Source organism: Anser cygnoides, chromosome 2 (assembly GCF_040182565.1).
Source record: "Anser cygnoides isolate HZ-2024a breed goose chromosome 2, Taihu_goose_T2T_genome, whole genome shotgun sequence".
NCBI lineage: Eukaryota > Metazoa > Chordata > Aves > Anseriformes > Anatidae > Anser > Anser cygnoides.
Genome location: NC_089874.1, coordinates 126351437 through 126621576, shown reverse-complemented (window position 1 = coordinate 126621576; position 270140 = coordinate 126351437). Strand labels below are relative to the sequence as shown.

Below are 270140 nucleotides of genomic sequence, written 5' to 3'. Positions count from 1 at the left end.
TAAATTCTTTATTTTCTCAGTACCCAATAAAGAAAACAGGAGCATTGCCTACTAAAATATAACAACTTTGATGAAAGATTCCTTAGCTCCCGTTCCCTTACTATAGCTTCTGTGCAGAAATTGTACTGCAGGTACCACATTGCATAAATAAGCTGACCTGTCAGGTTTTTGGCAATTTATGGGGCTGGTCAGCCTGTACATTTGTGCAGTTTTTTGTTGCAATGAGATGTAATGGCTTTTCAGCGCACCATAAGCACAGTTGTGACCACAGGCTCACTAGTGTCATTTTGTGTGCAGTAATGAAGCCTGACGAGTGGTCTCCTGCTTGCAGATAGCCGGCTGTTGTCCTAAAAATGCAAACCATTGCCTCAGGCCATGGAATCAGGAACAGGCAAAGGACAGTGGCACAGGCATGGCTCCCCACTGCTCACCCTCCCTTCAGCACACTGTACTTGGATGCAGCAGAATAGTCTTTACCCTTGTACATAAGGACACAATGAGAGAGAGTGATAAAAGCAATTGTGTGAAGGCCATGTTGGAAATCAGGCTTCGTGATGTTGCTGAGCTGACATTTGGAAAAAAAAAATCCATTGCCAGTACATTCCCCCCCATGCACAGGGAGTACTTCTAGCAAAGATGCTGCTTCATCATACTCTCCCTTCCTGTTCTTTGTATCTGTATCAATACTTGTGCAGAAATGTGTGTGCATTGTTATTTATGTTTGTTTATATTTTGAGAATGTGTACTTACACCCACACCAGCATACACATGCACACGTGTATACATATATACAGGGAGGCAGAGCTAGCAGGCTCAGTGGCTCATAGGAACTAGCCTGGCTGCTATTTTTTTTTTTTTTTTCACAGTTCATCTATATTCCATGGCCCAGGAGTGGCACGGGGGCTCACACTTCCCCCAGCCCATCCGGCCCTGCAGCAAGCCCCCCTCTTTATTTAAACACTTGAGGATCACCAGAGAGTTCCTTTGAGCTGGTCAGCACAGCACTAAGAGGTGTCCTCTTTTCTGGAGAAAAGTGAAAAATTAGTCTGTTCTGAGTCAGGTAGTCCTGGAATTGGGTGATTTGTGATTTAATTAAGCTTTGTAGTGCAGAGCTCTTTCCTGCCCCCTTTCTCTATACCAGGCACCTGGTGCTCCTGGTAGAGGATCCTCTAAATCCTGACACCTGAAGGTGGTTTGCTCTTTTAAATGGCAGGGACCACTCCTGGGGTTTCCATGTGCATACTCACTGTTTTATAAACAACTACAGGCAAAGAATATTGGAGCAAAAGTGACAAACCTATTCCAGCTATAACCTCCTTGTCATATTCCTTCTCATTGTTTCATAGCTCTCTGGAAAGTCATCCTTCCTCCTGGAACATTTCACTTGGTGGGAAGCATCTTCATAAAATGCCACGTTAGAGAAAAGAGGGGAGCCAAAGGCTCTCATGTTCATCTTGGCTCTGACCTTCCCAATCTTCATCTTCAAAATACCGGTGTGCTCATTTCACAGACTGCAGAAAGCTGCAGTTTATTTGGTGTTCCTCATGCAGGGGTAGAGCTGGGTTGAGCATGAGGAAGAAAACAAGGAAGGCCTGAGGGAGGCACAGGTATTTCCGTACAGGTATTGCTCAGCAGCTGCAACTTTGTCTTAGAAGTGAGATCGTGGTCATCAGACATAAAGCCTAGATTGCCTGGTTTTGCATTACTTCACTTCTGAAGTAGCAGCAAATATTTGGTGAAGTATCAGGACTGCTGCAAACAAGCACGCTTGTCACAATGAGCGGTTCACCTCCTTATGTGACACAAAAGTGGCAAAAGCAAAAGTAGCAGATCCACTGTAGCCACCAGTCCCTAACGTGCCTTATAAGTAATGCATTACCTTTGTCCTTATTTCTTAAAAGTGTAGCTTAATAATGATATTTCTGAAATGTTAAATATAAACCAAAAACATACAGAATGTACAATGTTGCCTTGGGAACCTTTAATTATTATTATTATTTTTTTAATTCGTGAAATTTTATGATAGAAATTCTGCAAAGTTAAGGTAGCATTAACCCAGTCTCTGGGTATATATAATACAAAATGCTTGAACTTCTGGGACAGCAGCTATTTCTATGGATACAGTATGTTGAACAGACATGGAACAAAGAAAACCAAAACAGTTGGTTCTCTGCTGTCAAGGAAACAAGCTGCTCTTTCTGCTTAAATATCTCTTACCAAAACTAGGAGGAAAAAAATCCTCCAAAACTCGAGTTTGCACTTAAAAAGATCTTACAGGCACTGGAATGAATGCATTTTCAGATGTTTCAGGAAGGAATATTGTGGTGTCTGATATGGCTACATCAGCATACCTCCTTGAAAGACCTTAAGGTTAAGGTTATTCTTAAAGGTAAATATTAAATCATTTTTTTGGGAACAGTAGGAGTCCAGAAGGAAAGTGAGAAAACATTTTGCAGTGTTCTGTTTTTTGTGCTGCATGCAGATGACTTATTTAGATTGAGTCTGGTTATTTGTGCTCCTGTAATTTAAGCTCCTTTTTTTATTTTTATTTTTTTTTTCACCTATTTAAGCTACTCTGAGCTTTGTGGTTTAAAATAATGACAACCTTATGTTTGTTGGAGAACAGAAAAAATTAATATTTCTTTCAAAAGTATTTAAAAGGTATACTAAATAGAATTACTTGCTCTCATATAAAGCTTAACTGAGGATGCACATGCATGTCCTATATGACACCTCCTGTGTACAAATGACATGGGAGACTCAGAAACATGGCTAAGGTTACATGAAAGAAAGGAGCAATAGAAAAAAATGAAATGACCTACAAAATTTTTAAAATCTCAGAGATTGACATGAGTTCTGGTTAGAAAAAATCTTCAGTTGGAGTTTCTGCACTTTGGTGGAGGATATTGCAAGACTCTCTGGGAGCACCACAGTAGAAAATAGGTCTCTGCTAAGACAGGCAAATATCCTGGGAAAAAGGCTGTGACCTGACACATGCCACATAAGCCCATATCATTTCTAGATATATGAGTAGACCTAAAATGCCCAGCTAGCTTTGGCACAAGTTCACAGACATGGGTCCTTGCTTATTCACTGCACCATTTCCTATTAGAAGCAGAGTACAAATGAGGTTGAAGGCAAATAATCTGTTGATTTAAAATTGATTTTGTTTCTGGACCAGGGCATTCTCTGTCAGGTTTTGTAACACCACTGGTGGGCTTACGTGTATGATGGCTGGGTACTGATTGCCCTCCCAGGAATGGGTACTCTCCACATGCTCATTCCTAGCCCCAGGTAACAGAAAAGGCACAGGCATTCAGTACCGCACCCTTTTGCGAACAGGAATCAAAATAAAACTTATCACCATATTCTTCCTGTGGGCTAGGAGCATGCAGAGGAACCTGGGCGTGTAAAACAGTCTTGTTTCCAGAGCTAGCATCTGCCTTGGTAGGAACTTATGAAGAAATTCAGTGTATTTGGCCCTTCATATACAAGTGATTAAGGTTGATTATGAAGAGAATTGCTATGAATTGCCCCACTCCGTAATTCTCTGCTCCTATTTCTAGTAAGACTTTTGCTTAGGTACTCTCTCTTGCTATGTTAGCTTTGTTTGTCTTGTAGGCTAGAATTATTTTGGAGTGTTTTTCTTGAGAAAAGGTTGTGAAATAATTTTAAAACATTGCCCTTAAGGCGGAAGAAATTGATAGATTCAAAAGACATATTCTGAAATGTCATTAAAGGCGTTACACACAACCCCACTTAAATAAGAATTCCTATTGGAGACCTAGTACTCATCCACAATTAACTTTAAAGTGTCTTCTTCACAAGTTCATGGATTATAAAATCAGCTAAAGTAACCTTATCTTTGAATTTCCTGGCTTTTCTTACTTTGTTTAGACACTACTGTAGCAGAAAAGAGGAGTGGGTTTGGGGGGAAGGGCTAGTTTGTACACTTCTGAATATTTGAGTTGTGCTTAATCATCCTCATGTGTGAAATCTTTTATTAAAAAAAATCAGTTTATCTGATACTTACTGCTCTTTAGTACAGCACAGCTTGGTAGCACTAGGTACGTCTTGTTGAAAGTATGTCCATAAATATGTCCCTTGCAGCACAGAACAGCTTGTTAACTTGGCAATCCTCAGCAATTTGCTTTGAAAAGTTTGCCTCAGTTTTGATAGTCCAAATGTAGGGCAAAAACTCAGAGTAACTTTTTAGCTAATTTTACCAATTGACACTTTCCTCCCTGTTTTAACTGCCTGCTTACTAGAACAATGACTGCAGTGTTTACTCTTTATTCAGTAAGATTTTTTTTTGCAAGGTTCTTCATTTTTAATGGGCTGGAATGACTGATTTTCTGTTTTTCTAATACATAGTGTAAAAAAGCGTCCATTATCTTGATGATATCCTATTATCTTGCATATACATAAATAGCAAGAACAACAACACAGTGCCACTAAGCAGTATTATATATAGGACGGTTATACTATGAATTAGAATTGTTTTCAATCAAAAGAGAATTACAAAAGTGGGCAAATGCTTTCTGTCCCTATGTCACAGATGGGGAAAATGTGACACAGAGAGGAAACTGCCCAATGCCCAAAGGCTACAGAGGATCGGTAACCTTAAAGAAAGCACAGATTTTTGCATGGATGGTATTAAAAATTTCTACACTCCTTTTTCTTTGTTTTAGTAATAGTTTTGGCAAGCTTTGCTGGAGATCTTTTAAAATGTGAGAATAGAGGTAGGATGGCTCCATTATTTTTATACCAAAGATATTAGGCTGACTTATGGGAGAAACTCTGAAGTGAAAACTCTTGAGTCTATCTTCTAATTTAACCACATGAGGATGGTGATTGTAACCTTCAAAGTGGGTTACAATGGTTAAGTAAGTGAAAGATAGTATCTCTTTGCCATTATTGTCTAGTAGGTCTCATTGCTCCTCTGGGAATGCTCCTTAGAATAAATTAAAAGGATCCACTGAGAACCATTTTGCTTTGAGGTCTTTTTTTTTTTTTTTTTTTTTTTAATGATTGCCAAAAGCTATTTGCTAGAATAGTACAGAATGTTTACAGATGCCTTAGGAAAAAAACAGCAGAATGTGGAACTAATTGTGTTTATTCAAGATAATTATGAAACACAAATGACCATTACTTACAAGTCCCCTGACAGCTAGAGTTTGACTTATGGGGCCAGGATCAAACCCAGTAAAGAAAGGCCTTAATATTAAGTTATACTGTCCATATGGATACCGTATATCAACACAAACAATACTGCTCACCGCTCTTTGCTCCTGTACCAAACTTCTTCGATACAGAGCAACAGCTGCTAACTTTGAAGAGGAAAGGTTGGTAGAAATTATGAGTGACTCAGAAGGGATCAAAGAGCCTGTTGGTGTGAGAAGTTCTGAAAAATGCAACCAAAGTATTTTCTGACAATTAAGTGGAAGTTCAACCATAGGAAAACAAACCAGCTTTTCTGCACCAGTGATGGATGTTTAATTTCATTAGAGAAAGACAAGCATAAAGCAATCTGAAGACATGATTATTTACTGTAAAGAACAATGCAATGCATATTGCATCTGTGTTCATCCCCAAACAGTTTGTAAGGCCATCTCTATGTATTCATGTAAAACTGGTATGAAAATTTCATTCTCAAATCAGAGGATAAAACTGGTGCAGTGCAGTGTTGGAATTACACAGAGGTAAATGGAGAAGAAAAATAGTGAAAAATTACATAATGAAAATTTTCAAACAAATCAGTATCTAGATTAAAGGATCTAGACATAATCTGATTTTCTAGTTTTGTAGGGGGCATAAAAGTGTTTTTTTAATTGATCTAGGAGATTATCTACCTAGTTTGTTTTAATTGATCTACCTCATTTGGATAATGACACTCAAATGGGTCAATATTGTCATTATGGTTTCATTTTGATTACTTCATTTTGTGGTTGCTTTAGTTGAATCGTTTCTGCTTTGGACAAAATAAATAAATAAATAAATAAATAGAAATAAAAAGATATTTAGGCTACCAAAAATTTCATTAGTGTGTGGTACTCATACAGAGAAGTCATTCATATATTTAGCAGTGTGAAAAAAATGATGCAGGCTCTACTGTTTTTGTTGATTTCATTTTCTGGTGACACTCATGAAATCCAAATTAAGCAATGTCCAAATGAAAAAAGCAGCAAGTTCTTTATTGACTTTGAGTCTTGCTTGCCCACATGGATGAGGGCACACTTTGGTGAAGTCCTGGTCCTTAAATCACTGCAAGTTTTGCTTCAATGGTCACTTAACATACCATGCATGTAACCTATGTTGAATGTTATAAAACAGCATTCAGTGTATATTTCACCATTCCAGGGGAAAGGATGTATGTGAGAAGAGGCACACTAATACAGAATTGCTGATCAGGGTTGAAACCCATCAGCAAACACACAGTGACTGAGGAATACTAGAGGTTCAAGGGGACCAGAAGTGGTCTCAGTACACAGGTCAGTTCCGAGCAGTAAGGGTCCCTGTTAACTACGTTCCCACATTTCAGTGTTGGTACATTTTCCTGGGGAAGAAAATCTCCACTTAGCTCTGCATTTAATATGTCCGGAAGAAATTGGACTAAGATCTCAAATTAATTCTCAGAAAATTTTACAGATGGTTTATCACACCCCCTGTGGTTGCTCAATTTTGGAGGTAAGTAATAGTTGCAGGATTTGCATTTCATTCATATCCACTAGTGAGCCCCTGGTTGTCATAGTTTTTCCTTGTGTTTTTCCTTATTCTCTTCTCAAAGGTGATTGCAGGTTCTCAGGCAGATGCAGGTATCTGCAGGTCTGTGCTGATGCCAGGTAGGACTGACCCACCGTGGGCAGGAGTCACTTAGGTGGGAGAGAGGGAGACTTTTGAAGGAAAACAAAAGGGAATGAACTGAGACCTTGCTCAACCTGGGGGACAGCCACAGGCACTATTCAGTTGTTTTTGGACATGGTTGTGAGACAGTGGCAGGAGAGCCAGCTCCAGCAGCAAGGTCCACATGCTGCTGGTGTCTGGGGAAATGACCCCGGCAGGGTCTTCTCCACTTTCCGCTTGGCTCATGGCAGCACCAGGCACTTCATGGAGGAGGAATGAGCAAAATGGGCTGTTTCAGATGGACTGGAATCATTCGTGGAGCTGGGTGGAGTTTGGTGGTTCCTGGTTGTTTGGAACAGACAGGGCTTTGAAAGAACACAGAAATACAGAAATTTTTACTGTAACATTTCTGTTTTGATATATATATATATTTTCATGTAATGTGTGATCTAGACATAAGAAGGGGAAAATTATTTTAAAAAGATTGAAGAACCTCAGAATGAAATTAAACAAAAACTGTCAAGGAAAAAGCTTCAGTAGGGTTAAAAAATCAATTTTCTCATTGAATTTTCAGTCAGAACAGACCAGGGGATCTGGATCAGTCCCTCCTGGTGGCAGCCCTTTTCCCTGCCTGTTACAATTACCAGGCTGTGCTGAATTCACCAGTTTCCCAAATCGTATTTTTAGCTAGAAGGAAGCCTTACCTCTGCTTTCTGGGGCCATTGTTTTCTTCTACCAATACATTCAATGTTACAGGCTGAAGGCATGTGTGAGGGAAGAAAGGGGAGGAAGCACAACGCAAATAACATTCATACTCTCACCCCTTGGGCAAACAGTTTATACTAATGAGAGCTCCTTGAATCTCTTGCCCAGTGCATCTGGGCAAGGAAAAGTGTGGGAATTAATTGAACGGGAGATGATAAATAAATCCCAGCAATGAAAAAAAGGTAGCAAACCACATTTGAGAGGACTGCCTTCCTCTGCCGCAAGCAGTTTCTGGTGACACCACTCAACTGGGTAGAACCAGAGCAAAGGACCTCTGCTTGTCTCCCTCCCTTGACGGTCATACTCCATAAGGGTTAATGACCTGTCCGTCAGCTGCCAGGCCCTGCGTAACCACCTTGCTCTTCTCAGCCACCGGCTGATCCCCTCGCTATGCTGCCGAGGTGAGAGTTCACAGGCAGAGGTTAAAGATAATAAGAGCCTGGACATCCATGGGGAGTTCAGCTCATGCACAAAGTCATAATTACATGAGCCATTACCATTGTCCGGGTGAAAAGACATCACTGCAAGCAGGGGTAGAAAACATTTGCAAAGACGGGCTTAAGAAGCAGGGATGGAAAATAGCCAACTTTCTCCAGTGGATGCACTGTGGTTTTAGATAGGCTATAAAATGTGGATTGTTTGGTTATTCAAGTAGAAACCTGTTAAATGCATAACCTTGTTGCAACAAACTTTAATTCTTTTAGCAGGTCTGTTCTTTCAACAGGTATTGATTTGAGCAGCCTCGGCTATTTTTATCAAATGCATTTTAGATGCACAGAAAATGCCACTGAGGATTTTAAACCCCCAGTAAGCTGCACACAGGCAGTGTTTGTAATACACTGCTTGCTGCTTTCACAAGCTGGACAAACCTCATACATTATGGGCCAAATTATGCCCTTGGATGAGTACGCCTGATTCCCACTGCTGTCAATGTGGCTGTCATTGAAATCCGTGGGAGACCAGCTTGTGCATCCAAGGAGGAATCTGGCCTAAAATCTATTGTGCTCATGTTCCTTGTTACTTGGATATTTCTTGTGTCTGCCTGACTCCCTCTTTTCTTTGTCAAGATATAATAAACACATTTAAAGATGTTGTGAAAAAAAAAAATCCACTAGTGCTACAATGTTTTGTTTGTGCATGTGACAGTAATTAATGAATGTTCTTTATCCTAGGTTTCCTGGAAAAGACACTATATAGATGGGTTTACAGAAATCTACAGACTTTTTGCTATCTTATGAGTTTTGGGCAAGCCTCACTGATACCCCTCTAAAAACGGGCGAACATGGTTATTTCACCTCAAATTTTATTCTCTGCCAATTTGCCAATTTTCAGCTTCTCCTCGGTGCTGCCTTCCCCAAAGCGAGTGACTGAACAGAGCCTTTCTGGAAAACATTCATCTGCCTCCATGATGCACGAGCATTCCCCTAATTGCTTGGGTGGCTTCTCTGGAAGTGAAGCATGGTCTACACAAAATCATTTGCAAACATAAAAAGGCTTTTGGGTCAGCTAGATACCACAAAACTCAAGATGGATGTACCTTGTGCATCCCCCATGGGTACTTCTGGAGGGGAACACGGAGCAGAAGCTGTATGGATGACTGTAGGAAGGGCAACACTAGGGGCCAGCTCCTCTGGAGTGTTCCCCTGGCCCCTCTGAATGTCTCCTTGTGTCCTGGCCACTTCTGTGAGCTGGATGGCACGCTCAAGATTTACTCTTCTCTGCATGGTTGCTTTGAATTTATTTTATTCCTAAGCAGCTAGTTGAAGTGGTAAATTTATACATGCATTCAGCATTGTCATAATCATATCTTGCCTGAGGGCATATTGATCCTTGTTACCATATTGACTCGATGCTTTTACATCTGCCAGCAGTAGGTCTACACATTTTTTTTTCTACAAAGATTGCACATTTTCCTTTCCCTGCCCCAAATTCTCCTTCCACACACAGTCTCTTTTATTACAGTAAAACAATTTTTAGAATTTTATTTTATTTTATTTCAGTGTAGCTTTTTAAATGTGCCTGTGTTTGCTCAGGTGAGGGTTGCAATGATTTCTGACTCTAATGAAAAGCAAGAGTAAAGCAAACAGCTGAAAATTAATTGGCAACAAAACTTTCTTTCTAAATTATAAGTACATAGGAAGCATGTTTTGTATTTGCTTTCCAGAGTGAAAGAAACACTGAAAGCAAAGGGGAAGTTACCTGTTCATTTGTAATCAGATCACTTAAGACGAGGGGAGCAGTATCAAGTTGGTGCTTGCAGCAGAATTGCCACCACAAGCAATTTTTAATTTTCACTCATGCTGTCCATACAGTTTTAACTATAAAGGTCACCAATCAAAAGCAGGTGTTAAAACAGGTCCAAAATAGTTTTTGCTTAACTTTTAGCATTTACTTAACTGATTACTAGTTACAAACCTGACACACTGCAGACATAACAGTGCTCTCGAGGAGATTAAAGGATTAGCCACTCACTAGCTTAATCAGATTAATCAGAGATTTTGAACACAATATACAATTCTATCCACAGAGGGGATACATGATAGCCACATGCTAGCCTAATTTGGGAAGGGATACCAGGATGGACAGACCAAGACAAAAGAGGGCAGATAAAATTGCTAGATGTCACAAGGGCTTTTCCTTGTACTGCACTTGTAAGTACCACTTAGAGACCTTATATTTTCTAGGAAAATTACCAATTCACAAAATAGAACACCAACATCAGCAAGTAGCCTATGCAAAACTGTAAGGTGACTAATATGATGTCCTATTATATGCTTGTGATATTAGTACACGGTGACCATATGTGTATGTTTTTCCTAATTTAATTTCACATTTGAAAACTAATTTGTAATATGTGGTTATAAGCTCTTTTGTGACAAAATTGAAAGATGTTTTTGATACTGTAAATTATTCTAGAGTAGGGAAAAAAAAAAAAAAAGATTCACTGTCACCTGTGAGAGCTGCCAAAGCTGGAATTTAAGCCTGTTTTCACCTGTGAAGAAATCTAATATTTTTGAAGAAAACCTGTTTCTCTCTTCCACACAATTTGATTAAATGGAAAAGTGGGGCAGAATCCCAGCACAGTGAAAGTGAGGTTTTCCTGTAGTCAAAGTTGCTCACAAACTGCAGTATTTCAACCAGCAGTGAATAAAGAGAAATCATAGGCAACATTGGTTTGAGACCTGTTTTCACATGTAAAGGACAGGAGCAAGGAAAAATCAATATAAGTTATGCTATCTAAAACTATCATCCGTTTCTTGACAAAACCCCAGAATGTTCTCTTCTTTCTTAATTTTTTTTTTCCCCTCATCTTTTTTCCATTTCTGGGATAGTGACCTTAACAAGTTTCCTTAGCATTTCTGAATGTGTGGGTCTCTTGTCTGAATCATATCTCCCTGACATTGAGTCTTCAGGAAAGAAGCACTTTAAAGAAAGAAACAAACAAATTAATCTCAATGTGCTTCAGGAAAGACACTGGAGTTGGAAGGAGGCCAGCTTTTCACTCTGAAGGATGCTCTGTGCTTGGCAAAGCCCAGAAATGTGCGTCTGTAATGGCTCTTCTGCAAAGATTTTAAGATTTAACAATTAACGTTCTTTAAAAGAGGAAATGCAGCTTAGAGGGAACATAGCGACTAACAAGTAAGATCCGTGCTGCCAGCAATAAGGCATTTGCTATGCAGAAACTGCAATAAGAAACCGAACTCTTGGGGAGAAACGCTCAAGCCCTGCAATCTGGCAGCTCGCACCCGGGGCTGTGCACAGGGTGCGCGTATTCAATGAGCCGAGGTGCGCGCATGCTGCGCGCGGGCTGCGGGTGCTCCCTTCTCTCTCGGCAAAGAGCAGCTTTAGGATGACTCTCTGCATCTATGGGATGACAAAGCTATTGCAGCGGTCCAGCACTGATGCATTTCTGGCAGTGTCCCCGCTACCTCTCCCCACCCGGTCCCGGCTGCGTCCGAATTTCTCTTCCCCAAGTGGTGGCAGCTGCGGTTCGGCCCCGCAACCCGTGGCAACCAGCATCCCAACCTAGATCCCCAACAGGAGCGGCACAGGCACAAGCACAAAGCTGTCTTTTGGAAAATAGCAATTGCGCGCTCGGGCTTTGCTTTCACGAAGGGATGGGCTGAATTCACAATGTGCCAAGAGCGACCGGGATGGCATTGCTTTATTTTCACAAAGAAGTCTCTCCTAATTGCACGCGGGCTGTCTTTTTGCAAAGAAACTTGTTTCCACCTAAAGCTGACAGTCACGGGAGTCCGTGTGTGTGTGTGTGTGTGTGCCTGTGTCTGTGTGTCTGTGCAGGGGGGGCTGCTTTGTGGCAGTGCCTGTACGTCTCGTGCCTGCGCTGATGGAATTATTGTTTATTTTTTTAATTTTCAGAGGTAGGTTGATGACAGCTGAAGAAGACTGTATTTGCCGAAGAGCAGCATGATGGTAGAGAGGAGCAGAGCTCCTGAGGGAGATCTAATGGTGCCTCTCCTTCCTGCACAGAGATAAAGACTTATAATAAGCGTGTATGTTCACCATCTGGCTCTGTGCATGTGGTCCTTATGGAGGCGAAAGCAGCACAATCTGTAAATGATCAGGAGCCATCGCACTCTCTCCAGAGAATCCACGATGCAATCAAGGTGACAGATGGCATGGCCGCTGCTGTGGCCTCATGGAGAAGATCAAAATCACCTTCAATAAACTCTGACTGAAATGGGCATGAGCACCTCAAAAAAGTCAGTTTGTCAGTCAAACTGCGACAGCAAGCTGCATTGGGGAAACATAGCGGCCAGCTCTCTGTTTTCAATCGTTTCCGTCTGACTGAGCCTGAACTATGATCTTTCTCAAATTGTCCTTTCTGTTTAGCTGAAGCAGGCCAGCAAATTGCCAGATTCATAGCTTTATTGAAGGAAATTGAAAACATGATGTCCTCAATTCAAGGGACAAACAGCTGGCAGGTGCTTGGACACCCAAGCACATAAAATGGACCCCTAGTCTTTTGGACAAGTTTGTCCAACTTTTGTCGGAATAAATACAGATATATAATAAAATATATATAATAAAAATCCAATTTAGGCAGGGTTTATCAGGCATTAGCTGACGACGATTATATGACTGCAAATGAACTTCGTGCTACATATTAAATGCTGGCTTTTCCCATTTATGCTAAAAATACTACATCTACTGCTAATTATAGCGATTTTTGTTTCCCCGTTTTGAGTGAATACTTTAGTAGAGTCTTTTTTGCCATGACTGCTTACCAAGTAGAGTCATGAAGGGCCCAGTCCTGCCAGGTGTCCAACACCCCTGATGGGATGCCTCGGTAGCTCAGCATCTGAAAGGCTCAGGGGGCAGACCCAGTGCTCAGAAAACTGACCCCTCTTGCTTCCAGTTACACCAACAGGAGCCCCAAAAGCCACAAGCCCAATTTCCATCCTCATGCAGGTGGATTTCTTGTAACCTTGACTTGATAAGTTCCACTATTTTCAGGAAAGTTTAAGTAATGTTATTTGCCACAGTATTCAAGCATATCCATGAGGGCTTCCAGGCTGAAACCCCATGGACAGGCTGAAGCAAGAAGGACATGTCGGGAGGTGACGGAGAAAGAGAAGGATGGCCTTCCTCCCATCCCAGCGTCCTGCCCGAGGGTCTTCCCAGCACCCACTGCAGGGCTGCTTCGGTATGAGGAGCGGATGGAGGGCTGCATCCCCGCTCTCTGTGGCAGATGGTCACTGTCTTTCTCAGTTTACTTGCTTGCATGTTGGGTTTTCTACCACCACATTTTAAAACACCCGCATTGCCCTTAGCCTTTTCAGCTACTTGTTTTTTGGTTTGTTGCCCCTGAAATATTCTAGAGAGTCCTTTGGCCTGGTTCGGGCTCTGTTATGGGAGTGTACTTTTTCATCAACTTCTGTGGCTTTTAAGGAGTCCTTAGCACTTATATATCTCTGTTCAACAAAGCATTATCAATGACTTTTTATTTTTTTTTTTTGTCAGATACTTGATGGTCAACATAGCGGACCATAAGTTGCTGGGTTGCATGTTTTATGCCTGAAAATAACAACAACAACAAAATTCAACCGCACTCAATAAATTGGTTTTGTAGTAGCTACCCCCATTGCTCTCTACTAATGTCACTTTTTGCATGCACAGGAGAAGAGCTATGCCTTTTCTCACCAGTACACAGAGACCAAGAGTCTAGGACGTTATTTCTACCAGCCAGAATGGTATTTTGCTACTCCAGCACTCTGGGAGCTGGCTAAAAACAAAGTGGCAAAACTGATCTGACTGACAAAGAGTTGCTGCTAGGAGAATGAGAAGGGAGTTTTCAAGCTAAGCTCCTGAGGGTGTCTGACCTCTCTGTTTGATTTGGGATTACAGGGTCTTGTACTGGTTTTTGCTGTAATGTGGTTCTAGAGAACACAGCAGAAGAGGTATATGAGCAGTTTCTCCCAGACCTGAACCTTTTCACAGTTGTCTGTCTGGCGGTGTCCTGTCCATCCTCAGGGAAACATCTGAGTATTGCATGGACATTTCCTCTAGTACTGGTTCCAAGACAGTGTTAGTATAATAGTGTAAAATATTCATGTGTACACAACAGTATGATAAGCTTGAGGTTCTTGTGTGAACCAGATAGCTGTCAAAACATCCAGATAGCTGTCATGATTATGGCAACCAACTTGCATAGACAGTAACTCATTTGTACCTTAAGGTTTTGAAACTAAGGTGTTTTGAAAAAAACACTGCACTTGCCACAGGCAACAGCTTAGGTCTTCCTAGCTGAACCATAGTAGTTTTCATTCTTTGGACTGTCTCCTTACTCCTAATTTATTTGCTGTCAGTTTCTCACACTGACCTGTAACTCACAATGGGAATAGCAGGGAAGTCTGCTCTGCTCCTCTCATGACAAAAGGTAAGTCCAGGTCAGGTAATTTGGTTGACAAGTCTCAGTCTAGAGCTATGCTGTAGAGAGACCTCGTTCTGCAGCTTATTTTCTCCTGCCTTGATCTTCAGAAGGCCATTGCAAGGGCTCTGTCTTCTGTTAGAGGAAAGGCCCAGCTGGGTTCATGTATCAGAAGATGAATGCAATCACCTTCAGAAACTATTTTGAATATCATGAATGGTTTTACTTTTTGTTTAGTGTGTGACATAATACATGTCATATAAAGCACAGTGGATTTCCATAAATATGTGAATTACATCAACTGAGAAAAAGACAGGTCCAATGGAAATTTGCCGCTACGTGGCTCAGAAATCTGGAGGTCTTCCTGCGATGGAAGAAATTTCACTTAATGCATAGAAATTTGGTGTCATATATTATGAGAACAGAAAAAGGATATGTTCCTAGATAATTGAATGAAGTTAAGGGAAATTTAGGGCCAGAAATGCATTTGTCCTTGAATGTTCTTTTATCCTATTCCAAATAGGGACTCTGTGTCATGGACCTGTGAATACAAAGACTGCTTTTAAATCTCTACTTCTTGCATGACTGACGCTTACAATTCAGTAACATCTTTCAAGATATCCTTTGTGCACATTTATTTCAAAATAATGTATTGAACCTGTAAAACCTTATTAGAATATTTTTACTACAATTACACTCCCAGATTCTATGATCAACATTTAAGCTGATCGTCCCTTGTTTTAATATGACCTTACATGATGACAGCATAAATACAATGACAGACACTGCCTGAAATTAAACAGCTTTTTTACTATGTACTGGGGGTATTTTGTTACATATTGATGGAGGGGATAGTTGATTGAAAAAGGAAAATGTTTTGTTTTCTGGAAGAAAACTACGGAATTTGGAACCTAGCAACGTTGCCTGGGGAACGCTTAATAATATTGCCATGCTTGCCACATACCAGGGAAATGAACTTCCCAGCTATGCCTAGAAACCCAGGATCACTCCTTATCCTCCTTTTGTTTGTTTGCTTGCTTCATCTCTTTGACCCTCATTCTAGTTAGGCCATTCAATAAGAAGAAAAACATATTGCTTGGGTCTTTTTTAGAAATCATTTAAAATTTAAGGAAATCGGGAGGAGGGTATATCAACCTAGAGCAATCCACTCTCAGGAGTGGAGTCTCTTCTATTGGCAGTTCAAGGCAATTTCCATTCCAGTTCCCTGGACAGCTTTATGGGAAAATGGGATGTTCTACTTCCATGGTTATCACTGCAGCAAAGGCAATGAAATATCCCCTTAAGAGGAGGTCAATAGAGTCCACTGTCAAGAGCAGGAGGTTTCGATGGAGAATAGAGAGGATGAGAAAATTGAAATAAAAGATGGATTTCAAACAACAATGCCAGTGCTTCATACATAAGAATGTCTTTTAGCTACCGAAAGTACCTCATAGAGAGGAAAAACAAAATACATCAACATAACGGATACCTTGTGCATGCAAACTAACATGAATTTCTCGTGTTACTCTGATCAGTTATTATCAGGAAATAGGAATGATGATCATAGCATTCTACTGTGAACTTCTCTTTTAAAATTTTAGGGACGTTTTGCATTGTCTTAACAGTGAGTATGCTGGGATCAGCAGTAAAATCTAAGATATAGAAGAAAACTAATATGGAGCAGCCATTTGAAAGTATTTGGGTGTCTGGATTAAGACTGCAAAAGTTGATACAATCAGAAAGGGGACGTTTTGCATGCACTTTTTTATTTTGTGCATGGGGACACAGAATTAACATCACAAAAGACAGAGATTTGTGGATGGTATTAAATAGCCACAAAATGCTCACATTTTATGCCATAACCATTGTAACCATACCCCCATTTGGAAAGGTCCATTTTCACAGTGGCTTCAGCCTGTTTTCTAATTGTTTGTGTACTATTATTTGAACATAAAATCCTGTAATTGCTCCTATGGTGGGAGACAATCAGTGAACTCAGAATGGTCTATCTAAAATCAGAAACTAGGAGCTGAATATATTCATGACGATGGTGATATATTTCATGTTATAAATGTACCAGAGCCCTCAGACCATTAGGTACTTGCTTTACTATTTTGACCGCCGCTGCCACATCTGGGTGGTAGGTAGAGTCTGCTCCTACCTACTTGCAGCTCCACCAGAGGCAAAAGAATGGAGGTCTGATAAGAGGAGATGCGTTGCTTTGTATGATAAAAGGTACTTTCTTTGTCTGGCAAACCACTCCTTTTGTATGCACATCAACCAGATGGCCATTTCAGTTTGTCTCCGGCTGTGAATCAGACGATATGGCAGAATTAAGGGAAAAGCAAAACCTTCCCCTCCACCCCTCCTCTCTGTACATAAAATTAGAAATCAACAACCTTTGGGTAGATTTAATTTTAATACTTCGTTTCTTTGGTGATTCAGGGAATTTTGACTTAGGCAGGTACCGTGCATCATTCTCTTTAAGGTGGGACTAGCTAAATGTTTAAAAATTGTGAGATAGGAAAAAAAAAAAAAGGGTGGGGTCGGGTGGTAAAGGGATTATGTAACAAAAGAGGTATGAAGGACAGTATTTATGTTTTTTTAAAGGAAAAAAAAAGAGATAATTCCAATGCTTTCATTTGATATAAGCTATATTTTTCATTATGAGATTCCTGGTGATCCCAGTCAGGGACTGTGGCTCTCTTTCACGTCCTTCTCTGATGGTCTATACTCCTTTCTCCTACACTGTAGATTCTCCTGTGAATTTTGGGCATCCATATCATCCCCCCTGCAGAATTTGAAGATAAGTTGGGAGACCAGTTTGTTTCAGGACCAGGAGGTGAAAGACACCTATCACACAGGTGGCAAATGTTACACACTCTTGATTCCCAGATCTGATGGGTTCAGCTGGAGAGGATGAAACAAGGGGAGGAAAAGAGAGGCCACAGAAATCTCAGTAAACTAGTCTGCAACAGGAGCTGTAAGGACCTTGTCTGTTTTCCTCTCAGGGCAAAAAGCCCTTGTAGGTTTTACAGAGACCCATTGAACAGAGCATGTCGTTATTAACATCACTTTGAGTATCCTGACAGTGTCCATTTGACTGATTTGGCACAACTGGGTGGGATAACACTATAGTCTGTAGTCACTAGAATTTGAAAATAGCTAGAAAGAGAACCAAAGCCACAATGCCAGAAGAGAAACTGTGGTCCCCAGTAGGAGATGGCAGGTCTACATCAAATCCTGTATTTGTCTGGGGTTAATTAAAATACCTCAGTGCAAATTTAAAACATGTATCTCTATTTTAACAACTGCAGGCACAAACTAAAACCATGAGTTAAATCTTCAGTTTGCCTGCTGTTTCCACCTACTAGTATTCAAGGTACTTCAGGCATTTCTCAAATGTGTGAATAGAAATATTGCACAGTCTGTATTCACTGTGAGTACAAGTAGACTCTTGGAGAAACTCTGTTAAAAAGAAGACAGGCTGCTCCTCTGGCAAATTGTAGAGAGCCCAGTTTCAAGGACAGGACAGTAGATAGTGCTGGTCTATAGATGTAAGCTTGTAACATGCTTTTGGCACATAAAAGATCTCCAAGAATGACAGTGAAAGTTTATATAAAATTAAAGGATACCAGAGGTCCTAAGAGATAATAAAATCAGGTGCTCTCAGGATCCTCCTTACAGTTGGTAAGAATTCCTGTTGACTTTTATTAAATCAGAGTTTCAAAATCCTGCTCTAAACATTTAGTCAGCAAACACTGTAACTGCATCCAAGTGGCATTTAATAGTGAGTGGGCAGAGGAGAAAAGCAGTGAAGATAGCTTTCCTATGCAACCCTTTTGGCCATTCAGAATTTATGCAGACAGTGACAACAAACAATTGTATTTCATGATTTTCTTCATGTTATATGTACCTGGTTAAAGCATAACTTTAATAAAAACCACACAGTATTCCATTTATAAGTACAAACTTTGCCATAAACCATGGGAAGAAAACAGCAGTAAAAATATTTGGGAAAGTATGAATTATTATTGAATACCACCTTACAGAAGAATAAGAGAATAAGATGTAACTAACTCAATTTCAAGAGAATTTGGGAAGTTATATATCTTCAGTTGTTTATCCTAAGGTTCTGGAAATCAGATTTCCTGTGGCTGGCTGCTGTTGTAGTGAAAGTAAACATAGCAGGCAAAAAAATAGAGTTTTGAAATGATTAGTTGCAATTCTCATGTATTAACTTACGTTAAGAAAATGCTGTCAGGGCCAGTGGACGTTTTACTGATGTACAAGGATGAACTTGCTAATGGAAAGAATGGATGAGATAAAAGAATAACATTAATTATCATGATTTTACATGTCTGAAGGTTTGGTTTGGTTACATGAAAAACCTCTACTGGAACTGGGAATAAACTCTGGAATGCAAGGTACATACTACCAAAAAATCAGGCTTAATTTCAACAATTTGATATCTGTATATAAAATCTCAGGAGTATAAAACTGTGACTAAAATATTCCACATTTTCTGTTACTGAGACAAAAATTCTGGAAAAAAGTTGCACAAGTGTTCATCAAGTACTTTTTAAATGGGTTTTCTAGGCAGGGAAATACAAAAGTAGAAGCGAACATTCAAGTAATTTATGAATTTTCTCTCCTCGTCTCAAAACTTGTATTCTAAGATTAATGCACTTAAACTAAAGTGGTTTGATTTTCAAAAGTATTTGAAACCCATTTTCATCTTTACATGAAATGTCTTTCACTTTACAAGCTTGTTTAAGCTTTGTCTATTCTTTACTATGCGTAAGTCAAGAAAGACATCCAGTACAGTCTGAACTCTGTGAGATCCTTGAAAAAGCTGTGAAATTAAAATACCTCAGTGCAAATCAGATCTATGGGGAATAACCACTTCTGTCTGGCAAGGAGTTTCTTTGCACATCAACATTCCTTTCTGTAGAGGAGAGACGGAAAGATGTAACTCCTTTGCAAAATACATTGAGATCTGAAATCTTTTAACATAGTATGTAGTAACTAAGTTATGTTATCGGTTTGTACATTGTTGGTACTAGATGTATTAAAGAAAGATAGAAGTGACCATATGATGGATGAAATGGAATAAACACCTCAAAGGAAATTCCTTTTATAGTGATGACATTTTACCTAAATGTGGAGGGAAAAAAAAAAAAAGAAAAAAAAAGATAGTATTCTGGAAAGAATCTATGATAAAATTGTCATCTTGTTTTTATTTTTGTGTCTGTGTTTTGTTTGTTTGTTTGTTAATCCAAGTAGTGGAAGAACTAACGTTGTCTGGTGTGTGGTAACTGACTGGGAGAAAGAATATATTTGCCAGTGTAATATCTGCATTTTGATACCATAGAAATCTGACATACTAGATCTCAAATACAAGCCCAGAAATCTACATAACCATCTTTATCATAATGATTACAATAAAAAGGAGGAATAATTTTGGTTTGCTTGACAATTATAAAAAACGCTTAACTTAACTGGCAGGAAAATTTTAGCAAGGTAGCAGTAAATCTTGGCACAGTTCTCTTATCAGATGATGTGAAATCTGACTATATAGTCACTTCAAAACTAATGGAAGAAAATCCCAAAGGCCAATAACAACAATAACAACAACAACAAAAAAAACATTTTTATTCTTCTAACTGGCATGCAATTTTTACATTTAATAATAGTTATGAACCTACATAAACAGATCGGTCAAAATTAATGTCTTCCTACCTTTATCCAGTTATCTTCTCATGACTTTAAATAATCAGAATTCATAACTTATGACATATGAAGACTTGAATATTTCATATGTTGCTATCATTCCTGAGCATGTCTTCCACAGATGTATGTATAGCCTGCAGTGTGTATATATTTATATAGGTTCTCCTGCTAATAACTAGTGAGCCTCTGGAGACAAAGCCACCTTTTGTGCAGTTCTTGAGTACATGAGTAACCTTAAGCACATGACTCATCCTGTTGACTTGGATATCTCATGCATTTAAAGTTACATATGTGCTAAAGTGCTTTTATGGATCAGGGCCAAAACAAGTAAGGACTATAGCACTGTGGTGCTAACGATGCTCTTATTGGAAGACTCATTATCCCTGTTTTTACATGAGTTTTAACAAAGCAAATGTTTTGTGATTAGTAGGAATTCTTTAAGGTTTATTTTAATTTGTTTGATTTCATTTCATTTCATTGTGCATGGCCCATTTTTATGTCTGTGTTTCCTAGGAAACAGTTGTAAAATGGAATTTGATATGATGTGTTATCAGGTTCCTTGTCAGCAAGTTTCAAGTGATAGTTATGAACTTGACAAATTAAGTTTAAAAAAATTATGATAGGAGCATTAAGATAGAACTACATGTATAATGTCTGTTGTCATGTGAATTATCTTCTAATGCTTCTAATGTTTGGGGACAGATAAATAGTTTTGATTGCTGCAAAGCTGTCATAGTATTGATAGCACATATACAATATACAGTGCATGCAACAGTGAAATCAGTGTTTGAATATGCTGTTGTTCTGATCCCAGTAATACAATCTCATGAGGAAGTGCATTGAGTTAAATCAGACTTACTCCATCTATCTTTACTGGAAGGCTAATGATAAAAGGAAAATGAAACTGCATCAGGGCTTGTGTCTTATATTCTAACATCCAAGTAGAAGCTGTGGATACAACGAGTCTGAGTGGACAGGATACTTTGGATGGTATTTACAAATTGTTGTTTCCTGTGCAAGTAAAACCACAAAAGTTTATTCCAAAATATTTGTATAAATGTATGCGCATTAGAGAGCAACTTACAAACTGAAGTCCTGCTCCTCAGCTTCTTTATTATTCTTATTGCAGTAATGAGGATCACTTGAGTAAATATGAGTTAGAAAAAAAAGACGTTGCTACAAAGAAAAAAGATGGTTTCATAAAAAAAAAAAAAGCCTGAGTTTGTGACATTTTTCAGATATTGAACTCAAGAACAAGATGAGCAGGAAACTCCAAGTATACTGAGGACTCCATTTCACGTAATGGTTTTTTTCAATGACACATTGCAAGAGAAAATATTTCAGTTCAGTAGTTCAATTTTCTATTGAGGGCAGCTTTTTGTAAATCTGTATTGCCCCAGTTACCTTGACTGCTGTCTGAGGAGCTCAGCAAGACCTGAAAAGCAGAAAGACCTTTGAAGGTGTTATGAAATCCCTGGATTTGAGGGAAGGAAAATAGGGATTTCTCATAGAATATCCTGAGTTAGAAGGGTCAAGAATCATTGGGTCCAGCTCCTGGCTCCACACAGGACCACCCAAAAACCAGACCATTTGTCTGAGAGCACTGTCCAAATGCTTCTTGAACTCCGGCAGGCTCGGTGCTGTGACCACTGCCCTGGGGAGCCTGTCCCAGTGCCCGACCACCCTCTGGGTGCAGAATCTTTCCCTAACCCCCAGCCTGACCCTCCCCTGTCCCAGCCCCATGCCGTTCCCTCGGGTCCTGTCGCTGTCCCCAGAGAGCAGAGCTCAGCGCCTGCCCCTCCGCTCCCCTCGTGAGGGAGCTGCAGGCCGCCATGAGGCCTCCCCTCAGCCTGCTCTGCTCTGGGCTGAACAAACCTGATGACTTCAGCCGCTCCCCATATGTTTTGCCCTCTAGACCCTTCACTGTCTTTGTAGTTGTCCTTTGGGCACTCTCTATTTGTTTTATGTCCTTCTTACACTGTGCGTGCAGGATTCAGTTGTCCTTTTTGACTGCCAGCGCACACTTTTGACTCATTGACTGTTGATCATTGGAGTGTGTTCCACCAAAGCTCCCTTTCCAAGTCAATAAATTATTTGGTTTAGTTTTAATTCAATCGGTATTTGTTTCAGATATTTAATAAAGGTCTTGTTAAGACTCTTAGTGTCATGGCTTCTTTGTCTTTCGTCTGAGCATCTCTGTGAGGTATGCCCCAAGGACCCAGTGTCTCTGTTGACAAGATGTTGAACCACATCAAAGCCCCCCTCTCTTTTCTCTGGCATCTGCACTCACTTTTCCATGAAACTTAGGGTGTTTTAGAGGACAGTGTGGGCATTTCCCCAGCATCAGGATGCATGTCAGCACACAAGATTAGAAGCAGTTCTGGTTCCCCATATTTAGAGCTCAAACGTAAAGCACTAATGAGTTTGAGGAAGTGGACAGTATCATAATTAGAGCCTAAGGAAGTGGAACCACGCACAAAAGTTTTGGCAGAGCAAGGAACCAAGCCTGTTTTTTCTCACCTATAGACTGTTGCCTTAATGCCCGTGCTGACTTTCTTGACGTTTTGGGACCTGTTTAAAAATATAGAGAATTCTCTCTGCTTTTTTGTGTTGCTAATCTTGTAGATTTAGGGGCTAAAACCCCCCAAACTTGGCTTTTTTATGCACAAGAGAGTTGATGCCTCTTCCTCATTTGCAGAGGAACTTATGGTAAGCGTGATGCCAGGGAGGTGAATCCTAAGACTAGAAAAGAAGAAATAATTTCCCTATAGACTAAAAAGTGTTTGTGACTGCCCAGAAATTTGGCATTGCTAAGATTAGCATCACCTTTTGAAGAGATAAGTTTCTCGTCAAAGGCGGGTAAGCTGTCATAACTGAATTCATTGAAATGAACAGGGCTCTGCATGGAGAATTCACCACCATTTGTATAGTTGTATGTGTGTACACATGCAGACAATACATACATTATGTAGTTTTGCTTTTCCATACATTAAGCCTAATTGCAATTTATGTTTTTGTATTAATGATTTGAAGTAAGGTCACTTAAAATCATAATAGCTTGACTTGGTGAGGCAAGGGTGAAATGTACTCTGCATTTGCAGAAGAAAGTAATTTAATTAAAAATGTTGCATGATTATAGTTATATTTTTCTTAGTCTTTTCCCTTTAGTAACACTTAAAAAGAAGAAAAAGGAAAACAGTACATCTTGAAGACAATTGAACCTGACACAAAAGACTGTAAAAGCTCAAAAGATGGTCTAATGTGGAGATACATATTTCAACAATTTGTAAATTGTGCATTATACACTCAATGAATAATTGTGGTCTGTTTACCAAATACGTATATAGACAGTTGCTAATGTAGTATCATGTCAGTCCATGCGACAGAGACTTTTGTATTCTTGTGACAAAAATACACATTGAAGAAACAGCACCAAAGAAATAAATATTTGCCACTGTTCAAGCATTAATAAAAGAGCTGCTTTAATGTCACTAGAGGTTTGGAAGAAGTCTCATTTGGAGGCAACTGAGACTTTTAAGACTCTCTTCCCTAAATATATATTATAAAGTGTAGAATGCATCCACATATGATGTGTTGTTATCTTGTCTGTCTCTTTTTCTAATTCTGTCTTGTGATGTCATTTAAAAATGTCTAGGGGAGTGTTTTGAAGTCTTGTAAGAAAAAAAAAAACAAAAAACAGAAAAACAAAAAAAAAACCTGCCTGCTCTCATTTCCAAGGCAAGCCTTGCTATGAAGTCTCAGGAATCAGTTTGGGTGAGGTATTACAAACCCTTTAAGAAAATGGGAGTACACAGGCTGTAACAGCTCTATTTAAAATAGAAAATCTACTTTCTCTGTCTATGTGAGTGTGTGTGTGCATGCAGGCAAACATGGCATTCAGGAGAGTGAAATGAAATGAGCCAGAAACTTCTCACATTTTCCTGGCATCTGTGGCGTGTCGCCATATGAGAACCATATGACTGCTGGCAGATTGGCATGTCAGCTCAAGCATGTACAACTTGACCTCACTGAGCTCTGTGTTTATCAGTTTATAACAGGAATATTGATACAATTTTAGCTGCAGTCTTTCTGTGCAAGGACACTTCATCCTTTCACAGTCCTAATTCTCCTTTGCTAAAATGACAGCACCTTGTTTTTGAAGTTGCTTTTCCACTTGGGGGAAAAAAAAAAAGAAAAGGTGGCAGAAGACAGCAGAAAGCTGTTCTGCATGCCAGAATGATGTTTCATTCATTGTTTTGTTAACTGTGAAGTCCTTAGTGGAGTTTGTCATGGGATTGCCTGGCTGACTTGCTCTATCTTTGTGGTTGAAAACCACAGCAGTGTTGAAGACAGAGATGGAGTCATTTTGGGTGGAAACAAAAATCGAGATTGATGTTAAAGGTGAAAGTCAGCACTGAAGTAACACGGCACAGAGCAGGTTGATATTATTCCTGTTTCCACTCAGAAGAAAGAAAATAGAGAAAAATGTGGATGGACATGTTCTCATCTCCAAAAGAGTGGAATTTATCTAAGCATATATGTAGTTGCCACAGCTCATATATATGCAGTTAAATATCAAAATTATGTACATGATATAAAATCTGAGACAAATAGCTCTCCAAGAATGAGAAACTGGATAGAAGTGTAATCATAAATCTGAGTTTGCTTCAAAAAAATCAGATGGCATAGAAGCTTGTCTGGCTGTTTATGGCTGTGTGAGAGTCGATAACAGTGAAATGATGTGGGTATGGCCTGACCACGATCTGGATTGCAGGGAGAAATAAAAAGTGTAGAGAGTACTTCTGACCGTAGTATTTCAGTTAAACTGCCTTCATCACCATTATTTCCTTCAAGAATAAGAGTATCTCTCTGATTCTGAAGCACTTAATCGCACACTTACACCATGACTTGTTCCACTTAACAGTCTGGAAAGATGTTCTAATGAACATGCATTGCTTCATATTAGCGTTTGCAACTGCACTCACACAGTCTTTCAGAAATAACATTATTCATATCCATTCAAGCTTCCTTGAAGGTTAAGCTTTAAACTGCTGTGATTTTCTAATTTTCTATTTATTGGCAACTTAATTAGGATGTCATTAGGTCAGATTCTAGGACTGAAGATCAAACTTTCTCATAAACCCACTGTCCTGACCAGAAACATGATGGAGATGGTACCATTATGACTAGGTACTTTGTAAAGACCAGCATGAAGGGTACATGGAAGACCGGTGACAAACACCTGCAGGAAATGAATTAAAAATTATCCAGAAAAAAAAATACTTGTTCATTTTTATTTTTATTTTTTTTTTATTTTAAAATAGGAACTGAAGGAAAGTGAGATCTGATGTATTTATTTATTTATTTATTTTTCTGCTAGAGGCAAAGGATGGGAAAGAGCAATACAAAGAAACATCCTGCCATATGCAACTATATTACTCTCTAACTCAGGGAGTCTGTAGTGATCAAAATTGCAATCTACAACGTCCCTGAAGAAATTTATTGAAAAGCCCCAAATATTTGGATATATTTTCCAGAATTTCACTTAACAGTTCTTTCACAGTGATGGATTGGAAGAAAGAAAATAATAGAAATAAAAAGGGAAGGAAAATGGCTCTGTTATGATGAAAATTGAGTACAATTTATTTCTAGTTTGCTTTGGCAGGTGGTATTTGGCTAGCAAATCTAATTTTGCTCAGAGGCCAAACTGCTTTGAATTTACCCACCTGTAACCTTCAAGCAAGGTATGGAATTAAAAAAATAAAATAAAATTTAAAGTTTCAGTCTTTCATGTATGACAAACTCTGATTTAGTTTGCATTATCATCTGTAGTCTGAATCTCTGCTGATAGATTGAGAAAACTTTCTATATCAAATTACAGCAAAAAGATGTCCAGTCTCTGGAAATGAACAACAAATAACATCTATTTGATAATTGTCTTTTCTGTTGGCCAAGAGATACTCTAACACGACATCTAAGGGGCAAAGCGCATACTCAGAAAGATTATTCAAAATCAAATATGAGCACAAATTCTCATGAAGAGAATTCAGTTCAGGAATTTGCACACACATTTAAACTCTTACACACTAACATTCAACTTGGAGAACTCACCAACATTTACAAGTGGGCTAGACTCTCTCCAAAACATACACGTAAGCCTGTGATCCCTTTCCTTTATTAGGAAAAAACATAAATTTGCCACTACAGCCACATTTTCTTACTGTGTTTATCATATATACATATATACCTTGAGCAGTAGTAAGAACTGAAAATATGCCTGTGGTTCATGACGGTGATATGCCTTTTAAAGGAAAGGTAACACCACTTCTGAGCATTGAGCTGTATTTATACAATGGGCACCAAATAATCAAACTGTTGTCATCTGGAGGGAATGACATAAATCTGCACAAAACAGTATAAAAGCTATTATAATAGTTACAATATAAACTTGATTAAATGGTATATTTATACATCAACAAGCAAATCCCCTCATTAAATGGTATTTAATGTAAACAGACAAGCCAAGCTGTTTGTGACTTTGTGTTCCCATAGAAGTGTAGTGTGCAGGGGGATACTTCAGTGTGTGATTCAGAAGGCAGGGAAAATCATTTACTGCAGCATGTGGACAGGTTTGAGTGAGAGCAGATTTCCATGCAGGAATGAAATATGAGCAGGGGAAAACACCCCTTTTTCAACACACTCACAAGCCCTGATTACATAGCCCACAGCTGGACTTAATCCAGATTCCTGTTTAATTGAATAGTAGCAGTCATTCTGCTACATTACATCAAAATACACAAAGGTGACATGGAGGTGAAATACAAAATGTGATATCCACCCCTCTTCAGTGCTACTGAGAAAAGAAATGATTTATTTGAAATCTTTCGATGAAAATCTATTAACTGTCCAGGATAAATTCTAACTGCATAAAGAAATCTGTGGGATAATGTGAGAAATGTGTGGCCTTATAACATATCACATTTTGTTATTGAATAAACTCTGTACCAAATAACTTCTGCTATAATTTGCTATGAGAAAATCTATATTATCTTGGGTCTGTATGATCTTGTTTCTGAAAAAGAATCATTCAAAGTTGTTGATTTTTGTTTGTTTGTTTGTTTTTTCCTTCATAGGAACTTCAGCTGAAGGATCTGTAAATGAAACAACCAAGACAGGCTGTCCCACTATAAATCTGAGCACTTATTTATCCTACGTGCAGGACCCGTCCTTCAGCATCTACCTATTTATACACGTCTCTTTCATATGTGAGAGTTGGAAATATTCCCCAGTCCTTGGGGGCTAGTACCACACCTGATTGAGTTATGCTGATTGAGTGACATGTGAAATGCACCATCCAAGCCTAAAGGGTGTAATGGTGTGATGGAAGTAGCTGGGTGAAAACTTTCTTCCAAACTTAAAATTAGTGTCTATATTCTACTTCTCCCTAGAAGGAAGATTTTTTTCTTAGTTGAGCTGTTTATCTGTGCAAAGATATCCTGGTTTCATGACATGCCAGAGACTTCCCCATTTAGAAGACAAAAATACTGAGGGAAATACAGACCACAGATACTATCTTTCATTGAAAAATCTTTTTTTTTTTTTTTTTCCCCCATGATATCATCTCATGGAAATGGTAGGGGTAAGTGTAATGTAATTATGCAGTTTTATAGCAGTGTATGACAAATGTAGCCAGCTTCTTTGAATAAGAACGGTTAAAAAAAACAAACAACAAAAAAAAACAATGACCTTGGTTCCCTCTTGTTATGGAATATTAGGCTTGAGTTCTCTTTATTTGGCTGAAGCCAACAGCAAAGAAAATAGTTAATCACAGACAGCAGAGAGGGTCTGGTTCCTTGAAGAGAAAAGGCTACTATTAGGTGGGTAAGCAAAAGTGGAGGTAAGACAAAAAGATTAGGGCAGCAACATTTTCCCCACACATTTCCCTACACTTTAAGATTTCTTTCTACACTCCTTAAAAGAATAAGCTGAGAGCAATAAACAAATCCGACTGGTGGACAGGTTAACACTGATTGAAGTTAAATATTGTCTTTATGTAGCTCCTTATTAACTGGTGTAACTCATTTCACAGATATTAATGAGCCAAAAATCAGCAGGATACAGCAAAGTATAAAACCTTTCTGTGGATATTGATATTGAGAGCATTCGTTCACATTACATTAAAGGAAATTACTTCCTAACATTATGAGTTAAGGTTACATCTTAAGGAATTAAATGTTCTGACTGCCTGCTCATCCTGGCTAGGGCATTATATCCAGCGCAGGCAGATGACTTCATATGGTTTTTTAAACCTTTCTCTGACACATCAGAGGCAAATTAGATGGACTATTGATCTGACCTGGAATGTTTTTCTTCTATTGCTTCTGATGCTGTATATCTTTGTGTCTGTCTTAGCATCATCATTCTTATCACTTAGGCATATCTTTGTGTAAGAATATGTTAATTTCCTTGGCTACCCATATCCCATTGCCCTCGTCTCCATCTCTGGCAGTCTGGATATGCTGTCTCTTCCCAGAGTTCCCCTAAGAGTTTCTACTCAGCCCCTGACACCTTTCAACTCAGTGGGAACAAGACAAAACTCCCCTTAAAGACTAAATTTCTGCTTCCCAATGACCAAGGTCTCATCTCCTTTCCCATCTTTGGCAGCACTCCGCCCTCTTACATGCAGCAGAACATTCCTCGATAGAAAATTTCCCTGCTCTTGATTTTCAGAAAGTAAGTGCTTTCCCCCTTTCCCTTTTCTCCATTAGCATATTTTGGGGCATTCTCTCCACATCTGTTGGTATTTACCCACAGGTATCTTTCCACCATCCTCTTCCCACTCCCTCGCTATTCTTCAATAGCCTTCACTAGTAAGTCCACTACTTCTTTCCACAGGCTTGCTGCTGTAGCAGGCTTGGCAGGGATGGGAAGGATGATCGTAAACACATTTAACATGTCCTGACTTCTGGGAAAAAAGAGCAGCATTTCAGAGAAAGATGCGTGTTCCTCCGAATTCTGCTTAATGCATCTGCAAAATCTTTCCAAGGTACTTGATTTTCAAACGCAGCCTCAATTTGCCTCTTTTTCTTCTCTGTTTTTGAGAGCCCTGGGTTGCCTCCTCCCCACACACCTGGAAGAGGGGCCTCAGGAGAGGTGCTTTGCTGTAGATCTCCTCTCTCAGGCAGCCCACCGGGTGCAGCTGGCCCTGGCTCATGCTACCCTGCCAGTCCTGGCTCCTGTCTCACCCTCCCTCATGTTCCTGGCAATGGGGCTGTGCTGGAAACATGCTTCTGGGCACCGTGCTCCAGGCAGTGCCTGCTAGGATACAAACCACAGGTAAATCATGTCCTCTACAAAATGAAGTGTTTTGATCCAAGATTAGAGGGATGTCATCTCCATTTTCTTGCCAACCATGTCGCAGCCCGTGCAGTACATTTAGTTTATGACACCTAAACAAGGCAAGGATGTGGCATCACAGCTGCTTCATCTATATGAGTTTTGCATGTGCTCCTTACACATACAGTGTGTCTGTGGCCAGTATGGGACTCTCAAGAAGCTCTTACAGGGTTCCTGTGTTGGCAGCAGCTCCCCTGAGTAACAGTGGGCTTTCCTGGCATGACGGATGCAGTTCCCACTCCTGCTGCAGGAGGCTAGGTGCAGGCAGGGTATGGCCGTTGTCCTGCAGCTCAGTCGAGGATCCTGGTGCTGCTGGGGGAAATCTGGAGCACCCTATGTAGTACATTTTCTCATTTAATTGTCAGTGTATGTTCTCTCTCTCTTTTTTTTTTCCTCCTTCTCTGCTTCCTTTTTTTTTTTTCCCCATATATTAATCTTCTTTCTTTGATTTTTCTGTAATGTCTTTATTGTTGCAGTTTGTTCCTTTTTGCATTTTTACAGCTACTTTTTCTGGCCAAAACAGAGAACCTAATTTCTTAAGAGAAACAAGCCATGTTTTGAAAACCAACTTATCAGCTTGGCAGAACAGTTTCGTCTCCTCCTGGTAATTTCCTTCCGTTTCCCCAAATTCAATTTTAAAAAACAGGAAATGTAGGCCAGACTGGATTAAAAAGAAACCTAGTGTTAATAAAATGTCATTCAGGTTTTGAATGACAGAGCGAGGCTCTATATTTGATATACTATAAAAAGCCTCAAACACCAGTATATTATGTGAAAAAGTATCCGCTATTCATTGTGAAGGTGCCATTTATCAGCATCTGAAGAGGTTATTCAAGTGAATAGATTAACAAACATGAACTAAAGTGTAATGTTTATCAGCTGTCCTGTTTAACTCTAAATAATATAGCAGAAGATGGCTCTTAAAGATGAAATGGCCATCAATCAATATGTGTTGCCATTTTACACAAGACGTTATATATAGCCCTATGGAAACAATGCACATTTGAGGTGTGCCGCCGGGGGTCACTCCACCAGGCAGAGGAGAGAGGCTGAATAACGCACCTTGGGCAGGCTCAGCCAAGCACTCTGTCATTTTAATAACACTCTCATTCCAGAAAGTTTCACCAGTTATGGCCATGATGCTTAATTGCTCTCATTTATCTCCCTAGTAAATGAAGTCATTGACTTAGAGCTGTTGTACAAATACAACCGGCAAGTCAGTAAGTAAACCTGCTCTCCACACCTATTGATGAGAGTGGGGGAATAAATGTGCATAAGAAATACAGCAAAGCCCTTAACAGTGTAGACAGATGAAATTTAGGACAGCAAAACAGATATTTTACTACATATTTTTCTCTTTGTCTGAGATAATCTAAATTTATTGAGCAATGATAAACTAAAAATACATACTGAAAAAACACAAATACCCTGAGTGCAGAAGCAAGCCTAATTTTGTAATGTTGGCTTGAGAGTTTGAGGGATGACAGTTGTCCTTTGGTCCTGCTGCATCTTCGCATGCGTGGAGATAAAAACACGGTGGATCCCTGGCTCTCTGCATAGAAAAAAGGCTTTCAGCTCCATATTCACCTTTGCAGCACAGATTTATTCATTCATGAGGTAGAATAATGAAAGTAATACAGTAAAAAAATCAAACAAGCAAACCTAAAAACCAAAAGTCCCACAAAGAGTTTTACTCAAGCCGATGAAACAAACAAACAAAAAATAATACATCCTTAGCAGTGACTTCGCTATGTCTCCATAGGGTACAAATCACTGCCATTTCCAAGTCTTTATCTCCTTGCAGGGGTTACCACTTGCTGAATTTCCAGCAGGTCTGGATGGCTTTGCCGTGGCCTGGCCAGGGGATGTCAGAACTACTGTGCCCAGGGAGGATGATGTGCGAGCATGCAGCAAGAGTGTCCAAGGTGGCTGGGTTTTGTTTGTCTACCTGTTTGTTCTCCTGCATTTCTAGGGGAGGGAACTATATGTGAAAGGAATCTATTGTGACAGGGCTCAGCTTTTGGAACCAGTCTGGACTTCTTGTCTCAGTTCTGCCCCTTAATGGGGGGAAAATGTAAGAGGGCTGCTAATGTCCTGCTTCCTAGAAATCCTCCTTTCCCTGTCTCAGGGATTAAATGGCTAGAGTTTGGCAAGTAAGAAAAGTTGCCTAATCTCAGTTAACCTTTGTGCCTACAAGGGCAGGAAGCAGCAGGACTTTACAAGTCTGAGTGTGCTAAAAGTGGCCATGCGAGATGATGAGAGTCTGGGGGCGTCCTGTGCTGTTTCATGCAGGAAATTAGGTGATTATTGGAAATAAACTTCTTGGGAATTGCTAGATTCCTCAGCACAGGATAGAAGAGATGAAAGTTCCTTTCAGGAAAGCAGAAAGGGAGTGAGGGAGACAGAGCGTGAGCAGAGAAAAGCCAAGGGGCTTCTGCAGGGCCAGAAGGAGGTAATCACCTATGCGAGCAAATGAGAGGTGCGCCAGGGGAGGATCGATGACCCTGCAACAAAGGCAAGCTTCTCAGAGCAGTTTGCTTCTCTTTCTGTTACCCCATTTATTTCCAAGGTGGGAAAAAAAAGATTTATTTTTAAAAATGATTTATTATTTTTAAGTGCCCCCTGTTTATGGCATGGCTTTAGATTTTTTTTCAAGGTCTTGCACCTTTATCTAGAGCACTCAAACCGCCAGTGGGCAGATAGCTTGCTGCTGCGGCGCCGAGAGACTTCCTCAGCAGAGTTCACAACTGCGGCTAACAGTTTTGGTGCTTCTACTAAAAATACATTGCACCTGGAGATACTTGATGACTCTTTTCCCGGAGCTGATAAAAATTACTGTTAGTTTTTTGAAGGGAATTTTCAGGAAGTGTTAAAAAATATCTATAATAAGAGAACTTGGCTTTAAATGTAATATTCGCCACAGCTTTGAACTGTTGGTAAATCCAGTTTGCTTCCTACAATTTCTCCACATTTCTTTATGGAAATAACTTCACACAGTTGGAATCTGTGAGAAAGAAGTGATGCAGGTCAGGAGATGATACCAGATTTTAATTTCTACTGTACGAAATTCAGTGTGCAGGATCTCAAACAGAAGCTAACAAGTTAGATCGTATTCTTAATATAGACCCTCAAACCTGCGGCTCATTTTTATGATCAGGCATTGACTTTTCCTACATGAAAGCATAGAAGGTTGATGCTGTGTGGGAAGTTCATTGCAGATTACAGGGTGTAAAAACATGGAGGAAAAGGATTTTTTTTTCCATTTTTGTATCCTTTTAAAAAGTTGGAAAAAGATTTCAGGCCTTTTCTAAGCCAGTGCTTTTGAAGCATTGGTAACATGAAAAGCTATAAAAAGTCAATGGAATGAAACCTTGCTTTTTTAAATGGCTTTCACTGGTGTTAAAGAAAACTGTAAACCAAGATGTACTAATTATTCTAAACCCACAAATTCAAATTTGCTCTTAAAAATGATGAGGCAAAAACCTCAATATCTTTAAAGCCTTTAAAATTTCCTAAGTGAATACTTAGGTAAAAAATAATGCAGCTTTACAGAAAGTTTCAGTTTTTCTGACACTAACTCATAAACATTTCACCCGTGTATCTGTGGTAGGAATAAGGAAGAAAAATTCTGGGACAGGTCCTTGGTCTGTGAAGGACCAGCAGTTTACTAGGACAAGATTGAAGTGAAAAAAGGAATAAATACAGTGAGCCCCCAGGAAAGTCAAGAAGCTACTGCACAGATCAGAAACATCAAAAATAAAAAAAAATGATAACATGACTCAACAACTGATATGGAGAAATTATTGAGAATATGAACTATAGATGGAAAGCCGCTGAATTGCCTTGACATAGTGAGAGAAGCATTAAAAGGCTTTACGAGAAAGATATCAAAAAACAAAAGCAGAAGAAAAGACCATAATGGGGCACTGGTGAGAGGAGATCAGAAAAAGGATCCAAAAGAGTGGAAGACATAAGAAATAGTGAAAGAAGAGAAATATGATATAGAGGTAGCGGAGAAGATATGAAATGGCAGCTGGAAATGTCTGCACAAGCCAACTGCCCATACAAGTTCCACAATAACACATATTCATTTATTCTCAGGGTGAAATCCTGGCTCAGTCACAAACCATGGGAGTTTTGCCATTGACTTCACTAGGGCCAGGATTTGCTGCTTTTGGTTTGGTTCCACAAACAGTGTTTGTCTCATTTTAAGTGCAGAAAGACATTTAAAAATTAAGAAGAAAATGAAGTCTGCAAATCAACAAGGCTACTACTTGAAAAATTGGACTAGGGGTATAGAAACCTCTTGCTCAGAAACCAGTTGGGTGAACAACTTCTGCATTAATGAATTCTCTTGTCTGTGACTGACTAGAAAGGGTAATAAATGTTGTAATGTTTGTACCAGCTACCAGCCATTTTTGTTGTCTTTATGTATATCTATATAATAGACATAAGGTATGTTCCTCTCTTCTCCTATTTTTGCATTCTGGAAGACAATCCCCACTAAGAGTAAATTTCAAGAAAAGTTGCAAAGAATTACTTTGCCTTTTCTTCTACTCAATGGGTAGAGAATATAAAGAGTAATAAAGGAGCAAATTTTTAATAACCTGTAAACTAAGTATAGTTTTATGATGAATGAAAGATAAAGGTATATTTTAAAGTAAAAGAGTTAAATCTTGATCTTTTGGAAAACAACAGGGTTTCTTAGCTGGGTTTCAGTAAATTTGGTCTTGATGTCTAAGTAAATATCACTTGGGAACATTTGCATAAGAGAGGAGGATATTATTTGATTTAATATATGGATATATAATATACCTAATGATATGCAAATAGAGCTTCTTAGGGTGTTAACAGCATAATGACATTATATAATGTTATTTCAGACTGATAACCTTAACTTTCACACCCTTTGCAAGATATCTAAAATGCCATATTAAGAGAATTAATTAAATAAATAAAAAATCTTCCAGTTCCTGAAGTGCTTTTTATCAGAACAAAAATTCATTATAAAAATAAAAATAAACTTTTGCAATTTTTCTGCAAAATTAAACACTGCTGTCTGAACCATTGACAAAAATACATTTACATAATTCAGGCTAAAGATCTTTTGTAAATGTTTAGTTACCACATTCAAACCTTTCAACACTTCTCTTGAAATCACATTATCCTTATGGAGACACAACAAGAAGTCAAAGAAGAAAACGTAAAAAAAAAATCCACTTCAATAATACAGAGGTTGTGAAATGAGCTGACAGCATCCCGGAAGCTAGAAGTTATGGCTGACAGACTGTCCTTAATGCATGCTGTGTGAAAAAAGCAAATGGCACTAATGCATGTCAGCTGAGCTTGAAATCTGAACCCCTCGGCCCATCCCTCCTTCTCTGTTAGAGTTATGGTAGCTGTTCCTTTGAGGTCTGATCTTCAAACTCGGCCTCAGTGTTGCTGTTAGAAAATGTGTGTGTCAGCTGCACACAAAATAAATCATTGCTCCAACAGCTCCATTTTGTTCAGGCACGCGCTGGTACAGCAACCTGAACATGAGAGGTTAGTTAAAAATATTTAGTTCTTTCCTTGGGCTTCTGAGGTTTAGTCAAATGGGCAACAGTTCAATGTACACATATTCAGAACACATTTGTTTTTACCTGCTTTCTACCTTTGACCCCCACTACAGTTTCTTGCCCTTTTATGTATTTCTAATTTGCAATGCTCAATAAAGATAGAACTTAAAAAGTGAAGTATATGTTTAAAACCTGTGGGGAACTCACAGATGACCTGTGCTGAAGTCTGTTCCCTGTTAGGAACTGGCTCATGCCTATAACTGCATGAGGACAGACAATACTTCCTAGGATTGCTCTGTTCCCCAAACTGGTTCTGTTAGTGCTTGCAGAAAATAACTATATTTCAAGACGTTATGAAGCTAGCTTAAAGGAAGCAGGACAGAATTCCACTCATGCCTTTGAAAGTTTGAGAGTACAAATAAGCATGAAAAAAGCGTTTACTAGTTACAGCCTAAGAAATCTCTCCTGCATTTCCTAAGACGCCACCAACATTAATTCAGATAAAAAGAAACGTTCTCAAACTGTTCAAACCCCTTCTACACCTTCTAAAAATAGAGTTTAGCTTGGCAATATGGATAAAAGTCTATCTTCTACTTATCTGATTTCCAAAACAGTTATCAAATATTCAGTACTTGTAACTTATGAATCCAAAATTTTCCCTGTATTTCAGTTTAAGCAAAGTGCCTGCTGGATTTGGTGTTCACTTTCTTTGAATGCTCCTTTTCTTTAGCCTTGCTTTCCAAGGTACTGTGTACTTGTATCACTGATTAACCTGAATAGCTTCGATAAGAGCAAGTCTTGACAACGTTCACTGGTTCTTGTGGGATAACACTTCCATGACCCCTATTTGTGAAACCTGTCTGCCCGTTCCTGACAATAATAAACCTGAGCTCAAGCTAGTGGAAGGTGCTGGTGGCAGAATAATAATAATATTGAAGATAAAAATAAAAAATAAAAACAACAACAAAAAACACATGCACACAAAAATCCACACAGTACAGGAGGTATTTAAAAAAATTAGAACATCTGAGATAAAAAGGTGTAGAGAACATGACAGTCTGTCAGTAGAAGTCTGAGCTGATAAAGCCAGCAGTTTGTTGAAATGTAACGGTGTTCTGCTAAAATGCTAGGAGAGTAACAAGGCACCCATGCAAAAAGAAAAAAAAAAAAGAAGACTGGATGAACATTTTAATTAACTCATGTGCAATTTTAATTAAAAACATAATGTGTCAGGAAAATGAATAATGCCTTGGGGCAATAAAATAGCTAGATTTTCTGTTCAGTCTTCTGCTTCGTATCTTTTATGGAAGTAGGATATTATTGTTAAAAGAAAAAAAAAAACATCCTCTCCAGCCTTCTAACGCTCTCCACACACATCCCAACAAGAACATGTAATAAAAAGCAAAGGTGTGTTAAAAAAAAAAAAAAAAGGAGGTGGGAAAAAAGAACAGGCTTAAATCAGGATCTCGAAGGTATTCTGTGTTGCCATTATGCTGGTTGTGCCATGATTTTTCTGGATTTTGACACAAAAACTGACATTCAGCTATGAATCATTGCCTTTGTCTTAAAGTATGCATAGAAGATGTGGATGTCCCCATATTTTTTGAGTGAAAACATGAAGTGTCAGAGTATTACCAGGCCTTGATGAAGAGGTGGTAATTTCCACCCTTTGCAGAAGAAGCTGTTTAAAGTCACTGTGATTCTCTCACCTGAGATCCCAGATATCCCTACACTTTTTAAAGGAGAAAAAGAAAGCTTTCAAATCTTAGAAAGGAAAAAGATTAAAATAAATGGGAAAAAGTTAACTTTCCCCAACTTTTGTTCCTTTTCAAATGGAAAATGTGGAATGTCCAAACCTATTTATTTCTTCTTTTTTTGCCCAGATACCACTGGGCCTTCACTGAAGGAGATTTGAAATTCTAGCAGCTATAGCATTGCCTGGGGCAAAGGCAGGGTCACGAGCACCATCATGTAACACATTTTAAAGGCTGTCAGAGATACTTCTTCAGTCCCTGTGTCCTCAGCAGTCCCAATCACTGGCTTGCTGCAGGGACCTGCTACCTGGTCATACCTTTTCTGCAGCTCACATCATCTTGAGCGTAAATCATATCTAAATTGTGAGAAGGCTGTTTTCCTTAATGCCCTCTGAAAGGATATGAAGCTTTGTGTTCAAACAGTCCTGGGCCACATCCAGTCTGCAGCAGATCTTCCAGAGCTCTGGCCACACACTGGCTTTGATGGGAAGAGCTGACACCCAGGATCTCCTCTAAACGCTCCTGTATGTATCCAAGACCCTAAATTTAGGTTTCTGACTTTGAAATCCTGTTGCCAGTTATAAATCACATTTCTGGCCTGATTTAGCTTTTGCCTTTCTGAAAGCAAGCAGAAAAAGTGGGTGCAGGGCTGTGATGAGCTAGAGCCCATGAGTGCCCAGGAGAGAAGAGGTGCCTGCAGGCAGAGCAGCGCACCCAGCACCACTCACGGTCCACCAGCTGCCTGCTGTGCCACTATGGGCATTCTACTGAGTCTAAAAGTGGAGGTAATGATACTGAGCTTGGACAAACACTTTGAGAGCAAACAGTGTTCCTAGCATGAGGTATTACCACTAGAAATGAAGTGACAATCCCTGCAAGACCTACATGTAACAAGCAGATCTTGACACTTGCAGTGAGCAGCCCGTTCCCCAGTCTTTTTATCAGTATGTGCCTGTGTGTTAGCAAGCACAAAGTAAAACCTAACTCAAAACCCACAATTTTTATTAACAAGTGACCACCCCCTTCATACCGTGGTCCTGCCAAAAGCAACTTTTACATTGACATTAATAACCAGTGTCTGAAACGAAGTGAACAATGGCTGTGCAGGCTCTCTACGGACCAACACTGACAACTAGCCCAGATAGACCATTATAACATGGATGTGCTGCAGTAACTGGGCCCTGCCAAAAGAGATAGTGGTGAGTAGTTGAAGCACTAGCCTGTTTGAACATTTTTTGCTGAAGCAAATAATGGGGATTAGGTGGGATTTTGGTAGGCAAATTTTAGGCAGTTGGAATTGGAATTTTTGACTCTAGGATGGGACTCCAGGGCTGGAGAGCATGTCTGATGAAAAACTGAAGGAGTCAGCAGTTTTCACCCTGGAGAAGGCCTCATCACAGCACTTGAAGGGCAGCTACAAAGAAGACAGAGACTCTCTCTTCACAAGGAATCACGAGGCAAAGACAAGGGGCAATGGGTACAAGCTGCTCTGGGACAGTTTTCACCTTGATACAAGAAAGAAATTTTTCACAGTGAGAACTATCAGTCACTATTTCCACCGTCACTGGAGGTTTTCAAGATATGATTGGACAAGGTGCTAAATAGTCTCATTCAGGCTCCCTTTTCCACAAATTAGTCTGATATGTCCATTTATTTTTGCCTGACACTAGATTCACGGATGTTGAGATACAGTTCAGGCACTTCTGCCCAGGTGGGTCCCACAGTTCAGATCCCATGTGATTAATGGATTTATTTCAGACTTGAGGAGAAATTTCTGCTTGCTGCAGACTCTCTGAAACTCTGGTTAAGTAGTATTTTTTCCCTTTGTACCTTCCAACCTGTAAGGCAGTGAGCCTAATGCTTCCCTGTCTCACAAGACTGCTGTGAGAACAGATAGGCTTCAGGTTTCTTAGGCTCCAGCATGGCAGAGTTACACAGACACACAAGAGAGACAGAAGTGCTGTGGGGCCATATCTGTGAGAGTCCCAAGATGACTTGTAAAATCTTCCTGATCCATTTAATCTTCTCTTTCTGGTCTACTTGATTTTCTGCGATTGTTTTATCTCTCCACCTTTCCCCTGTTGATTTTTTTTTGTCATGCTTGTTGAAGGGTGATGGATACCACACTGAAGCAACAGCACAGGAGTTCCCCTCAGAGTAGATGCTCAAGAATGAACAGCTGCAATATTTCATGGCAAACTTTCTCCATCCTCAGGGCAATGGGTGGGGTGAGGGCTCACTGCACAGCCTGAAGACCACCCCACAGAAGCACCTCTGCCGCTGGAGCTGCAGCAGTGTCAGCACCCTCAAGCACTGTCACCTTTATCAGGACAAACTCAAAGAACCAAGCAAATCTATGGTTTTGAGCAATGCAGAAAGTAGTAGAGAGCTTGCCACATGCAGCGTTCAGAAACTGAACAAACAAAAAGTTAGCTTTCTAACATGAGTCTCTGCCTCCCAGGACACTGCATTTGGAGCTTTTATATGTTTGTGTTCACTTAAAACAACTAAATTCCTGTATGCAAAGTTGTAATGTCTGTTTTCCAGAGCCTAAAGGGAAAACCTGAATTGATTTTCACTGTACAGAAAATTCCTTAGCAAAAAAGTCTCCTGTTATTTGTTTTGTTTTTCCTTTTTGTTTCCCATCAAATTATAGGCTATAGCACATCTAATAAGTAAAAAGTATAATTCCAGGTTGCACACACTATTGCTGAACAAATATGTTTTAACAAATGTGTTTAACAAGGTGCCTGCCATTTACTTCTCAAAATGAGCTTGCTTTTTGTCATGGCAGGACTGCCCACAATAAGAGTTAATTTTATGCAAACTCTGGGGAATATTCCAATTTAATTATTTTTTTCTTTTTTTCTCTCCCCCCCACCCCCAGTCATTCACTTGATTTTAAGACTGAAGGAATAGTAAAACACCATTTGGTTTAGGAGAGCAATCACAGTTCGTGTTTCAGATCCTGAATATTCACAATAAACTGAAACAAATTATTACAGAATTATTCATCAAATTGCTTTGAATAACAAATGCGTGCTGTGGAACTACGGTCTGAAAAGCAGACGGTTCACAAAGGGGCAAATACGGTAAAATGAATTAAGTAAATTCTTCAGTTCTAATTAGGGTTTAGACTACTATACTCTTGGATCCTCTGAACAGCAAATTACTTTGTAGCTGCCCCATTGATTTCTGTGGGATGATCTGATACTGGGATTATTTACAATATAAAGATTTTGCCATGGAAACATCCAAGTAATAGAAAAGAAAAACAACTTGATAGCTTGACCCAGTATCTTTGTTTCTGGCCATAAGCTAGAAGGATCTGAAGAATGTACTTATTTTCTTGAGCCAGAAAGCAAATTTCTTGGCTTGTCTCTCAGAACCTGTTTACAAGCTTGCACCAAATATTAAGGAGATGAAGTTCATTCACTGAGTATTGCAGGCCTGTCTCATTATTCCTCTCTAGGTTTGGCCAACAGCAGGATTGTGCCCTCTGGGTACTCTGATTTGCACAGCCTGAACTGAGTAGTCAGTGACTAAGGAGAGAACCCGGAAGGGTATTTCCGGATACTGGCCAACAGTTATTTCCTTTCAATTCCTTCTTTAATCAATTTGGTTAAAACTATTTCTATAATTTGGTTAAAACTATTTCTATTTTGCCTGGTAAGTATTGGCGTGCATCAGAAAATTCATCTGGTCACATTTGTTTTGGTAGAAGTCCACACATGGACAGCGCTGCAATAAATGTACCTGCCTTTGAGACAGATGGGGATTATAGTTAAATAATAACACCACTAGTTGCAAAATCAGAATTTTTCATGGAGTTATTTAAGAGGTACAGGAGTGGTTTATGGTCAGTGTCCATATAAACAAGCTCTGTATTGTTATTTTGTAGACTAAAAATAAGATCTCATTTCCAAAAATGTTGCATGAGAAGTGTTTCTCGGCCCTTTAGAGTACCAAACAATGTACTTACCTGCCTAAATATCTGCTGTATCACCTATGCTACTAAGGCCTGACTGGCAATTAAACGGTGGTTAGCAGAGTCTTTCCTCCTGTGTAAAAGAGCTCTCCCTGGTAAAGCCTCTTTCTGTATCTGCCAGCCACTTGCTTGTAGGTCAAGGGTAGAAACATAACACAAGCCTCTGACCAAAGACGCTCTTCTCCTTGTCTGACAGATGGACCCCACCAGCCCCCAGCAGACCAGGATTCTCAAAGCAAGTCCCATGGTCTAAGTAGCTGTACCCCTGGCTGTGGCACCAGCCCTGTAAACATTTGTTGACTCGCCAGATTCGACTGCCCCTTTCAAATCCCTTCCCTTTGACTGGGAGGATTGATAAAAAAACTACCTGCACTCCAGAAACCCTTAGTGCTGCTCCCAGGGCTCAGTAATCCCCCTTGATACTCCTCAGGCTGCTCCTGGCTGCATCACTGGGCCCACATGAAACAACAGCAGCAGATAATAGATTCTTATAGACTCTTCTTCTATAGATAACTACAAAATGTTTTGTATGATGGTTTACATTTGTGAACCTTAAATTTTACCTAAAATGGAAGGGGAATAGATCATGTAAGGACAAGTATTTGTATACATTATCTGATCTTCCTGTACAGCACTATCAGTGCCGTAGGTCCATAAATATTTATGTCTAAGTACATAACAATGGTATGTATCTACCATTATTTTGACTAGTATATATATAAGCTAACCCTCTTGCTTCGAGGTATCAGTTCATCCCTATAGGCTTTCTCCCTTCTGCTCTGTACTTAGCATTTCCAGACTGTCCACATAAGTTGCATGGCTTGACAATATGGTCTCTCAAAGATCCTTGAGACAAGATGTCACACTTACAATTAGTCTGCAGCAAAATGAAAAATAATGGTCTTACAGGTTTTAGCAGTAGGCTTTGCCCATTCCTCTTAAACCTCCCTTTATGGGCAATATATATTGTCAATAAAAAAAAAAAGAGCTTTGCAAAAATTCAGAGGAATGATGTTCACATCCACAGTTAATGTCGTGTGTTGCAGATGCAAAGATAATTAATGTAATCTAACACATCTTGAGGTAAACTAATGTGCATACAGATATAAACAACAATTCCAATCTTTTAAAGAGCGCAAATCTGGTGCTTATTATAACAGTTCATAATCACTCCCGTTTCAAGTTCTGCATGAGAATATGCTATAATGAGGAATTTAAAATCTTCTAATTAGACATGATTTTATAAAACAGACAGATAATTAAAATGGTGAGGGTTGCACAGAGAAGGATGAGAAAACTCGGTAAAACAGACTGAAATGAAGAAAAAGGATATATATATATATATATATATATAAAAAAGAAACAGAAAACATTGCTGATGTTTTAGGTTTATCCTACAAAAATTGAAGTATATTGCAGTTTTAGGTTTCAAAGTGCCAAAATCTACTATCAAACATTTTTGATAAGGTAACAGTAGCTATGCTAACACTATGCTAATAGGTAGATTCATACCAACAATTTTATTTAATTAAAGGATGCCTACTAAGCCTCAGGGTTTGTTTTCCTAAGTTGTATTGCAGTAGTAGTATTGCAGAAAGGGAAATTGTGGTTTGCAGACCACAGTTGTTAAAATGGATCAAAACATGTGGACAGCCTTTCTTAGCTGGAGAGCCATTGCAGAGTTGTTTTTCCTGCTTTATATTCAGTGAGAGATTGATACAAAGCAAAAATATTTTCTGTATATTTTAAAGAACGAGGGTGAAGTCCTTCTGCTAAAAGACAGGAAGGGGTAAGAAGTTGATTGTACACCACAGAGTGTGGATGCCAGGTGGGATGCTGAAGGCTCATTTGAAGGGGAACATAACAGCGGCTGATTAACCCTTCTTAGCAGTATACATCAGATCCCAAAGGAAGGATGGTCTTAATTCCTTCTTTTAAATTGATTTTGGAAGATGAGTTCATCTTGACTTTGTGGTTTTAACAGAAACATTTTTAAAGACTTGGGGATTAAATTTTAGCTGGGAGACTCATTTTGTTTTATGTTGTCACTGAACCAGCTGATTTTCCCCAACGGTTTAAGCTATTTCCAGATTGTAACAAGGGATGCCACACGCTAGCTAGATACCAAGCAAGTGCCTATCCAAAGAGTCTCTGTATTTCCAAATGCTCCATACCAGTGGGAGAAATTCAAGGAAGTACATATGTTGCTTCTAGTTTCCACAATATTTTGGGTGTGACTGACTAGACTCATATGTTCCCGTATTTCACCAGCAGATATGTATTGGACTCGGAAACAATTCCACACGATCAATATGAAAGTGATATGCGAAGCCAAGAACGCTATTACTTAAGAACGTGCCAACTACATTAGATCAATACATAAAGGTCAACTCACTCAAACATATCTATTTCTGATCAATCAGTTCTAAATGCGTAGCTGGTAAATTTTTGATCAGTTAGGAGCTAATCTGCGTATATCAAAAGAGCAATGTTTCTCTGTACTGATAAATATCTATCAATATTGCAAGTGCTGTTTATTTGGTGAGGAATTATTCATTCTTGACTAAGTATAAGAATGATAGCAAAGAAAGCAGCTCGAAACTCATCCAAAAGTGAATTTACCTTGCTGAGTAAAAAGATTTTAGTATGATGTTTTGCTGCACTTGTTCAGCAAGAAGTGACTAACATGTCATAGGAGATAAAATCTGCCTTTATTTTTCCTCTCACAAATAAAGCTAAAAATGGCTAAAATTGAAATAGATAAGACAGAAACTTTTGAAAGAAACTGAAATGGTATTGGGGAAAGGCTCATATCCTTTTTCATATTTTAGCAGATAAAATGTAGACTTATTCCTCTTCAATGTTTTTATAAATGATTTGGATGTAGGACTAGAAGGTGTTTTGAGCAAATTTGCTGACGACACCAAACTTGGAGGAGTTGTGGACTCGGATGAGGGTGGAAAGGCCTTGCAGAGAGATCTGAACAGATTGGAGAGCTGGGCGATCACCAACCACATGAAGTTTAACAAAAGCAAGTGCTGGGTCCTGCACCTGGGATGGGGCAACCCTAGCTATACGTACAGACTGGGCGACGAGACGCTGGAGAGCAGCCCCGCAGAGAGGGATCTGGGGGCTGTGGTTGACAGCAAGTTGAATATGAGCCAGCAGTGTGCCCTGGCAGCCAGGAAGGCCAACTGTATCCTGGGGTGCATCAAGCACGGCATTGCTAGTCGGTCGAGGGAACGGATTGTCCTGCTCTACTCTGCGCTGGTGTGTCCTCACCTCAAGTACTGTGTGCAGTTCTGGGCACCACAGTAGAAGAAGGACATTAAACTGTTGGAGAGTGTCTGGAGGAGGGCGACGAAGATGGTGAAGGGCCAAGAGGGGAAGACATATGAGGAGCGGCTGAGGTCTCTGGGCCTGTTCAGCCTGGAGAAGAGGAGGCTGAGGGGGGACCTCATCGCAGTCTACAACTTCCTCGTGAGGGGGAGTGGAGAGGCAGGTGACCTATTCTCCGTTATCACCAGTGACAGGACCCGCGGGAACGGTGTGAAGCTGAGGCAGGGGAAGTTTAGGCTGGACATCAGGAAGAGGTTCTTCACCGAGAGGGTAGCTGCACACGGGAACAGGCTCCCCAGTGAAGTAGTAACTGCACCAAGCCTGTCTGAATTTAAGAAGTGATTGGACTGTGCACTTAGTCACATGGTCTAAAATTTTGGGTAGACCTGTGCGGTGCCAAGAGTTGGACTAGATGATCCTCATGGGTCCCTTCCAACTCGGGATATTCTATGATTCTATGATTCTATATCAAGAAGTCATTCATGGCTTGCACTAAAAGGTATAAGTAACATCATGAGCTTTTTATGTTTTTATTTTAATAAGCAAAAAGATGAGAGAATTTTTCTTTCTTCTCAACCAAAAGCCAAAAATTCACAAATTAAGCTTTGTTCAAGGTGTATAATAATTTGAAGAGGATTTTTCTCCTCAGTGAACATCTGATCAGTTCCTGTCAAAATGAATTTTTAAACTGTGTCTTCCTGCTTTTTCCCAGTAGGTTGGAGCATGCTCTAAAAGATTTTCACACTGCAGGTGGCTATTGGGAGCTTTAGAAGAAAAACCAGATTATTGAATGTCCATGGAGAATGTGCCATCTCCACACAGAGAAGAAGATGAAAATAAAAAGCAGAAATGCTCTGATGGAAAAAAAAAATACTAAAGTAGAGACTCTGGCAAGAATTACCTAAGGAAGAAAGAAGGAAAGAAAGAAAAATGTTGTCTTGGATATTGAAAGTCATCATGTCGCACTGTAACCACAAAGGACTCTTTTTAACAGAACTGAGAAGCTAGCTTTCACCACTGCCTACTGCCATTACAGAGGTGTGAAATGTTTACTTAGGAAGTGAAATTCTTCACAAATGACAACGTAAAAACATTCATACCTATCATAAACCCCCAAATTCATTTCCATAAATGCATATGGAAACAGACACACATACACACGTTTGTATATAATTCCTGGATCATATCCACTGAGTCTGATGCAGGAAGCAGTGTTTCCTGGACTGACCTCTTCTTCTGTGTTTCACTGGAGACTTCACCCTTGTGGGGTTTAATCTGGTGTTTGCCATTGCTTCTGTCCCTGCTGGGGCAGGAGCCACTTAGCCTGTGTACCATCACACCATGGTGTGGTCTTTCTCTTTTACGAGTGCTGTTTACCTTGGGGCCATGCTGACTTTCTCCAGCACTACTTCAAAGGTGTTTACACTACAGGCAAAGACATTATAAAAGGCAAAGACTGGTTCAAGCTTCAGTAAGACCATTGTTTTACCAATCTGTTCGCATGAGACCTTTGAAAGCAATGACAACACAACTGGCCTTGGATTATCCATTTACAGCCACATTTTGTCTCACAATTGAGTTAAACAACTGGTTATTCCTATAGCCAGAAAGCATGAACAGAATGATAAGGGAAGACTGATTTATGATCACTTGGTATCTGAAAGGTGTAGCATTCTATTTAACAAATAGTATTCCTTTAGATTGGAAAACATCGTAAACACATTGGAAAACCTTCAACCGAGATCCATAAACCACATGTATTTTTTTAAGATTTTAATTTAGCTATCTGTTTTGGATTACATAAATAAAAAAAATGAATTCAATGTTTTCTTTTTAAAATAAATCAATTCTGCTACATTGGAATTACCGATTAGATTGAGCATTAGGGAATGTATAAAACTGCATCTTTAACAGACACGACAACATTTCTCAATGAGAATCAAGCAGTTTGCAGTGACCTTCATGTTGATCAGTGGGGGGTCAGTACTGGCATTAAATCATTTTGATTCACAGATGAGATCAACATATTCATATTTGTTTGCCAAATGTGTATTTTAATTTAAGTTTCCTCTGATTGATGCATGTAATTTATGCTGCTTAGAACTAAGGCGTCATATTTTTTCTTTTTTCCTAACTAACCGGGGGAGACTTTCTTGGAAACAGATAAAGGAAAGAGTCCAGTAATTTGTAGCAATGTGACTACAGCCACACATGTTCTAGAATTAATGTTCTTCATTAGGGTGAGGAGTATCAGCTGTATATATACATCAGGATTTTAATTAACTTGGTCCCCACAACAGGACACATGATTCAAACTGTTTTTGCTTTATTCCTTATAAGATAAAAAAAAAATACCAAACCAACATGATGTAGAGTTAAAACAGAAAAAAAAGAAAGAAAGAAAGAAAGAAATCAACACCAACTCATGTACATGCAACAATAAAATACAAAATCTAAGTGTTGCAGTAAAGGTCAAGAATTATTCTATAAATCAGAATTAATTACCAGGAGTAACTTGGCACTGACAGCTCTCAGAGCTGCACTCTGGCTGAGAGTTTAGCACTTCTACCATGCTTAGCCCAGTCTAACTCAAGGGTAGCTAATCATTCATGGGTTAGTTTATTTTTTTTAATATAATAAATATATATATATATTTAATAAAATAAAAATAGGATGAACAATTTTATTTAAAAGCAAATTGTAATTGGCTACAAAAACTGCTGAAAAGGTGGAAGGATGTGGACTCTGAAATAGGGGCATATTCTGAGAAAAATGACTACTTTTCTATAAAAATTGTTTCGAAGCTTGTGAAACTTACTCATGAGCCCCTTACTCCACCTCTCGAAAATTTCCACAGATACCTTACTATGTAAAACAAAATTGCTGCCAAGAAAAGGAAGCCCTTTTTTTAAAGCAATACAGACAAGAGCAGGATGGTGCATTGCATGCAGTCTTAGGTATGGCTCACATCAGATTGCAGCTGAGTTTGCACGTTCAGTCAGTCAGGTGGAACTGGGTGTTGGATTAAGAAACCCGGTACTGACTCAACATAATTCAATGGCTCAGGGTACAGAAAGGGACTGACATGAATGGATCCACCACTGCATTGCACTGTGACAGATGGGATGTCCTCTAAGCTAGTGCTGAACAGGCTGTCAAGGGAAAAATGCATCTTACTCTGCGAGAGACTGGTTCACGTTTCACCTGACCTCTGTGTAACCAAACCGATGACTGGATTTGCAACCATCTTGGCTGAGCATTTTGTATTTCACTGAGCATGAATTATAAATATGAAGAATACTGGTGGGTGAACCTCCATTGATTTAACTTTTCCTTGAGTTTGCGTGTATAACAAGAGTCTGGATGCTTTTTTGAACTGTAGTCGAACAAATACACAGGGACTTATGCAAACATGGAACTTCAGTACATAATTTTAAAGGTAGCTTAAACATCTGTAGAAAAGGAAGATGAGAAATAAACCATCTGACTGGAGACATGATGCAAAACTGCCATTGCTTTTCAAATCCACACTCTCCCAATTTTCTGTCGGTTCTTTATATAGATCATCCTCTAGCTATGTAACTGAGGTTATGATTTTGAAGGGTTCACATTTTGTTATGATTTTTTATACCCATCTCCACTTTCAGAGGAGTAGGAATTTTAGATTTAAAAAATATATATATTTTGTAAAATATTTGAAGTTTGGCTACTCATTTGCATTGATTGCAATGGTGTTGCTGCCATTTGGTAAGGAATGAAAAAAATCCCTTTCTGAATTTAAACAGTTGCGGAAGCTTTCTTCCATCAGACTACTTTTCAAGACCAGAAATTTCAATGGGAAGGCGGAGCAGGGGGATTGTCTCTCTGTAGAATAAGGCATATAGGCTATGCCTGAAATTGTTGGTTTTTTTTAAGGCAAGAATGGTAACATATGTTTACTACCTCTGCGCCTTCACACAGTATCTTGTTTATTTCTAAGCATATTTGCATGTATGTGTGTATTCAAGAGAGAAATGGATAAATTCACATACAATGCCAAAAAGACCTCCACAAAGTACACGTCTTGCGGGTCAGAGGAAGCAAAGTCAGCAAGAAGTGCCTTGCTCTCTGGACACAAGGAGCTGGTTTTGGTGCTCCTTAAATCTCTGGAGAGCTTATTGCTGATCTTGAATCAGCTCCAGAGAAAGGCCTCTCTTCCCCACAAAGACAACCTTTATCCTTTCTATAGAATTTGTGATTGTGCTAGAAGACTATAGGTGCCAGCCACTGCCATGTAATTAATCTAAATTATATATTTTGTGGAATATTGTTGGTTAGGAGTCAAGATACAGTGAGCTAAACTGTTATTATTTGTACAAGTGTCCATATCTGAACACATATATCTGCACTGCTGTGGCTGCAATCCTCGTCTTGAACAATGACTGCATTGCAAAAGTGAGATACAGTTTATTTAACTAAAGAAATACAGAAGATGCAGACAATGTCTGCATGAAGCTAAAACTTCAGGAGTTGGCCTCAACATAATTTTTGCCTTCTGACACAAATTCAGGCTGGAGTATGACTTTTGATTACACACTTCCTAACCCACCCATTTTAGGCATCCAAGATGTAATTCAGAGCAACTAATATCCTAAATTTCTTACACAATTAATAGACGAGGTCTATAGCTAGAAATAGGTGGATTTGGTACTAAAGTTAGAACAGATTCCAATAGCTGTAACTCTGAAATAGTGGAAAATAGAAATGCTGCAAAGCAATGTGAAGGATTCCAACATGCTGATGAAACATTTTAGAGATCTTGGCACAGACCATTATACTGCATACTCCAGGTAAAACAACACTAATCTCTGTTATTTTCCAGTAAATCTTTTATTATTATCATTATTATTATTCGTTTCTAGTATCTTAAACTGCCCTGTTAGTCAGAGTAATGGAAAAGTTGCTTTCTATCATTCTGGAGCCACTGGAGCCAGACAATACTTTAACTCATAAAATTTCTGATAAAATAAATTATATATTTAAAGGAAAAAATGCATAAAAATTGTTTCATTGTGTCTTAATGTTTTAGGAAACCACTTTGGATTATTAACTGATTTTTTTTTAAGACATAGTCATTTTGCCATTATAGTACATTTATTGTTAGTTGGTAATAAGCAAGTAAAATCAAATTATTGTGGGCTTAACACAAAGAAGTTTGATGCTGATGTGACAACAGGACACTGTTGTCATTTTGTTCTAGGGAAATAATGTTATTGTTCTGTGGATAAGATATGTAACTGGGTGGTTATGTCTGTTATGTAATAAATCCAGATGTTGCAGTAAACCTACTGTAAATCCAGAGATGTATGCCTGGAAGCAGATCTGGCAGTCAAAAACCAGGTTGCACACCCCCTTTGTTTATGAAAATCACAGGCTCCATTTCCAGCCATCAAAAAATTGCTTATTATCAGTCATTTATCTGCTAGTTATTTCCATACCATTATTTCTTACACTGTTCCATACACCAGTAATAAGGAAATATTGTCAAATATATCTTAAAAAAAAATAAAAGCTCACTCTCTTTCTGCAGGTTGATTCGATGAGCTCTTGTACATGGCAAAGCTGACTACTTTCCAACAACTTGATTTCACAAATGGAAAAACAGCATCTGTTTTCCTGCAGCTCCACATATGGCTCTTGTCGCTGCTGTGCAGAGTGAAGCAGGTAGCCCCCGTCCACCCTCCGGAGCTCTGCAGCCCCCCGGGACAGGACAACATCGGTCGGTTGCAAGGGATGCCCGCTCCCCAGGCGGTTGGAAGCCGGTACTCCGTCAGCATATGCAAAGAATCCCTCAGAGCAGCAACCTGTGGGGAGAATACTCAGACGTGGATTTAGGGCTCCTGCGCTTGTCTTTTTGGTGTGGCAATTTAAGTATATCTATGCCAAGGCATGATTGCTCAAGGACTTCAGAAAATATCTAGCTGTCGTCAGTGGAACATGTGAGGAAGTCAATTTGCAATTTCATATTGTGTACATATGAAGAAAGAAAACAGGGTATCTGTGCCAAAATTAAGATAAAATGTATTTAATTTTTTTCTCCAAGGCATGTAATTATTTGTGGCTCTGCAAAGTGTGCTACCTAACACCTCTTCTAGGTCCATTTGGAGGAATCTGAAGCTGAAATGGGATAAAAATATCCATTTTTTTTTCTTCTTTTGTTATGTTTTGGTAAGCATGTGTGCTTGTGAAGGTCAAGGGATTGGCAGTGTCAGAAATTGAATTTCTGAATACATCCACAGCCCAGGTATATTTCAGACAGATGCTCTCATTCTCAGACTGCCCTGCCAATGACCTTAACCCTAATTTGGAAGGACAACTCAATCTACTATAAAGAGGAAAGGTGATTTAGCCTCCAGCCATGCTGGCAGAGTCTTGGACCTCTCTGAATGCAGTTTGTCATTTGTGCAAAAACATCAAATCATTTGGTAATGTGAGCTATCTCTTACTAGTGATTAAACTGAGACTAATCTCTAGTCTTTCCCTCTAAAATCTGGCTCCAAATGATCCCATTGATTAAATACTCTGTTGTAGTTTTTTTTCCTCTTTCCAGAAACAAATATCATATATAACTATCTATTTAGCCATCTATGCCACTGTTTCTGACTTCCCGAAAGCCGGACTTGAGAAAAGAAAAGAGTATTTTGTTTGAGCTTCTTTCAGTGTAAAAGTCAGTTTTCTGATAACCTGAGAATGAGGAAAAGAAAGATTGGCACAAAAGAACAGAAAGTCATTGCTGGAGATTGCCTTATACCAGATTATAACTTAACAAAAATCTGACTTTCTCAAAGCTGTCATTCCTTTCTTCAGAGCATTTATCCACATCTTCAAAACAAAAAGTCTGGATCATAACATTACTCTAACATCCCTAAACAACAGTACACCCTCTGGGGAGGCAGCATCTAAGCTCATGGCATCAGAAGGCACTATGATCCAGGACATGCATTGACATGTGGCTGCAGCAAGGCTTCTTTAAAAGCGAATACTGCAACCCTGAAAACTGAATGTAGTTGCTCTTTGGGGGAGGAGGAGGTAAATAGCTAAGATAAACCAGTTCTTGCCGTGGTTATTATAGAGAAAAGCCAACCAGATCACTTTGCTTGGCCTCTATGGCTTCAATCTTGCTCTAACTTGGTGAATTGCCTGTTATGAAGCAAATGCTCTCTTTGTGCTCTGTAGAAGGTAAGTCCACTGAAGTCTGAGTCCACAAGGAGAGACAAGTTTGGGTTTTAGGGGGTTTGACCCTCTTGTGTCTAGGAGATAGCAGAGTTTGCCTGTATTACGTGGTTATCTCATTTGGAAAAATGCTGGGACCTACAGTGAAACTGAAAGGCCAGGAGGGAAGCAGAGTAGCTGCCGTGCTATAGACAGACACCATGGCAAGGAAGCCTCAGATGTCTACTTTGCACGGCTGCTGAATGTCTTCTCATGTACTGAATGACAAACACATGGAAAACGATGCTAGAGTCATTTAAGAGTTATCTTCACCATTCTGAGGGTCAATGTGCTAAAAGCTAATAACAGGAATTTACCTTTCCAGCAAATTTGCAGAATAGCACAAATGATCATTTTATAGCTGCCCTCTGAACACCAGTTTCTGATTTTTTGATAACCTTGCTTGTGAACGTATTAATAAAGATATGTTTTTATTTGCCCTTTGGTAGAAGTGGCAAAGGGACAATTCACATTGCCTGTGAGCCAAGCTAGTTTATCTGCAGATAAAGTAGATATCCAGATAAAGAAAATATCCAAGTTTTGTCAAATGTGACAACTACTTATAGGAAAAACACTAAAACATAAACAATGTAAAAAACTGAGGCATTGTGACATAATAGAAAAATCTGATCTCTCTTTTAACATTGAAATCTGTATTTTTTTTCTTTGAATCAAGCATACATTTAGCATTTTGTTTCTCTCAGTGAAATGTCACAGATGTATTTGAAATGAAGAGCAAAATTCCTCCCTTACAGAGCAGTAAATTTTCCAAGTGTTTGCAGTTTGTTCTTTTCAGATGGATGAAAAAGGAGGGAATCCACCTCAGAAATTATTAGAATACTGTCATAGTATCATTCATCTTGGCAAAAGTTGACTGAGCAGATGATGAAGATCCACTTAACTTGGACTCAATCAAAGGTTTTGCTATTTTCATTTCACAGGCCAGATGTAGCTCATCACCAGTTGGAGCTGATTTCAGAAGAGGTGTTAGAGTTTGCTGGTCCAAGAGAGGATGTGATCCAGGCATCAAAGGGAGACATGAGAGAAGCGTGTGTTCTCACCCCTGCCCTCAATTGTCTGCAGTGCCTGCTGCTCACTTCTGATGCCACCACACCACTGGCCTGGAGCAAGGGCTCCTGCGCTCCCCTGCTCAGCCCTCACCTTCCAGGCTCTCCATCCAAGAATATTGTCCTGCCGGTGACCGACTACACGGCACGGACTTGGTGCCTCCACAAAAGTGAGGAGGAATTGCTAATAAACGCAGGCATGTGCTCTGTGAAAATTAGGAGCCAGCTTCCTGCCGTGTGCTTGTTTGACTCATCCACGCCCATACACTAAGCAGTGAGGTAGCTATCTCCTTGCCACTTTTCCTTCATGACTCTTAAACTTTTTCAGTGTTTTGTAGGGAACACGTTCCAAATTATCTGTGCAGCATCTGCTGCCTGGACTTTCTGACCTATGCAAGAAGCTCTGCTAGTCTAAAATAACTGAAATTTATTGTTGCTGATGCCCACAGCACTCAATGTGCAAAAGGTTAAGCAATACTTCAGCAGTGTGCAAAAAGTTTGTGAAAATACTTCTTACCCTGTCTTATGTCCTTAAAAAAAGGGCTGTGCCTGAAACATTGATGCCTACTCTTCCCTATTTCTGTCACTCATTCTTATGAGAACATTTCTTGAATATTGAAGCCCTTGCAAGCACTGATAAACACATAATGGCAATTATTATGGTGTTCATCCTGTAGTGTTCTTTTGTTAGGCTATGATTCAGCCTCATATGGAGTATCAGTCTGAGACAGATATTGTGAGCTTTGGACTCTACCTGGAATTTCCACGGGTTTGAAATTTTTTTTTCTGGTCACTTCACGCAGGGTGACGTTTCCTTATCTCAGAGTTTATAAGTGACTGGGTCAATATTAGCAACTTAAAAGTTATCTGGCAAGGTTCCTTCTTTCAGTGTTCCTTCCTTAAATGTTATCTGGCAGTGTTCCTTCTATTTGCAGTCTCTGACTGGATAACCTGAAGTGACTAACTAGCACAGTATGAATATTTCTTAAGGATGTTTCTGTCAAACAAACCAGTGAAACCAGTTGTTTGGATTTTCCAGTATATAACAGACTTGTGCTGGAGACAAAAGCTGTAGTCCATTCACAGCTCTTACAAGGTCAAATCTCTGCCTGGTCATGAAAACAGACTAAATTTTGGGTCCTTGCACAGTTCTGTACTAGCAAAGACTCTTCAAATTCACCTTCTCCAAAGGTATGAAAGGATGAACCAATTGAAATTCCCCTTGTAGCAATATATTACAGAATATTAAAATAGTAAATATATTTATCAATGTTAGAAAAGATCTGTTGCAAGTTTTCTGCTTCTCTTTTCATATTTCTTCTTTTTCTTCTTTGTCACCATGCCAGTGACAGCAACCAATAAAACATGTAAAAACTGAAAAGAAAAAAAAAAAAGCAACAACAACAACAAAAACAAGCACCATTGCCCCAACAATCACCATTTGGAACATTTTCATAAATGTTCTTTTTGAGATGTGCCCTACTCAATGAAATAGATGCCTGAAATCATGCATATTTCAATGTATTTCCCTTTCACAATCCTTCTGGACATGTATTTATATGCCAACTCGTCTTCATAAATTTCATACTGGCCTTATAATAGCACAAATTAATGATGCCACTAGAAAAGAACTCAGCTGCTTTCAAAGGAGCAATAATCATGTCAGAGGTGCAGTTGGCATGAAGATGATTGAGTTGCACCTCTTCTCTGAGATATTTTCAGGGATGAATCATCCCTCACATAACATATAGCAATGGACAAATTTTCCATGTTACTCTGATCCCTCATGCCATCACATTTAATTGTGTAACAGTCAATCACTATCGCATAAATTTTCTTCCTCAATGATTTGTTGTAAGACGGAGGTAGATGTGTTTTCGGTAAGCTGATTCAAGATTTCCAGAGACACATATCTGACAGTACGCTGAATCGCAAGAACTACAGGATACTGATACACCTTTCTGGAGACAAACTCTCCTGACTTTTTGATGTGAGCTAATTGGAACTCCTCTCTTGAACATTAACTCCTCCATTGTGAGCAATTAAAGGGGAAAATTATAGACAATAAAAAGTCACTTTACTGTAAATAAAAGAACCTTATTATACACTTTGCCTAACAGACTTTTTCATATCCTCGTATATCAAAGATTTGCTTTACTGCTTGTGACATTTTTCAGGCTATGCCTTGCACCTCTCTTTAAGAGAAGTTTAGATTAATTATTCATCTAATATTGCAAGCTAAATATGCTCATTGAAAGTTCCATGCTTTTCCCATATCACAATACAGATACAGCATTGCTGGTGATGCAGACTATTACCAGACATTCAGATCAGTCTTCTAGAGCATTCTTTACTAAATTTAGATTACCAAATATTTGAAGAAGACAGAGCTCATTTTAACACAAGGAATACCTTACTGAAGGTCTTCATTGTGGACTCTGCTGAAGAACAAAATTAAACAGAAGTAATTTAAAAACAATGTTTTAATAATCAGGTTGTTATTGTCTGAGCGCATTTCAAGGCTCAAATAAGGCTTGAGTGTTGGCCTTCCTCAGAAAAATGTTTCAATCTGCACTTTGGCTGTAGATCTGGCATGGTGCAACTGGCTGCTCTTTCACAAAAGTTTCACTGAGCAAGGAATATCTCTAAACCACCTAATCTGCATGGCTGATAACATTTCACATCAGCTTCATGCATGACTCCCCAGTATGCTAGAATGGTGAATTGGGTTTATATCTACATCGGCTTTTACCTAACTGAGAGACATTCATTCCATTTAACTTGAAATATGTAACTGAAGTGACTACATTAGCAATCTAGGTGCCCTACAGCTTATGTTGTTTTATGCTTATACATTAAGATTCAACCCCCTCAGCTGTCTCTCTCTTTCCACTGAGCCTAGTTAGCCTCAGTGAGGTGTCAAAAGCATCATGGGTTAAATTAAAGTAAAACTGAATTATAAGACCCACAACTTTTAAAGGAAGAATCTCTGTTAACAAAATATCAGAATATATTCTATATAGCTATATATAAGAATATATTCTATATAGCTAAAATATCAGATCTTAGCTCCTCTGTTGAGGACAGTTGACTAGATTTAACTAGTGTTGCTATTTCAAACCTTCAACAGATACCATGTTCTTTTTAACAGAGGAGAGGGGTACATGTACACATTTCCTAACATATTCTACCCTGCTGACACCTCAATGAAAATTCAAGGATGTGATCTAGTTGTTGGATATATTTGTACTGTGATTGCGATTTTAATGTAAATCTTTACTGAATGGGTTCTGCATAAAGTTTGTTCAAGAGAGGGTTTGTCTAAGCCAAGAAAATGCTGAAGAAAGGAAAATCAACCTATATAACATAGCATCCAATTAAGGAAGAGATGAAGATTATGGAAACAACTTCAGGTCATAGAAGGGGACGCATATAAGGGTTTCTTCCTCCTCTTATAGAAAAACTAATTTAAAGACAGAAAAGGCAAAATTTACCCAAAAAACAATATTGTGAATTGTATTCAGGATATGGATTCCGATGGAGTTTATTTCCCTTTCCACTGCAAAGTTTCCAACTGTGCAATATGTTTCCCTTCTGTCCAGTTATACTTTGTATGCACTTAGCATGCAGTTTAGCTGCAGCCTATGTGAACTAAACCTCCACACAGAAGGCCATGCTGTTCTTAACTGGAACTGTATGAAAGGCTACCATATATTGAACTTTTCCCTTGATACATTCCCTTTTGCTGCCAGAAATTTTGTCCAGATAGAGTTTAAGGATCTTGAAAATCTGCCTAGAAATTCCAGATGTTTGGCAGCCAGGCTGGGGCAACAGCTCCACCTGGGACATTGGACATTCAGAAATCCACAGTGTGTCTGCTGTGGACGTGCACAGCAACCCTGAAAGATATGTAGGGCATGGAGGAGGTTCTGGGAGCACACCCATCAATGGTACACTTGTGCTTAGGAGGCAAGGTGGTCAAGCCGCATCCCATTTCTGTCTCTGGGGCTTCCTCTTGTACTCCACACGTAAAATAACCAGTGCAATAAACCTTGTCTTACCAGACTTTGCTGCAACTTGGTTGTTATAGCACCATCAAGGTGATGTAGCTTTACTCCCGTAAGTTTGGGAAATTCAAGTTGCCCATTGCACAGAATTCATTCAAAGCTACTGGATTTTTTTTGTTTGTTTGACCATTTTGTCATGCCTGATTGGGTTGGCATGTCTGAATCATTCTGAACACAGCTTCTGGACCTGGACCTACCAGAGCTTTTGCTCAGCACTGCCTAAACGGGCTTCAGCGGGCAACAGCTGGTGAGGCAGTCCTGGGCACCCTCAGAAGCTGAAAATGTATGAAATGAGGATATTCCTCAGCAAAGAGGAAAGCATCTAGCTAACATGTCTCTCCAGTTTAGAGCCTTTGCACAGCAGGTTTTAATCTCCACTTTATATCTGCACATCTCAGACCTTTTTAGACCTAGACCTTCCAGCAAGGACTTCCAGAGTCTGACAGAGCCAGGACAAAACTAACCTGGAATGACACTATTAGTGAGAAAAAGTATTTCGTGTTCTTATTTTCTGCAGGATTCTTTCTGAAGCAATAAATAGTACCTGTAAAACACTTTACTCCTACATTCTGAATTCACCCCTTATCTGATGTTGTGGCAAACCCACAGAAGTCAAAGTACTTTGCCTACTGGAATTCAAGAAGTATTTGAACAACACTCTTAGCGATGTGGTCTGATCTTTGGGTGGTCCTGTGTGAAGCCAGGAGATGGGCTCAATGATCCTTGTAGGTACCTTCCAACTAAGACTATTCTGTGATTCTATGGTTCTATTTGCTCATGTGTAAGCCAGAATGAAATCCAGGATATGGATGTCCATTTTGAGGAACTGTATATAATTTATGTCTGATTCAGTCAGTAAGTTTTTAGACTGGAAAAAACATTTATTCTACCATCATAAAGATCCAAATATACGCCATTACCTGCTTTTTCCAGTGTCACTTCACAGAGCACAACATCAAGCTTTATCTTACATTTTCACAAAAAATCTTTGCAAACATAAGTAGACCAATGCACATGAGACTGTATGTCAAATATTATCTCTGGGTAAGCAGAAGGAAGGTGAAAGCAAAACACATCTGACAAGAATCTGTTTAAACAATCCAGTATTTATTTCCTTATTTTTCCTCCTCCTGAATATTGTCCCATGGCATTCCCTTCTCTACTGATGGAAAGCTAATGTATTTTAGTACTTCTGTGAATAAACTGAATAATGAAAAATATATCTCTTTTTGATAGTATGTAAATTGAGAAGAGGATTCTTCATTTTTACTATAGTATTGCTGGCTCTGTAGTGATGTAGTGAAATTCAGTTACTTTCTAAATTTATGTGTCAGTGGATATTCTTGCATGCAACAAACTTTCTAACTACCAAATATTATCCACTTGATGCCTATACGTGCACTTCTTGACAAGACAATCAATTTTTCGTCCAGTTTTCTTTTAGGTAAGATACAGTGTCATTTTAAAGAAAAAAAAAATATCTAAAAAAGCTGATTTAAGTTCTGGATTCAAGCACAATTTTCTTTGATGTAAGGATGTGGAAGTACATAAAGTCAGAGTGACATCTATGTCATCAGCACTGGGGAGTGTAATATTTTTGCTAGACCCTCCCAACCCAACTCTTAAAAGTCTCCCTATTAGTGTAGAAATAGTGTACAAATTGAATGTTTGTATGCAAAGCTGTTTTTTTTGTTTGTTTTTTTTTTTTCATGTATCTTCTCTTTGTGGACCCTCCTTATTTCTTTCTGTGTTGATTTTGTTCTTGTTGTTTATTTTTTAATTTCCTTCTGCTCATTACAGTCTTTTAGTTTAACCAATACTTTAAAGGAGATTTGTAATAGTCTCTTTGCCCAAATTTATCAAGAATTCAAGTATTTTTTTCTTTATTAGAAACTACCTCATTGCATGAGACAAGTGACAAGTTGGTGGGAATTGTGTCTGTCTCATGGAGCTGGTTCTGTTGTTACCTTGCTGGGAACCTGGACATTTTCAATAAAAAAACTGTCTTAAAAACAAACAAACAAATAACAACAACAACACCAAAAATACTTAGAAGACCATTTCTGTGACACATGCTTCTGTCCCATACCAACTCTAGGGTCGTATACCAGAAAGGATTAAATTGGTGGTCTATCAGCCATACTTACAGTCCATATATATGTATACAGAGTATATACAGGATATATATGAAGCTGTTATGCCAGAACTGGAAAGAATTGCTTTCTTTTCTGAGTAACTTTTGCATTAAATATCTAGTGTGAATGTTATTCAAAAGAGCTAATTTTACTTCCTTGAAGAAATAAAATTCCTATGAATTTTTCTCACAAAGCAGCTATTTTCCCCCCAAAATTCCAGAACAAAACTGCTATTAATACAGGCTTGCTGAAGTAAAAATGTATTCAGATTTTGTTGTTGTTGTTGGGTTGGGGGTGGGTGGGTTGTTTTTTAATGAAAGCTAGAACTCAGACAATAGGGTGAGGAGTTTTTTGAATTAGCTTTTTGTCAGAGACATGACTCTGACAGCTAGGGGCTGTGTAGTTAACTGCTTTTAATCATACTAGTCTCATGACTTTTGTCAGCATTGCCTAGAGCCACAGAAAGCTGCTCCGTATTGTGGAAATTAATATTCGAATAAACAGAAGTAAGTTTAAAATCTGAACATACTACACAAATGTGGATTTAGACACGAGGAGATGGGCTAGGATAAACTCTCTTACCCTATGCCCCCTAATCTGCAAATCAAGAGGGGGAAACACACATAACATGGGCATCACAAATGGGCAGAAGTGCGAGTGATTTACAGAAACGGGGGTGAATGGAGGATGAGGGGACACAGTAGCAGGGAGGACTAGGAAGCCAGAACCCAGCTGCCGTGTTACCATGGGCAACTACGCGGACTCACAGGGAATTTCAAAGGTGCCAGCACAACTGTCTTTGGGGTCTGCCAAGGAGCCAGATGCTGGTGCTGAGTGAATATTTTAGACTGTTTGCCACACTGTTTTCAGAATTCTACCTGATCATCTTCCCATCCTCCTTGGAAAACCCAGTGGTGCGTTAATTACCAACTTTATAAAAAAAAGTAGAAAGTCCACAGTAAGCTTAATGAGTTTACAGAACTTTTACTAAGGTGCAAGACAAAACATACCAGTCAGAAAAAAAAAAAATTAAAAAAAGAGTACATTGTTACATTCAGTATGTTAAAATTCATAGACGACATATAACATTCATGGTCTCTTTGATTAAAAATGAACTTCCTTCTTTCTGTAACACCCAGGGATTTTCATTAAGCAAAATGAAGATTTTAACTACAGCTCCTAAAAACAGCAGCTGGTGTTTCTATTGGTAGAGCTATAAGGCCTGTAACTAGTTCTTTCCCTACTTCTCATTTCTAGTGAGGCGACACATCTACTCCGTCTTCACGTCTTTTGAAAACCCTCTGACCACTTGAGAAATACGAGGGTTCTGTAATAATTTGTGGTTGAGCCATTCTGGTGAGAAGGGTAAACTGCAGGTATAGGTTTGCAATCTGTAGATGCCTGTCTGTTGATTAGATATAACTGTGTTTTTATTTCTGCCTCTTCCAGATTAGAGGATATAAAAGCAGTCACCTGTCAACCCAATCCAGCAATGAAATTCAGCAGCCTATTGTCCCAATCACTGCTTTCAATCACTCTAAACGGTCTCCAGAGACAATCATTATTATAGGACATGTTCCTAAGAGTAGATAAATGGAGCTCAACCTGCCAGCCTGCATAGGGAAAGATGGACAGTCTTGGCCAAAAATATGAAAGGGCCTGGAGCTTTATTGACATTTACATCAAAAATAGTTAGCAATGAAAGCAGCTGTTGTGGAGAGCTTTCACCACAACGTGTTTGGAATATGCTGTGAATTGAAATACAGACCTCCTGACAAGCAATTTACCTTCTGTCATTCTCCATGTGCTTGCAGCATTACTGGGTACTTGCTGTGATAGCCCACTTAAAGCTGCACATGTGTACAGTTTGGATGAAAGATTAACTGCAATTTGAGGCAGGAAGTAACGAATTGTGGAGTGTCATTCATAATGGCCGACATTGTCATCTGCAGGGTGACACCACAGCAAGAAGGTGCCTCTGTTGTGACTAGCTTATAGATTCAGATGTCATTCATCCTAATGAAGATCTGCCTACAGTTCTAATAAGCAGTGTGTGAGACAGCTCAGGATTATAAGCATTAATCTGCCTTGTTTGTTGACATTAACATGATGACTAAAATGCCATTATGCAAGAAATTCTTTCGAAAGCTATTAAAAAGGGGCAATCTTAATATGAGTATTACAGCCCAGAACAAAAGTTAATTTCCATGTTTACCGTTGTCATTTTCTGCACTGTATTGATTTTTTTTCTCCTCTAAATAACTGATACTGCACAAAAGTTTTTGATATTTCACAAATATACTAACACTTACTGTGACCAAAATACAACCCACGTGCTGATTCCCCCTAGTGCAAAAGGTAAATCTATTAACCCTCAGTGCTGAAAGCGTTTTATGTTAAATATAAATATCGATATGATAAATATTTAGCTGATATCTTGTGAGAGTAACAAACTGAAATCACGCCAAGCACACTTAAAAGGAAGACTTACTTATGATAATATTTAGTTTAAATAATTGACCTAATATGTAAATAGATTGGATTTTCTTTTCAGCCGCACAAATAAGCCATTTTCAAGCTGATGTGGTGCTCTTGACTATGGGGGTCAATGGAGAACTGCCAAGGCTGATTTTTCCAAAGACATCAAGACTCTTATAAGTCATTATCAACTGGAATTGAAATAAATCTGTGTGCAAATCTCTGTTTAAAGAGGGCTAGAAGGCGGATATTAAGGATTTTGATCTTTATCCCTGCAGAAGTGTATGACATATATAAAAATGGATTTGTGTGTCTGTCTTTGCAACTGAGCTTAAATATCATTTGCTATCTGAAAACTGTATTCACTAACAAAATTCAGACAATGATGGAATGTATTCAAATATGGAATAAGCTATTTTCTTTCTAGAGACCCCTGGGAGACTTGGGGACAGGTTTTAAAAGACCATGATGCAGATGGTAAATCTCTTTGCACTTGTAGATGTTTGAGTATTTTATTTATATTTTTTTTAATGTCTAGTTCTTAAAATCAACCTGAAAATTCTCAATTCTTAGTTCATGTTAGACACTTTTCACCAAAACACAGACATTTTTGCTGTCTGGATGAGGACTAAATTAGACTCAGCAATATGAGATTTAGGTTGGGGGTAGGTTAGTAGATCTTCTGAAAAGATTAAACCAGATCTAGTGGAAGCTGTTATTTTTCTAATGTCTCAGTGGAGAATTAGGTGAAGGATTTATCTTGACACTTGTTTGCCTGTATATCAATGGATGCAGGTGAGGCAATTTAAAACAAGGACCAGAGAGACATGGAGGATATGCACTGCCTCTTCTTAGTCTTTTATATCTCTTCAAAATGGACAACCTTAAATAGTCTTGTCTACCAGAGTCCATCAAGAAAGGAGTGGGAAGTTAATCAATACTAAGTGTGGGACCACTGCAGGCTGCTTCTAATGAATCTCCTGAATCTGCAGGATGTGGGAACCTTATTGCAATTTGGTGAGTTAGTGACTGAAAACTACAAGCTACAGCAAATCTAGACAGGATTTTCTTTTCTTTTTTTTTTCTTTATACTACTAAACCATAACACCTCTTACTACACTAACATAAGTACATCTAAAAAGGAAATTAAGATTGCCAAACTACGTACTCGTTCCATGGGAGATCCAGCTGGACAGGCTGCCAATTTATGTCAGGTTTATATTTTTGGCCTGCAGGCCAAGCCCAATATCGCAGCTAAAATTATTGTGGCTAAAACTTAGTGGCAGGCCTTCAGACTGGGAAGTCACAGGACTCCAAATATGCTAAGTGGAGTGAGTTAGTGACCTGAGTGGGGTTTTAAAAGGACATTGCATGAAGTTGCTGAAAGTCAGCAGGACCATTGTGCAATATTTTAAAAGCAGAGAAATAATTGAATGTCATTGTTGGGAATAACAAATATCAGGTTACAGAAAATTCGCATGAAAGCAGGGATTTGGTCTCCCTTCAAGCAGCTGAGCAGAGCACAGGTTTGTTAAATGACAACACCTGGAGAAGATGGCATGTGGGACTCAGGTTCACCACACTTCTTCTGTTTGGCAGGTCCCTAAATCCAAAACTTTTTGGCATGGACTCCAACTCTCTCTGTGGATGCATGGTCTCTTTCTTAGCAGGTGAGAGCGGCATTTCAAAGGAGAGGGTTGTGCTGAGTGGTCTGAGCTGCCAAGCACGAAGCTCCCTTGTGCCTCGAAACAGCAGCAGCGCAGTGAGAAAAGCCAGGGTGAAAAGGGGTTCAACCACCACCTACATGGGCTGAGCTCTGAGATCTGAAGCACACAGCTGCATTGCACAGAGACATCCCACACTGCTCACTGTCTTCTCTTTCCCCCCACAGCTGTGGTGGTTTTATTTGATTCCCTAGCGGCACTGCCCACCCAGACTGCTTCAGCTGGGTGGAACGTGTGGTGCAGCTAGTGCTAACTCCATGACATATTCCTGGCTGGTGATATGCTCAGTCCCGAGGGGAATGTACCTCAGAGAGCAGCTGTTGGTTGCTCATCCTACCCCCTGCATGAGCTGCACATCTCTGGAGCACCAGATGCACACAGGAGCTTTTGTTTTCTTACCCTACTTGAACAAGGATACTATTCATTTTTTTATGCCTACAATCAGGTAGATGAGGACAGCACAGAAGTAAAATTTCAAGTCCTTCTGGGTCTTGGGGGAAACTTCTTCTTGCAAAACCTTGTGCTCCTTTATGGCAGTACTTGGCTGCCACTTAGGGAGTGTCTTGGAGGTAAAATGCTAGTTGTAAGGGTGCTTACAGACCTTCTTGAGGCTGTCTCAACTACGTGGCCATGAGCGTTGTTCTGCTTAGGCTGCATCTAAACTGAAATGTGGATGCATGCCCACAGCAGGGTCCAGGTCTCTGATCAGGGGAGGGACTTGGAAACACACCAGGGGGCGGGTAAGTTCTGAGATGGGGAGGTAAAAACCCCCAATCTCACCTATGGAAGGTCAGTGCACTCCTGGAAACTGCCCAAGTACCACAGTGTAAGCAGAGCCTGGCTGGCTGCAGACCAGGTCAGGGGTTCTGCCTACATTGCCCAATCCAAACCCTACAAATAGAGCCAGTCCAAACCCAACAAATCAGTGGGATTTTGATTCAGTGGGAATGGTTAGCAGTAGATTCAAAAGCTACCCCAGTGAACATTTGGGGAACAAAATGTTAGAATATTTGTCTGGACTTTATTTATTTCAAGTTTGTAATCAAAAAGTCTTCTGAAGTAGGTATGTACTTATATTTGTTTTTGTTGTTGTTCCCAAGAGACAAAATGAAGATTTCCAGCAATACAAAACAAGCTGAGATTTGAGACAAAATAGTTCTTTGCTGGGAAGAGCACTTACACGTGACATATTTTTTTTTTCTAATAGAATCTATCTGTTGAGAAACGTCCAAAAGCTCTAAACTCAGAAGGACTGAGCCTGCAAGAACAGGGTTCTCAGCAGACTTTTAATTCTGGGTTCTGAGAGTGAAAACACAGCTGAGTTCTGACAGATTTCTAGAAATGCAAGCAAATTCAGAGCTAACTATGGATTTTGGTGGCATGAATGTCTCATATCAGAGTGACTGAGGAGATGTGAATGGGTGAATAGTGTAGCACCTATTGATTTGTTTTCATAGCTAGAATAAGAGGAACATTTCTAAAAGGAGGAGGAAAATAATAGCTAAAAGCATGAGAAGATTTGAAGGAGAAATAAAAAATCTTAGAGAGGAGTTTTTTATGATAAAAGTAGATCAAACACAAAGGATATGTTATTGATCAGACATTATTTTTAATTAAGAATTTCTACTGTTTTGAATTAATTCACTGAATGAAAGCATTGCCTTTTCTAAACAAATTCTGATGCACAGTTTTCACAGAGCTTGGCAAAATTTCTAACAGATCACTTGTGTCTTTAATTAGACCTTGTGCTGGGAAGAAGTTGACAGTGACTTCAGGGGTCAAGATGGAGCATCTTGTTTATTTTACTGTTCTTGATATGCATTATGAGTGCATCTTCTTTTCTAATACAAAAATAGAGTAGTACTGTGCCATTGAACTGCTGAGTAAATGTTTAGAAAGCAGGAGTATTTGACCACCTATGAAATTTCCATTTCAATCTAGGAGTAGATCAGAGAAACAAACAAACAAACAAACAAAACACTATAGGCCTGAATAGAAAATCATCAAAATCATCAAAAATTGATGCGTGGTTAAGGGAGAGAACAGAGATAAGATTTTCTGTTGATCAGACAGATCTGACAGAAATTCAAGGTTTTTCAGTCTGTACTTTGATTGTTTTAGAAAACTACTGGCCTTAATAATGGAAGGGAAGAAAAACAAAACCAAAGGTTTGAAAATTGTTTATTTTCCCACAAGTATTAGGAGGAACAGCCAAATGAATGCACTAGGGGATACACTGGATTGACTTTCAGCTAGAGTTATGCTGGCTTATTTCTAGCTCAGAAGCTGGACCTACTTTTGCCTCCTCTAACACTGCCATTAAATAGTAACACTATCTGGCAGTAACAAACAGCACAAAATAAGTATAAGATTATCCAACAGCACACACAGCTGAGAACATTCAAAACCAGCTGGCAAATGTTTGGACCTCCTCCAGATTCTCATAGATGACTTCCTTATGGCAGACAAAGGTAACAAATTCAGTAAGAGGGGCCAAAGATCCCTATTTTTTTCTTTTTTACCATCTTTTGCTTTAGCCATCAGACTAATTTTTGCTAAGGACACACAGCCATTTTCTTCCCTTAAATCCCACCAAATCTGTTGAATTTGAGGAAGTGATATAATGAAGTTTAAAAAAAAAATCATCCATGAGCACAGCATGTGATGGAAGAGAAATGCTCTTCCTACATGTCTAATCAAAACCTTGCAAACTGATTGTGCTGTGTATGACTCTCTTCTTTTTGCTGGAAGGACAATGCAAAGTCACTGCTCCAAAACCTGAAGTCTTGGCTTATTGCCATCAGAAAAATCCAGACTCAGAAAACAAGTCCCTAAGCAAAGGACTTGTCTCTTTCATACAACTACTGCAGGAGGAAAGATTTCAGACAGGCATCGCCTGGCATTAAAACCTGCTTGTCTGCCTAGTGGAAAATTTGTGTTTGATACACAGACACTGATGCCCCTGTGCTTGCCATTCATTTAAGATTACTCATAGCTTGTAGCTGAAACTCGAACCAGCAAATGGAAGGAAAGCTTGGTTGCTCCAAACAAGCTACACGGGGCTCCAGTCCCCTCCTGCAGTACACCGGTAAGCTGCCCCACGTGACACTGGTGATAGAAAAATGGTGACTGTGTTACCATCATGTATTTGTGGTGTTTGCCCTCAAAGTGGAGGCATGCTTTGAGCTCAAGCACAGCTGCTTCTCTGAGATGCATGGTGTTAGCACAGTGGTGAACAGCATCCCCATCTGTACCCAGTTCCCAGCACAGACTTGGGCCTGCAGGGATCGTGACTGAGCTTCTGGGGTACTGTGAGCTCCTGCTAGTGAATGTAGGTGAAGTCTTGCAGCTCTTGATCTCAGTGCTTTAGGGAGCAGAATGTTCCCTGGCCATGGAGGTCTTGCTGCTCTGGGAAGAGGTGTCCTATCTGACATGGCTGAAAGACCCTTGTTGGAGATCATCTGTGCCCCTTTCTGGAAAGAAGATGCCAGTTTCTTGGGGGGGAGAAGGGAGTGATACCCCACAACACCTGTGGATAGGGGAAAGGAAATACTTCTTATTTTGACATGTGCCTTTTTTTTGCACAGTCAGGACCCTTGTCTTAGCATTTCCACAAGCAAAAACTCTGAGAGGAGATGTGCATTGCAGGATGGAGGAGAAGCTATACTCTTGCTTAATATTCATAGTATGGCAGGACCCAGGAGCCTCAGTCAGACTCGGGACTTCCTCAGGTGCTAACTTTCATTCAAATGTTTTTTGCCCTTTATCCTATTTACCTGTTAATAGAGCTCCTCTCTGCTTTTTAGCTTCTTGAAACTTTGTTTGCCTTTTCCCCTTTTTTTTCTCAGTGTCGTTTCTAAAAATCAGCAGAGAGAGCAGAAAAAGTATTTAATTTAGTGGGCTATCAAGGTTTTAGCTGGTGACTAAGTTACAAAGAAAACCCCCTGCTAGGCAAAATTTCCTTTGGCATCTTCCTTTCTTGTAATAGGAACAGTTTGAGCAGGCAGCACTTTTTGTTCCTTTTAAAGGCATTTTCTGAATAAATAATTTTAGTTTGATTTTTTTTGCTTGTTTCCCAGATAACTTTGAAAGTACTGATTGCAAAAGTTACTGTTTAACCTAATTAATAACTCATTGCTCTGTTTCGCAAACAAATCTTCATTCTGACCTTGCAGCTCAGCTGTCTCCATAGATCACCCTCAGGATCTAGGACTGCTCCATATATCACCCTCAGTCTAAGTGAGGAACTTAGGGAGACAGAAATGGGCAAGAGAATAGGAGGGGGACAGATATAAATTTGGCTGAGACATCCAAGCAGTTCATTTCTGGGCTTTCCCTCCGTGTTAGAGATGCACAGACTGAGGAAAACCAGGGTGTAAAGGAATCGATCAGTTCCACTGCTCTGTAATGCAATGATAGCTATATGTTGACAGGCCTTTAGGAATGAAATTTTTAAGGTAAGTACTACTGAAGAAATACCTGACAATCAGTAGTGTCTATTAGAAAGTGCTGCAGACGCCGCACTGAGGGGGTGAACCTGCTGCAAGTGCCCCTCCTGCCCTAGGAGCTAGCTGCCATTTTAGGAGTTAAACAAATAGGGCGAGCAGCAGCCATGGATGGTAAAGGTCCAGTGGGGACCCAGACTCTGCAACAAGTGGTGTCTGGGATCCAGTGAGTGACAGAGGGCTGGGTAAACCCTTGAGATGCTGAGGCTTCACCACGCTGGGTGTCCAGCTGCATTATCCTCTTCTCCCTGATCTCCCCCTGCACATACCCCTCTACCTGGGTCCCCTCTGATCCAGTCCAGCAGTGTTTTAGGACATCCTGGATTGTCACACAGAGCCTGTTTCCAGTCATAAATGACTAACGATAGGGAAGGGAGTGTTGGGCAGGATCTGGATTTCAAAATCTAAAGCAAAGCTCTGAGATAAGGGGAAGTTGTGGTCATTTGAGCAAACAGACCTCGGGTTAGAAAGGAAAGTTCTGGGGAGAACAAATGAACGAATAAATAAACAGATAAAGTGCCTGTGTGGAGTTTTAAATAAAGAGTCAGCTGCACCATAAAAACAGGAAGTCTTTAAAATATGAGGAGAAAGAGGCGTTTGTTTTCTGTGTTTGGAAAACCAGAGGATTGCTGAGATGCAGAGTGATGTGTGCTTAGGCCAAGTACTTTCATTTCCACTCACAGCGCAGGGCAGCCTAGGAGAAGGTTTCTGCTTTGACAGGACCTGGGGAGAGAGGGTTCGAGCTCCTGTGCTCAGTAAGCCCCGATGGATGAAGGCTGCAGCTGTACCTGGGCTAAAATGCAGCCAGGATCAAGCCGTAGTGCTGCTGAGATCATTTTAATTCCCCTTCTTGCCTCTTGCTCCTTACTTTTTCTTAGTGAGCTTTTTTGAACTAAAATACTTGCTAGTAGTGGGTTATAAACTCTGAGTGATCAGTCTGAAGGAATATAAAAAAGGAGAGGGATCTGCATTTATTTGCTTTTGTGTTGCACTGGTCTATTTCTAGTTCAGGTTCAAAATCATTTCCAAGTTTCTCACCTATACAGTGTCCTCACACTAATTCTACTTAGTTAACTCTTCTGCAGTGTTTGAAGTTTGAGATCTTTACAAGCTTTGGATTCTAGCTTTTCTGCAAGAGAAATTACATATTTCTGTGTTCATTTATTCACAGGGATAGCAAATAAAACTTCAACTCTAAAGTGTGTTGTGTTAAGAGATCCAGATCCCTGCCAATCTCTTTAGCAATATTTGTAAGTGTTTCTTCTCAAGAAAAGTTTATGAAATATGTTTAAATATTTATGGAATGCTAAAAAAGAGGCATTAATTGGCAAACAACTTAATTAAAATGCTTTTTCGAGTAATTAGGAGCAAATACTTTCCTATCTGTTTTGCATGCCATTTGTCTTGTTCTCTGTTTGATAAAGCCTGCCTGTCAGTCAGACTTTGCTGCAGGTAATTTTTTAGCTCTGTGGGGAAAATCTTCAAAAATTACATCTGAATTTAAAATATTTTGATTATCATTTTTGTCTAACAAATTCTTCTTTTTGCTTCATCTTCTATATGTCCCAGTAAAGCAGCATCCTGGGAATTTAGGGCCTGAAGATGAAATTCTGCATCAAGGCATTACTGAGTTTCCAAAAACACTCTCCAGAGAACAAACTGAATCAATCTAGAATCAACAAACAGTGCAGTTAATTAATGAGTACACCATAAGGGAGCTTTTTTAAACAATGTTGACTGCTGCTGCCTCAGGACCAATAGCACCAGAAGTTATTGCTGGTTTCAAAGACGTGATTCTTACGGTTCCCCCAAGGCACCTTTTGCTTACATTAGCTATTGACTACAACTTTTCGTCTTATTTGCACCCTAGGGAAAGTATACTTATTTGCTAAATTACTTTTTAAGTGATGCTTCTTCATGCCAGTAGCCTGAGGTATATCAGGGAAGATGTTACAGTGTAAATAATCTCAGAAATGGAGCTGCTTTACAGCAAAGTGTGAGGAAAACCTTTGAGCTGGACACCGCCCAAGCAGCACTTACAAGAGGGCAACCTGAATCACTGGGCTCCCCAGAGAGAGCAGCTCTGCATATCACTTTGGAGAGTCTGGACAGGAAAACTGGGAAAAAAACATGAGCCACTATGAACCAGAAACACTGAATCAATCCTAGGAGAGTGATGAGAGATCTGGATATTCCCATTAGGGTCTTCCAATTAAAAAAAAAAAAAAAAAATGCAGGGATTATTTTTCTTGTGTAACTTCGGGAATTTGCCTTCCAGGATACTCTGTAGGAGGAGGAAAAAAATCCTGAAGTAGTCAGCTGTGTTTACCAGATACTTTTCAGGAGATAAGCAGGGCAGATCCTCATGTTCTTGCAAAATGATCTTTTCTTGTTACAGCTGTGAGATAAGAGTTTAAAATTATTACCAAGTAGGGTCAAACTTTGACTGGCCTGGAGCAAAATCGCATTTTTTTTTTCCTTTGTAACAGAATTCAGATGTTGGATAAATTCCTGAAATTCCTTTTTAAAGACCATGGCTAGCATTTGCCCTTACCTCAGACATGCTTTGAGCTCTTTCTAACTTTAACCACATCTGTCATTCAACCAATTTAAGGTGTCCCGTAAAATGGAAGTGCAAAAATATTAATCTAAATTAGAATGGCAGCATTATATATCAATAAATCCAAGAATCTGTACAAGGAATGGGGTTAGCAATAATCAGTTGGTTATTGATTGGATCCTGCTGGAAGGCATTTCCAATCTTCGCATGCTTTTAATAACATTTATTTGCAAATTACCACTGCCATAAATATTTCAGTGGGGACTCACTGATCTAATGTAATCCCTAAAAGTTAGGAATGGTTAATGCTCAGTATCATGGAATGAAGAGTAAAAATATATTTTCTTGTTCCTGCTATAGCATTTTAGCCAGATTTTTGCGTGACAAATGAAAGTGTGATGAGCTGCAGGATGGGGGCAAAGCTAGAGAAAGCTGTGTGTTTCTGGAGCATTGTCTCTGCAAAGGGCTCAAGCAGAAAGGATGAGAAAATGTCCTGCAAAATGCAGCCTCTGCTCCCAGAGCAGACAGTGAAATCTGCCACCAGTAAGGCTAATGCTGCCTATAACCATGAAGTTAAACTCAGTCATTTAATTCTCTTATGTTTATGTCTGGTCTACTAAATTTGCTGTAAATTTGAAGGGACTTTTTGCAGCACAGGCACCGTGACAGGGTGCGACCCGGTCAGCAGCCATCTGCTAGGAGGGAAAGCCCTCTTGTCACCGAATCTCAAGCACACAGCTCTGGAGCACTGTACAACCAGCAGCTGAGTGTGAGGATGCTGTTTCTTTCCACCTCCTCCTGGCATTACCATTTTTATTTTTTCAATCCATCTTCCCCAAGCAAGCACTGCTGTGTGCTATGCAACAGAGAAGCTTTTGCCCAGGGATTGTGACCAGAGGTGGGGTGTTGGTGGCATCAAGCTCAGATTCAGTTGTGCGTGAGCTCTCTGGCAGATTTGGCTGCAGTGAAAGGTTCACAAAAGTTGCTATTTCCTTAAGATGTTTTGGGGCTGATTTTGCTAACTTCAGATGCACATCATTCTTGGCATCAGGAAGCAGCTTATAATATTTTTTGTTTTGTTTTGTGTATGCTAATATATTTTACCTGATTAAAAGCATGAAGCAAAATCTATCTATTGCTTAAAGTCAGAAGGAGAAAAAAGAAATAAAAGTGTGTAGTGAGTTGAGAAACTAAAGTAGTTCCATTGAAAACAAATAGAAAACCCCATCAGATTTGTACTGCTACTAACGATGGTTTTGATGTCAGCCAGCTCTCAGAGCTCCCTTCTGAAGTAGTTTGTATATGCTGTTTTAAATTTCCAAGTAATAAACATTGCTGTACCCTCAAATCTCAAATACATTTTTTATTATATCTAAAGGGCATGACTTCAGATTAGGAGTGTTTATGCCAAGACCTTTTATAAACTACATTTTTGTATCAAATAGAAACAAAACCAACATAGTTAGCATTAATACACTGAGTACTGTCTCAGGAGGAAAGGATCATTTCTATACAGGCCGAATCTGATTCAATTTTTTCCTTGATATATGATGAAAATCTGGCTTAGAGATGTGTATCAGATTGTTGCGTGCAAAAGTTGGAGGATATATTTTCTTATGTAATAGTCTAGTAATTTGAGACTGAAATCCTGGGACAGAATTTCTGCTTAGGAGAAAAAAAAAAAAGTCAACAGAATCTGCTTTTGTTTGTGTCATTAAGGTAGTAGGTAAACTATAGTATTGGCTGAATATTCTGATGACCAAAAACTAGGACTGATATAGTTATATCTGATGCTGGACCTAATACTAGATCTTATATGGATTACTAATACTTCACAAATTTTGGAGTGACTAAGGACTTGGCTCTCGACTGAACCCAATTTTTGGGTTCCCCACCACTTCCTGGAACTCTACGACAATTTTTCTCTGAAGTCTGTGGCCGAGGTTTGACTTGAGTTCAGTCTCAGAGCTCCCATCGGCAAACTGCATCATGTGGCAGGGTCATTTTTCAAGTGCTGACCCAGCATGAGCTCATTCAACCCATTCAAATTCTTTAAAAAAAAATTTAAAGAGTTGTCTTTTTGCGGTGGATTTTGTGACAGATCAGGTACTGTCTATGCATGCAGCTGTAATGGCTTGCTAACTCGGGCATCACCCCTCCTCCCACTACTGGCACAGAGCTATATAAATATATACGGATAGAATGAATATGCATTCTAACTAATTTGACAGAAAATTGAGAAACCACACCTGATCTGCATCAAACGCATTAGTGGTTGATTCTCTGATTAAGAGAGCTGGTATGACGGATTGTGCAACACAGTCTCTGTTTTTTTTGCGTGTCAAGTTTAGAAAAGAAACATTTTGCCTTTTTCCAATGCCAGTTCTGCTGAATTAGTGAAAGATGACAGAGAAAAACTTTTTGCGGAGTAAAATGTAGTGGGTTTACGTGGCAAGGTATTGGTTAGCGGGGGGGGGCTGCAGGAGTGGCTTCAGTGAACAGAGCCCAGCAGCTGCCCCATGTTAGATAAGGGCCAGTTCCAGCCAGCTCCAAAGGGTCTTGCCACTGCCTGTAGCCGAGCCAATAAGTGATGCTGTTTGAACCTCTGTGAGAGCAGATATAAGAAAGCGAAAAACAAAAACAAAACAAACAAACAAAAAAACTGCTGTGCAACAGAAGCTGGGAGAGTGAGTAGTGAGAACCAGCCCTGCAGACCCCAAAGAGGTTGTGGATTCCCCATCCCTGGAGGTGTTCAAGGCCAGGCTGGACGAGGCACTGGCCAACCTGATCTAGTGGGTGAGATCCCTGCCCATGGCAGTGGGGTTTGAACCGGGTGATCTTTAAGGTCCCTTCCAACCGGAGCCATTCTGTGGTTCTATGATTCTATGATGACCTGTGGTTTCAGCTGTTATCTGAACAAACAGCTTTTAATTGCAAATAACTGAATATCATTATTGACAGATAGGTAGACTGTCTTTATCTAGGCCTTAGGAAATTCCTGAGAAACCTGAGCTGTCAAGTATCATGACATTTCTGAAACATGTATCATCATTGTCTGGATTCTGGAAAGGGGATTTACAAAGCTTCTTCAGCTGGAGAGCCTGGGACTGCTAACTTCCCTGTAGTCCTTCACTGTAACCACTCAGCAAAAAAAAAAAAAAAAAAAAAAGTTTAGGGTGGTGTTCTTGCTAGTTAACCATTTCTTTCTTTCTTTCTCTCTCTCTCTTTTTTTTTTTCTCCTTTTTCTTTTTCCCTTGTGCAGCATCAGAATGCTTAAGCATTATAGCTGCAAGAGTTTGAAATCCTGTTTGCAAGTCAAACTGTTTCAAAGTAGCCCTGAGGGGAAGGAAAACAAATATTCCCTTAACCTTCATTCTAATTATATCAGTCATTAAAATACAAGGAACAAAGAACAGTGTTTATTAAAATTCCCTTCTGTTAATAGCTCCTCTTTATAGTGTGGTTCATACCGGCAGCTGTTTAGTGGAAAAGCCTTTGTGGAAGGGAGGAAGAGAATGCTTATGAATTGAGATAAATTAACCAAATATTTTTAAATATTCAGATACTCCCTACGATCTTCCATACTCTTTGTAGGCAGAGGAGTTATTTAAGAATAAATTTCCATTACAGTTATCTCTGCAATCGTCCAGCTTTGTACAATCCACTTAAATTTACAGTCCTGATGAAATCACAGTGTGTTTGATAGTTGCTGTCTAAGATAAAGCTGGCTCTGTATGCTCTTCAGACAAGCGAACAGGAAGAACAGAAATGGTCGCTTCCGACTGAAGACTTAGTTCCCCTTTGCTGTGAGAACTCTTGATTCAGTAATTATTTATTAACTTGGTTAATTTTATGATTATTAGTTCAACTGACACATACTTCAAAGAACAAAGCCATTTATTTTTATACGGGGCTGGAGAGGGACAAACTTCTGCCCTAGGTCTGTCTACCTTCCTCATAGGTCTCTTTCCCGTGCTTTAAGTTTCAGAGCAGGCTTCAGAGCAGATGCAACTATGCTGAGTTTGTGACTTAGGTGACTTGCACTGAGTTCAAAATGTCCACACTGTGTTTTGGAAAGAATGATTTCAGGCTAGCTGATGATCTATAGATGCTAACAGAAGAACAGCAACAATGCTTTTTAGCCAAAATTTGTGCTAGCATGGAGACTTCTCTGTAAATTAAGTGGCTCTCCATGGTGGTGCCTAGAACAAGCTATTAATCTCTATTTCTACAGCACTTTACTACAGAAGTTAGATCTGGAATGCTATATTAAAAGATTCACTTTTTGCTTACCAAATGATAAGCTTTGTTATAATCAAGAGTTTAAAAATACTAAGAACTTCAGCACTTACTCTAGAAGAGATTTCTGTTTGTTTACTCTTCTGCTTTCACAATCCACTGAAATGAAAATCAACTATCAAAAATATTTGGAAAACTATTTAGATATTTTAAAGCAATATGTACATCTGGAAAAAAGTGAAAGTTTGGTCCGGTTACATTACTAGTCTGGTATAGACAATAGTGATTCCTTTTCCTTCCTTGGTGTTTGAGCTACAAGGCCTCCAACTGACTTACAGACTGTATCTGTTAAAAGCAAAAAGAAGTCAGAGTCATTGGCATGGGACTAAGGGCCTCTGGCCCTCAGGGAGGTGCTAGCACATCTCTGCTGCACAACACCTGTCTACCTTTGTATGGAAATACATGTTGCTCTTGATGAACAAGATGATGATAGCATATGCTATTGATGTGATCCTCCTAAGATGGGGAATTTAGCAAGTAAACCATGTTACTGAAGCTTGTATGAAATTCAGGTCACACCTGACACAAGGAAAGACAAAGGAGATGACTTCTGGGAAGCTGCATATCCCAGCAGTAAAAGAGAGAGTGAGAACAAGCTCCTTGAGTCGAGTTCTCGAGGCTCCGTGGTGTACAAATGTCAGCTGGTATCCTGAACTCTGTCATGTTTTGTGGCTGCAAGCATGAAGACCATTCAGACTGAAAAGAACATGACAAGAGCACCAAGTATAGGGCTGATGGTATGAAAACAAATTGTTCAGGGAGCAGGTGGGAAGCAACAGGGGCCAAGCACGTTAACCCCACTTGCTGGAGCACGCCTACTGCTCCAGCAGCAGAAAACATCTGTAATCCGGCTGAATCCTGAGGCAGCTCAGAGCTACTGCCGTGACGTGTAGATCCCTGCCACTGGGGTAGAGGCAGGAGCTGCCAGAGCATTTCTGTTACGTTTTAAAATTCTTCTTCCTTCATAGATTAATAGATTAAATTATTTCTTCTCTTTTGCCTATAGTATCAAACTGGGTAAGGAGTGGGCTGCTGTAAAACAGAAATTCTGGTGCATGCTATAGAGGTATATTGAGACCGAAAGGTCCAAAAGCTGTTTTCTGTGTCTAACTTTCCAGGGTTATTTGGTAAAGGTATCTTATCTCATTTAACAGAATACTGTTGATTCAACTTTTTTCTTCATCTCTAACTATTTTTCTTAATGAATAAATAAATAAATAAATAAATAAACACCCATATCTGTATCTACATTTCTATTTTAAAAATAAAACTAGAAGGTCAGATAATACTAGTATTATTGGTTTCTGTTGTGTATGTCCAGTAGGCTTGCTTTTGAAGACTCTCTCATTGCTTAGCAGGAGGTAAAGCTTAAACAATGCCGCCTGGAAAATATGCTGATTTGCAGAAGCCTATTCCATGTTCTGCTGCTCATGTCTTTTGCCTCTAAAATCAGTCCTTTGCCTTTTGTTGTAAAAGAAATAGCAGAGAAAATAATTTGGTTCTGACCGGTTTTTATTTTAGTGAAGAGAACAATTATTATTATACAATATAATATAAGACACCACATACATATCTTCCAATCATAATTCATAAAAACAAAGCTCCAGGTTTCACAAAGTCTAAGTCTGACAGGATGGAATAAGAGAGAAGCCTTACAGAAGAACCCAAAACTGGGAGAAAGTATCATGTAGACAAAATGTTATCAAAGCATACAATTTGCCATCAGACACTAAGTTCCCACAGCTCACTGAATCATAAATAAAGACTTAAAATAAAACAAACAAACAAACAAACAAATAAAGCAGTTCATTCATAGATTCTCTTGGTGTTGACATGGATACTAATACACTCGGCTCTGGCTGCACAAGAATAAACAGCTTTGCTCTGCGTATATAGACCATTGAGTGACCTCACCTTTTCAGATTAAAGGCCTAATTCCTTGAAGATGGATTTCCACAGAGCTCTGGAAAAAAAGTACTTTCTTACTGATGTAAGTCTGATGGCATCCTAAAAGAAAAAAAAAAAAAAAAAAGGAAAAAAAAAAGATATGGATATTTAGAAGCCCTACTGAAATTGTAACTAAAGTTTTTTTTCCCTGAAACTGTCTGGCAAATAAGGTTTTCAGTGGGGTACTATTTTATGTGAAACTAAATGTATACAGATTGCAAATCAATGTTTCAGATTCTCTTCTATGATAATGGAAATGCATTTAAATTAAGGATAATAATTCCTATTTACATTGACACCAGAAAAAACAACTGAGGGGTTTGCTCATTGTTAGATCTTATGGGAGCAATATGCAGTAAGTCATGTATACTCCGTTTTTGTTTCTGAAATATCAAAGGTACCGTCTGCTTGATTCTACTTGGATCCTGATGTTAAAAAAAAAAAAAAAAGTTGACTTTTAAAAATCAACAGCAAAACCTGAATAATCCAGTACTACATGTATTTTGGAAAATAAAAATGACCTAATTAAAAATGTGAATATAGAGGTACAAGCACCAGTTGCATCTAGTAATTGCCAGCAGTCAATGTTATTGCATGCAGAAAATTGACTAGCACACCCAATATAAATTATTGATGTACTCATATTGACTTATTCTGACTTTGATGGATAGAAAATGTAACGTTATTGTAATATGCATATTGTATTAATAACATAACTAATCAAAGATAATTTTTAACAAACTATGGCATAAGGCCTTAAATTATTGATGGAGAACAGTTTAGAGATGGTTAGTGCATTAGTTGAATGTGTTCATTTCACTGACCATTTGGTCTGGTCCCATCTGCCACAAGTTAGCTTCCTCGTCTCTCTAGTACCCATTCAGGTGCTTTTGGAGCAGCTGGGATATTAGTTCTCTATGGAGAAATAAGATATCACCATGACTCGCCAATGCTCCCTGCAGTTCCATGCTCCCCAGCAGCCTCTTCAACAATAGGACAAGGCCCTTCTCAGTTCCAGGTCTAATAATTTAATCTCATAAAACAATGTAACTTAGTCCCTTAGAGAGCCTTGCCTTATTAATAAAAAATGCAGGCATACAATTTAGATTGTTACAGTGACATTCTTCATATTGCATTTTTTCATTCTGTCAAAAGCTTCTGGAAAAAAAAAACTTAATAAAGAGAGACTTAGTCAAGGAAATAATGTCATTTGAGCTAGTTGGCTGAGGATTATAGCATGAAAATGAGGAAAAGTTGGGGACAGGAATGGGAAAGACATGAAAAATGGAGGGTTAGTGCATTAAAGTAACTCTTTTTCTTTAATTCTTTATTTCCACAATGCTAGAAACAGAGTATGGATTGCAAAATGAGAAAATTTCATTTTTCAACCATCTTTGCAGTTAAACATTCTAATAGCAAATAGTCCATATTTGCTTGATAATAATAATAGCATAATTTAGGTGGACAGTGAACGAAAACAATGTATAACATGGATCTGCCCCTAAAACAAGTGGCTTCCCATAATTTTTACTTAAGCTGTGTGGTGCAAACTAGCTATCTGTAGCATGCAGCATTTGCAGGCGGTGCTCATTTCCAGGCATGTTTTAGGTTAGATGTTCTTTATTGTTAACCCTTACATAGTAACTCAAGAGGAATGTCAAGATGAAACAACTGTTTAGAAGCTCAAAGAAAACATGACCTGATAGCAGGCATCTTTTGAAAGAAAATACTCCTTGTTGCCAAACTTTACTTGGGGTGGCGTGAGATGATGCTCACCAGTTGGTGACCTATACCTTAGTTCATGCATAGCTTGTTAAATGGGCTTCAGCAATTACCAGCAACAATCAAAGCATGAGTCAGAGGGTGAAGTCAGCCACTGAGTGAACAAAAAGAGATGTCAAAGTCCTCTTATTATTGCTGTCAAAAAAAAATGTACTTATTTTTGTGTTCCCATTTTGTGTTCCCATAGTCAGAGAGTGTATGATTTCACTTGTTTTTCCCTTACGTAGGCTGGGATTACTGTCTTCACCAAAACAGAATGAGGCGGGTCTGAAAAAGTAGAGGAATTTCAGGACGTATTCATATGGCAAGCCCTTGTTTACAGTAATATCACAGACCCAGGAACCACTGATGAAAAAGTATCTGGATTTTCCATGCAGCTCTAGAGAATAAGGCAGTGATTCTGTTTTGGTCCCCAGCACTCTTGTTTACTGTCTCTGAAAATAATCCAAAAAGGACTTCTCCAGACTAGGTTTTCTGTCCTAATCACAAGTGAGAGCTTGTCAAGGGCAACTGAGAAATAGTACATCCCCACCGCTGTGTGATTTGTCTTATGTGACTAATGTATAACAGAAGAAGCTGGGATGGAGTTTCTAGCTTTCCAGCTCCAGTGGCACACACTGAGGATGTCTGTGGCTCTCCAGCTCAGTCATCTGCTGGGGGAATGCTTGGGAACTTCCCAGGGCCTGCGCTAGTCTATTTCCCCTTTTATTGATGAAAACACTGCCTTTGGCTTCCCTGTCCTTGTCAGACGTGACTAACTCTCAGGACTCATACAAGAACTTCCAAAGAACTGTTTACTCCTAACTATATCAGATGTACAAAAAGATTTTAGCTTTTGTTTTTTTTCTCCTTTTTATTTTTTTTCTTTTTTCTTTTTAAATGAAGCAAGGAGTCTCTGTCCCAAGAGACAGCAAAACCATCAAGTTTTGGGTCTATGTACTATTCAAACCTCTGACGTTGAACATGTCTTTGATATCAGTATGTGATTTTAGGAAACATGATACAAAATACAGAAGGGACAAAAAAACTGTTTTTCTACTGCTGCTGGCAAAAGGAGTACTTATTTCAGTATTCTAACTGTTAGCGAGCATATGATATCCAACTGTTTCTTCCAGAAGAATTAAAAATTGTTGAGTGGCATTCTGCCTTCTTCCCAGATTTCATGGAAACAGCTGGTTAAAATGCTGTACTCCCTCACCCTTCTGCTGGAGCCTGGTGTTTAGTCACAGACTCACATTTTTGCCCTTCTATTTAAACACTGTTTATGCGTTATTAGTCTAGGTGGAGTAAAACATTCTGCAAGATTTTGAAACTAAGGGCAAAAATTGCATAGTAGAGTTGTCAAAACACACTTGAACGAAGATTGAGCTGTGACACTCCTGGTTTGAGTCAAAGGGTTTATCCATATTGACAGAAGTTATTAAATCCTTGTACAATTTTGCAAATACACAACAAGAACAGCCTAATTCATGAAAAGAAGCTGTAAAAGAAGCTGTATTTTTTTGAACTATATAGTTTATGTTTAAATTGCTTGTTCCCATGTCAGAGAAATCTGTTTCTCTTGACTGTCTATCTGCATGCTTGAATTAGCTTAAAGCAGATTCCTCATTGTAATACAGATTAGTCCGTGGATGGGGCTAGATTTCTGTTCCTGATATTTGTTCATGATGCCTTCCCCAAACTATCAAAAGGTGAAACCAGCTTGTTCCTTTGTTGGTTCCTGGCTACAGGATTCATTGGATAGCTTTCTAATCAAAGCTAAAAAGCTGTACAGATAAGTACCTGCAAAACCAAGTTGCATTTAGTTTTAAAGAGGACTCTCATATATTGAGATTTCTCTGTGCAAGAAAACATGATTTTAGTTCTTCAGGATTAGTGAATTGAACAACGTTGCACATATTTGGGCTGTCTCTCACTATATAGATAGAATCATAGAATCACAGATATATGTAACTGATTTTCTGTATATAGTATGGCTTTGGAAATAGGAATGAGAACGTGATTCCTGTTTTATATTCTAGGTGTAGGGTATGGTGCTCTCTCTTTGGAGGTAGCTTTGAAATTTCAGCGTAGAAGACATAAGGCAGGGGTATAGGTTGTACCATGTAATACCCCAGAAGCTGCTGTATCAAGGGTCATACAGCAATGTGAAAAAAATGGTATAGCTTAGGAAATGTCTAACTCATGTGCAGCATACAATCTAGAGTAAGAGATATCCCAGGGTGGGATTTATTTACCCATACAGGCTGTCCAGACTGAAGCACCAGAGCCTATTTACAAGCATTGGCCAAAGTCCTCTGCCTTGCTGGGAAGAATGTTATGGGCTGTCCACACTTCACTGGAGGTCCTAACTGTCCTTCCCACTCACACAGAAGAGACAGCACTGTTCTCTCACACACCAGCCTCCTGTTGCTTAAGGATGCTCCATTAGAAAAGTACAACTGAAAATCTGTGGTGGTTTTATATGCAAATTCCTGAGTCTCTCAAACATGTTTTCTGGAGGGACTTGGGTTTCGTTGGCTATAGCTATGCTATAATGAGTCTGTGTTTAAGCCCAGAGCATATGGACACAAGCCCAGGCTACAGCATGGACATTCAGTGAGTTCCAGAGTTTGAGGAGAGGAAGTCTGATTTCACCTTCCCCCCTAGAGCAAAGCCATGCCTCTCCTGCATGCAGTGTGAAGTGGCTGTGCATAGCTGTCCCAGCCACCAGCACACAATGCCTTAGAGCCATTGCACCCTGCTGAATTCATGCAGCAAAGTCATGCCAGGGGCATCGTGAGAGCCAACACCTCATGCAGTAAGGGCTGAAGGGGTACAAATTGATATGGGTACAGGGAGGTGGGTAGGGTGCTGTGCCCTGGTCTGCACTCTGCTGAGCAATATGGGCCCATCCTTTGCCTCCATCAGGGATGCAACACCTTCCACCAGCTGGATATGTAAACACAAGGTAGATCTTTTTTATAACATGGAAAAAATCTGTTTCCTATTTTTGAATTGATAAATATAGTCCTTTTCCCTGCTAAACTGCATACAATTATTTCATCTACTACTTCAAAAGCATTTGAAAACATGAAAGAGCTACCTGGTTTATTTGGTCAACAGAGGTGCAAAATTAAAAGGAAGGAAAGACCATTTTTTGAGTATTTTACTCAGTTTATTCATGTAGCAAGGTGCTGCTTAGCTTTGAGTGTCTGTCTGAGGAATGGCTTCTTTTGCACTGAATACCATGAAATACATGGGAGCAAGATTATATCTAGAGTTACTGCAATCTCAAATTACTAATTTGTTTTAATGAAATTCAACTCCTCCCAAGATTGCCGCAGAACTATATAATGATTTGAAGTGCTAATGTTCGCACTGGGATCTTTACATTAGCAAATAAATCTGGGAAAATAAACATATCCATTTGTCTGCCTTGCAGGAATATTCCTGAGGAGGCAGCTGCACGCTGTTTTGTTTCATTGTTTTGTTTTGGTTTTAACCAGCTTGGCTTTCTTTTCAACCATGCTGGAGGACAGGAAGGCTCTATTTCAGTGGTAAAAATTTTTATTTTTAGCCAGAAAATGAACATGTCGGCTCCACTATGGAAGTCATAAGGATATATACTGTCGCTCTATTTACAGTAGGATGAACTATAAAAGCAAAGCACTGAGCGTCAGTCATCACCACCACTTCACTTTTGAGTTCCACCAGTGAAAGCATCTTGTAAGACCATGGTGGTTTTTATTGTGTTATGCTTTCTGAAAGTGCTCAAGCTCCATTTACAAAGTCTAAGTTTCCCAGAAACAATAAACATAAGTGACCCGTGTGCATGACTTGAAAATCAAATCTTCAGAGACAACTGTAATAAACAGCTCAACTAAATGTTACACTAAAATATAACTCAGGAAATCAACACTCAAAATAAACAAATAAAAACATTGGGAAGTTTTAAGCAGATGTTGAGATTCAATCAACAGATAAATTATGTATCCCATATAAAGACTAAGCTTCAGGCTTTCATTGGGAAACCAGTGGAAAAATATTAGAAATATCTTAAATGAAGTAGAAAGGTGAATTAATTTTTAGGCAGAGATGATTTATCTGAAGTTCAGCAAATTTGGGGGTTAGCCTCAAGAATCTGACCTTTATGAAAGGTTCCACTGACCAATTAAATGAGACAAAGAAAGAAATCAAAGAGCCATAAGAATGAGAATGTTGTATCTGGTTTTCTTTAGATAAAATTGACTGAAATCACAAAAAGGAGATTAACCATAAAAATATTTTCAAATAATTGTTTGACTCCAGATGAGGGCAGACCTGGGGAAAGGCATTGCCCAGCTGTAAACGTGTGTAACTTCTACACACGTCCTCTTTTGACTTTGCCAAATAATGGATCGGTCTTGTGTCAGTCTTCAGAAATGGGAATAAAGCAAAGACTTTTAATTTTTATTTGCAAATCAGAAACAGCCACCATTCTTACTTCCATTGCTTCACATGAAGATGCAGACACATAAAAGTGGTTTGATTTTCTTTCAAGGAACCTAGGCCAGCAAGTATCTCATCTAATTTTGATTTCAACTTTCAGCTATTTTGATGGGACAGAGACACACTGAGCCCTTCCTAAAATCACTGTCTCTGCTCCACTGATGGTGAAAAGAAAGAGGCATTTCTAAATAACCAGTTTAGATTCAGGCATGTAACTTTTGGTGACTTACATTAAATGAGATGAATCCCATCCTTGGTGATGCTGAGATAGTACTTGGATCTAAAATGCTCTAAAATCTCATTTGTGAATCTAAAGCAGTGTTTGAAAGACTCAGGCTTCTCTTCTGATTTTTTTCTGCTCACCAAAATAACTGCTGGATCTGTTATTCTGCAAATACCTTTGGATATATTTATATCGTATATATACGATTCCCACTTTGTGTCTAACTGCCATTACTGCTAGCAGGAGATGTATGTGGATACTGAGAGCAGAATACACCCCAATTTCAAGTACCTGAATTATTTTTCCTTTGCATGGAATATGATTAGTTGTAATGAGAATTCAGGATTCAATGAAGGTGAAGTAGCTTAATGGTGAGAATTTAGTGCACTTTTACAATCTGATTATCTTAAAATGTCTCAACTTATAGCTTTTTCAAGCAGACATAATGGACCTTATTCAATAAGTTTGCTTAATCAGGTGTTACTTGTGGAGAAATATTACCATTCTAAAAATAAAAGACTTTGTTTCTATGTGTTACTACTGGGCTTCTCATTTTTCTTCTTATAAAAGGCATTTCTGATATAGCTCTGCAATTCTTTTATTAATTTCTTTATTTCACTGAAATCAAAGTAGCTTGTAGAACTTGCTCCCTTGGGTTTAGTTTTTTACATATTTCTGATGATCATAGTGACTTGGAGATATTTTAGCTTCCATAAAAAATATTTGGCAAAAAATAACATATTACCTGTATAGGAACCAGGAAAGTCATGGTCTTCCGAGGAGACATGGTCCTGATGAATGAAAACAGGACTGAGAAACTTCTAAACATGACCTTGACACTAGCTTGTTGTATTATTTTAAGTAGCTTTTCACACTGCTGCCTCGGGGTCTGCAAAATGGATGCACCTTTTTGTACCTCATGCTTGAGAGTAGCTAGTGTTTTTCTGCTGCTTGAAAAAAACTATGAAAAAACTCAGTTAACATCAGTGTTACAGTGCATTGTCCGTGTCTTTCCTAACACAAAGGTTACATCCTCTTCATCTGAAATTTGTGAAAATGGCCTCAACAAGTGTGCTTAAGCCACAGACAGTTTCTTCTTTCCTATGGGAGTGCAGCACCTAGCATGAGAAGACTGATTTGGGAAGACTCCATCTTATAGTTGCAATGATTCAATGTTTCTCCAATGCACAGCTTTGTGCTCAAGATGGGTGTAAGCAATCTGTAGTGAAAATGTAGTTTTAGGAAGACAGCAAGGTCAACAACTTGGGGTGTTTTTGTTTTGTTTTGTTTTACACATATTGTGCATGGATACTGATATATATATATATACACATACCAATATGAAACACCTAAAAAAGAAAACATTCTTTCCATATTTGAAAGTAAAGACTAGAGAGTACTCAATACCTGTTATGTTATTACTGAGGGTATGAGGACCCAGAAATGTGTCATTCACTTGTCTTGTTGTGTTATGCTGTGTAGAGCTACACAAATCTATCTACGCATAGATAGAGACTTATCTGTCTGTGCTAACTTAAACTGCCTAAACCTTAGTTTTTTGGTTTAAGCAAGCTGAACTTGAACATAGCACTTCTTCAGGTCTGAAAATAAATATTTAAAGAAGATGTAGTATATCATCCTTTGGAAGCACTTAGATTTCCACTGACTATATAGAGGACCAGATGATCATCTTAGTCTAAAATTAAGGAGTAAATTAGAGTAACATCAAGTAAAATGAAACTGACTTTCAGGTTGCATGAAAATGTTGAAAAAATAAAAAGGATGTAAGAACTGTAAACATGCAAAATGGTTTCAAATATATTCAAAACTTTCAGCACATAAAAATGAGGTAATTAATGTTATGAAATATCTAAGGATAATTTTGAATACCTGTTTCTTAGTAGAAGATACAGACAGGACTGATGAGGGCATGAACCATATAGAAGTCTGGCTGGTGGTATATCATGTGAGAAACACATTGTTATTGCACAGTCTAGTATCCTGTGCAGAAATACTAGGCCAAACAAATGACTAACATGCTGGGAATGACAAAAATCTGTCATCTCGCTTTATCAGCCTCTATCACCATGGTTTTTCAAAGCTGCTAATTAGTATCAAAGAGAAAGCCTATGGAATGTAGAAGAGTAAAATGGATGAGAACTTTTAACTTTTTGAAAGAACAAAATGGTTCAGAAAATATCAGGACAGGACAAAGTTACAATGAAATTTCCCCTTGTTTTTCGTGTTGTGATAGAGCTACTAAAAAGAAAGAACAAAAAATAATACAGAACTGAAAAGATATGAGAACACTGTAAGTCTTATTCTTCCATGAATTAACTGTACAATCAGTTGAAGCGTGTAGTACATACTCAAACATTCAAATTGATCAAAGTTTTATCTGGGTTGGTAGGAAAGATCATGTGTTGACGTTACCTGTTGAGGGACAATTTTTGCTTATTGATATGGGATATTTGCTCTGACATTTCAGCTTGTTGATTCCTTGACATTTTTCAGAAAGGGAAGCTAGTCTGTGAGCAGGTACTGAAATGATAAAACCATTGAAATCCAAAACAAATTCAAGAGGTTTGGAAAAGGTAAAAGGCAAGAATTGTGGTAAGTGCCTTAATTGCAGCGAGAAATTGCCAAATGGCAATGTCGCAAAAGTAGTTCAAGAACATCCTATGACTCCTCTTATTTGAGCAAGTTTAGGACTATTCTGAATAGTGATTCAAAAGTCATTCCTTATCTGGAGAAGTCAGTGGAGCAATGCTGCTTTACTGATGATGTCATTAGGAGGAGAACATCACCCACAACTTTTAGCTTCCTTTACATTATGATCCGAGTTTTCCTTTGTCTCATGTACATATGCAATGAACTCACTTTTATTGCTGGAAATGGTTGTCATCAAAAATGCCAACTTGTGGAGCAGGTATTTCAGATGATATTCATTGTATTCATTGCACTGATGTGACATGGTTGTCTATTTTGAAGCCTGTCATAGCCTGTGAATGATCGGAGGAAGTCACTTTCCTATCATCCGTGTGCCATAAATACATATGAGCATATAGACGTGTATGATTTTGAAAACTAAAGCTTTTAGTGATTGGCTAGGCTAACAACATCCTTAACAAGCTTGTTTTAGTCTATTACTTCAAATTAATTTTTTAAGACTAGAGCATTAGAGAGTATGTCTGCTGGGGCTGCAGTTGGAAAGACAAGTCTGCAGGCTAGACTATGGAATAAAAACAGCACATAAGGGAAGGAAACTGCCTAAAGGAAACATACTGCTGTTTGAATAGCAGGCGAGAGGTGGGAGGCAACCAGCTGAAATAATCCTTGTTTAAAAAAAAAAAAAAAAAAAAAAAAAAGAAATCAAAACGAGGAAATAGGTCTGTATCTTCTGTAATATCCCAAACTCAAACTGAGGCATTGCAAGTCTTAGCCTTTCCTACACATTTTTCTTAGCGCAGAGGTTGATTTTTGAGAATTACTGGTTAAAAAAAAAAACAACTGCAAATGGTTTGGAGAGTGACCAATGATGCAGATATACATCAAGGGGGGAAAAGGATGCTGTAGTTGCCTCTTTGTAGTTGTCTCCCCTGTATGGTACATCTGCCATGGCACATGGCAGAGAAATGTCATTTTGTGTACAGGTCTGTGCACCCATGAAACTTTGATGTCATGTTCTGAGTTCCCAGAAAATTCCCAAATTATTTTCTGAAATTAAAAAAAAAAGTTTAATTTGTAGGACAGAAAAGTGTAACAAAATATGTGGCAATCAGGAGATTGTCATAAATACTCTGAGATTGTATATGATGGTTTCTTTTCCTTGTCCTTCTGATTTCTGGACTTTGAATGCTCAATTTTAATTAATTTCTCCAAAGAAAATATTATTCCTTAAAGAAAATTGAGATTCTTCTCTGTCTCCAAGAGCTGGAGCTTAAAAGAAACATCACCTAATAACATGAGGCTCATACTTCAACTGAGAAATACCAAAACTGAGTCTAAAAGTCTGTCCAGAATCGGTACCTCTGACTATACTCAAATTCCAAGTTCCTTTGAGGAGCTCCCTAGTATTAGTCAGGCACAGGCAGAGCAGATAGCATGGGGTATTTCAGAATAAGGTCCTTTCAACAGAAATATCAGTCTCAGCCAATTGCCTGAGCCTCAAACAATATTTGATGCCCATTCCAGTTCCTCATGTTTGTTTTGTGGAAGTTTCCATAGTCTCACCTGGCTCCTGAGGCACCCAAGAAGCCATAGTCTGAATCCTAACGTAATACCAGGGACAAATAGGAAAGGAAGAGCTTTGAAGACACTGAGACATTGAAGAGATCTGTGTGTACATATCCCCAAAACTGGGTCCAACAGGCTATCATGAGCTCTGATTTTTGAACTTACATGCAGCTAAAAGGCCTTAAAGGATCTGCCTTGAATCACCGCCCCCCTCCACACACACACCCCCCCCCCCTTTTATTTTTTAATTTCTGTCTCTTCTGGGAACATTGCCTTCAGTTCTCCAGGTTTTGCTTAGATCTGAGATCTTCCACTTTCAAGTTTATACTTTCATCCCAATGCTGATTTTGTTTTCTAACTATAACAATTATACCATTAATTTTGCTAATATACATCATGAGTTTAATTCTCACCACATCAAAACCAGAGAATAATTATGACTGAGCAATAGTTACTATGTCCCTCCTAACTCTTCCAGAGTAAAGAGAAGCATTTTGAACTCATACAGTCAAAAATTAAATGCAAAATAAAACATCATCAAAATGGCCAGAAACTGGTAAGATTCTTATTTTAACCTGACCAAAAAAGTCATCCTAGAAAAACAGAATCTGTGAAGCTGCAGCCATCCTGCATCATACAATCTTTTGTGGAAGAATCAAAGGAACTCCATATCAATGCAGAGTAGATATATGTGCATACATACACGTGTGTGGAGTTACTTTAACAGCTTTAATTGTACTCTACTCTCTCTCTCCCAAAGGTAAAATGGGAATCTATTGAATAGTTTGCTATCAATTGAGTGGTCTTCATGCTTAACTCCTCTACAGAGTGACTACATATAAATATATATATATATATATATGCAGACTGACATATATATTTTTCCTGAAGTGGTTTAAGAAAAAATAGTTGAAAATTGCCACTATTTCCATTTTTTTAAATTATGTTTAACAGCGTAATTGGTGCTAAACCTCCTTTTTTCCCCAACCATAAAATAAAAAAATAAAAAAAATCAGGATATAAAGTGTCATTGAACCTCAGAGAAAAAAAAATATTGAACTGCTCTGCTACTAGCACAGCATTGCTATAGCAAAACACATACTAGTGAGTTGGAATCATATCATTCTGAGCATCTGCACTACTCCTCCTTGGAGAGCGCATACTAATCATCTCTCTTCATGGTCAGTAACCACATAAGGACAACACCAGACGATGCCAGTGGTTTTGGTCCTGTAGCATTTATATGCTTTCCTGCAAAGATAGTCATGCCAGATAATATTCGTCAACCTTGTCTTTGGTCTTCTCTCTTGATTGAGGCAGATGTTTATTTTCCATCTGCACTATATGTCAGTGCAACTGCAGCCTTCATCTGGCAAAGGGTGCCTGTAATATTATGAGGCCATCGCATAAGCTGCTGGAAAGATTACTCTTGTGAATAAAATCAGTTTATGGCTAAAAACATTTATTCTTCATTTTGATAAGCCCTTAACAAATGAAAATTTGCTTCCTTACACTTTTGCCAAGCATAGGACCATGTTTATTTCTAGCTATATGGGTCACGGAGGATTCCCAGCTGTTAGATAGAGTCAGTTGTGCATTGCTGCACTCAACAACATCTGTTTCACAAAAACAGTATCCAGCTTTTAGCGCTCAAATGGAGGTTATACCATATGCCAGCAGACCACTTAGTTTTTACCTTGGGAACCAACTTTACACTAGTCAAGGTAACAGAGGAAGTACTGAGTATTTAAATGCTACCAGGCTTCAGTCACATCTTCATGTGCTCTTGTCATTTCCAACTATATATAGTAAAATTAGTTCCAAGCATATACCACAAGCTGTTCCTCTGTTTAATTATTAACTGGAAGAAAGTTTGTTTGCAAAACAGTTAAAATGTTTTTTGTGATAGACTCTGATGTTGAAAGTGGTGCCATAAGATGCTTCTGCAAATACAGAACCTTGTTAAAATGTCAAATAATATCAGCTATCAACAAAGCCAGATCAGGTTGAATACCCTTTAACTACTGAGCAGTATGCTAAAAAGCCATACTATCATGGTACTCTTCAGAGTCTCACAAAACATTCAAAATGTCTGGCGGTGTTATATTACCAGGATGTTTTCGATTATGATTTATGTTGTTCTACCAACTGTCTTCTATCCTCTCATTTGATTTTAATCAGTTAATGGGTCTCTAGAAATACAGTTTTAAAAATATGTATCTTTGACAGCAACAGATAAATTAGATCAAAGGAAATGCCTGTGATGGGTGAATCCCTCTCTAAGAAGAATAACAAAGAATTTTCTGCCCTTACAAATAGTGGGAGGGCATTTGTTGCTGGTAACATTGCACAGTAGTATATTTCATTTAGCAATGCAGTAAAGCAGTTTTGCAGGGGTTTTTTTGTGTGTATTTGTTGTTGTTGGTTTTTTTTCAGTTATTCATTTTTATCATAAATGTTTTGTTGCAAAAGTCATTCCTTAATGCCAAGTAAGATATTTTCAGTAGCAAATTGATTAATTTTGGTATATACCACCGAATAGCTATACTTGATTATACTTGATCCTACCAAATTGTAGCTCTGAAAATGTGGATTATACCAATGAAGTGAATGAGCGAGTTAGAATCTGTTAACAAAGACAAATTTTACTTATATATACTTTAACTGGCTGGTTCCAGGTATTCTTCATTGAAGTAATGAAAAGAGCCAGTAATTATACTACAGACCAGTTTGCCCTAAACCCCATCTTTAATTTGTAAAACTGAAGAACTAAATGAATCAAGTTAAACTACATAATAGTTTACATCTATTTCCTAGCCAGGGCATAACCAAGCAACATGTACATATCACTGCATAGACTCAGTCCTGCAAAATTCCAGGGGAGCAGTAATAAATTCACTTGGTCCTTTGTAATTCTTCTGTGAGCATCACATATGCATACTACAATTTGTGTCTGACTTTGGCTTTAGCTTTACTTACCTTTCGAGTTGTACTATGGCCATGCTTCAGGCTCCTCTTGCTCACCTCTACTGCCTGAAGGACTGGCCTCTGGTGAAGGATCGCCACAACTGCTGTGTGGCTGCTCATGGTTTTCTTTCGGTTGAAAAAGAAGTGGAGTTCACATCCTTACATAGAGGAAGGTATGGCTGGAAAAGCACCCACTTCCAATAGTAGATGTGTTTACTTCCATAATATCACCAGGCCCATAAAAAGGCGTGCTTTTGAGAAATGTGTCTATACATCTAACAAAAGGCAAAACAGTATTCTGAGTATGTCAACTCATAAATGGTAGTAAGAATTTAGGAGTTTTGTTCCCAAAAGGAACATGAACAAGAACAAGGATTCTGGGGCAGATCAGACCACCAGAGGTGTCAAATTTCCGAAAAAGGATGATGTAACCTTATGATTTAATTTATGTAGCCTTTTGCAGAAGCTTTAGATAAATAGGAATGGAAAAGAAATAAGATTGCCTAGTTTTTAAATTCAGGTTAGGTACTTGATGGATAGAAAATCTTCCCAGGTAGCTAGGTCTAAACTCAATCAGTAAAGTCAGAAGAGTTACATTCATTTATACTATCGCAGAATTTGGCCTATAACTATGGCTTTGATTTTGCTCACTCTACTCATGTATGCAGCTTAGCTATACTTGCAACATTTACTCAAACCATGGATGGAGATCTGAGTGAAGAGAGGAAATGGAGAAAAAAACATTTTTTTCCATTTTTCACAGTTTATCCACCAATCACATAAAGCATTAGATGGCCTTTTAGGATTGGGATTTGGTAAACCTCTGACCACCTCAAAATAAATAAATAAATAAATAAATAAATAAAAATTCTGTTTTACTCAAATCACTTGAAGATTTTCTTCTGTTTTCAGACTTTTAAGAAACTGTCAGGCCAGGAATGATCTGCCTAAAGGGTAGATCTCAAAGTATGGCACACTTTATGCATTGCAAAACAAAATAAATCCTTGAAATTATCAGTTCTATCTAATAATAGTGGTGGAAAAAAAAAAAGAAAGAAAAAAAAAACTCTCCTGATATTTTGAATGTTTGTTTATCTTCCTCAACATAAAGTTCTTAGAACATCAATGGCTTTCTGCATGTGTTTGTTGTGCCCTATGTTTGGCTAATTCTGTACAACAAATAATATCAGTGTTGTTTATTCTTCCTGAAAGGGCTAAAGTTACTGAAGGTTTGGGGTTCCTATTTTTGTCACCAACAACTGTCTGCATAGTCACACCCTCCACAAACTGAAATAAGCTTTATTTAAGAAAAAAGTACCTCATTGCAAAAATGAAAATACACCATCACCTTATAGCTTTCATCTTGAATACACCTTATTTTCCAAAGGAGGTTGTAATATGAGTGTTTCTATTTTTCAGTCTTCAGAAAAAAATGATAAGTTGATGGAAAATCTTACCTTCTGTTCATTGTTGTTTGGCATCCAGCTCAGTTCTGAAGTGTTAGCCCTTGCTTCACTTGGGAAACACGAGGATTTGAGGGAACGAAAATAACATTGAGGTGGCAAGGGAACTGGGAATTCTTGTTGTTCCAAATCAAACAATGGCAAAAATGTTCCCTCCTCAACCCACTGCCTTATAACAGAATGTTTTACAATATTTCTTACCAAGCATGCTAAACTTGCGAGAGTACTTCTGTACACATATTTCTGCTCCCTATCTGATTAGATAGGGAAGTTAGCAAGTATACTGGACTGATTCTGGACTTTGAAGCTTTGCTTTTTCTCCTTTGAGAATTGCTGCCTGGAAAAAAGGACCTCTTGGTATCCCTTTTCAGCCCCTTCACTTCTACCATGCACCTCGATACACTTGAGTACAATTGCAAAGGTACTTAGAGATCCTGTGTTTAGCGTGCAGAGTCTATGCTGCTGCTGCAAAGCCTCTGTGTTTCTTAGCTATCAGCTAAAAAGAGACACTCATCATTTCTCAGACAAAATGCCAGTGCTGAACCTGTGAATTGCACTGAACACCTAGCCTCCGACTGCCATTTTTTCAGAGTCAAGCGTACTTCTGCATGGTGTCCCACAGCCTCAGCAGGTCAGCAGGAGGGTAGCAGATGGGTGCCCTTTTCAGGATGGGGGGTCAGATGAAGCCTGTTCAACCTTTTGGTGGTTTCACTGTAATACATTCCACTCTTTATGCATTTCATCCACCAAATCAATGACTGACACTTCTGACACCCCTTTAACTGTTTGACGGCTCATTTATTTAGTCTTTCTGTTATGATGTCGTGTGTCTGCTTCAGGCCCTTTCCCCCTCTCCCCGATTTAAAACTCTCCACTGGCTTTATTTAAGCACTCCCTAAGCCTACAAGTTTGGTGAGTTTTCTGAACAAAATAAATAAAAAAACAAGCTGGTTTTCCAGGTGGGTTTTCCCAAGCTCTCACAGCTCTCATTAGAGTAAAGTTTTACAGTTACATCTGTGCAAACAGTGAAAACAAATACAGTGTAATGGCACAGAGCTGAAGGAAGTTAAGTGCACCTCTCCACCTGCCAAGGCCCAGATGTGAGATATAACATGGCACAAAGACCCCAAATATTGGGACACAACAAAATTATGGCTACAGAAGGCTTCAGTACTATGTTAGTTTAATTTCTTGAAGCTTAATGTTTTCTGCAACCACTGTTTCACCACTCCTGTTGCAAGCAGTTTTACAGCACTAGACATGAAGTAAGATTTATAATGTTGCTACAATCAGAAACGAGCAAAATATTTGTCTGCAATGAAGAATGGCCATCGTTAAGAGAGACCATAAAGAGAGATGTTAGAGTCTCTTGCCAGAGATAGGTAAGATATGCAACTTACAGCAGGGATACATTCTATCTCACAGAATTTGGATATGTATTAAGAAAGCAAAGAAAAGACTATTTTCTGAAATTTCTGGGATTTTCCAAAAATGAGCGAGAAACACACATATTGAGTCTCTTTCTCTTCTTTAGGCCTCTTATTCTTACAAAGTGACATTATTTGGTGCATAAAGGCAGTGAACAATAAGTTGTTGCTTAAACAGAGAAATCCCTTATTAGAGCTAAGCACTTATATCAGAGAGACATAAAGGGATATTATCTGATGAAAGCCTGAAATGCTTCTGAGATGTAGTTTGCCATGCTCATACTGGATCAGGTCCCATTGAATACAGTATTTGAGCTACAGTAATAAACGCTACAGTACTAGAGCATGCACAAGCACAACACTGCCTCAAATACACCCTCCCATTTTGTGTAGTCTTATGGAATGTATGCGCTGGAGACATGCCAACCACATCTTCTCCATTTAAATATCCTTTTTTTTTTTTTTCCAACCGTATATACATTCTATGATATTCTTTGGATACGAGCTCTACAATCTAATTACCATGTGAATGAAATAATGCCTTTTGCTTTGCTGCGTGACAACGTGCTTGGGTTCCTCTTAATTTTTGCATCAGAGAAACACTTACTAGTTGTTCCCAGTTTGACATCTTCATGACATCTATGACTTTACAGACTTGTCCTCAATCATTCCTTTTCTAAATGAAAGGAATTTTACTCTAATCCCTGTTCATAAAGGAAGCCTTTATCTGTTCTTCCAATTGCTCTTTTCACACTCTTCTGCTGCTGCAGCCTTTGTATATGGAGGGGACCAGAAACACATGTAGTTCTCATGGGACTCCCCAGGGATTCACAACGGCATAATGATATTTCTGTTTTGCTTTCAATTTCTTTCCCAATAATTTGTACTTTTTTTTTTTTTTTAATTGCCTCAGAGTTTTGAGCTGAGATTTTCATACATGAGTCAAGATGTCTTTTCTGGGTCATAATATCTAATTTAGAGCTCATCACTGTGTATGTATAGTTTATGATACACATTTTCCCTTATGTGCATTATTTACACCTATAGATATTGAATTTGCTATATAGGTCTTAATCATTCAGTACTGTGAGATCCTTTTGTAAGTCTTTGTAGACTTTTTACTACTAACTAAGGTTTTGAATCATCTGGAAGTTTGCCACCCTTCTTTTCAGATTATTTGTAGTTTGGACAGCACAGGTTGTCCTCTAGAGCAACTATCAGCACAAAGAATTCATCTGCTATGGCTTTGTGATCCTCATCTGCTCTTTTCACACTCAAGTAATTTCTTATACCTTAAAAGTTTATTCACAGGCTTTCTTCTTGCTGCATAGAAAGTTTTTGTTATTGCTGTTATTCTTTTAATAAGTTATCTTTAGTTATCTTCATTTTTTTTTCCTTATTAGTGTTTACATTTACAGTGCTAGAATTCATGTTTTCCTTTATTTTCATTGTTTGGATGCTTGACCAGAAGATTTTTTTCCTGCAACCTGACGAACATCTTTCATTCCTAATTGTCTTTCCTGTTCTGTTGAATCTTCACCTCTGGTTCTTTTCCAGTCCTTCAAGACAATCTAGGTCTCAGACCACTTATATTTGATCCTAAATGAACAGTCATAATTACACATGCAGTAATAATAAAATTCAGGAAATCTGCAGAGCAATAGGAAAATAGTTGCCTTTTTATTTTTTTATATAAAATTACAAAATTATAGCTGTAAATAATACAAGAAAGAATAAGAAGTTATTGCAACAGGCAACTTGCCTTTAAATGTTACCAACATCTGGAGTAATTAGTATGAATTGAAAAGGGCAAATGAAATTATAAAAATGTCCTGTATTTACTTTCTGACAACACAGACAGTCCACATCTGCCATATCAGGAACAGTAACGAGGCCAGGAAACCTTGGAGTTCTGCAGGGAAAACTTTGTTTGTTCATTTGTTTCTTCAAATATTTACTGTACTTCGTATATTATCATGGGGGAATAATTTGTTGGTCTAGAAAGTGTGAAATACCATGCTTAATAGAAATTATTTCAAATCCCAAATACATCCTTCTTTTGTTAGCTCATGACAGTTTAAAGAATTGGACTAGAAGAGTGTAAGGATTTGCTTTCCGTCATGCTACATCTGTCTTGGGATCTTTTTAAGAGAAGGTATTTATCAAGATATTTTTCAAAATGGAAATATAGGTTTCATTCATCTCTGTCAGTGGAGGATAGTGGAAATTGATGAAATATGAACAGAAATGTGGGAAAAATACAGAGAAGACCTTCATATACACACTGATGTGTCCAAGTTACTTGGCTCTTCAATTTGGTCCAACAGCTGACTTACTACGGTATTTTTTGTTTACTCCTATTCTCACCTGTGAAGCTTTTGTTCTTTTCATCTGACTCAAGTTTCATTTATGAATAAATAGTGTTATTATTTATCAGCAAGAGACTAATAGGCACACACACTTGACTAATAGGACCATATTCTACAAATAATCAACTGACATGAGATAGGTTATTTACAGAGGAGGGTACCATTAAATGTACATTAAAATGTGGCCATTTATTAGTGGGTAATGTGCAGCCAGGCAAGTGTTCTCCATTTGTATTTAGCTTTAATGTTGGTTGTCTCTGTTTGAAAAATAAAAATCAACAAAACAAACAAAAAAACAGATTTTTCATAGCTGAGAAAGGATTTGTACGCCTAAAACTTGTAGCTTTCTCAATGATTTCAGCTGTTCTAGTGACTGATATTATCTCTGTCTGCAAACCATGACTTGTGCATGTCCTTAAACAAATGTGGGTAGGCACTAGCTGTAATTCTCTCACTGCCTTTGATGACAGCTTCAGAGGCTGTTGATCCTCCCACTGCAGAAAAACTCAAGACTGATGATCATTTGTTTGTATACATCTTCTCTGGAAACTTTGAGACTGAGTCTTCCCTTCAGTCTTGATACTTCACACAGGAGTAAACGGCATCAGTTAAATGGACTTGTACAGACACCATTTAGTTGGTGAAAACTTTCCATTTGGGTTTTCTTGCTTAGTGTTTCCCTGAATCCAGTTTCCCTGAACAAGGATTCATAAAAAACTGGGCCCTTATTCTGAGTTTCTCAGTGCATGTATAAGGGTTATGTGATCTCACAAATTTTGGATGTCTGCAGTGACTGATGTCTACCTCTGAGATTGCCTTCCTAGGTTTCTGTGGTGGTCAGCAGAGAGAAGGAGAATGTATCTGACCCACTTTAGATATCTGCTTTATGATGGAATAAATCAGAACTGGAAGTGTATATCTCTACTGTTAACATAGTGGTCAAGGCAAATAACTCATATGTGCAGTCTTATAGATATCTTTATTTGGTCAGATGAAACCCACACAGAGTGCTGACACTTCTTCTTAGCTGTAAAATTTTATTAACGAAAATAGTTGAAGGAGAACATACTGTACTGGAAAATCTGTTCTTTTACCTCTAGTTCACTGATTTGAATGCAGCCTAGGAGTGCTCATGGTCTGACAGCTGTTTAGTGACCTATGTGGCATGCTTTGAGTCTTCAGATTTTATTTTTGTGAAGTCCTAAAAATAAACCTCTTTTTGCCATCCACCTGCTCTATTGCCACTGCCTGAGCACTTGGGGTGTTTGTTCAGGCATGTTAAACATGTTTGGTTTTGCCTCCTTGAAAACAAAGTCGTTTGGTAATTATTATGCCAAACACAAGAATAAGGGGAGGAATACAGGTTTATATGATCTTGACAGCAAACTATTGTCTAGAGGTAGTACCAACCAGCAAAGCACCAACCACATTCTGGGAGACAGGGACTTCCTACATACAGATCTGCAGTCGAGTCCTTTACTGCCTTGATACCATTTTTCAATGCCAGCTAAGACCTTTGTCCTAATTTTCAAAATAATTCATGGTTTAACCCCCAGTTGCCTCAAATTTGCATCTATGAATCCTGCTGACAGCTATGTTCTTTGGAGACTACACTGACCACAAAGCTGAGAGCAAAGCTGGGGACACAGCACTCTCTGTTCAGGGCATCTGGCTAAGGAACAACAGTCAGGAGGAAAACAGCTTTAGGAAATTTTGCAAAAGCCATGAGAAAGCCTTTCAGCCCCAGAAAAAAAACAATACACAGTTTGAACACCTTTTTCTCCCTCCACCTCAAATTCTTATCTGAGAAAGCCATACCCCAACAGAGTTTTGGCCTTAAATGCACTGGAGATTCCCTGAATAGCCCTCTGCACTTTGCTATTGCAAATGCCTTAGTATAGTGCCAGAACTCCTGGCAGCAGCATAAAAGCCAGAGATGTACAGAAGAATTATAGTTGTGCTTCTCATGTCTAGAGTGTGCAAGTGGAGTAGCCTACACTTTAGGGGTGAGCAAAGACAGAGGCAAGATCTAGGCAAGTTGGTCAGCTATTTTCCTTCCTTATGCCAAGGAACATGCCCGCCCCTGGTGCTTTAGGTTATTTGGGGAAGACGGTAGTCCCACTGCCAGTTGAAGAGGTTTATATTATCCTCTGTTCAATTTCCAGGGGATGTTACTGTGTGCCTGGCAGGACTAGAAGCCAGTAAAATGATTAAAAATGCAGCTTTCTTTAAAACATTCATGCAAAATCTGTATCTACCTAGTTGAATGCCTAAATTACTTTGACTTTCTGAAGATTATATAACTATACATTTCCCATATACAACACTCTTCTAAGGAGATTACCTGAAAAGGCTGGCTAACCACAAAGAGGCATTAATACATTAATAGCATTCTTCGTATAACTGGGAAACAAAGCTATAGTGAGTTATTCAATCCAGTGATACTTGAAAAGTTAGAAGCTGCTTGCAGCGTCATTTTGAAATGCTTTGATTATAAAAATGTTTATAATGTAATGACAGCGCTGTTAAACCTGAGGTACATGGTCATAAAACTCAGACATCTTGGGAACACTGTGAGAGTTCAAGAGCTGTTTGCTCTACACCGTGAGACTTCACGGGTAGTCACAATTAGAGCATTGTTATTGTCTTAAGAGTTCAACTGATTATTAAGGAGAAGAAAAAAGTCTCTAAAACACATTGCTGGTGTTGTCCCCTGCACCAAAGGTTCCCAGCCCTTTAGTTAGAGCAGAGATGCACCCACAGTTATGTGGCGCTTGGAACAGCTGAGGGGGCAGATCCCACAGGGCACAGGTAGGGAGGAGGAGGTGGCTGCTGAAAGAAACTCCAGAAATCTATGTAATAAAAATGTTTCCAACCATAACGTTAAAATAATAACTATGCTGTTCATCAGTCATTCTAGCCAATAGCTCATGCTCTGTCCCATTGTATCATACACTTGCATCCCACTGGTAATGACTTGTTCTTTGAATTGCAATTAACCTATTTAAGACCAATTAAGAAACAGATCTTGAATAGGCCTGCAGTATTACAGCTCAGTACTCACAGAAGATGACAATGATGTTTTAATTAAATATGGGAGCAAAAGGTCTCAAACTGAAGCTTACAGCTAACTAAGCAGCAGTCATTTGGTTACTGAACAGGCAAGGAGCTTTATGGTCTCCTTCCACATGGTTCAGCCTCCATAGCTCTCAAGTTTGCTTAAGGCTAAATACTTTTCCTAATCTATTATTGCAGAGATGTCCCTCCCACCCCTGTTTTCCAGATAGCAGTTTGGTATGTTTTAACAAACTGTGATTATCCCTCCCCCTCCTTATTTTTTTGGTGGTGGTGGTGGTGTATTTTGTTTTTTTTTTTCAAGGCAAGTGTATTGCTGATAAAGTGATTTCATTTAGGCAAATTAACTCTGTTAGTTACATGAAAGATTGAACACTGTTATCTTATGCCGGTATGCAGAGAGTCTCATAAGTGCAAAATACACATCAAGGGCCAATTTCACATGAAAAACTCCTGATAGTATAGGAGCTGGTTAATATTTCTGAATTATTAAGTCTGACAGCATAATCATGCTTTTTTGTTGTTTAGTCTGTTGATACCAGATGTTTAATGCACAGTAAAATGTGATAGTGTAATAGGAAGCATTTTAAGGAAGTGCAATTTTGGAAAATGAAGAAACTACTCAGGGTAATTTAAAACATAAAAACAGATGCTGGAACCTGAAGCTGGTTTCATTAAAAAAAAAAAAAAAAAAGAGAGAGAAAAAAAGAAATAATTAAAAAAAAAAAAAAACAAGGAAGCTTTCCCTTAGAAACCTGTAGATATTCCTCTCTCTCTCTCTCTCTCTTTTTTTTTTTCCCCCTGAATGTAGACTTGTCCGGCATTGCTGTAGCCAGCTTTGACCAGGAAATCCTTTCACAGTGCCAAGTCTTGCTGTAATGTGGTGTTCAATACTATGCTGTGGCTATAGGCACTGCAGGTGGGAAGTAAGGATCATTCCCACGGTGCTAGGGCTGCTTGTACTGCCTCTGCTGCTTATTTAGCACATGATAACCACAGGGATGAACTGGAAGCTTGACTGCAAATCTCTTCCTGGTGTTGTAGTGGATTCTAAGATTTACATGTATTTCAGGGACACCAGATTTGAATTTGGTTGCAAAACCAAGTTGATTATAAGAGTTGGCTGAATTTAGATTACATGATGCTTTTGTTAACTGCTATAAATTTATATTATTAAAAACACTGTAAAATAGGAAAAACAGTATCTATGACTGTACGTTTATTATAAAAGTATATCTGACAAGCTGTATATAGGTATAGCCAGTAACTTGCACATAAAAGACTAGTTTCATATGGAAGCAACAGACAATAATGAATGCTGATCAGTATTTTGGGACTGCTGAGTCTAATGACATAATCATGCTTCCCTTCTCCTTGATGCTTCTTTTGGCACCAGATGTTTAAAGCACAGCAAAATGGAACCTTAATGTTCTCTGTAATTAATGGGTGAAAGCACAGAAGTATATACAGGCAGGCTGTGTTTCTATTAAGATGTTGTCGTATAATTTATGAGTGAAAACAGATGTGCTTTTAAACAATCTTCACTTGGTGTGCCTGGAATTCCCCCTGAGAAATAAGAAGCTGTGGGAATTTTCTAAGACAAAAAAATGAGTGAATCTCATACTTAAAAAATAATTGTTAGCATACAGAAATTCTACACCACAGGAGACAGGAAACTTGGTAACAGCAAGAGCCATTCCTGTTTGATTTTACATACCCTTGCATGTGGCAAGAAAACCAGATCTTAGGCAACTACCTCACAGAACTCTTCTGGCAGGCAGAGAGATGCTTGCCTACAGAAGATTAGGTATCTACCAATCTTTGTTTAACATATCGATTTCTCTATCTTTATTTTGGGGGGGGGGGGGCGTGTCTCTGCTTCTCATTGCCTCGAGTAAGCTCTGGCAGATCTGCTTTGACACCCATCTGAACATATCTGGTATTTCAACTGCCTTACATGGGTCTGATTTTCGGATAACAGCTGCTGGGAGCTTTCTCATGACCATATTTTTTTTAAGCTATTGTAACTTAACCAGCAAAAAGAAAGTGCCAGGTTAGGTCTGGGTCATTAGCTTATGCCACAGTGAATTACCTGTTCCCAGCACCTTGCAAATATTTTTTAGCTCAAACATCCTTCACAAGTGAAGAAATTATTTCCCACTCATGAAAAACTCTGACAGAACTGGGAGAACACACTGAGAAGCTACACAGGTATAAGCCAGACACAAGTTAGAACTTGGAGCGCAAACATTCAGTCAAACTCTTACAGCTTTGCTACTTATCTCACATCAGCTGAAGGTCGATAACCATCCTGACTCCATGGAAAAGGTGGCTTAGTTCACGCAGAGTAACATTCCTCTTGTGCCTGGCCTTCAGATCCTCTCAAACACAATTTGAAAAGTTCATAAATAGAATTATAAAATTTATGCTAATATATCTTTTCATGGTCTAGTGTTTTCTAAACAGGAAGAAAACATCCTTTGACTCATCTTCTGACAACTGTTTTCCCAGGTTTCAAATAGATGTGACCAAAAGCTGCTGCTGTGTGGTCCAGATTGATAGGCAGGACAACAGGAAGATACCAAATGTTACTTGCTCATCTTTGCTTTCTGTGGTAAAACAAAAATTCAGGATCAGTTCCTGTGTTTAAGATTGTCCCATTATCTCATTTCAAATTAAAATAAGCTTCCCTAATCTTTCAGTGCACAATCTGCTAATATTTTTTGTAAACAGATGTGTAGTAGACAGCTGTTTTGTTTCACAACCAACTGAGAAAACCAGACTCCTGCACATAGTAAATAAACAGATGAAATATTAGGTTTAGAATTGCTTCTTCCAAAAACACTAGCCTGAGAACACTGGCTGGAACACAACTATCCATGTCTCTTCTCCTTAGCAATGCACATTCCTCTCCTGGAAAACACGGAAACTCTCTTGTTGCCAGCATGTGCTTGAAAAGCATAAGCTATCTCCAGCCTGTACACCATTAGTTTAGCCTATACAAGTTCAATTTAATAAATACATAAATAGATAGTCAAATCTGGGAAGCTTTGGTGGAAAATTGCTGCTTGCAAACATGGATTATGGTAGGAAGTACAAGTAATAGTATCCTCATTTGAACCAAGAATGCTCACCTCTCAAAATCCTACTGACTCATCACAGGATTGCAAGATTTTCTTGCCTCCAGTCACTGAGAACAGTCATGTCAGGGCTTCTGGGAACTGCAGCTGATATATTCAAGAAATGCATTTTTTGTTTGTTTTTGGTTTTGACCCTCTCTGATGGAAAAAATATTAAAGGAAAAATCGATTGCTGTATTGCTGTGCGGTTTTGACATATTCTGCCCTCAACTTTAGTAACCATGGATTGGTAAAATGTCTGGAACATCATTCCACTATGCCTCCATATGGCCAAGATTAAAAATGAATACAACTACAGCACATCTGTCAAAAATATCTTACTATTTAATGAGGAATCAGAACTCCAAGAAAAAAAAATATATATATATATGTATATGTGTCCTCTTTTGCAATAATGGCTTATTTCTTCTGGCAGAATGGTCAACTGGGTATCATTCTCATTGAGTATTATGACTCCCAAAGTGTCAAATTACTTGAGATTCTCAAAAAAGAGGAAATAAAGATTTTCTGAGATTTGAGTGCATACATATGTGTATATTTATTTATATAACATAGTAACTACTTAATACGATAGATTCCAACTACAAAGTTCAGAATTGATGGAAATAACTCACAGAGTGTTTCTATATTAGTGAAAGTCTTGAAAAGCGTGGATTATTTTCAAGACTCTTTCTTTTTTTAAGAAAAACAATAATAATAAAAATATCTGTTTCATAATAAGCTTCATGCAAATCAATGGGTGAATAACGAGAATTCACCCATTATTTACCCAATAAGAAACCCCCTCAGAAGGAAGAAACACTAAAAATATTTACTCAGAAACTGAAGTCATGACAATTCCTTTGCTTGGAGAAGCGTGTCAATGTAACAGAAGTATTCCCTGTACATTCCCTAAACCCAGCTGTATTTTTCAAGGATATAGATGACTCTGACGATAAACCAGGCTGGCTCTACAGAGCACTTTGTTCATTCCCTCAAAGATCTGCTGCTGGAGGACTTGGTGTCAAGATAACTTACCTTGCTTTGCTTGCTATGCCCTGGGAGGCTGAAAGAACTCCCTCTCCCAAGAGATTTCATAAGAGATGTGTTTTCTAAAAGTCTGTTTAAAGTCAGGTGTTTCCGTCTGTTTCCCTGAGAGAGGACTGTTCGTGACAGTATTTATTTATTTCCAGAAGGTTTAGGTCAATATGCCTACTGTATTGATTATACGGACAGTTCCTGATGTCAGCTGTGCTGGAGTAAAGTAAATTAAATCATTCCAAATTTAAACCAGTGTTAAAAAGGTCAGAATACAGCCCAGTAGCTTGTTGCATGCAAGCTAGTCTTCTCATACTTGCTCAGAGAGATATATTTTTGAGAACTTGAGGGCTCTTCAATGTCATTGTCTTAATTTGTGCATTACACGTGTTCTACTCTTTGGTTGTGTTATTGTTGCTCTGCTGTTTATATGGACACGGTCACAAAACAACATGGAGAAGAACTTTCAGAGAGATCATGAGATGTATTAAGCTTCCATAGTTTCCATTGATTTTAAAGGCTTTCAAAAATTAGCATGCCCGAGGATGTTAACAAGATATTAACAGGTATGTTAACGAGACTGTAGGCAGTATTTAGAAATGGATAGCTAAATTGTACTCCCTCAGGACAAATTCCCTTTTCTTTAACAAAACCACATTTGATGATGAATCTCCCTCCCCCAGAAAACAAAACAAAACAAAACATGTTTGTATGTTAAATATGGAACAGAGGTGAGATGATTTATATCAAATGCTGTCAGAAGGAGAAAGCAATGCTATTAATGCTGTCCATTTGAGGGTAATGGTCTCCATTTTCTGTAATGGAGTGCCTACCTCATTTGTAGATGCCTAAACTTCATATCTGCACATTAAAACACAACTGTCCTGCTCTGGAACATAATATGCTACGTTGAAATGACAGTTAATGATGTGATAGAAGGCAAGCTGAGAGTTTAGTTCATGGCAGTTGGAGCCAGGCAAACATGATAACTTGTTAACTAGAGGAAGGTGGTGGATGGAAAAGAAGGCTGTTATCTTGAAACCGGCTGAAAGCATGTAGGAAATGTGCCTCCCTTTCACATCTGCCCCTAAAGTGGGAATGCAATGAACAGACTGGGGGGGGGGGGGAATCAGATGAGGTATCCCAAGCTAAGGAAAATGAAAGTGGTATCAAATGCTAATCTATTAGCATATCTATTGTTGTTTCAGTTTACAGATACAGATACATTCCAGTTCTTATATAAATATGGGTAAGTTAACCCTTACAAGTATTTGTACTGCTAGATATCAGGAGGAAAAAAAAAAAACACCCAAATATAATGTTATTAATGTGGAACAAAAATACAAATATGATGTGACTTTCAAATTTACTTCTATTCCTACTTGCTATTTCTCATTTGCAGTAGTGCCTGTGAGAATAAGGGAATGGTACACATTCAAAGGTTGACGATAAACAGGGAGGATAGTCCTTGAGGTTCTTCATTAGTAAAGAATACATCACATTTCCAGATAGCACTTTTGCTGAACATGCTAGGCCATCTGCTCATGAGGCTTTTGGTTTCATTTCAGATACAACTGGCTTCAGCCCATCTCTAGCAGTCAATAAAAAGAAAGTTTCTGAAAAATGAATTACTGTCCCAAAACACAAATCACTTTTTGCAAACACTGTGGTAAAGTTTCAGAGCAATGCAAAGTGGGCTACCATATGTGCAAATCTCTGTGGAGTGGTGGGACGGGAGATGTTCTCATTGTAGCTCTCTGAGGCCATGTATATTTTCATTTTAATATACTAATATTAAAATCTATATTCATTCTTTCTTTTTTTTTCCTACTCATTTTTAAAAAAGCTTTTGTTTCTGTTAGCTTAAATATCCAGGTTTAACAATTGCTTTTCTTTTTCAAAGCAGAACGGTAATGTCAGTAATCCTAAGAGCGCAGCAAAAAGGGCAAATATTTCATGTCGGTTGGAAGGAATTTATAGAAATTTTCTAGAGTAGCCTCTCACTTGAAAAAGGACTATCATCAATGCATGTTAAGTCAGGTGTTACTTTTTCCAGCCACCTTCTGAAAATCTCCAACGGTGGACTAAACCCTGACTTCTCTGGGTAACTTCTTGCTGTGCCTCATTGCTCTCCTGATGAAGAATCATTTCCCAATGACCAGCCTGATCCTCCCAAGCCACAGCTTGTGTTTACCATTTGCTTTTAATAAAACAGTATAATGCCAAGGGGTAGCAAAATCTGTAAGAACCATTCAAATATCACATAAACTTGATCAGCAGAAATCAGGTAGGACCAAGGAGACACAGATTCTGGGTGTACATTGGCACTAAAGACTAAGCCCTCTGAATGTAGCACTTTATTAATAATTTTGTGTCTACCAGCATTTCCATCTTATAAACAATATCAGAAGCAATCATCAGTGGCAACCAACTATCTACTGGTGTTAGTTATTACTTTTCACAATGCCATACTTGAAAAAGAGAGACTGATGGAGACAAAAAAAGATGTTTGGGAACAATATCCTACTCGTCACAGGAACGATGGCAAGGAACTGCTGAGTCTATTACTGCTGAATAGTATCAGCACTGTGTTTTAATAGGCAGGGTTCCTGCATGCTTTGGCAGACTAAGCACTCACTGTTTTATTAAGCTTACACCAAAAATTTGACAGAGATGATTTAAAGTTCCCATATAGTAATCTGTACCTAATTAAAAATGGCATTTGTGGTTCATCAATGGCCTCCTGACAATGGAAGAGCAGGTGTTTTGTTGCCATTTTAAGATCAGGATGGTCTTTGAATTTGAGATTCTCGGTGAAATAACCTACTGGCTGCCAAGTTCCAACACTAAGAGCCTTTCAGCAAGGGAGAAGTGCAGTGGGGGCTGCATTTTGGAAAGAAACTTGACTCCATTTGACTGTTTAGGCAATCTGGAATATGCTGCAGTTTGCTGAACCTGCATTTGCTTTTAGTCAAAACATGTGCTTTCTGGGCTAGGCAGCTCCAAGGCAGTATAATGTCAAATAAATTAGTGGACTGTTCAGTCTAAGCCAAAGAACTGAGGCTCTTGACTCTTTGGATCATGCAGTAGGAAAACAAGTAAAATGAGTGTCCTTCCTGTTGTCATGTCAGTTACATGTTAAGTAGGTGAATGCTATCTTAGTCAAAAAGAAACAAGGCAAAAGTTGTTGATCATGACTAGGGTGAAGTTTGGAGTGGTTGCTGGCTGAAGGGATGAGTTAGCAAGAAGGTGTACGTAGGCAGCACATTGAGACTGCCTTCACAGCTGCTCAGCACTGTTACCTGTTATTATTGAACTTAGGGCCAAAGATACTATAAATCTACCACAATAAAAATGAATGCAAAAATATTTTAAAAACCCACATCAGTTGTACCACTGTGTCTGAGACAAATGGTGGACTTTTTATTCAGCATACAATGAGAAGTTTGAGAGATTGATTTTGTGCTATAAAAAGGAACATTCCTCTGGATTTGTTTTTCCATTTTTAAAGCATATCATCATTTAATCTTTTCAAAGAATCGTAGAATCATTAAGGCTGGAAAAGACCTCCAAGATCATCTGGTCCAAGCGTCTCCCAACAACCAATGTCACCCACTAAATCATGTCCCTGAGTACCATGTCCAACCTTTCCTTAAAAATCCCCAGGAACGGTGACTCCACCACCTCCCTAGGCAACCTGTTCCAATGACTAACTATTCTTTCTGAGAATAAATTTCTCCTAATTTCCAGCCTGAAAATGTTTCATGTTAGCCCTAAACCAAGGCCTATGCATTAACAGTGTGATTTTACACAATAAATTTTTAGTTTTAGTGAGAAGCAAGTGACAAAAAATACGTAGCCTACCATTTGATTTTCCTTAAAATAAGGAATTATGTATAGGGAAGTTAAAATCTAAGAGCAATATCCAAAAACCAAAGAGATTACTGAGATTTTTAATGCGAACATAGGCATCCAAATGTCACTAAGAAAGGCTAAACCTGCATTCCTGAAAAACTCTTTGTTTTACAGACAGCATGAATTTTGCCTTAGGAGCCTAAACTTAGCTCAGGTGTATGTCTCCATCTGAGCAACTACTGGCTTGCACTGATACCCAGAGACACAGCAGAGAGGCATTTCACTCAAGGCCGTAAATCCAACAATTCCATGCAAATATTCTGCATTAAACAGCGTAACCATCCTCAGAACAAGGACCTGGACAATCATCCCTCAAAGCTGAGTGCCCAGTCCACTAAGGAACAAGAACATATGATTTCCTATACGCCTTTGCGATTCATTCCTACTTTGTTATCAGACTTGCATGTGAAGAACAATCCCATGCAGATTGTCCTACAGTTCGATGGGTAGAGCACTTTCTTGGAAATTGAGATAGCTTTTTAGGCAAAGAAGGACCTACAATGCACTTTTGTCCTTCTCAGAGAGCCTCAAGATTAGTAAAGTGACAGACATTGTCACTTTGTTCTTAAATAAAAGTACTCCCAGTCACTGAATTTTGTGCTGGACTTGATGCAGTTTGAGCATAAGTGTGCTTAGAACATGTCAAATGGATCAGGCTCACTCAAAGATTCAAGGTGGAGTTTAGCCCACAGGCTGGAGCAGCCCCGTGCCACTTTGGATCCACAGGCTCAAAGCTAAATATGAGTACAAATCCCCTCAAGATCAAGGCTAAGGGTCAAGTATTTAGCAAGATCAGACATTTCTAAATGTAATCATCAGATATTACACGAGGAAGATACATACTTGAGTATGGGGGATATTAGTATAATAATAACTGTCCACGGTTACTATGTTAAATATTACAGTAAAATCAAGAAAGCACCATCTGTACCTTTTAATTGTTCCAAGCAGAAGCACAACCTCCCACAGAATTAGAAGGAGACTTATCCTTTACACAAATTATTCTCTAACAAATTTCTTCAAGGACCTTGTAACTTGTGCTACCTCTACTGATGCCAGCTACTGCCAAGATAAAAAGAGTAGGCTACTCAGGATAGCCATCAAGATGATACCTGCTTTTCAGAGTTCTAGGTCATATCCCCAGTCAATACAACCTGCCACTGCTGTACGGACAACAAGAGAGACACACTCATTTCAACCAGTTCATGATGACCTGATTGTTGCCTCACTCCACTTGCACAATTAAAGCAGGAATATTAACCAGGAAAGGGAAAAGTTACTTTCCAAACACTGTAAGTACAATTCTTTATTTTCATATTTGCAATAGCTAACACTAATACTGTGATTGTTAAACAGTACACAAATGAATGGCACCTAGGATGGTTGCTTGGGTGAGAAAGGGCCTTAAAGATCATCACATGAGTTATTCACATTTTCTGTGTGTACTTCAAGAGTCTTCTTGCTCCAGATCATTAAAGAAGACAGACAGCTACCTCAAAACCCCACATTGCATTGGCAATAAATCACAGAGCAAAATGCTCTCTGTTTTACTATCAGACAAATTACTTTTAAAACAACAGTGAATTGAGACACTTGAATTTATTTAGTAATTTGTAACTAGTGTCATTCCCTGAATTTTTGCTTATAAAAATACTCTGGGAATATGGATACCAATATAGTAGGGAAAATATTCCCCTAATATTTGACTTTCTGTAATCTTTTAAGGACAAAATTTTAAGATTCGGAAAAAAAAAATACTTAACAATTCCTGCACATATTTTACTGCTTTCAAAGTTGTTGAGATAGAAATTTGTAAAGGTATCAATTTTATTGTAATAGGTGAGAGAATAATATGCTATCTTCCAGCAGATGAATAATTGCACTATTACACTTTTCTGCCTCATGAAGATTTCCCCTGACTTTTGCAGGAGTTCTAAATGTGAAATACTTACAGGATCAAGTCCTTGGTGTTGTTTTCCAAGCTGAAATAGTATCTGGTGTAAGGGCAAAATTTTCAGTGTATGCTCCTCTCTATGCCATTAAACTTCTTAAGTAGTCTTTGTTTGAGTTCAATGAGATCATTCAGGTTTTTACAGCTAGTATATTTGATGAAGACTTTTTTTTCTGAGATATATATAATGAAAAATATAACAAAGTTTTATAGAATGAAATGATTGGTAGGGATATTTAAGCACAAAACAAAGCAATTCAATATAAACAGCTTCTTTAAGCAAACTAAGTTTTACTCTCCTTTAAAGTCCAAATACGGTGTCATTAAGGCTAGAAATCTAAATGCAAACAGAAGTAAACTTTAATTTTGAGAGAAGGTCAAAAAGCACAAAATGTATCAAGAATCTGGTAACACTAACTAGGTATTTATTTTACTTTTAAAAATGTTAATTGTAATTTACCTAGAAAAAAAAAAGCGTGGACTTCCATAAAATAACTCTAGAGTATCACAGAACTTAAATTAACAGAAATGAATACAGAATTCAAAAAATGATGATGTTATGTTTTCAACCAGCTTACTCCATGTAATATAAAATTGTGAGAGATAGAGAATTCTGTAAGATATCACAAAAAGCAATAGAAAAGACTTGTTTTTCAATTAAATGGAACTTCTTCCAAAATAAGTTAGGGAAATATGATAATATAAATTCTGAGTATATACAAGTTTGAAATTTAGAAGGGCCTGTTAAATACATATATCACCATTTAGTGCTTGTGAATATAATACAGAAGAATAATGGATGTTGGGATTAAACTTCTTTGAAGCTTATGCAACTGGTTATCAGCCTTCACAGGTTCTTCTACAAAGGTAGGAGCAGTTATGCTTCTGTCTGGAGTAAGGTGAAAGACATGAAATCACAGCCCAAAACACAGCACCAAGAAACTGAAGCTGGGTGGCAGGGTACAATTAGATAGAAATATCTCTGCATTTCTGGAAGCAGAAGCCACTCGTGATCTGCCAAAGGGAAACAGTCAGAAACGTCAAACGGAGAGCAAAAGCAGGGAGCAGTGGACCTGACAGAAGAAAAAAGTAATGAGTAGAAGGATTGGAAATGTAACCAAAGGAAAGACCCCATTAATTCCAACCTGCAAACCAGCCTTTGCACTCTGTAGATAAAGGACATGCCTGATTCCACCAACCACTGATTTTTTCTGCTGAAAGAAAAAAAAAAAAAAAGGAAAGATGATGAATATCTTTCCACCAGGCAAACAATTATTTTCCTTTTAAGAAAGATGATGAATATCTTTCCAGGCAAACAATTATTTTCCTTTTTTAAATACTTCCTTTCTGGTTTAGGGGTTTCTTGATGTGTACTCACATGCTTACATTTGCAGTAGCCATATTTTTGATTGGTGTTTTTGAACTGTCTTGGCCCACTTTTTGTGTGATATACTCGGGAGACTGTTGCTTTGGTGGAATCTCTAACACCTCTATCTGTTAATATATTATTTTAGTTTCTTCAGCACTTGCAGAGTAGAACTCAAACTATGAAGCAAGCACTTTAATTTGAGTTAAAATGTGGACAAGTCCACAAATTTAAATACATTCCCCATGGTCCCAACACTACATTTTTCAGTTTTTATCCAGGCCTTGGGCGTTAGTCCAGAAGGTACTTTTAGAGAATATCTTTAAAACCAAAATACCTTTAAATGCTAAGCTTTCTAAGTGTAGCCACTTTTAAGTGATTTTAGAAAGTCTGTGCTATCGGAGAAAAAGATGCATAGTGATAAACAGTGAACTGCACACAGCCCCAGCTCACAGCCCTAATAACAACTGAATGGATTCGAGTAATTCCCTTCCTTCATTTTTCACACTCTTTTTCCCTAGTAATCAAGCATTCCCATGGCTGTGCTATAGCCACAAAGCAGAATAACTTCCAAGTGTTCCTTCCATCACTTCAGCACTATAATCAGCTCAAGATCCACTGCTTAATTTCCATTATGGCATGGATGCCCATACACAAATGAACAACTGTAGGGTGTTTCTGACTGGCTCTAAATACCCATGAGGGTGTAAATGCCTCCACCTGCTAGTGCCTCCTTCATCAGCTACTTTCCGATGATCCATTGACTGTATTACACGCTGATGTGAGGTTTGTTTTATTTTTAAGAGCTTAAGTAGCCAGCCTGTAGGTGAACAAAATGCCATACTGCTTTAACCACCTCACTTACTACTACAAGTGTGCATATACTAAGGAACAAATCCCAGCTGTTTTAACTTTCAGAGTATTTCTGCTTCTGAAGTCCATGTTCTCTCCTATTTTGAAGGCTCTGTGCTTGGATTTTTAGGGCTGAGTCTAAACTATGGGCTTGGAAGAGCTCTGTAGTCCCAACATTTTAGCAGCATCAGCTCTGCCCATTGCGATGGCACCCAGTAAAGCATCACTTCCCTTCTCAGACACTTTGGCCTTTGGAGGCCAGTGTGAGTACGTGTTTAGAAGTGAGCTTCAGTGCAGCCTAATATCATAATAAAGTGCATATGGCATCAGTTTCAGTTTAGGCTGTGACAAGCCTCGAAGGAAAGGACGGCCATAAGCTGGCTGTGAGCATCTTTCTCAGCTTCCTTTTTAAAGCATCCATGTTTGCTCCACTCCCTACTTTAGGGAGAAATTAAATTAAATCAACTTCTGAGGTCTGATGTCAGACCTGACTGACCTTAGGCTTTATCAGGAGATTTAATGGGAAAAAAGTATCCATTTAGGATGGAGTCCAAAGTAAAGACTCAACCTCCACGCTCTGTCCAATTCCTTTAATCAAAACCTCCCATAGGTGTGCCCCATGTACAGGCAGGCCCACATTTAGCAAACACAGCAGCTTTACAGGGCAGCTTTGGACTTTGGCAGATTTGCAGCACAAGATTAAAAGCAGCTGACTGAAATAATGAAGGGCTGTGGGTGTCTGCCCCAGCCTTACCACGGTGTCACTGGGGCAAGAACGGACGTGCATTCACAGACACATCACTTACAATTGTCAGCTCAATAAATGGCAAACCACTAAATATGATTTGTTTCACCTTAATATAGGATATTGGAAACTGGTGGAACAGAAGCTGATTCATAGGCAAATCAAATATCTTTGCTTTAAGAGTGGGAGCAGCATTTCCAGTGGTTCACAGGTAAGTGGTACAGAGCAGCTTCAGATTTTAATCTGCTGGTACACTGCCGTCGAAACCCTGTATGTTTAGGTTCAAAACGCTTCTGCATCGGCTTCAAATTGAAAGACTCCCAAAGAGAAGAATCAGCAAGGGTAATAAACCCAGAAGCTAATGGAAAAAAAAAAAGCAGCAGCATGCAAAGCATCTGGAGGTACAAATAATTTATCTTTTTAAAGAGTCAATCATATAAAGTGCTGACCGATCTCGAGTACCTTTGACGTAACTGATTGCACATTAACTCTGAATGACTGGCTGCTAAGCCGATACTTGGACTCTCCATCACACTGTTATAATTTAATGTGCTAAGATGTTTGCTTGTTGGTTTTCACAGTTAGGCTTAATACAAATGATTAAGAACAATAAAATGTAAACCCAAATCCTTTAAATAATATTCTAGTAATGACATGACAGACCAGCAAGGCCACTAATATCAGTAATATCAGATGAACAAATGACGCAGTAACTTAATAAAAGCCGAAGAACACAAATTTATTACATTTAAAGGCATGGTTTAAAAAATCTGTAGCATAATCCATAATGATAAGCTGTGAGAACTGGTTCAGAAGTGGCTAATAAGATACAAAAAAAACTGATTGTGCAAGAGTATAGTTAGCACCTTGGGAATCACTGCCAGGCCTAGTCTAAGACATCAGGACTTAGAAATCCTGTGACTGAGTCATGTTAAGTCCCATTGGCAGGTCTGTATGAGCATTCTCTCCTTGAAACCTCATTTGTTAACTGTATAACAGTTAACTAGTTGATAATTACCCAGTGCTTTATTGCTAATTAACTTTCACATATGCAGTAACTCTTAGCATTGCTCTGTAAAAGCGTTCTGCTCTTAGATCTGTTCATCACTGCTTCACCCCTTCACCCTGTCTTCTCTTGCCAAGACATCTCTCTAGTTGTTGAGTGTATTACTGATTTCATCTTAGTTTAGATCTAGTCTCTTTTTAAAACTTTTTTTACTTTTTTTTCTTTAAAATGTATCTGCCATTGTGTATTTGTCCTGTTTTGCAACAGTTAGCTTTCCTGACATGCAACTAATCTTTTTAGGAAGATAGCCCATCCAATCATTTCCTTCTGCTCGTATATTTCCTTCATTCCCACACACAGCGCTTCAGAAATGTCTGTGGGTGGATTCCTAAATGTATTGACGCCAGCAGGAATATCGTATCCTCCCAATATCATATCCTCCTCTCCTCTCCTCTCCTCTCCTCTCCTCTCCTCTCCTCTCCTCTCCTCTCCTCTCCTCTCCTCTCCTCTCCTCTCCTCTCCTCTCCTCTCCTCTCCTCTCCTCTCCTCTCCTCTCCTCTCCTCTCCTCTCCTCTCCTCTCCTCTCCTCTCCTCTCCTCTCCTCTCCTCTCCTCTCCTCTCCTCTCCTCTCCTCTCCTCTCCTCTCCTCTCCTCTCCTCTCCTCTCCTCTCCTCTCCTCTCCTCTCCTCTCCTCTCCTCTCCTCTCCTCTCCTCTCCTCTCCTCTCCTCTCCTCTCCTCTCCTCTCCTCTCCTCTCCTCTCCTCTCCTCTCCTCTCCTCTCCTCTCCTCTCCTCTCCTCTCCTCTCCTCTCCTCTCCTCTCCTCTCCTCTCCTCTCCTCTCCTCTCCTCTCCTCTCCTCTCCTCTCTCCTCTCCTCTCCTCTCCTCTCCTCTCCTCTCCTCTCCTCTCCTCTCCTCTCCTCTCCTCTCCTCTCCTCTCTCTCTCTCTCCTCTCCTCTCCTCTCCTCTCCTCTCCTCCTCTTTTTCTTCAATTTGTGCTATAGCTATGCTCAGTACTCCAGAGAAATGAAACAGTCCAGATGTTGTTTATATACATACACCTGCCAGTTAATGAGTTAATACATGATATTTGTTTTTATCGTAGTACAAACACTGTTTAGTTGCCCCAAATATTTGTTGCTAGCAAAGACTGCACTATTCCCAAGGCAAATAAACTGAATCGTAGAAATGAAAAGTAAAAAGTACATTTTGAAGGTTATGAAGTCAGCTATAGGAAAGTTAGGAGATTCCAGAACTGTAGGCTTTTCAGGAAGGTAAATATGATGTAGCTATGCATTTTTCCACAGAACTCTGCCAGATTCTGTTCACATAAACCCCCACAGGGAATGAGGCTTTCTTCAAAAGTTTGTGATATAACTCTGCATACCTTACTATATTGCAAATATAAATTTTGCTTAGGGTACACCAGCATTAATATTTTCATGGACATTCATTGGTAGGGATGCTAAATGCTGGCTCTTTTTTGTATCCAAAATGCTCTATGTGTTCAAATGGCAAGTCCTGAATACATGACTGTTTCTTGTGTTTGTTTTTTTATATTTATCTATCTATAGCAAATCAGAGCCAAGTACGCAAGTTGGGCCTGCAGAAAATGCAGATCACGTAGTTAGCCTATGAGCAGCATGATGGTATTTGACTTACCACAGAAAGGGATGGACTATAACTCTCAAGAACAAACTTCAGTTAACTTGGTCAGGACAGCCACCACTCTTGAAGTCCCCTTCTTGCCTCGCTAAGTTTCCAGATACCACAGAAAAAAAAAAAAAAAGAAAAAAAAAAGTAGAACTCTGTAGCCTCCTTGTCTACATTATCTAGATTTATCTGTAATGCTCGTTCCAAAATTAATGCTGTTCAGGTAAGAATTTATATCAAAATTTCCTCATTAAGAAGTCAGGGCAAAAATGTAAAAATATGCCCAAGTAGCATCATACTAGCATTTCTCTGAGGTTGAAGACCCTTGCACTGTAGCACAGCTCCCTTTTGTTTAAATCTCATAGCAGGATGTCTCTTTTTCCCATAGTCCACGTCTTAGACTGCTACCCCATTTCCTTACATGAGCTAATGACAGTATGGCTTCAGGATGAGCTGAATCAATGGCTTGCTGGGTACATCCAATTCCTTTCTCTCGCTGAGTTTTCTGTCAGATTGGGAAGCAACCGGTCCTTACTGTGACCACATAGTTGTCAGCTATAAGGACTGCATGACTTGTGGCATGGGTGGCAGGAGGCACATGACAGTCTCTTTTGAGGCTCTGTGCAGTTGTACCATCTCAGGTACCACGGAACTGCAGCCAGGAAGCCCACCCTGTCACTCCCACTCATGTCCAGTTTTACCTCTCTTCTTTGATTTGACCTTTGGGTCATATCACAATTCCACATCTTAATTTCTACATGGAGGAAGCGTCAGTTCTCTCACAGTCCTCCTCCAAATCTTTCCTATTCTTACCCTCTTCTTCTCCACTTTGATTCCCAGATTCCATCTTCTTGCTCATTCATCCTCATCTGTTCCTTATTCTTTCTTCTATTTCCCTCCCTGACTCCCATTCATAATCTCTTTGCCTAGTCAGCTTCCTGTCTGTACCAGCCTACCCGACCTGTGTGCAGTTCAGGGCTCCACAGTATAAAAAGGATGTTGAGGTACTTGTAGGTGTCCAGAGTAGGGCAGCAAATCTGGTGAAAGGGCTGGAAGGCATGTCCTGTGAGGAGAGGCTGAGGACACTTGGGTTGTCAGGTCTGGAGAAAAGGAGGAAGAGGCAACCTCTCTGCTCCCTGCTCCTTCCTGAGGAGGGGAGGTGGGCAGCGAGGGCTGGCCTCTGCTCCCTGGTAGGCGATGACAGGACACATGGGAACGGCACAAAGCTGCGCCAGGGCAGGTTCAGACCGGACATTAGGGACAATTTCTTAACTGTGAGGGTGGTCAGACACCAGAACAGGCTTTCTAGAGAGGCGCTTGATGCCCCAGGCATGTCAGTGTTCAAGAGGCTTTTTTGGATATTGTGCTTAATAATCAGCTTTAAATTTTGTGTAGCTCTGAATGTTCAGGCAGTTGGACTTGGTGATCTTTGTAGATAATAACATGTAACCATGTTATTCTATACTTCCCCTGAGATGGTAAGAGAGTCCACATGTGTCTGGCATATCAGTCTGCATGACTGAGGGAAGTGGGACTACAACATACGAAGTGCACATGGGGGAAGATGAGTGAGACTCCTCGCCCCTCTCGGTGTGGGGTCACAGATCAGGCCAAGCGGCCGTGATTGACACAGGAGATCAGGGGAGAGAGGCTGCGGTGCTGCACTACAAAAGCTTTAAATGCAGATTGATCCGTTCACTAAGGAGAGAATACAAGGCAATAAGGAGAGAACACGAGGCAAAAATCAAAGGTACGAGTCTTAAATTTAGTGCGTGAGATTTGACAGGTCTGTAGCCTTTTCATCCCACGTTTAAATCACTGCACTTCCCTTTGCCTGCCTTCCAGTAGGAAGGGACACGGGGAGCAGCGAACAAAAAGGCTTTGAGTTCTGCTGCCCTGAATTCAGCCTGATCTCTATTAGCTCTGAGCTTCACTTTCAGAGAAAACAGCTGCTGGGCTGAGAGCTGGAAGCAGACCCAGTTCCAGCGGCATCTTCACGGAATTATGCACCAAAAGTCCAGCAAGCCGTAAAGAGTACACAAAACCTCTCTTCTTGTGTGGTGTACAACCTAAATAAATTTGGATAGCTTATCTTTGACACAGAGGTTAATTTGTTGACCCTGTTTCAAAGTCTGATGCCACTGCAGTTTCTCAAAATCACTAACAATGTTAATGTGGGCATTTTTCCTTAGCATTTTCCAAAGACACACATAGATTGTTTTGGCTGAAACACCTCATATGCATTTATACTGAAGACAAGAATGGACTTGCAATATTGCAACTGCCGCTCTTACAGCAGAGCAAAGCTGTAAGGTGTTGAAAATAGCCTCAGAATGAGTAGCACTGAGCAACCAGAAAAATAAGCCTTGTTCCTGCCATTGCTTATAACACATATCTCAGTGGTGTTTCAATGATGCAAAATCTGCTCTTGTCTGAGCCTGGTAGTTTAAATCCCTGTGCACACAAAAGCTACCCAGTAGAACAGGCATTTGTCCATGTGCTGCATATAGCAAAATCACACTGTGATGTGTAACATACAGTACAGATTGCAGTATATACTGTTCTAAGTTTATTTTGAGTCTTCTGCATTTTCATAAGACAAAAAAATATGATCTATATCATCTTACAACATTGGCAGTATGAAACATACACACAGTATGCATTTTGAACTGTAGCATATGTACAGAATGTTCACAATTTAAACAGGAGAAATGTAACTGAGCATCTATCCATGATCCATCTAGGCTTACTAACAGTATTAAGAACCTACTGAAATCTGAGGTGTCTTTGAACTGAAAAGGCCTCAAAGATTATTTTATGAATTCTCCACCTCTCCCGCCCCCCTTCCCCCCGCCCCAGTATATATTTACAGATGCCTTCCCCTCTCTCTAGACTGCAGTTGCTTCTAGCAGCTTTATAAGCCTGGGGACTGCTCTTGAAGAAATTTTGCTGCTTGCCAAGGAGCCAATATCGCTGTCACGGAACAGCAATTACACTCCAGGAATAAGGATAACAACTGGACACAGCTGTATCCAGATGGACAGTAGCATTGCTCTTCTCCAAATACAACAGCATTTACGTTCTTTCTCCCTGTTTATGACCATGCTGCAGTTAGAGCTCCATGAGGATCTCACGATAGCCTGAAACTGAAAATCCTTCTGGTTCTTAAGAGTAATTTTTCAATACAAGGCTGTATCACGGTCAGACTGAGCTTGTACCCCTTGAACATAAAATACATTTCCTCTTTTCTGCTACAGCTACATTAAAGGGGACTGTTCAACCTAACCCTCCTTATGCAGTTAGCTGAGATGCCAGTATGTACAGACACATCTATTATAATTTTAATTGTGCATTTTGTATGCAAATGTCATCCAGCTGGATCTGCGTTGAGATAGTCCATTACTGTAAGACGCCAAACTTCTGACAGTTTTGGGCTTCTAATACTTTGAGATTCCTGTACTAGTAGAAGAGAAATTAATCTGTCCTCTTAGGGTTTTCAAGAGGTTGATATAGAAGAGTACACAGCACTTAAGGGTACTTTAGGCCTTCCAGGTTGTATTCGCTGTATTTTAAAATAAAATAATCTTGCTCATGGTGCTTTGCTGGTGGCGTGTTTTTTCTTGTTTGTTTTTCATCTGCAATTGATCTGAGACAGTAACTTTTGGCAAATACAAACAGTGCAAATTGAAAAAAAAATGCTGTTGCAAACCTCTTCATGCCCTCTGCCAGAACTCCAGCAATCTTTTTGTTGTTTTGAATCTGGATAAGGGATTATTCTAGCTGCCCTAGCTATTTACTTGTAAGTGAACACTTATTTCTCACTATACTGAAGTAAAACACTGAATTTTCACAGCAGAAGTCATTTGTAAAATGAGTAATAGTTCACCCTGCATAACCTGACTCTGTAATTTCTCACTGTGCAAGGCCTTTCAGTTCTGAATTACCAGTTTCACAAGAATTAACAGGATAAGTAGCTACGAAACCCATTGGGATTCCCAAACTGGGGATTTCAGAGTTCCTGCAAAAAGCCCTAAGCTAGCAGTAAAACGTTATTTTCTCTTATGGTTTCTCTGACTGCATTGTATTGCACAACAGGGGTGTCTGTTCTTTGATCTCAGGAAGAACAGTTGATTAATTTAAGCAGCAGTGTCCAGACTCTACGACACTTCAATGCAAGGCACATTAATCATAGTTGCTCTGAATACAGAATGACTATTTTTGACTATTTCACTGCAATCAACAGGAATGTTTGAGGAATAAGACACAAATTTTGCCCAGTTCAAGATGACATATATGAAACAGGCCTCCAAAACTGATGAGATATGCTAAAGTCAAGGAAGCTTTCTTTGGCCAAATCACTTTATCTGCTGAGATACGTTTGGGTCTCTGCAATTTACAGAAAACTTGCAACAGAGCAATTCGGAAAGCTGAGAGTTGTATATGATGCTTCCAAGAAGCAAGGAATAAGTAAACGACCAAATATTGTGAAACACATTGTAATTTGTAATACTCTGTGCAACTGAGAATGAGTAAGGTACGCTAACTCTTGTCTTGTCAGCATTCACAGGATCAGAGGATGGTTGAGGCTGGAAGGGACCTCCAGAGATCATCCAGTCCAGCCCCCTTGCTCGAGCAGGGTCACCTAGAGTGGGATCACATCAGGGCGGGTTTTGAGTATCTCCAAAGGAGACCAAACTGCAAATACTACCTCGCATCCTATCTGTGCTTCTGATCGTACCTTCTGACAGACGGCAGGACGGCTGCCAGGCGCTGCTCTGACCCTGCCATTTTGCTCGTCTCCCCACCTGCCCTGTAGCACCCAGTGCTCTGGCCTTCTGCCCCACTCCACCTCACCCCATCATGCTTCCTCAAGCTGGGGATCTCTCAGTTGCCTCAAATTTTGGGCCTGTCTTCTGCTCTCTTTCCACAAGGCGCTGGCAGCATGGGACTGGAAGGACCGGGAGAACTGGCTGCGCTATGCTGGGGATCAGCCCCGGCTGCTCGCACAGCACGTCAGGGGCGGTCTTCGCTATTTGCACCTCGGTTTTTCTACCTCGGGTTAGGTTTCACGAACCTGCGAGGCGGGTTGTTTTGTTCTTTTACAGACACAAATCCGTTGTTTCTACCCCAAAACAAGCAGAAATTAAACACCTACCAGCCCCACTCCCCGCACCAGCCCAGCACTGCGAGCCCAGGGGGCCCGGCGGGCGCTGAGCCCCGGCCACAGACACCCGAGGCCGGGCCTCGGGAGGCCCCGGGCTCCCTCCGGGCTCCCACCGGCGCCGTCCCGCTCCGGCTGCCCGGTGCCGGCGGCAGGCCCGAGGCCGGGCCGTCCCCTCCGGCCGGGGGCGGGCGGGCGCGACCCTCCCCGCCGCGGGGCGCTCCCCGGGGAGGAGCCGGCCGGCTCGCCGCGGGCCCCGCTCGCCAAGTTCAGCTCGGAGCGGCCAAACCCGGCCCCCCGGGCTCGCTGGTGGGCGGGGAGGGCCGGCCGGCCGCGCTCCGCTCCGGCAGGGAGCGGGAGGACGGGCGAAACTTTCCTCCGCGGCCCCAGCGGAGGCAATGGGCCCCGACGCGCTGCCGCTCGGCGCCTGCGGCGGGGCGGCCGCCGCCGCCGCCCTGCTCCTCTGGGCCGTCTGCGTGCTCTGCAGGAGGAAAAGGTACCGGGGAGGGCGGAGGGACCGGCGGCCGCCGCCTTCCCCCCCGCGGGGAGCGGAGCCGCGGGGCGGGCGGAGGGGCTGTGCGTGGCCGCCGGGGGCCCTGCGCGGCGCTCCCCGACCTCCGCACCCGGGTCCAAGGTGCGCCGTGCTGGCGGCTCCCGGCTCGGAGGGCGGTGGGTGGAGAGCTGGTACCGGCGGGCTTCGGCTTTAAGTTTTAAGTTTAAGCAGGCTGAAGATGCTTTGGGGGGGGGAAACAAACCACTGCGTGAGACGGGCCTGCCTGTTTCTGAACAATGCCCCTCTCCTTACAGTGCCCCTTTCCTTCCACGCTGAGCTCTCCCCAGGTATTCGCCTGAGTTGCTAACGCTTGACGCTCCTCAGCGTCCGTTCTCTCCAGCAGCTGGGGGAGAAACGGGTGGAAAGGCTTGGTGGAGGAGGAGTGAAGAAGGGGAGGGACCACTAAGCTTGGCTTTCTTAATCCCATAATAAAATGCATCGCAAATAAGAAATTTAATTCTTCAATAATATACATCTGCTTTATCTGGTCACTAAAAGTTTTGGAAGGCATGGGTGTAGTAGTCGTGGATGTACCAAAAAGAAATTGCTTTATTAATCTCTTAAAAGTGGTCAGATAGTCAGTCTGACAGCTTTTAGACCAACAAGTGCAGGTTTGGGACCGTGTGTAGTAATGAGCGAAATTTCTCGCTTTGGGCTCAGAAGGGCAGTGAATGTAACAGATACAGGTTATGTTCATGATGTCTGTTCTGGAGCCCTTATTAATATGATTTGAGGTAGAGGGACCGATCCATCTCATAAGTGTGCAGGGAAGACATTTATCCAAGTGGTTGAGTGGGGTCATCTTGTAAGACAGACTACTTGGTAGGTTTGCTTAGGATGCAGCTCCGTGTCTCACAGAACCACAGAATTGAAGGGGTTGGAAGGGACCTCGAAAGATCATCGGGTCCAACCCCCCTGCCAAAGCAGGTTCCCTAGAGCAGGCTGCCCAGGTAGGCGTCCAGATGGGCCTTGAGTATCTCCAGAGAGGGAGACTCCACAACCTCCCTGGGCAGCCTGTTCCAGTGCTCCGTCACCCTCACCGTGAAGAAACCGTCTCAGCCCAGCCGACCACACAGGCGGCTGCTGCTGGCCTTGTCGCTCCTCCCTGCTGCTCCTCTGAGCCCCTGAGAGCTTGTTCCACAAGTTGGACCAACAGAAACTATTTAATCTTTCTCTTTTTTTTATAAGTTTGAGTTTTCTGCAAGTTTCGGGCCTTAAACGAGGTCAGCAGAGGAGAAGTGAGACATGGTCAGGGCAATCTGCAAGGGGTGTAATTTTGCGGTTAGAAGCTGGTATACTGACTCAGACACATTATAAAATTGTGCCTGTTATTAGTAGAAATTCTAGTCGAGCTGTAATAGGTTGCATTTTTGGAAATGGAAGCAGGCAGAGCCTTTACTGTGAAGTTTTTGGTCAGATGTGGATGGTGGGTAAAAAGGGTTGAGGAGCCTATTTTCATATTTTCCTAACCCTTGTGGCTATAGAGTTTTTGAAGTCTTCCCTGTGGAGCCTATAGAAAAATTGTTAGGACATTTGTTCCACACCAGAATGAAATTATACAGGAGGCCTCAGCAAGAAGGCATGCTGTTTTGCCCAGAAAACCAAACTGTCGTTTGATTAATAAAGTATTTGTTTAAAACCCAAGCTGTTTGTCTAACAAGTATAAGCACCAGTGTGCAAGCAACTGGAAATAAAAAATGGAAAAACACATCATCCTCTGTGTAGTACAGGCTTCAGCATAAGCTGCTGATGTAAAAGTGCCATCCTGCTCCAGGAAGGTGTTTTTTTTGTTTGTTTGGTTGGTTTGGTTTAGTTTGTTTTTTTAAGCATGTGGGAAGAAAAGAAATTGTGCATGGTCTTAAGAGATGCTTGGCAGCAGCCTGGCTGCTTCTGATCTGCAGTAAGAGCAGCCATGCTAAAGCGTGCAGTGTATTAAAAAATGGGAATAAGGTTTAGTTCATGCTTCTCAGATTAGTGCAAGTTTGTGCTCTCCTGTTGCTTGTCTGGCCCACACCTGCTTCTCTATCCTCACGTTTCGTCCATGTGTCAGATTTCTTTCCCTTTCTCCTGTTTGAATCTAATAAATTCAGCAGCAGGCTGGGCTACTGCCCTCCCACTCAGGAATCAAAAAAAACCAATTGGGAACCTGTTGACATATGGAAAGGAGACTTGGCAAATTACTGCATGAATAAGGGCCAAAGTCATAGATTGTAGTCCTGATTGAACATGGATCATACCCATTTGAACAGAGAAGGTGAACAATTCTGGCTTTGCAGGGCTTGCCTACACTAGAAAAAAAATGGTGCTACTTCACCTGTTTTTATAAAGATGAATATCTTGTCCTAATGTTGGTGTGCTTGCACCAGCATACAAACTGTATAATGGATTGTGTCTTGTGTTTAATGTGCCAAGATAAACTTCAGCAGAATAATCAAATTTAACATCTTTACTACAGCTATTGCATGGGTTTCAGCTAGGATAGCTACAGTAGTCGAATGTGTGTATAGATGTATACATAAATGAAGAGGTTAAGGAAGTAAATATACACAGCTAAGTGTCACCTTGCCCTTAAGTGTTGGGTTAAGTTTGTTTTGCTGGACGATGTCTCTGTCTGTCACAATTCAAGAGAAATAGAACCACTTGTGTGACTCTTAAAGCTGTCCTTCCAGGAGCAGAACAAGGGTTTGTACGTCCCAATGAAGAAAACTCCCCAAATCACTCCCTGATGTTCCTTAAACAGATGTTGCAGGATTTCTCCTTTCTTGGCGAGGGATGCTTCTGCTTCATTTACTCAGGCTGTGAGTGCTCGTTGCTGTACAGAAGATGTTGTCAGAAGTATTGTATTGACTTAACCCGCTATTGCGTTTTTCTGTAGTGCAGTTGGTATAATCTGGCATTACCAGATTTCAGGGTGAGTTCAGTACAGGTTTTCTTATTAAGGTATTTACATCCACCATTTAGAGACAGCAAAGAAAGGCAGAGGAAATTCCTTTTGCATAAATGTTTATCATTTGAGTGCTAGTGGCAGTAATAACACAAAGGAAACTAATTGGAGTCTTTGCCAGGTTTCATATCACAGATGGTGAAGAAACAGAAGTAGAACAAAAGTTTCCTTAATCACAGAAAATTTTATTTTGAGTTAAACTTCAATGTCAGATGAGGCTCAGTGCCTTCTGCACGCTACAAAAAGATCTCCCTCTTACTGGTTAATGGAAAGAAGCGTATTTAGGCTGTTTGCTGGGGAATGTGCTTTCTCCAGAGAGAGACTGCTTTCTGTGTACCCCCCACCAAAGTATTTCTGCTATGGCAAAACCTGATGACTTCCTAGCCTACAGATTATTCTCTTTTGTCTTCATAAAATGACTAAGTCAGCTCCAGCTTTATGTTGTTTTTTTGTTGTTTCCAAACTGTTTTTCCACTAGCTGTGCACAGTCTCACGGAGTGGGAGGTGAAACAGCAGGTGAAGCCAACTCCTGCTTGTCTTACAGCAGTAATGCTGCTGAAGTCAGGGAAGCGTGCGTGAGATCAACAGGGGTTGGCTCCTACTGACATATATAGGGATTCCACTTTTTATTGTTCAAGTTGATGCTTATTTTTGGCTGCTAGTGTTTATTGCATGACCGCAACTGAAAACCAACAGTTTGGGGACAAGGCTGTGATGCTCTGTGACTCCCTCCTTGCATTACAGAGGCTTCAAATCACTAGGAGGAAGAAGCAGCTCAGGCTTACCACAAAAACCACACTAGGTTTGGGGAAAGGGACAGTGCAGAAAAGGGGAACAAAGACTGTTGCACCCCCATTTATCCTTTGAAATTGGTTCCTGTAGTTGTGAGGTTTGCATCCCAAGGTTTTCCAGATAAAAAAGATACAGACCCAACCTGGAAATAGTAATGTGAGGCTTATGCTTGCAAGTTAACACATCTTGTGTGAGCTACTCCGAGGAAACGTTTTGTAAAAATTATTCCCTCTGCAACTCTTTAGGTTAGTAAGGTTGGTGTTTTAATTATTATGAACAGTCTTCAGACACAGCAATATAGGAATCAGACACAGCAATACAGGAATCACCATGTTGTATTAGACGGCATGTACCTTCCGATTATATTATTTCTGACCAGTTTTTAATGCATCAGAGTATGGTGTACAAACACCTTTAAAAGTATAGCAGATTAGAGTTAATGTAAGAAGAATTACTTTTGTTATTAGCTATTACTATTGTTATTACATTTTGTTATGGTCTTAGTCATGGATTTAAAGCCTTGTTAGAACTAAGTGCCTTTCATTTCTTTTATTCTACCTTCTAAATTACCTCAAATCCATACAGTAACATTCATGTAAAATATTTTCCAAAAAATTGCTCTCTTGAACCCAGATAGATATTGTTGAAAAGAATATAGATTTTATCTTTGCCTTCAAGAACATCTTATCCTTTTCTGTGACAAGCTGTGAGCTTGCTAACAGCTCTCTTACCAAGCGAATTGTAGTTCACAAGATGTCATCAGCCTGTCTTTTTTACCACTTCTGCTAATTTAGGCAATATGTTAAGGTAGTTTTCTGTTGGAGGGAACATCAGGAAGGACAGATAGAAGGATACCAGAAAAATGTAGCCTCTCCTTTCTTGCCTTGGCCTTCTACATTGGCCTTTTTCCCCATCCTCTTTGTTGGCGTCATGCAGACTGCATGCACTTTTATGACCTCCATTTGTTAAATTTTATTGACCGCTTTTTACCTGTTTCCATTTTGAAAGGATTAGAACTGACGAGTGAAACTGTTTAAGGCAGAAAAGTAAGAGTTCTGTTTCTTAAATAACCTTGAAAAACCTTTATTTCTCACCAGCACACTTAGGTTTTCTGTCTACTCTTCACTGCTGTGCCAAGTTGCGGTGCAAGTTTATTTCTCTGCTTTTGTCTTCAGTTAAGAGTTTAGCAAAGGTTGAATAAAATGACGTAAGAAAACCATAGTCTTCTCAAGATGTACAAGGCTCAGTTCACTGGCTTTTGAGCTCTCTTGTGGCAGTAATAGACCTGGAGAGCCATTATAATGTAGGCAGTGCATAATAGCATGTCTCAAGACAGGTTTTCTTATTTTTGTTCAGTGCTACTTCTCAGCCTTCTGAAAAATTGTCTGTATATCAAGTACATTTTGGGTTCTGTTCCCAACCAAGGCTTTGAAGATGACACTGAAGATGACACCTCCTTTAGCAGATCATGAACTTTTCAATAATCTATGATTTACAGTGTTCTTTGCTTAAGGTACACTGCCACCTAGCAACAGTTTCCCTTCCCTCCCAGTTTTCTTGACCTACTTTGTCAGGGGGTTCTTTGCTTTAGTTTGTACCTGGTCTGGTCTTGATTAGCATCCAGAACTCATCAGTAGATGCCATTCTGTAAGGGACTGGGGTGGAAATATTTTCAGTGGTTATAAGAACTGCTAGCTTCAGGTTTCTCCTTAAAATACAATGTTTTTTACATTTACACTGGTTTTTCCTACTCTCTTTATTTCTCTGCCTAAATATATTTTTATTTATTTATTTATTTATTTTGAGTGCTTGATTTTGCTTTCTTCTGTTCATTATTGTTTGGAGAAAATAATATTAATGTGCGAGAATTAAAAGAAATTGCTTTTAGTTCTTTTATTACTCCAGTGCCACATGAAGCACGGAGCATCCATCTAGAGCACTGTACACAAATGCACATACCTTACAGACAGTACTGAATAAATAACCTTTGGGCTTCTCCTTCAAGTTGATAGTCCTAAAGGTATGCAAGGAACACCCAAGCAAATACAGAATGGATTGCTTCAAAAATTAGATTCAGGCTCGCTACTATATTTAGAGGAGGAAAGCACACTAGTTCGCAAATCTTAGCTGAAAGGAAGATACAAAGGAGCAAATCTTAATCCTCATATCACTGAGTCACAGAATGGTTGAGGTTGGCAGGGACCTCTGGAGGTCGTCTGGTCCAAGCCCCCTACTCAACCAGGGCCACCCAAAGCAGGTTGCTGAGGGCCTCTTACAGGAGATACTAACTACTTCTCCCTCAAGCATGATAGTGTAAGTTTCCACCTTACGTGTTTTAATCCCTGGTAATATCACCTAGAAAGCTCCATTCTCAGACTACTGCAGGACAGGCTGGAGCCCAGACCCACAGAGCCACCTGGGCCTCTACCTGCCCCAGTGAGAAGTGCCTTCAGTGGGCTGCAGGGACTTGGATGCTTCCAGAGCTTGAAGTCTTGCCTGCTGGAGCTGCCTTACTTCCCCAGCTGTAAGCTGGAGGTCAATGTGCTTTCCTCTTGATTTACAGATAACGTAGCCAAATGCTTGACACGGGACTCTGATGGTTGCCAGAGAAGAATCTCTTGATGAAAAACATTCTTCATTCTTCCAGGGTATAAGCACTCAGCATGTATCGAAGAGCTGTTGCCTGCCCGTTCCTGTTCTTCTATATGCTGAAATACAACTTCCAGTTACTGCTTCAAGCCAGAAATGCCACATTCTGTCACAATATTCAGCTAAGCTGTTGGATCATTTCAGCTGCTTTAGTGTTTTGCTCAGTTATGAGAATTACTGTCCCATATTAATTTTTCTTTTTTTCTTTTTTTTCTCCAGTCAGTACTTTGATTAAGAAACTGGGTAGGGCTTGTTTTGGTCAAGTAATTTAGCTGTTCTCAGTGCTCTATCTAGTCACTTACTTAACTTGGTGTGTAGTAATGCCAGGGAGTGGGGGAAATATAGAAGCTAAAAGAAACAGCATAAGTGCAATGTTAATATACTATACGAAGTTAAGGAAAATCTCACATTTAAGTTGGCAGCCTTTTTCTCTTTTATCCAAGTTTTATAGAGCTACTTGGTAGTGAAGCCAGGGTTGGAACTCATTTTCCCGACTTACAGTTTCATGCTTTAACTTGCTGTGTTTCCCTTCCAACAAACTTACCATATATGACATTATAGCTGTCTGGTAAACTAACTTTTTAAACCATGAGGCAGATTTTGAATTCTGATCTAAAACTTTAGTAGTGTTCCTTTTCTTTCCCCACCATTTACTGATTCTTCTACAAGATGCGTGTAGGATTTTAGGCTAATATCCATTTGCATGCCGTCTGGGAGAATTTTGGCTGACTGAGAGTCCCATAAAACAAAAGTTTCCTCTTTACAAACCACATGGAGCTTGGCTGTAGATATTCAGTTCCTTTCTCCACAAACTGTTTTTAATGGTGCCAGATTCTTCTGTTTCTTCTCCTTGTTTGGCACATGTCAGGAAAAAAAAATCTTGGCTCTCGTATAGAACATATCTTGTTTCCTCTTAACTGCTCGTACTTTCTATTCGTAATTCAAATCAGCAAAAAAACCCTATGGTTGTGCTTCTAGTGATTTAATCTTGTAGTTTCCTAAGCAATATTCTAATGTGCTGAAAGAATATTCTCTCTCATACTACAGTCCTGGCAGTTGGAGGTTCTCGCTGAATGCAATGGATGTGTCTCTGTTGATCTGAGGGAATATTGCGTGGGGTCCTGGCAGGGTGGCCTGCTCTAGCCCTTCACAGACAGGTGAAGGAAGAACAGATGAGCACAATAAAGTTAAAATGGGCTGTTAGAAGAGTGTCCTGTCAGTAACACAAATGTCCCTTCCTGGCCCTGTGGTGAAAACCTGGATTGCAGCACTGTACTCTGCAGGGTCATGGCCATAGCAGGAGGTTGAAAAAGCACCTCCTTCCTGGTCCATGGCATCCCAGGGGCCTGCCAGAGAGCGTATGGATGTTTTTCACAGCTATTCGTATTCCTTGGTGACAGCTTCCCTCTGGACCCGTGTAGTTCTAAGAAGAACAGATCAATCTGCTACTGATGGCTAAGACAGAGGGGAGCACTGCTGAGTGTGGTTGCCTATCTAGTTTCCTGTGGCTCCCCAGAAAACCAGCAAACTCATTAACGGCCTGCTCTTTCCTCATCCCAGCTCTTCGCTTCTCAGAACGCCTGTCCCCAGATACTTCCTGAGAGGTCATTACAAATTCTTGCATCACTTACCTAGCAAGACTGAACAAACTGTGGAAATTTTTGAATGATACATAGGAAAAAAGATCATAGAAAATTGCCACATTTTGATCACTTTTTAAAGTAATGAAGTGCTTAGAAAATAAAATAAAAAATGCTCTCATTTCAATTCTGTGTGAGAATCCAGAAATTTTGCAATTATTAACTCTGAAATTAATTAACTTTTTTTTAAAAAAAAAGCCTGCATATTCCTTAACATGAGAAACTACTGCTGTTGAAGCGAAGTTGACAGAAATTACAGGGAACTTGTGATTAAAATGAAGTTCCTGAAAAGTCAGTATTTCAGTCTTTTTGTACTCTTTCTTTCCCTTTGTATAAGTGCCAGAAGAGGGCTGTTTTTGCCTCTTTGTCATGGTATAACACTGTACTCTCTGAAGACTTCAATTAGATGGTGTTTAACTTTGTAATACTGCCCCAAGGAAAACGCTAGTATTTTCAGATACTCTCATATCTATTTATTCTGGTTAACCAAAGAAAGGTGCTTACCAAAGGAAAGACAACCTCCTCTATCTCATCCAAGGGATTTCGTGCCACTTCCATTGCTGGTCTGCTCAGCTGATGCTACAGTAGCATGTGGTCATTGCTTCGGTAGCTGGAAAGTACTGCTCCTGTTTTTTTCTACAGTGTTGGCATGGTTTCTTAGGTTACAATAGCTCATCTTCACTGTACAGTCGATCGTAGCCATGCTAATTCTCTCCAGCTGGTTTTTCAGAATTAGAAGCTTTGGGATTTGCATTTGGGAAGCTTCTCTGAAGCTATCTCAAACAGTGGAGTTGATGACAAGGTATAATTTTTTCCTTCAGTTGTTTGGGAATTAATCTGTGATACTTACTTATCTCAGACTTATACTTTTATTAAGACAGGCAAAGTGTCTGGAAGGTTTGCTTTTGTTTCATTAGGTACCAGTATCTGTAAAATGTTTCCAGTGGACTATGTGTTTCTTACTTATCCCTTTTGAAAACTTTGTGTGTGTGGTTTTTTGTTTTGTTTTTGATGGGATTTTTAACTTTTTAAAAAATATTTCCAAATATCTAGGTTAGTTTTCAGCACGATAAGCATTTGCTTAAATAGCAAATTTCCAAGCCGTACAGCTGAGGAGGGTGAGGCACGTTGCCAGGCCCTGCACTCCAATCCTAGTATGCGTTTCCCTTTTAAAAAGGAGCAGCTGTGTTAGCTGTACAAGAAGTGAAAATGTCTCTCAGTTCAGGAGTCATCCAAGAACCAACTATAAAATATGATGAACCTGCAGAACTGATATTTGGGTAAAACAGGGAGGAAAAATGAATGCATGGGGAGAGGTTGGGGCTTTTCAGTAACAGTTGCCAATGGAGTGTGTGTGACTGATGGGGATCCATTTACAGGCCCTGAGGTGCAGCAAGGAGGGTTCAGAATGGGGACTCCTTCTGAGGACTGGGTGAGGGAGATTTGGATTTTGTTTCCTAGCAGCTTGCATGAAATATTCTTTAAAGCCAGGTTAAATTATCTGTCACTACTAAGGAGCGACACAGAGTTGTTCACAGCAGGACTGGAGAGTTTCCCTGTGTCAGTGTTCAGTGGCTTGGGAAACAGCTGCTTCCACAATGTCTGGGTTGTGGTTGAACAGACAGCTGAATTTCTGGCATTGCTGCTTCAAGACAGAAAAAATGGTAATTAAGCTTCAAGAAAAGAAATCTTGCATATGTGAATGAGTCAATTTTTTTCCTGTAAGCTGTTTAGTTTCTTGTATCCAGTGTAGTGAAAATGCTGCTAGATCCTACTTGATGTTACCACAGTATGAGAGAGAGGATTATTTCTTAACCTGTGAACTTCCTTGGATAGAACCACATCAGACATAATACGTTTAGAGCCTTAAAAGCCTGTTGTTACAAAGACTTCAAACTAAAGCTGTGCATGTCTCTCCAGTGCTGAGAAGCTAAAACAGGCAATGTTGAGAATCTGTTCAGCTCAAACAAAAGTTTGGGCCTCCTAGGTTTGTGATCTCATTTGGAGAAGTAGGAGATACCTCTGTGTTTTGCCCTCAGAAAGAGACTTCAAATAAAACGCAGTTATTGGGATCCATCCAGCCTCATTTCCTACATACCCTAGGCCACTACCGTGTCTCCTGCATCAGCTACATTGAACTGTGCTTGAACATAATTGTGTGGAAAGATGTCCTGCATATCAGGAGGAGATACCCTCCTGAAAGACCTCTGAGTGATCAACAGGCCAGTGCTCGACCTGGAGGTTGCTCTGCTGGTTAATCTGTCTTTGCTTGAAGAAAGGGGGATGAACTCAGTCTCATGAGTGGATGGTGTGTCCTTTTAAACACTGAAAGGATTTAATTTAAAGTGATGAAAGATAGCCTAAGGTGGCACCCAAAACTAGTAAGGCCATCTCCTGTTCTAAGTACTGTATACTGCTTTTGCAAATAGTTATTCAGTGTTTTACTGTGATTCTTGTTTAAAGGTGCTGGCAAGCTACTCTGACATATTATCAAGTTATATTTCTGGCTATCCTTTCTCCCTGCCCCACAAAACATTTGTATGAACCAATGCACCCGCACTGCCTGCTGCTGCTCTATGGTTTCTGCACTGAGTGCTTGCTTGTTTGTTTTGGGGAAAAGGAGAAGAACAGTCAGTTTTCTTAACTGAGGCTATAAAAAACAGACAGTTCAGATGGGACCTGATGAACTAATGCTTCATTTTTTTTTGCTTAAGCATTAAAAAATCTTGTTTGTCTTGTACACTGTTTCAGTGTATTTTGTTATTAATGATGCCTCGGAGACTATCATTCAGGAGCCAAGAATATGTGGGATATCATACCTTCAAATTGTGTTTTAACATTTCCAGAGACTGAAATGCACTATATACAATAGAAATGTGAGGGACAAAGCAACTTAAACTGTACCAGTAAGGTTCATTTTATCAAAGTAAAAGCCCAGGAAGATTTTTCATATTTTGTTTTCAGCATAAATATAATGTGCTGATTTGAAATGTCAGATTGTTTCTCTTATCAGACCATGTGAAAAAAAAATCAGTATGCTTATAGCTGTAAATTTTCAGAGAACTGGCAGTATTAAGAAAGTCCTGTAGAGGTACAGGTCTGGTCCTTCAGTAGTAATTGAATTAAAGACTTCACAACTGGCTCTGTTTTAAGAACAGGACTGCAGTGTTAGATATGGCAGGAAGATGGAAGTCCCCACAAGCACTGTGATGGTGACTTCGAAGTGAAGGCTGCCCTGGGATTCCCACCTGTGCAGGACAAGGCCATCTCTGGTAGCTTTTCTCAGGGGACAGGAACAAATGTTCTGGATGACAAAATCCCTGCTCTTGCCACTGTTAACTGTGTCTACCTCTGGTATCCTATTCAGGCCCAGCCACTCCAACCAGATACAGCTACAGATTCAGCCCAGCTGAACATTTCTTTTTACTCTCTGTGGCAAATACAGATTTTTTTTCCTTAAAGGCAACAAGGAAAGTCTGTCCTGTTCCTGGCAGTCAGTTCACTTCTCAGGACTGTAGAAGGGACAGACCGGTTGCTTGTCTGTTGAAGTATGCGTTGTACTGCAAGCCAGTGCAGAAAATGGCCATCTATTCCATTTCCTAAGGTTGGACTGGTCCGGGCAGCCACAATAAACATGACTTTGCATGCTAAATTTCTCAAAACAGCTCTGTGTATAGAAAGCAACCAGTACAGTTGGATTCTGTAATATAAATGAGGTCCTTGGGCCTACTGCAACTCCGCTGATAATCACTGTAACCTGACGGCAGAGGCTGACTGGTGGGTAATGTTGGATTTATGTCAGTAAAGGATGATGTCTGTGTTTATCACTTCGTGCTTCTTCAGCAAGCTTTGTATTTTGTATCATCCCTTTTGCCACTAGCTACTAGGGTGATTTTTTTTTCCCTGATTTCTCAGTTTTTCCTTTTTACTGTTTGCAAAATGCACTTCAGTGAATACGAACTGTCCTCATCAATTCCCATTGCTCAGCTCAGGGGGTAAGCTAGGCTAATGAGACCCTTCTTTGTTTCATTTGAGTGGGTTTTGCTAATTGCATTTATCACACTGGAACCTGTAAGGGGATTTTCCGTAGACAAAATGACAATAAAAAAAATTAAGCGCTTTTGTTGGTAAGTCACCTGGCAATTCCACCTGGATCCTCAACATAGCTGTCAGCAGATGTGAGTGATTCCTTAATGTCCACTGCCTCTAATTGCCCTTTATTTGCCCTCTGATCTTCTTGTCTAGGATTTATTCCTCAGCTGACAGGATGAAACCCACAAGCAGAGCCATGACGCATCTCCAGTCAGAACTAGAGAGAAGGAAAGAGAAAATTGGGACTGAAAATTAGGTCTACGTACAACAGGAAGTGGAGTTTCAGCTTGCTTCCTGCCCTGTCGTATGACTGTGGCCACTCTCTCCATCACTTCATCCTTGTGTCATCACTTCCCTGTAGGTCAGCTCATACTGGGAGCCTGCAGCCTCTGCAGATCTAAGGGGAAGGGACTTCAACATTTTGTCCTTCCCAAAGGCTCTTGCTAGCTCCCCAGTTATCCATTGGTATCTGTCTTCTTCCCCAAGCCTTGCTCAACATACTTAGCATCAACCTGAGCATTCACCTTTTCCTGGGATCATATCGTTATTTTCAGCAAGAGGATGGTATTAGGTCTTAAGAATGTTCTAAGAAAATACGATTCAATGAATTTCGATCCCCAAGCATGAGATGGCAGCTGTTACTTGAGCATACCTGGGAGTGGACAGCCTCACTAAGTCCCAGATAGACCTGTGCTCTGTCTTTTGAAGAAAATTGACTTTCCATCGTGATGGAGTTTATTGAGCCACTGAATTTCTAATTATAGATATTTATGAATTTCTCAAGGTTTATAGTAAATCAAGATACATTTTTTTTGTTTTGTTTTTTGTTTTGTTTTTTGTCTAGCTTGAAACCTTGCCTTGGAGCTATGCTGTAGTCCAAACTTCGTGCCTTTTCTATGCCTTTTCTAGAAGGCCTGTCTTCTGTAGGACTCCTTCTTTTGTCCAGGGAAGGGATTAGATCAGTCACTGTTCTCTTCATTTATATAATTCTGTCATTGCCATGACACCAGCTTAATCTTCTTGACTGGCTGATCAAACCGATTTTAAACAGTTTCAGACAGAGTAAAAATTAGTGCATTTAAGTCTTCCTTGATTTTTATGGCAGCTTTTCTGTCATTCAATCTAGCATTTTCTTTGTTTATTTCAATTTCTTTTTTTTTGTTTGTTCTTTTGTTTTGTTTTGTTTTTGCTGTGATTATCGTCCACCCTATGAAGTATCTACTACACATGACATTTTCTAACCTTTAGGTCTGTAATTCTGCTAATTTCATTTTATGACACGTTAAAGCAGTTAAGAAGTGAAAACAGAACATTATAAGACTTTATGTTATTGTAGACAGTGTTCAACGTGACTTTTTGTCTGTACTTGAGACATTCGAGTTTTTCTGTTAATTTCAGCAAATCCAGGATTTTACCTCAGATTTGGGTTTACATCATACAGTTTCTACAATGACTGCAGCTTTATCATGTAGCCAAATGAAGTAATCTCTTCTGTAGGTTATGCTTGTAAATCTACCATTTTTATGCTTCACAGCACATCAGTATCAACTGAAGTAATTTTGCAAAAATCCGACTGTTCAAAATCACAGCAGATCCTAATGCTTTTGGCTGTTGAAAAGGGAACAGAGGTCTCATCTGCGGTCCCATTTCCATCAAGAAATGGCTTTGGATTTTGTAACACAGGGAGGTTTTATTTTTATTTTGCAAGAAGAAAATAGACGTGGATCTTTTTGGAAGAGCCGGTCACTAAATTTCTCAGTTACATTTTAAGCACCAAGTTTTGCCAGCCTGGTTGTATTAGGAAGGAGTGTGATTCATCCCTCATCTCCCATTTCTTACCAACCCAGCCGTGCTTGCAGAAGTCCTGGGGCAGTTGCAGTATTACCTGGAGGCAGGGGGATTGCCGTGGTAGCTGATGCTATTTGAGGAACCACTTCAGTGGGTCTGCTCTAGACATGTTTGCTCACATGGCATTTACTGATGAGTAGGGCAGGCCACACTATAGGGGAAGGATTGTAAAGCTTGATGCTAACGACTTGCAGCCTGACCGTGCACAAGCTCTTTGCTTCTGCTGGAGCTCATCTTCACCACCTCTTAAGACGTTAGGGATAATACTTGCAAGTTTAGTTGGGTTTCTTAAGAATTCCCTTAAGATGTGATTCAGTAAATTGCTGAAGCAAGGGCTTGATTTTAAGCCTTTGAATAGCTTCTGATTTTAGTGGGATTTGTGCTGCTAAGTTGAGCAGAAGCTCAAGGTTTGAGGTTGTTGTTGTTGTTTTTTGGCAGATTAGCACATTCTTACTGAGACAAATGTGAATTTCTGGTTTGATGGTGCAATATAGAATATACGATAGTATTTCCTCACCTTAGTGTTACTAATTCACAGGGAAAAAATGCTCTAAATAGAATTCCAAAGCTCAATTTTGATACTGTAAAAAAGCCTTTATTCATCAATTCTTGAAGGGTTTAAATTTCAGAATCTGAATGCAATTTTAGTTTCCTAAAAGTCTGTGGATGATAAGACCACTTCTTGGTTGGTAACTGAGGTTATTTAAAAATAGAACTTTCACTTCCATGTGAATATCCGTGATGGCTGGCTGTTCAAAAGGCTGGGGCTGATTCTAGTTTTTCTTTCATATAAAACACTACATGTATTTGAATTGTGTGGATGCCATGAATCCAGACTGGCCACGTGGCCCTGATTATGAGGCAAACTTTTCATCACATTCCTAACACTTGAGCTATTTGTCTCTCGTAAATCTTTCTGGATCTGTAATGCCAGCAGTTGTGTGTGGCTAGCTGGAGTTAACATGCTCATCTTTTGCTCTTGCAACTGCAAAACACATCCATTTATTTTTCTTTCCATAAACTGGCAAGCTTCTGCTTAACCACATCTGCTGAGAAGTCCAATCCAGTGTTATCCAGTGGGATACTAATGTTTTAAAAGCAATCTGAATCGTAATCTCCTTTCGTAATTCTATTGATCTATACAAAGCGAAAGTATTCTGTTTCAGTGCTCAAGAGCTAAAGCCTTCAGAGCCTTTTTTCATTTGTTAGCAGTAAGATCCAGCACACAGTCAAGGATGTCTGTCTTCTGACTGTGGAGCACATAGTATGTGAATTTTTTGCAACTGGGATGACAAAACTCATCATATAGTCACTAACATTGATGAAGTAGATTTTGAGCCTCAGAGATTTTGTGACATTATTAGTATTTTTGTTTGTTTATGTTGGGTGTCTGGAAACTGAGATACTTTAACAAAATCCATCCCAAGTTTCTGAGAAAGTTGTTACTTGAAAAGCTTTCTTGGTAGCCTTCAGCTGCAGAGACCTGGCTGCAGTTTGTTATCAGTGAATTTTCAAGATTTTCTTCCTGCTGCTTCTGTACAAGATAGTTCCTTCTAGTATGAAAAAAAAAATTAAAAAAAATGTGTTGTGCTTAGTAAAAATAATGGGCTTTTTCTGTGGTGAAACGTGCGTGCGTTCCTTCCCACTGAAACCAGATGTGAGGGGAGAAGGAAGGGAGGCTAGGGGAAATCCCAGCATACACTGAGTATGACAGGACCAAGCACCTAGGAAGTGATCCTTGTCCCACCCCACAGACGTAGCCATACCGAGTTTATTTATTTAATTAATTAATTTAGGGCATTTGCCTCATCAGCTATCATATTTATTCAGTTATGATCATGACTAAGTCTTTCTTCTCTACTTTTTTTCTGTAGCACCCAGAATATAATCTTTTCCCGATCCTGAGGTCAGTTCTGAATTGGTAGCTTCTACTTCAACTTTAAAATCATTCATTTTTTGGCTAGGCAGTTTTTCTAAATTAATGAGGACTGTAACCAAATTGGAAGATAATTGCCTGTATATGATGAAAAAGTGAAAATGTAATGAAGGTAGTTTAAATTTGGGTATAATAAGTGGTTAAACTTTCAAAACTGAAGATGCCTCTTTACTCTTCATAAGAAGAGAAAGGTAGAGTAAAAGCCTCAAGAATCTTTTGATTACTACCAGATTCAAATCTTACCATAGTAATACTAAATACCATACTACAATCTTACTGTACTAATTAACCACAAGTGATATATTTTGGGGGACAGAGCAGGTGTCCTCCAAAGGCCCTTTCCAACCTCAATCGTTCAGTGGTTATGGATGCTTGTAGCTAAGTAATTTTCCTTTAATTCTACTGAAGATACTATTTTAGGCATTTTCAAGCTAGCTTTATATTCACTTAGCTGTGTGTACTGTTTGATGTCAAAATTTAAACTTGGCTAATTTGATGAAAGTTTCTTGATATGTATCTTTTAAATAATATCTTAGATCTTGTCAGCAACCTACAGCCTCCCTAGCTTTTAAAAGAAAAGGATCTCTGGTTTTCTTCAGACTGATTTATATTGGTTGCTGTTTCCTTTAGTGTCAATTATCATTTGTCATCAATTCAAGTACCTGGAGATCTTTGGCTGAACCTGGAAGCTGAAGCTGGAAGCAAAACCCAACTCCTTAAAGTCTGTTTATTTCATACTGATGTGTTGAAAGTAAGCATCCTACTGAGTTCGTGTCCGATCTTCTTCTGAGGTTGCTTCGTTTCCTTTTCCTATTTTTTCTCTTAATGAAAAAAAAATAAAATAGTGGAACCAAAGTGCTATCAGTCTTTGGCTTTCTTTAAATTTGTGATTTGAAGCCCCGGTGAGACTGGGCTGCTGTAGCTATGGCAGTGCTGGATGCCTGTTGTACGTATGCTGTATTGGTATCTGTAAACCCTGTAATCTGTGGCTGAGCACGCTGGGGCTCTGTACCAGTAGGTTGTTTTCTCTGTGCGCTTGCAGTGATGTGGCCACATTGGGGCTCAAATCACCGTTATTTAGACAAGGTCTCACTGAAATATAAATGCTGAGTGTTCACAGCTAAAGTTCATGGAAAACTTCAGCTTCAGCCAGAGCCATACAGCATTACCAGAAACCTTAACCTCTCATTGCAAGTCAGGAGTTCAGCGAGGAGTTAGTCTGGACTTGGGATTCCTGTGCAGGGGCATCTGCCTTGCTACCCTGCTTTCTGTGTGAGATCAGCTGGCATGCACCACTCCCTTGGAAGTATAGCTGGTCCTCCACCCTTGTGCTAGTGCCAGGAGTGTTGTGAGGGTACTGCCTGCTTTTCATGTCCTTTGCACCAGTTCTGGGCTGATGAACTTCACTGACTTCATTCAAGTCACTCATTTACAGCAGGGATTTGAGTGATGACCGGTGTGTCTGTTTCCTGTAGAGGAAGAAACACCTCCCATGCTCTTAGTAAATAAGGAAACTCTCTGTGATTTTTTTTTTTTTTTCTGAGTAATTATAAAGCTGTCTGGGTAGACCTCATTAGGTAAGATCACTTGGACTGTCTCATATATGAAAAGTAAAGGCTCTCCATCAGCAGGAGTAACTGAAGGTAGTTGATGTAGTATAAAGAATACAGTCGTTTCATCTTGGCTTGTTTAAAGTGGTGACTGCCATAATTAATACATTTTTAAAGTAAGAAAGAATATGAAACAAAGGCATTCAAGAAACTTTTTATAATTCCCCTAAATGTACCCGGCCATGTGAAAAATACTGCAAAATGTTGGTAAGTCTTTTTTCTTCCACAAAATCAAAATGAAATTGCTTTCCCTTTTTTCAACCTGGTGCTTCTGCCAGATTTGTTATGTTGGGAACATGATGTGGTGTAAAAGGCATCTGTAACCTCAGGCTCTCAAGAAAAGGCACATGTTTTATACATCATTCTCTTCTCTTCGATGGATACCTTCTAGGAAACGTCTTTGTTAGTTGTTCTTTTTTCCAGTACAGAAATACTGCTTCAACATGTTCTGTGCTGAAATGTCAGCGTTGTGCTGTTGTGTAGGTGGTAGTATGTATTATACACAGTTTTCAAAACCTGAATAATCAGTGATGTGCATGACTTTGCCAGGGAAAACAAATGGCTGTGTCATTTTGATTTCGGTATATCAAGAAAATGTAACCTATAAAAGTTAATTAGCATTCTTCCAGAAGGGGGTTGTTTAACTAACATCTTTGTTTCCATGTTTTCAGTTTTGTCAGAAGTTGGAGGGGAGTGTTTATTCTCTTGCTAATATATACCCATAGATTTGCAGATTATTCTGTGGAGTTTTAGCTACCATGCATCTGTCCTTCACTTCAGTGAATGTCTGGGTTTTCCACTCACTAGAACAAGTGCTTAGATCCAGTGAAAAATTGTATTATAGATTTCAGGATTTATTTATTTTTAAATAGTGTTTATAAATAAAGTTCCTTGAGCCTGATGGATTTCCCATTATATGTTAAAATGAAGTATTGCCAGGGGCTTTGACAGAAGGAATCCAGACGTTGTTATTGCAATCCTGACTGTCTGTAGTCTCTGGTTGCTGCTGGAAGCTGCTGGGACTCCACCTCTCAAGGGACTTGGTGTTCTGATAGGCTAGGTTCTGCCCATTTAGTTCGGGTATTACTGACGTTTGTTTATGTTGAATGCACAAAAGTTTCTTGTCTAAGCCAAAGCTGAAGTTTGAGCACCCATAACACTGAAATAAGTAAATCTCATTTTATTTTTCTGTGTAACTCTGCAATTCATTAGCCTTCACCCACCATTTCAGAAACTAACTGTTGGAAGATGTAGCTGTTTGCAAGCCAGCATTACTTAACTGTGCTAAAGGAAGTTATAAAAGTTAGAGAACTGGCTTTTCACTCACTAACTGCCTTGACAACTTTTTACTAGACCGAGGCCTTCCCAAGGTTGAAAAAACAAAGATGAATAAAATTGTCCATTGATACTAAAATATATTGGTAGCTTTACAAGTAAACTAGAAATGGTGGTGAGGATTGATTCTGGGTATTGTTTCTGGGTGTTAATACTTACATAAAAGTATTTAAGAACAGACGGTCAGTAGAGATGTCTAATTTTTATTTTTACATGCCCCATATGGAAAAGATAATCCTTAGAGGCCAGATTTTCAAGCCTGCTAAGGCTGCTGAGATGCATTTGCTCGATACAGAATCCTTTATTCCGTTAATACTGAAGTTGGGATTCTTGTGTGTAGAAGTTAAGAGTCTTGTGGATAACTTGGCCTCTTTTCCATTGCTCTGCAAATGTGTGCTGGAGATTTGGGAATTAGATTTGATATGGTGTTGCTAAACCGTATGTTTAAAAACTTGGTGTTCTTTTAATGCCACCTAGGGTGGTGCTAGAACCTATTCAGAGACTTCGGTGTTTTAACTGCCCATGAAAATGCCTAGGCCCAGAAGGTTCTTGGGGCTGGTTACAAAGCGATAAGGAGCAAAGATGTGAAAGTTAGTGGAATTTGCTAGTCACAGCGAGAGAACTGAGCAAATGGTGGGCTCAGCAGCCAGAAGAGGGTCTTGGGACAAATCATTATAAATCCAAGAGCGTGCGAGGTCACGTTCACTGCCCTGCTGTCTGGGGTGAGCTTTAGCATTCCGCTAAGTGGTGTCCATGCCAGTGTGCCTTTGAACACACATGTTCCAAACCAGGACCCTGTCTTTCCTGGGAGCCAGTTCCTTTTGTTCCTCATCCTTTTGTGTTTAAAATACCATGTTTGTAGCCTGGGTTTATCGTTTCCTAGTCACTGGTGGTTGCTATGTGTCCCTGCTGTGTGTTAAGGCTCAATTTTAGCACTTAAGACTTAACTCAGTTTTTACAAGCTTCTTCATCAAACTGCAAGGTAGTTAATTCTGTTCAGGAGACTTGTTTTGTTATTGCTGGACTGGAAAACATTTCCTCTCCTAATCAGTCCCAGACGCTGCCTCTTTGGCTGCCCAGGACACGGCTGCAGCTGCTGCCATGAGGATCCCACTCTGGGTCTGCAAGAAAGAGAGCCTGGGCTGGGTACCCCTGGAAGTACGTAGTGTGCGTGGAGACTGCTCTGGATCATCATTTGCTACCACACGGCTAAACCTTACGTACTAAGCATGGTGGCCTCATCCGTAACGTCTCTTGGACAGGTTCTCTGGGCTGTGCCAGGACTTCCCAGAAGGTTAGCAGAGAACAGAGTGCTCCTGGCATGCCAACACTTGCATAAGAGGGAAGATAAAGTGCAAGGGCCCTGCCCTACACACTAAGTGTGTAGTTTCCTCTCACAAGCATTGCCTTAAAGAGACTTTATTTCAAACACGCAAAAGCAATAGGGTGAATTTGTGCAATGAACAACAGGAAGAAAATGCCTTTTCTACTTTACAGACCTGGCAGTCATCTTGCTGTAATGACCCTTTCCCTCTTGTCTTTGTAAGAGACTTCTGGGTTAAAGTCATATCAATGGCTGACAGCTGGACTTCAAGCCCCCCCCCCCCCCCCGACTTATTACTAATATCCATATTTAGAAGCCAATATGCTTTCTTACAAGTTCACTGTTTTCCTTCTTCTCATAATTTCCACTATTTTTCATATGCTTGTTCTTTGCCATTATCCTTAGTCCTACCAACCACATTACCATTTGTTGAATTTTTCCTTGTGAGGGCTCAAATTGTCCTTATTCATTTGCAATAAAAAAAATTGCCTACAAATTCATGGGATGAAAGAGTTTGTTACAGAGTACTATTAAATTAAAAATAGAATAGCTGTTAGAAGTTAAGGGTAGAAAATATCATCTTTGCAGCAAGACTGTATATTTTCTGTTGTGTCCATAGGATATCCCTTTCTGTTCTTAGTTTTTATGAGTTAATGTTGCCTTGGGTTCTTTACTGACCCAAGTTGCATACTTTTCCAAGCTTTGATACTTCAGCTTCAAGACAACATAGTTTTCTTGAAGAATTTTAAATCTATTGCACATTTTATCTTTGTAATTTTTTCCTCCCCATGTATAAAGCTTTCAGCTTTCAGCTTTATTTCACCTGTGTTTCCAAAGTTCGGCATAGTTACTCTGTCTTCAGCGGGGTATCTCCAGTACTCACGAAGGCTGGAAACTAGTGCTGTTTGTTATGTGGCTGTCTGTCTGAAACCCAAAGACAAACCCCTCATAGCAAAATAATGTTATTTCACACACTGGATAGATGCAAGAAGATGAGTGTATCCCTAAAGTATGAGAAGAGCTTTATTAATGAAGTACAGTTTTCTTCTTATTACCCCTTCTTCCCCAAACTACTGAAGTACAGAGTTGTAGCTATGGTTATGAAAAGACAGAGACACTGAGCAGTCGTATGGTTTTGTTGGAACGTGGGGTCTGAAAACCATAAGCACTCATCAGCCGCCACCCTTCCATGCTCCTGAATCAGAATGCAGCACAAAGAGCTGCGGCTTGGGGAACCCTGCCGAGCACAAAGCAAGCACAGACACAACCTTCAGCAGATCTCCGATAACTCGACATCTGCCTGGCTGATTGCCAGAGCCTGTTCTGAGCACCGCATACCTTTACTTAGCACTGCCCTGCAGCCTCATTCATCTGAAATGGCTGGAGTAAGTGCATCTGCAGTTCATGCAAATCGGTTTTACTACGGATACTGTTTTATTTTGATGTGTCATTTAACCATCTATTTCAAGTTCTCATGAACTTTAAACTCACTAACAGCTTATTTTTCTCTGCTGCCTTTGTACTGTACTAATGCCAGATACACTGCAATGGGAATAATACCATAAGCAAAAGCAAACTTGGTAATTTCATTTCAGATCTTAAATGATGTAGAGATTTGCTGCAGAGGAGAGTGAAAGACTGTTCCTGAGCTCTGGAACTGGGAGATGTTTTTCCACCAAGAGTGGTGTGACCATAAGGAAGGATGAGGAGAAAGCCAGTGCCAGGACAAACAGGAGGAGAGAGCAGTGTAGCCTATGAAGTGGGCTAGCACCAATCACTTTTGGCCATGGACAGGTTAATAAGTATTTGAACAGTAGCAAAGTTGAAAAATACTGTCTCATGCACAAGCATCTCATGGAGGTGAGGTAGACTTTTGTGTATCAACCTGCGAGAAGGAAGAGGACCTGCAGGTAGGAGAAAAACGGACACTTTGGTTTTTAGGGTCAGACTTCCTACAGGCTTGGGGTTATCTGAAATTACATTGGAAAAAGCCACAACACAGACAAATGTTTGTGTGGTGAAAGCATAGAGAATGGACAGGAAGATGTTGTCGAGGACTTCAGAAGATTTGTGCTCAGTTTACTATCCTGTTCATAAAATGGTGAATTATGAAGGGAAAAAGTGCAATAGCAGATGACTAAGAGGGGTCATGGAGGTTTTGTTGCTTTTGTATTAGTATAGAATATATTTAAACTTTCTGTTTCCCTAGACTCGTTTTCACATTCTGGTTTATTATCATGTCAGGAAATAAGAGCTCACGGAGATCTTGCTGTATTTGAGGTTACACCAACAACTACCAAGAAGGTTTCAGAGGGGAAAAAAAATAAGACTTTCAATAAAATGTTGAAGGCTTTTCTGGGCTAAATATTCATTCTTCCCAGTTAGCGAGCTCACCTCAAAATAAAAATCACATTTCCTTTGTCAAATAGAAAACAGTTATGACCTCTACATAGGTACATATAAATATTCAGTACAGTATTCATATAATTCATAATGTCATTTTACCTTAAATAATGATGAAAAACAGAGACAATATATTTGTATATTAATGCCAAATTACATGAGCTTCCCTTTAGAAAGTTTTCTTGGAAAAACCAGCAGACTTCATCCCCTATGGTACAGAAAGAAACGGAGCTATTACTCTATATAAAAATTGTAAGCGACTGTAGAATGTGTCTATATATCTGAAATAACTGCAGGGAATTAATTCCAAGAGAAAGGGTTAATATGTCATTATTACAATAATTACAAGTCTTGGAAAAAGAAGCATTACTAAGTGAGAAAATAAGTGTTGTATTTAGTTCAAGCTCTCTTTGAGGGGTTGCATTTCTTTTTTTGAAACTATTCTACACTTTACTTTCGTAGTTTTTACTTCTGTATTCTAGCATGAAGACAAAAAACATACCTTCCACAATGATCCCATACTGTAATACAAATTACAGAAATGTGCAATAGTGTCTTTATACTTCTATAGAAGTGTAACATTTATTTTTATCTACCTATATATATAATATTTAAAACTAGTCCTTTCTCTCTTGTCAGTGTGCTGTGCCATATGGTGCCGAGCAACATGCCAGATGATAAAAATATTCCTAGAACATATGATATCATCAGTCAATTCAAGAGGGGTGAAACTTCTTGACCAAAGCATTTGTGGCTTTGATACATTTTCATAGGTGTAAACTGTATATTTTGAAATGATGAAGTATGTCCAAGAGGTCTCCTCTTATGCAAATTCTAAAATACATGCTTAGAGTATTTTGTTTGTTAATAAGGTTGAAAGGAAAGAAATTTTGTTTTAACAAAGGAATTCATGGCAAAGTAGCATGTTCTTTTCATAGCAAAAAAAAATGATTCACCTTCTTCCTTTCAATAGATATTGCTGATAGCAGCTCTGATGTTGGATCTATGCCATAAGGAATGGCATTTCTCCATTTCTCTTTTCCACTTGTGGAGAAGACAGAATATAATGCTTGGTCAGAGGATGTTCATATTTAGCGCAGACAGCTATCTGTGCATGTTGGGGAAAAGACTGTGTGTGCTCTCTCACTCTCTACCTCAGGAAAAAAAAATGACAGTAATAAGTATTATGATTTCCATCAGAGTTTTCATTGATCTGTGTTGTTAATGCTGCTTTTTTGTACTTTTTTTTGAGCTTGTTTCTTGTTTCTGTCTGCTTGCACCAAACACTAAAAAATCCTGGCGTGTTTTATAATTGACAGTGACCAGTGGTTGAGTGGCCTGCGCTGGACAAACTGGGATGTTTCTTTGGGAAATAACACAAGGATGTTACAAAGCAACTAGAAGAAAGGCATTAAAAGCTGTAGGGGCAATGCTGCAAGAAAAGTGGCCTTTGCAGGGGTGTTAGCAACATGCATTGCAATAACAAAGTTGAATGTTACAAGTGCCTTAGCTGCCTTTTAGTTCTTTGTTCACTTCTATCTTTGTCATAGGAAACGCGTTAAGGATAAAAGCCTGGTCTTTTGAGTTGGGACCTAAAAATTGAGCTAGTTGAATTATCAGGATCAGCTCCATTGGACCGGACTCTATTCCTGCTTAGTGTATTTCCTTCATGTCTGTGTTTTTAGCTGATAACCTCAGTAGTGTCAGGTCTGGCATTCCTGAGTTGGTGTTTTTTTAGGCTCCCGTTAAAAGTTTAAGTGTATATGGCAGCATTCTCATTCTGTAGCTACCGTTGACATATTTTGAGTTCCTAAAGTCATACTCATTTCCTCTCCTATCAAATATCTATTAGGGATCTGGTCTATTTATTTGTATTTAAAAAGTGCCATGTAGGAATTCTTGAATAGCGCACCAGAGAGACCTCAGTTATATAAAGCGTGGTTTATAAGGTAGTGTGTGGTCTGATTGTTATAAACTGATTATTGGAATGAATTTATTAAATGGGCCTGAATGAAAAGTGGCATTTGGAAGTGTGGTTATGTATTGGATTTACATGGCAAGGTTTTGGTTAGCAGGGGGCTGCAGGTGTGGCCTCTGAGAAGAATCAGAAGCTGCCCCATGTCAGATAAGGGCCAGTTTCAGCTGGCTTCAGAGGGACCTGCTGCTGGCCAGAGCCAAGCCAATAAGTGATGTTGTTTGCACCTCTGGGAGGGCAGATTTAAGAAAGGAGAAAAAACTGCTGCACAACAGCAGCTGGGAGAACGAGGAGTGAGAAGCAGCCCTGCAGCCCCCCAGGTCAGTGCAGCAGGAGGGCAGGAGGTGCTCCAGGCAGGCAGCAGCAGTTCCCCTGCGGCCTGTGGAGAGGCCCCTGGTGGAGCAGGCTGTCCCCCTGCAGCCCACGGGTCCCACACGGAGCAGATCTCCACGCTGCAGCCCGTGGAGGAGCCCCCGGTGGAGCAGGTGGATGTGGCCTGGAGGAGGCTGCGGCCCATGGAGAGCCCCCGCAGGAGCAGGCCCCGGGCCGGAGCTGCAGCCCGTGGAGAGGAGCCCACGCAGGAGCAGGGGGTCTGGGGGGAGCTGCCGCCCGTGGGGGACCCGTGCTGGAGCAGGTTGCTCCTGGGGGATGGACCCCGTGGTACGGAGCCGTGTGGGAGCAGTTCTTGAGGAGCTGCTGCCTGTGGGCAGCCCCCGCAGGCTCAGTTCGGGAAGGACGGCATCCCGTGGGAGGGACCCCACGGGGAGCAGGGGCAGAGAGGGACCGTGAAGGAGCGGCGGAGACGAAGTGTGAGGAAGTGACCGCAGCCCCCATTCCCTGTTCCCCTGTGCAGCTCAGGGGGAGGATGTAGAAGAGGGTGGATGGGGCTGGTGGAGGTGGTTTTGGTTTGTTTTTAGTTTCTCACTGCTCTAGCTGGTTAGTAATAGGTAATAAATTAGATTAATTTCCCTACACCGAGTCTGTTTTGCTTGTGATGATAACTGGTGAGTGATCTCCCTGTCCTTATCTCAACCCTTGAGCCCTTTGTATCAATATTTTCTCCCCCTTTCCCTTTGAGGAGGGGGAGAGAGCGGTTGTGGTTGAGCTCAGCTGCCCAGCTGAGTAAAACCACCGTAAGTTAAAAATCGTTTTTGCATATTGCTTGGGCTGAAACCTTTGAAGTTACAGTCCTCCTGGTTCTCCAGTCATGCTTTAGGTTACCATATTTATATGATGTGTTAGTTATAACTAAAAACATGAACATTTTTTCTTGTTTGTTTTTGTACAGTGGGAAGAGGAAAAAAGGGATGCAAAATAAAAATTATTAAACAGTGAACTAAGTGTAAATACTGTCATATATTGGTGTCTGTGCTCCAGCATGGATGCTGTTGAAGTAATGGAAAAAAAAAAAAAAAAACAAAAAAACCCCACAGAATCCTAGCTTCTAGTTTATACTTTTCACCCTGTGAGAATTCTCTTTCATATTTAGTGGTCCTCCATAACACTCTTTTTCAACCCATGAACCCATCAGTATTTTGTTTCTACAGGTAATACACTTGCAAATGTTTTTGCAATACAATATCCTCATCAGAGGGCAGATTTGTTAACATTCCTCCACTGATTTTTCCTCTGAAACTCAACTATGTATATCATTTACTGCTTTTGTGGTGACTAGTTAGTTTGGAGAGAAGTGCTTTGCCCAGTGATTAAACTCTTAACCACTTGAGAGGAACATCACACCATAGACATCTTAAGAACTCTTGCACTGTATGTTTGTTTGAGTTTTGCATGTTTAATGCAGCACTAAATGGGGTTAAGAACCCATTAGATTATATCACTGTTTAGGATTTTGGGTTCTCTTCCGGAGCGTTGTATTCACCACACTTGCATTATCCCCTTAACAGCTGTCAGTTACTGTTGATCTCTCCTCAGTCAGACTTGCTTGTGCTCATCATTTTTGAAACTGGATGTGCTTTTCCATGCAGGTATTTGATAATATAATAACCTACTAATTCGGATTTTGAAAATGATGCTGTTGTCACCTACAGACACCTGCCCTACAATTGAGAATTACAATAAAAATGGAAGATAAGGGCATTTTGCTCATAGAAAATACATTGTCTGGTTCTGGCTGGTCCATCAGCATGTTAGATTTAGTTAGCAGTGTCCGAGTAAGGCTAAAAGGAGGACCAAAAAGCATGTAATTGGTAGGTAGACTGTTTTTTTTTGTCTTGTTAGAGTGCTGGAGGCTCTTGTGGTGTATTCCATGCCCTGCCAGCAGCACAGCCTGTTTAGCAGTGTGTCCCTTCCACTGAATCTTGTCTGGGATTCTAAGCCCCAGCGATCAGATCCACATGTCCTGTCTATCCTTGTGGTTCAGCTATGGATTAGCGGCTTGTCCTTCACTCAAAACTTCTGAGTAGCATTGCTGAGATCTTTTAAACCAAGGCAGTCAAAGAGCTGCGAAGAGGGCAGGGACAAAATCGTGTTGCAAATGCAATCCACGTCTTTCAGGAAGGCAAAAGTAGCTGTCTATATTTCAACACAAAAGGCCTCAAAATGATTTCTTAATGGGGTTCTGATACCTACAGATATTCTTCATCACTAACTATAGGCTGAACTAGGCTAATGTGTCAGTGCAAAAGACGTGGATGTGATTAAAGGCTGAAATGACCTCTGTGGATAAGTCCTATACCTCATCTACTTCAAGAAAGAGTAAAGCAGTACTTAGTAATGTTATACAGCATCTTTCACCCTCTTTCTGAAGATCTTGTCATGGCAGTAATTTGGGGCTAGAGAGCATTACTGTCCATAACTTACTGATAAGGGAATTGAGGCATGTATACAGGTTTTAAAGATGCCATTGAACAGAGTTCATGGGTTCTGCACTGACATTGGGCTGGGCTGTTCAGCCAGAGCTGGATGCCACAGGAGCTGTGATCCTGTGTCAAGGGCATATCCCGCACATTGTGTCATATAATGGGCACTGGACACCTCAGCTGAACATTTATTAATTTGCTGTCTTAATATTGTAACCTGCAGACCATCTCAATTAATTTGCAATCAAGAAGGAACAACTCAGTGGGAACAGAAATGCTATCTAAACAACGAGGAGCTAACGAGGCCGTGTGATGCTCTGCACAGCTATGTGGCAGTAACCTGCATGTAAAGCTTCACAGCGGGTGAATTACAGCACACACAATGCTCTGTAGTCTCAGCTAGGCTGCTTCTGTGCTGGAGCTTGCTTGTTTGAAATGTTGCCTATCTAAAGAAAGCAAATCAGACAGTTTGTTATTGTACTATTATTTTTTAATATTTATTAAGCAGTTCATAAACTGTATCAACTTTATCTGACCACGCTGTAAGTGTTTTCACTGAACTCTCCTAAGTGTGACAAATAACTAGAGGAGCCGAAGCTTAGAAGTTGTAGGCAGCGTTGAAAGGGTAGGCTGAATTTGTGGGCTCTTATAACCTTAATTATTAATTCTGATAGGAGATCACATTTTCAAAAGGTAAAGAAACACTTAGGAGCACAAAGATATGCGTGCTTGTATGGATTAGCGCAGTTGGCTCACTACACCAGCAAAAGCACATTTCAGCACCTAATTACCCCTTCTGAAGTGTAGTTATGCAATGTATCCACCCACTTGCTATAAACCTGAATGAAGATAGAAGCTGCATATAGGTTGTTTACATTGCAAATCTCTGCCGCTTTTAGAATATCCAACCTCTACTCGCTTCGTATGAGCAGCTCACAGGGTTTTCAGAATTCATCTTAACAGAAAGCAGATGGTTTCAGAAAGCTGAAATGAAGAAGGAGAAGGAAGAAATTCAAGATTAGAATTAAAACGTGTAACATTTAGTGAAAGCTACCATGATCAATTTTCCTTTTTAAAGACGGGGGATTACAACAATTAGTCTTGTGTCCTGCCATGCAGGAAAAAGGAAAGTGCACCAGATGCTTTTAAAGCGATAACTTTATTTTGTTTTTGTCTGGAAAGTGCTCAACAACAAATCGCACAGCACAGATTAGCATTCCTTCTTTAATCATAGCTGTCTGTTTAGGAGGTGGTGTATGTTGGCAATACCTAACTATTCCCTGAGACCCTGCTTGCAAAAACCCACGTTTCCTCACTCTGCATGACCCCAAGGAACTCTTGCCTCAATCCTGAGGTTCAAGAAGGCATCATCTGCTAGGCGAGGGAACACTCACTTATCCAGCATCAGCAGGAGAGCTGTGTCACGTTCTGTTCAGCCTCTGTCTCCAAATACATGTCCTGCCTGACCAAGGGCTTGTGGATTAGGGGAACCTTAAAGGACAAGTAAAAGTCCTACTGCAAAAATCAACAGCCTGCTTTAAATTAGCAGGAAGAGTAATTTCCTCTTGCAGTACCAATATTTCATTATTAAAATGAGAGGACAGGATTTAAATACACCATAACACTTCCATTACTGTGTCGTATTTCTTGGAGGACTGTGTTTTGCTATGTTTATTTGCCTCAGGGGTAACACTTTTTTATGTATATTGTGAGGCTCAATAGTCTGGCAGAGGCAGCATTTAGAACTGCTTTTCTTGATACTGTGCATCTGTCTCTGTTGTGATGGTATCTATAGCAAAGTTTATAGAAAAGAAGGAGATAGCAAAGATGTCTCTGGACTCTGATTTTCAGTGTTGCTGTAGTTAGGTTTTCCAAAAGGCTGTGATTAACTTTAGTGGAAGATAACAGGGTAACCCTTTTTGCTCATGACTAATTCGTAATGGAAGAATGATGAAAATTTCCCCGAGCAATTTATCTGTAAATACTGGGATTAATTACTGCCTGTTGTCTCCACATGGATAAGTAATTCTTTGGTTATGTGTGAGAAGGATTGTGTGGGCTCTACTAATGATCAGTATTTGGTCAAAATAACCTTTTATGATATTTGAAACTTCTGTTCAGTCAGTCCCATTACAGTAACTGGAGGTAACGAATATAAATATAACACATATTGTTCCTATGTAATAATTCCACCAAGTCACTACTGTCATTATGATATCTTTTTATATACTGGAAGTTCATCTTTAAACAGGTGATGTAAGCATGGTTGGTGTGTCTTCTCCTTTCCACCTTCCTCTTTACAGGGACTGGATTCCAGGGACCAAGTGCTGGTGGCATTTCTGCCTGTGCTGCAGAGGGAGCCCTGGCTTCATTGTTCCTAAATCTATCCCTTATTCCTAAATCTATTCCTTCCGTATTCCTAAGTTTGGATGCTTCCTTATTCTTGAGTGCCCACAAGGAACAGTGACTGGGAATAACTGTTCTGCGTGCAATTCATAGCGTAACCTGTTCATATTGACTGTGCCCAGCCCAGTTGTGAAAGCTTTTGAAAACAGCAGCAGTCAGTACTAGTAGCTTGTGCTGAAGGCAGTACTGATCCTACCTGATCCAGAAGAACTGGTGGTGAGGTCATCATTATGTGGAATGCCACTCATCCCCAGAGTCGACGGGTAAAATCCTCTCAAGGTCTGAACTCTTTCCACTTGTGCTTTGAAGCAGCCTGTGTCCTTGGATCTGCCAGGAGGGGGACAGTGTCTTTGTTCCTGTCATTCCTCGATGTAGGTTATGTTTGCTTGTGGTTAGCATAAATATTAACACCTAAGTGGCAGAGCACATTCCTTCAGGTTCATCTGACTGCATGTACATTTGGGAGAAGGCAGCACTTAAAAAGCACGATTCATCTCATTTTGTGTAAATCTAAAACAGATTAGACAAATTGGAGCTTAACGGGGGATAGCTAGTCCAGATGTCAAACCAGAGACCATCACCCCATAAGACAAGAGGAATGAAAGAGGAAGCTGTTCTCACTCTTCCAAACTCGTCATTCTGATATCATATGTGCACGGTGTTTCACACTAGATTAAAAATATTCTGGAAATTTTATATGCAATTTTCTATTTTTCTGAGCTCTTCTGGGGATAAAACTCATTCTGTTTATATCCAAAGTACAATTACTTCTTGATTTGTAACAGCTGCCACAAAGGAATCTTTCATATTAAGAATTGTGGGTGGGCAGACAGATTTTAAACTCTGAGCTACTCCATTTTCTCTCCCTGATTTTCTCAGGAGACAGTAAATCAAATTATAAAAAAAAAAAGAAGAAAAAAAAAAGATCTGGATACATATGACACATTATGCAAACCAACAAACTTTACACTTTCTGGGGGGATGCAACAAGTACATGAAGACTAGAAATCTGTTTGGGAGACGTGAAGTTGTGAGACAGTCAATGAGGAAAATAATTAAATTTAAAATTTGATTAAAAAAAAATCTGGTGCAAATATTGGAGAAAAAAGAGTTTCTTAGATGGTCAGTAGAGGGCAGGCATATTTTATTTCTGAAGAACCTCCTTTGCCCGCTACTGTGTGCAAAGAATATTTGTTCTATCTTCAGATTTGAGGAGTGTAAGTCTACTTTGTCATATTACAGTGATATAAATCAGCAGTTATAATTTAAAAAGACATTGTCAACCCCTTTGAGGAGCTAAATGTCCATTTTAAAGCAATTGGAGGATATGAGTTATGACTACAGGCATTTAATTCCTGTGTTTGGATTGTAAAAACCATGGCATAAAAAACCTGAAATATTGCCGGCACTGAGTACTAGAGAAGAATCATTTCTCTGCTGAATTCTGTAAAATGCAGTAGTTCTTTCTGATGTGAACTACTATATCACTAATGGGGTGGAAACACACTCCTGAAAGTCATGATTGTTTAAATCTTAAGCTCAGTAACAGAGATTCTTCTTGAAGATCTGACTGTCCAAGCGACTTTAAACCTAAAGGAGCAATGCCTCTTTTAATTTCTACCTGCCTTCCTCTGTAATTGAAACAGTGTTTGTATTTCAGCCGGACAGAATACCTAACAGGTTCTGAATACAGGATAAAATCAGTGTCATATCTGATTAACTCAAGAGGAGAAAATAAAGTGGATTTAAAGAAGCATTTATTCTGAATGAGCCTATTCTCCCCCAAATGTATTTTAGTACTGAAACAAAATGTAGATGGTGTCTTTGCAAGAAACCAATCAATATAAACACATTTCTAATATTGTTATGGTACACAACTTTTAAATTCTTGTAATGGGATTTGTTCTTGAAGAGAATGAGCAATGAAAACATATATGCTGATGCTATAAAAACTGGAAATTTTTGTTTAGATTAACTTCTGTGTGCGTGTACACATATACAAGCTCTGGGTGTGTGATCAAAATTGCTACAGTGAAGCTACACATGTAAGTGATAGTAACATGAGGAAGGGGTTATGTCAGCTACCGTTTCTTTCTGTGACTTGACAGTTTCATTTTTTTTCTGGCAAGATGTTCACATAGACACCTCTAATTAGGATCAAAAATGTTTTGAAGATTTTTCCGAAAATATGCCGTTCTCGTTGACTTCGTCCTCACTTTGTGTATTGAGAGAATGTTTTTGTTGCATTTCACAATAATTTCAGCTAGTGGAGGAAGTGAATGCTCTGAAAATTGTTGGCCCTCAACTCCAACTTCATAGGCTCCTTGATTTGGGAACCCCATTACCTTCATTACTCCCATGGTTTAGACGTGACTGAGGTACAGAGGGCCTTGAATGGTACTTGTAGCTGAACATAAAACAAGTTCGTATGATTACTTTAATTCTTTTTAAAGTGATGTGGCCTTACAAGCAAGGAGATGAATTTTTATGCTACCCATACCTTCCAGATGGTCTCTGGGATTAGTTTCAAGTTTTTGTTCTAGAAATTAATGGAGGTCCATATTTTCGTGCAATCCAGATAGATACTGAGAGGATGAATCTCTGTAAGAAATGAAAGCTGATTGAAGAGATGCAAATGTTAGAACCTTCAAATGATTTCAATCAAAATTGGACTTGCTATCATGCGGGTACATGTTACTAAATTAACTGCAATTTTATCTACTTGTATCTTTGTTGTAGTCATCTAGGCAGATGGAAAAACTGTCCATATGCGGCCTATATCATAGGCAAAATTTACAGGATACACTTACTCTAATTTTGTGCTTAACCCCTGAATGATCTAGTGTTATGTTTTCTATGAAATGTTCAGTGCAAAAAAAAGGGAACTTATGGCCTAATGCTTAGGTGACTTGATTTCATGGCATTTAGACGGATAGAAAATCTAAAACTTCATAGTGTATTGCTCCGTTGTGATGATACCACTGCAGCAAAGTGTTTTTAGCCATATGGATCTTAAAAAAAATAGATATTTCAGTAGTTAATACCCTCATCAAGCCAGCAAATACCTCTGAAAGGTTTAATGTATAAGCGTTCAGAAAGGACTTTCTCATTTAAAATCTCTGCCTTTGACTTGAGATAGTCAAACTGCTGTAGTGTAAATTTTAAGATTACTTGCACTGACAACATCAACTTGAAACCTAGTCATTTCATAAAAAAGAGCTAGTGGTTTCAGGAAATATTCCTATTTCTATGTTATCTTGCCAGTTTCTGTAATTCCACAGTTATATTTTCCTCTTTAATGACATCTATGTCCTGTGTCGGACTGCAAGGTAGTCACAAAAGAAGGAGAAAATACATTTATGCAGAGTAACAATGAAACAGACTTTAAACAAAATTATATTTTTTACACAAATCATTTTGCGAGTTATTTACACAAATTCTATTTTCATGAAGTAAACAGAGATTAGAGAATCTCACTGTATTATTAGTGGTGTTTGTAAGAGCAGGCCTATTTACTGTTACGTTTGTGCTTAGCATGATAAAAGCTGGTAATAATTTCTCCTTTGAGAACGTGAGTCTTGAAAACAAGACAGACAGCTATAGAGGAAACAGAGATGCACTGGAATGGCATGCTCAATAATATTTTAAAGATTTTTGTCTGGTAGGTTTGTTACAAGGTATTGCTGAATGTCTTCAATACCACCTAAAATATCAGAGCTGCTGTTTTAACTTACCCATTTGTGTAAGACTTAAGACCTTGATGCAGGTAGGCTGCAGTGCAGCAAACATTAGCCACCTACCACAGCCTCTGTAGAAACAGTGTATGGACCACCTAGGGTCTCATCTCATCTACATAAAGCTGAGGAGGAGCTGGCCACAGTCAAGCATGAGATGTCTTTCCCCTCTATGTAAATTTGTCTCTAGAGGTGCTGAAATGGCTATTTCCATGGCCTTTCTTGTGCTATTTCTCTTTGAAACCTCCGTGAGGCAAAGGATGGTTTGTGCTGTGGGAGACGGGAATGGAATCAGCGTCATGGGAAGCTGAATTGAGGTGACCCTGATGTGACCGCAGGATGATGTTCAACACCTGGTTGAGTACCTGTGTAAATGTCTCTCTGGTTAAGAAGACCTGGAAGTGAACTAAGAAATAGGAAAGATACAGTAAGTCCCCCCAAAATTGCATGACAGGATGAGAGATGAGTCTGTGGGGAGGATGAATCTGCTGGAGATCAAGATGATTAAAGAGAAGTAAAGGGAAGCCTGAGAAAAGGGATACAAGGAAGGAAGAAAAAAAACTCTGGTAGTCTCTTGCATAAACACTTCTGCCTGAGGAAGGGCTCATTTGAACAGTGCCAAAGTAAAAAGAACCAGGAAGGCTGACCAGGGAAAAATTAAACAGGGAGGAAAATAGAGAGGGAAAGGGCTTTCTTTTCCTTTCTCTTCCTTTTCTTCTTCTTCTTTTTTTTTTTTCCTTCTTTGAAAACAGAATGCTTCCAGATTGCTGGTGTTTTGTTTTGTTTGTTTGTTTCTGGCTAAGAATCTCCCAATTTCCCAGCTTCTCATTCTGCACACACAGGTGGGATTTATGACTTCCTCATAGTATTTATTTTTGTTGTTGCAATACCACCCAAAGTCTCAAACAAATTCAAGACCTTTCTGGGAGAGAGGCTGTGAAAACAACAAAGATGATAAATTTTGCGTCCTGAAGTCTCATGCAATGCCCATTATACAACCAGTGTGAGGACTCTTATTAATGTAAATGAGTAGTTAACATTTTAGATGTGCTAGAAAGCTAAGTATATGTGCATACACTGCAGTAACGTGTCAAAGCCAGCTCTGAACATCTGAACAGCAGAAGTCTGAAGTACTTCATTGCAGGACACAAGACTGAAGTCCAAGACTCGTTGCAGAAGATGAGGGTAAGGTTTTACCCCTGCAGCTTCGGGAACAGGAATTGGGCCAGGTGTGTCTAAACGGTTCCTCCACTGTAACAATGTGGTGCAGCTACAGTGGTTGTCTGCGAAGTGGTCCTAACAGAAAGTGTCTGGGTTTTGTTTGTTTGGGCTTAGAGCATAAAGTTTGTTTAATGTAAACAGAAGAAGCCTGGCAGGGCTGAAGAAAGCCAGGCATGGGGCTTGTCATCAGTTCTCTGGGTGTTCCTTTTTCCAGTTGCCAAGTCCAGTTTGGCCCTGGTTTGATCCTCCAGAGAGATGTTAGAACAACACATAAGCACCTAGACAGTAATAAGGTGATAAAAAACAGCCAGAATGAATTTGTCATGAACAAAGTGTGTCAAACCAATCTCATTTCCTTCTTTGACGGGGTAACTGGCCTAGTGGATAACACAGAAGTAGGAGATGTGATGTATCTTGACTTAAGTGAGGCTTTTGACACTGTCCAACATGACATTCTTATAAGCAAGCTTGAAAAATATGGCCTAGATGAAATCGCCATAAGTGGCTGCAAAACAGCTGAAAAAAATGTTCTCCAAGAGAAGTTATCAGTGGTTCTCTTTCCAACGGCAGGGGCAGCCCATGTGGCAACACTCATCCGTCTTTTCCAGGGGAAGTTCTGTTCTCTAGGCCATCATTCAAATGTTAATGAGAAAATACACGTTATTTCTTTTTACAGAGGCAACTGCAGGGGGAGAGGAGGTTTGAAGCACTTTGGAGGAAAGAGCCAATTCAGAAAGATCTATATAAATTAAGAAGCCACGATAAAAGTCAAGCAGGTGAAATTTGGTAAAGAAGTGCAAAATACTGCCCATGGAAAAAAATACGATAAATGCACAAAGGCAAAATGCAGAAGTAATTGGGAGGCAGAAAAGTGTCTGGGGTTTTAGGAGATCACAAGTGAAATATAACTCACAAAGGACATGCTATTGCAAATAAAGCACCTCTTTTTTCGGGATTCTTTAACAGGAGTGTCATGTGTAAGACATGGGAAGTAATTATTTTGCACCATATGGTGCTGGTGAGGCCTCAGCTGGAGTATTGAATCCAGTTTTGGGGACTGCATATAAAGAAAGATGTAGATAAATTGGAGAGTTTCCAAAAGAAATCATGAGGAAATGGAGATTTTTAAAAGCATGATTTTAAAGGAAAGGTTGAAGGAGTTAGATTTGCCTAGAATATTTATTCCCCTTACCCGTTTTGTGTGGCAGGAGGGCCTAGACAGTCTCCTGAGGTCTCTCCTAGTCCTGTGTTTTCATAGCTCAACCTGTAATATCAGCTATCTGACTAGCTTATATTCACCTAAGTCACAATTTGTTGATGTCATAGCAGAGACATCTTTAGAGTTGTCATAGCAGAGGCATCAGAAAAGATTTGAAAGAGGAAGCAGATACTTAGAGTGACTGAAAAGGATCTCTGCGTGTCAGTATTGCAATAAGGAAAGTGAGTTTATAGGGCAAATAAAGAAAACAGTGTTCAAAACTGACATCATTAGTGTGGAGGAAAAACACTTGATATACGATGATGATTTTTGTGTGTGGCAACATGGATTTTAGTGTCATCATTTCGACAGGTTGGTACCATCATTCAACACTCTCAGGCCTCCTTCTGTAAGTTTTCATCAGTGGAGATTTCTGATTTGACCCAGAATATTATTTTCATGAACTGAAATGCAGTAGAGTGTGAAGTAAAAAAAAAAATAAAACAAGAAGGAAAATACTCCACATTTACAGCATTTGGTCAGATTTTTGTTTTTTTTCCTTTTCACGTTTATTTTCAATTCCAAAAATATATCTTCTGAATTGTAGCATTTAGATATTAAGGCATTGGCAAAAATAGTTGCTGGCTCTTGCTCTCTGTTTTTCCGTTTTTCCCTTGAACTGTATGGCGTATACGTACATATACTTATCACAAAAATTTCAGGTATTTACAGGAAGCAGCCCCAGTTGTGTCCCTGAAAGGCAGAATTACAGTAGGCATGTCTATAGTAGCTGCAGAGCGACTCAGCTCAGTGCCATTTACGGCATTTGTCTTTGCTGTGGAAAGTTCATATGTCAGCTGACAAAATATTAATAGATCGGTAGGTAATGAATCTTCCTAAGCTGCCAAGCAAGGAATAATAAATATAACTCCTTTTTTTTCCTGGAAGCCAAATCTTCCTATCCTGCCTCAGGAAGAGTTAGACCTTCCAAGGTGGCTTGAGGCAGTTAAGCTTCCCCAAAGTTGTAGGGATTTGTGGAGCAAGTGAAAACAGTTTTGCATCCTGTGAATGATAATAGGGGGCCAAGACAATGCAGAGCAATCCCCAGGTCAGGCTGTGAAGCCTGTGGAGCTGAGGAGCCATGGTCATGGCTACGTTTCATCCTGTCCCTGGTGCCGAGCCAGACCATGGTGCTGCGTAGTGGTATTCGGAGGGGCAGGACGTAGTCCCTCAAGGAGACCCTTGACCTGTTGTATGGAGAACTGCGGCTTTCAGGCTGCCAATATCTGTGGCTGGAGTGGAAATGATGTGACTGTCCATAGGTACTAGGGGATCTGTATTACTGCTCATCCTGCGCCTTTCCTAATGCACTGCCTCAAAACATTCGTGCCTGTCTGGAAGAAGCAAGCACAAAAATCCCTTTCTCTCAGATACACACACACACACACACACACACAATAGCAGGACCTGGTTTAATCTGTAGCAAAACCCAGGCGGCTCAAAGTTAAACTTGCCATTGAATTACTAATTTATTGCTTTTGTTTGTGGGTATTGCGGTATATGGGGTGTGTGAGATTACCCGCTGACTGTCATTTCTCACAGTAATGTGGATACCCCATAGCAGGAATAAGAATGAAGCTTCTTTTAGCATTTGCACTTTAAAATGCTATAGGACACGAAAAAGTTGTTTTGTGTGCGTGTGAGGGGAGCTGTGTGTGGGAGTGAATTAATAGAATTTTTAAACGTATTTTTAATTTTTATCTTCCAGCAATGCTCCATTATCAGATAGATGATAAAATGTCTTGAATAGTTGACTCTGGGGCTTTCACTAAACTGCCCATGAATGCTGAAACCATCTGTTTTTCTGGACGTTTGTCAGGGTGAGTGTGGCAGAGGCAGCTGTTTGAAAAGGGACGCTTTGGATGATGAACCAGCCCATTGTTTCTGAGCGATTCGCTCGCATTCAGAGGCTCTACCCAAGCGTACTATAGAGCAATCAAAATCAAACTATTGTTTGTACCAATCATATTGATCTGAAAAGGAGGTGGTGGGATGACCGCATTGTAGATGCAAATAGTTGTTTAGAGCAGCTGTATGCTGGCCAATATGTACCACAGTAGGAAACCCACATGGAAGCTAGAGGGCTCCCTGCACCCTACTGGGGAAAAAGAAAAGATGCTGCCAGATTGAACTCTAGTTTACAGCAAAAATGAAGGCTCTGGACTGTTGGTATTGCTAGTAATTTGGTTTTTACAGCAATTGTTGACATTAACCCTCTAGTGCCTTAGTAATTAAAGTCAATTTTTTTTTCCTGCAAGCGCACTGTGAAGAGAGTTTATCAACAAGATAATAACCTAAAGCTACCGCAGTGAAATATAAGAACGATTTGCTTGGATGTCAACTATCAATTTTCTCTTCTATAAAAATTAATTGCATTTTTGTTGTTGTTTTTTTATGCAGAATCATTCATGCACTGTTTAAAGTTTTCATAATTTATTTATGATGATGAAAATATAGCAGCTGAATCGAAACATATTGTGGTGTTCGTTTCTACGTTAAATATAGCTGTCTTATCTCTGCAGAAAGCAGGGGAAAAGATGATCTTTAGTGCATGTAATGAAGATTAGAGCTTTTAGTTTAGAGTAACTGAGAAAGCTACACTTCATCCATTAACATTTTAAGCTTTTTAGTTGTCCTTGTCACTTCATTGCATGCATGCTAATATCTCCTCATATAAAATTTAATCTGTCGAACTAAATGAAGGAATTAGTATCTGAAAGACATCTTTCATTAAGCAATTAACGAATCTTTCTAACAAATCTACAAAAGCATATGTGTTTATATTTAATAAGTATTTGTATGATAAGCCAATTACAATACATAGGTACATCTTCTTGTTTATTTTTGATATTATAAAATCTAGACTTAGGATCAAGTTGTAATTATGCTTTAGTAAATATATTACAATTGTCAACAACCGTGGTTAGGGGACTACTTTCAAAATCATCATAGTCAGATAAAGCTTAATATTTATTTCTTTGTGTAAGAATCTTTATTCTCTCTCTTCATGATTCACAGATGGAAATTATGAGGTAGTAAAGAATCTGCACAGGGAATAAACTCAAGGATATGTCTTTTTATAATTAACAATGATGTGTGCGTGCATGTAGGAGGGAAGGAAGCAAGAATAGGATGGCAGCCTGTATTAAAACATGATCACCTGCACCAGCTGCAACATGTTTCCTTTCACAGCCTTAGAGTAGCTTTTCAAATCTATTCTCTTCCCAGGCTGCTTGCATAATTTTATGAAGGGACATCCCACCCTACATTAACCTATTACTTAACCAGTGTCAGCTCTGTATGGCCTCCACGTAAAAGTGAAGAATGTAAGTAAAAATAGTGACATAGTCCTTTTGCCCTTCCACCATTATTAACTTCTTTGTGAGTCATTTTCTTATTAGTATATATGAGTGCTTCCTTCCTTGGCGTCACTCTTGTCTGAATTATTTTAGTATTCAAAATTCTCCATTTAATGTATGAATGCCTAGTCAGTACATAATAATGGATTATAAATTGACTAATGACACTTTCATGTGTAAAATATATGCTACTTTATTTCTTTGAATGAGGTGGTACTCAGGCAATAGTTACTCTCTGATTTGTCTTCCGTTTATAAAATTTTTAGAAGTGAAGTCTTCATTTGGATCCTGAAGTTGTTTTAGAGATGTGGTAAAGCAGATGAGCAACTAGGTTCACGTAATGGCCACTTCCCTGAGTGAACAGCAAATTCTGCATTTAAAGAAATGGTTCACTTTTTGAGCACATGCAGCGTATGCAACACTTCTAATCATTTCTTTCTACTAAATGATAAAGAATAACATTATTCAAAAACTTCTACCCTTCTGAGTGCATGTAGGTCCACCTGTATGCAAAACTCTGGAAAGTTGGCAGAAAAACTCCACAGAGTAAAACTGGAGGTTGGTAGGAAGAATAAAAGCCCAAGTACTACCAAAATCCTCTATGTACAATTCTCCCACCCCAGTCTGGGTTTTCTGGGGGGCGGCTGGGGAAGAGAGTGAGGCACACGTGGGAGATGTTGGTCAGAGCAGTTGAGGAATTGCAGGAGAGCACTTGGGAACTAAGAGGCAAGGACAGTATAAACATGAATTTGGAGAAGTGCAACCAGTAGAAATACTTGTTTTTCTTTCCAGACGCACCAAGTGATGCTAAGACAGACAGTGTAGCATGCTTGATTTGTCTCATTTGCTTATCATTTTCATTAGCACTTTGCTACCTGACTGTTTTGGAGCCAGTTCTCTAAGTGTTAAAATAACTCACCAGCTTGACAGCTATCATGTATGTCTGGCAGTATTAACAAAGTGAAATCCTTGCCATAAAGTTGGAAAAAAATGTATCAGACACCTACTCACTGGTTGCCAGAGGACCAAACCTCTGAGCAGGAGAGAGACAGAGGGAGAAGCTTCATCACCAGTGAGGTTCAGAGACGATGAGAAGCCAAGGCACCTGCTGTCTTCACTTCCCGGAAAGGGTGGGGTGAGGGAGTCGTGGAAATCTTTGTTCACTACCTGGTACTTCTCTGTAGCCTCTCTGAAAATCTGTTCGAAGTTCCCTCATTGGCATCAGACTCTTTATCTCATCTCATTTTGTGATAGAGGCTGAAGTCATCTGCTCAAGGATGCTTTCAGCTGTGTGCAGTGCACTGCACAATATACTGATAAGGCACCATCCCATTCTGGAAGCACTACCAGCTTCTTTCTTCTTTTAATCTTTTGTTTGCTCCTCTGCAGCTTCCCGGACATAGGCTTTTATTATGCTCCTTTTTTTTATACACCAGTAATTGATTCCAGTGCCTGCTTCCAAAGCTGTTGAGTTTCACCAAATACTGGCTATATGACATGAGCATTTAGTTAAATCCATAGATTTTACTGAGTGCAATTCCTGGATCCACTTTACTTCAAATACAATTACACAAACAGGAGTTGCTGAAGATCAGTGCTTGGTTGTAGTGCTTCTGATAAAGAGCAGCACAAATACATACTAAACAGAAAACTGGGCCTTGGAAATACAATACATCACTACTGTATTGCACTTTAACCTTTTCCCATTACCAGTTTTCATTAGAAGAATTGTGGGGATGGGATTGGCTGCAGATGTAGGGTTACTGATCCAAGCTGCAGTTATCTGGAGGGAATCGTTTGCCTATGGTTTCGGACTGAATTAGTCTCCAGTTGGGTCCAGTATCGTGTATATCTTGGCCTGGGCATGGGTTGTGAAAGAGGTAGATACAAACCATGATCTGGAACTATTAGTACTCTGTGAGTGTCTGTTAAGTTTATCTTGCTGCTTTTTATTAGGAAAAAAGTGGGAGTTCCTTTTTTAGAGTGAAGGATGATATAGATTTTTAAATCCTAATGAAGAAAGGATTGTCTACTATGACTATATGACAATGATAGTCTAATATAAGTAATGTTTGTTTGGAGTGTAAACACTGAGGCCTGTTTTGCCTCCTTTCATTTAAGATTTTAAACTTCCCAGTATAAAAATGCATGCATCTGAATAAACCTCTTTTCTTTCTTCCCAGTGAAGGAAATATTATTTTGTTTTAATGTATGTTGTTACAATCCCCTAAAGAGATTTTTAAAGCAATCTCTTTTTCCTGGAAAAAATGTTTTTCCCAAAGAAGCCTTTTGACAATGATACTATTTAACATCCTTTCACAAGGTGAATAGTATGTTAGGCAAAAATGTAGTGCAGACAGAGAATTTGGCACAAAATTGGAATAAGGACAAAATGTTGTCAGAATTGGGTGCTGAAAGCCATATGCTTGTTTTTTGAAGGTGGGTCACGTTTTTAACTGTCAGATTGTTAAGAATCCTCACGTCACCCATGGATTTCAGTCACAGACAGGTTTTCACCACTGTGGGAAGTCAGGCCTGCCTGCTACCCCCAATTTGGCACATAAATTCGAAACTTTTATGACAAGGCATCTAATTTATCAACCCTAATTTGTGACGTGGAAGGACTTCTCTTGCAGAGAGTTGATTTTCATTCTTGCTGTAGCAACCTGTCATTTTATTGTGAGTCTCAGAACATGGGGAAGATTATCTTGTTTTATGTCTTTTTTTAAATGATTCAACTTGTGGAGTTAAGTGCTTGAGAACAGGAATTTCATCTTCTGTTTAAGAACACAAACAAGTTCCTTGACTTGTGGTCCTAGGCATCATTCTCCTATTTGTTTAGGAATAAGAGATTGAGGGAAAAAGCTTTAAAAAATTAGACTTTTCATCTCAACTCTGAATGAGTTCATTGGTAATTTGCAAACACACTTCTGTGCCAACGTTTTTGTTCTAGCTTGAATAAATCTGCTGTTTGCACCTTCTACTTCCTTCCAGTGTATTTTTAGGAAGCCTTAATTTTACTATGCTAAATAAATATGCTTCCTTAATTATGATGCCCGAAGTACTGCTTACTGCTCTTGCTCCTGTACCATACGAATTACCATACGAATCTCCTTTTTTTCTCTTATTTTTTTTTTTTAATATCCAGAATTACCCACTAGTTCTTCCTTGATTGCCCACTAGTTCTTCCTTGAAATTCAAGATGAGGTTTCATCAGAGACTCTTTGGAGGTGATGCAAATATTTTTCTGGAAAACCTTCTGATCGATAGTGCTTTTGTACAATAAGTACAATATTTATTATCATTATTATTAATATTATTATTGTAACAGAAGAAATGATTAGAGGGAGATCCTTCACCTCCTCTGTGTTTTCAGTGGTGGGACCCAGGCACCCAGCAGAAATTCTTGTTTTGATCCTCAGTGCATTGTCCTCTGTTGGGGCTGACAGATCTTCCATTTTCACTTCTGTCATCCCAGACGTCTTTGTGATTTCTGGTAGTGTTGCTGGTGAGTCCCAACTTCATTTTCTCATCAGGATCCTTTTTTTTTTTTTATATATATATATATATATATATATATATATATATATATATATATATATATATATATATATACCTTGCTGGTGGAAGTGTTAAGCTCAACTATTCTTGAAACCAGTCCCTAAAGCACTTCACCAGTAACCTCCATCCCATATAAATCATTAATCTTTCCGTGTAAACCACTGTCTACTCTAGCCGATTTCAGTCCTCCATTTGAACTGGCTGTGACTGTTGAATGCTATTCTGAGTTCCAGATAGACGAGAATTACTATTGTTGTTGTTGTGTTTTGTTTTGTCATTTTTAGTCTAAAACAGTGATTCTCCAGGGAAAGAAAGATACCAGAAAGGTTTAATTTAACCTCTGTCTGTCTTCTTTCAAAAATTGGATCAAAACTTGAGTAGCTCTAAAGGTATCTTAGTAACCTAGGATTGGTCTTCTTCAGTATTGCCATTAGAAAGAAATGTGCATAATCATAAAGTGCAACTTCTGATTTATTTGAAGACTTAATTTATTTCAACCAAAATTAGCTCAGTGATCTTTTCAAAGCAGGCTATTCTTGAGTTGTAATCTTTCTCAGGTTTTGGAAATGAAGTTCAGTTGCACTTTATGGTTGTTGTATGTCACAAGATTGAGTTTTATACAGCAATTTAGCATGTAGGATTTTCATTTCTGAATTATTTTTAATCAGAAACTTGTTAGTCCCCTCAGGTTTCTTTCCATCTTCTTTTCAAGTGTAAGCCAACAGATATAGACCCATTCACACTGAGAGAAAAATTATCCCACTGTCTTGCAAATAAATTTGAAAAAAGGAGAATGTTTATGGTTATTAGAGATCCCATAGGTATCCCATAAGATGTTCATCAAATTCTGCTTTAGATGCTCACCAAGTCACATATTCCAATCATTTTGGAAAATACCTTTCCCTTAATATTGTTCGTCTTTATTTCGTGTCCTAAACAGTCCATAGTTTAATCCCAAAATGGTGAAAACAGCTACTGAGTTGCTGCTCTGCAGCACCTCTCATGTAACCGAGTGGGGTCAGCCCTTAAAACAGACCTGGTCAGCAGCAGAGTGGAAGTTATTTGTGTTTTCCTCAGGTGAGGGTGGTTCTCAAGTAGCTTTCTCGTGTTTCATTATGAGCAGTGACTGACCTTTCCGTTCTTTGTGGACTTTTAATTTGAGAAAGTGGGTGCTGTGGCATTTCTAAAGACATAGAAACTTTTGTGTGTAGATCGTCTAACAAATTTGATATTCAGTACTCGCTACAGACAAATACTGCACATTCAGTCCTTGATATGCATGCATATTATTAATCAGCATCAGATGAGGAACGTGTACTCTGCCTTCAACTTAAAGTGAAGGCTTTCTTCTTAAATGACAAATTAACTCTCTCATTCCAGCAACGAGTGAGTCAAAGTTTAATGATAGTAATAGCACTAAATTAACAGAGTTTATGCATGAAATAAACATGAAAGGTTATAATTTTAAGTTTAGTTCCAGAATCTTAAACACTAGAGGTCGAGAACATTCTGCTACAATCTCTTTGTTGTCAACTGATGGATATTTACCTCCACTTCTTTCTATTTTAAAGCCAATTTGTCCATGACCAGCTGAACTGAGATCAGACAGGGTAATTTACCTTTAGGGAAATCACCATGTTGTGGCGGATACTAAGGAAGAGTTGTAAATGGTTGTCACAGTGGCAGTAACTTTTGCTAAAATGGGTGTTAACATTGTTCACATATTATCAGAAAACAAATCAAAGTTTAGTCTTTATTAAAGGATAAGTTCATTGCTGTCCTATGGGGAACTGGGAATGCTCTTCTGCTTCGGATAGTCTATATGTGATGTCCGATTTTCAGCATGATTCCTCCCTGTGGTTTGGTTTCATTGGCAGTTTGATAATTGACCTCAGCCTCAGAAAAGTCCTGCTGCTCAGGAGTTTTGTTTCCATTATTTTCTTGTTCCTTTTCTAGTTCCTGCTTTTTTTTTTCTTCTATTCCCCAGTATTTAAGAAGTTTTGACAGAGAATTACTCCTTTTCAACGTACAGTCATGCTTATTTGAGCATTGTCCATAGCTTCAGTGTAATGCGGAGGCAGACCCCTTACTTGAGTGTGGTGGGAGTTGTAATTTGGTGTGTTTACCCCCTTTGAGCTTCGGGTGAGTGCAAATGGTCCCTCAGAGCTGTTCCAGTGTTATTTTGTACTCTGTTTTTGTTCCCTCCCTGGAAGGAGGCTATCCTGAGGTGCCACTAATGGTTTTGTGTAAATCATTTAAACTGGTGCTGTAATGAAGACATAAAGGGCACCATTCGTTCTCTTAAACTGAGGTGTCTGTCCTGCGTGGCCTCCTGCTGTGGGTCCAGAAGGATGTAATTCTCCCTTCGTGGCAGTGTCAGACCTGCCAGCTCTGCGTGAATGTGGGATACTGCAGTGCATCTCACGGCACTGCATAAACCCCTGCCTTGAGGCAGCTGAACCGAGCCCTGTTTGTCTGCTACGGGTGAAATAAATCAGTCTGAGCTTCATTGGCTCTTCTGGTAGCTGTTATGGAGTGTGGGGGGTGTAGATAGAACATTTTTAGGTACCTACATTAAGGTACATCCATTTAACCTGAAACGAAATCCCCGGCACCCAGCCAAAAGTAGGATACTTAGGGTCTTTTTGGTATGTGGGATGCTACTCTACCAAATTAAAGCCATCTTGGTGCAAACTCATCTTTAAATCAAATGTGAAGATGCATACTCACCCTCCCTAAATTCATGCACCTGGCCTGTTTAAGTGGAGATGTCCCTCTGCACCCTCAGGAGGTAAGGGAGGTGTCTGTAGGGGGGAATTCAGATCTGAAGCACCTGAATTGACACCAGGAATGATAATTCCTACTAGCTGTATAGCATATGTGGGGTGTTAGGATCCTTACTGATCGGTTTAATTTAAGGGACATCAATGTGGAACTGAATTGTTTTACACTACAGCTTCAGAGAGTGCCCCCAGAATGTACAACAAGTATAAGTAGCAGAGCCTGTGAGGAGCGTGGAGTGATATCCCCAGCCGGGGATGTAGGGCTGTAGTGCCACCAGACAAAGAGCCCGTAGATTTGGTGTTTGGCAAACTCAGATGTTGGGCCGAGTGTCAAATTTGAGCTAGGAATTCTTTTCTTGCAGATCTCTAAAAGCACGGCCTGCTGATTTAGTGTCAGGAAAGGGGCTGATGATGACTTATCCCAAGTGCCACCAGGACCTCCGGCCTGTGTCTTTTCTGTGGTGAATTTGTGAAAGAATAATGACAGACAACTGGGAATAATTTCAGTGGAAAGGAAGGAGAAACCACTGATTATTCTGTTTGTGAGACAAAGCTCTGTTCTTCATTTTCTTATCTTCTCTCTGGAAAGCACAAAGAAGAGCTCTTGTAGGAAATACAAGGCCAAATAGAGAGAAGCCAAACTGTCCCATTGCATGCTAAAAAGACTGACTGCTGCACGGATGTGCCTCCTCTCACGCAGGGTCAGCTTGAGACTGTAGACAGCTTCTTCCATTGTATTTCTAACCCTGGGATGATGAGCTACATGCTTAATTGCAACAGTGCTGAATATTTTGCAAGGGTAAGAATCAAAGCTGAAAGGTAGGGGGGGATGTTGATTGTCCAAATACAAGGTGCTGCCACCTGTACTACCCTGCAATCTGCCTGTGAGAGGTCATTGTAGGGCCTGAGTCCTTGGTGATGGTGGCAAGGAGGCTGCAACCTCATGTGTGGTGGAATGGGAAATCTCAGTCCTTCTGGTTAACACCAGTTAGGGTCCTGAGGGGAAATCAGTTTAAAAACACCTGTCTGAAGTAGGACAGTTTTTACATACTTGTTTAGGTTTCTGAGCAGGGTGGCCTATGAATACCTGAAAGCTATTAAACTTTATGGTTTGAGGGGTTCTTCTCATTGTTTTTTGGTTGGTGTTTTTTTTTTTGTTTTTTTGTGGTTTTTTTTTGAATTGCTGTCACCTTGATTGAGGTTAACTTACTGCAGTATTTTTTGACTATGTTCTTGGAAATGTTCGACTGCTTGTGAGTTTAAAGTAAATTAACAATGCTTCTTTTTTTTTTCCCCTCCGTAAAAGCTGTTTTACAATATGTCTCTTGTAAACTTGCAGCTTTCTAAGTTTCTGTATCAGAATGTGAATTGATTATGGGATTTGACAGATCGTATCCCATTAGCTCTTTGGCCTGTAGGAAACAGCCCTTGACCTATTTTTTAAGCTTTATTTCATAAATGTTTTCAAAACTGTCTGAAGATCAAAAAAGCAGGGTCATTCATTTAAATTTACTTTAAAGACCAGCGGTTCATGGCTAATGAATGTATGGTTTATTAATCAAATGTATGTAGCTGAAAGAAGCCAACTACAATTCACTTACAATTGCGATTTTACCCTATTTTAACGTTATTTTAATGAGCTACAGATTTGAATGTGGGCTTTGTTCATCTGTTGCTTCCACTCAATTGCAGTTTCACCCTAAGAAGACACAAGACAGATTGATCAGGCTTCCAGTCATTGTGAGACTTAAATGAAGTGAACAGGGCCTTATGTTTCAAAACCAAATGAGAGGATTAAAGCAACAAAAAAAAAAATCTCCTATGTTATCTGTCTGCTGTTCTTAAATTTGATTAAGCTACTTGCCACTAAGCACTTTTGGTTTTACTGTAAATACAGCCTAGAAATAAATTTTCATGGCCGCAGGCACCAATCAGCAAGTGATACCATGAATAATTAGCACTTAGAAACACTTGTTCATGTTAGAATATTTCTTTGATTGCCATTTCCAAAAACACACTCAGATAATAGGACACTACATTTCTTTAAGGTCTAATTGGGATAGATCTCCATGCCAGCAGTTACACTAGTATTATAAGCAAACTTTTCTCTCTTTTTTTCTCTTTTTTTTCTCTTTTTTTCTCTTCTTTTCTCACTTTTTCCTTTTTTTTTTTTTGTGTGTGTGTTTGTGTGTGTGTGGTGCAAGTTCATATTTTGTGAGAACAGGAGAAAAAGAATAGTCTTGAGTTAAACTGGCAGATTTTGTAATAATTGAATGTATTCATTTTATTTTTTTAAACTACAGAATTCAGTATTAGGCTATAAATGACAATTTTGAACACCAATATGACCATTTTGAACATGAATATAGCATTATCCTCTTAAAATCTAAGCAGATTGCAACCACGTGTAAAATAATGAAATGGCCTTTAAGACGGTGCTATCAAGGATTCTCTGTTTTGCTTTCTTCTTATTCTACTTTCTTCTTAAAGGCTCTTCGGTTGGCTTGAGAGTGGTGGGGAGTAGCAGTCTTTGAGAGTTGTACTGAACATAAACTCTAGGAACAGAATGATGTAGAAACATGGCTCAGTTTTGTAGACTTTTTGTTGGTTTGTATGTTTAACTTTGGGCATAAGTGTGTTTAACCGCAGAGTGCATCAAGAAATGTTGTGAAAATATTCATCACACTAGGAACAATGGTATGTTTTTCACATATGTTTCATTTGCCTATTTTATTATTGCTAATGCCAATTAGGTATTTCTATATTTAACATATACCATTTATGTTCTTTCTAAATTGCTTTTTGCATTTTACATGAAAAATGCTAAGTAGCAAAGCAAACTAGCAAATCTGTACTTGATCCCATATTTCTTGTGTATCCAAACTCTCACCCTACTTTGGGTTGTCTTTCTGTGCAGAAAAGCGACGCGTGCAGGCACTGTTGAACTGGGCAACGTGAAGTTGTTACCTCAAATGACTTTTTGCATTGAGATAAGTAAGAAATACAGGAAATATTTTTTGCTAATGCTGAGACTTTCTACAGGAGTTAAGTAAATGCTTTCGGAGTGGAAAAAAAAAAAAAGCTGTAGAATACATTAAAAGAAATGTTTTTGAAAACTGACCTTCATGTAATACTTTGACTGGGTTAGGAGCTCTTGTCGGTGCAGGCACTAACTGTTTAGCACAGTATCTCTGTGAAGTAGGCTGCATTTACAGCTGGTGAAACTGAGGTGAAGAATGAACAAATGGACCTTCTTGTGTGCTGAGGCCCCAAAGATTTCCTCTAGAGTTTTTCCCATACCATTTCTTACGGGATCAGCAAATGAAGTGCTGGCTGCCATAACTGTGCCGGTTTTCATCGAGCTAGAAAGAGAGTAATGAATGGTTATGAAGCGGTGGTAGCACAGCTGGGCAACCTCAGTGTATCTTCACTAATATTATTGTCTATAGGACTGAGATGAAAGTTAATTGTCATTTTCCTAGCTAGACTGTGTACTGTCCCTTCCTTCAGTACGTAGACGTATCCTGAGGACATGCCCAATTTAGAAATTGCAAGATTATGATTAGATTTGGAAGTCCCAGACTCCCAGATTTGCATGGCTCTCTCTTGAAAATTCAGACTCTCCTTGTCTTGTCTAAGTGTTAGACTAATGTCTATCAGCCTGAAGAATTAAATGTGTGAGAATGAACACATTGATAAGAAAAACTAATTTATAATCAACACTGAGTCTTTATGCAAAAATTTAGAATAATGCAGGTCTTAAATCTGTCGGATTCCCACACATTGTTTGTTTTTAAATAATGTGCTGCATGAAGTACATTTTTTGTGTTCTAGGGAGATGATTGTTAATAGACCTTTGTGTTTTCTCATCTTTTGTGTGGCCATATGTAAACTTTAGGAACTGAGTTGTGCCTGTGTGCATCTGTGTCTAACTGAAATCAAAGTGATTAGATTCTTTCATCTTTATTTATTTATTTAGAATTTAGATGACAAAAATATTTGTGGCGATCTTGAAACTCAAACATATATTCATCTTCTGTATGATAAATTTTATGTAAATTGTGTGTTATTATTTAAGAAGAAAGCTTTAAGAAACATTTACATATATTTTTGATGGACATGGATTACTTTGTTTCATAAAAATATATGAAGGCAAAATCACATAGCGTAATGAAATTTAAAGCATTCGTGGATTCATTTTCTACAGAGCAGGGTGTTTGGTGCCGCAGTTGGTGAATATTTCTGTATAGCTTCACAGCATTAAACAAATTTATGTTGACATTCAGTATATGTAAGTAACTGAGAATATAGTTCATTTCATTTAGTGTTCAGTCATCTAAAATCAAAGCATTTGGAATATTATTACTTAGCTTTGATATAATGAGTAATCTACCATGTATTAAGCCTGCTCTGTTTAAACTGAAGTTTCCATATAGCACAGGTTACCATCTGTATTTTTTCATATTATTATTGCCCTCATAGTAAGTTCAAGGTGAGGTTTTCAGGCAGTAAGCTGCAAGTCAGTTTTCATATAAACACTTCAGAAAAGCTATCTTGACATCAGCAGCTTATGCAGTCTTCCATCTATAATGTAAATGACTACACCTGCGTTATTTTTATTTCTTCATTCTTTTGTAGCCACTCATTTAAAAATGTTTAAAGCATTAAAAACGTCTCTGCAAATATGTGTGAAAGGACACAATTGTTCTTGGAGGAAAGGCCAGGAAAACACACAAAAGAGGCTACAGAGAGACGATAAACATAAAGGTCCAGGAGGTATTATTATGAAGTTCACAGATACTGTGTTCCAATCAAGCTCAATAAGGTCTGAATTCCTATTATGTTTCTCAAGCCTCCAAAAAGACATGGGAAGGAACCAAAAGTTTAAGTCAAATAAAAAGCACTTAATCCAAGACCACATGAATGTATAGCTGGGTAATGGAGCTTTCATCTCTGAAATAAAAACAGTTCAATTCAATTGGAACTGAAGTTTCTTCCCCCTTTGAAAAAGTTTATTTTAATGAGTTTCCATTTTATGCGTGGGCTGTTCTTTAATCGATGCTGCTCCATTGAAGTTTTACCCAATGAAGACACAAGACAGATTGTCCAAGCTTGCGGCTATTGTTGGGAGTTGATGAAGTGTATGGGCCCTTATGGTTGATAACAGAAGTAGATGGTCAGAGCCAATAAATAAAACTTTAACTCTGATTGTTGGGTGCTTTATGCTGAAAAGCTTTCTATTACCATGAATCTTCGGTTTTGAAGGACTTGTGAACCCAAAGGCAGCTCATAGCTCTGTCACACAAACTAAGTCAGTCAGACAAGCAGCAATCTGTCCTATCTGATAAACCCAGTTTTGTCTTTTAAATTCTAGACTTCTCTTCAGGAATCAACATTGTTAATATCTTGACAGACCATTAACTTCATAATACATGTATCTGCTGCCCTGTTGATTTATCATAAAAATATGATGTTTGCAGAAGAATTGTCCTTGATCATGTTTTAGCAAAGTAAATATCAGAAAGAACTGTTTGCCTGTTCTAATGTTTGAGGAAATTAATAAAATATTTTTATGGCAGCACTATGAGTCACAAGTGCAAAAGAACCATAAAAAAATCATAGTCAGCGTAGCAAGAAATCATAATATTAACATAGGATTTTGATTTTTTTTTCAATGACAAATAGGATTTAATTTGCAGACAGAGCAGTCCTAAAGATAGGCTGATTTATTTGTCACTTGGGCCAAGGAGATCTCAGAGAACAGGAGAGTAAATACAAATTAAATTAAAATATTCTATATATTTACTGAAGAAATGTCAGTCATTTCAATTTTAAGGAGAAAATCTGTTAAATATTTGCGTTAACTGGTTTTCTCTGAGTGGCAATACCGAGATTGTGGCAGCTAGTGGCTGCCCCACTTTGGAAGTGTCACACAGATACAGTGGAAGATATTTGGCTGTAGGGATGCCTTGTGTGTCCTGGAGTTTCCTGATTCCTGGCGTAAGAGGTGGGTGAAGAACCCTGACCAGCTGGAGAAATACAGGGAGTGTAGGTGTGGGTGCCCTCGGGAGGGATGGCAAGAGGGAGAGGGTAAGGTTGCAGGGAAACAGAAGAGGTATTTCTCTGGGAATGTCTATTGCCTACTTGCATGAAGGTCACTTAAGATCTGGCCCTTCTAATCCTCTGAGGTTCTTTTCCTCATCTTCTCCGTATCAGAACATCTTCCAGTGGCTCATGAAGTGGCATGGCTGATATTTTTCTGTTATTCCTTACAACAGAACACAAGAAAACACTTTTTTTTTTTTTTTAATGTGAAGGTCATCAAACACTGGACCAAGTTGCTCAGACAGGTTATGAAGTCTTCCATCTGTTGACATGCAGTTTTGGACAACCTGCTGTCAATGAGCCTGCTTGAGCAGGGAGGTTGGGCTGTATGATCTTAAAAGGCCCCTTCCAGCCTAAACAACCCCAGCTCCCTCAGCCACTCCTCATAAGACTTGTTCTCTAGACCTTTCATCAGCTTTGTTGCCCTTCTCTGGACACGCTCCAGCACCTCAATGTCCTTCGTGTAGTGAGGGGCCCAAAACTGAACACAGTTCTCGAGGTGCGGCCTCACTAGAGCCGAGTACAGGGGGACAATCACTTCCCTGGTCCTGCTGGCTTTGCTATTTCTGATACAAGCCAGGATGCTGTTGGCCTTCTTGGCCACCGGAGCACACTGCTGGCTCATGTTCGGCCAGCTATCGACCAATACCCCTGGGTCCCTTTCTGCTGGGCAGGTTTCCAGCCTCTCTTCTCCCAGCGGGTAGCATCACACGGGGCTGTTGTGCCCCAAGTGTAGGACCTGACACTTAGCCTTCTTGAACCTCATACAGTCGGCCTCGGCCCACCCATCCAGCCTATCCAGCTCCCTCTGCAGAGCCCTCCTACCCGCAAGCAGATCAACCCTCCCTCCCAACTTGGTGTCATCTGCAAAGTTACTGAGCTCACTGATGAAGATACTGAAGAGAACTGGCCCCAGTACTGAGCCCTGCGGGACACCACTTGTAAGAGGCCTCCACCCGGGTTTAACTCGACTCACCACAACTCTTTGGGCCTGGCCACCCAGTCAGTTTTTTACCCAGCAAAGCCTACATCCATCCAAGCCATGAGCAGCCAGTTTCTTCTGAAAAATACTGTGGGAAACGGTGACAAAAGCTTTACTAAGGTCTAGGTAGACCTCATCCAATAAGTGCCTCTATATGAGGAGTAGCCATAACATACAAGGTGTGGGAGGTCAAGTAGGTACATGTAGTGTGTTCCAAAGGATCCTGGGCTGCGGCCGTGGTGCCTCCAAACTGTGCACCAGCATAAGTTTAATACCGACTTTGAATGAGGTATACAGGCCTTTTATAGTACCTGCAATACAGCTTCTCCTGCAATGCAATATGCCAACCTTAGTCTTCATATCATTTGTAAATCTTTCATGTGCTAAATATGCTGATATTGCCATAGTCTTGTAAACCATGCTTTAACTCAAAGTATGTTAGATGTGGTAATGGACTAAAATGTAGCTAGTAGTATATACTACTCTGTTTGGATGTGGGTGGCTGGAAAGGCTGAGCATAGAGTAAGAAGCTGTGAAATACAGGAAGAAACTCTTGGAGGAAAGTCAGTTACTAAAATCTCTGTAAAGAGTGGACACGGGAGGAGCTAATTCCACAGAAAATTAAAGGTCAGGCTAATTTAGTGTTGACCAAAGCTGATAAGTACTTGAGATAAGCTGCTCAGGTGCTTGTGAGAGTGAGCATGCTAACTGCAGCCTCAAACCAAATCACAAACCTTTACCATCTCTTGTACCGTGTGGGATCTCTTTTGGCTCTGTCAGTAGATAAGCCACTAACTGAAAGGATTCAGAGGCTTGATTCCACCTTACTCCAAGTGATGGCAATTGTGTCCTCACTGTAGTCATCTGTCTGTACTGTGTTCTAGGAAATGGTGGTAGCATAACCTGTTATTAAAGCAGAGATCATATATTTCCAAAAACCAGATCTTGGTACTGGTTCCTTCCTCTTGTTTGTAACATGCTTAGAAATTTGCGCAGGAATAGCTATGCAGACTTCTGGATATTACTATTTTATATTTTTGTATTACATTATGCTGAGTGGCATGATGCAAACAAACCTTCTTGCTGGAAAATAGGTAATGTGAGCTCTTGCAGATGAGATTTGTTCCCTTGCTGATGCCCATCCTTGCACAAAAGCTTCATTTCCAGCTGTTTCCCAGAGAGGGCTTATGGTTTTGCAGACATCCTCAACAGCAGCAGGTTGTATACCCCCAAAGAGCTCAGCGAGCAAGGGAGAGGCACAAACAGCAGACAAAGATTCACTTAGACATTCACCATTAGCACAAAGAGAATTCTCTTAGAAGATTCAGATTTCAGATTTCTCTCCAAATAGGGAGAGCAGTGTTCTTTCCTTGAGGCACCTAATTATGAGTCTATTCCTGGGTATTATCTGGCACGGGGAGGCGTGCTTGCATTTTCCTCAAGAGATAAAATTATTCCTCTCCTTCTAATTACATGTGGTAGGAATTTATTCTTTTTACAGTTAAATCTGTTTTGTATCAAGCTTCTTTTACCTGCTAATATATCACAGCTTATAGGGTTCCCTTAGGTTCTGTACCAGAAGAATTAGGGAATCTGCCTGTTTCCCCAAGGATGTCCTGAAGGATGGTTATCCATGCATGTCTTGGATAGACTAGTTCATCTGGGGATTTCACCAGTTTCGGGAGTTACATACAGGCTGGGCAAAAGAGTCCTGGGCAATTAGAGTCTACTGGCATCCTAACTTATTACCTTTTTAAAAAATGTTCTCTCTTCTGTTGCATAGCATCAGTAGAGCTTTGGTGATGGTATCAAAGAAGGGAAGTATTGCTCGAGAAGACTATTTAGTTTTTATACATCGTGGTTTAATAATGAAACAGAAGGTTGTTGGTATAGTGTTATTTAAGATAATGAAATAAAATGTGCAGTTAAAATATATTATATTTGTATTTTTATTTTGGATAAATTTGCAGCCATAGGTCCTTTTCCATGTATTACCTGCACTGTGGCACACAAAGACCCTAGAATTTATTGGGAGTGAGTGTTTTGGCTGTAGGAAAGGGCTGGGATGTATGTAACCCCCTGGTGAGGCTGTATTGCAGGGCACGGGCTCCATCCAGGAGCTGCACAACCACTCAGTAACAGGCTCTGGCTTTGCTGTTCACATTGCTGCAGTTAATGTCTCTAGCTCTGGAAGCCCCTGTTGTGTTAAGCAAGGCTGTGGGTTATCTCAGGGCCATGAAGTACTGACACAGTGACTTTTAAGTCTGTGGAACATACATAAAGCAATATCCAGCAGGAAAACTGTGGTTGATAACGCAAACTTCTTTTGCCAGAAGATAAGGAGCGTTAGAATTCGATTTATGTGATAAAAGTACTAGCTAGAGGCTGAATCGCTTGCTGTCCTTTATTATAATCTCCCAATTGCCAGATATGGGTCAAAAAGGTAAGATGTACTCTTTTGTACCAAAGCAGTGGAGTAATGAGGACATCTGTTTTCATATGGTACTTGACACACACTACCAGAAATTTGATGTCATGCTGTCCAAACTTGTACATCATTGTGGAATTGCATTAGATTTTCTGATTGATTCTGACAAGTCACTGACAGTTTTTGAGGTGAAACACATACATGACAAAGGGCAAGCAGAGGCTGCATATGTCAGCTGGAACACTCCCTTGTTGACTCGAAGGGGTGAAAATCTTGCAGTCTTGCCTCTATCTGCCCCTCACTGCCGTGTAACCTCCCCACCATTGTCTCAGTGTGCAAGCTTTATGCATTATTTGGTTACCACAGTGGGTTCTTATGAGTTTTCTGTTAAAAGAAACATAGTGCCAAGGAATCATTTCTGTTCATGGGTTAATGTGTGTGCCCATGAAGTAAGAAATACAGTTCAGTAAATTTATTCAACATGAATCATGCAAGGTTGATTTCATTTATCATATCACACCATAAACGTAGAATCTTGTGATTTGTATTTACACATGCATAAACTTAATTTACCCTCATGATGTCAACCAAGTCCTTACTTCCTTTCCAGAAAGTGTCATTGTATATCTACTTACACAATGTGTTTTAAAATACCAGTGCTAGGTGAAAAAATATATATGTATATATTTATTATATATATATTTTTTTTAACGTTGTAGGGAGGGTTTTTCTGGTTTTGGGATGGTTGCTTTTTTTAAAGAAAAATAAGAACAAATTGCACTTCAGTGATGATATACACAGGTTTATCAGCTCTGAAACAACACAGGATTCCCTCCGGTGCTACTGTCAGTAAGGTCAAATGCACCATTTGTTCTCAATATATGTTTCTAGGTATGCCAGCAAAAGAGCAAGTGTTGTGCTGTAGCATAGCAAGTCAGAGTTGCATTTTATTTCACAGTTTTACACGCTATGTTTTGCTGCAGCCCTTCCCTGTGAGATGATTGGTAATTTGTGGCCATGTCTGCTGTTGTCCATTTCTTGAGAAACAGCTGATTATTAAATGCAGACTGGTTGTATTGCAGGTATTCTCTGCCGAAACACTCAGCATTCAATAAAAGTAATAAAAGAAGGATGTAACGTAAATGGAAGAACTCAGTATTGCACCTGGTTTATCTAGCTAAAGTTACTGACCTCAGAAAGGATCAGATAACCTAGCTCTTGCTTTTGCAGATAAGCATGTGTTACAGTAATTTGGTTTATTTTTACTTTTTCATAAGAAAACATAGAAATGCAATGATCCATTTTAAGTGAAATACTGAAATCAGCATTTACTATTTTAACAAAAAGATAGCTTCAAACTGTATGTTCTTCTTAGTAAAAGAAAGCTCCCCTTTCCCAAGTTTTTGTTTGTTTGTGTTGGTTGGTTGGTTGGTTGGTTGGTTTAAATTAAGAACAGGTCTTCTTACAGACCAATAATATCCATAGGTATTGAAGAAACATAGAGAGCAAATGAAATAAATAAGGAAATTATTGTGGAATCTTAAAGTTGTATCTGAATGTTAAACCACGGGTTATATAAATGTTGGCTTTTTCATGAGTTGAGTAATTTCATTTGGAAAAGGTTGTGATGTCTCGGTTTAGCTAGTGAAATGCACTCGTAGATGAACCATATATGGCATTATCAAATCATAACAGAAAGGGGAATGTGTGAAAGAAATGATGTATGAAACAAAGCAATGAACTTTCCCACCTTATTGTCATGTACACTGAAAGACACTGCTTGATCTCATCACCTTCACCCCACTCACTGAGCTCTGTGCAATGTAAGTAGTTAGATGTTTGAAAAGATGTTGATCTATGGGCACCTTTTTTTTTTAATTCCTATGGAGATGCAGACCTCTCTTGTTTGCAAAAGACTTGCTTTTCTCAGTTGACCTTTGCAGACATTTGAGAGGCAATTTATTGATTCTTAGAGATTCACGGGTTACACTGTGAAAACCACTGGCATTTGGAGGGCAATTTAGCAACTGATCATGGTGGCCACTACAGTGGTGTGGTTGATATTTCTGTGGCTTTAGGGAGTTACGGTGGTCTAAGCAGACTCACGAGAAGTTGCTCTCCTGTTCAGGCTCGATGGTGTAACTGTCGGACCTCTAATGGCAAAGGTGGCTTAAGCAGGCGTGTAAGCACAACTTTCACTATCCCACAGGGGAGAGCAGCACAAATAGCAATGTATCAGCTGTGATACAAAAATAATGTTGGCTCATTGCTGTATTTGACATGCTTAGTCCATCCTTTTGCATTCTTTTTGAATGTATAGTTGTATTGGGTTTATGTGGCAAGGCTTTGGTAGCGGGGGGCTACAGGGGTGGCCTCTGTGAGAAGAATCCAGATTCTTAGGTTTATGTTTATATGCAAAACCACACATCATTATCAGATTCTTGCACAGTTTAGGACACATAGCTGAATCAAGGTAATTTGCAAAATGTTCCTTAAAGCATCTCTTGTTTTGCCTAAATGTTATTGACTTGAATTTCCATTGTATTTTTTGTGGCAAAACTTGGAGTTACATAAAAAAGTATTCTCTGTTAGTTGTGCATACATAATTGCTGCTCACCAGCTGGAATCACATATATATGTAAATGACGGCAGATTTGGGCTCATAATTGTTCAAATTGGCTATGGCATTTGTTATGTCAACCCTGTGTTATCAGTGCTGCCACTTTGATTTCAATCAAAATTTTGTTCAGGCAGGAGTCAGAGAAAATTTGAAACCCGTTCTTTTAAATGTGTAGCTTTCTCCTAGTGCAGTCTGGAGTAACTGGCCGCTTAGAAAATTACTTGAGCAAATATCAGGCTTTTAATAGTTTAATCTGCGGCATACTCTAACAGGCTATATTCTTCACAGATTTTCAAACTACCCATCAAAATAGCTTCGAGTATTAATGATGTGTATTTGACTTCAATCTATGAAAGTAAAATAGAATGCTTTTTTTTTTTTTTTTTTAACTATGTCAGTATCTTAGCCTCTTCATCTGCAAGGGCATTCTATAGTTTATATTTGCTAGCTGCAATGCCATTTCTGAAATTAGGACCTATATAGCATTCCTCTTAGTCCTGACACCGGGCATAATCAGCAGACCCAGAGCAATGGGACCCTCCAAGCATTTCCTTTGGAAGCAGCTGGTTAAAGTTACTCAAAACTACTGTTTCAGAACAAAAGACATTTATTTCCAAAACTATGAGGCACACTGGACCAAAAATTCACAACAGCAAAAAAAAATAATGTCCTAAATATATCCTTTACCTGAATGTAATCTATTTAGTGTAATTTGGACACATCGAGTGTAATCCTCATATTTGAGTTGGAAGGAGGAGCCTGTTCAGCCCACAACATGCTCCAGCTTTTTTTTTCCAGTTTTTCCAAATTGTTGGCTATTTCACTAACAAACCCTCTGATTTTTTGCAGCATGGCCAGAAAAATCCCTGTCTTTTCTCAAGCTTTTGAAGATTTCAGGTTGCCATTGATCTCAGGGTTGATCTTGGGAAGTTTCTACCCTGGAGAAAACCAACTCTGGTCATTTTTAACTCCTCAGAAGCTTGTTCCTATAGTTGCCTTTATTTGTATGACCTTTCCTTTCCATTTTTGCTTTTAAAGTCCTTTGATTCTGAGCACAGTTGCATAGATCAGATGTCATCAGAGTAAACCCAAGCAGGGAAACGGCCAACCTCAGATACACAAAAGATTAAACCAGCAGTTCTTCAGTGTAAAGATGTAGGTGCATTTGTACCTAGGTAGATGCTAGTTTGTGTAGGCAACAGTCTGAATTTTATGGGATAGCTGTAGGTCTTATTCTCTGGTGACATTTTTCAGCTTTGTTTCAGAGCATCTTAATACAATGTAACTGAAAGTCTATGGTGTAAGTTTTAATTTGCATTTTATAGTGGTAATTACTAATTTGTACAATCATGTTTGAATTTGTATAGTGCCTGTTATGACACCAATATGTATTAATGTCCCGAACTTGCATTTGTGTATTGCATTAGAAGTACTGATACTGGCTCAATGGATAGCCTGTTAAGATGTTCCTTAACTGTAGCATCTGACTATTATTGGGCTTAGTATATTGATGACAGACAAGCAGTACATTCTCCTCTGCTCCTTTCCACCCAGTTATAATGTTGAGGGAGTGGGTGGATGTTTTTATGTTTTTATTTCTGTTCTTTTTTTCTTTTTTTTTTTTAATAATAATTTCTGCTGTGGTCTGGATTTCATTGCAAGCAATTGCAGAAACAAATACTAACACACTGTAACATTTAAAAACCATTACCGTACATTCATCATGCTGTTTTAGTGTGGCAGCACCATTCCAGCATTAAGTTAATTGTAAGGAAACTGCTCCTGGGCACGGCAGCTTGCTTTCTGTACTGAGATCCAGATTGCAAAAATTTGCTGATTTGTCCCCCAATGGATCCAAATGTTTTTATGCTAATAAAAGATTTGTAAGTGCACCTTCTATTTGGAGTGCTTGTTAATGTGTAATAAATGAAGTTAGTTCTATGAAAGTACTGGGAAAAAAATAGAAAAATACTTCCCTGAAAGACAAACTTGATGCATTTTTGTCTCAAAGCAATTCTTTGGCAGTCTGGCAGGTCTAGGTGAGGAAGAGATATTACATGCTTATAAGGAAACTAAAGACAGAAAAAGAGTATGAGATTGTGATAGGTAGACATATCCAGTGGTCCAGTGATAAAATGGAGTTATTCCCCAAAGTTCAGGGCAAATCCCATTTATCTCATGTTTTATTTTTAGGGAGAATGTTTCACTCAAAGAAAGGGATTTACTTTTCTATGAAAATTGGAAATTTATTTCTCTAATTTTCTGTCTGGAAAGTAGACCTGCTATAAAATTATGTGAGCTGCATTGATGAGAAATAAAAAAGCAACATCAGAAGGAATGTTGCTTTGTTTGTCTTCCAGAAACAAAGAGTGTTAGCAGCCTTTTAAGCCTTAATTTCGTCCAAGCAGTGGCTCATTTCAGAGACTGACAGGTAGAGTGACTGGCATCAGGAAGGCAAGGGTTTGCGGGCTCCTGACATGGTTTCAGCTCTGTGAATTGTGCCCTGACACAAGGCAGCACAGCTGCAGTTATTGTGCAAGGGTTTTCTTTTTACAGCAGAATTGCAAGCACATGGACAGAGGTCAGAGGTTTTAAACAAAGGTCTATCTGTACGTAGAAGTATTCTGCATTTCTAATAAACTCTTCATTTCTAATAAATTAAGATGCAAGTGTTGCCTCACTGATATGCAAGAAGACAGAGCCCAAAAACAGAGGAGTTTGAAACTTAGCAGACTCTCAGGGCAGTACCAATGTGTTTGAAGTGTGATGGTGCTACTATTATTAAGGTGGATCAGCTTTTCTCTCCGAATCTTGGCTTTCAAGGTGTTATAACTTGAAAGGTGGTTGGTTTCCAAAATTTAGAGTATGATACACAACTCAGCTGAAATTGCTTACGTGACTTTTGTGTTTCAACAGCAACAAACACATTCTTCTAAAAAGGGCGGGTGGGGGATTGGTAGGTTTTCATTCATTATTGGGCAGACGTTTCCTGAGATATTGAAATAAATCTGTTTTGTTGTATTCAAGGTGATACTTAAACTACAAGTACTCAAAGTAACTGAAATTCTGTGGAGCCGTTGTTTTAGCTTGTAACAGCTCCTTCAAATCAAGGTGACAGTAATACTTCTGAAGAGCTTGTGAGATCTGTAGGAGCTCTTTCTCCAGGCTTTGGTATCCATGCTAACTAGCTTCCCCATGCTTTTCAGTGTACGTTTGAGGGTACTCTAGTAGTACTCATGTACCAAGTGGCTCCACAGTTGCTGGGGCTTGGTACAAAATCAAACAAGTCAGCGACAAGATTTCACTCCAGCAGACCTTATATTGTGAACTTTAAGAATATACTGAAAAGAAGGTACCAAATCAAAGCAAGTTTTCGTTCAAAGAAGCCAAGATATCTTCCCACTGAGAGGAAGTTTCTTGCCAAATGCTGGCTCTCCAACTGTGGCCATCTTGACTAGAGAGCTATTTAAAGCAAGGATGCAATGATTTCTTTCGTTATGGCAAGACTTTATTTCACTTCTCGTGGATGGCTGATCTGATGTTCAAACTTTCCTTAGAAAAGTATGTTCAGACAGAAAGCAAGATCAGGAAATTTAAGAAGGAAATGATAATGGGAAGAACTGAAAGCAGAATTAAAATAAGCTGTTACTCAGTATATGTTGGTTTTGCTGCTGTAATAGTAATAATTTATCGTTACCTGATATATTCTATCCTAACCTAAGTCAGAACACACCCCACATGGTCGTTGCGTCCATTTGGATGTGTATTGACTTTTCTACTCTCTGACATGATTTACTGATAGTAAAGAAAGGGCATTATAAAAACTGGATGTGCCAGCCTCTGCTAAGACAAATTCTCTTGCCTTGGATGAGGCAACTCGTAAGTGTCCAATTATCTGATCCCTCGGACAAAAACGTGGATGTGGCACTAGGTACAGTAGGAAGCATCTTGCAAAAAATTGAGAGCTATCACTTTCATGTATTTTGTGTCCAAAGCAGTTAATGTTTGTCAAAAAGGTCGTGGAAAAGAGTTTTTACATCTACTAAGAGCTAGAAACATGCAAGGTATCGGGCAGTTGCTCGTAACTCAAGGTAAGCAAGGAAGTGGTGGAGCAGCCAATGAAGTGGTTAATGCATTACCCCAGGGCTGAGTTTTCATTGTGAACTGACTTGTACATTTTTTCCATGAAATTAATGAAGTCAAGACATGCATATGCTCAGTCTGCTTGGATGCAGATTTTTGACCCTTGAGCAACGTCGTATCTGTTTCACCTTTTTTAATTGTTATAACTTGGAGTTCTTCTTTGGACTGGGAATGAACAACTCATGTTCACTGATGTTTAGTTACAGATTGATCAGCTCTCTGATAAGGATGAAAGAAGCTTATCTGTGTTTTATGTCTATGTTTATAAGAATTTGTCCTCAGATCTCGAACAAACTATTGCTAATACCAGACCATAAGACACTCACCTTTGTAGTTCAGGCCTGTCTGTGTGAACATTTCAAATAGCACTGCTTTTATTTCCTAGGTAACACTGACTTCTGGGGAGTATTGCTCAGTCTCTGAGTGATAGTTGCTATCCTTGATGAGGAAAGCTTGTATTTAATTTTATAAGCTCGCTGCAAATTTACATGCTATATAATAAGTACTTAGTGCTTCAGTTTTGTTATTGTTCTTATGAAGAACAACCAGTGTATTTTTAACATTAAAGAGTTTATCTTTTCTGAAAACTTGCCATTAATCATCTAGGTAATGTAAGTAAATGTAGTTCCTGACTACCTAAATATCAGTAATAGAATTGAATTCTTTTCTTTTAAGGTGTTATGGCTTATTTTATTTGGAACACCTCCTTTCCTCATTTCTGCCCTTGTGAAAAGAAACAGAGCTTTACATTGCCTTCCAGCCCCCACTGTTCTTGCACATTTCTCCATTGCCATAGCCCCTGCCACCAGTCTTCCTACAAATCAGGCATGTAATGCATTTGTCATTATTGTCTGCTCATGTCTTCCTATCCAGACTATGCCAAATCCTCCAGAATATTTTTGCATAACATCTTTAAGATACCACCTTCCTTGTCTGTCTGTCTGTCTAGCATGCTTGTGTTATGCCTCAGGTATTGCACCTCAGAATATGACCACTGGGGATGAACCCCCAAAATGCAATATATTTACCTTCACTCTTGATGTCTCTCATGGTCTCTCCTCTTCCTGTCTCTCCTAACCTTTCATACGGTATCCAAAAATTTACAAAATCTCCCTTATCTGCCCAGAATGCCAGTTCATCTTTGAGGATACTGAGGATATTGCCCTTGATAGATGACCTACAGAGCTTGCATTTCCTTATGATGACACAAAAAAATGGTTTATCTTCTTGTGTGCCAAGATGACTGCTAATCAGTGTTAACAGAATGTTATTCCTATGCCATTTGGGTATTTTCTTCTGTCTATAAACAGTAGCTGTCTATTGTTTAAAGTAAGATCTTTGAGGAAGAAAATGCCTTCTTTGTTTGCTGTGGCTTTTTGCAGTGCCTAATAAAATGGGTTTCTGAGCCATGCTTTAGATTATAGACATAGTTCCAAAAATTACGAAGTACAAATAGTTTATTCCTGTCATTAGCTATAATAGCATTGGTTATACCTCATCTTTTTATATTTTTTATCTGCAAACAGTAACTCTTAGATTCCTGTGAATTTCAAAGTCAAAACAAGTAATTATTGAGAATATAATGTAAGTGCATTGCTAACTAATATCTTCCATCATAATTCAGGACAACTGAACAGAAAAATAAAGGCCACCAGCAACTTAAACTGCATTTCTGTTACTATTCCAAGTCAGTTTACTGTCTCAAAAAAAAAAAAAAAGAATAAAAAAGGAAAATATATTTCCTCCAATTGCTTATGTTTTATTGTACTTTGTTTATAGACTGTTATACTGTTTCCCTGAAGGAAATGGTGAGAATGAATCCAAAGCCTGTTGAAGCCAACAGAGCGTTAGTCAGATTTGCCATTTGTTTGTTCCTTTGATACAGAAAGAAGGTTGTTCTTGTTTTTTGTTGTTGTTGTTTGTTTGTTTGTTTGTTTGTTGTGTGTGTGTGTGGTGTGGGTGGCTTTTTTCTTTTTTTCTTTTTTTTCTTTTTTTCTTTTTTTTCTTTTTTTTTTTTAACATAAGATACACAAATCTGATTGCAAAATGACAAAATTGGTAAATTGGCTTGGGGGCAGGCCCCGAAGCTGCTTTTAAATCATGTTCTTAATTGACTGAATTTAAAGTTGACTTCTCTTTAAACCACCTCACATGGATACCAGAGAGAATTCCCAAATTCATTAACAGTCAGTTGATTTTTTTCCTAATTTTCCTTCTAACTGATACTCCAAACTTTGCTTGACTGGGTAGGCATAGCCAGAATAGTTACCTAGACAATGAGGTTTTAGTTTCTTAAAAACAGATTTTAGTTTTGACTCTTATTTTCTGCAAAAAAAATAGTGGCCTCTTTGCCAGAGGCAAATTGTAATCTGACAGACACACAGGGCCCTAAAGACTTCAGAGGAGCTAAGCAGAATGGCCCATATATCTCATTTTAAAGCTTTCTGCAGTAGCTTTGAGTGCAATGAGGATCTGTGTGATGGAAAGGTCTGCCTTGTGACACAGCCACAGAGGAAGAAGGATTAAACAGGCACTTTATTCCTTATGCTGATGTCTAATTTCCTTCTTTATCAGAAGGACCTCAGCAATGTGCTGTTGGATATGATAAAACACGTTTTTTATGTTTTTTACCTAAATCTTCACTGTGTCATCGTAATTTTGTGCTGAAAGTGATGAAATTGGGGTTGTGGGGTGTTTCAGGACACAGTAAGAAAAAAGAGAAGCTGCATATTATCTGCAAAGCTTTTAAATTTCCTATATTTGACTAACATGCTACATTTTTTGAAGCCATTAAGGGCTTGATTACTTCTGTGGAGATGAAATAAGAGGAGGAGCTTTTAACATGTCTATCGCCCCTCTGCTGGTGTGTGTGCTTTGTGTAAGGCATGCACATTGAATAGATAGATGTACCTGTAAACAGACTGCCTTAGACTCACTTACAGTCTTGTGGATGTGCAGTTGAAATAAGTGTGCAGAAAATTCAGATGCAGAATGCTTTTAGATAAATAGGACAGGGGCTCTGTTGCTGAAAGTTAGCAGAGCTCCTTTGACCTCGGGCAGTATAAATCAGCAGAGCATCACTGGAGACCCAGCCCATCCTGCCTTAACTCACAAATATTGCTCTCTTCATTTCTGCTAACATTTTATTTTTCCGGGCCTTTATTGCTTCTGAGGTAAGCATAGGTCTCTCTCTGCCTTTCAGTGCTTACTTCAGGTTATCAGTTTAAAGCCATTAGAAAAATGCAAATAAAACCACCTATGCCCCCAAGTGCCGAGCAGGAAGGCCACCTGCAGGGTAGCCCTTGCAGGAAGGGGTTGATGCCATGCAGCATCTATGAGTACCAGCTTCTGTCCCGGTCCAGCTGTTTAACATCAGCCCTCTGGACTGAAATTATCCTTCTCTAGCACTGCAGCGGTTTGTTTGCTTAGAGTAGCGGCTGCACCGAATTAAACTGAATTAAACACCCAGCAGACTCTCTCAGGTGTCTCTGGCCTCTGTGCAATAGCATGTCTTAATGTGGTTTCCAGTGCCACCTTCTCTAGTGATGGCCCAGAAGCCAAGAACTTGCATATGTTTTCAAGGCACTCCTTTTGGCTTCGACATGGACATATCTCCAGCTGACTCCAGACTGGATGAAGCGTTTGTCCCAAATCCATGGCAGTCTTTAATATGTTTCTTTTACTGCTTCTAATTATCAAGTATGGAAGTTTTTTGACTGCAATAATGATTTATTAGAACTGAGCACAAGGCAGGTTTTCATCAGAAATTGTAATAAAATTCAGGTAGAAACAGAAATCAAAGTATTTCTCCAAATTTCCAGGCAATTTCAAAGACTATGGTATTAAAACCCATTATATATGTTATATGTATGCTATAATTAATACTTTATATGTGCATTATACTATAATACAGTTATATAGTTATATATATATAGTTATAGATATAATTAATACTGTATATGTTATGCATAGTATAATATATAGCTCATTGTATATGTATATATGTAAATAGGAATATGCGTGCCTTTTTTTAAAGAAAAAAAACATAAGTTCATTTGCATCTATAAAATAAAATGATCCTGGTAGTTCTCCCTAAAGCAGTAGTCTCTGCTTTATTTTTTCCCCTTAGTGTGCATGCTCACAGGTTGTGTGTTCAGCTTGTTTTTGAGGAAGCTGGGTGCTAAGGGAGCCCTGTTGTGAGAGCACCAGATTCATCCTTCAGGATTCATAGTTCCCGAGGGGCAAAGCTGTCACGAGTGGTTGACATTTAAAGAAGAGGAGGCTGTCTTCTGTGAATGCTGTGCAAGCCTCTCAAAGGTTTTGAAAACAGGGGCTAAATGCAAACTATATAAAGGCTTGAAGGGCAGCGTGCTCCTGGTAACCTGTGTGACTGTGGGTGCAGGTTGCTGCGCTGGATTCAGGTCCAGAGGATTAAATCTGTTATTGGCCAGGGAATGCTGCTGGCGTTGACATGCATTCACATTCATTGCTTACGGAGGAGAAGAGAAATCTTCAGTGTTCATAGAAGTTGTTGAATATATTAGGATACAACAGGAAAATTATACGAAGACAGATTTCAACTCATTTGGAGTCAAAGGAGGGATGAGGAAGCGTTTCAGTGGTGCAGTAAATTAGTGCAGAGATCTTTCACCTCCAGCCACTGGGTTCAAACTCATGCGAAGCTGCAGGCTGATAAAAATGGGAGTGATTTAAACTATATCCTTACTAGGGCATGGCCATGTTTTCTTGTGTGTGACTCTCTTCAGTTGGGAAGAGATTGCAAATTTCCATTATATCCTAGTTCAGAATGTGGGATTATTGCATTGTAAATTTACAAAATTTACATTTTTGATTATTTTTCATACCTTTTCAAAGTTAATTAGATATTTATAAGACAAACTTTGTCCTAATTTTATTAAAATGTTTCAGAACAGAGCTATTACAATTGTTTTAATTTGGGCATCATTACAGGAGCATGGAAGTTCTTTATTCTCTTACTTCTTTAAGAAGCGTTTGCATATATATGTGTGTACACATACTGTTTATATATAATAAAAACACTAAAAAAGGGAATTGTCTGTTTTTAAAAACCTTAAGCCCTTAATCTTTCCTTTTTATAATAGCTAGACTTGGATGTAGCTAATGTCATTTGGATGTTCAGTACAACATATGCTATGAAAGCACAGCCAGCTATATTGATAAGATAACCCTACTTCTGTGCATACTATGGGTGCAGATTTGAATTTAACACTGTTAAGCTGTGGATGCGAAATGAGAGATCATGTGAGGCCTTTTTCAAAAATCAGACCGTAAAACATACATTCGAATGATACCAAGTCATAAATTCATAAAAGTGAAACAGCTCCATGTTTATGTTTCTTTAACACTCCATAACTCAGACATTTTGTGTATATGTTGTGTTGTGGCATACGGTCTTCTTCTATCAGAAAGTTACAAAGATCTGAATAATGTTACATAAAAATTGGGAAAAAAGCTCTGGTATTTTTCATTGTTGCGATTACGATCTGGTACGTGGTATAGGTGACAGAACACCTATATCCTAGACAAGATGAGATACAACTTTCAGTAGGTATCTCTAACTGCATGAAATAAATATTATTTTATGCATTTATTTTATTTTAGAAATGTATTATCATCTCTCATTGCTGAGGCAATATTTTATTAATCGTTCTTTCCTGGAAGAAAAATAACATCTCACTAGTCAGTCAGGAATCCTTACAGTTCTGGAAGCTGCATAAGACAGCCTTTTTAGACATGAAAAAGACCTTTCAGAGAATTAGAGGGGCATGGGTGTTTGTTAAGAAAAGCCCAAATGTTCCACTCTTGTTCATTTGAGTAATTCAGTTTACTTCAGTAGAAAGGACTATTCATGTGTCAGTATGAGGCACCTAGTGAAAAAGTACCAATTTGTAATTTCTTAAATAATTCATCTCTGGGGATGGATAATGCATATTAGAGCATTTTAATTATAGTGGATTGTGTTTTATTTGCAGAGCAACAGCTAGGGTATACAGCAGTTTTCAGGGTTATTGTGTAATGGGTTATGTCTCTGATTAAAGATTATTTATGTGTTGGGATTTTCATTATTATTTTTATTTACTTCATAGACATACTTCACAAAATATCATAGGCTGGCATCTCTACAGTAGCTCGGAGCTGCTCTTTAAAATGTCCTTGACTTTAAATAAGTATATAGCCAGAATAGGCATATTCTTGGCTTCAGTGTAATTTGCCTTAGTCCACTCTCTGACAAGGCTGTTTAGAAGGGAAGATGCTGGTGGTTTCCAACAGGAAAATTTATACGGGGGGAAATTCTGCTTTTGACAGTAATGCAAAAGGACACTGGAGGTAGGTGTGGAAGCACCTACTACAAGGGATTCCAAATTTTAATTGGACTTTTATTTGCTACTGCCATACAAACAGTTGGAGAATTTATTAATAATTAAATAAAAACAGTAGAATCCTTCTGTCTGACTAGGCTTGGGGGGAGCTAATAATATATCACAGTGCTTTAACAAAGAGTCGCGTTTTCTGCTTGGGCCGTGTGCTGGAAAGAGCCTGATTTTGGGAAGAGGAACAGCAAAGGACAGCAGACTCCTTCTCTGTTGCGTTTTCTTTTTTTTTTCACATGTAGGTGGGAAGGGAGGGAAACAGCTAAGAATATTTATTTTTACCAGGAAAAAAAAAAAAAAAAAAGTTTGAATATTCTGTCTTCAATATAGAGAACCAGAACAGCCTAACTCCTGGTGCCCCTTCTCAGGAGGGTTACAGGGCAGAACACCTTTTCAGCTTTCAAGTTGTCCTCTTTGAAAGATGCTATCAGCTCGCACGTGGGGCCTCCCCTGTCACCTCATACCGAGGACGTGCTGGGTGGACAGCTCTCAGGCTGCTGGGGGCCCTCATGGCTCTCCTCAGCCTAAGCCAGGTAGGCCTGAAGGTTATGTCAGATGCGATAAGCTTTTTATGGCCACCTGATTGCCGCCTGGTTTCTGATTCTTCAGGTAGTAAGTTGGTTTGTGGTAGAGTGGGGGAGGATGGTGTAAGAACTTTCTGGAAATGTGACTCACAGCATTAGCAACTGAAACCAACCCAGAGTTGGTTGTTGGTTTTTTTTTTTTCCATGCTTTTCAGTATAGTACATTAGAGACCAGTAAATGTGAGTTTAATTCATCCTTAGGGTTCCTTTGGGACGTAAAAGGTTGCTGTTAGGCCTATTTTGCAGATGGGGAAACTGCGATAGTTTCAGGTGGCTCACTTCTACATGGCGAAGCACTGGTGGAGTGAATACGGTGGCAGGAACATGTCCTGACTCCCAGCCCCCTGCCTCTTCTTCAAGCCATATCATGCTCCTCCAAGCCCCTACATACCCGTGCCAGCTGTAAGTGCTTCAAGGCTGCTTACTGCATCTGAAGAATGGGATATATACAAAAAAATCTGTCAAAAGTGTGATTTAAAGGCCTTGCCGTGCATGACAAAAGAAATCTGTGAGAGCATCAGGCACAGGATTCGTTCTGGTGGCATTCATCTCCCTTGACCACACTGATGTTTTTCTCCAGTTCCATAATACTTTCATTTCTGTACCTCTTCCTTGAAAATCTCTGACCCTGAGAGCCATTTAGAGGCAGGAGTCTTGCTGAAAACAGCCTCGTTTACTGCAGAGTCTTAATTTGCGCTCTGAAAACGATCCTTATGCTATGCTGAGGCCATGGAAGAAGAGAGCATACACAGGCCTGCAGCTGATGAGCAGGTCATAACATGTAAAAAAGAAAGGGAAATGAAATGCAGTAACATGGGGCAGCTCTCATTCTGGTGCTTCCTAACTTCATGCTTCATAAAGCTACGTACCTTTAATTGAGATTTAGAATGTAATTCCTTGAGGTTGTTTGTTTCCTTTGTGTTTTTTGAGAGCCAGAAAGAATGATGTTACTTGCCATTGTAGCAACAACTTCCTACATACGTGATGATCACTCATTGGACCCTGGGCCTCTAAGACTACAGCACATGCTGTTTCAGCTTGTTAGGGGATTAACAACTTTAGCTGAAAGCGTAATAAGCCTTTTATCCTTTAGGCACCAGCTATTACAGGGGGTATGCACATCACGTTTGAACGGTGCCCTATCTAGCATGATTTAAAAAGAAACAAAGAAGGAATGGAGGACAGTTGGGGACACAGCCGTGGACTGAAAGCTGGAGCTGTACTGCAGGGTATCTTGAACCTCAGTAGTTTCTGCTTTCTTAATTGTTTTGCTGTTCACAGGGCTGACACGCATGCTACAAAGAGGAGGACTGCTGAGGCTGTTGTTAATGGGGAATGTGCCTCTTGCTGTGTTGGAGCATGCTGTATTTCCTTTTTATTGCACCTGCAAGTGTTACTCTGGAGCAAGGCACTAAATTTTGTATACCGTCTGGATGTCAGCAAGCCTTTCAAAGAGGTTTTTTGTGTTCTAGTTAGAATTCCAGTTTGGGTTAGCAAACTGATGTCAGAGCTATGGAGGAGCTCTCTGTTTACTTTGCTCAAGCCAGTGCTTTGAACTGGGCTAAAAAACATTTTTATTTTCCCTTCATTTCTCAGGTAAAAAGGATGCCATTCTATTCCCCTACCCTCTCTGAGAGCCTGTTTCATTTTGTTGTAAACAGAAAACGCACTTTGTTTCTAAACTCTCGTTCATCTGGAAACTCTTTTTGGGTCTAAATCAGGAAATGGCTTAATGTGTTTTGGGCCATGCTTTTAACTGTTTATGGTGGACACAAAAACCTGCCTGATGCATTTGTGGTTTTTTTTGTTCCCTTTTTAACCTCACAAGAAATGTAGAATATTTCAGTATTGGTAGCATTTAGTTCCCTGAAATGAAATCTGTCTTTAAGTGTAAAAGGCAGATTATTAGTATGCCATTTGCGGTCTGAATTCACTATACATTTTGGATATGTTTGTCTTTGGACAAAACTTTAGTAGAAAATCAGGATAGGATAGGATAGGGTAGAGTAGAGTAGAGTGGGGTAGAGTAGAGTAGAGTAGAGTAGAGTAGAATAGGATGGTTCAGTTGGAGGGGACCTTCAAAGATCATCTAGTCCAACTGCCTGAAAGTTTCACCCTTCTGACTTTCAGCCATCAGAATATTGCCAAAACCCAACCTTCAGCATCAAAATGTTGTCCAATGCCTGCCGATACACCGGCTTCTCAGCAAATGTTTGAAAGAGCATTCATTGCCTGAGGAGCGATGTCAGGAAGCAGCGAGCAGGGGCGGCACGCAGGGCAGCGCGTCCCCATGTGCTGGGCTCCGTCACCCAGCATCCGGGTGCTGGGGACAGGCGCAGGGAGGCGGCCGTGCTGCCTGGCAGGTGACATGAGTGTCAGCCGAGTGCGGAGGAATGCCACATGCCAGGAAATACTGCGACCACCTCCTGCATTTTGTATAAGCAATTTTCCAGTCTGTTGTCTTCTGTCAAATGCAATGTTCTGAAACATTTAAATAAAATAAATATTGCTGTTGAGTTATATTTAGGAGCCATGTGAAATTCCTCTAGTGAAACTCCCAGCCAGGCAAAACATGCTGGCTTTCAGGTTTCTGTACCAGTTGAAGCTCAATCTGGGTTTGTTGAAGAGGTGGTTCGCGAAATCTGCCATCCCGAGGAGGAGGCCTGGCGCGGTGCTAAGCAGGTGGCTGTGGAGATTTGGAGGGTGCCCCCCAAGCGGGCCCAGGTGGAGCAGAGGTTTGCATACACCTCCCAGCCCTGTTCATTGCAATCACCAAGATTTCAATTTTGCCTGTCTTTCTGCATGTGCGTTGCTTGTCTAACGAGCGGCGTTATTGATGTGATGAATCCCAGTGCAAGCAGGGGCTGGCCGAGGTGAGAGGAGGTAGGTGGGAGGTAGGGTTGGAGCCTGCTCAGGTGGGGACTGCTGGGGACAGCGGGGGCAGAAAAGGCTGACCTCAGCCGGGGCTGGCCTCCCACTGCCTGCCTGCCCATTCCTTCCCCCCAACAAGGGGCTGCTCCCCACACACCACCCGTAGCCCTTAGCCCAGGGGGCTTCCAGTGGCACCATTTTGCCTACTGGGACGTGGCCGGTCCGAGCACTTGCGCCTTCTGCATTGGGTCATCTAGAGGCCTGTTGGGAGGCTCCTCGAGCACAGGTGAGTGAGGCCTGCATCCCGGTCTGATTTCTGGGTGGGTGCCAGCAGCGCAACAATTTGTCATCCACGTGGCATCCACTGCTGGTCTCGTGTAGTCTCCAATGCACATTTTATTTCACTTTTTGCCGATACTAAAACACAGTCAAAGGTGTTTGGGTAAAAGCAGCTCTTGCTGTTACCTCTTCCTTTTCATGGAGCTGGGGGAGGGGAGGCATAGCATGCTTGCAAATCACTGTGGTTTTTCCTCATAAAGATTTCCAAAATAATTTCAAAATGTACAAGGATTTTATTTTAAAGTGTGTATTAATGAAGAAGCGTGCAGGTTTGTTTGTCGCAGTGGTGGTCTAGCTGTGAAGGTTATGCAATAAAACAGAATTTTAAACAGCACTTAAAATAGGAACACATATTGTCTACAAGCTTGTTTTATTTTTAACTCGGTAGGACCCTTCTTTTGTTCATTTAAAAGTTAACCTCGTTTGGTAATATACTAGGAAGGGACACAGAAACCTTTATTCTTCCAGAGGGTTGAATTCTTTTGTGAGATATGATAGACAAAGCTGGCATCCCTTTTACAAGATATGTAAAGCCTGTCTCCAGACATTGTGACATTGCTACAGACAGAGTTTGTCATCCATAAATTTACAGCTTATTTCAGTCTATTCATAAATTGACTAAATTTTTTTTGAAAGAAAAAAATATATATAGGTGTATAAAATACCCGGTTACAGGTTGTGTTCTATTTAGCCCTTGATTGAAACGTATTGCTCCTCAGTATCTTTTAGCTATGAAAATTATAATATGGAACAGAGATTAGAATGAAATTATCATGGCTAGAAGGCATTTACTCAGTGGTGGCAGCCACATAAACCTGAGCCCTGAGAATGATGATAATACATTAGGTTCTGCATGCCCGATATTATTGCTGTACATTATGTATGTTTCATTTATACTATTTCGCACACACCAGCAACGCTGACAGATAGGTAATTACTCTCTGCGCCAATGAACACTTATCAGCACCGCCGCTGTTTATTGCTGGAATGAAGTGCGCTTGTCAGTCAAGGTCACTTGTTTGTGTGTCCTTTTTAATAGTTCTTTCACAGTTGTTGAACTTTGTGTGCAGTTCTTACAGCGGGCTTTCTGGGGCTTACTTTACTGCATAACGTGCCGCTTGCGTTATCAAAGTCATTTGTATTTATCACCTTAATTGATAAACAACCAAGTCGCGGGAAGCAGAACTGGAGATACCAAAAAGCATATTTTGCTAGTCACCTGATCCCGGGAGGTGTGTGGTCATGAATGACCTCAGGAAGCGGCGTTTAGCAGAGACCCTTGGACCGTGGTGTGCCACCAGCAGAAGCTGGTGAAATGTCTCGTTGTAAAGAAAAACGTTAATTTGATGGGGATGGATACCAACGCAATTTGCAGACTGCTGTAGGGCTGCTGCTTGTGCTTTTGGGCAGAATATTTGCCATTCCTGAACAGGGCTCTTAGTGTGCATACCCTTAGGATATGCATGTGATAGACAAATCTACTTTGTTTGCCTTCAAATCAGTGTTTCCTTTTCTGCAAGAAATCTCACAGAAATTCAGTAGTACTGCATGAAATATGTTTTCCAGGCTACGTGCGTGGCTGTAAAAATCTTTCTGTTCTTCAAATTAATAGAGTCAAAGGCATTATGGCAAGCCCATAATTTCATTGGTTACAAAGCAAAAAAATTCTCAATTCCCTTTCCCTTTCCCTTTCCCTTCCCTTCCCTTTTTCTCTTTCCTTCTCTCTCTTCTTCCTTCTTTCCTTCTCTTTCCTTCTCTTTCCTTCTCTTTCCTTCTCTTTCCTTCTCTTTCCTTCTCTTTCCTTCTCTTTCCTTCTCTTTCCTTCTCTTTCCTTCTCTTTCCTTCTCTTCTCTTTCTCTTCTCTTCTCTTCTCTTCTCTTCTCTTCTCTTCTCTTCTCTTCTCTTCTCTTCTCTTCTCTTCTCTTCTCTTCTCTTCTCTTCTCTTCTCTTCTCTTCTCTTCTCTTCTCTTCTCTTCTCTTCTCTTCTCTTCCTTTTTTTTTTTTTGCTACTCAAGCTTTATTAGGGAAAAAAAAAAAAAGAATAACCTCTAGGATATAATAATTTATCCAGTCAAGATAACTGTAGCTATTTCCTTAAGCCTGTAATCAGCCTGAGTTTGTGTGTTGTGAGATTTATACCGCAGTTACTTATTACCAAAGAAACAGTTAAAAAGGATTTATGTAGCGCATGCAGCGTGTGTGTCTGGAATTTTTGTACATATTCCTAACTTCTGTACTCTGGTATCTCCTTGGTCCTGTTAGCAGAGGGCTCTATTTTGAAGTGGAGACTGAGCATTCAATTAAATGCAAATTTTATTCAGACATTAAAGCAGAATCACATTCATTCATTAAACTCAAATGATGCTTTTATTTAGAAAAATGTATCAGCACATGGTAGCACCACATGCTGCTTATAAATAACTGTGGTGATCTGGTTGTGCAAAAGTATATAATTTCATTATTAAAGGATTTAAACTCCTTACAAGGTGCATGGTGTCCATGAATGTCTCACTTAATTTGATTACATCCATAGAAAAAGAATTTCACTTACATGGGAGGCAGTGGATCTCCTATCTTACGGTGCAGCTCTAATGCATTATGATCCCAATCTCACACTTGAAGGTGCTGACTTTGCTGGATGCATTTAATATTTGTGATGCATAAATGCAGATTTGAGCAATTCGGTTCGTTTCTGAACTTAGGCTGCCAAGCTTCCACGTTTTCATACCACTTCCTTTTCTTAGTTCTTAGTTACCAGAGTGTTACAAAGAAAGGGTTTTGATCTCATGTAGATAGCATAGCATTAATTACCCTGACACTAATTAAACTGCATCAAACAAATACCACCGTGTTCCTCAGGGGGACAACAGAAGGCAGTTTAAAATAATTACTGGAGCTTCATGCATGTGTGAAGTTTTCATTACTCTTAGGACACGAGCAAAAGAGATTTGATATCATTAAAATCCCCCCCCCCTTCAGTGTTTGCAAAAAATGACTAAAATTTCCTTGGAGCATATTGATGTCTAGATAGTAGTGATTTCAGTTCTTGCAAATAGTAACTTTTCTTTAAGAATTGTAAGCCTGTGAAGCAGGAACAGGTGTTCCAGTCCACATTCTGGTATGATTATGTATTAGCTTATGTTTGTCAGACCATTTCATTAACCACCCACTGCTATCACATATACATATACTTTGTTCTTTCTGAACCATGAAATGAAATGCATATATCTTCACTAATGCTTGCTATCAATGTAAATGAGAAAAGGAGGCTTATTACCAATCACCGCTGCTGTGAAGCACACACCTCTGTACAGTTACAGGTAATAAACATCTTTTTGTAAGTAGGAAGCAAGATATATTGAGTTCTGCGTGCAATAAGAAGCAGGCATGCCTTCCACTGTACTCCAGCATTAATAGATTGCAATTCCCAGCCATGTTTGCACATTCAACAGGACATCCTAAAGCGTGTTTCTAATCTCTGAACCAGAAGGTATTATTCCTTTTCATTCTCGTTTCTGTCTTGCAAATGTTTTGGAGCTAAAGAAAACTTTTCTGGCCAGCAGTTATCGGGCAGCTTCTCGGAGGAAAATTAGAGCATATTTGCACCGTTGAGCAAGGGCCGGTTTCTGGATCAGCGGTCACTGCCGTCAGCATCCTGCAGCCCGCAGCAGCAGCAGCTTTATAGCCCCTTTTAAAAAGTGGGTGGAAGAGTGTCAGGAACCAAACAGCGGCAAGCAAAGACGACACAAGAGACAGTAAATGCACAAAATCTGGAGTTCCAAACTCGATGCGAATGCCATATTTCGCTAATGCTTACTCGACTATGCATGAAGCACTGCTTTCCCTTCTCCAAGTTTGTGTGCATTTTGTATTTCCCAATGTCATAAAAAACAAGGAAACCATTGTATGTGGTCACATAGCCTGTTTATTTCTAGAGGTCTACACGGTGTTAGTAAACTTCTTTGAATTTAGTCCTGATGGCAATTGCCTAAAGTATTTGAGACAGCCAGCATTTCTAGAGCTGTGCCAGTCATAGCATTCAGAGTATGTGATCCTTGCTTGAAATTTGATTATTTAGAATTTAAATATATACAGTCATGTATCATAACCCACTTATTTTCTGTCTTCTCTGAAGGAACTATTTAAAAGATTTATCTGTGATGGAAGGCCCAAGGATATTGATGGTGATTCTTTTTTTTAAATTAAAGGAATGGCATGATATTACTAAATCTGCTGCCTGGAATATACCATTGAATTAGTATTGTGCAATTGACAGACTAAGCGGAGATGATCAAAACTGATTGGAGAGGAAATACAAAATTAATCCAGTTGTAGGATTCTGCAAACCCAACAAACATGCAGAAAGGAGTACTTTCATTTCTTTGTAGCCAGATGGTTTGTCCTATTTTAAGCTGATAGAATCTTCATGCATTTCTTTTGGATGTCATTGGTTTTAACTGCCAGACAGTATCTACTGTTAGAACTTTCCTTATTCCTGGATTATTTAAAGAGTATTTTTGGCACATTTGAATGATCATACTGTACACCAAGTTAATTTTTCCTTACACTTAGCTCATACGTGAAAAAAGTGTTTATATAATGAAAAAAACCCTCTAAAATGAACAGTTCTTTTTTTCCTTCTTTTGACATGATGTTGACAGAAGTCGCTTTGATGTAGTTTAGAGTCATGAATTTTCTATCTGTTCTGTTTTTCCTGGGGCTCCATCTATTCAGACATCCTGATCTGTCATTTTGCAACACTTTGTGAAGTGCTTGACAGATAGCGGTTTTGACAAGTGCTGGACATCAGCAGCAATTCAGAATAAGCAGTGTATATTTCTCCAGGTAAAGTGACAAAACGTCTAAAAGCGTAAGAAGAACTGTACAGTCTTCAATCACATTTAATGTTACAAAGCAAGACTTTTTCTGCTTTCTCCATTTGTTCTAGTAATGTGTCGTGGTTCATACTTGAGTATCTGCTGGAATTTGGGATTGAGAGCTCTTTTTTTTTTTTCTTTTTGTATTCCCTAATACACGCTGTGATAAAAAATGAAAGGGCTTGCTGAGTCTCAGATCCAGAAAAGTGCAGCACAGCTAATGTTCCTTGCAGTAATAATTTCCAATGTTTTCTAGTGTTTGACATAAACAATATGCATATGATCAAATATCTTTGGTGGTTTTTTTTGTTTGTTTGTTTTTTTAATGCCATTTAATTCTACAAATAGAGTGTATAAAGAATATAATTTAGGAAAGTCACCAGTACTGATTAGTCATTCTGTTTCCTGTGCCACTTCTCCGTTCCTTTCCTAATGACAGTTTATGTTACATCCCCAATAGGTACCCATAGATTCCATGTTTACATTATGTAGTATATTGAACATGTAAAACATTTCATATAATTATTTTGCATCTGTATTCACTCAAGAAACAGCTGTTGAAAGTTGAGGGGGATGCAAAATGGCACAGCCTGAAGATGTTCTTGTTCATTCAGCTAACTCCTTTTTGATGTGATACCTACTGGCAGGGTTGTGTGGTGAATTCAACTTCTTTGACAGCCATCAGCCCCACTGACCAGTAGTTTCAGTTTTTGTAGTTAGGGGAAAGATGAGAAAAAATATTTCCATAATTTGGATTTTTTTTTCAGCTGCTGGATCGAAAGCCCCTGCCAACAGCTATCTAAATCAACACCATGCCAACATGTTCTGTAGTCCGAAGGTCACTCAAACATCTGGCCCCACAGTCTTGTTCTTTAAGGTTTGTCACTGGGCAGCATCTGTTTATAGATTCTTTCTCAACCTCTCTTTGATCACTTTGACAGCAAAAAGAAGCTTCTATCACCCTTGATGTGTTAAGAGAAAAATATCAGGAACATCAGACCGTTGTAAAATTTGGTGCAATTTCATTTCATACTGGATCTGCACCTTTAGTTTTTCAAGTTTAAATATTTTTCCGTTGGCTGCATTAGAGGGAATTATGTAGTACGCTCTGCTGTTGAGATTTAAAAAAAAATATATATTGTCAGAGCTGATATGTTCAGTGGGAATGTGAAAATGACTACACTAAGCAGGTCTTGCCTGGCTGAGCTTGGTCAGCATTTAAAAAAAAAGTTTGGAAAGTGAGCAGAGCCTGCACATTTAGCTCTTCTCTATTTTGAGTAACCTTAGCTGTCTGTGTCTGATATGTCTGCCCTATGTAGTCCTACAAAGAGGTACCTATTCCTTGAAGGTTTGTATCTGCTTCGATGTCTCTAGATACTTCTCTTAATAGTAATCATGAAAAAAATGCAAGTATGATAGCTACTTCCCTCTTTCCTTTAGTGCCTTATGGTTAACTTCTGGATGTATTGTTTCAAAACAATGAGGAACTTCTTGCTTAATTCTATAAAGGAGCGAGTAGGCTCTCTTCACAGTGGTCTTCTGCTTTCAAAACCATTTCATAGTCTTTGACAGTGTTAGAGTGGTTGTATTTATCTATGAAAATTCCTGAAGACTAGCTTGTATCACGATGGAACAGCTCTCAGGTGACTCGTCTTACAGAGTATTATGGTCCTACCCTCAGCAAGGGCACATTTTTAGAGATGTATAACCCAGCAACAGACACAGCCTGTAATATGAATACCAAAAAATATATATATACATAGAATTATTTTTTGTTTATGCACTTCCAGAGTTTGTGGCAAAAGCTGCAGACAGCCCTAGAGTCCTTTGTTACTCCATGGAATTGGTACAGTATGGTCATGGCATCAGTCATTCAGGCTTCTTGATCTTCAGCAGAGAGGTGTCTGCATGAGAACTTAATTAAACGTGCACGTGAAGGCCTTAGTCCTGTACATATGCCAAGGACAGTCACCTCAATTCTGTAATGGGGTGTTTTTATAGGTATATGTCTGTTAGATTGAAAGGAGCCGTGAACCCATCTCACCCAGCCTGTTGAGAGCCAATAGATAACTAAAACTTTAGACTGTCATTGGCCGAGTATGAGAAAATAGCCATATGTGAAAACCAGGAGCAGACAGATCTTAGTTGCGCACTGTGTGGCCACATAAAATGATAAGGGAGTGTGTATATCAAGCAGCTGAAATGAGGGGGTTACATCCCCAGTCTTCTCTCAGATGCCAGCATCCTTGGCATTGGGTATGTGGAACAGGCTTGTCCCAGCCACTGGTGTGTAACAGGAAAGGGAGCACTGAGAGGTTGTACTGGTGGCAGCGTGGAGCTTTAGTTGGAAATTCCGTTTTCCCCAAGACCAGAGGGAAGCCATGAAGAGTCTTAGCAACAGAGAACAGTTTGATGTAGAGGAATAAAGAAAGCCACAGGACAGGGCAGCCTCCTTTCCTGGTCCCCCACCAAAACACCCCAACCATAACATGGTCAGGACGAAGAAGGAGGAGCAGAGCCCTTACCAAGCCATTTCCAGTAGCTTTGAAGGGCCCATCTGGACACTTGATGAGATTTCTCATTGTATGAAAGAGGAGAAAGGTCAGTGTTCAGAGATATTTTCAGGAAGAAGTGGCAACATTTTGTTATAATCTAGTATGCAAAGAAGGCCAAGTCTAAGATTGTAGATCTGAAATATACAGAGGGTAGGCGCTTCCATAGTAACTGTGAAAGAGATGTAGGCTTTGAATTTAAATTCCAGCTAGCACATTTAATAGTGTATGAACTGTTTATGATAGATGACTTGAGGGTAATTCTGCCCAGTCTTTCTTTTTATTAGAACAATGCATTGTGAAAAGGGATTGATGGCACGCTACAACTTCACTGATATTCTGCATCTCTCTTCTCCCATTTCTTCCTTGGTGTCATGATGTGTTGTTTGCGGTTTCTCTTTCTAGATGATCTTTCAAGTCCTCTTAGAAGTATGATCTGTACTTCTTTCCCTGTGTCTTGCTGCTTTAACTGTACATTGCTTCTGTCTTCTGTCTTCTCTTCTGTCCTCCATTTGGTCTCCTTACCTTCAGAGCAATATTTTATCTATTCTCTTATTCTACTCCAAGAAAATCTGACTTGTGAAGGGCCAAATTAGTGAGAATAAGTCATATTCCCCTTTATTCACTTACAGATAGTAAATCATGACTCAGGAAATGTCTCAGCTGAAGGTCATTGCGTAAGGAAGCAGAGATACTGAGACAGAAAGTTTGTCCACATTTTTGTATAACAACTGCAGTTGATATCACCTGCAGGAATCAGAAGGTTTCGTCCTGTTGCTGGTGCTAGCATCAGAAAAATGTAGGTGCTTTCTGAGAAAAATAAAGCAGATTTGCACATCAGAAAACCTGCTGTACCCTCTCAGGTGAGTTGTGGAGATCCTTATATTCTTATACCTACGGATAACAATATAACCCACAAGCTGCTTAATTTTAAGCTTTAGATAAACAAGTAAATGTTCACACAGAAATTATCAAGGAATACAAAGACCTGGAAGAAAGAAAAATGCTGAACTCCGGGGTACAAAAAGGCAATATCTTAATCAACTTGGTCCAGATCCTATAGATTTTAAAGGGCTGTCCTTCCTAGTGTAAGAACTAGAGGGCATCAGATCAGCCTGGCAGGGTGTCTGTGGAAACCATACTGTAGGAACTAGAAGTTTGTTCCCTGGACTTCAGTATTTTTCATTTCTTCTGTTTTCTGCCCTCCTAGATCTTTGGATGAGTCCCAGATCTATTTCTTTCTTTTTCATCTCGAAGATTCTTCATTGTTTTGCTCCTGACCCTGTTCTTTTTCTCTTGCCTTCCTTTCTTTCTTCACTCTCCAGGAACTTATCTCAGGCAGCTCTTCTGAGCATGGGTCTTTGGAAAGGGGTCTGCTATGCTTAGAGACAGGACCCACTAGCTGAGGACTGAATGCTGTGGGCACATCACAACCAAACGTGCCTCTGCTCCCTTGCCATGCCAGGCTGGGCAGTGGGGATGGGGATCCTACCAGCACAGGACGGTACACGTCAGGCTGTTAGGGAATTGACATTTTAGTGGGATTATCAGCTCAAGTTTTGAGTCATAAAGGGCTTCTAATTTAGTAAGAATCTGGGCCTTTATTATGGCAGTGATCTCTTTAAAATAAGATGCATTAAAACATTGCTGCATATTGTCTGCGAGCACAACTGCTTTAAACCTCCTAGGACGAGGTCCCTGACTCACTGGCTGCAAGGCAGACTTGAACTGATGACTGTAGTTCATTTTCTGTGATGAAACTTTCAATAGCTGATACTGCAGGCTGAGGAGCCTTTCCAAGGCAGACTGGAGTATTTTATGCAAGCTCCTAACTGGACTGAACACTGTACAAAATGGTATACTACAGCAGCTGTAAGTGTTTTGTCACATTCCTTACACAAACAACCAGGCTTGTAACCATTTGTGTCACCTGTAATTAAAAATGAGATAATCCCAGCAATATTATAAAGTCCTGTACGATTAATATCCATTTCCTACTTCCTTTCTGCACTGAAAGATAATTAGTTGCAAAGACATTTTTAGAAACAACGCAACGATCTTCTCTCACAAAAAGCAAATGTTTAAAAAGTAAGAAAATTGATAATGCCATTAATTATGTGGCTATTGCAATAATCTAACCTCCTTGGTAGAAAGTTGGTGCCTAGGGACAGTATTATCCACACGTTAAATTGAAATTAACAATAACATTCTCTTTAGCATTACAGTCTAGGAAATGACAGATGTAATATAGCTGCAGCTCTACAGAGTTGCTTAGGTTTAGCTTTCAGAGCTGCTCTCGAAGATGCGGATCTGTATTCATCATTAGATATTAGTAGAAGATATGTCTCTATATTTTCTAAAAGGACATTTCAGCTAGAGATATTAAGACTTACCCTGAAGTGTATTTATAGGCTTTGCATTGCAACAATGCTTTCAAATTCCCTAGGTGAATTTTATCTAGATGATGGGTTAAAGACACTGTATCCACCCCTTTTCAAACTTCAACCTACGTTTTCAAATTATTTACTCCACAAATAAGCATTCATTAATCACAGATTTTCTTTAATTGTAAACAATAAATTTTAAGTTTAGCTTTATTATTTCCAAAACAAATCTTAATGGAGGAAACAATAAACATAAATACTTAATTTCTACAATGCAAATATACAGGAAAATAAATAAAATATATGGTTGATAATAGAATGGAAATTAATACACGGAGTTACTGCAAGCTGTTGTGCCAAACATTTTCCTGAAGAACTGTAAACTCTTTTAACCAATTGGGTATATGGATATAATTTACCTACAGCATTTTGCTAATATTACAGATGGCAGTAGAAGCTCAAGATTAAATTACTTATCTGGTATTCAATTAGACTTCAACAGGTTGCTTGTAATAAAGCAAGAAGATGAGCATTTGAAATCATTTCAATTGTAATGGTGAACTGAAAATACACAAAGAAGTAAAATACAGCACAGTAAGGCAAATTGCAGGTGTTGTTTTAGCTTTGCATAGGTGTGTGTAATAATGTGTGTATGATTTTATATATAACGTGAATGTATGCTTTTTTGTGCTATTCATTATAAAGGAGAGACATCAATATGAGCTTTATTAGTAAAAATGAAGAAACAATATATTCATTGCAAGTAATAGGAAAAGGTTTGCAAAAAATGTAGAGAGGTAAAAGGAAGGTTTTGTCTTTGATATTTTGGTTGTTGATTTATTTGTATGTGCATATGCACAGACATACATTTCTCAAGTCTTCAGTGGTCTTTATAACAAACCATGAAGTGTCTGCTGTATGATTCACTTTCCTGTGGAAAATCAATATGCCGTTCAGAGGAAGAATATGATGCGCTGAGCAGTGCCCAGTTGTTGGGATGCAGAGTGACCGGGGCTCAGCATCTGAAGGCAACATAAAGAAGTGGAGGAATAGTTGTTCTATAAGAACTTTGCTATATGAGTTGTGATCTTGATAATCTGATTCCCACTGCCTTCCGGATGACTTTCCAGTGGGGCATTCACCACCACATCCTGGGCTCTGACTTCCACCTAGAGGAAATCTGAGCTTGCAGGCCAGACAGGAGCTCCTGTGGGTTTCAGCAGGTCGAGAGAGCCTTCTTGTTATGGGCCCAAGCCAAAAAAGGGTCATTTTTTACACTTAGATGGAAACCATCCCAGATTCATGGATCAGGAGTATGACATGAAGCTTGCTTTTTTCTTTTTATGGTCTGTATGTGGCCTGGCCCCAGGCATGGGTCATTAGGGCTTGAACTAGCAGAGCTGTAACAACACTCATCGTTGTGAGAAGAGTGAATGCTTCACGCATTACCCCGTGGCAGTCAGTTCCATCAGAAGTTCAGCAGCAGCAGCAAACAGTCCAGAGGTAGCTATATTTCACTTCTTTTTCCTTACGAAGGCACTTAGGGCCCAAGTCATAGAGCAAAAACTCTTCAAGCTACCCAAACATCAAATCATACGAAAATAAAAGCATCACCCTTAACAACAACAAATCCACATTTGAACATTTAGATCCAAAATCTGTCAATAGCTACATGCTTAATTCTGCAGTGCAGTTTAAATTAAGCATTCACTTATGTTCTGCAGGGTTTGGAGCCATATATATAAGCACAATGCTTAAATTTGTTGCTGGCATGTTAAGACTGCAATATTCTAATGTACGTGTCCCGAATTATATAATACTACTGAGCACCCTTTCCAATTTCCTTAATGCTGTGAGTCATTCGGCTTCTGGGCATTAGTTAAGTTGTTACATAGATGATTTCCCTCATAATTGTAGACAGTTTTGCTGCCTTGTTTTTCTCTTTTTCTTTGGCAAACAGCATTGTTTCACTAGTGTTAATTGAGTTGCCTGTTGCTATTACAAGTTTAGTCAGCTGTGAAGTTGCACTTAGGTTTGTTATTACCATGCACTTGCTTATATGAAATGCAGCCTATTAATGACACCACAAAAATATCGCCACTGGGCCCAATCCTGGGAGATAATCCACTTTTCCGTGCTGCTTTATATTTCCATTCATTTTAATGGCAGTTCAGGCTGTTTCTTTACTTTTATGTGTAATTTCCCTTGGCCATCACTGCCTGTTCCTTCTAGATACTTCACTCACTATTTTCCACTGTTGACTAAATTCTGGTTTCTGTTCAGGAGCTGTCATTGTAACTTCTGGTCTCTGATTTCCCCTTCGATGCAATAGTTGAACATTGAGGTGTACAGGAATGGAGGTCAAAGGTGTGACACTTCTGATTTACCATGGAACAGCTTTCTAGAACAATACCCATCTTCAAGCATCGAAACATCTGACCCGTAGCCCACCTTGGTCACTGCGACTGACATGGTAGCTCCATTTTTTTTTCCCTTTTCGATCTGATTGGTGTTGCAGTGGACTTGTTGTGGAGTTAATAGCTATCATGGCAATTTTTATTTTCTAAATGAAACAATGCCCCCTGGTGCTCTAGGATTCAAGAGGTCTGATTTTACAGACAAAACAAAAATAAAACCAAATAAAATCTTTTGAGACAGATACTTCCTGTGCCTAAATCTGCCAGCTACCACTCAGATGCTGTCACTGTCATTCACAGGGTTAGGGGAAGAACTCTGTCAGCACTGAGCAACACAGATAAGCACTGATAACAAAGATAAGGAGAGCAATACGGAATAGAACCACACTTGAAAAGAGACACAGGTTGGTTAGGCAGAGTAAAAGCAAATTACAGAAGAGAAAATAAAATGAAAGGGTCAAGACAAGAAACAGTCTAATCAAAGGAACAGTCAGAGAAAAGTAAAAATTAAAGCTGTCTGCTTAATGAAATGTAAAATCCAAATAGTTATGGAGAAGAAGCAATAATATTAAAAAATGGAAGTACTTTTTACTAAAAAGATTGAATTTAATAAAGGTATTACAGAGGAAAAGGACAAAGAGGGTAAGTGTGAAAAATATACAAGAGAGATAATTAAAAATGGCAAATCTAAAAAGGAAGAGAAAACAGAAGGTGTATAGTAAGAGCATGGATATTACAGAAATTGGGGGAATAAATGTAGTTTGGTGTTTTCTGTGCGCTAACAGCGTAGATTATTAATGCAGAAGTGGAAATCAAAGTCCCTCTGGAGTAAAAATACAAGCAAGCTGATAACGAAACAGTTGATCTCCCTTCAGTTTAGCCTGTCACCAGCAGCTTTTTTTTTTTTTTTCTTTTAATTAAGATGCTAAATTACCGAACTATTCCTGGTGGGCAGGGCACACATGTGGACCAGCAGAATGCTGCACGCCTTGTCTGCGAACAACAAATTCGTGTGCGGCATGACTTCGCGGAGCCCCACAGCCGACGGGAGCCTCGGCTTTGTAAGACCGATCAATAGAGCACAGGCTGACATGGATCACCATTTCTGCTAGAGCACGGGACTGCGAGCACTCCCAGAGCTAGCTGCAAAACCCAAACAGACAGAAAGACGAAGGCAGGAGAAAGGCAAAGGAAGCCACCCCATTGCTGCAGCCACAGGACTCGCCAACAAGCTGCGGTCTCATTTATTTTCAGTTGCAGACAAGGATAAAATAGCACGGCTCAGAAGCAGGGATGTCTGAAAATGGCTTTAAGGTAGCTTTATGTTCCCACAGTCCTGGAGCGGCAATGAGTCAGTCAAGTCCCTCGCTGTAACTTAGAATAGCCTGAAGGCTGCTCTAAATCATTCTGGCTGCCAGTGACCCTCTCGCAGCAGCGAGGAGCTGCTGGGGCACAGCGAAGTCTTGGCTGCACTTCTCTGCCCTCGGCCGTGTCCGGGGAGGGGGCAGGAGGAGTAAGAGAAGGGACCGTAATGCCTCTTCTGCTGGAAGATGCTGCTTGTGCTGTGACTGGCAGATGTCCAGTGCCTGGTGGTGGCAGCTGATGTCCCGGGGGGGGCTGATCCCAGCACGGGCAGGAGCAGCTCCGAGGCTGTGCGAAGGCCAGGTGCGGTTGCAGTTTTTTGTTACAAGGATTTACAAATCTGCTTTTCAAAGGCAATTTATGGAGGAGAATTCTTCAGTCAACATACAGTCCCCTTTCCCTGGGAATGTCATCATGATCCTGACTGTGGTATAGGTCCTGCTCCTGTGTATGCTGGCGAGCACTCGTATTCTGCGAGCACCACAGTCTGCTTTGTTAGCCTATCAATACTAATCTGATACTACTAACTTACCCAGTATTACTTGGCCTAGCAATAGCAATGTATAAATTAATGCTGCTATGTGGATTCGTACCACTGGGTCTGTACATTCGTTTATTTGTTTATTTATTTATTTTCCTGCTCTTATAGACTAGATGCGCAACCCAGATCAATAGAAAAACCCAAGGCAATGCCAAATATCAGCAAGATTTTTTGTTCAATTATCCTAACTCCAGATATTTACGCTTGGATTAGGGTGGTGTGATGCTGTTCTCAGTCACCTCTGAGGTGACCTGACATCTGATGGAGGCTACACTTAAGAGCGTGATGCATTTCCAAACTCTTCTGTAAATTTGCCACTCTCGTTACTTCTATGTGAGTGAAATGGTTCTGGCTTAGAAGAAGATGCTGCAGCTTTCCAAACCAAAGATCATACATTCTGAGATCTTCCCTTTCTCCCACTAAACGGCGAGCAGCCCGACCTTATCAGCGGGTAGCTATCAGAACTAGGTGCTATCAAACTGGTTAGTAACAGTCGGCAGTGGAGCATGCTCTTAGAGGAGATCCTGAGGCAGAGGAAAAAATATTACCCCTTTTAAGAATTCCTTTAAAGCACTTCCCAAAATTTTGCTTTCAGTCAGCTAGGTATTCCATGGTGTACAGCCCAAGAAGAGCACCTGTTTTTGAACCAAGCAAGACCACTTTGTTTTATAAACATCACCTGTCTTGCATCTCTCGGCAGTTATGCAGAGAAATGCGTTTAGACTGCATATCTAGTGCAAAGGATATAGCGTATAATTTCAGATGTATATTAATAAATGTGAAAGGAGGTACATTCCTTGCTGACTAAGTCTCAGTGAAGGCAAAGACAGAGGGTTTTTTCCCAGTCTGAGGTCACAGACATTCAACCATTCACTGCCTCTAATTATTGAGGGAAAAGGATGCGACCCTTTCACCAGCAAATGGTAAAAGAGTGGTAATTTGTAACCAGAGGTGCAGCGTGCAAGTTAGGGAACACAGATGCTATAATCCATATTAAAAAAAAAAAAAAAAAAAAAAGGAATGCTGTTGATACTATAGCTTATAAAGTCTTTTTCTGATAATTTAGAATAAAAGTTTTCAAAGGAAAAAAGAAAAATCTATGTTTAACACTGGTTGGCACAGTCAGCAACTGAAGACTAGCTCTTCAGGGTGCAAATTTGTGTAGTGTAGTGGATGCCAGGAGAGCTGTGTCAGCCTCTGTCCTGAGGACACCGGCACCGTCTGCAGGAATCCCTCGCACAGAGGCAGAGAAGCTCCTTGGAAAGGGCTCTGTGGTCTCCTGCCAGCAGCTGCAGCTGCGAGTTCGTCAGCACAGGCACCGGTACCGAAGCTCTGGTGCTGTCAGATGAGACATGTAACCTCTGTCTGTTGCCTTTAATCACAACTGAGGGGAAAACTGTTTCATGTTGTCTTCGAGCCTGAAAACTGCGAGCATCCCAAAATACTGAAGGTGGTCTGATTCCGTGGAGCTTGCCTGCTGCTGTCTGCACTGTGGCCTTTTTAGGTGACACAGATTACAGCAATTAATGCGGGCATCTGGGAGATTGTTCAAGTCCAGCATGTCTCCATCCAAACACAGAGGCATTCCTACAATAGCAAGCATTTCATCCCATCCGCAGCGTTGTCGCAAAAACACCTGTCGGTTCACCAGGTTGAGCAGTCACTGCAGCTAGTTCTGGTTCACAAAACAGAGGAACATTTACGGTAGCTTGGAGGATGTGGTGAAAGCTGCTTATTTTCTGTGTTCCCAGCTAATGCATATGTCGCTACGGGAGAATAGTTCCAGAAAGTATTCCTTCGTGCAGGAGAGCCCACTGAGCAGGTATCTGATTTAACAGGATGGAGCTGAAACCAGGTCTTTGTATGCAAGCAGTTTGGATTGTTTTACATCTTATTTTTTTTCCTTGAGGATTGATGGTTCAGCCTGTCCTTTATTTGTTTGAGATAGTTTACGATCTGGTGGCTTCTTCTCACATATTTTAGTCAGGCGTATTATGTATCATTGTTGCTTTATGCTTTCTATGGCTGGGAATTCATTTTTCACACAGTATCTTCATTTAATTAAATAATACAATCACATGTGCATTTTGCATGAATAGGAAGAATCTGTTTTAATTTAGCCAGTACATATTTTGCCATCTTGGGTTTTTCAGTTAAAATTCCCAAGTTTTTTGTTTTAGCATAACAATAGTCATATTCATTGCTTCTTACATTATAACAAAAGCACTCAGATGTCAGTTCATAGATTGACATAATCGGCTTTGTCTCTTAATTAGAAAAGAGAATAAAGCTGTTTAGGGGTGTCAATGAAATGACAGATGTATCATTAACAGAAGGCTACATTGGATCAGAATGGTGCAAATGCTTGGAATTGAAATGTTAAAAATTGTTACTGATAACCTTTCATTTCTAATTTTCATTTTCTTAGGATTTTTTTTCTAATTGAAAAATAATAAAGGCAAAGGTGCATGATACAGCATATAAAAGGAACAGTTATTGGTAAAGAATAACACCAGTTCCTTCTATAAAGACTCAAGTTTATAACCAAAGTATTTAAAAGTGTTTTTTTTTTTTTTCCTGTAGGTAGGGAAACCTGTTACTCAGGATTTGGCCATGCCTTTGAATGCACTCCTCAGCATCCCTGTAATGCCACCATTTTTTATGAGCAACAGGACAGGGTGTACATTTTAATACGAAATTTGGGACCGACCCCATACCAGACTTCACAGTGCAGCACATGACATGAAATCTTCCCTGTTAGTCTGAATAGCCAAGCTAGTATTGACTTCAGTGAGTTCACATTTTGCACATTTCTCCATCCGTTGACAATGCTGTTGATATCCACCCTATGATACAATGGAAGTCTATTGGACATGTATGACATAGCAGCTTTCAATTGGAGCAAATCAAAATTGTAGAACCTGACCAGATTTCAAATATGTAAGTCCTGGGACAATGGGAAGGGCATGCTTCTGGACACAGGCGTTCAGATGGAAATAAGATTGCAAGCAGCATCTGTGCTGCACCTGAGGTGGCTGATCCCAGCAGAGTCTGATGTGCAGGGCTTTCACAAGACCCAGTACCTCATATAAGCCTTACTGGCAACCTGAGTTGGTGGAGTTTCAGACTGCCTACAGCTCCCAGCTGTCTTCTAGGGAGAAATCGGGGCCGTTTAGTCCATCCAGCAACAGTCATACGGCAAAATTCAAGGGTGCACATGGGCTACCTGCCAGGTCAAGTAGCAAGCCATGCAGGAGAGGACTCTTGGGTGTACTCTAAGCCATTGCCCACAGCCGTGGCCTTCTGCACCAGCTGAGTGCCCAGTCCTGGCGGTGGTTCAGCAAGGAGAAAGACAAATGGGTGAGCAACCTGGCCAGAGTCCCAGCTTTGTGTCTGTTTCTGCACAGTAACGTAAACGTGGACAAAATATCCTGAATCTTTTTCTCTGACTGCATTCATTTTCTTTTCATTAGAACCTCTAACTCTTATTGTCTCCCCAGTGGAAATGTTTTAAATTTCTAAGACTCGTGAAGCTTTGAGACTGTAAAGAATTTTGTGTTCTGCGTGTAGACTGCCTCACCTACTGTTTGGCATTCAGCAGTTGGATAATGTGGGGCTTAAAAACAGGTGTGACGGTGTTTAGTTGGAAGAGCTGTTTACAAAACATTGAATGTTTCTTAAATGAAATTTGTAATTTTCAAATTCAGGCTTTTACTCAATGGAAAATGGAAATTACTGTTACCTGCCAGGTGTGCCACTGAGTTTAGAGGCGGGGGGGTGAACTTAATTAGAAATTGACTGAAGTCACAGTGTTTGAATTAAAAAATAGATTTCAGTTGGAAATTTTACAATGTTGAAAGTTGTTTGATGGTGCTTTTTTAAAATCATTTTCATGCTAAGTGGACTAGGAAGTGCAGAAGTGTGTTTAGATGTGGTGTTTTGGTTCCATCTCTTCAAGTACAGATGACTGCAAAATTAGGCCCTTTGTATTTCAAATCTAAATCTGAACGAAATCAAGATCTATCCTATACTCTTGAACCAGAGTAGGAAATGATGCAATTGGATAGTATTTGTTTTTCAAAAAAAAAAAAAGTCATTTTTCAGTAAATCAAGGACAGTAAAATCTTGGACTCCTCAAAAAGATGATGCTTTTATAAAATGAATGTTATTTTCTGGAGGAAAGAACTTAGGAAAATAATGAAACAGGTATTAATTTGCAATTGTAATGCCTCTGATTAGTCCCCAACCCAAGTTGACATTTGCTAATTTAATTTAAAAAATTGAGAATTGTGTTTGTATTTTCTCTTCCCTGTTTCACAGCAGAGGGATTTAAAACATGTTCAGACCTATGATGTCCCAGTTATCATTGCATCTTACAATCTCCAATTAATAATATTTTAGCTTTCCATGACTGCAGAACGAAAATGCATTCCTGATTTACCTAAAATTGGAATTAGCTCGGTTACCTAAAACTGACGAGGATGTCGTACATTCCAGAGAACGCTAACAAACACAAAGCCATTAACTTCATTTAGATTTAACCCTTATGCCCTTGAACACAATAGAGTTTACATAAATATTTAAGAAGGGCAGACGCAGACCAATTAAAGGAATATATTTCCCAGGCATCAAACCATTGTTTTCAGGCAATACACCGAAGCTCCTAAATTAATACACATTAAATCTGTTACGGGCTCAGCAGAGTTTGAGGCTCAGGAGAGGGAAAAGCAGATGAGGACACCCCAGGGGGAGGTCGGGGGGAGGCTGTCTGTGAGCAGCACAATCCATCGCCCAGCTTGCAGGGTGTCTGCACGGGCTGCAGCTGCCCGCAGGCTGCCCCAAAAATCCCCGGGCGGAGGAAAGGGCACAAGCATCCCTCTCGTCAGTCTTTCCAGGAGCAGGGAAAGTCTGTGGGCACACTGAGCAGGCTGCAGCTGCCTTCATTCTGGTGCTTGCTAAGTAAAATCGAGGAGCAGCTGTTTGGTGGGAATTTTTTTTAAGGTCTTTTTTTTTTTTTAATGTTTAAAAATAAAAATGTTTTTAGATATTTTAGAATCTCCCCCACGATGAGAGGTCTAGTTTCAGGCTAGTCCTACCCGGGAATGTTTAGTGAAAAGACTGCACTTCATATCCACTCGGATCAGACTAGATGCTGAATGAGGCTGCAGCATGAATAATAGAAGGGTGCTTCTCATATGCACAGCGGTGTGAAAGGTGTCACTGCCCAGCCCAAGGAAAATAAATTTGAAAATAATCAGGTTTGTTGCCCCCTAATTGTGGCAGCTTGTTAAGGCGGGATCGGGATTTATCAGGCTATGAACTATGAGAAAGTGTGGCTTGCCAAAGACTAATGTAGGCAGGGGCAGAGCCATAGCATAGTTTAGGGAAAGAGAAGATGGAAAGAAAAGATTCAAGGGAAATGGAAAACGGAGTAGGGAATATTCAGAAGAGGGATTCGAGGAAAGAGCATAGAAGCATGTCTATGAACAGGGAAGGAGACATTACAACTAGTGAGGAGCAAAAGAAGAGTGCAGATTACAACATGCTTTCTGCTGAAATAAATTGCCTATATTCTGTGCTGAGAGAAGTAGAAGCTAAAGTTGTGGAGGGCAGGGAGAGAGGCAAAAGAAAAAAAATAAAGCTGGGATTTCAAGCATAGCATCAGTTCAGATGGAGAAATGGAGATGTTAATCTAGGCTGGTGGCAGAAGGAGACGAAGCGGGAGAGAATGAATTTGTAATGGAGAGTTAGGTTTCAAGACTGTTTCTCCTAACATGCAATAGATTTTTAAAAGAAGAAGGAAAAGATCAAAAACAGGAATCTGGAAAGCGAGTATATATAATCCTATAACAAGGAAGAAGACATAAGCTTCTGATACTGTGTTCATCTTAAAAACAGTGAGGTTTTTGAAACATTCACCTGAGTACTGTATTCAGTTGCTGTTTTCACCTGATGTATGCATTAGTGACAGGAGTAGTCACCTTCTCTCAGTGCTTCATCCCAACTTAGAGTTGTATTTACAAGTGGACTAAGCAAGGTATCTGGGACATTTTTGTATTTATTCAACTCTTCAGACTTTGGAATTTTTCAGTACATTTTTTGAGCAAAATGTGTCTGACCGTTAATTTTTGAGCAAAATGTGACCTGACCGTTAATTTTTTAATAAGGTTCATGAAATGTCTGACATCTGAAACTCTAGGAGGAGAGGTGGGAAATTGCTTTTAGATTGCTCTTGTACTTCCAGTTGGGGAATGCATGGCCGTAATTGTGGAAGTCATGAAAGTGTCAATTAAAGACTTCATAGCTGTGTTGCATCTTTTTTAAACATTTTTTTTTTTAATTCATATAAAGCTATGCACATGCAGATTTTAAGGCAGAGTAAGTGGCCCTGTTTCTCTACGTAATTACCTAGATAAATCAGGAGTTGGCTGCTGGTATTTGCAAGTCATGTATGTGGCAGACAGAGCAAGTGAGAGACCAGTGTTCTGCAGTGTTCCTTTGGTGACTTGGAGTGGTATATAATACACTCTGTTCAAAAGGGCAGATGTAGTCACTCTACCACCGAAGTGAGCATCTCTAATCTATCTGTAGTTAGTAAAGAGCAGTATTTTGAAAAAAGCCTTTTCACACCTTTTCTCCCTGTTGATTATAGAGAACTTCAAGATGTCCGGCTTAACCAAGAAACCAGACTTTTGGACAGCTCACTTACATGAAATAAAGCCTATATTTTCATTACCTGCTTTGTTCTAATGAACATCCTTCATTATTTAGCATTCCTACAGTTTCAGGGAAAATAATAGTTGATTTTTACATATATTTTTTCTTACTTCTGAAATTCTATATTCTCTACTCAAAGAAAATACAGTTGATGCACACACAAGATGCAACATCGTTGTATAATATTCTCCTCACTTTCCTTGTTAACATGGCTTTTTAAACGTGATGATGTCCCACCACTGTTTCTGAGATTGCCTGAATTTATTTGTTTGCTCTTTATTACGTAAGGAATGATTTCTGCATGTTTGAATATATTTCTGTGTGGAGTGCTGACATTCTTATCCACACTTCACTTGTCATTTCTAGGCCAGACGGTTAATATGATTTCCTACTATGAGCTACTTACTGTGTACAGTTTTAACATGTGTTGCAGTAAGGCAATGTATTAAAGTGCAGAAATGGATTATGGAAGAGATGGATATCAGACGAGAGTTGTTGGGTTGTCTTGGGTGAAGTCAATCAGTGTGCAGTGTAAATATGTTCCTGACAGTGGTAAAGGGAAATACTGGTGTTCGTATTCTGGTCCAGTCCTTCTCACATGAATACAGGGGAAAAAAAGCATTTTATGTTACTGGATAATATTAAAAGAAAAGGGGCCTGCAAAGGAGGGATTAGTGTTTCAAATGGCAAACTGGAAAAAAACGGACTAACGAGCAGCATCTGGACAGGACCAGGATCTTTTATCTGGGAAAAGGCTGAGGTCTGTAATGGTTCTGAAGCTGTTTTTTTCTCATTACCATTGTGATATTGCACAGAAAGCTGAGGTTGTGCTGGGATGCAGAGTCAGGCGCATCACCCACAAGATGTACAAGGTAATCGCTGTGCGGTGCTCAGTGCATGGCACTGCGCTTCCAGGCGGATATGGGCTAACTTCAGGAAGAGGGGAGTGGTGTGAGTACACAGAGGTCTAGAAAACGGTTGTGAGGAAGTACTGGAAGAACCTGGGGTTGCTTAACCCAAAGAAGACTAAAGGAGAACGTGATAAGTACCTTTGAATATATAAAGTTCCCCTGCAGAAGTAAAGGGGATCATTTATTCTCTTATCCTTTGTAGACAGAATGAGAAGTAGAGGGTGTGAAGTGCAGCATGAGGATAAAGGTTAGGCATGAGGAGAAATTTTCTGATAGGGACAGATTGCTTGGGGAGACTGGAGACTCCATTACTATCTTCAAGAGCAGCGTAAGGGAATAAGAGAGAAGGTGCTGGCATGAAGTAGCCTACCTGGAATATCAGGCACAGAGTAAGTAACCTCTCAGTATCCTTTCCTAGACTATTTTTATTTGATTACAGTTAAACTAAGAAAGGAAGATACCCAGACTGGGCAAACGATCCCAAATGTAAGACATGATAAAATAACCATGAGCTGCTCTTATTGACTTCACCCAGAGCAAAGACAACATAGCATTTCAGAGAAGGGGCCATAAGCACTGAATTTGTGTTAACTTCCAGTATCACTGAACTATTGTTGCATTGACTGAGTCTCTTCCATGAGTAGGTTCTGGCTGTTACGAAATTTCACATTACCTTTTGTGTAGAAACCTTCTGGGAATTCTAAATCTCTGACATACCTAAGCCAAAAGCTTTTTTTTTTGTGGTCTGTTTCCGTTTTTAAACTTTTCAGAGTGCTTTCTCAAAATGATATTTTCCTACCTTTTGGGTTTTTTGGCAATGCCCCAGCCAGTCACTACAAGTAATGGTTGAGTTTTTGGATGTGCCCTTCAACACAAAAGTTTGAAGAGGTGATACGTGCAATGTGAACCTACAGGTGCTAAGATAATGTAGCTAAAAAAAAAAAAAAACTGAAAAATAAATTAAAAAAAAAAAAGTTCCTAGACAGCAATACTTCAGAGCTACTGAATGAGTTGTTGAGTACAGGTATTTTTTGGATATTCAGGGATGACCCAAATGGAATTAATAGAAGAGGGGAAAAAATGGTAGGTGAATAGGTTCTTGTGATGAAGGGTTTACTACAGAAGTTAGAGTTCTTAACAACAAAAAGCTTGTATACTTTTACAGAAGAAATGCATTTTTGTTGAAAATCCCATAAGTTTTTGACAAAAGTACTTTCAATATAAGTATCGCATTTTTTTGTGGGGGAGCCTTAAGAAGTATTCACTGGTTGGTTGGTTTGTTCTCATCAGCATTTCGCCTAGGTTGTCTCATATCACCATTATAGTCTGTCCTTGCCATATGCATTTTTTGAAAGAGCAAATAAACTTTTCTCTCTTTGGTGTGCTCAAAGGTGTATTTCCTGGGTCTAGACATTGCTTTTTAACTTTTTTTTGCCTGAAATTTTGAACACACCATTTGCATCATCAGTGGATGGAAAAGAGGAAGTTGTCAGCACTGCAAAGTCAGTTTACCTTGATGAAGGGGTAGGCAGCGGTGGTGAGCTTTTCATTTCCATGTGTGAAGAGACATCTTCTTCACTGAGTCAGTCCTCGTGTGCATCTCTCTGCCAAGACATGGCCTGATGAATCCATTTGCTCTGTGTAAGCCTCCAAATAGTGGTCAGATAGGAGCAACAGCTGGTCCTCACCTCTGCAGGAAGTGTTCAAGCTGGGAATTCAAAGGTAGAAGACTGTATATTACTAAAGCTCTCATCTTTCTAATTCTGCAGGGAATACTTTTTAATATTGCACGTATTCAACCTGGAAAACTAAGAGTGCCAGGGGATCACTGAGGCAAATAATTTCGATGGGGTATCTAAAGCATACTTAATTTTATAAGTATAAAAAAATTTTGTTGTGGACAAATGTCTGAAAGAAAATGTTCTGGTTTCTTGTTTTGTTTTGTCCTTGTGGATTCAAACACCAAATGCTGTGTAAAGGTTTGGGAGAAACTAACTGCTAAATTTAAAAAAAAAAAAAAAAAAAAGGAAAAAAAGAGACAAAGAAAAGAAAGAAAGAAGGACTTGCTGGCTTTCTCCTGTCCTAAGTTTCCTGTGTCTCTCTTTCGTAATACAACAAGACACTCCAGACACCACATTTCTGGGGATTACCTTTGTTGGGTTGAAGCCTTTGGCCTCATTCTTTTCCTCACAGTTAGAGTGCTCATAAGCCTCTGGAAAGACACTGTCTGTCATGTCTTATTGCTTAAATATTGTGATCGAGCCTGTGAATAATCTCAGACTGCTCTGACATGTTCATAATAGCTTTTGTTCTACTCCTGTACCCACACATTTCCATTCCCTGAAGTCCCTCAGCGTGGTCTGCTCCAGCATCGATGTGCGATGTGGTAGTTTGACCAAAAGTGATATGGAGAAATGAGACCAATGCCTTTAATTTTTGTGTTTGGTAATGATGGTTTAGAAAGTACGAATGGCCCCTCTGCGGCAAGTGATACAGATAGACTTTGCTGGGCTCTTTTGCTCCCCAGCTTGGGGTTTCTTTCACCCGTTGGTGTGAGTTGCTCAGAAGCGGCCGGCGGTGCCCTGCAGAGTGACATTTTCTTGTGTGGCTTTTTCGGTCGTTCTTTGTGCAGCGGAGGCTGTGCTCACACCAGATGCCAATCATACACCACCAGTGGATTTGCAAGATTATAGGACAGGAAAAAAGATGAAGGTTAAGCACAGGGCACAATAGAGATTACTTATGGTAATGAATTGTATAATTTTTCTAGACAGATCTGGATTAATGTTTATCCCAGGCAAGAGATTACTGTATGTCTGATTCTAGTTGTAAACAGACATTATTAAACAGAAGGTTTATGTTCATGAAATGCGACTATGGGTGTTAAAGCACTTATGATTTATTATGTGCAAAGAGAAAAATTAACCTGTTCATCTGCTATAGTACTAGATGTGCTGTGGATTTTTGCATAATTTGGAAGGCATCTGCTCCTTTGGAATACAAATAACGAGTGAAATGGGAAAGATTCTCCTCTCGCTTACACTGATCCAATGCCCTGCACTGCAGAGGAGTGGTGTAACCAGCAAAAGGATAGGATTGTGTGCTTTTATAAAGCAATAATTTTTCCATTACAGATAAATGTTGGCAAAGTCTGTTTGCTTGTGGATCTTTAGGGTTTTTACTTTACAATAATAATAAAAAATAATCTACATTGACATTCACAGAGCCTCACAAATGTTGACTTGATTTGGGTTTCCCAAATAATTCCTTTTTACTAATGGAAAACAGAATTTAGAAAACTTTGAAATAAAATAAATAAATAAAGTAAAAATATTTATATTTTTATCTATTTTTTCACATAATTTATGTTGCAGCACATTTTTCATTTGGTTTACTGCATCGCTGCTGCTTAGCATAAATGAGACGTAGATACAACAATCACATTTTTTAATACTGCCTTACCTTAGTAACTAAACAGTCACACCTGAATCAGTGACTTAAATGTTTTAGGTGAGCTCAGAAATTCCTGTTAAAGAAACTGTAAACAAACTCCAAAACTTTACTTCTTTTTCATTACTTGCTAACAAGGATGTATCTTTTCAGCGTGAAAGGAAAGAAAAATTACAGGTATCAATAATGTATTCATTCATTGTATTAACAGGCTGTATTTGTAGCCAGAAGACTTTTTGCATAAAGTTATTTGAAATTATCCGTTTACCCATAGTGGATGATACAACTGCATTGGTTTCCCCCCACTTTTTAATTGATCTGCCTACTTATAGATTGCATTGGATATGTTGCTGATGCTTTATTTGTAAAATTTGCTCATATTAAGTCTTAGTGATTTTAAAGAGATTTCTCAGTTAAGTGTAGATATTCCTGTATATATGTAAAAACAACCCAACATGAAAAGAATGACAACAACAAAATTAAGGAACATGCAGCAAATATTATGAGATGCTAAGTGTGTTACGTGAATTAGGTTTTAAGCAGTTAAACTAGTTCTGAGTACCATTATATATGGGACAGTCAGGTGGGAAGTTCTCAGTGCTTGAATTTAAAAGGCTGAAAACTTAAATCGCCATCAGAACACTTCATACTGCTTTTTTTTTTAAATATTTCTTAGATATTTACATTTGATGCACGTGTTACATTTGATACAAAAATCAATACCATGAGAAAACAGTCAGTTTAACATTTGCCGTATCTTGTCTAATTACCGGATTTTGTAAAGGCTGTGAAGTGTGAGCCCTGAGGTAAAGCTTGTAAGAAATTAACTGAAGGGGAAAAGTTTGTGTGGGCTTCATTGGTGGGTCATACCGACAGCTGTAAAAGCAGCATAGTGCAGGCAGTGCAGTCCAGCACAAAGTTTTGGGCGCTGGCAGACCGCAGGTGAGAGGTTTTCGGAAAGCCCAGCTGAGGTGAGCGTTACTGCCTAAAGCTTTGCGCGGTGGAGCGTGGTATTTCGGGGGGCAAGAAAGCCTCGGCTGCGCTCTTTTCTTCGCTGTGTGTTGGCAGACGTCTATGAGTCGTTAAGATCTCCATCTTCCAAAGAGACGCAAAGATGGAGATGAAGACAGGTCTCTGTTATCAGCCCGCTGTGGGTCGCGAGTCGAACGGGTGCTGCGTTTCCCCCTGGAAGGCACGGAGCCGTGCCACGGTGTTCGCCGGTGCTCAGCTTATTGCTGCTGAGCTGAACACGTCTGCAGCGAACGGTGACCCTCACGTCTTCGCGATAGCAAAACGTCTCCCTGATGTGATCCCACGGACTCGGAGCATTAAGTTAATTTTCCCCTGGATCTCTGAGCTGCGTCCTCTTTACCCGGCGGAAGGCTGGTGAAGAATACAGCTTTTGACCGACTGACAGAACACGGAGAGTGAAATTAGATGCATTAAATTAGAATATGACAAAAAGCCTATCTAAATATTTGTCACAGGGCTGCGTACGGGGTGTCGCGTCCAGCCCAGGAAGTGAAAGGAGGCCGCTGGTGGGACTGTGTAGTCTGGGAGGAAAAATTGGTAAATCATCCAGATTCATTACAGGCTTTGAGGGGATAATTAAGGGTATTGAGTGGGCTGTTAGACTTTCAGGGCTGGTGATCCCTCTTGTGTAATCTCAGATTAGTTCTTGTCTTGTCTTCACCTAACGCAGAATTAACCAGTACAAAGTTTGCTTAACCACACAAGTAAATAATGGTGTTACTTGCCCGTGGGAGGACATATAACATGTTGGCTTATGCGACGTGCACCTTCCCCACAATCAAGAAATCATCACAAAACAAACAAACAAAAACCCCAAACCCTCAAAACCCAAAGAACCAAAAAAGCCAGTGCAAACACATAGGCTGTGAAATTTTCTAATTTGTACTAGAATGTTTGCAATGTTTACTTTCCAGTTAACAAAATGATTTTCTTGAAAACCAACATTTGTAGTTAGTGGCCAGTTAAACAGAAAGAGCTCAAGATGTGCAACTTGGTTTGGCCACATCTGTTCATCTTTAAACTAAATTTGTTCCAACTTTTTTTGCGGTAAGAGAGCAAATCACTGGCTTATAATTTCCTCCACAGAAAGTTTTAATTAGAAAAAATTAAAAAATTAAATTCAGCATATCGCGTTTACCTTTTTATTATTTCTTTTAATTTCTATTTGAGCAGTTCAAGGAGGAATGTGCCTATGATAGGGTTAATCCAGCTACATAAAAATCCATGCTGTGTATGATAGTAGTAAAGCTTGTGATCCCTTGATCTTTGATTAGATCCGAGCTAGTAAATATCTTGTGTTTAATCAGAATGAGTTGTTCTGCATGTAGTATAAGTCACCTTCACAGATGGGATGTAGCATCAGAGTTGTTCGTGAATATTTGTTTTAATCCTTTCCAGAGCAAGCATGCTTTATGTTTCTTTGTTGTAAATCAGATTCAAGCAACTAAAGACCAGCACGAAGGAAAGACGTTTACTTGCAGTTAGGAATAGGACAGTGTGAAAAGGACAGGAATAGGACCTTTTTTTCCTTTGTAAAGAAAAATATAACTTGCTAGAATCTTGAAAGGTATTTTATACTATTCCACAAACATAACTAACACACCGTGGCTGCTTTTTCAGACTGGGTTAAAAACATGATTATCTAGAATTTCATCTTAAACTGTTCATACATATTTCTGGCTTAGCAGACTATAAACATAAAAAGACTAAGATTTATTACGGTAAATGTTCGGCCTCTATTATCTTTATGTTAAAGGTATTTAGTTAGAACGGTAGCTGTTTTGTGTGCTGGTAAATGGAAATTCTTAAAACCTTATCTGTAAAGCTAATCGTTTTGTGTGGTTTGTCAGCGTCCTATTTACCTAAATCTGTCATAATTGCCTTCTGATACATCTTCCTTTGACATGCAAAATATTGAAAACGAGAGGACTCTTCGCTGTGAGATTTTCTACAGAATGTAATTTTTCTGTGTTCATAACTTTATGGTAATAACTGGACGACCTGTAGTTAAATGCAGCTCAATTTCTCCCTCTTATTTTTCATAATCACCACACAGAGCCTTCTGTGCTCAGAGGTGTGATTAGATTTAACCTGCCGTCATATCTGAAGAACTTTCTGTACAACATATTATACACTGTAAGAATTATATGCATAGATGGTAGGTCTAAGTGTAATATATAAATAGATATAAAGATGAGTTGCTCTCATGCCAAAGCTAATTCCTGATATTTTTTTAATGTTTTTAACAGGAAGACTGGAGAGCCCCCACTAATAAATGGCTGGATTCCTTACCTTGGGAAGGCTTTGATTTTTAGAAAAGATGCTTACAAATTCTTACTGGATCAGCAGAAGAAACTTGGAGATATTTTCACTGTACATATTGCTGGTGAGCAGTATTTTAGTACTTCTCTTGATTTTTTCCATCGGTGAAGTTAAATATTAATTCAGATGTTTAATTTAGAATCTTACTTAACCAAAAACATGTCTGCATACCATAGGACACAATACATTAGATTCAAATGGTTTATATACATAATAAGTATCCACAAGATTTAGTTATGGTTATGTGTATTTATATACAGCTATAGGTATATATGCATATCGGCAGAATTTTTAGACGAGAAATGTATGAACATAGATTTTCCCAACACATATAAACGTGTATTGTTTTTTGTTTTTTTTCCTAAGGAAGGGAGAACTAACATCATCTTGACACTGCACAGAAAAATATCAGATTAAATTTAGAAAACACTTAAGAAAAAAAGTGCAGAATATGTTCTCACACATTTTACAACTGGTTGACAGGAACACAAGGGAATGAATGACACATTGACTCAGTGATACAATCAGGACTGGAACACAGAAACTTCCTGTTGCCAGTCTCTTACTCTGATCATGCTTGCTGAAAATAACAATATAATAAAGTATGATATAACCTTGCTGCTTTCTGTATTTATAGCTGTTTTACTACGCTAGCTCAAATACAAACATTTGGGTGATTTCACATATACACTCAAATGTACCAGAAAAACACAGAATGAAACTGGAATCTTGAATGAAACCTAAATATATAAATTTACATATCTCTATATATATTTTTTTACTAAAATCATTTTAAGATCAAGTATTTTCCTTTGTTCAGAAAAAGACAAACTCCTATTAGTAGGTAGATGTTATGGATCTTTTGCCCCTCTACATGCTGATATCCTTGTTCAAATGATGAATTTTATAGTTGCATCAATAATTACTTTACAGTTAAGTCTACCTCATTTTTAGCTATTCCTGTATTTTTAGAGAGTTTCAAATAAAAATGTAAAATGTAAAGTTTGCTTGTTAATTTTGTGGCAGTGATTTTAGCTTTATTTTTCCATATAAATAATGTTTTGCAATACAAATAATTTTTTTCTTCAAAAGTCTATTAATTAAATTACAAGCAGTATGTTTAATTAAGAATTTTTTTTTTTCTTCCTGTTACCTGAAAATATATTATTTTGTCCTTTGGAAGGGCATTTTACTGCTATTAAATGTATTTTTTATTATCATTCATTCTTTTTTTATTATTATTCCTTTGGAAATTGGTGTGTTTCATCTTGAAGTGAGTTTAACACATCTGCAACTCTAACTTTAATTGAAATACTCTTTTTTATTGTTAATGTATACTCACATGATAATGAGTGAGTACAATAATGGCTTCTTTCAAGTAAAATTAATAATAATAATTCAAAGACTTATCATAGTGCATTCATGAAAGCAGATACAATCATACTTCAGAATCCTTAATTTGTTTAACCAAATAGTTATTTCTCTTTCCCCTTTTTATTGTTTTATATAAGACTGTATTTAGAGATTTGTGTCTTTAAGCAATCTGTGAGTGTAATTTAGTTTAATGAATTTCTGTTTGCATAATAAACAGAATTCCATTTCAACTCATCTCCCTGTGTTTAGGTATTTTTCGAAAGCTTTCATGTATACAGGTTAAGGTAAACAGAGTGAGCTACGGATATTGTTTCAGCCTTATACAAGGAAATCTTTGGTTTTGTGAATTTGTTGTGTTGGAGATACTACCTCAAGTTTTCTTTTTTCAGTGTAAACATACTGACCATCAAGTCTTCACTGAGAAACAGCTTGTCAGCCACAACTCAAAAAAAGAAGATGAAGCTAGTTGGTAGCTCATATCCTGTCCTGATTCCAAGACATGCAGGCTTTCTGTGTGTCTTAGTGATTTGACAAAGATGATGTTTGTATGTTCAGCAAACATAATGTAGCCGGCTGTATATGTACTATCATTACCTTAGCCCCCTGGTGAGTGACTACAGGTTCTGTCAACAAATCCTATCAATATGTATTGTTCTAATTATTGGTTCTCAAACTAGTTCGTTTGGAAAATGTGGAACGATGCTTGGAGTTTCTGGCATTGCCCCGTACCGGTAATGCGATTTCGCTGATTGTACTTTCCCATGTGATGAGCAAATGATTGTCATCCCTAAAAGTCGCAAGGGACATGGATGTCATCTTAATAAAGAAATTAAAAAGCACATCTTTCTATGAGAAACATGTAAATTCCTGACCTGTCGCAGAAAATAGTTCTCTAATTGGTTTTGTGTGGTGGTGCAGCAGAATCGTTTTCCCCAAACGTCATACTGGCGAAGCAGTACTGTACATCATTGTCAGCAGTTCAGCAGAATCTTCCTAATAAGAGGACGATTACGTAAATGCAATAGTCTTCAAAAAAGAAAGAGAGAGAGAGAGAGAAAAGAAAAGAAGGAAGGGAAGACAGAAAGAAAGAGATACTGAGTCTGTTGTTTTTAGATGACAGTACGTCCCAGCCCAAGCTTTCTGCTTGCTAAGGGTCAGCCGGGTAGGCAGACAGCTAGGTAAGAACATAAAGAACTTGAAGCAGTTTTTTCACAGTTTCTTGGGATTAAACTTTGTCTCCTTTTGATGATACATTATTAGAAATGATACTGAGCATTGCAACACTGTCTATGAGACTAATTCAAATTCTGGTAAAGTAATCTGTCTTCCGGTGTTTTTGCTAAGCACATTTGGCCTTTTATAATTCTGCTAATAAGTCATTCTTTTCTTTTAAATCATGACACACCTACAGTAAAATACCACATTTTTCTGTCTTAGGCAAAAGGTAGTTTCCATGAACCCCTAACAAAGCTGAATGCTGCTGCAAGCATTACTGAAATAACATCCATCATTATATGTCATACGAAATGCTTGTCTTTCATCATTAGCATTAAAAAGCTCCAGAATGCATTATTAGAGTAATTTCTTAACTATCATACAAATACTGGCTTCTGTGCTCAGATTTACCAAAGTTGACAATTTTCATATTTTCCACATCAATCTTACTCTTCTAGGAGACTGTGTAAACTACAAGGAGATAACCATGCTATTTGCAGCACGGTTGTAATGCAAACTGAAGGATTGGACAAGGAATATGAATTCTCTGTATCCATATTAAAAAAACTCAGTGGGCTTTTTAGAGAAACAAGTATACATTTATTATTTTGACTTGTTTCTATTGTACTAAATAAAAAAGCCAAGTGACTTAAACTATTGGGATTTGGAGTGTGACATTTCTGTATGTCTTGGGTTTTTTGTTTTGTTTTGTTTTTGTGTGTGCGTGTGTGCGTTAAAGGTATTTTTTCGCATTCTAACAAGGAAAGGCATTGTGCTTTCAGTGGTTTCTGTATAAATACATCAAATAGTTAAAGCTTCCTGATTTGGAAAGCATGTGGCATTCCTCCACTTCTGGTTGATCTGACATTTACCTTTGCCAATACTCTCATGGAAACTCACAAGAATCAATATTTTGGTACTGTTTTAGAAAAGACTACTACAAGAAGTAATTCTTGGCATTAGCTGCAATGGAAAGGCATGGGAGGGGAGGGAGGGACTGCATTTTAAAATTCGGTGTAGTAAGTGGAAACTCGAGGAAAGGTTTCCATTTGTTGGTATCAAACGCCACCAGGAACAATAAGTGGGAAGAGACTTCAACAGCGACAATGAAATGATTTGAAAAGTGAAATTAATTGCGATATTGACACTCAAAACTTTAAAGAAATACCTTGAGGTCAGAACATTTGTTAGGGTTTGGATGTTTGCTTTTAAGTTCTTGAAGGTTGCTTAGGGTAGGGGAGATGTTGGGGCATGACTAACTTTGAGTCTGTTGCTGGGTGGAAGGCACCATGGTAAACCTGTGCGGCTACATCTGTGTGCAAGAATGATTGTAATTGCTAAAGGCTCCCATACCCACTCTTACAGCAATAACTTTCTAACTGCAGATTTTAGTCTTTAGATTTTAGTCTTTTTCTAATGAAGAGATCTAAAATTAGATCCTCTGTGAGGTACATAAACAAGCTGCCTTTGTTATTCAGGGGTTCCACTTTTCTGGCTAGAGACATTTAGAGTATTTTTTTTCATGTGTTTATACATATTGTTGACTTTCAGAGGAATGGTCTGGAGCCTGAACTGAATTCTACAAAATCAGTATTTTGGTATATACTTACTTTTTGCTACGAGGAACCTGATGAGAATAATAAAAATCAGGATCCGTGATGTTCTGTTTGTTAGAGATTTTCTCTTCCAAAGTGTGCTAGTATGGAGAGAGTTTTGATTTAAAATTATTGCTAAAATTGTTTGTTTGTCTGAAAACCCATTTGCTGAAAATCTTTTCTTACTTAAAAATGATAAGAATTGATGTGCGTTTGCTAAGTGTCTGATTAAAGATCACAAAGAAACTCATATTTTGCATCAGAAATAAGCAGATGGTGGACAGATGGTTTAAATTAATATTAATTAAAAATCTTAACTTAAATTGTTTACCCTGTAAATGCAAAGTTAGGAAGCCAGCTTTCGTCTTTAGGGTTAATAACACTCCAAGTTTATTTATTAAAAATCACTCCAATGGGCATTCTTTCCAAGCTTTGATCACAAAGATGGTGGCCTCAATAAGAGCATGCAAGTGCGTGAAAGCTGGAGCAAGAAGAGTTCAAAGAGAGCAGCTCTAAGGCTGAACAAAGACATGGGGAGGTCCCGCAGAGGTTGGGGCTAAAAATTCCTGTGCGGTTTGGGAAGGAAGAAATGGTCAGGAAAGAGGAGTGGGAGTTGAGGATCTTTTTGTCAAGCCGGTGTCTTGTTCTTTAAAAATTGGTTTATACCTATGGTTTATTACGTTACAGTGAAGCAAACTACAAGTGCCTCAGAAACCTTCACACTGTTGACCAAATTGGGGGTCAAATTCTCAATTTATCCCTTGTCTTTCCTCACTGTTTTCACTGGGATTGCAGTGGATGTAAACAGGATGAAAGTTACATGCGAAGAAAGTCCAGAACACACCCATCTTTACCACAGAGGAGTGTGTGTATATACAAGTCAGGATACGGAATAACTATGATAATTCAAATATCACTATATGGTAACCATGGATACTTGTTGACATTTTTAGTGGTAGTGACTACTTTATCTCAGGACATCTGTCACAGAGCCAAATTTGGTCCTCAGTTAAGCATGTAGTGTTCCCATTAAAATCAAAGGAGATTTGTCCCTTTAGTGAGACAGAATTAGACTATAAGTGTGGTAAGCTTTGATATTTTCTGGGTTTATGTCTAGGATATTTCACAGAGAATGTGTACATTTTAATGGGTACTTTTTTCCCTAATGCACCTGTCCCTACAAGGTAAGAATCGGGAGCTCTAAATTTAGACTTAACATGGGAATCATCCATAAAGAGTTAAGATTTAATTGGGCTTTGGGAGTATTAGCATTTTGATTCATGACGGTTCACCAAAATACTCTTCTTTATTAGTTGACTTTATGCTTGGGGGAAAATTTCAGATTTTTTTCTGGCATACATAGACAACTTCAAAAAGATGTCAAAAGCTGCAATTCTGTACCTTAGTACAACTGGAGGTCCTGCTGTGGTCTCTCCTTAATACCTCAGGAAGACGGAAAGTTGTCCGTGCACTCTGACACAATGTCTTATAAAGCCAGGACAGTGTGTGCCCCCAAATGGCAACCATTTTAAGAATGAGAGCCTCCTTCACTGTAAGCTAGGGCTTCAAAATCGAATCCTTTTGTGGTCATTTTACTGGTACTAAACAAATTCTTAACAAAAAGTTAGACGAAACTTCAGAGGAGGAAAAAAAAAAACAGATGGAGCTTTAAATATTGGGGTTTGGCAGTGTGCAATTAAGGCTGTAACCAGCAGATTTTGAGTCTTGGTGTCACCTCCTTGAAGAAAAGCTACCTAGGTAACACATTTTCTACTCCGGCCCCCCTCATCCACTTCCTCCATTCAGGTGAAATGTGTTTCTCCCTTTCTGCTATTAAAAAAAAAAAAAAACGTTTTTTAAATGCTGCTCTGACTCCACATATTTCATGAATTATAGCAGTGTAGTAAATTACTTATTCCAGGGTGCCACAGTTACAGGTCACACCCTACTGTTGCCAAAACCAGTACATCAGTCTACATCGAAAAGGCTTCATGCTGATTTTAGAAGTGCTGTGAGAGTATACACTGGTGAAGTCTGCATCCTGACAAAGAGAATCAGTATTCTTTCTTTTCCGAAGCTAAATACAATTTATCTTCCTTTTTTGCTTTGCAGATCTCTTCACAGGCTTTTGGTTTGGGAATTTTCTTTGTGCTCTTCTTCCAGACATTGGCGGTGCTTATTTTCAGTTACTACCTCTGAAAGCGTCACCAGATTATAAAACCCCATGTGTCTCTATTTTTTTCTTCTATTCAGGCAGATATATTACCTTTATCATGGACCCGTTTCAGTATGTTTACGTCATCCGAAATAGCAAGCAACTTGAGTTCCATGAATTTGCTAATAAGATGGCTTCCAAAACTTTTGACTACCCAGCCTTGTCGAAGGCAAAATTCCCTGATCTCAAGGAAAACCTGCACAGAATCTACCAGTATCTACAAGGCAAGCCTTTGGACATAATTTCTGACCACATGATGAAAAATCTCCAGGATATATTTGAATGGAAATGCTCGCAAGCAACAGATTGGGAAACAGAAAAAATGTACAAATTCTGCTGCTCTGTAATGTTTGAAGCCAGTTTTGTAACACTGTATGGAAGAGTTCCTGCTGCAGATGGCCACAAAGTTATTAGTGAAATCAGAGACAAATTTATCAAGTTTGATGCCAGCTTTCCCTATTTAGCTGCAAACATACCAATTGAGTTGCTAGGAGCTACCAAGAAGGTTCGAAAGGAGCTTATACATCATTTTTTACTTCAGAACATGACAAAATGGCTGGGAGGGTCAAAAGTGGTCCAAGCCAGACAAGATATATTTGAGAAATATGAGCTGCTTGGAGATTATGACAAAGCAGGTAGGAAACTTATGAATGATTGCTTGTCTAAAATAAAATAATTTACTATAGACCTTTGAAATAAAAAGGCAAAATGGCGACCTTGAAATTTTTTTATGTTCTTTCTAATTGGCTAATGATAAAATGTTTTACTCTGAAACAACCCTCTATGATAATTGATTTTTTTTTTTTTTTGTGCTGAGGTGGTAAAACAAGATACTTAATGGTGATAATGAGAAAGATTATAACTGAGCTGCATTTACTCCCCTTATTCCCCCCACCCCCCCGACATTACATTTCAAACTATTCTCATTAAGCAGAAAATTAGACTTCAGAAGCCTATTGGTCCTCATTAGCATTCACTGATCCTTGGCTGGGTCTGTGTCCTAACATCTTTTAATTAGCACACTGCAAATCTAATCAGTGTAATAAACGCTATTAATCTTCCTTTTCACTTATTTTCTCCCAGCACATCATTTTGCCTTCCTGTGGGCCTCTGTGGGAAACACGATTCCAGCTACATTCTGGGCCATGTATTATCTGCTGCGGCACCCAGAAGCTCTTGCAGCGGTGCGTGACGAGATTGACCATTTGCTGCAGTCAACAGGTCAGAAGAGAGGGCCCACGTATAACATCCACCTCACCAGAGAACAATTGGACAACCTGGTCTACCTGGGTAATTTATTTTTATCTGTTAGAAAGGGAAGAGGGTCTCTCCCTGCAAACTCGGTTTATCACTCATTTCTGTTTACTGAGAAGGTGGAGGACACAGCTGCCTAATTGACATAATAACACCCATTTACATCAATTATAAATTATGTAGTTTATAGCTGTAGATACTCTCATTGCATGTAAACATTAAAGCCTAGGTAATTAACTATGCAAGGTATGCAAAAGGCTAAATCGAAGCTTTGCAATTATTTGAAAAAAGTTGATGCCTATTAAGTTGTTTGATTCTGAGCATCTGCCGAAGTGTTAATGCATTTCAAATACTTTTGTATGGTACTGCCAAGAAAGACCCTTTTCTGAAATTAAAGTAGGATAATGTATTTAAACTGCAAATGTAATTTTTTTCGCAAGCAGTTTCTTTCTTTTTCTCTCTATAACACAACAAAAAGACTTCCGAAGCGGGCTTCAGCATTGCTATGGCTCTGAACTAAACATAAGAGCTTTACAGATGAGAAATGGCGTTTCCAGTATTGAAAGAAGTACCTTGATTCAAAATGGAGAGCTGTAAGGGAGATACAGGTATTCCAGTTCAAGACCAGTGGCTCAGAGGGAGGCCACCATTAGAAGGTGTGTTCTGGAGCTGGATGGGCCTTCAGGGCATCAGCTGATGGCTTCATTTCACTTGCCAGTGCACAAGCACAGCAAGTGCACAGGCACTTGCAAGATTATTGCTGAAATTAGCCCAAGGGAGGAGAGAGGGAAACATTCATAGGTATGTAGAGCAAGGAGGAACCTAGCCTTGAAGCATCTGAAAATCTCTGTAGATAGTGGTATCAGGATAGACAACAGCTGTAAAAAAAGCATAAAGGATCGATATTACTTTCACTTTAGATATTGACACCAGTCCCCTGTTAAAGCTGAGCTCATGTCTGTGGGTTTGGTAGCTGGTGGCCTGACCTGATGGTCTTCTCTAAAAGGAAGGGGTATAAGGACAGGGTGGTGGAGCAGCAGAGTCACTGCTCCTGGGGTGCATGTAAGTAGGGGCTGCCATTCTCCAGGACCATTTAGTATGGCATGCATCAAGAACCTGTGGTCCAATTTGAGTTGTCTCTCGTAGCACAAAGATAAAATTGAGTTTGATTCAGCTACTTTGTATTAAAGCATTAGCGTTAACCATATATACCGTGAGTCTAATAAGTCGGTTTCATCTGGAGTCACAGCTGTTTTGGTGCAGATTTATCTCCAAGTGATGGAGCAGGCTTTTGATGTCAAGATAACATGACATTCTAAGCAATTTATATACTTTAAAGAACACAAGTAAAATTGCTTCACATCAGAGTTGGCATCCACCAACAAATAATAGAAGAGGAAAGTTGCCAAGCATCAAGAAGATCAAGAGAGAATTTATCTTCTATTTGGAGACAGAGATGGGAATGGCAAGGGAAAAACACAAGCACCCCAGAAGTGCAAGAAAAAGGGAAATAAAGCATGTACCTCACTAACACCAGCTGGTGCAAAATGGAGTGAACACTTTACAACATCAACTGTGTCATCCCCCCACTGCTCCTAGAAATTGTCAAGCACCTCGGTAACATTTGATTTACATGTTGAGAGGAAAGTGCCACATCCTACTTTGTAGTAGTCTTGTAACACTTTTGTTAAATTTTATAATCGCGTTAAAAGTAATGTGGTATGAACAGAAGCTGGATTTCAATTCTTCTGGCACTTAAGTCATAAAGGGCTGGATACTGTCCCATAAAATAATAATATAGAAAGAAAAAAACTGTACTATAAGAGAATTAAATTCATGCTTCAGTGGAGAATGGAAAGAGATGTTTTCTTAGTAAATGTATAGGAAGGACAACGGTCCAAATTTTCATGGCTTGCGCACCAAAAATTCCCTGTCTGCACTGGCAGCTGTGCGGGGAAGCATGCTGTGGGCCAGCCCTGCCTTTGCACTTGCAGCTTTCTGACCACGGCATCTGAGAAGGAGCTTTCCTTCCTTCCTCCCTCTCCCCCATACCAACGCAGAGCACAGAAAGCCAGGAATTCATGTCCCTGCTCCCGAGTAAGGCAGCCAGGTGGGATTCTTGTGTATTTATCACCTTGTCATCTCCTTCTTCTGTTTTAAGTGCTGATTCCCCGTCCTCTTTTTGGCCTACTGTAACAAGAGCCTTTTTTTGGATTCATCATGCTATGGAGAGCAAGGAGGAATTGCTAAAAAGCCTGTCTCAGAGGCAATGTTGTTATGGCCATATTCCTTGGGTCTAGGGAATGACATGTCCTGATTTCTAAATTCAAAATACAGGTATGTGATTAAAAAAAAAAAAAAAAAAAAGCTTTCAACCCACAGCAAAACCAGCTCTTGTCACAAATTGTGGCCCTGATTATTTTTTCTTACGGCATTTCTGGGGCAGCACACTTCGTATCGTCTAGTTAAGACTTTTCCAGCAACCAAAACACGCGTACTTGTGTGCGCTTACAGAGTAACATACATTATTAGTCATTATGAGTCACAATGGAGCTCTAATATGGTAAACGATACATGAGAACGGTCTGTCAGCTTTTATGGTTATACTGGAAATGCAAAGGGTAGAGCAGAAATACACTTGGTGCATGTGTAATGCATGTTTAGTCAGTTCGTTTGTTTAATATTAGTCCATTCATTTATCTGGTGAAGTATTCTTGCCCCAGGTCATTGCTGAATCCCAGATATTTCCTGCAAAAAGAGCACAGCTTGAAAATTTGTTTTGTCTATACGAAAGGGTAGGAATCCAAAAACAGATAATGCAGAGTATGTAATCGTAACACAAGCGGTAAGTGTGAAAATTGCTGGTTGGATTGAGATAAACGAATATATTTTCCTGGAATGGGCTGGGCAGTAAGTACCATGTAGTTCTTCCTAAGTTGCAAATGTACTTGTTTCCAATTGTCGTTTGTGTTGGCACACCTCGGTGCATGTGAGTAAGTGACCCCTCCAAATATTTGCATACCGATAGCTATTTTCCTACAATACACTCTAATAATGATGGTACCCGATTACCTGCTATCTGCTAGTGCAAAATTAACAATCCATTATGCACAATAAGTTTTATAAAACATTTACAAATCGAGATCATGTTTAATTAAAATTAACTTGCCTATGAAAGCCAAATGCACTTATGATTCACAATGACCTTTTATTACCTGCAGTCCCTTGTTTTGGCTGGATGATTGACAGCTTGCTGTTTGGCTACCATGTTGTATTTCAGCTGACAAGACTTTTCATTTTAACTCAATTTGCCTGCCTATCACAAGCTGGTGGCAGGCCAGGCTCAAGTCACCCAGCTTTGCCTCAGCAGCTTGCTCTATTTCTCATTAGTACGCATTTATTCAGTGGAAATTGGAAGACAAATGCTTGAAGGCATGTGAACTAAGTATAGCAAATTAGGGTTTAAAGACTGAATATTTATAAGTATATTGAAACAGTTTTTTAAAAAAATCTAGAATGAATCGGAGGCTGAGTGCTAGCTTTAGTATAAGAGAAATGAAGAGAGAAGTGGGAGGATTCTAAGAATAACAATACTATGAGATATTTCTCTCTCTCTCTCTCTAGAAAATATGTAAAATCTCTCTGACAACACCTTATCAAACAACAGCCTGGCTTCTTTATGTGGCGCTCGTACAGCGAAGTTTAGCATCTCGTGTGTGTAAGAAGGGGGAAAAAATGAGGGTCATGTTCATTTGCTGCTTGGTTATCCCTTGGTATGCTTTAAATTGCCTTGTTTGTTCGGCACAAGCACAGAAACAGATGTTGCTCTACCGTGCTGGATAATTTACTGTACCTCATGGTGCAGAATGGAAGGCCTCCCAAGCTACCCAGCTGGTCTGTCAGCAGCAATGGCTGGTGTCTGCTGAACTATGACAACTGCAAGCAAAGGCTGCGGCGTTATTGTGCAGTTGTCATTCCTCCCAACGTATAGCCCGGGCATTTGGGGAAGGCTGACTGTCTATTTTTTTAATGTTAGCCTGCAAACCCGTATAAGCTCCATCCTCCTTTGTTGATCATAATGTGACTCATTACTTTTGTCATCTAATGATTATCGGCATGATCGCTCAGAGCTAGAGCCAAGCTCGCCTTCCACACATAGCTGGTACTGGAAGGTAAAGCAGATTTGTCATTTACGATCTGACCGCTAAGCCACACTTTGTGCTCCATTATTGTGATTAACTTCTGCATAAGATACGCTGCCCAATTGTCAGCTGCGATCCGGCAGCGGGCACCGACCGCCGCGCTCCCCAGGAGGATGGCCCCCGATAGGATGTGACGGCATTGCTCGTCCAACTAAACGCACACCCGCTACTGCACAGCGGCCATTTAATAATTATTTTTCCTTTTTTGCTCTCCCCACCCCCAACCCGATTTGATTTCTTGGGTGAATGGTGCTGCATGTACATCGCCGCCGTTCCCAAGCTGGGGACTGGCATGGAGTTAGGGGCTTTGTTTTTTCGGAGGCTGGGGGCAGTCTGGGAGCGGAGGCTGGACCCTCCCTTTGTACCGCGCAAAGTTTTGTTGCCAGAGCGCTGCCAGTTGAAATCTATCGTGTCAGGTGCCTTGTGGCTATCCGCAGTAGAGGCCATATTCTGGAACCGGGGTTCTTCTCTGGCTTCGTCACCAACAAGCCGATTTGACTCTGCCTGATTATAGTAACGAAGGCAGTCCAAAAGAATATGCACAGACTCACTGTACGTCACATTGAATCACGGCGCTGGCCACACAGAGCTGACCGCAGCCTCATTTCTTTAGACAAATGCATGCTTAAGGAAAAACCTCCTGCAAGAAAGCATCCAGGGCCACTTTATTTGCTATGCATGCTGCACCAGATTTAATTTTTTGTGAAAGAACGGTAGTTATTATTTTTTTCTGATGCATCTACACTGGGTAGCTACTGTCTCTAATAAACCAACCTTTTGGGTGCAGCAGTTAGAGTGCTTTGGTGAACACTTACAAGCAGGCTTATTTGGTATCACAAAACATAATACAGGCACAAATGGATTATTATGTGAAAATGAAACCCGATTTTAGGCTATTTTTCACACTGGCGATTAGAAGGAATCAAGCCACATATAACAGCACCCATACACAGTGGTGGAAAAATAGTCAGTTTTGATTACAAAGTGAGAGATGCAGCCCTAGACAGGAGCTACATGCTGATATACATGCTATCAGAATGATTTATGCAAATTATGCATATTATTCCCAAAGGAATTCCTCCTCAAACTGCCAGGATAAATTGCCGGAAATTAGCCATAAAATCTGTCGTGCTAGGAGCAAAAGGTGAAGGCCACTGGGAAAGCAAGGACATTCAGCTTCTGGAGCCTTCCAGGATGTGATGGTGGAGAAAAAATCATGCTTCCCCTAGTACTGAAAGGACTAGGTTTTGTTTTCTCTTTGCCAATTAAAAGTGTCTTTCTCTCTTAAATCTACCAGGCAAACAATGAATTGTTTTCATTCACTTGGACCATAATAGACATTATCGTTTGGCAACGTAGCTCATTGAAAACAAAATAAATTTAAAAATCCTCAGCCTGACTGCGGAATTAACAAGCGAAATGTTTTTTCTAACGTGTAGCCCTGCCGCTACATCCAACAGCTTTTGAAAGGCAAGCTGAATAGCTCCGTGGATGCTTTCACTGGTATTTGCTTGCAACCTCCGAAATATATGTAAATGCATAAAGCATTCATGTTTTCTGATTGCGTTGTTTTCAACGTGATGCCTGAATAATGACTTTCCACCCAAAATCCAGGGCTGCCTCCAGCCGACACGATTTCCCAGAACTATCAGCGAGAATCACATCGCAGTGCTCAGAGCGGCGGCCCCCCGCCCTGCGGGACTGTTTAGTACCTCCTCGTGGTGTCTGGTTTATGTTTTGTTTTCTTTGTGTTTTGTTGGTTTTTTTTTCTTTTCTTTTTTTTTTCCTTCAGCCTGCCCTACTAAACCTGTCGAGATGCAGCAGCTGCAGCCATGTATAACTTGCAGTCATCTCCCATATTTCTGACGCTTCCCCCCCTCCGTTTTTGTTTAATCGCAGAAAGCGCCTTAAACGAGAGTTTACGGATGTGCTCGTCTTCCATGAACATTCGCATCAGCCAGGAGGATTTTGTCCTCAAGCTTGAAGGGGATCAGGAAGTCAGTCTGAGGAAAGGAGACTGGATAGCCCTTTACCCTCAGATTTTGCACATGGATCCCGAGGTCTATGAAGATCCTAAGGTAAATACTCAGCTGGTGCTACTCGTCCTACTTCAGGCACATTGCAGCAGCCAGGCCTTTTGTGATAGGTTTTTTCTTTTTCTTTTTTTTTTTTTCCTGCTGTTCCTTCTTGTGGAACAAATCTTCCGACTTTCAAATGTATTTTCGAGGGCCCTATAGGTCAAAGGATTCATGGCCTGAAGAGAGAAATATGGTGATGAGACTGACTGCTACTGCTTTCAAAGGAATTGACAATTGCACATTGACTACCATAAACTTTAGGCTAAATGTGGGTTTTGTTTGGCAGTGGATCATTTGATACCCAAGGAGGGCTGAATAATAGAAGGTGGTTTAAATAGCAAATAATGTGGGCCATTTAGCTAAGTGCCCCCAAAGCATCATTGACTCTGAAGCCCTATAATAGCAGTGTCTTACTTGAGCCTTATGCTTTTTCACCTCTCTTCATAGGGATTCACCCCTTCTTGATCAATTAGTATAGTGTTGTGAACTTGAAACTGCAAAGCTGTTGCTCCACAGTGAAGCTCCGAGGGTAATTGTGTCATCTCCTTGTATTTTTCTCTGACGCTCGAGTTAATGAATATCAAAGACTCGAAATTAATCCACCCTGCCTCAGCCTTAATATGGCTTCAGAAGTTCACCACCTGCATGCAAATTGAATAGTCCTAGTCCCCGGTAGGTTATTCCGCCAGGTTGTTGTCCCTGGTCCAGGGTGCCACACAGGAGGTGAAGCTGTATATAAGCTGAGGCCATTAAATGCCTCCTCATCCAGAGAGGTAGGAGTTACACCTGAATCATTCCTCATCCCCCTTTTCCTAGGCAAAGAGCTATCTCCCTGCCATGCTGATTTCCAGCCTTGATATTTGAGCCAAAGATGCATTTCAGACCACAGTTCAGCTCTGGGAGGTACACGGGATGTGTTTAGATGCTTGTAGAAACCCCATGTTTGAGACAGTGCTCCCTGAAGCTGTCCCTTTTGGGAATTTGAGGATAAAGATGTGCATGTGGGGTTGCAGAGGATGGGTGAGATTCAGATGCCTTGTTTGTGCAGGACAGCATTTCGCTGTGCAGGAGCTCCACCAGAGGCAGTGAGAGGAGGTGTGGAGTGTGTTGGAGTTAGCAGGAGTAGGTTTTAGTTACAGGTATGAACACAAGGGCCACGAAAATGGAAATGGCATCCAGTAGGGCCCTGCTGTCTGTACCCACGCAAAAATAAAGACAAAGGCTGCTGAGAAAATCAGTGTTTAAAAAAAAAAAAAAAACATGTATTGGCAAATAGTTAATTAATATTTTTATCCTTAAAAGCCATAACTAACAAATAAGCTTTTCCTCATTTTATTCTTAACACTTTATTTTGGAGAACATTATTGATTTGTCAAAAGTCCATCTGTTTGTTTAGGTCCTAGACCAAAGCATCAGAGCGGTAGCTGAGCCCCTCCCTTATTCAATAATTGTCAGAATACATTACCATATTTCTATTGCTTGAATATATCTGCTTGGTATCAGCTCTGCTCAGCTTTCACAGTACAGCTTTAGTTCATATATTTTATCTTTTTGATAGTGAATGAGCAATCCACACTTTGCAGTACATTGATTTCAGCACATGGGCCCTCTCGAAAAGTGGGGAAATCACTGTTCTGTTTGGTTCTTAAAATATGCAGTGTGCTTTCAACAATAACTACTGAAGATCAGATAGAGATGGAGAATGAATTTTTTGAAAGGTGCAGTCTTGAGCTTGTCATGTATTTAGGGAAAACTTTCCTGGGAAAACAGGCAGCTTGACGAGATAATTTTGTAGCAATGCTTTTCTCCTGGATACATAAATTTAAGTTCAAGCTATCTTCTGCTTTGGCACCATATTGTATAAGTGTGAGCATATATTGTTGACCTCCTTCTTCACTCAGAGCCTAAATAAATGAGTCAATTTTTATGAAGTGGATAAGTGAACCTCTGAATCATAACACAGCTAAGTTACGGAGCTCAGTAATTGAACTCTGCAAATCCCATAGAATGAAATATGAGGAAATCCTGCAGGAAACCCTACATGGTGGCTTCCCAAACAAAGCTAAATACAAGATGTGACAGAGAGAGACTTGCACCAGTCACAGGAGATTCCTCAGTTTTCATAATACTCTGAACAGGCCATCCACACAAAACTTCATCTCCAGTTTCTTCACCCTTTCCTCACCATCATCCAGCCTCTCCCATCCAAGGAAGCCTCATGCATGGCTGAAGGCTCCTGCGTTGTCAGAAATAAGTCTTCCCTTAAAAGCTAGCTCGCTGGCTCAAACAATCTATCCGAACCTAGGGGATTCAACAACACAAGCATGAGTTTGCTGTCTCACATGTATTTTCTGATGTTTCCAATTCCTTAGACAGCAATTTATTTTTTTGTTAAAATGAACTACAGCTTTCAGATGGCTCTTGGGATTTGGTTTGGTCCAATACGTGTGCAATACCATAGTTCCTAATAGCTCCAGACATGAGGAGTTCACTTTGTGGACATATTCCAATGAAGTGAAGAGATTTGTTTTTGTGGGGTTTTTTTGGTTGGTTGGTTTTTTGTTGTTGTTGTTTTGTTTTGTTTTATTTTGCTTTGCTTTTTAAGCTATTACAGTTCATATTTGGCAGTGCTTTTTTAGATCAACGGGTTTTACATTTCAGGAAGTAAATCTGTTTTAAGGGCGGTATTCTGGGCTTTCATTTGTTACTGTTCTTCAAATGAAGCAGTAACTTAAACAGAAAAAAAAAAACTTCCTTTTGGCTGGGGTGTTCAAAGAGTCTGAAAATAATTATTTCTCAGTGGAAAAAAAAAACAAACAAAAAAAACACATATAATGGCTTTTAACATTGTGGGAAATCCGGGCCCTTGCTATTTAGAGAAACAGGTCTTCAACACCCTAAGTTGTATACTCTCCTGTGCGCATTCTCCTTCTCCCCTTTTTCATAGGCCACGTCCCCTGCCACTGTTTTTCTCAACAACCAGACATGCAGTGTGTGGTTTCCAGAGCCTTTAACCTAATGGGTAGATCAGTATCAGTGCGTTTTATCATTGTGTTGTTTTGTGGTGTGTTTTTTTTTTTATTCAGTTGAGGTGGTTTCTGTCTGACTGACTTGTTCCCAGCCAGCTCCAAATGGCTGCTGCTATAGCAGATGTATGCAAAGCAGGACAAATGCTAATGAGTGACCATAAGCAAGAAGTGTCTGTCATTTTTATTCAAAGCATGCAGGAGGATTTTGTAAGTGGTTAATTTGCCGTTGACTGAGTGAGGATGCCAGATCTCCTTCATTCAAAAACATGAATTATCTCTAAGCAGTGATCCTGCTGCTGGGAAGTAGTCGGAAAGATGTTCAGTTTATGGAATGTAAGTTACAAGCGCAGCCTCAAGCCTTACCTGAAAGCACACTCGTTACAATGGTCAGTCATTGGCAGTTGTCCTGCTTTGCACAGAGCTTCTGGAGCAAACCATGTGAAGGTCAGATGTGGCAAATTAAGCAGCAACCATCTCCAGCTGAAGGGAAAATTGACTGCAAAGTATCAGGTCTGCTTTTCGAATAATCTGCACCACTGGGTGCAAAAGAAGGATGGATTTTGCTCTGATCTTGCAAGAACAAGATCCGTGCAATGCATTGATTTATTCATAGGCATTTGCAGAATTTGGCAGATTATCCTTATTCATGATGTATGTACCAAGCACATATGATGCTTTACAAGAAAATTGTCCTTCCACTAAGGTTCATTGTCTCTGCTTCAAAGCGGTCAAAATCTAATTACAATCAATACAGGCCAGACACTCAGTGGATGAGACATGGAAGTTGAAGGAGCTTGATGTAAAGCAGCTAAATAAGTGGATTTCAGCAGTATTCTTTACAGGGGCGGTAATGTGAGCTAATGAAACTTGAGGCAACCAACTAAAAAGGAGAAGCTGTCTACTCCTTGTCTTCCTCTTGATCCTGCTTTCTGAGTTTAAGAAGTACTACTGCCATGCAAACAAAACACCTCATGTAACTGTTTCATTAGCTATCTCTCTCTCACTCTCTTTCTCTTTTATTTTCAGGAGTATAAGTTTGATCGTTACATAGAGAATGGCAAGAAGAAAACCACGTTCTTCAAGGCAGGAAGAAAACTGAAGTATTTCCTAATGCCTTTTGGCTCTGGGATCAGCATGTGTCCAGGGAGGTTCCTTGCGATGAATGAGATGAAGATGTTTCTTTTCTTACTTTTGGCTCATTTTGATGTAGAACTAGTGGAAAGCAAAGCTGTCAGACTTGATAACAGTCGTATGGGCCTTGGTATCCTTCTGCCAGACGTTGATATTGCCTTTCGTTACAAGCTAAGGTCCCTAAAAAAGTGAGCGGCTGCCTATATGTCTTCTACTAATCTCAGTGTTTGCTCTGTTTCCTCACTCAACTTTGTATTCTTGGGAATGTTTGCTTTTACCGTCTCTGCTTTCACCTCCTCCTTACTTGTTTTTTTAGAGAAGAAAAGCCCTTAGGCTGGAGGTAGATGTCAGACATGGGAACAAGCAACCCTGCCCAAGTTGTGAGTAGTGAGGTGAGATGACAAGAGTTTGGCTGGGTAAATAGTCCCTACAAGAAGGACCCCTATACTCTTGGCCATAAGTCAAGTAGGTTTTAGAGGGAGGATGACATCAAGCTGAATCCAGGCCGTTATTTGGGAAATGGGCTCAACGGACATACATTGGGAATTCCTCAGACTCCTCGGAAACCTGACAGTCCAGATACACTGCAAGCATGCTGTTAAAACCAAAAGGCCTCCTACCATAGCTGTGCCACGAGGTTCCCCCTTGTTAGATGGGGAGGTCCCGTGTACCCACCATCTGGAGGCGTCACTACATCTGCTTGTAGAACAGTAGCAACAAAGGGGGAAATTAATTCTAGAAGGCGAAAGGTTGTTTAGAGATAATTGTTCTAACTTTTTATTTACGCTGTTCCCTTTGTGATCCTGAGTGTCTTAGTCCTTACTTGGGAGATGTAATGAAAGCTATATGGGTTGGATGGGGGATAGGGGGAAAGAATTTGCAAGAATGTCTTATTGGAAACACATCTCTGACTTGAGTGGTATGAATTTGAGTGGTATGAGTGGTACGAAGCGAGGGTGAACGCTCTGTTTTTGTGCAATACAAAGAAATTAAATTGTATGATTTTTTCTGCAGTTGATTAATGTCAGAGGAGAGGTTCTGTTGATTTTAGTAGGCCTTGGATCAAGCCTACGTTATCTATTTTGCCTATGAGCCAAAAACAAACAAACAAACAAAAAGCAGTATACTCTTCAGGTGGAAAATATATGAGCCTGTTTGAAATGATTTTATCATCTCAAAAATTACCTTCTGTTTGTCTTACCGTTTTACTAGTATCATGTGTCTGTGTTTATTTTCACAATTTCTTGTGTTTATTAGTTGCTCCAGAAAGGCAAAATGAGAGGACTTCAAGGAGAAGAGTGGTATCTAAAACTACTTTTTAATAGTGTTTTAATGTGCCTAAGAAATGCACAGGCAGAGTAGTGTGACCTCTGTTTGGAAACAGAACTGTCTCTCTACAAGATGGAAAACAGGCTCTTTGGGCCCAAAACTTGAGCAAGTGAAGACCTCAGACAGCCACAGAGGTTGGCTGCATATGGGCTTCACTGGATGACATGATCCTGTTTCAAACATGAATTTCCTGGTGCGTGGTGCACGGGATCTAAGATTTGTAGACCCTGTCTCTCTTCCTAGCCACCACTTTGGAGACAGAGGAGGATTCTCATGGCTGTCTCAGCTTGACGAGATCCTAATTGTGATGGGAGAGTAGCCATGTCTGTGGGCCTTGCTTTGTGTTCCCCAAAAAATCTCAGTTTGCGATGTGCCAGCATAAGTTCTTCCCACGCTGCCAGCTGACAAATAACGTTATACATGAAAAAGACTTCCCCTGATACGCCCAAGTGTCCCGTCATCATTCATGGAACTTAGAGTGAAAGAAAGATGAGTAATCACTGCAAGAGGTAATTTTGGGCAGCCAACCCTTAATCTGTTCTGTGCCAGGATTTGCATTTCTCTAAATAGCTAACCAACCACAGAGGTGTGACCCCTGTCTGGACATGAGTTCAGATTTGCCCTACAGATGATGAATGAACTGCTGTCTCATCCAGAATTGGAGTACCCACCAGCATTATAGAAATTTCTCGGTGATTGCTGAGCAAATCACTAAAAAGATCTTTTTTTTTTTTTCCAGTGTTTCATTGTCCACATTTCTGTGTTTTTGGGGTGTCCTGCTCTGGTGCTGTCAAAGGTATGATGCTCAAAAAAAGCACCTGACACTCTACTTTGTGCAAAAGACACATTGCTCTGAAAACTTCGGCTTGACTTGTCTCTTGTCTTTTCCCAGTGGAGCACCAGAGCCACTAGCTCATTTTGGGAATACTGAGCTGCAATCTACTGTTCCTCAATCTTCCATGTCTTCCAAAATCAGAAATTTTACTTGTCTCTTAAGCACTTGATAGCCTGTGGATGGAAACTGCTACATACATACTAAAGTTTAGAATTATTTATTGTTATTTGCATAGGAGACTGTTTAGTTATTCATCTAAAGCACATACCCTAAATAAGCATTAGTAGAAAGTCTTTCAAAAATTGGCACAGCCACATTCCAAATCCTCTGATGAGAAAACTGTGTTTTTGTGAGATATATTGGATGAACATTTTCTCTTCATATATAATATCAATAGCATCTATAGTGTTGGAGTACACTTATATTAACTGGGCTTTGCGGTTGATTAAATGCCTTAACTTTGCTTCAACATTTAATCAACAGCAAAAGCTGATTATTACTTTGTGCCACAGAATAAAATTTGTTTTTATGGAGAGATTCCTGTACTCAAGTTACTTACTGCTATACTTACTCGATAGGAGCTATTCTGTACTCAGCCATAGCTCACAATCCAGTTTGGACATTAGAGCCTGTTTTATTGAGAGAGGAAATGCTGATATCATTATACTGTTGACTATATTACATTATTGCTTAAGTGTAAGCTGTAAAATGTCTCATGCCACAGTTATGATAAATCTTTCCTTGGCATCCAACTTTGAAACAAACCTGAAGCAACTGCGAAAATAACAGTAGGTATTTGTTTTAAACATAAGATTTTTTTTATATAATTGTGTTCTATTTTTAGGATTTTGAATGAGAATATCACAGGCTGCTGCATAATTTAGTAGGACATAATAGGACTGTGCCAAAAGTACATGCAAATCATTAGTAATTTCAGATTAATTGCTGATCAGTTTGTACAGTATCTGTTATGAAATTAAAAGAAGATCTAGATTGTCTCCAAACTAGCAAATTAAATCTGTAGGCCTTACTTCCTTCTTTAAAAAAAAAAATAATAATAAAAAAGAGTCTTTCCCAGGAGCCGAAGGAAGGCTCCATGAAGGCACTCAGAGGCTTTGCATGGGGGTTGGAGACCACGCCTCGCACCACGCAGCAGGCCAGCATTTTGCTGGGATAAAGTCAGTTGCTCTTTTAGCTCAGGAACCAGAAGGATCAAACTTAAGACAAAGCAGGGCCTGCCCAACTTGTCCTGGAACTGTGTCCCTGTCCCAGTAGATGACTTATGCATCTCTCAGGTAGGGCCTGCATATATTCGTGTACCCCATCTGCAGTCGAGGTAAGCTTCACCCCCTCTTCAAAGTCAGAAGTGTTAGAGCAGGGAAGAGGAACGTTAGGCCTGGTTGGTCTTCTCCCAAATACTCTGCGACTAAGCAGGTGCCTTAGTGAGAGTCAGCAGCTGATCTGACCAGGAATGACCTGGTCACCACAGAGCAGGGAGTGAAAACCCATGGTATTCATGGATGAGCCTGCAGTATGCCTTGAGGCCGCAGCTGGAGCCAAGCTGGCCACAACATCCTGCCTGTGGTAGAAGGACAGCTTTGCACATTCGCTTCATGACGTAGGGAGCAAAATTGTTTCTATCTCCTTTGCCACAGACCCAGGAGCTTGTAGTGTTGGTCACTTGGGCACCGCAGCGCTGTTGGCAAGCATTCAGTTGGGTGGGTGGCAGGAGGTGGTGGCACCTTTTGCTGCCTTGTCCCTCCTATCCACTGCAGAAGGGGGCTGCCCAACAGGCCCAGCAGCGCCTGTTCGCCTTCCCCAGCCAACGCCATGGGCACAGGACCAGCTGGGAGGGCTGTTGGGGGGCCCTGGCTTCCCTCTGTTCATCCTGGAGTGAAACAGTGTGCCCACTGCTCAGTTTTAAAAGTCATAGAGCTGGTCTATACCGGCCTCGAATGTAAGCTGGCACTGCCTATGGCTATACTGATACTATCTTCTGCTGTTAAGAAAAAATGTATTTTTTTTCTGATATAAAATAGGTTTTCTAAGTCACCGTGGCCCTGTGTAGCATGTCAGAAGAAAAGTGAATTTATCATGAACTAATGTGAATACTAAAATGTGATTTTTTTTCTATTATCATTTTAATTTACAGTTTGTTCTCCATTTTCATGTTGCCACTGAATACTGCTGTAACCTGTCGTAAACTTACTAAACTGCTACATTTCTCCAAAGATCATGCATGTATACCTGTTCGCAAATTTGACTTGCACATCTCTGCCCATATGTCCTAATGTACTAATAGGAGACCATTTAAGAGTTGTTCTTCAGTTTACGGTTTTAAGCCCGTTGCATGTCACTGGTTTTGGCATTGCTATTTTTATGAGTAATTGCTGGTCTGTGAATTTCACTTGTAGAATTATAAATGATCTTTTATTTCATCATTATTGAACTTTCTGACATTCAAAAGATTGTGAATTGCTCTTAATTGTGCAAACTGACATTTTGTATATAGATGAACAATGGTTAGGTTCTACTTTAATAGTTAATATCCATCATTAAGGCTCTTAGATCGAATAAGGTATATTGTGAATTTCTGAGCGAGAAAATTGAAACTTCATTATTTTAGTAATCTAACATCTTAAGTGAATTTTGTATTTCAAGGATACAATAAAAATGAATATATCTATTTTAATATTGAATGACTGTCCATGGTAATTTTTTCCAACTTACATTTACACTTTTCTCACAGATTCACAACTATTGCTTTCCTTTTTAAATGATTTAGTCAGCATACAGCATTTTTCTGTTGCTTGATCTTGAAAAAAAAATGTTTTTGTAGGAAAAGAAAAAAAAAAACTTCTTTTCAGCACTGGCATGGAGCAACTCCTTGGAATTTAGGAAATGATCAGGTCTGCTTTACCTCCATGAAACTGAAGCCAGTTATTACCAGATGAGGAAGAAAGGTGGTACTTCTGACATTCTTGGGACTTTATTCAGAATTAATATAAAGATTTGCATTCCCAGTATAAAGATTGGTAGCCAAATACAGCTCCTAGGTTTTTCCTTTTGCAAACCTCTGGGTAGCACCAGATGTACTACCTCGTGTAAATTTAGATCATTGATTTTAAAAGGGGAAATGATTGAAAATTGCTTCAAAACCCAGCACTGCATGAGCAAAGTACAACTTAGCTTTTCTAAGCATCACTGTAGCTACCGAATTCTGCCAGTAGCTGTTTAATATGAAGCTTGTATCCTAAAGAGATCACTTTTCTTCAGTCCTTCATGCAGGAATGTTTGTCGGGAACGTCTGTGAGGATTGTTGAAGATACGTTGTAGAGAAGATAGACCTGCAGCATTTTTCTGTATTTGATAAATGTGCTTGTAACTTTGTGATTGCATTACCTCTATATTATTTTAAAAGTTAATGACATTTGTAAAGAAAAAGTGGCATTGTTTGAGGTTTCTTGAAGGGCACCCTTCCGAGTGAGCTTTCCTTCACAGTCTGAAAGGGAGCTTTGTGGAGGAGTAACAATAGCTTCAAATACTGTATTTTATCCAATATTTGTTTTTACACTAGGTACTTTTTGATGTTACTTATATTGCATTGTATTTTAAAATTGTGACATCAGTTTATGCAAGACATATGCTTAATTCATATGAAAAAGGCTATTTTAACTGTCAGACCATAGAAAGTGAGGTATTTTTCTGCCCATTACCTAAACGTGCCTGTGTGTCATGGCCAGTCATGTCATGATAGACACAGCGTATCAGAAAACTGATCTAGTTATAAAAACACCATTTAAAACTACACCTGTGAAGGTGTGGTGATCTTTAAGTTAAATTCTGTGTTTATAAATGCTAATAAGTATGAAGAAATTGTTGCTGCATGCAAATAAGCTTATAAAAGAAATCTAAAATACCCATTTCATCTGAAAGCAAAGAATTAAAATGTAGTGGGATCTTTACCCTCATGTAAAGCAGCACTGTGTCTGTGTAGCCCTTGCTATGCAGCAGGCTTCCCTGGGATCTCAAGTATGGGGTTGCGTGAATACCTCATTTCTAATTGCAGAAATACGCCTGTCTCCAAAACTACTTACACCAAAATAAAGAGTCAAAAGAAGTCTAAGCTTCAGCTGTTCCTGCTCGGAGCATTGCAGGACGTTTAGTTAAACTGATTTCGACGCGGATGTATGAGCTGCTTTGTATTTTTCCCCCCCAAAAAAAACCAGCACCTCTGAGCACAGCAAAGTTGAACACAAGTCTGGGGTCGGCGGCTGCAAACGGCAGCGAGTAAACGCCCCGCGATGACTTTCGCCGCTGGACTCCCGCAGCAGCTCGTCCTTCCAGCTACCCCTCTCCTCCAAAGTCGCCAGGCTCCCGCAGGCAGCGAGCCTTTCCCTCGCCTTGCGAGCCAGCGACTCGTCCGGCTCCTCGCCGTCTCTTCCAGCCGCCCCCCGAGGAGGAAGGACGTCTCCCCGGCGGCGCCTTCCCGAGCCGGCGGCGGGGGGACCTCGGCTGAGCATCGCTGCAGGTGGGAAGCCGGGGGGGCTCCTCCTCGGGGCAAGCCCCAAAGCCCTGAGGAAGGGGGTGAGGGGACAGGACCCCCAGAACCCCCAGCCGGGGGTTAGGTGAGTTTGGAGGGCTTCAGCCGGTGGAGAGAGGGGGTTTACTCCGGAAAGGCGATTGTTTGCCCCTAAATCCTCAGTTAGAGGGATTCCAAACTAGTATTAGAGGGGCAATCTGTTCTGCAACTTCTCGGAAGAAATAATTGTTGATTTAGATAAGCGCTGATCCCTTCAGCGTTTGATGAAGACGTTAATTTATGGCTGTCTAGCAGTTTATGGCCGTCATTAGATTTTCAGCTTTGTCTCTGTTCGAAATGCATCTTTCTCTTTATTTTCATCCGAGACAATTATGGAAGCAAACGGTTATGTTTGATCTAAAACGCATCATTTTCCTATAGCATTTCAAATTATTCACAGCTCATAGTTCTTACACGCGCATATATGAATTTAAAAACACAGCACTGAAGTGCTTGAAACAGCCCATAAATTCGCTTCGTGTTTTATTACACGTCTCGGAACCGGCTTGAGAGGACAAGGGCGACTCGGGGCTCGGGGTGGGGGGGAGGGATTTAACCCTTCCTGAGCCCGGGGAGGGAGCAAACCCCGCAGGGTGGGGGCTCGGTGGCACGGAGCTGCCGGGGCACCTCGGGGACAGGGGCCGGCTGCTGGCCCTTCCCACGGCTGGGACACCCGGGGGGGGCCGGAGCGCCACTTGCCCAAAGTTTTGTCCCGCCCGACGGCAAGCTCCGTCTCCCCTCGGCCTGTTGGCACCCAAGTGACGAAGGATGCTGGAGGGAGCCGCGGAGTCCCGGCTCCTTTATTTTACGCCCCCCCCCAGCCCCTCCGACATCCCCCCTCCGCCACCAAAACCCGAGTGTTAATTGCTGTAAAGTTTCCGAGCACGTGGATAATTTACTTTGACTGCTGCATGTTAATTAAAAGCAAACTTATTTATGTTTCTGATGTTTATATTACGCGATTTAATTACGTTTAGAGGCAGCGTCGCGCTTTTTTTTCCCCCCTTCTACCCTAAATCACATTTTCATTAAAGGTTTTAATAAGAAAACTCACTTGACCACTATTCATTATCTAGTCCCCTCCATGCACACAAGTTCACTTACCCATTCATTTATTCACTTACTCATTCCAGCAGATCCGCTGCAACTGCTGCTAGCAGGGATGTGAACACTCATAATTATTTGTCAAAGTCTGGAAAGTGTATTATCCCTTCTTCTAGTGGTAATTAGTTACCATAGCATCTAATACGTAAATGTGCCCAGAGCACACCATTAACAGTTAAGCGGAGGATTCAATTTAACACATGATTATATCTTTCATAAGTCATTACATTAGGAAAGCCAATGTCACTCATGCTGGGACGATTTCAGGCTCGGGGCCGGGGGAAGGGAGCGGGTCCGAGGGGGCGTTTGGAGCAGGGCCGGGGCTGCCGCAGGTGGGGAAGTCTCCCTTCCGAGGGGGGACACGTCCGTCTGAGGCTTAGTGATGGATCGGGGGAGAAGAGGGGCGGGGGAGCCTCTCTCCTCCCCCTGCCCGGCGGGACCTGCCCCGGGACTGGCCCCGCGCCCGCTCCTCGCTCCCCAGGGGCGACGGCAGCGAGGGGCCGGCAGTGGCAGCGCCCCCAGCCCGCACAGAGCCCCCCGCCCGCTCCCAGGAAAGCCAGGAGGAGGTAAAGCGAGAGCTTTAAAGTGGCAGCCGGGACGGCAGGGAGTGCAGAGCGAGCGCGGGGCGCTTCCCTCCTCCCCGAGCATCCTTCGCACGGGAGGCACCGGGAGAGAGACACCCCGGAGACATCGCCCAGAAGAAGAGGGAGCAACGAGGTTAAGCCAGACAGAGCCAGGAGGAAGGGGGCGACCCCAGCAGCCCCCCCGGGAGCCCCCCAAGCCCGGTGCCGGCATCTGCAAGAGTTTCAGCGAGGGCTGGCCCCCGGCTCGCCTCCCCCGGTGTCAGCCCTGTCCCGTGGGCAGCCGAGAGCCGGAGCCTTCGAGGGGACGGCTCCGGGAAGGCTGCTCGGAAAGGAGAGGTATTAAGCAGTAAATCTTGCAGCAAATGCGTCCTGCGATGTTAAATGCACGAACACACACACACACACGCACCCGCACACACAGAGGCACGCACCACGCCAAGCTGGTGGCGGTGGTTAATTCCTAATCAGAATGATGGACAGCAGAGACAGAACAATACAAACTAATGGCTGTGTTGCTGATCACTTTACCCCTTGATTAAAGACACCCAATTATGGCGCAGAACAGTGTCGTAATTATGTTCCTTAATCACATCCAGGAGGTTTAATTGCCTTAACGATGTGTTTCATTAAATGAATTTAGGTATTATAGTCGACAGTTTTCATACACAGTTGTTTTCAAATTAACATAATATTAGACATCGTCATGGAAATTGTTTTAATAATCATAATTAGACGCACCCAGCCTTTGTCTAGTAAATGCTGAGAGACGCTTCTCCTTGCGCCTGGGGGCTGATCTGCCCACCCTCTCTGGGCTGCCTTCCCACAGCTCCGTGGCACTTTACAGTTATGTTTCCTGAAAAGTTACAGGTTCTGATTAATCTTTTTTGATGGCAAGTGGAGCGGAAAATATTTATCCCCTTCCCCCGCGTGCGGGGCTGCCGATGGGAGCGGAGGCACCGCGGACACCGGGCGCCGGCCGGGAGGGAAGGAAGGGGGGGCCCGACGGGGAGGCGGCTCTGCCGGCCCCAAAATTTGGGGGGAGGGACAAGGCGGAGGTGGAAAGGGGTAGGGGGACGGCTCACCTCGGGATATCAGGGGGGACTGAGGCGCTGTCACCCACCGACCCCCCTGTAGGGGCCCGGTGAGGGAGAAGAGGGAGTTCCTCGGCCCCGTCCCGGGGGCTGGGAGAGGGGAGGGGGGTGCTGGGGGGGCAAGGCAAAGGAAAGGAGCACCACCCCCCCCCCTTAAATCTGGAGGTGTATCCTTAACAGAGCACAGCATAATACAAGCGTTTGTTCAAAATATTTTAATAAAGATTCTTTCCGACATAGATACACATACAAACGATCGTACATTGCTGTCATAATCTGATTGACCTATTTAATATATATCACTCTTTACACATCCGTGACCTGCCAACAGATCCCTCATGGCTCCTATTTTGCCATCCAACCTGACAGTCCGAATTTGTATTATCTGCAAGTAGTGGAAAATAGCAGGACTCGTTTTGGAATTAAAAAACCGAACCAAAGCAAACAAAAATCTTGATTTACAAATGGCAGAGAGACAGCCACCCAGCCATGCAAACTCAAACTGAAGGCTCACTTTGGGTAAATAGCTACTTCTTGCGCTTCATCTCTCATTTTTCTTCCAAAAAAAGAGAAAAAAAAAAAAGAAAAAAAAACCCACCCCACCCTCCCACCCCACCCCCCAGAAAAAGAAAAGGTAAGAATTCCACGCGTTCTGTAAATCAGCCTAAAGTATTTTAAAGTATTTCAACTTAAATAATCATCCACAGTCAAAATAATTTACATCCACGTTAAAAGCGGTTTAAATTATACCTCTGAAAACCACCCAGCGCCTGGGAAAACATGGGCTTGGCAAATGTTCTTGTAGCAGCTATTGCTCTGATGCCATGTAAAAGTAAATAGCTATTACCTGTTATAATGCAAAGGACACCCTCTCAAAAATCAGTTGGTTGAGCAATTAAGAATACACCTTTCCTGTAATTTTTGGACTGAAGCAATTTATTAAAGCTCAATTGAAATACAGGGATGATGCAACTTAAAATCCAGATGACCTTTCATAAACCTAAGCAGCTCGGATACATCAACATTTCTGGCTATACGGAGTTGGCAAATAAACGTTTTAAAACACTTGGCACACAGTTTAAGTTAATCCATAAACAGAATTTTAGAAGCATTTTAAAGTAACTGCACAGAAGACCCGTGACCTTAACACATGAGAAATACTGTTGGCGTGGGAGGGTCAGTTAAAGAATAACAAATAAATATCATGTCTTGTTTATACATCATTGCGAAGTGGAAAGAAACAAGGTGCACGTAAATATTTCTTTGAAAAATGCGATACTTTCGGCCACACGGAGGAGGGGTTCGGATCGGTTATTTTTTTGCCGTTTTTTTTTTTCTTTTAACTCTCTCGATTATTTTTTTTTAAATCACTCTCACCAAAACTTTGCGCATTTTCACAGGATCAAAGTTTAGAGACGATAAAAAATACAAAGTCTTCCATAGCAGTGGTCCAGTCTCTTTGTTTCTGCGAGTCGCTTAAATAATAAGTTTACATTTCAAGTTTGTTCGTTTCCTGGCTCAGAATAATCATAATACTGCTAATAATAATTAAAAAAAAAAAAATCTATGCTCGAGTGCCCTCTCTGATTTGTCCCATCCATCCACCTCCGCTGCCGGCTCCTGCCCCGGGACCGGCCCCGGGACCTCGGCGCCCCGGGCGGGCGGAGGGGCGGCGGGGCCGGGGTCCCGGGGGATTGGGGGGGGGGGGGGGGGGGGGGGCTCTCTCCATCCCTCTCCGCGGCTCCAGCCCTCCCGGCCTGCCGCCTCTCAGCCTCTCCTTTATGCGGGTCGCACCTCCAGGGAAACCCCCCCGGCACCCCCGAGGCTGAAGCCCCCTCCCCGCCGCCCCTCCGCCCGCCCCGGCCCCTCGCCCCCTCCCCGCAGGGGCCCGTCGCCGTCCCCAAAGAGCCGCCGGCCCGGGGGGCAGGCGGGGGGGCCCTGGCGGCTCGCAGTCCCTCCGCCGCCCCCTCGCCCCCCGGCCCGGCCGCAGCCCCCCGGTTGCCGCCGCTGCCCGGCTACCGGAGGCGGGGAGGCGGCGGCGGCGGCGCGGCTTAAGGCTTCTCCGTGCACTGTTTGCAGAGGCTGGAGGAGACGCTGTTGAAAATGGCACATTTCTCCGGGCAGGAGGTGGCGGGGGGCAGCCCGGCGCTGAAGGGGTAGCCGGCCGCCTGCTCGTAGGCGCCGAGGGCGGGGTGCAGCGCGGCCGCCGCCGCCGCCGCCGCCGCGGCGGAGCTGGGCAGGGAGGCGGCGGAGATGGCCTGGCCCTGGTTGAGATAAGCCACGAGGCGCCGCATCTCCTCCAGGGCCTGCGCCTGCATGAGGATGTAGTTCTTGGCCAGGAGCAGCGTGGCGATCTTGGACAGCTTCCGCACCGAGGGGCTGTGCGCGTAGGGGATGACGGCCCGCAGCTCGTCCAGCGCGTCGTTCAGGTCGTGCATCCGCCGCCGCTCCCGCGCGTTGATGTTGAGGCGCAGCGCCTTCTGCTCCTTGGACTTCTTGCTGCCGCCGTGCCCGTGGCTGTTGGAGCAGCCCCCCTCGGCCGCCTTCGGCCCCGCGCCGCCGCCGCCGCCGCCGCCGCTGCCCCCGCCGCCGCCGACCGCCGGCGAGGCGTCGCGGGGGTCCCCGCCGGGGCCGCGCAGCAGCAGCTCGCAGCGGCCGTCGCTGTCGTCGTCGGGGCTCTGCTCGCCGCCGCTGCTCTCGGCCACCGAGCTGCGGCCGGCGCTCTCGCCGTACTTGACGCACGCGGAGCCCGGCGGCAGCCCCAGCGGGTCCCCCCCGCCGCCGCCTCCACCGCCGCCGCCTCCTCCTCCTCCGCCGGGCTGCAGCAGCGCCTCGGGCTCGGCCGCCTCGTAGCAGGCGAGCGGCGAGGGCTGGCGGTCGCGGGGGTGCGACAGGTCGAGCCCCGGGGGCGAGCGGAAGGCGGACTCCATGCGCTTGGCCGAGGCGGCCAGGCTCTTGTGGAAGAGGTCCTCTTCGGCGGGCAGCCCCAGCGCCCGCTCCATCGGCGCCGCCGCCGCCGCCCCCCTCAGCTCCCGGCCCGCTCCTCCAAGGCTCCTCCGCGCCGCGGCGGGCGGCGAGCGGGCGTCCTGCTGCCGCTGCCGGGCTCCCGGCTCCCGCCGGGGCTGCGCCCTGCCCGGAGCCGCCGCCGCCGCCGCTGCTGCCGCCGCCGCCGCTCCGGCTTCGTCCCCGGCTTCGTCCCCGGCTCCGGCTTCGTCCCCGGCTCCGGCTTCGTCCCCGGCTCCGGCTCGCCCTCAGCAGGCGCCGCGCTGGGGCATTGTGCGCTGCCAGCGGAGCCGCTTCCACCGTTTATCTTGCTTGGATTCACCTTCAAGAGATTTCCGGAGCCATCAACCAGCAGCCGCCGCAGACGGGGGAGTCTTTTACATCATTATCTCTGAGAGTAGGTTATTATGAAGAAGACTCGCCTGTTGGGACAGAGCTTTCTACCCAATCAGGTTAACGTTTTAATTAATAGGATTAAAACGGTAACAAACAATCCCAGGCGCTATCTGGCCCTGAGTCTGAATAGTTTCATTTCCCAGGTCTGAAGACAGGCAGCAGCTAGAGCTTTATAAGAGGCGCCTGCTCCATTATTCTCCCTGCCATCTGTATACACAGCTTAACGCATATGTTTGCAAGACGTTGTGTCCTGTTAGTAACCCAACAACTGCCTTTAGCTTGACATGTGTGGCGACTTTCACTCATCAATGAGCACACTAAAAGCCCTACTTAGATCGAAGGATGTTCTTTGCCTCCTTCAGCAAATTACAGCCCTGCACTGCAGAAAAAAAAGCCCGCTTGAACACTTCCCCTCCCGAGTGCTGCCAGCAGACTTCTGCTAACTTAGCCGCCGAGTCAGGAGTGACACCCTCTCCCCCCACCCCAGCCCACCCACCCCTGCATTTACATTCACTTCTAGCCCCCTCCCACCCCTTCCCCTCTTCTCGAAAAGGATCGCCTGGGAAAAATACTTAAAAAAAAAAAAAAAAAGAAGGATTTAAAGTCCCCGGACCAACCCGAGCCGAGGTGCCCGCTCCTGCCCACCGCCAGCGTCCACCTTGCTTCCGTGGGAGGCGAATGGTCCCCAGCCCTCTTCTCCCCCCCCCACACCCCCCCCAGCAAATGGAGACCAAACTGTAAGGAGGTTCCCCTCCTCCTCCCCTCAGCCGCTTTCGAGTAGCAGATTGCCGCTTTAGACTGATTATCCCCCGTGTCCCTATAAAAATATAAAGCCCCATCCGTTACCTTGAAAATGAACCGAGCTGGGGGGGAAGGGAGGGGTGAGAAAGGGCAAAACCGGCGCAACTTTTTGGTGCCGTGGACCAACTCTTGGCAGCACCCTCCATCCCTCCATCCATCCTTCCATCCATCCATCCCTCCATCCATCCATCCATCCCTCCATCCCTCCCCGGGGCACCCCCCTCCTCTCCCCCCCGGGGCTGCGGGTGCCGGGGCGAGGGGCGGCCCCGGTCCGGTTCCCCTCGGGTCCCGGGGCTCCGGCTCCCCGGGGCTGTGCCGAGCCGCCCGGCTCTCCCCTCCGAAGCGGCAGCCCAAAGGGCTTGGCGTGAATTTTGTCCCGCTGCTCCTCCACCGCCAGACGCCAGCAGCTCCCTCCCCGCTTCATTGTCAGCGCTCTGAAAGCACCTAGCATCTCGCGGCGGGGTTTTCAGCCTCCTGACATCAGTAAAAACAATATTTCCCAACACTTGCGGCAAATCATTCTTATGTGGCAGAATCACTGAAGGCTATGAAATTTGGGGTTTCTCCGGTTTCATTAAAAACCTTTTAATTGTGTCTTTCAGAGTTGGCCCCAGGTGTTGGACTCTTTTCATTACATTTTGCTCTAATGTGATGAAATTCTAATTCTCTCCTTACCATATGGTTAAATTTCCCCACTGAGAATTAGTTGAAAAAGGAGAAATAATCTATTAATCTCTGTAATAGATTCACAAATGAGGTTTGCCACAGAACCTGTTTTTGAATGGTAATATCAGAACAGTTGGGTGCCTTGTTTCGGGAAAGAAAGGACCAGGCGACAACAGCAAACGTTTGAATTTTCACCTGGAAAGAATGAAAAGAAGCCAAGCTGCGGATTTCAAAGTAATTGACTGAGATTTCATCCAGCAAGGACACGATCACAATACGGCCCTCCGTCACCTCGTGCCTCGGGATCCGACACGAACACACAAGCCGAGCCCTGCGAAGAGGGGCTGTGTCCCCCCCTCCCCAGCCCCCCAGCCCCCTTTGGCTGCCGCACTTGTCCCTGGTCGCCGTCCAAGCGCCTCGCTCCCCTCCCCCTTTCCGGGGGATGCCACACCGTTAACCTCCATCATTATTAATCCGAAGGCATTTTACCTTTATTGTTTGCCAATTAGCGACTTCATTTTTCCCTTGGATCATAAACAAAGGGCTTTATAACCGCAATAGTGGTTTTTTATATTATTATTATTATTATTTTATTTTATTTTTTTAAATCTGTTTAACATCCAACTTGCGAAACTCCTGTGGTCACTTGAGGATGACGGATAGCCTTATTCTGATCTGATGCTTAGGGGGAAGGTTCTCGCAGCTTATTCCTTCGGAGACAGAGGTCTCCAGCTCCATCCCTCCCTCACTAATGCTGCCCCCCTCCCTCCTTTTGCCTTAAACTTTGGGGACCTCGAGTGCTCCCCCTCCGCAAGCACCGAGGGGGCCGCGCCGTCGGGGCGGGGGGACAGGGGCGGCACAGCCACCTCTCGGGGGGCCCGGCCGCCTCCCTTTGTCCTCGGTTGTGTTCACCCATATTTGCCCTCTTCTCCTGCAATTTTCCCCCCTCTTCGTCTCTAAGCTCATCCTTGTCCACCCATCGGCTGTGCGCGGATCTCTGCCCGGCCGCTCGCCTGCCTCGCTCTTTCTTTTATTTCTCTCCAGCCTTTCTTCTCCCCCTCTTTCTGAGTCTGCCCCTGCTCTTGAAACTTTGCTGCACCCCGGTCATCTAGCATGTGCCCCGCCGTGCTTTAATATCCCAACTTTCTGGCAAACTTTAGCTTTGGGGGGGGGGGGGGGGGGGGGGGGGAAGGGGAGACAAAAAGGGAGCCCCGCCGGCTGCGATCTGCCTCTCCCCGCTCCCCCGGGCACCCTCCCGCGAGAAGTGGCTGTTTTGTAGTCTCCGGGAACTTTAGTTTGGAAGCAGGCAGAAGAATTTATAGAAGCTTTAAATGCGGGGCTTATAAAAATACCGAGGAACGGTCTTTGAGGTTTATGCACTCGTAAACTTTTGCTGATTGCTTCTGGGAAGTTGTCAGGCATTTAACACCGCGTTTATCTTACAGCGCAATGAAAACACATCTGCCCGGCGTCTCGTTACCTGCTTTAATTGTACCGCAGCCCCCTGAGCTCCGCTTCGGGCGTTATTTGGGGCAAGGAGCAGCCCGCAGCCCCCAGCAAAGGCGGCCGGAGGGGAGCCGCAGGCAGCTGTAAACTTGAACTTGGCCCCTGTACCGGGAGACCCCGGCGCGGGGAAGGCCGGAGGGTCCCGGGGCAGGGCTGAGGGCGGGCAGCACATCGGCTGCTCTTTTTCCACTGCTCTTTTTCCAAGCTCCACTCGAAAGTCATTTTGTTTTGCTGCTCCCCACCCGGGAGAGAAGTTAAAACTCCTTTCCCTCTCTCCCAGGGCTGGGCTTGCCGCGTGCTGAAAAGCCTCCCGGGATAAGGACACTTTGCGTAAGGGCTCCCAGGACCTGAATGTGGATTTTATCCCGACGGCTCCTTCCTGCATCCTCTCCTGCCCCCGGCACGCCGAGCCCCCTGCAGCAGGGCACAGCCGAGCCGACGGTCGGGGAGAGCTTGCCCTCGCCGCGGCTGCCTGCGTGTTTTCTTCACCCGTTGGCAAACTTTGGTTAAGTTCAGGGTGGAGAGGAGAAAGGTTAAAATAGAAAAATAAAGCCACCTCCATTGCATCCTCTCCTAGTACAAACCTCCCCAGAGGAATCTCTCCCCGGTGAATTCCCAGGTTGGGAAGTTTTTATTATTATTGTTATTTTCTTCTATTTTTATTTATTCCCAGGGACCACGCAGCCCACAGGAGGAGAAGGGGGCGAAGCTCTCAGTACAAACCGGCCTCCGGTGTCCCATCTTTGGGACTACGGCGCGGGGGGCCCGGCAGAGAAATTTGGGTGGCGAGGGGCTGCGAAATGCTGCTCAGAGGACAGCATCCTCCCCTCCCGTGTCCCTTGGGGGACGAGGGAAAAGTCTGCGGGGCTGCAGGGGCACCGGTGGCACCTGGGGGTCCCCGGCGAGACCTCCAGCCTCCACCCGACCCCTTCCCGCACGGAGCGGGGCTGCGGGCCGCCAGCCCCCGGCCCCGGCCCCGGCCCCCGCCGTGGCTCTCCCGATCCAAAATCCACAGCACCATCTCCTGGGAAGCGGGAGAAGTGCACTGAGCTCCTGCACGGCTCGTCTCGGGCCGGGAATGAAGGGGCTGGAGACGCCGAAAGTGACCTGGAAATGTAGAGGTGGGGGAAGCCGGCCGAAAATGCACGCAGGAAGCACGGGGAAGGGAATGGTCATGCCTCTGGTCTACTTTTGAAGCTGAAGCCGAGGGGCTAAGGGATGAGCTTGGGTAAGAGTCAAGAGGCTCTCAAGAGGTTTTATTAATGCATTCACATAGTCACACTTCGGGAAGTATATGCACTTAAAATGGACTTTGGCTGGAAGAGCCCGATGGCATTCCAGGGTCAGGGACAGCTCAGGGTGCACGAGCACTGAAGCGTTACCTGAGGTTTAAGGAGAACGATTAGAAGATCCCACGATTCAGTGTGCTTTTTTTGGTTTTGGGAACTTTGAGACTCTGGCCATTCCCAATCTTTTTTTTTTTTCCTTTTTCTTTCTTTCTTTCTTTCTTTCTTTCTTTCTTTCTTTCTCTCTTTCTTTCTTTCTTTCTTTCTTTCTTTCTTTCTTTCTTTCTTTCTTTCTTTCTTTCTTTCTTTCTTTCTTTCTTTCTTTCTTTCTTTCTTTCTTTCTTCTTTCTTTCTTTCTTTCTTTCTTTCTTTCTTTCTTTCTTTCTTTCTTTCTTTCTTTCTTTCTTTCTTTCTTTCTTTCCCTCTCTCTCTCTCTTTCTCTTTCTCTCTCTCTCTCTTTCTCTCTTTCTTTCTTCTTTCTCTCTCTCTCTTTCTCTCTCTCTTCTTTCTTTCTCTTTCCTTCCTTCCTTCCTTCCTTCCTTCCTTCCTTCCTTCCTTCCTTCCTTCCTTCCTTCCTTCCTTCCTTCCTTCCTTCCTTCCTTCCTTCCTTCCTTCCTTCCTTCCTTCCTTCCTTCCTTCCTTCCTTTCTGTCTCACTTTCCCTCCCCACCCTCTTTTTCTCTTTCCTTTCTTTCCTTTCTCCAGACAACCACCTCTAAGCCATTCCCTTCCTAGTTCCTATGGCTCCCCATGGATGTGCACATCCACTTTGGCCAAAGCAGGGTTACCTGCTCTGCTTAGCAAACAATTCCCTGGACCGAAAGAGCTACCTACAATGCTTATTTATCTCCTTCAGCCTGAATTATTCCTGACATAGCTCCATCTAATCACTCCACTCTTGTTTCTAGCTCTCAGAGCAAGTCCTTATTCTCTCTGTCTCTTTGAAACACCCACAAGAAATGTCTGGATGGATCTCAGCAGGAACAGAGGCCAGAGTACATGAGTACTACAGAGTACAACTGGCCATGTACAGTTAGTATTTACTCTCTGTCTATCTTTCATGCTTACACTCAACCCTACTTTCTTTTTATTAGAAACTTTCCATTGTAATGAACGTAGCACTGAGCTTACTCTTCCCACTACTATTTGGCCAAGCTATAGATGTTTATTTTCAGTTAATATTTCATCGCCAATAGGCATTTCCTTTTCCTTCCACACTTCTTGAACTCCTTCCAGTTCACCTTTATTGGTACTGAAAGTACTTAAATCTGAAAGCAGTAGTCGAGTGCTATCTCATCAGTATTGTATACTGAGAGAGACATCTATCACTTCCCAGGTACATGACACGATGCCTCTGTGTTAGAAGCCCAAAAATTACATTGGATTTTTATTTTTTTTGGTCACACTGCTAGATCTTATTTTATTTACTGAGGCCCATACATCCAAATCTATATGTTGGTAGGCACGTATATTACACCTACTGTATTCCCTTCAGTCACGACTTTGCAATTATAGGAAGAAAAAAAATGCTTGCGTGTGCCTTTCTTCCCTTCTTTATAAATCCATGCTGTTTATTGGTTGTGGATCCATTCTCCCCTAAGTGCTTAGGATTTTTACCTTTTAATATTTTTTCCGCTATATTACTGCAGTCTGAAGTTAGGCTTAGCAGATGGTAGATGACAGGTTCACTCTTTCTCTTCCTCTTCCCCTGCCACTTTTAAAGACCGGTAACGTGTTCCCCTTTCTTTTCAGACCTCTTAGAGCTCACTAATTCTCCAGAAACACTTTAAAATAATTGTCAGTAGTTTGGATAAGTTCATTAGTGAATTCCCTTTACTCCCCGTGCTGCACATCACAGAGATATGCTCAGTTTCACATACTTAGTTTTCTCCCCCTTAACCTTCCTTATGACCTTCTCTCAACAACTCTACGTACAAGGATTTCTTTTCTAACCGTGCTTTATTTTTCTTTAAAAAAATGCAGTTTGATATATTTGCTGATTTAGAATCATCACTCCTTTTGTTCCTTTCTTCAGAGATTAACAAACCTCTTTTATTCCTGGCAATTCTCTTCTTCCCCTTGTAATTAAAAGTTCATCTAGAATCTACGCACATCTAAGTAGTTGCTATATTGAAAAATACAGGCACTATTGCTAGCAACTCTGTTATACTCTATAAATAAGGTAATTTTATATGTTTAATAACTTATCAGGGGCATAAAATACAAAAATGTGTTGAAATATAGTTCAGTAAGAGTCAAAATCCATATATTTAACAGAGAAAATTATTTTGTTTTCAGACTTTCTATATTTCAACTGCTTTTAAATTAAATTGTAAGCTCATTTCCCATTACACCACTTCAGTTGCCAAGATAAGTAACAAGGGAGAACAAAGGATTTCCTTCCTGGATTACTTTACTAAATTCATACTTTAATCTCTTGGTAGACGATGTTTTTCAAACACACTCAGCTGTCTGATTGTCAGCTTTATGTCTCAGGAAGTATTCCCAGCAATTCAGGTACAGTAAAGTATCTACCTCTAGCAAGTCTCTGTGTACTATATAACTTTTATAGTCATTATAAAAAGTAATTTATTGAAAAAACTTAAACCTTTTCCAACTCAACTGACTTTTGATTTAAAGGTGTGTGCTCCTGGTTATGGTAATCAGGTGTGGTAGGTGCTTTATTCAGAATTAGGTTTGCTGTTTATATCATGAAGTTTAGAAGCTACAAGAGCAACATCCTCTAAAACATAGCATGTTCACTGAAACAGAGATATCTCAGCTCATGTTTCACAGCTACACTGCCCAGAATTGCACGTATTACAAGGCAGGGGAACTTTTCCCTTTTTTAGATCACATTTTTTCTCCCAGGTACTCTTTTTATTTGCTTTCACTGTAGTACAATGCAGTGATTATGGCTACAGGGTGGATCTGGGGAAATGGTACATAACAAAAAAGAGGAAGCAGTGTATCTCATCGGTATGTGACTGTTCTCTCTCCCTCTGTCTTTCTGTCTCTCTTTTTCTTTCTGTGTCTCTTTCCCTCTTTTTCTTGCTTGCTTTTGCTTTCTTGCTGTCTTGCTTCCTTGTGTTCTTGCTTCATATACCATATGGCCTTGCTTCATTACGAGATGGAACAGCACTGTTTTAAAAGTGACAAGATCCTTTAATAACAGCAGAGATCATGACCAGGAGGAAAGCTCCTTGTAACAGTGCCTAGTTCTGATTAGCACTGTGACACAAGCGCATGATATTTTTGAGCCAAACCATCGCAATGGGATTTGAACTTGCAATTCGATCCAGAGATGAAGACGCTGCCAGCTACAGTCCCACTCCTGTCATGGATTGTGTGTGGGCAGAGGGCTTCTGATGCAAACTAGGGGACCCAACCCCACTGCAACCACAATAGCAAGAGAAAGAAAAAGAGGGAGGCGTGAGCAGGTGAGGCAGGGACCCTGCCATGCTCCTGAGATGGCCAACTGCTGAGCTCTGGCAGCCGGGGGGGGGACTTACAGCTGCCTTGGTGTTGCTGCACGTTGTGCTGGTAGCTCAGTGAGTCCTTTGTTCAGACCCTGTGCTGGCACACCAGCTGCCACAGCTCAGCCAGAAACCTTCATGGGGTAAGGACAGAGGCCAAATGATATCCATAGGTTAAAAAACAAACAAACAAACAAACAAAAAAACACAGTTCAACATTTTGAGGAACTTTGTCTTTCAGAGTATTTTGTAACACAGCCTCAGCTACCAAGAAGAGCTCAGGTACTACGAAGTTTACATCCAGCTTCCTTTCTGAGAGTAAGAACGAGTGACCAGCCAATGCTTGAGGGCTGACAAAAGCATTTAGCGTCCTTAGCCCCTGCTTAGGCTGTCACAGAGACTTACTGATGTTTCCTTTGCAGAGTTATTTGATTATTCCAGGAGAGGACTGCTGGAGGCAAGGGGCTCCATGGACCTGCAGGCTGAATCCACCAAGGTGACAGTCATCTTTGAAGAGGCAACTTTGCAGGAAGATCAGAACATATTTCAGACTGATTTACTTCATTACGGTCCAACTTCTCTGGTTGACCATCCGTTTGGACAACAGCTTGATTTAGCTGAGTTCAAATGGGCATGAAAACAAATGATGTAGCTTGAGGCAAGGCGAGGTGCGCCTGATTTACAGAATGTGTAGGACTGCAGCTGGGGACTTGTGAGCTAGTCAGGGAAAGGGCATAGGCAGCCTTTTCACATTGCTGGCCCTGTACATGCCTCTACATATAGCATCAGACCAGGTTAACACAGGAAAGAAACCCCGTTTAATGTACTGGTCAATATGTGTTTTGACTTCATCAGTAGCTGGATCAGGAACCAAACAAGCAGCGTCGTGTTATGGCCTGCAAGGTGACTTCACTGAGGTCAGCTTTATACCAGTCTGGCTGCCCATCAGACTTGGAGGAATGCTTATTTGAGCTGCCAGAGGCCCCCTAAGGCACATTTTTTAGACATGGGATTTTCCCTGTCTCTAATTGTGGCCATAGGAAACTATGCAGGGATTTCCCAGCATAATGGTAGGAGTACGGGAGATGGAGGCTGCAGAACTGACTTTCAGCTCTGGTAAACCCAAGTCACCCTGGGGATCCATGTTCTGCATTACAGGACATACTTCAGGTTTGTCCTTTGGGATTTTGGTTATCTCGTCTCTTGGTCCAAATTTTGCTTTTCTAAATTTGGCCTCCATTCTAGCACTATGCCAAATGATTTCATTCAGGATTCTCCCACTTATTAGGGTAGTTTCTGTGTGTTGCTCTCCTGAAATAAAACAAAACAAAACCAGCCCCCTGAAAGATAACACAGATTCAAACACAAAGCTTTAGGCTTTGGTAATTACTCCTGCATATCAGATGAAGCCCATGGTGCAGAGGAGTATAGCTGCAGTAAGCTCACTAAACTTCTGCTCATGCATGGGATGAATCTGGACCTAAGTGCCCACACATTACAAGATTTGGGCACCATTTTTAGTGGTAACTCCAGGATTATACTGGTAGTGTGAGACCAGGCACAGTGAGAAGCACAGAGCCTGTAACATGTTGTTACCATATTCATGCTGTTGATTCTGATTCTCTGATAAAGTTAATTGACTGAGTCAGGGCAAATTTGCTCCACACCTGCTCGGGACAGAGCAAGCTCAACCAGCTCTAATCAATCACTCCCACCAGGAAACTGGCACAAATGGTGGTGGCTCTGTCTGTGCCAGCGGCTGATCTGGGTGGCACTGGTGAAACCACAGCACAAGACTGTGGGATGGGGGGGAGTACTCCCCAAAGCCACTTCATTTTTAACCCTTAAGGCAGTACATTCCCTCAACCTTTCTAATAAGCTTTGCTGCTCTCAGTGTCACTCACTTAATACTCTGGCAGTATTTCCTTTGGAAAAAAAAGTGTATATTTTATTTATTTTATTTATTTTATTTTATTTTATTTTATTTTATTTTATTTTATTTTATTTTATTTTATTTTATTTTTTTATTTTATTTTATTTTATTTTATTTTATTTTATTTTATTTTATTTTATTTTATTTTATTATTTTATTTTATTTTATTTTATTTTATAATATTTTATTTCATTTTCATTTTCATTTCATTTCATTTATTATTTTTTGCAACTGGTCCATTACCATACTGATTCTGTGATGGACCACGGGAGTATCTTTCTTGCAGGTACATGCACTCAAACTCCTCCTCTGAGTGCCTTCAGCAAGGAGGGTTGGCTGCAGTTTGCTCTGCCTGCAGGGCCTGTGGATCAGAAACAGCTCTCCACGCTCAGCATTTGCTGGATTTACTCATCAAGAGACTCACCCCAGTTAGGCATGTATAGAAATGGCAATTAGGCACCCCCAGAGCCTGCCTCAGCCTTTGTTTCTGAAGCCTTTGAGCCTGGGGTGCTCAGCTGTGAGTCTGCTGGGAACTGAAACCATGGCTGGGGCTTCAGCACAAAGATCAGGCAGACACCACGGAAGGGCTCAGAGGCCACCTCTAGCCTGTGGGCAGCTGTGTCCTGCTCATGGGCTTGGCCTCTTCATCTCTGGCCACAGCACCATGCCCCTCCGGCACAGCCTTGGCAGGGTGCTGGGGTGCCTCACCTTGAATGTGTCCAGGACCAACTCTTACAGGAGCGACTGAAAACTGCCAAGCCAAGGCAAGTGCCAGATCTGAAATGGGACGTAGAGAGGGAGGATGACACTTGGACATGGCTGACACCTGGACCTGTCTGAGAAGCTGAAATGCTATGACAGAAGAGACCAGAGGCAGGAAAAAAAAAAAAAAAAAACACTACAAAAAGCACAGCTGACATACGCGAAGAGCGGAGTGACCTTTATGTACATGATAAACTCTGCAGATCAGCACAATGTCCAAAAGCTTGAAGTGGTAGAAGGAAGTAAAAGATGTGTATGACTTTTTAAGCATTTGTAAGTGGAGAAGAGCTGGGGCAAGAACAAGGAGAAAAGTAACAGCTGTAGCAGCTGTAGAAAACCCTAGGGGAAACGAGCAACTCCTTAGCAGAAGACAAGTGGACTTGAAAGGTAGCAACATAAGAATAAATTGTAAGGAAATACCATATATAGATTTGGATCCTGTGAGCTTTCTGTTTACATGTTGTGGCTACACACACTCATCCTGTGCTAAACGCAGGTTTGCATACGTTGCTCCCTAGGTACTGTGGGATCAGGAGCTTTAACCTGGGGCAAGAGGGCACTCAAGGGGTTGTTGTGCTTTGTGCTCTGCCTCAGGATATCTTGCTTGTGTCTCCAGATGCTCAATCAGAAAGGCAGGAGACAAAGATTTTAAATTGCATGCTAATGAACAAATCAAGGCACGGGCAGAAACAGTTATTAGTCTTCTTGTCCTCACCCTGGCTGTGATGGGCACAGTAGTGGGGTGCTTCTCTCTGTGCCGGTCTGTGAAGGCATGGGAAGAAGTTCAGCTGTCCCAATGAATTTAATTCCTTGAACATCTGGTCTCCATCTGCTACGGACAAGATGGCAGGCCAGATGGGAACGTCCTAGTGGCTGCAGTCAGCCTGGAGGGCACCTATTGCATCGTGCTCAAAGATATTTTGCAAACGATAGATCACAGGACCTGAAGACCTTTCACAGAACAGATCTAATGCTAGTGTAAAGTTAAATACTCTTTTTTTTTTTTTTTTTTTTTTGTAAGGGAAAGATGTTAACCTAGTAAGAAGTAAAAATGTATTCACTGTAGATCCAGAAGGTAGATCACAATTCCAGGTAAAGGAAGATAAAAGGCAGAGAATGAGCCTGCACACGGGCTGCGCACATTGTTTAGTTGCTAGTACACACCCTGCCTCTGCTTTCAACCTTTTCAGCTGGCTACTTCCAAAACAGAGTTTGGGAAGAGTCTGCAAAAAGTTCATGCCAGCGGTTTCTCCCAAAGGGCAATATGGACTGCACCAGGTTTAGCTCCCTCCATGCTATGGAGTCCTCTCAAACCAACGTGGAAGGCTTTGTGCTTCCAGAAGCCCAATCTCTCAGCAAGCTCTGTTTTTCTTAATTCAATATTTTCTTAATTCAACACTGTGTGGACGGACTATACCACAGCTCTCATATTATTTTAGGTCTAGCAAATTGACGAAAGACACACAAACCAATAGTGACATCCAAGGGTCACCAGGGGCTTGAGGACACACAGGCTAAATGCACTGGGTGATGGGTGAAGCCATTCTGCTTGAAGAGGGGTCTGGTCCTAGTGATGTGGGTATCCATCAGCCTGTGCCACTTCCCTGTGGCAGCTAGAGTTTGCTCCTCACCTCCTTTATTTAGGTGTGCAGAGGTAGCCTCAAAGCTAGGACCTTCATCACTGGGACTGTTCCAGTTGACAAGTGCAGGATGCACAGTTTCCCCAGGACGCCAAATGATGAAGGGAAATTTGCCCTGCTGAACTGGTTGAAAGAATCAGTACAGAGGGACAGCAGGTTTTAGGAACCAACAGAAACTCAATGTGACTGGTTTCAGTCCTTTAATTTAAAACTTTTTATTTTTATATTTTAACCTTAACAATCAATGGTAAAGACATCTATGCTCAGAGACTGACCGTACATCACTTATTGCCATCACTATGCAGGGTGTGGCAGCTTCTACCTCAGGCTTATAGATTTATTTGTTTTTTTAGTTGTTTTTTTTTTTTTTTTTTTCAGTTCCAAATCAGTGTTTCTACAGTTTGAATACAAACCTGACTGAGGTTTGGTAGTTGGTAGAAATGCAGTGGAACAACGTCTAGTGCTAGACCATGTTTATGCTATGTTGTGAGGAAAACAGAAATGCATCCAATTACAAATGAAAGTTGGACAACAGCTGCCTACTGCTGGAATGAAACCCTGGAAGAAAAATGTAAGGATATTACCATAGGGTAGCCAGAACAGCTTATTTACAAAAATTATTGGCAGTTTCAGGAAAGGATGAGAACTAAAAGTTTTTATCTCACAATATTTTATTTTAAAGGATTTTATATCAGCCTGTATTGTGATTCTTAAGCAGTTACAGAAAAAAAAATTAACAATTTAAAAAAATAAAATAAGTCCACAAAGAAATCATCTGGGAACTAGAAAATGCAAGAGAAATGCTGGAGGAATATTATAATGGCTGGAAAGAAATTGTGGGTGTTCAAACACTGTTAAGGGTTATCATTTATGTAAAACATACATATAAATTAAAGCAAAAGGACATAAAGACTAGCTATGGCCATAGGTGACACAGCTAGTATAGGAAAGATTTATTCCTTTAGGTCAAATTTGACACAGATTATTCACTGAGGTGTTTGAGAAACCTCCCTGTCCTCTCTATTCTCGCTTCCCTGAGACAGCCTTACTGTGACTAAATGGGACATTTTTGTATTTCAGATAATTTTTGCTGATCTGCTGAAACAGCAGGCACCGTTTAGAGTCACACAGTCTCAGCTAAGTGGACATCAGTTTAGCAGTTTACAGTAAAGTGCAGGCTTAGGTAAGCACCCTTTAGTTCCCATTTTCTTCAGTCTGTTGGAAACCGTCACTGAGAAAAAGAAAATGCCTAATGGAAAATAAAAAAGGGGCCACAGAGTCAGCTTCTGACTATGTTTAGTACTGCTATTACTGACTGGTGCCAATGAAACTGTTCTTCAGAGAACACAAAAAATCTTTTATAAATCAAAAGAAATTGAGTACTTGCAAAAAATAAAAGAGGGAGATAAGGCAAGACCAGCATGCCCTAAGAGCTGCCGCCACTTGATAAAAACAATATGCATATCCGTAAGGATATCGGTTGTGTCATGAGAGGTAGCCTGGTGGTCATAGGAGGTTGTAACTCCAGATGGACACATGCTCTGCCAAGAGGCGAGCAGACAAGAGGTATTAAGTCAATTGTTTTGCACAAGACATTTTCAGGCAATAACCAGCAGGTAGAGTTGACTGAGTCCCAAAATATGGCATAGGCAGGAAAAGGATGCATCAGGGCAGACCCAGAGGTCCAAATGACAAATATGCAAATCCAATTCAGCATCAATTCAATTATTTAAGTTAATAGCTCATTTACAAGTGCTTGGAGGTCTTTGCTGTGTTTACTTTAGGAAGGTAATGAAGATGTTGACGGCGTGTTCCTGCTAAGGGAAGGTGTGGGGAAGCGTGTTGTGAGGGGGTGCTGGCACTTGCCCTTTGGAAGCGACTGTTGCATTGTGCTCCTGCAGCGATGTACCGATCCATTCGCGCACAGGCAATGCATGGAGCAGATCTCTGTCAGGCTCCTTGGCTCTTAATGAGTCTAAACAACAGCTGTTCTTTCTTTCTTTGGGCCAAAGTCAAACGCTGCAGCATAAAACATGTGGGTTACAGTGCCACGGAGGGAGTGTGTAATTCATCCTCCTGTAACTGTTGCAGGCATGTGTACTTGCATGAGAAGCATCTGCATGCACGTGACACTCTAGAGGAGAGAGGAAGACTTATAAAGTATAGATTATGGTTAAAAGGCTCAGAAGAACCTCTGTGAGCATCTGATCTGACCTCCTGCATAATGCAGAAGACTGTAATGAAATAGTATAAACTAGACAAAGTCTTTAGAAAAGAGAATCTTAATGCTTCAGTTTCCTGTGTTAATGCACCATGAGCTTAAGAGAAATTGTTCTAATGACACCTGTTCCCGCTGTTTAAAACATTCAGCTTTCTCCTGGTTTGAATTTGGCAACTTTCAGCTTGTGTTGGGTCTGTCTAGGATGGAGTTACCTTTCCCTGCAGCAGCCCACACAGTGCTGTGCTCTGCACTCATAGCTGGAACAGCACTGGTATATACAGTACGTCCTTGGCATTGTGATGTTATACCTTCCCCAGCTAGGCTGAAGATCATGTTTACTCATGTAACTGGGCCATTTATTTCACACTTGTTGAAGTCAGTGTTTTGGGTTCCTTGAGTTTATCACACTAAAACTCCCCTCAATGATTCTTTCTGTTATATTTCTGAACCCTATCCACATTGCTACCTACCTTCCTCAGAGGTGGGCAGCAAAACGACACTGTGCTCCAACTGCACTGGTTCATGGGGTCAATGGCTGACCGGCCACTTGAACATCAAGTCTGAATATCCAGCTGTCCCCTACTTGATATTGCCTGATTATATATCTGAAGATTTCACTAGCCCCAGAACTGCACTTGGAACTGGTGCTCAGGTCATTGGTCATTTTTTTCCACCACTAAAATCAGCTGTAATTCTTTGTCACGCTGACATTTGCAAACAAGTCTTTTTTTTTTTTTCTTAATGATGTAGGCATTATATTACCTTACTTTTAGTCCTCTTGAACTCCTCCAGCACTTCACAGATTATAGAAAACTGTAAGTTTCTTTGCCAACTCTTCTGAGGTTCTTGTCTACAAATTTTCCTACAATGTAACCCTCATCTACATTTTGAAAGGGAACTCACATTCATTTAAATGCACCTGCTATAACTACAAGAATTTGCATATGCACTTCAAATATGCTAAAACTTATGTTTAAATATGCATTGAAGACCAGGGAAATGGTGTTCTGCTACTCACTGATTTTAAAATCAGAAACCACCATTATAATAATTTAATCTAGGTCTGTCTATGAGGATGCTGGAGCAGGTTCAGTGCAAGAAGCAAAGAGGAACAGCCTGACATTGATAAATGAAGTTGTACATTTTGATCTAAGTTTTGCCTGACTTAGACTGCATATTGTATTATTATTATTATTATTATTATTATTGTTGTTATTATTATTATTATTATGTGCTTGTTAGAAATAGCTTCTACTTCCTGGGTGAGCTGAAGCAGCCATTTCAAGCACACATTTTCTCTTGAAGCCTCTTCAGAGGCTTCAGCTGATGAGAAACGATCACGGTGACAGAAAAATTTCATCAAAGTCTAATTAACTGTTAACATTTTTATGAGTTCTAAATCTTATACACTGTCAGCCACAGAATCACAGAATGGTTGAGGTTGAAAGATATCTCTGAAGGTCATCTGGTCCAAGCCCCCTGCTCAGACAGGGTCATCTAGAGCAGGTTGCCCAAGACCATGTCCAGTTATCTTTTGAATACTTCCACAGATGGAGACTCCCAAACCTCTCTGGGCATCCTATTCCTATGTTCACCAGCCTCACAGTAAAAAGTGTTTTCTTGTGTTCAAGTGGAATTTCTTGTTTTTAATTTATACACATTGTCTCTTGTCTTATCTCTGGACATTATTGAGAAAGTTCTGACTCACTCTTCTTCATTTCTTTTCCATCAGGTATTTATACGTGTTGATAGCAAAAAAGTCTTTACCATGAGGGTGGTCAAACACTTAACAAGCTTCCTAGAGAGGTGGTTTATGCCCCATGCCTGTCAGTGTTCAAGAGGCATTTGGACATAGCCTTTAATAACATGCTTTAGCTTTTGGTTATCCTTGAAGTGGATAGGTAGTTGGACTCAATGGGCTTTGTAAGTCCCTTCCAACTGAACTATTTTCTGTTCTGTTCTGTTCTGTTCTATTCTTGATATTGTATTGTATTCTATTCTGTTCTTGATTCCCATGGTCCTGCACATTCTCAATTCTCTTGTTCTGGTGAGCCCACAACTGGACACAGCACTCCACATATGGCCTTACCAACACTGTGTAGAGAGGAAGGATCACTTCCCTCAAAGTGTTGGCAATGCACTTCATAATCGTGGGGTGAACTTAGACAGCTTCTGGACACCCACCCAGTTGCTCTCTCACTTCCCCTCCTCACCAGGGCAGGGGACGAGCTCTTAGGTCAAGACAAAGACAGAGAGATCACTTTACAATTACTGTCAGAAAAAACACACAATTTGGGGAGAGTTAATTTAATTTATTGACAATTACAGAGTTTGATGGTGAGAAAAAAGACAAAAGCTAAACACCTTCACCCTTCTCCCCTTCTTCCCAGGCTCAACTTCAGTCCTTCATTCCCAACTCCTCTACCTCCCTTGCAGATGGGATGGGGAATGGGAGCTGTGGTCACTTGCTAACAGTTTTCTTCTGCTGCTCTGTTGTCCTCAGTCTTTTTCCCCTCCCATGGGTTGCAGTCCTTCACAAGCTGCTCCAGCATGGGTCCTTCCTGTAGACTGCAGGGCAATCTCTGCTCTTGTGCACAAAACATCTCCTCTCTCCTCCCCCATTCTTCTCTGACCTTCATGTCTGCAGGATTGTTCATCACACACTTTTTCCTCTGACAAGAATGTCAGTTGTTCAAAGCATATGAGTCTGCTTCATGGATGGTGCATCCAGAAGTGCTTCTGCCTGATGGTCCGTATCTACTTCTCCTTCCATATCTGCTTTTCCTTCACAGCCCTTTTGCTATCCATCCCCCAGAGCAAACTGCTCCAGCACGGGTCCCCCACGGGCGGCAGCTCCCCCCAGACCCCCTGCTCCTGCGTGGGCTCCTCTCCACGGGCTGCAGCTCCGGCCCGGGGCCTGCTCCTGCGGGGGCTCTCCATGGGCCGCAGCCTCCTCCAGGCCACATCCACCTGCTCCACCGGGGGCTCCTCCACGGGCTGCAGCGTGGAGATCTGCTCCGTGTGGGACCCATGGGCTGCAGGGGGACAGCCTGCTCCACCAGGGGCCTCTCCACAGGCCGCAGGGGAACTGCTGCTGCGTGCCTGGAGCACCTCCTGCCCTCCTGCTGCACTGACCTGGGGGGCTGCAGGGCTGCTTCTCACTCCTCGCTCTGCCAGTTGCTGTGTGCAGCAGATTTTTTCTCTTTCATAAATCTGCTCTCCCAGAGGCGCAAACAACATTGCTTATTGGCTCGGCACTGGGCAGCGGCGGGTCCCTTTGGAGCTGGCTGAAACTGGTCCTTACCTAACATGGGGCAGCTTCTGGACCCTTCTCACAGAGGCCACCCCTGTAGACCCCTGCTACCAAAACCTTGCCACATGAACCCACTGCACCACTGAGACCAGCTCTGGCCCCTCTGGCTGAGCTCCCAGGCAGGGATGACTCAAGGATTTGAATCCACCACAGATCATTCACCACTCAGATAGAAAGGAAAAACATCTCCAGGCCCTGCACTGCACCACCCCAGCCTGGGGGGACGTGGCACCCAGACTCACCAGAAAGTGGCCACGCAGGAGCCAGTAGGTAAGGCGAGGATGAGAGAAGCGCTGCCCTTGCTGTTCCCTCCTTCTCCCCAGCAATGGAGGTCCAGCCACTGATGGCAGCCATGAACTCCAGCCCTGTCCTGGGGCACATGCTGGCTGCTGCCACCCCACTGCTGCCCTACACCACATGCCTGTCCTTGGCATAGACATGGATGTGTCCAGCACAAAAACCCCAGGCCCAGGCTTTCAATGACACTGCCAGCTCCCTCAGCACCTGAGGGTCCCCTCAGGGCCCATGAATTTATGGATGTCTAGTTTGCTGAAGTATTCTCTAATCTGATCCTGTCTCACCTGATCTAACCTGATCCTCTGTCACTAAAGGTCTGTCTTCTTTGTTCCAGAGTTTCTTTCCCCTTGGCCTCTGAGGCCTGGGATTTCTGAAGGCCAGTCTTCCTAGAACCACCATTACCTGGGATGACTGGCAGAATCTACACCAGCCCGAAGTACCGACCTGGATTTCCAGTAAGCAGGAATGGAAATTGCCAAATGATTAGCAATGAGGTCACTAAACAATGTATTTGGTCACAAGTGTGCGTGGATTTCCTGGGATTCTTTATGTTTGTACCTGTGCTATGCACAGTCCATCCCTCAGCATGTCTCCCTGTGCCACTGCAATAGGGAGTCAAAGTGAATGTTTTCTTTAGTCAATGCAGTGATTAAAATGGAAAGGCTGACACTTGTTATGAGACAGAGTATGAACCTTGGTGATAGAGTCCAGAGAAGGAGTTTCTGCAGAACTTTATCTTTTTCACTTAACTCCAACTTTTTAATACCAACTTTGTGCTTCTCTATACAATGCACAGGTAGAAGATGGTGGTTGT

General features: G+C 40.4%; 2 protein-coding genes across 2 annotated transcripts; one reads left to right on the top strand and one right to left on the bottom strand.

Annotated features, from left to right (window-relative positions):
- The first annotated feature begins 119362 nt into the window (after window positions 1-119362).
- On the top strand, window positions 119363-241721 carry CYP7B1 (cytochrome P450 family 7 subfamily B member 1). The gene is made up of 6 exons (XM_048061682.2): window positions 119363-119613; window positions 220337-220473; window positions 226847-227443; window positions 227892-228098; window positions 234164-234342; window positions 238398-241721. Exons 1-6 carry the CDS (start codon window positions 119516-119518, stop codon window positions 238692-238694), a joined length of 1515 nt encoding a protein of 504 aa, XP_047917639.2. The 5' UTR covers window positions 119363-119515; the 3' UTR covers window positions 238695-241721.
- Window positions 241722-248647: 6926 nt separating this feature from the next.
- Window positions 248648-251081, bottom strand: BHLHE22 (basic helix-loop-helix family member e22). Its single transcript, XM_066993034.1, has one exon. The coding sequence runs from the start codon at window positions 251027-251029 to the stop codon at window positions 250079-250081; it is 951 nt and encodes a 316-aa protein (XP_066849135.1). The 5' UTR covers window positions 251030-251081; the 3' UTR covers window positions 248648-250078.
- Between the last annotated feature and the right edge of the window lie 19059 nt (window positions 251082-270140).

Excerpts from the sequence above, each read along its gene's own strand:
- BHLHE22 (XM_066993034.1), bottom strand. The coding sequence starts at position 251,029 with ATGGAGCGGGCGCTGGGGCTGCCCGCCGAAGAGGACCTCTTCCACAAG.
- CYP7B1 (XM_048061682.2), top strand. The coding sequence starts at position 119,516 with ATGGGCCCCGACGCGCTGCCGCTCGGCGCCTGCGGCGGGGCGGCCGCC. Across the intron at positions 220,474-226,846 it reads TTTCACTGTACATATTGCTG|GCAGATATATTACCTTTATC; the intron begins GTGAGCAGTATT and ends TCTTCTATTCAG. Across the intron at positions 234,343-238,397 it reads AGGTCTATGAAGATCCTAAG|GAGTATAAGTTTGATCGTTA; the intron begins GTAAATACTCAG and ends TTTTATTTTCAG.